A 284,934-nucleotide genomic window follows, 5' to 3' on the forward strand; every position below is an offset into this window, starting at 1 on the left:
ACAATTTAAATAAATATGATCAAGCCTAGGCTTCCCTTAATTTGGGTCTCACCACGAAAACTACAGTAACCAGGAGTTTCAAAGGGCATAGATTAAAATTGCTACAAACCTAGTCATGTTTATACTCATTCGAAGCGTCTCGACGAGCTGACTTCAAAAATGTTATTCTCATCAAGATTGGAGTACAATAAGCTGGGTTACTGTAAATATTGTGAAATCCGGGATTTTCGAAAAGTTTTGTAAATCTGTATCTTTTTGATTTTTAGGTGTTTTTTAATAATTTTAATTTCAAAATGTAGCAAATTGCTTAATTGTTTTGCGGAAAATAGTTTCAGATCAGGAAATATTATTTGTGTTAAAAACTTACTATGAATTACTTAATTTTGACTGAACATCATGACAACTGAATATTAGACAGCTATGATTCATCATAAATTCCTGAAAATCTGAAAAATTTTCAATTTTCAAAATTTCAGCAACCAGAGTTTCAGTTTTGAGCGTTTTTTAGCAGAGTACCAGAGTTGCGCGGAAGTTATTTTTTCTAAAACGGAAGTCGGAAGTCGGAAGTAAAATTTGTAATCCGGAAGTCGGAAGTCGGAAGTCGGAAGTAAAATTTCTAATCCGGAAGTCGGAAGTCGGAAGTAAAATTTCTTATCCGGAAGTCGGAAGTCGGAAGTAAAATTTCTAATCCGGAAGTCGGAAGTCGGAAGTCGGAAGCAAAATTTTGAAAACGGAAGTCGGAAGTCGGAAGTAAAATTTGTAATCCGGAAGTCGGGAGTCGGAAGTAAAATTTCTAATCCGGAAGTCGGAAGTCGGAAGTCGGAAGTAAAATTTCTAATCCGGAAGTCGGAAGTCGGAAGTAAAATTTCTTATCCGGAAGTCGGAAGTCGGAAGTAAAATTTCTAATCCGGAAGTCGGAAGCAAAATTTTGAAAACGGAAGTCGGAAGCCGGAAGTCGGAAGTGAAAAAACGCCCGGAAGTCGGAACTCGGAAGTCGGAAGTAGATTTTTTCGCAAAGATTCGAAAACTCCTAGAAAAAGTTCGAAAAATTCGCGAAAATCAGTGGAAAATTAGTTTTTGGCTGAAGAAAAGCTCATTTTCTGTCTTTTTAGACCATTTTTCCTTCTATTTCTGCGAAATATACTTTTCCGAAATCCCACAGTTATGGAATGACGGAAGGCGGAAGTAAACGTCCGAAAACGGAAGTCGGAAGTCGGAAGTAAAATTTTGAAAACGGAAGTCGGAAGTCGGAAGTGAAAAACAGCCCGGAAGTCGGAAGTCGGAAGTCGGAATTCCGCGCAACTCTGCAGGGTACATACTTTTTCGGTGAAAAATAAGTTTTTAGTGTCGCAATCTGTAAATTAATTTATTTTAAAACCGGTAGTAATGATGAAAATCTATAGAAACAAATGAATGTATCAATTTTATGAATTCACAGGTCAATTCTCAATTTAACCTCTAAATAATACTTAGGAATCCATTTTATAGACAGTCTTTGGGTACCCCGGCACTTCAATAGCCTCGTCACTCTCTCCAGGAACAAATGATGGTCCCTTGAACCAAATGAAATCGTTGGATACGGTAAGGGACACCTGTCTATCGTCGTCACTCGGAAAATGGTCTACTGTAGGGGCGCCGAGGTGTCTGTGGGTGTGGATACCAAGTTGTTGGCGGATTTCATTATGAAGGGCATAAGAAATTGGGCAACGCAGTTTGAATTCGCGGAAGTCGGGGCGACGGCGCAGTGTCTGGAATTAAAAAAGATGATAAATGTTTTTTTCAACAAATTCAGAAGATTTGCTACATTTTAAGACAACAAACATAGAAATTTACTGATAAATAACAAAGTTACAGCATTTCGAATATTTTCGAAATTTCGAAATTTTTGTAAATAATAAATTTTTGATCTTCGTCTTTTTTCCGATAAATTCGAAAATTCTGCACATTTTGAGCTAAAAATCATTAGAAATGATCGGAAAATAATAAAGTTACAAAATTTCGAAACATTTCGAAAATTCAAAAAATCACAAAAACTACCGTAACCCGGTCAGTTTTGATTCAAACTCTATCAATCTTAGTAATTCGGATTGAGCAAGAGAAGACGCTTCAAATGACTATAATCATGGCGTGGTTTGAAAAAAATTAGGTCTCGGCAAGAAAAGGGTCTCGGGTTACTGTAGTTTTCGTGGTGGGACCCAATTTGTTCCAAATCTAGTCATGTTTATACTCATTCGAAGCGTCACGACGCGCTGAATTTGAAAATGTTATTTTCATCAAGACTGGAGTACGATGAGCTGGGTTACGGTAGTTTCAGTGAAATCCAGGATTTTCGAAAAGTTTCGAAAATCTGTAACTTTTTTGGTTTTGGAGATTTTTGTATGGTTTTTAATGTAAAATGTAGGAAATTAGATGACGTTTCCGTGAAAAATAGTTTGAATCAACTTCCGATACTGTTGTCCTGTGGTTACTGTAGTTTTCATGATGGAATAAGAAAAAGTGGCAAAATTCTCTAAACCTAGCCATAATTATACTCATATGAAAGCTCTTGACGCGCTGGTTTTAAAATTATTTTTATTTTTACGATTGGCCTAAAATTGACAAAGTTATGATGGTTTTAAATTTTAAATTATTTTCGAAAAGTTTCGAAAATCCGTAACTTTTTGGTTTTTTGGTATTTTTCGCTAATTTTTGCTGTGAAACGTGGCAAATTGATTGTAGTTTTTGGGAAAAGGATATTCTACAGTACTCACCTTCTTAAACGCTTTGATAAAGTTGGATCCCACTACTTCCTGTGCATAAATAACGACAAAGTTGAATTCCTTCAACACCTCATTGATTGCTCTCGGAAGAAAAAATGGTAACTTCAAAACCACTAATCCATCCGCATGTTTCCAATGATCCGTCCGGGATATTTCATCGAAACGATTTTTTATATAGATTTTTCGAATAGTTGTTGGATCAACTAGTTGGAGATATGGTACTTCATGACGGCAGTCCAAATAGACATTCTCCACTTTCAATGGCCGAATATTCTGGAATGAAATTTCCGGCCACGGGATGTTGGCTTTATCCCGGTTTTGCACAAAATAGAGATTTTTGATTGTTAAATTGGGAAATGATGAAATTCCCTTCAGAATATTGTGCATTTTCTCTGTCAACCACTTGTCGCACGGCGTCTTTTTTAATGTAATATCACCATTATACTCTACAATATATCCTTCGCTAGCTTTGATAATTTGTTTCACAAAAACTTTTGGGTTTGTGAAGATTTCCAGGGAAGAAGGGGTTTGTTTGATAGTAAAAGAGTCCAGATGAAGTTTTTCTGTACTTTTGTCGACGAGATGATTGAATATTTGACAGGTTTGTTGAGCCAGTGATCTGGAATATGAGAATATAAATTTCGGATAGAAAATATGGATATTTGGTGATTTTCGGAGTGAAAATGACTTTTTTTCTGAAAATCCGGGGGTTTTTAATAAAAAATGAGCAAAAATCGTTATAAATGAGTTTTTCACACTGAAAATCAATCAAAAAACCGCTTAAAATGACAAAAAATCACCGGAAAATCCGCTGTGGCCGAGTTTTCCACCTCGTGGCCTAGAAATCCAATTTTAGGAAAACTAGTCCCCGATATCAAAAATCACGACAAACACTCAAAATCACCGGAAATTCCGCTGTGGCCGAGTTTTCCAACTGGTGGCCTAGAAAACCAAGTTTTAGGAAAACTAGTCCACGAACTCAAAAAACCTCTTAAAATGACCAGAAATCACTGAAATCCCGCTGTGGCCGAGTTTTCCAACTGGTGGCCTAGAAAACCAAATTTTGAGAAAAACTAGTCCCCCGAACTCAAAAATAGACCAAAAAACACTCAAAATCACCGGAAATTCCGCTGTGGCCGAGTTTTCCAACTGGTGGCCTAGAAAACCAAATTTTGAGAAAAACTAGTCCCCGAACTCAAAAAACATCAAAAATGGTTTTTTTCGTGCTAAATACTCAACTTTTATCAAATTTTGTCAAAATTTAGTGAGTCTTTGAGAATTGGGGGCCATTTTTGAGCCAAAAACTTATTAGTAGACGAAAAAATTGCGAGGATTATGGATTTTCAAAAAGAAAAACCCCATTTTGGATTGAAACAAACTTAAAATAGATGAATTTTAGAGCAAAATTTGAATTTCGGTGATTTTCGATGATTTTTGGACGATTTTTGAGTTCGGGGACTAGTTTTCCTAAATTTTGGTTTTCTAGGCCACCAGGTGGAAAACTCGGCCACAACAGAATTCCGGTGATTTTTGGTCATTTTAAGAGGTTTTTTGAGTTCGGGGGACTAGTTTTTCTAAATTTTGGTTTTCTAGGTCACCTGTTAGAAAACTCGGCCACAGCAGAATTCCGGTGATTTATTGTCATTTCAAGAGGTTTTTTGTGTTCGGGGGACTAGTTTTCCTAAATTTTGGTTTTCTAGGCCACCAGGTGGAAAACTCGGCCACAGCGGAAGTTCAGTGATTTCTGGTCATTTTTGGACGTTTTTTGAGTTCGGGGGACTAGTTTTCCTAAATTTTGGTTTTCTAGGCCACAGCGGAAGTTCAGTGATTTCTGGTTATTTTTGGACGTTTTTTGAGTCCGGGGACTAGTTTTTCTAAATTTTGGTTTTCTAGGCCACGTGTTGAAAAACTCGGCCATGAACTAAATCAGACTTTTTCGGCGATTTTCAATTGTTTTTTAAGTTTACATACCTTGTCTGTAAATCCAAATAGCCTAAAATTTTCGTATTGATATGCGCTGGCAAGTTGTCCAACCATAGTCCTGGACGTCTTCTGGAAAAAAAAAGCTATAATCTTTTTTTAGTTTTCAAGAGAAAAACTCACTCCTGCTCAAGTCCTCTCGGACAAGTTTCCAACAATTATATCGAGAAAAAAAATCGAAAAAAAAAACTACAAAAACTTGTTGAAAGCAGTGAGGAAACGAGGAATTGAAAGCAAAAATCTTGTCCGAGAGGACTACACGGGACAACTCTCCCACCAGAAGCTCATTTTGAATCAGGAGCACTGGAAATGTGGCGATTTATGACATTTTATTCACTGAAAATAACCAGAACCGCAGAATTTTGACATTTTTCTCCTCTATAATCCCCAAAAATCCACTAATTTCGAAAATTTTTGTTGTAAAATCGGGGTTCGAGCAATTTCGGACCTTCCCAAATTACTATTTTGGGCACTTCTTTCACTAAAAGTGACTAAAAATTTAATATTTTCACACTTTTCCATTCCAAAATGCCAAAAAAACCCGTTATTTTCTACATTTTTATCAAAAAATCGTATTGAAACTGAATGAAATTAAGAAAAATTAATTCTGCACTAAAATAAAATGCACTAAAATCGATTGTGAATCACTTAGAATTGCTCAAATTATACATGGAAATGATTGAAATCGACTAAAATAGTGAAAACCCGTTGAAAAATAACAAATTCCACTGAAAAAATGCCGGGAAATGGCTAAAATTGATAAAAATTGACAGAAACTGTTGAAAATTCACAAGTTTCTCTAAACATGCCGGAAAATGGCTGACATTATGAGAAAAACCTCCGAGAAACGAATAAATTGTCGAAAATTGCTACAAAACGTCAGAAAAATGAGATAATTGACATGAAAAACTGAAAATATAGAACTAAACGACCAAAATTTTATGGAAAACGAAGAAAATACATTGATAATGCCTGAATATTACTGAAAACACACAAAATTATCAAAAAATTGCTGAAATAATGCTTGAAATTTCGTAAAAAGCCACAACAAAAGCCTACATTGGATTTCCCAGCAAAAATTCTAAAACTCCGTCTGAAAACGTTTGGAATTCTCAAAGAATTCAAAAGATTTCCCCGAAGTTTCATTGAAAAACATGGAGAAACAGCCGAAAAACAATAAAATCAATGAAAACCGGCGGGTGTTTTCAGTTTTTCACATGTTTTTCAGTTTTTCCAAGTGAAATCGGTTGAAAATCAAAAAACCACAAAAACCCCATATAATTCAATAAAATTCCACTAAAAATTTGAAAAAAAAATACACCAATTAACTTGCAAATAAACACACGAAAGTCGGGGGAAAAAGAAAGAAAATGGGAAAATATATGTAGTGAGAGAGAAGAGACTTAGTCTGAGAAAGAAAGGAAAAACACCAAACGGCGTAAATAACAATTACACACGAGGGGTCTCCGTGTGGACGGCTGGTGGTCGCTGCCACTCACAGAAATGTGAAGAACACGGGGAGAAGATGAAGAGAGAGAGATATGGTAATGGATGCTATTGAAGGTGTGAAATGCAAAAAATTATCGATCTTGTCCGAGAGGACTACACGGGGGTACCGCGGAAAAACTCTTCGACCAAAGCACATTTTGAGTCAGGAGAACGGGAATTGTAGCGATTTTCAGCATATGCGTCAATAATAAATGTTTCTTAGAATTTTCTGATGTATCGGGATCTATAATTTAAAAAATATGGCACTTCAGTCTTCAAAATTAGAGCTAAATTGAGCAATTTTCGAAATTTTTATAATAGAACATTTTAATTTGAAATGTTGGTGTCTGTTTCTCATTGTTTATGAGAGATTTTAGTTTTCCGATTGTGTGTTTAATAAAAATTGAACAATTTTTGGGCATTTTCCGATTGTGTTCGTTGTTATTTACTAGTTTTTTGGCTTCCTGTACCAACTTTTGACTTTTTAATTTTGTTCAATTTCTGCAATCATTTTTCCAAATTTTCAGAGTATTTTCGATCGAATTGCCGCAGTTAAAGTATAAGTTTATTGAAAACCTGGGAAATAAACATCTGGAATGGAAAATTGTTATCGAAAAACTGAGAAAAATAAATTAAAGATCACAATTGAGTATGAGAGGAGGAATAATCAAAAGAGATAGATTTTCAGACTTGGGAATAAAGTAAACAGGTAAAATTGTGAAAATTTAAGAAAAAAAAGGGGAAATCAGAGTAAATAAACGGGAATGTGAGATATGAGAAAATTTAAGACGGGATTTAAGTCAAGACGTTTGATATTCTCAAACCTAATAGCTCGTCACTGTTCTTACAACTGCGCTCCACCGGAATGTCCTTCGATTTCGGTAGAGCGCGGTTGAAAGACGTATGTAGTGCTATAAAAATAATGTGGAATTATACAAGAGTTCTAATAAGTACACTGACAAAATACACTGACAAAAAATACACTGACAAAATTACACTGACAAAAAATAAAACCATACTTGCAAACCGGGCCAAAACGGGCCGAACTCGTGTCAAACTCAATATTATGAGCTCAAAAATATACCAAAATGTAGAGCTAGACGAGTTCTTACTCCGTGACTTAGTACGGCCCGGATGGCTATTTGTTAATGTGTCGATGGCCGGGCTTTTTTGGCCATTTTTGCGTTTTTTGTCACTTTTTCCCGGCCCGCGGCACATTAACGAATAGCCATCCGGCCCGTAGTAGGTCAGGGAGATAGAACTCGCTGAGATCTACATTTTAGTATATTTTTCAGCGCACATAAATGCACTGACTAAATTACACTGACATTTAAACTGGTCAGGGTTATAACAAATTTAGACAGGAGGATTCTCTTCTGCATTGTTATCATTTCCCCCAACCTCTTCCTCCTCATCCTCCTCATCTTCCTCAATTATCTTATCATCCCCGTCCCTTGCCACATAGCACGGTCCTCTAAAAATCATCCACTCGTAGTCGATCTTCAACGCCAACTTCTTATCACTACCAGGATATGGGAAATAGATCCATCCGGGTTCCGATGGTTTCGTGTAGTTGTAGACGTTATGACGGTGGTTGATGACGTCGACAGGACGACGGGGGTCGGAGCGCCAGGAGCCTGTGTTGAGGGAGAATTGGTCGAGCGATGGGTTGCGGAGGAGAACCTGGAACGTCAAGGAAATGAGAAAATGGGTCTAAGGCTCTAAGCGTAAAGCCTAAAGCCTAAAGCCTAAAGCCTGAAACCTTAAGCCTTAGGCCTAAAGCCTAAAGCCTAAGACTTTAAGCTTAAAGCACTAAGCCTAAGTCTCTAAGCCTAAGACTCTAAGATTGTCATTTTTCAGAATTTTTTTTGGTTTTCAAATGTTTCAGATATCAAAAAATTGTAAAAATCGACGAAATTCACCCAGAAAGCTCTTTTGACCATTTTTTATGCTTTTTCAACGATTTTAAACTGTTCTAGACCTAAAAAATTGTGAAAATCAGCAAGTTTCAATGTATTTCTGAAAAATTTCAGCGACATTCGGCTTTGGCTCATTTTAGGCTGTCTCAGACATCAAAAAAACGCAAAAAACATAAAAAATCACTTAAAATTTGTAAAATTTCGAGGAAACTTAGATTTTCTCGTACTGAACCACAAACTTTTCAATTTTGGCACATTTTCGCATGTTTAAACCAAGAAAAAAAGCTTTTCATTTGGAAAAAAACGTTAAAAAACCAATTTTTTACCAAAAGCCCCTCAGATGACTGGCGCGCCGTTGACGCGTTTCTGAACTGTCTTTCCGCCTTAAATCATTTAAAAACTGCCAAAAATTGTCTAAAAACGGCTAAAATCACTTAAAATAGCTAATTGTAAGGCTTTAAGGCTCAGCTCAAAAATGATTTTACAGTGACCAAAATTTTACAATGACAATTTTTTACAATGACCAACATATTTACAGTGACCAAAAATTTTTCAGCGTCTCACAAGGATCAGATTTTAAATCTGTGACCTTACCGAGAATCTTCTGTCCTCCTGACCATCGGCAAGGCCCTATGGCTCTAAGCCTATCCCTCCACTCACCTCTGTCAAACGTTCAACATGGTCCACACAAAATTGCTCGACCTGGAACATGTCGACCCTATTGAAATGCGCAAAATCCGCGAGATACTCCCAACGGAACAAAATTGAATACGACTCGAACTCTTTCATCGCTTTCCATTGTTCCGTCTGAAACATCTCATCAAAATAGTCGAGACTTGCGATACAGCCCGAGTAGCTGTATTCTAGAATCATCGATTTCAGGGTGCCCGGCTCCAGATGAAGGAGAATTGACCAGACTTGTTCGTACTCGTAAAACTGAATGTTGAGTGTCCGGACTTTCAAGCGCCGCCCATTTTCCGCCAGGAACTCATTGAGACACTGGAATACAGCGGTATGGTCGAGAAGAGCCAACTCCTCTTTGGGTTCGTCATTCACGTCTACAGTAACCGTGAGGGAATGCACTGTTCTTTTTGGGTTCGCAAATATGATATTGAGGTCGTTTTCCAGAATATTCGAGAGCTCATCGAAATCGAAAATCCGGTCGTTTTTACCATCTTTGATATTGTTGGAGACTGCGAACTTCATCTCTTCGATTTGTTTATAGAATGCTTCGAAGCGTCCGTTGTGACTGTCCAGATGTACTTCATGGAAACGGATGTGGATGTGGAAGTCGTGGAACGCAAATTCGGTAGTATCCACGTGAGTACGTAGAGTCTTACAGACCTTGCGGAGTTTCATTCTGGAAAAAAACAATTTAAAAATTGGGATTTATAGGCTATTCAACATATTGACCTTAAAAATAACAAACAAAAAAAAATTCCTAACGTTTTGACCACTGTGGGGATCGAACCCCCGACCTTTCAGCTATACCTTAACCACTCGGCCAGAACCAAAAACTTTCGAAAAATCGCTATTTTTGGGTGGAAAAAACTCAAAAACTCCGGATTTATAGGTTAGTTAACATGTAGAACCCGAAAAAACAAGCAAAAAAGATTCGTAAAGTTTTGACCACCACGGGGATCGAACCCCTGACCTTTTGAGCCATACTTTAACCACTCAGCCTGAAAATTTTTTTTTCGAAAAATTGGGATTTTTGGGTGAAAAAAATCAAGAACTCCTGATGTATAGGTTATTTGACATGTAGAACCCGAAAATAACAAGCAAAAAAAGATTCGTAAAGTTTTGACCACCACGGGGGTCGAACCCCGGACCTTTTCAGCCATACCTTAACCACTCAGCCTGCATAAAAATTTTTTTCGAAAAATCGGGATTTTTGGGTGAAAAAAAACTCAAAAGCTCAAGGTTTATAGGTTAATTGACATGTAGATCCCGAAAATAACAAGGAATAAAAAATTCCTAAAGTTTTGACCACCGCGGGGGTCAAACCCTTGACCCTTTCAGCCATACCTTAACCACTCGGCCAGAACAACAGTTTTTCGAAAAATTGCGATTTTTCGGTAAAAAACTCAAAAACACTAGGTTTTAAGGTTAATTGACATGTAGAACCCGAAAAAAGTAAGCAAAAAAAGATTCAAAAAGTTTTGATCACTACGGGGGTCGAACCCGCGACCCTTTGAACGATAGTCATCGTTGCCTTAACCACTAGGCCAGATCCGAAAATTTTCGAAAAATTGCGATTTCTGGGTGAAAAAAACTCTTTCCGCCGAATATTTTTTGAATTTCCCATTCCGCCTCCGAATTGCCTTAAATTCTGATCAGCTACAGTAACCCAGAAACTCACTTCTCCCTGAAATTGAGATACTTCATCAGTTTGTCCTTGCAAGTTATTGGCATACGGATAAGAGGACTTTGGTCGTCTGGAAGTGAAGTTTCAAGATCTTTTTGGACACTATTTTTTGGAGAAGGGCGGCATCAGGTTCTGGAGACGACATATCTGGAATAATGGGGAAAAATTGAGGGCTAAAATTGGAGTTTTAGGAGTGAAAATGAGATAGCAGAGGTGTGCAGAAATGAAATTTAAAAAAAAAAGAAGTTGAAGGAAAAATACCGATTTTATCATTTTCCAGCTGAATTTTGCAAAATTTTTAATGCTTTCAGTTAAATTGAGTGCTTTTTTTGCCTTAAACACATGGGAGCTGCTTAGAGCATCATCAATCTCTTTAAAATGTCTATGAGCTGCCCAATAAACAAAAACGTTCCCAAAATTAAACTCCTTCATGCATTATCTTCCCCTTTTATACTCTAACATCAGGTAGAAGGAAAAAGGGGGCGGGGCCCCGGGAGCACATAAGAGCACACATCTGGCCCGAAATCATGGAGCAAGCAGAAGATTAGTGTAGAGGTGATATACTGAGAAGAGGGGGAGATTAATAATGAAAGCGTGCATGCACACATGGAAATTTGATGTTACATACAAAGATCTGGTAAAGAAAACATGTGAAGAGCGGATAGAGATCTAACGGAAATTTTTAGAAAAGAAAATTGGGAGAAAAATATATAATTCCTTAGAGAATCACAGGATCTTTACGACGGAGCAGTCTGCAGACATCTGGACAATAGGGACACACCGACAGACAAGGAGAGACAAATCGTTGGGATCTGAGAGTAGGAGAGCCTCAAAGGAAGGTATCTGCAGGCATTTGGACACATCGATAAACATTTTTAGTGTTCCAAAAAGAAGAAAAAAGATCACACATCTGGTAGAAAACTGAATCATTTCCCGTATTTCCCAGTGATAAACAACCGGGACGGGATCAAAGTACATACACGCGTATACTTGATGTTACATACATCTGGTAGAGAAAATATTTATTTGGAAATAAGAAAAAGATCGAACGGGAAGAATTGTGTTCATACGTTAAAATGGAATGTGATGTTACGAAAAAAGTGGTTTCAAAAAAATCTGGTGCGATTTTGGCGCGTTTGAAGCGTCTTAGAATGCATGGGAGTTAGAGAGGTGTGGGGAAGTAAGACAGTATAAAACTGACGGTAATTAGACAAAGTTAATTAGTTGAAGGTATAATTACCCCCGATTTTTAGGATTTTTGAGGTCATTTTTTTTAAAGAGTTTTTGATCTTTTTTCTGGAAACGTTTGTGCTATTTTCTAGTCTAGTTTAAATCAACTTAAAAATGTACAGAAACAATAGAAATCCACCAGAAACTCTCGGTTTTTAAAGTTGCTGTTTTCAAACTAAACTTCACTGGAAAACAAGATTAACTACTCAATTTTAAGCTAAGACTGAAATTTTCCGCTTTTTTAAACCAAAATCGTCAAAAAATCTGTATTTTTACATATTTCCTCATTTAAAGGGCTTTTTTTATCTACTTTTCACAAAACTTTAGAAAAAATATCTGTTCGTACTGAAAAACAAAGTTTTTAAAACCATTTTTCCGTTCAAAAATTCAAATATTGTATGACTTTTAGTGTTCTTCACGAAAATTCTGCTTATTGTTATCTATTTTTTTGAATTTTCCATTGAATTCGGCGCATTTTTGAACTTGGAGCTGCTTATTGCCTGAATTCCTTCAATATTTCTTTAGAACTGCAACAAAAATTAATAAAAATAGCTGCAATTTGTCTGTAAACTACTGAAAATTATAGATTAAAGGTAAAACTATTGTGGCCTGATACAAATGTGCATTAAACTTTGAAATTTTCAAAAAAATGACTTCAAATTATGAGAAATTGCTTGACAAGAAAATTTCGGAAAATGGCTCAAATAAGCACCGCAAACTAGCCACAAAAACCATAACAACCTCAAATTCTTCTGAAATCCGCTGAGAAGGACATCCGGACAAACAGACAAAAATAGCTTTTAGCCAAGTCAAAACCTGCTGAAACGCTGTGAAAACCGGTGCAGACATTAAAAATGACTGTCTGCCCGTCCAGATGTCTGCAGATACCGGCTCTCCTACTCTCAGATCCCAACTATTTGTCTCTCCTTGTCTGTCGGTGTGTCCCAACTGTCATGATGTCTGCAGATTACTCTCTAATAAAAATCCTGAGGATTCTCTAAAGAATTTTATATTTTTCTTCTCGATCTTTCTCGTTTCCAGATGTTCTCAATATTTTTGCGGATGTTACACACTATATCCACCTGCCATAGTGACTCCGTCCCCCTCTCCACCTGGATGTGCCATTAGACCACACACACCGCTAATATGCTTCCCGTTTATCTTTTTTAGAAGGGATCTTTACTAATAATATTCAACAGATTCCGTCTGTCCGTTTATGTGTTGCAAGCCATAACTCCCTCTGTAGTGGACCGATTTCTATGAAACCTAGACAGATTGATTGGAAATTTCCCTTAGATGATGCCCGAACTTTTCTTTTTTCGAAAAAGATGATTTTGACGTCTTCTGGAGACGATGACCATTTCAACAGTAAAAAGCGTTGAGAAAGGTGTGTCCCGACAGGGTGGTAGAAAGCTCAAACTTACTGACTCGGTGTTTCTTATCTGCATTCTCGAAATGGCCACGGCCACGCGTATTTAGTGTAGCGGTCTACGCAGATGACTCTCACACACGGGGTGGTGAGTTCGTTCCCACCAGGTCGGAAATGTTTTTTGGTTTTTTGTTTTGATAGAAAAATAGACAGCCAGTATATGAAAGTTGTAAATAACGCCGTTACAGTCGAGATTTCGGAGATCAAAAGGGTTACGTAGGTATAATCGAGGAAAAAACTACGATTTGGAAACTGCGCCGCAAATTTGCGTTCGTATGTGCACCCTTTCCCCAATTTTCGTTCCCCGATTAAAAGGCTCTCTCCGATTTTCGTAGAGTTCCCAACTTTTAAAATGTTTAAAAATTACAATCCTGCAAACGCAGAGTCAAAAACTGATTTATCCATAAGACTTTCGTCCGCATCTTCTTATGGAAAGGGAGGCGGCATGGCCGCCGATCAGTCAAAAACTCAAAAAGATTACATTTTCTGTCAAAATTTTTTGTTAAAAGGAAAATATGTTTTGAAGTTTTTGAAAAAAGTTATAACGTTTTTTTGCGTATATCACTATTTATACCGCACCCTGTACATAAAGTGCATTTCTTTGAAGATCTTTAAGAATTTTGTCAACTTTTGTGGAGCGCTTTCAGGTACAAATGAGGATTGGAATCAAAATAGACTGAATAAGAGTGTACTTCTACTTTTGAACTGAGAAGTATGTAAAATAGTTTTGAAGTATTTTAGAGAAAAGAGGCGGCATCGCCGCCGAAGAGGTATAAAATCAGAAAGCAGAACTTTTCGGATCAAACCAGACTAAGAAGAAGATTTCTGTGTATGTATATGGAAAACATCTTGAAAGGCTTTGGGGAGGGAGGCGACGTCGCCGCCAATCAGTCAAAAACTCAAAAAAAATGCTTTAAGCGCATTTTTTATACTGACATTCCATATTCCACAGGAAAAAGTCATTGAGAAAATTTGTTAAAATATTATCAGAAATACCGAAGTGTTTTAATTGTTCTCTACCGGAAAGGGCTTCTTAGCTAACGAAAACTAGCTTACAAGTGAATAAGTTATACGATCCAAAAGTAGAGGAGAATTCTGAGAACTCGATAGTAGTAATTCGGCATGATCACTCGCCTTTTGAGAAGGGAAGAAAGAAGAGTTATCAAGTTCACGTTCTTCTGTGAGATTGTTTTGAAATGAGGAAAACATAAGAAGAAAGTTCAAATTGGTAAATTCAAAAACAGCTCATTCTAAATTCCATGTTCTATCAGGATAGAAAAAGTCATTGAGAAAGTTTGTAGAATTTGAGTCTGAAAAGGAGAGATTTTACAATTGTGTTATCGGAATGAACTGCTCGGTTAAGAAGCGCCGCAGGCGCTGTAAAACTGAGAAGGGTGGTGTAGGGAAGGAGGTTTAGTCGCCGTTAGGCGACGTAAACCGACTGGTATATAAATGTTTTGGAGCACGGTAGATATGAACACTGGAGCAGTAAGTGAAATTTTTGAAAAGGGAAGAAGGGAGAAGGAAGAGGGAAGTGGAAAAAAGCCCGGAAGAAGGAAGAAGGAAGTCGAAGGAAGGAGGCCCATAATCCAAGGGTACATCGAAAGTGGGACAATCAGTCATACCTTCACACCATCTCTGATCATTTTCAACTGGAATATGCCTATTTCTATATTTTACTGCACGGTACTGTGGCATTTAGGTTAATTTTAAGCCGGAAAGGCGTTATTGGTTTAAGAACCTTATTTTTCATTCAAAACAAACTCAAACACGGTTATTTTCAGCAAGGATCTATGTATTTAGGCAAAAATACCACGAACATTGTCCCAAACTTCTTTCAAACACGAAAAAGTACATTTCCAGCAAAAAAACTATATGCGCCTAGGCGAATCCTTGCTTGTTCTCCATATCTCCGTTCTCATCAATTTTCATCAATTTCCATTCTTAAATTCGAACTTCCCACAGTTCTACACTCAACTTTCCAACTTGAAGCGCTTTCGAATTATCACAAATAAAAAAACTGATAACATTAGATTCAAACACATGACTATTTTAGAGAATTTCCAGATCTCTGCTCCCATCAATTTACAGCAAATTCCACTCTCAAATTCGAAGTCTCCATAGTCCAAATCCCCCCCCCCCTTCTCCATGTGTTCCCCTTCTTCTTCTTCTTCTTCTTCTCACTTTCCCCCGTCCGTGTGTTCTTCTTCTTCTCCCCTCCAGCAGCCAGCACCACCAACTGTCATTCCCCCTCTTCTCTCTCTCTCTCTTCTTCAGTGACCCCCCCCCCCCCCCCTTTCACTCCGTTGTCCATTTCTCTCCACACACACATACATACATACACACGACGACGCTCCGTTGCCTCTTTTTTCTTTTTTCTTTCCTTTCACATGCTAAATCTCTCTCACTCTCACTCTGTTCACTTTTCCGCCACCGCCGTGTTTGCCATTCGATGATTTCTTTTTTCTGTGTTCCCTTTTTTTCGCACTTAATTGATATTTTGATATTAAGCCTATTATTAGTGAAGAAATTACAAGTTTCTAAGTTTTCTGCAGTGATTTTTATCGATTTTTATCTCCTTTTTGGGTTTTTCAGTGGAAAAATGAGGTAACCAATGAATTTTTATGATTTTCGACGTCTATCGACACATTTTGACTAATTATCGACCTGAAATTAGAATTTGAAAGTTGTGAATGCTCATTTTTGAGATTTTTGACGTCTTCAGGTCGCAATTAGCTCACATTTTCAGTTTTTAGTCTAAAATTGAATGAAAAATGGTTTTTTTAAATTGATTTCCCACGTTTTGAGCTCAATTGCCTTTTTTGGAGCTTTTGAAAAGATTCTGGCACATTTTTATAATTTTTGACCGTTTTTCCACCTGAAAATCCGATTTTATAGTCGTAAATGCTTATTTTTAAGATTCAAGTCGCAATTAGCTAAAATTTTCAGACTTTCTCCCTGAAATTCAATGAAAAATGAATTTTCGACCTTTTCACCTCAAAATTAACAGATTTTTGACCGTTTTTCGAGCTGAAATTAAGATTTTAAAGTTGGGAATGCTCATTTTTGGGATTTTTGACGTTTTTAGCTAAAATTTTCAGTTTTTCCGTCTGAAATTGAATGAAAAATGATTTTTCGACATTTTCAGGTTAAAATTTTTATATTCTTGCTTCAAAACATAGTTTTTTGCGTTTGAAAGGATTTCGGACAATTTTTCATGATTTTTGAAGTTTTCAGCTTGAAATTACCAGGAAGCAACCAATTTTCAGTTTTTTTTCAAATGAAAAATTCGATTTTTAGGCCAATATCATTTTCCAGCTGAGAATTAGAGTTAATTTTCAACTTTTTGCTTGGAATCTAGCTTGTTTTTACATTTACAGCAATTTTTAGATAGTTATTGTGTGCTTTTTGACAATCTCAGCATTGTGTCACTCATTTTCAGCAATTTTCAGGCATTTAAAATAGTTTTTTTGAAAATTTTCTTATATTTTTTGACAGTTTTAAGTTAAATTACTGAAACGTTTCATCCATTTTCTAATGATTTCTAGTTTTATTTCATTTCCACTTGATATTTTCCATCTTTCCCATGAGTTTCTCCGTTTTTCCATATCCCCACGATTTTTTTCTCTCAATTTACCTTTTTTAAAAAGATTTTCCCCATTTTTCCCAAGATTTGCCTGCTTTTTCCATTTCTCACGATTGTTTCCTCTAAATTTTCATATTTTTCTCTTCTTCCTTCCATTCTTTCATTTACTTGCAACTGGGCCGAGTCCGGGCCGTGAACGGGCCTTAGAATAACTCGCTTCAAAATGAAAATTGGGAGTCGATCAACCTGTCAAATTGTAGATCTCGGTGAGCTCTACTTAAATCTATTTTCATTTTTACTGTAAGTTTAGTGAGTACAATCCATTTAGTGGGCGGGCCGTGAACAGCCGGGCCTTGAATCACGGCCCGGCCACTAAATTGATTGTACTGCGGCTCTCACTAAACTCACATTGAAAAGGAACATATATTTAAGTAGAGCTCACCGAGATCTACAATTTGACAGGTTGATCGACTCCCAATTTTCATTTTGAAGCGAGTTATTCTAAGGCCCGCTCACGGCCCGGAGTCGGCCCGGTTGCAAGTATGCCATTCTTCCTTCTCCACAACCAAAACTATTCCCAACAACACAAGCGTGAGATACACATGTCCTAACCCCCCTTATCGGCGTGCACACAACACCATCCACACCTTTTCTTTCCACCAGCCGTCACCAAGGAGGGAGGGAGAGAGTTGGCAACGTGCCAACACTCTCTCTCTCTCTCTCTCTCTCTCTCTCTCTCTCTCTCTCTCTCTCTCTCTGCCGGTAGAGAACATCTGCATAGAACACGGAGGACACTCTCTTGTTGCGTATACAAATCGTTGCGAGACCCAAGGGGGACGGGGAAGCATTTGGCAGAGAGAGAGAGAGAGAGAGGTGTGTACTGGTGGGGGAGAAGGCGGTCTGTAGACGGAAACCTTTAGGTTTTTGTCAAAAATAAATAAAATTATTGAATTCGGCGTGCGGAGACCTATCGAATGAGTATAATCATGCCCTTATTCGGTCAGGGGTCATTCTGAAAAATTATTGAAATTTTTCGTTGCTCAGGCTATTTGAAATTGGGTTGAAATGTAATGAAGCAGTAATTTTGAATTGATGAAAGCGATTTTTAGACAATTTTCAGCCTGTTTCAGAGAAAATTTAGGGCGAAAGAAGTGGAAGTCGTTAGGAATGGATTTCATGGACACTTTCGGTCATTTTTGGCCAATTCTGGCACTTTAGAGTAATTTTTCAGGAATTTTTACGTCTTTTTGCCCTGTTCTGAGCTTATTTCAGCCAATCTAAACCTATTTTGAAGCAAATTGTTTTCCTTTCAAGCGTTTTGAAGGTTTCAAGACGATTTAAGCGATTTTCAATTATTTCCAGTCATTTCTGATTGTGAGAAAATTTCAGACTATGTAGTGTTCTCCGCATGCTATCTAACCATTTTTCAACAAGCTTCATTCATTAAGAAACCATTTTGAACTATTCTTGATAGTTTTCAGCTTAAACTTCTTAATTTGAATGTTTCAATACATATTTATGTCACTTTTCCCAATATAAACAAGTGCGCTCCACTGATAAACGCGAGAAAGAAGAGGAATCGCTGGCGCACGCGACGCGACCGCAACGCTTCTTTTAAACTTCGCGGTCGTTTTAATTGTAGAGACTGTAGGATCTCTGGATTTCACTAGTTTCAGCACCTATTTTCAGGCCAATTTTAAGTGAGAAAAGTGATTTGAGGCGAATTGTGATAATTTTAGGCCTGTTTTGATTAACTTTTTAGAGTGATTTTTTACTCAATTTCCTCCTATTTTCTGTCATTTCTCGCAATATCTCTTTTTCCATCGAAATTTCTTTCAATTCCAGCGATTATCAATCAATCTCATCTATTTTTCCTATCATTTTCTGCCATTTTCATACGTTTTTCTCTAATTTTTCGTCATAGCTTCTTCCTCCCATTTTCTCCGTTCCCATCTGAAATTTTTTCAATTCCAGTGATTATCAATTGATTCCATCCATATTTCCCATGATTTTCTATAATTTTCATATATTTCTCGACGATTTTTTGTCATATTTTGCTTCTTTCCTGCGTTTTGTTTCCGTTTTCATCTAAATCTGTGCAATTTCCACTATTCTCACTGTTTTATATACTTTTTCTCCGTGATTTTCTGTTATTTTCCTGCATTTTCAGACTATATTCCACTATTTATTTTCGATAATGATTCCTTCAACTACAATCTTATTTATTTTATATATTTCTTCTATTTTCTATTCTCTAGATTCTATTTTTAGTCAAATTTCTCTTTTTTCGACAGCTTTTTCGTTTTTGATCTCCCCTTTTTGAATTCTCATTAATTTTTCCGTCATTTCTATTTCTTTGCTCATATTATCAGTTCTTGAAGTTCATTTTTTTCATTTTCATTTGTTTTTCTCTAATTTTTTGTCATATTTAGCTTCTTTCCTGCGTTTTTTCTCATTTCCCATACATATTTTTGCGATTTTAATGACTATGAATGATTTTTATCTATTTCTCCATGATTTTCTGTCATTTTCATTCATTTCTATCTAGTTTTTTTGTTATATTTAGTTTCTTTCCTGCGTTTTTCTCCGTTCCTATATACATTTTTGCGATTTCAATAATTATCATTGCTTTATATTCATTTACTCCATGATTTTCTATCATTTTCCTGCATGTTCCCTTTTTTCCATTATTTATTCTCAATTCTGGTTTCTTCTACACCAGAATATGGTCCCGAGTTGAGCGGAAAGCGGGATGAAAAAATTGCCAAAAAGTGGGTTTATTTTGTTGTAAAAAGATTTTAAAAATGGTTAAAGCTGTATTAAATTTCTTTTTTGGTAAAAATTGTTAGTTTTGCTGCAAAAAACTCAAAAAATATCAGTAAATTCGAGTAGGCAAACAAATTTTTCAAGCGGATTTCATTCTAGGCGGAAGGCGGAAAAAAATATTGAAACGGCGGAGGCAGAAGGCGGAATTCCGCTCAACTCTGATATGGTCCTTAACAATTTCCTTCAATTTTCTTCCATTTTTCATCAATTTCATTCATTTTTCGCTAATCCCCAAATTTGTTCGATTTTCTCGACTCCAATTCCTCTGGTTCTCACCGCAAGCGTACCTTGAAATGCTGCGTATCTTTTCTCTTACCTCTGTCTCCATTCCATTTCTCCTTTATCACCACACACCGCTCGAAATTCAAACGGCTGCCCTTTTCCTTCTCTTTCCTCCTCTTCCGCCGTTGACATATGCACTAGGGGAAACCCTTTTTTGGGCCGCCCATATCGCGGAGTGGGGTTCTTATTTTATGGATTATCCTGGAGTTTTTGATAGTTCCTTCAGCTCCAAAAAATGGTTTTCCTCAAAGTCTATAACTTTTCGAGTTTCCAGCAATTCGGGTCGTTTTTAGTGTTAAAATACGGAGAATTTTCACGAATTTCTAGTAAGAAATACGTGTAGACACTTTGATCAACAAAATTTACTCAAAAAATTCGAAATTTGAAGTAAAAAACATTTTCAAGCCTAAAAAACCAACTTTTCCGTGCTTAGACTGTTCAAGCTCCGCTTCATCTCGTTATCTTCATAATTTCAGCTCTGTGACACTAGTTAATACGTGGAAAATCTCTAATTATTATTGTAATTACGTCAAAAGTTGATTTTAGTGGTGCTTACGTGCTGAAAACTTTATTTCCCCGCTATTTTTCATTCCAATTTGAAAATTTGATGTCTTGTGAGCCTTGAGGCACTCAAAATGCTATTTTTACAGAATTATTACTCTGAAATTCCGTATTCAAGTTCAAAATCTCTAATTATTATTGTAATCGCGTCAAAATTAGATTCTGGCGATGCTTATCTCGTCTAAATGCTCAAAACCTCGTTTTCAGACGATTTCAGCTCAAAAACTCAAATTTTCATCATTTTCTTACTGTAATTGCGTTGATATTTGATACTGGCGCTGCTCATCTAGATGTTGAAAATATCATTTGCCGGCTGGGGTTTCTTGTTATTTTTTGCGATTTTCAGTGGGTTTTCAGCAATTCTAAAGCATTTTGAAATGATTTTTTCGAATTTTATTCGGTTTGAGTCAGTTATCACTGTAAAAAATCATCCTTCATATTTTCATTCATTTTCGTTATTCCTGATCGATTTCAACTGAAATTTCTACTATTTTATTGATTTTCATTCATATTCAGCTATATTCAGCTAGTATTCCCTGTTTCTGATCTATTCTTTACCTATTATTATTTCATATTCCATGTTGCTCCCTGTCATCTCTGAATTCTGAATCTCGTCTTCTTATTGCCCTTCTTATGTCCACGTAGCATTCTCCCTTCATTTTCTTTTTTCCTCTCTCCTTACCTGCGTCTCTTTTTCTCTTCTTGCTTATTTACTCTTCTTAATATTGTTGTCTCGCTACCCTCAGAAACTGCTGGCGCACCTTTGACGCGTTCTGGTTAATCTCGTCTTACTGTATCTTAAGCTACAGTACTCTTCCCATTTTTCAACTTTTTAATTTGGCTGGGGCGTCGTTGCCGCGTTTTTGTCATAATTCTTGTAATAACGTCTGGCGCACCTTGAGCGCGTTTTCATCTGTTTTTGTCTTACCTTTATTACTGCTTCTTCAATTTTTCTGATTCTTAAAATTGGGGCGCCTTGGACGCGTTCTCGTTTTTCTGGTTATCCTTGTTTTACTGTATATATTACAGTCTTGAAGCTACAGTACCCCTACCCATTTTCCCAAATTTTTGTTTCTGTCTGGGGCGTCGTTGGCGCGCTCTCAAATTTCGATTTTTTCGAATTTCTACGTATGCTGGCGCGCCTTTGGCGCGTTTCCATCTTTACCTGTCTTACTATATCTTTTGCAGTTTTGACAGCTACAGTACCTCATTTCCATGTTTCCAAATTTCTACGTATGCTGGCGCGTCACATTTTCTTGTTACTCGTTTTTCTTGTCTTACTGTATCTCATGTTACAGTATCCCTTTGTCTCCTGATTCTTATAAATGGCTGGGGTGTCATGGGCGCGTTCGTATTCGTCGTTGTCTTATACTGAACCGAAATCTGGGATTTTTGTAAATTTGCAGTGGATTTTCATAGATTTTCCATTGGTTTTCATGGTTTTTAGTCTCAAAATGTTGATTTTTATCAATGTTCTGCTATTTCCTGTTATATTCATTCATAATAAGCCATTTCTAATGAATTTAACCTAAATTTTCTACTATTTCCAGCCTTTTTCTCATTCCTCATTGGATTTCCATGGATTTTCAAATTATTTTCATTTTAGTATTATCGCTTCCTATTTAATTCCTAGTTTCCCTGTTTTTCCTTATTCTTGTGAATGGTTGGTGCACCTTTAGCGCGTTTCTGACTTCCTGTCTTACTGCATGATTGGCTACAGTATCCTGGGGTTCCTTTAGCTCGTTCTTTTAAAGTGATATTCAGTAGACTTTTGGCTAGTTTTTGACTTCTTTTTGATTGTTTTGTTGATTTTCAGACATTTTTTCTCCTATCACCGATCTGTTATCATTTTAAGTGTATTCAATCATCCTGAGCTAAACAATCCTCGTCTTTTGCCATTTTTTTACTAGATTCTCGCCGATTTTCAGTTTTTTTTCATCTACTTTTATTCATTCTAAGCTATTTCTGGTTAACTTCTACTGCAATTCCTGATATTTCTACTATTTTCAGACTGTTTTGCAGACCATTTCTAATCAATTCTTCCGAAATTTTACCTATTTTCAACATTTTTGTTATTTCTTCTGGGACTTTCATCGATTCATAGTTTTCAACCCTTACTGGTATTCCACACCTCTCTGAATTATTCTGTTTCCCACGTTTTCCTGTCATTTTCACCATTATTAGGCCCCGCTGACAACTTTAATGGCGCGATTGAGCTAGTGCGCTCCATTGATAAACGCGACGCGACCGCAGCGCTTCCCAAAAGTTCGCAGTTGTCTGGATTTAACTTTTCCAACTTACTTTTTTCTCAAAATTACAAAATTTTTTTTAAAAAACTCAGATTTTTTCGTTCATTTATATTCAGCTAGTTTATTGCCTGTTTTTTATTAGTTAATTAATTATTTACATACTTGTCAAGGGCCGGGCCGGGCCGGGCCGGGCTTTTTTTTCAAAACGTCAGGCCCGGCCCGGCCCGGGCCGAAGCTTTTCAGGCCCAGCCCGGCCCGTCAGGCCCGTCTTTTTGGAGGGAATTTTTTTTTTCAATTTTTTTTTCAAATTTGATTAAAGGTGTACTAAGATGAACTCAGACTTTTCTCATAGAATAATATGAGTGTCTTTTTGTCAATTTTTCCGCATGAAAAATTGAAAATTGAAAAAAATTGAAATTTTTTCTCAAAAATCCCATATAGCCGGGCCGGGCTTTTTACGGGCCGGGCCGGGCCGGGCCGGCGGGCCGGCCCGTCATTTGACAAGTATGATTATTTATTCAATTTTTCTTTCTAAATTCTGTTTTATCTCAATCTTCCCAATCTTATAATCCCTAAATCTATAATATTCAATATTATCTTGTATTTATGCATGTAAATGCATGTTTATATGCATATGTGCATATACATATACACCCGTCCCCCTCTCTCTCTTCTTTTTGCCCTTCTTATGTTCACGTAGGCATTCATTTTTTCTTTCTTTTGCTCATTTTTCCTTTTCTTCTCTCCTTACCTGCGTCTCTCTGTCTCTTCTTGCTTATTTACTATTCTAAATGTTGTTGTTTCGCTGCACTCGGAGTAGCTGCTGGCGCACCTTTAACGCGTTCTTGTCATCCTTGTCTCACAGTATCTTAGGCTACAGTACTCCTCCCATTTTTCAAATTCTTGTGTTTAAAAACTTAAAAAATCATATAAAACTGGAAAAAATGCTCGAAAATTGGGAAAAACTGAAATTTTCAAGAAAAAGAGAATCTGGGGCGCCTTAGGCGCGTTTTAGTTCTTTTGTCTTTATGGCTTGGCTGGCGCGCCTTTGACGCGTTCTAGTTTTTTGTTTTGTTATACTGTATCTTAGGCTACAGTACGCCTTTCTCCCAATCTTCCAATTTTTTGGATCGCTGGGGCGTCGTTGCCGCGTTTTCATATTTTCTTGTTTTACTGTACTTATTTCAGCTACCGTACCCCCATTCTTCCCATTTCTCACATAGATGTCTGGCGCACCTTTGGCGCGTTCTTGTTAGCCTTGTCTTACTGTATCTTAGGCTACAGTATCCTCATTTTTCCGAATATGTTTCATATGGCTGGGGCGCCTTGAACGCGTTTTCATCTTTTCTAGTCTCTATGGCTTTGCTGGTGCGCCGTAGGCGCGTTATTCTCTTTCTTGTCTCACAGAATCTTATGCTACAGTACCCCAATTTCTCTAATTTTTTTTCATATTGTTCTCATTGTCTTAATGTCTGGCGCATCTTGAGCGCGTTTTCATCTTTTCCTGTCTTACTGTACTTGTTTCAGCTACAGTACCTCCATTCTTCCCATTTCTCACATATTTTTATCGGTTTTCTATACCTTTCCATTCATTTTTTGACATTTTTTGTCATAAATTCAGCAGATTTCTTTTGTACTCAACATAATTCTGCCGCATTCTACATGATTTTGATCAATTCTGAGCGATTTTTCGAATTTTTTGACGAAATTTCAGCCAATTCCATTAAATTTCGAACAAATTTTACCCGGTTTTTGTCTAATGTTCTCTAATTTTTCCGTTCTTGATATGCTTGTCTTACTGTATCTTTGAGCTACAGTACCCCTCCCATTTTTCAAATGCTTGTGTTTGGCTGGTGCTCCTTTGGCGCGTTCTCATTTTTTTTGTTTTACTGTATCTTTTGCAGTTTTGACAGCTACAGTACCCCCGACAGCCCCACCCAATTTTTACTAATCCTTGTGTTTGTCTGGGGCGCCTAGGACGCGTTTTCATTTTTTGTCTTACCGCAACTCCTTTTCTTTCTTATTCCTAGAAGTGCCTGGGGCGCCTTGAGCGCGTTATGTTTTTTGTGTCTGGCGCACCTTTGACGCGTTCTTGTTAGCCTTGTCATACTGTCTCTTATGCTACATTTACCCAAATTCTTGTCTGGCGCATCTTGAGCGCGTTCTCATTCTCCTCATCTTAAGTTTCTCACAGTTACAGTATGCTACAGTAATCCAAATTTCATTTTTTGCAGACATGCCGCCAACTTCCAGCTGTCTCAACGAGGATTACCTCGAAGGGTACCTGTACTGTCTGCACAGTCAAGGAGTCGTCGTGACAGACGCCCATGCTCAACTCCTCGCCTTCACCCGTACCGAAATTTTCGATTTGCTCAAAGTGCTCACACTATTTCGATCCATCCAGAAGGGACGGTATAAGATGAGACACGTCGAGAAGTTGGTACTGGCTGAGGGCCCGACGGTGTCTGAAAATGCGTTGATGGAAACAATCGCCCTGCAGACGGTGGACGATTTTACGAGTTATGAGAAGATCTATGAGGATGTGGCGACTTGTTTCAATTGGCAGCACATTTTTGATCGACAAGATGTCGATGGACACTTGTCGAGAGCGGAGAATAGGGAGTATCAGTTGGAGGAGGTGGAGAGGTGGGTGACAATAAAAATTTGCAAAGAAAAATCGCTTAAAATCGGCGGAAAATCGTTTAAAAGCGGTTAAAAATCTTTGAAATCAGCTGAAAAACAAAAAAATCAGCTTAAAATCGCTTAAAAACCGCTCAAAATTTGATCTAAATCGGTGCAAAATTGCATAAAATGGCGATCTCTGTTTGTCCGGATGTGTACTGATCTTTACGGACATCCGGACACACAGAGTTTGTGACAGACAGACATCTGGACTTCCCGATATACGGATTGACATGAGTAGCGGACATCTGGATACACAGACAGACAGAAATTCGGATTTTTGGTTTAAAAGGCTGAAAATGAGCACACATACATCTGGACAGATTGAAAATCTTGATTTTTTGCAGATTGTTTCAAAATTTTCAAAATATTGTTGAATTTCAAAGCGAAAATTCATAAAAATTGGCAAAAACACGAGAAAATGACTTCTGGACATCCGGACACACATAATTTGTGACAGATAGACATCTGGACATACAAATGCACAGACAGACGTGTCCGGATGTCCAAAAACCAAAAAAATTAACATAAAACGGGACATCCGGACACTATGGACACACAGACAGACATTTTTGAGGTTTTGGATGTCCGAATGTTGGTCTGTGTATCCGAATGTCCTCAGATTCGATTTTTGACTGTAAATTAATGCTTTGGGATCATTTCAAGTGATTTTCATAAATTTTTGATAATTTTCTGGTTATTTTCAGCCATTAAAACTCAAAATTTTACTTAAAAAGGCTGAAAATGCTTGAAAAAATTGTGAAAAATCGTGAAAAATTGCAAAAAATGAGTCAAAATCATGAAATTTCAGTCAGTAATAGAATCTGAGGACATCCGGACACACAGACAAACGTCAGGACATCCAAAAATTCAAAAATGTCTGTCTGTGTGTTTTTAAGAGTGTCCGGATGTCCGTTTCACTCATTTTATGTCTGTCTGTCAAAGTTTGTGTTTTTCCGGATGTCCAGAAGTCCTTTTTTGAGAATTTTTAGAAAATCTGTAAAAAATTGAATAAAATTGAAAAAAAAGCTATTTTTCTCTCTGTGCGGATGCATGTGTGTCCGGATGTCCAACTACTAGTAATGTCTGTCTGTGCGTCTGTCCAAATGTCCGGATGTCCGCAAGAACTCATTTTCAGCAATTTTCAGCCATTTTAACTAAAAAATCCAAATTTCGGTCTGTCTGTGTATCCAGATGTCCGCCACTTATGTCAATCTGTATATCCGGAAGTCCCGATGTCTGTCTGTCACAAATTATGTGTGTCCGGATGTCCAGACATCCGGAGAGACAGATCGCCGGATTTCGTGCGATTTTTGAGCGATTTAAAGCGATTTTTCGCCGATTTTCAGCGATTTTCAGCGAATTTTTTGCAATTTTCACTTACAGTACCCCTACAGTACCCAGTTTTCAGAGACTACAACCCTCAGGCTCTCCGCGGCTTCCTTATTTGCCTAAAATCACAAGATATCTCTGCCAAAGAAGCGTTCGATCAGTTGAATAAAGCGGCGCCGGAGCAACAGATTTTCGAGTTGAAAGATATCAAAAAACTATTCGAACGAGTGGATCGAGGAGAGTTTTTTGAGAGAAAGTGAGTTTTGAATTTTCAAAATTTTTCGAAAATTTGGAAATTTTTGAGTTTTCAGCGATTTGGATAGGTTTTTTAGAGTTAAAATGTGCAGAATTTTTAAAATTTTTAGTTTAAAATTGAAATTTCACACAAAAAACTTGCAGATGGCCCCGGGGGACATGGTTGGACAAGCTGCCCGATGTGGTCAACTCGCGAATTGTGCAAAAGTTGGATTTGATGTCTAGGTGCGTGATTTTTGGCAGCAATTTTGAAAAAAATGAGAAAAAATCGACAAAAAATGTCAAAAAATGAGAAAAAATGATAGAAAACGGATGGAAATATGTCGGAAATGCTAAAACGCGCCAACGACGCCCCACCCTTCAGAATTTGGGAAAATGGGGGTACTGTAGCATAGGATACAGTAAGACAAGAGTTTAAAAAAAAGGAACAATGGAGGAAATTAGAAATAGATAAAAATCGGTTGAAATTAAGTTTTTTTTCAAAAAAAATTGAAAAATCGTTAAAAAAATAAGTCAAAACTGCTCAAATACAAGAATGCGCCTAAGGCGCCCCAGCCAATAACTGGAAATGTGATTAAATTTAGAAAAATAGAGTAAAAAACGTCAAAATCATTAGTAAACCCTTTTGAAGACACTCCGGCAGTGTCAATTTTGGAAAAATTCTTTTTTTTTTTAATTATTTGTCTAAAATGTCAAAAACAGGTCAAAAATATGTGAACGTTGTCTGGAAAACTTAAAAATCATATAAAACTAAAAAAAAATGATCGAAAATTGGAAAAAACTTAAGTTTTCAAGAAATAAGAGAATCTGGCGCGCCTTAGGCGCGTTTTCGTCTTCTTGTCTCAATGGCTGGCGCACCTTTGCCGCGTTTTGATATTTTCCTGTCTTACTGTATCTTTTGCAGTTTTGAAGCAAGCTACAGTACCCCTTCCCCCATTTTTGCAAATTTTTTTTGTATGGCTTGGGCGTCGTTGGCGCGTTCTTGTTATCCTTGTCTTACTGTACTTATTTCAGCTAGAGTACCCCCCATTTTTCTTATTTCTCACATAGATGGCTGGCGCACCTTAGACGCGTTTTTAACTTAAGGTACTTCCTGCAGCTATACTTGCAGCTATACACCACTAACTCTTAGAAGTGTCTGGGGCGCCTGAGACGCGTTTTTATTGTAAAAATTCAAGAATTTCCAGACGCGCTTTAAAACAAACGTGCAAACGATTCAACGAATTTGTGGATCGAGAGAAATGTGTGATCGACAGTCTCGTCATCACCCAAACCCAAGATTCCGTTGAAATTTCCACCTATCCGAGAGATATTTTCTACAAAAAATTTGTGCAAACCGAAAAAGGATACGCGTACGAGGATACGGAGCGAATGGTGTACAATGATGGGAGAATTGTGTTGAAGGAGAAGGTGAAGGGCAATTTGAAATGTATATTTGGGATACCCAACCTTCGTATCAATAATTTATACATTTTGGATCCGCGATACTGTAATTTTGATGTCTACCGTAACCTGGCTGTGGAGAATTTATACCTTCGGAAAGTGAACTTGGTTAGAATCCATTCGATTCTAGAGGCACTCACCCCGGGAGTCCTTAAGAAGGTTGTGTACCTCCCTGCGGACTACTTGCTCACAGAAACCGTCTATGATATGGATCAGTGGCGACTGGCGGACAGTTTTGTGACGTATCGGACGAGGAAGGAGGGCGTGGTCGAGCGATTGGGACACTTTTGTTTTGGCAAGATTGAGATGACCAATGCCATCGATTTACACACGGTTTTAAAGTTGAGACAGGTGAGAATTCGAAAATTTTTGAAATTTTTTTTCCAAAAAATTGTTTCGAAAAATTTTTCACTTGGGCGTGTTCCCCGTGTTTTTCGCTTTCTAGGAAACTAAAAATCATGCCGAACGGACGTTTTTACGTGGAGTTACGCGCAGTTACCAGTGGTGGCGAGAGAGTGAGAGAGCGCAGACGACGAGAAACTCTCGTTGTCTGCGCTCTCTCGCTCTCTCGTCACTTCTCGTTATTCATCACTGTTTTGACCTAGAAACTTGATTTTTTTTGGTTTAGATCAGAATTTTCTGAAAAACACGATGAAGATATTTTTAATTCTGAAAGATGTGATCTTCATCTGCAAAACAACGGAACAAAATGCTGACAATGAAATTTTCAGCTCAAAAATTTAGTTTTTGACTATTTTTGATTAAAAAGTCGACTTTCCCGGGTGAAAATTGGAATATTTCAGTCTAAAATCAAGGTTTTCTAATCAGAAAGCAATCTTCCGGATCTCAATATCAATTTCTGATTAAAACTCCATATTTTGAGGCATAAAAAGAGTTTCCAGAGAGAAAAATCTTCAAAAACCATCATTTTTGAGATGAAAAGTATTATTTTCTGTCTGAAAATCAATTTTTTGGGTCTCAAACCTCTAAAAATCAATTTCCGGCTGAAAAATTCAATTGTTTGATCTGAAAATCCACTTTCGTTATTTTTCGCATATTTTTTGTCCGATGTCCGATTACTGTAGCCCCTGATCGCTGTATCATTGTTTTTTTTTTCGAAAAAGGCATACTGTAGCTTTTTGCATAAGTACTGTAATGGATTACTGTAACTTGAATCTCTCCGCGATTCCTTACTGTGGGCAGGGTTAATTACCAAAAACCAATTAAATTCTCAAATTTTCAGCGATTCCTGCAAAACCCTCACTTCCGTGAGTTCAAAATCACAATTCCCCCACTGGGTGGTCAAAAATTCGCCGTCTTCAACATGAATCTCGGCGTCTACGACACACGACGCACCGATCCATGGGCTCACTTCCACTATCCGGCTCCCAATCAACACAAGCGGGTCTCCATTCGAATTTTTGACGAATTGATATGGTTTAAGGGACCGGAATACATCGAAGGAGAGAGTGACCGGGTGGAAAAGGTGCCGAAAGTTCAGAGAGTCTATTCGATGAATGGATTGGAGTACCGGGACCGGGCACAGTATCTAGCGAACAAATTGTGTCATCACACAGCTCATGTCGAGTATGAGGGGTATATCGGTTTCCGGGATGTGCACAGATTGGTGGAGGTGAGTGGGGTACAAATTTCTAAATTTAACAAAAAATTATAATTTTTACATGACCGTATTCCTCGCGTTTTCCGCTTTTCAGCAAACTAAAAATCATGCCAAACGGACGTCTTCACGCGGAGTTACGCGCAGTTACGAGGGGCAGCGAGAGAGTGAGAGAGCGCAGACAACGAGACACTCTCGTCGTCTGCGCTCTCTCGTTCTCTCGCCACTCCTCGTAACTTCTCATCGTTTTGACCTAGAAACTTGATTCTTTTTTGGTTTAGATCAGAATTTTACGAGGAACACAATTCCGTGATTAAATTTTTAGAACAATTTTCAAAAAAACATGTTTTTGATCAAAAAAAATTTTGATTTTTACATGACCGTGTTCCCCGTGTTTTCCGCTTTCTAGCAAACTAAAAATCATGCCGAACGGATGCCTCTACGGGGAGTTACGCGTAGCTATGAAAGGAGGCGAGAGAGTGAGAGAGCGCAGACGACGAGACACCCTCGTCGTCTGCGCTCTCTCGCTCTCTCGCCACTCCTCGTAACTAAACACCGTTTTGATTTAGAAACTTGATTCTTTTTTTGGTCTAGATCAGAATTTTACGAGGAACATGATTCTGGAATTATATTTTTAGAACGATTTTCAAAAAAAAAACATTTTTTTGCAAAAACGTGTTTTTCTCAATTATCTTTCGAAAAAAACCTTTAAAGCCTGCAAAACAATGAATATTTTTCCCAAAAATAAAAATAATGGAATTTCTAGCTCAAAATTGTGTGAAAAATCGACTCGAACTGAAAATTGGAATTTTTCAGCCATAAAACGAGTTTTTTTGCCTAAAATCAATTTCTGATTCCATGTTTTCAGCCATAAAGCGAACTTTCCAACCGAAAAATCTTCAAAAATCCAAAAATTCAAATAAAAAGTGGAGTTTCTATCATTTTTGAGGTACTGTAGCTTACAAGGGTTACTGTAGCGTACTAGGGTTACTGTAGCTCAGGTTACTATAGAGCGACAGTATTGTAGCAGTGATTACTGTAGAATCGGTCACTGTAGTCACTGTCTTACTGTAACTCCCACAACCTATCTTAACTTACCGTACCCCAGACTACAGTAAAATGGGGGTACTGTAGTCGAGGTTACTGTAGTCCAAATTACTTCTACCCGTCTTACTGTAACTCACACACTCTATCTTTACTCCAGACTACAGTAAAATGGGGGTACTGTAGCTAAGGTGTAGTCTAGATTATTGTAGTCACAATTACTGCTGACTGTCTTACTGTATCTCACGAATCTTATCTCTACTTCTGATTACTGTACCCCAGACTATAGTAAATTGGTTTACTGTAGTCTAGGTTACTGTACTCTAGGTTACTGTACCATTTCAACTGATTCATGTTCTATTTTCTTCCAGATTCTTCTCGAAAACCCGAAATTCAAGGAAATGCGCATCAACTGTCGCCTAACCCAATACAACCTGGACCGTATCTACAAACTAGGCATTGCAATGCCATTTACAGTCGGTTGTGAAATTATGCCATTCAAACAGTACCTCTACCCGCCGCCAATCGAGAAAAAAAGCCTTTTGTTATTTGTGAAAAAAGATTTCATTTGGTTTGTTGGACCGACCGGGTGTCTGGAGGCGGTTGGCGGTGCACATGATATGGGTGGATATGTTTTGGCGGTTGGTTTCTTTAAATTCGCTGAAAATGATAAAAATTCTGAAAAAAAACCTTTGAAAAAAAAACGAAAATCGGTCCAAAACTAGACAAAAACGAGCTAAAATACTGAAAATTGACTCATGACTCGGTTTGGGGCAAGTTGGGGGGCCTCGAATTGAAAAATGTAATTTTTTCAACAAATTTGATGTATTTTTCACATTTTGAGCCCAAATACAGTGAAAAATCAGAAAAAAATCAGAAAACAACAAAGTTACAGATTTTCGAAACTTTTCAATAATCTGAAAATATTCAAACTACCGTAACTGTATGGGATTTGCTCTTATTCTTTTGAAAATTAGTTTTTTGGACTCTACGCGTCAAGACGCTTTGAATGAGTATAATCATGACTATATTCCGTGCAAGTTGAATCCCACCACAAAAACTACAGTAACCCAGCGCCATTTCGCGTCGAGACCCAACACGCTCAAAACCTAGTCATGATTATACTCATTCAAAGCGTCTTGACGCGGTCAATCTAAAAATCATAATTTCAGGAAAATCAGAGCAAATCCTATGGAGTTACAGTAGTTTGAATATTTTCAGATTTTCGAAAAGTTTCGAAAATCTGTAACTTTTTTGTTTTTCGACATTTTTTGATGTTTTTATGGTTAAAATGTGTGAAATTCATCAAAGTTGTTGAGAAAATTACATAAGATTTTTTTCTCTTTTTCAGAAAGTCCGAAACTTCAAGCAAATCGAGAACAGAGATCTTTTCGTCTGATTCTTCAAGACTCCGCCCACAAATCTCAACTTCTGCTGGTTTTCCTCAAATTCACCAAAGTTATGTACTAAAATCTGACGAGTACTTGTTTTTTCTACTAAATGATTTATTTTTAATATTTATTCGGTTTTTTCTTTTTTTAAATAACTTAATAAAACAATTTGGGTAATTAAACAATAATATACATATATTTTTACTTGTTTTTAATTTTTAATTTTTTAATACCGGTTGAGTGTCATCCGTGCAATATTTGCATATTTTTTTGACATTTTCCTCTGAATTTCAACGTTTTATCTCAAAATCCTGCAAAGCTATCAAAAAGTTGTCAACTACAAAATTGTAGAGAATGTTATAAGCTATATTTTTGTAGTTGACCACTTTTTTATATCTCTCCACGTTTTTGAGATATAGCGCTTTGAACTTTGTGGTAAGAGAGGGAGAGAGCGCGCAGACAGTTAGACACTCTAGCTGTCTGCGTCTCTTTTTCTCTCACCACAAAGTTTATAGCGCTATAACTCAAAAACGGGCAGAGCTATCGAAAAGTTGTTAACTGCAAAATTATAGCAAATTTCAATGGCTACAATTTTTTAGTTGACAACTTTTTGATATCTCTGCACGTTTTTGAGTTATACCGCTTTTTCTTCAGTACAGTAACCTAAAATCCATATTTTTCCAGGAAAATGAAACCAAATTTCAACATCGATCTCCTAGACGGGATGCTCTACACCTTACACTCCCTCAAATTTGAGCCACATATTGCCCACAATCATATTGCAAAAATGTTTGGAGAGGAGCCGTTGAGTCTCCGAGAAGTCTACGAATTCTGGATGAGAATGGAGCAGAAAGAGATGAAATTGGAAAATGGACAATTGGTCAAGGACGCATGGTTGAGCCCTTTGGTTGTTTTGGTTTTGTATCCACCGAAACTTCAAAAACCAACGAAATGGGCTCCGAGACCCACGCTCACTGATGTCCTTGATAAGATCCCGCCGAATGTGCTTGTGGACCAAATGGATTTCGGAACGAGGTACATATTCTTAATCAGCGCGTTTTGAGCTTTTAGAAAAGTATAATCATGCACATATCCTGAAAATTTCAGATTTTCAATTTTTTCAAAAAATCTGAAATTTTGAAAATTTGAAATTTCAGCATTTTTAAGTGAAACTATTATTCAAATCATACTCAGCGCGTTTCCAGCTTTCAGAAAAGTATAATCATGCCTATATTCCAAAAATTTTGAATTTCGGGGCTAGAGACGCAGAGTGTCTGGTATCTCTGGACTCTAACCCTCTGACTCAGTGACTAAAACTGCAATAACTCCGTGGGATTTGCTCCAATATTTCTGAAATTGAAATAGTAAAATTTAGAAAATTGAGGGCTTTCAGAAAAGTATAATCATGATCAAATTTGAAAATTTTTGGGTCCCACCACGAAAACTACAGTAACCCAAAAATGTTCAAATGTGGTCGTGATTGTACTCATATGAAGCGTCTTGGCGTCTTGATTTCAAAAATTTAAATTTCATATAAATTGGAGCAAATCCCACGGAGTTATAGCAGTTTTAGTCGCTGAGTCAGAGGGCCAGAGCCCAGAGATACCAGACACTCTGCGTCTCTAACCAAAATAATCGATTTTTTGGAATATAGGCATGATTATACTTTTCTGAAAGCTAGAAGCGAGCTGAATTCAAATATCTAACTCAAAATCTGAAATAGACTGAAAAATATCACAATTTTGAATTTTCGATTTTTCGAAAAATTTCGAAAAATTTCGAAAATCTGTAACTTTCTTCAATTTCGTCCAAATTTTTTGATTTTTAGCTCAAAATGTTCCAAATTTTTCAAACTTTCTCAAAAAATAGCTTATTTTCAGAATGGCCTGCCGCAACGCTTCCTACCGCTTCCGCCAAGCGATCGACCACACCCGATGGTACATCGACGAAATCTCATTACTCTTCAATACGGAATATGTGGAGTTGGAGACAAGCGACGGATTCCATCTGAGTTATGAGTTCGTCGACGGCGGAATGATTCATCGATGTCAGGGAAGAATGAAGTTAATCGAGACCCGGGATGTCTACGAGAACTTTCGAATTATTCAACCGAAATTGGTCAAAATTCTGGATGATCCAAAGCTGAAAATCGGGACACTTCGTATTGATGAATACAGAAATTACAGTAATCATCGACTGAGTGGTTACCTGGAGCCAATAACACGACATTTCAATGTAGATCACGTCGAATTTATTGGTCACATAGGACCGCAAAGTTTCGCTCTTCTGACGAAAATCCAGTTTTTAAACATTCAAACATTTTGTCACCACAACGTGGATCCAGGCCAAGTTCCATGGCAATACAGTATGCAGACGGCGCAGTTATGGCGGAATATGAAAGAATTGAGAATTTCGGGATGTTCCGGGAATTTGAGACCAATTGTGGAGAACTGGTGGAATATGGAGTTTGTGAGATTCGAGTGGTTCAACGGTGGAAATGGACAGTCGATGCATGACGATGTAATGGTGTTGAAGGAGGTTAGTACTTTGAACAGGTATAACTCAAAAACCTGCGAAGTTATCAAAAAGTTGTCAACTACAAAATTGTAGCCCTTAAAATTTTCTATATTTTTGCAGTTAACAACTTTTTGATAGCTGTACACGTTACCCAGATAAGTTGCTTCAAACATAAGAGCGCGCGCAGACAGTTAGAGTATCTAACTGTCTGCGCTCTCTCCCTCCCTCCCGTTCTCTGATCTGGAGATCGTCATATTTGAAGCGGTATAACTCAAAAACGTGCAGAGTTACCAAAAAATGATCAACTACAAAATTGTAGCCCTTTAAATTTGCTATAATTTTGCAGTTTGTAATTTTTTGATAGCTCTGCACGCTTTTGAGTTATACCGCTTTGAACTTTGTGGTGAAAGAGAAAGATGGAGAGAGAAGCAGACAGTTAGACACTCTAACTGTCTGTCTCTATTTTTCCACAATTTCAAGCATAAAAATCTTAGTTTTCACTTCGAAGACTGCTAAAAACAGTCAAAATTGATTAGATGCCCCATTTTTTTTGAAAACGCGTCCAAGGTGCGCCAGCTGAAGTATATATCGTCGTTTTTTGTGAAAATCAAAAGGTAAAACGGGTCTTGTATTTGAAAATTTAAGAAAATCTTAGTTATCACTTTGAAAAGTAGTCAGTTGCACCATATTTCTGAAAAAGCGCCCGAGGTGCGCCAGCCAGTCGTAAAAATTAATTTTGTAAAAAAAAGCGATTAAAACGCTAAAAGTTTGGCATTATTTTAAAAATCTGTAAAAATTGTGCCGAAATTCACTGAGGAGTTTAATGAGAGAGGCGCAGACAGCGAGAGTATCTAGCTGTCTGCGCTCTCTCTCTCTCTCTATAAGAGGCTGCACACTTCAAAGCGTTATAACTCAAAACCCTGTAGAGCTATCAAAAAGTGTTCGAAAAAATTTTGAAATTTGCTACAATTTTGCAGTTTACGATTTCTTGATAGCTTTGCACGTTTTTGAGATATAGCGCACTGAACTTTGTCAAGAGAGAAAAGGGAGACGCAGACAGTTAGAGTGTCTCGTTGTCTGCGCTCTCTCTTTTTCTTACCACAAAATTCAAAGCGGTATAACTCAAAAACGTGCAGAGTTATAAAGAAGTGATCAACTAATAAAATGTAGAGAATTTCAAGGGCTACATTTTGGTATAATGATCATAATGATTGGACAAAATCGGGTAAAGTTACATTAGTTTGAAGATGGTAACCTAGATTCAAAATATCAAAAATATACAAAAAAACTTTCAGAATCTGCTCCGCAACCCGAATCTCAACCAATTCATCATCTACACACCAGACATGCCTCTATCCAATTTCGACGCCCTTAACACCTCCCTCCAGACCTATAACTTCATCGGGAGCCATAATTGGACATGGGCTCATTTTCGTTATCAGGGCTCCCCTGAGAACATGTTGTCCGTGATGGTGGCCACTGATTTCATATGGTTCAAGGGACCACGGTTCGAGGTGGATCGGGATGAAATAGTGAATGGAATGATGTTGGATTTGCAATGGGCTCCAGTAGCTCCTCCAGAAGCTCCTCCAGAAGTCGTCGTGGCTCCAGAAAACTGGGGCCCACAAATCGTCCTTCCGTGGCACGTGGCTCATGTAGAAGATGTGGTGGATCCAGAAGACGTGGCGGATCCAGAAGACGTTGAGGAATGGAGCGACGCCGAATCAGAATTCCCAAGTGAAAAAGAAATTTATTACCATACCAATGATAGCTTAGATAATAAAAACCCCAGTGAAATTTACTATGATGCTCAAAACCAATAAATGCTTTTTTTAGAACAAAAAATTAAATTTTTGTTGTTTTAAGTGGTTCTTAATTACCCAATTATCATAATTATCTATCTCATATCCTAATTCATTCTCCTAATTGGTATATTTCCGCCAGATGCCACCGCCCGTTTTAACCGCCGACGTCATCCAGGGCGTCCTCTACACCCTCTACTCTCAACGCGTCTCCCCTCGATTTGCTCATCGGAAATTGCTCAAAATGACTGGAGAAGAGAAAATGACCGTGGAGCAAATCGAGCAATGGTTTGAGGACTTTGCGAAGGAGCCGGAGGAGCCAGGAGCCGCCGAGGAGCCAGTGCAGAAACTCGAGCCAACATTTGAGAATATTTTTCAAATCTTGGGGCCAAAAGAGGTCGCGCAACACATGGATGTGAGATCGAGGTAGGTTTTCCCGACAAATTCCGTCAATTCCCTACAATTTGAACCTAAAATCTCCGGGAAAAAAACGAAAAATAAGAAAGTTACAGATTTTCGAAAATTTTCGAGAATCTTACTAAACGTAACCAGGCATAATTCCGTTGTCTTGACCTCAAACCATTTTAAACCTGAAAATTTGAATTTAGCCCGTTTCCAGCTTTCAGAAAAGCATAATCATGCCTGGGTTCTGAAAATTTTGAAAATTTCAGATTTTCAATTTTTCAAAAAGTCTGAAAATTTGAAATTTTAGCATTTTTGGGTAAAACTAATGTTTAAATCATACTCAGCTTTTTTTCAGCATTTAAAAAAGTATAATCATGCCTATGTTCTGAAAATATCGATTTTGAGGTTAGAGACGCACACTCTGGTTTCTCTGCGCTCTAACCTCCGTAACTAAAACTACCGTAACTTGGTCAGTTTTGCTCAATTTTAGATAAAATTTTAAGTTTTGGAATCAGCATATTAAGACGCTTTAAATGAATATAATCATGACCACATTTGAATAAGGTTTGGGTCCCACCACGAAAACTACAGTAACCCAAAATTTTTCAAATATGGTCGTGATTATACTCATATGAAGCGTCTTAACGTCCTGAGTCAAAAAATAGAAGTTTCAAATGAATTGGAGCAAATCCAACCGAGTTACGGTAGTTTTAGTCAGGAGGTTAGAGCGCAGAGAAACCAGACACTCTGCGTCTCTAGCCCCGAAATTCAATATTTTCATAATATAGGCATGATTACACTTTTCTGAAAGCTGGAAACGAGCTGATTCTAAATATTCAGGTTTCACGTGTCTCTTGATGGGTTACTGTAGTTTTTGGAGTTTGGAGATTTTCGAAAAATTTCGAAAATCTGTAACTTTTCGAGTTTTGAAGATAGGGGAGTGGTTTTTAGCTGAAATAATGTAAAATTTCTTTCCAGACTCGTCTTCCGCAAGACCAACAAAGCGAACCGAGCGCTGATAGATAACAGCCAGCACTACATAATCCAACTTTCTCTTCACTTGCAAGAAAACGTTTTTTTGGAGATAAGTACCGATGATGGTTTTAGTGTGACGAATCAGTTTGTCGATGAAGGATTCGTGAGAGATCATAATGATGTGATGAAATTGGTCCAGACCCAGAGTCGTCAAGAGAGCTTTCAAATTTTGGTTGCCGACTTGAAAACAATTTTAGTCAATCCAAAACTTCTAATCGGAACGCTCCGTCTTGAAGATTGCTCTCAAAATCGTAGTACTGTAGCAAGATACGCGTGGAACGCCATAGATAAGCTTGTGCAAGTGGAGACGCTCGACTTCAACAGTCTCAAAAATCCGCGCGACTTGAAACAGATGATCGATTTTATGGATCCATCAACTCTCCGAGCTCTGAAGATTGCTCATCCTGAAGACAGACTATCAAACAGTCCTGAATTCGACAAAAGCGATTTTGTTTTCAAAGACGGTTTATACCAAACGCCACAATGGAGAGCGTTGAAAAAATTGAAGATCGATAGAGTCCAGGAGTATATGAATGTGATTTGCGATCATTGGAGTCATTTGGATTATTTGAATATTGGAATGAGCATAAAGGGAATGGGACATGGAAGGAGATATGAGAATATGCATGACGAAGTGATAGAGTTGAGAGATGTGAGTTGTTGAAACTGAGCGCTTTTTTCAAAGCGCTTTAACTCAAAATCCAGTAGAGTTATCAAAAATCTGTAAACTACAAACGTGTAGCCCTTGAAATTTGCAATATTTTTGCAGTTTACAGATTTTTGATAGCTGTTTAGGATTTTGAGTTATAGCGCTTTGAACTTTGTCGTGAGAAAAAGAAAATAGCGCAGACAGCGAGAATGTCTAACTGCCTGCGTCTATCTTCTATGCTTTTAATGTTTGAAGCGCTAGAATTCAGAAGCCTGCAGAGCTATCAAAAAGTGGTCAACTAAAAAATTGTAGCTCTTGAAATTTGCTATAATTTTGTAGTTCATTACTTTTTGATAGCTTTACAGGATTTTGAGTTATAGCGCTATGAACTTTGTGCTAAGAGAAAGATGGAAGGAGACGCAGACAGCGAGAGTGTCTAACTGTCTGCGCTCTCTCTCTTGTGTTAGAATTAACTAATGTGTGTAGCGTGGTCATTAATTGCCCAATTATTCCAAAAATATATACATTTTAATATTTCTGGACAATCAGGGATACTGTAGAGTCGTGTTTAAGTTAAGTTGTCTCTTATGGTACCCATAACTCAGTAGTAAGGGGAGATATCAAAAAATGGTTAATTAAGGAAATGTAAGAAATTTTGTAATAATTATTTTGGTATAAAAATCATAATGATTGAGTGAAACTTGGTGAAGTTACAGTAGTTTATGTTTTTCTGCATCTTTTTTTAATTTTTATGAACCAAGTCATATCAACTATGTCATTGTTTAAAATCTGTATAAATAAGACTAAAAATTGCAAAAACAGGGTCTAAACCAGCAAACCATTGATTATTTTTAATTTGCTACGTTTTAGTCAAAAAACCTGATAAAATACATCAGACCCGCTTGAAATTTGTGAAAATAAGTACTAAAAATTGCTGAAAACCAGTTTTAGCTCTAAAAACTGTAATTATCTTCAATTTTAAATAAAAAACCTTATAATTTTCCAGAAACTTCTCAAAAACCCAAATCTCAACCAATACAAGATCAGACTCTATCCAATGCCCCGCTCCTTTGAAGAAGAAATCATGGCAACCATTCGGACCCACAACACCCGCCTAATGGATCCGAAATACGCCTACTTTGAATACCCGAATCACGCCGGGAAATATTTGTACATGCGTGTCGAGGATAGTATCATTTGGTTCCAGGGACCGAAATTCGTGGAGGATGTAGAGGAGGTGGACTATTGAAATAGTTTTCGATTGAAAAACGTTGAAAATTATTGATTTTTTATAATAAAAATGAATTTCTGTCTGATTTATCGGTAAAATCAGCAATTTTCGAGTAAAAACCAGATTTTTGGCAGTTTTTAGTGAATTTTCAGCTTTTTTTTTGATACAGTAACCTTTCCCCCTCGGTACAGCACTCTTTTGGGATACAGTAAGCCTTCTCCCGATACAGTAATCTTTATCTCTTCTGCCTTGGTACAGTAACCCTCCCCATCCCTCCATATCTTTTACATTTTCGATTTTTTTTCGATTTTTTTTCGATCTTTGCTACAGTGCCTCCCTATCAATACAGTATTCTTTACCTACAGTAACCCCACTTCTCTCCACGATTCGATTCCATGATGTTATAATTGACTTTTTTCTTAAATTATGTGTATCGTTTAATTGTTTTCACTTTTTGTTTTTCAAATTGTGGTCTGAATAAATACAAGTTATTTTATATAATAACTGTTTTTTTTTTCATTTTCTCTCATCTCGGTTTCATCCCCGAATATTATCTCTAGAGGAGACTCTCCACCTCCATCCCATCCCCATTTTCTATTTCTTCCAGACAATGGAACAAGTCTACAATCAAGATGCTATTAACGGTATACTGTATTTTCTTCATTCCAAAAAGTTTAGTCCATTTGACGCACATGGAGAACTCATGGATACAGTTGGCAAGGAAGTGATGTCAGTGGAAGAAATCGAAGAGTTTTATGAGAAGATTGAACGTGGAGAGTACAATTTGAAGCAGAAGAAGGAGGTGACGTTGGAGAGGATTCTGAAATTGCCGAATTTCGTACCGAAATATGTTAATGTTGAAACGCGGTGAGTATTTTATTTTAGGCACGGGTTAGGTTCAATTTTGTCAGTGTACTTTTGTCAGTGTATTTTTGTCAGTGTAATTTTATGTCAGTGTACTTTTGTCAGTGTATTAATGTCAGTGTATTTTTGTCGGTGTATTTATTAGCATTCTTGCATAATGGCTAGAATGACCCTTTTGCCCAATTTTGGTACTTTTTCTCGGCTTTTGGTACGTTAACAAGCAATTTTCTGGCCCATTCGCTGAAATTGATGATTTAGAGTATAAAATCGGGTTTCACATGGGAAAATAACGAAAATTGACCAAAAATTGGTGAAAATAGGCATTTTCAAGATGAAAACCTGCTAAAAACTGTGTTGTTCTATTAAAGATTGGTTAAACAGGCCTTTTTTAATCAAAATAGAAGAAATGAACAGGAAAATGCAAAAACATTTATGAAAGTAACGAAAAATTTGATGAAAACAATATTTTTCAACTAAAAAAGTAAGCTATCTGTCATTTTTGATTGAAAAATACAGTTTTCCTCAGATTTTCGTTATTTTCATCAATTTGAAGTCTAAAAAACGCTATTTATGCCGATATCTGTTTGTATGTGATATTTTCGTCTGTTTTCACCACTTTTTAATATATAAAAGACTGTTTTTAACCGGTTTACAGCTTGAAAAAAGCGGTTTTCACCCACCTTTTGTCAGTTTCTTTCATTTTTCCCGGATAAACCCGATTTTTGATTCCAAATCGTGCAGCGGGCCGGGAGAAAAGTTTGAAAAAACACAAAAAACGTGATTCCAGCACACAGACAAAAATACACTGACAAAAGTACACTGACACAATTACACTGACAAAATTACACTGACAAAACTGCATACGCTTCAAAATGAGCAGCTCGTAACCAAAAAGTACTAAATTAAATATGATAATTTCCAGACTCCGTCTCCGAAAAACCTCTTTTGGTATCCGAGATTTTCTGGACAACGAAACTTATAATATCGACAAACTGACATATGAATACGGCAGTGACTACATCAAGATTTCGGGCGATGAAGCGTTTGCTGTGAAATATGAAAACATTGACGGCGGGATTCTTATGAGAAACAATGGAAATTTGCAGCTGATTCAAGAAAAATCTGAAGACAAAAAGATTGGAATTGTTCAGTCAGACTTGATGGCTATTCTAAGGCATGAGAAGCTTCGAATCCAAATATTGAAACTCCAAAAGAGATTAACTTCGGACGATGGAAATTATGAGTTCGGAGAAGACGTTTTAAAACGTGCGTTTTCTCAACTAATCCAACAGCTCAAAGTCAGAAAATTGATCTCTGGAACTGATGAGTTAGTTCTTGTAATGACAAAAATGGACCCAAGTTATCTGCAATCACTTCGCCTTACCGAAGTTCATACTACCAATTATTTCAAAGAAACAATATATGGACTGCCGCAATGGAAGAATCTGAAAATAATGCACGTCAACAATAATTTGTCCAGTGTTAGAGATATTATCGAGAACTGGACACATTTCCGCGTTGCTCGGCTGAAATTTGATTGCCTTAGAGTTATTTTGAAGAACGAGTTTGTACATGATGGTGTCATAGAATTGATAAAGGTTGGTGAGTTGAAAAAGATGGCATTAATACACTGACATAAATACACTGACAAAAATACACTGACAAAAGTACACTGACAAAAGTACACTGACATAAATACATTGACATACGTACACTAACAATAGTACACTGACATAAATACACTGACATTTTTTAAATTTAGATTGTTTCCAGAAACTTCGCGGTAGCCCCAACCTCCGACAATACCGGATACAACTCCATCGTATTTCCGTTGCCGAATACAATAAAATTCTTGAGACTCTCCGGACCGGAATCTTCACTAACAAGAAGTCGAACTTAGGCAATTTCGAGTATCCAAGATCAAGCGGAACGGTGGAGATGGTCGTAACAAGGAAAAGTATATGGTTTGAGGAACAAAGTGTGTCGGGAGATTGGTCGGAGGAAGAGGATGAGGATTATGAAGTGAATTGATTTGGTCACGGTCCCCAACTCCTTTTTACTTGGTTAAACTTATTCAATTTATTAATTTCCCCAAAAATTATGAGATTTCCCCCCTTTTTAAGTTACAGACTTTAAACTACTGTAACTTCACTTATTTTTATCCAGTTGTTATGATTATTATACCAAAACGATTCTCAGAAAAGTTCTGATCTCCCCTTACTACTAAACCACATGATTGTCATTTTCGGATATATTTAGATAACTTAACTTTTACACGACACTACAGTATCCCTGATTCTTCAAAACAAATTTCAAGCTGCTTTAGTCCTTTTTGACACTTTATAGTATTTACCTGTGTGTATGTACCTGCGATTCGATTAATCATATCGTTGAGAAATGTTGTTCATCTATTTTCAAAGAATCTCACCACACCCTTCATGATCTCTCAATTTTCGATTAATTACCTTGTTTTCTATCGCAATGTATCTGTACCACTGCATCTGTACTAATGTATCTGTATCTCTAGATAAGACTTTATGAAAATTCATATTTTTCCCCAATGTAATCATTTTCATTCCTTACATTGGTTCTTGTTCCAATTATCATCTCTACCTCCTTCTGATCGCCTTTTAATTTTTTCTCTATATTTTTCAGACCATGCCGCAAAATTTCAGTCAGGAAGATCTCAATGGAGAAGTGGAGGAGAAGCCAGAAATGACGATGGCAAAGGTTTTTAATGTCCCAGGCTTTGCTGAGCAATACTTGGATATTCCAACGAGGTGAGTATTGTAGAGAAACATTTAAAGACATGGTGTTACAGTTTTTTATAAGATAACTGAAATTTCAGACTCCGCCTCCGGAAAACCTGCAAAACCATCCGGGAAGTGGTCAATGAAATGCCGCTTTGTATAGATTGCTTCCGCTACAAATGCAATGGACAATTTCTAGAGATATCAACAAATAAAGACTTCAAGGTCTTTTACGAAATCACAGAACGAATATTGAGTGTGACAAATGGGGATAGAAAAAAAAGATCGATGCAAAAAACGAAAAAGAGGAGATTCAAATAATTCAACAGGATTTGATGGCAATTCTTTGTAGTGAGAAGCTGAGAATTGACACTTTAGAAATCGAAGACGATCGGACATCTGGTTGGGAGCCTCCAATAGGATTGAGAGCACTACGAAACACTTTCAACCAAGTGCCCAACAAACTGAAGATCACCAATTTGGAATATTGTGTTTTAGACGAGAGTGAGGTTTTGATGGAAACATTGAAGGCGATCGACCCGGAGCATCTCGAATCCCTACAACTCAATTTCCAACGATATGTATATAATTGTAACCCAGTTTAGGAAGACTTTTATAATCTGGAACAATGGAAACGTTTGAAAACGTTGAATCTTCAATCTCCGGGCCTTGCATTATCGGACATTATCAAATTTTTCACACATGTAGAGAATTCTCATTTGGAGATTCACAGTTTCTATGGTGTCAATGAAATTTCGAAACACGATGAAGTCATGCAGATAATAGAGGTTAGCTATCTTCCTCATCCTACTTCCCCATCATACGTTAACAAACCGGGCAGAAACCGAATAGCCCAGCCCGCGGCACATTAGGCATTAGGCTTATAGTAGGTCACAGACATAAAACTCAGTTTGAAGTAAGATAAGCCTGCTTTAAGTTAACAAGTATGTTTCTCATACGACTGAACAACAATCTCAGTTTTCCAGAAACTCCTTCAAAATCCCAATCTGGAGCAGTTCATAATAGAAGCAAGCTATGGCCTGAAGAGTTTAGACATTGCATATATCGACGCAAGTCTCCGACAATACGACGTCAACTGTGATCCGTGGGTTGACATTCCCTACCCGGATTCTGATAAGAAATTGATGATGTGGGTGGAGACGAATAAGATATGGTTCAAGGGACCGTGTTTTGTGGAGGAAGAGGATAGTAGTGATGAGGATGAAGATGAAGAGGAGACCGAAGACGAGGATGAAGAAGATGATAGGATGAGGGACTAACCACTTGATTTTTTTCAAGTTAACATTTCTAGAACATTTGTTGTTATAGTTCAGTCGTGAAGATCATTTTCCTTCAAATAAAACATGTACCCAATAATTTAATTAACTTTATGTCTTACCTTGGTTCCTGTTCCAATTATTGTCTATACCTTCTTCAGACTATTTGCTAATCATCACCTCCTATTCTCTCAGATCATGCCGCTTTGGAACAAAGTCAAGGAGTTCTTCAAGAAGATTGAAATCGGTGAATTCCGTTTGGCGGAGAAAGTCGAGGAAAAGGCAGAAATAGCACTGGCACGGATTCTCAATGTTCCAGAATTTGTGGAAAAATACTTGGATATTGATACGAGGTGAGTACGAAATATTTGAAGACAAGCTGTAACAGGGACAATGGAAAAACTGTGCCGGGAAAATGACATAAATGATCTCGTCGACTAAGCTGCGTATCAAAATGGTACAGCGATACAGCGAATTTCTTCCAAGTCTAGTGGAGCACGTTTACTTTCAGTACTCATCCCCAGACCCCGTGACTTATTCGCGTTTTTGTGGCTTCTCAGTGCAAAAGTACACATGCAAGAGTGATTTTGGCAAAGTTTGATTGAAAATTTATATTATTCAAAATAAAAGTACAATCACTGAAATTCCAGACTCCGCCTCCGTAAGACGTGTAGCCTCTTCCGGGAAATTATCTATGAAAAAAGACTGCAAATAGATTATCTCCGCTACACATGCAGTGGCAATTCTATCGAGATATATACAAAGAAAGGCTTCAAGGTCCTTTATGAAAGCATTCATGGAAAATTGAGAGTGACAAATGGGGATAGAGTAAGAGTTATAAATGCGAAAAACGAAACTGAGAAGATTGAGATAATTCAACGGGATTTGATGTCGATTCTTGGTAGTAAAAAGCTGAGAATTGACACTATAAGAATCGAACACCAGCGGCCATCTCATTTCGTTGACGAATATTGTTATTGGCGCTCACTTGGTTCACAAGGGGAGCAACCTTTGACTGGAATGATAGCTCTACAAAACACTTTCAACCTAGTTCCCAACAAAGTGAAGATCAGCAAGTTGGAGTACTGTATTGACGAAGAGACCGACGTTTTCATAGAAACAATGAAGACGATAGACCCGGATCATCTCCAATTCTTTCAACTCATACGATCTGGTCATGACTGCTGGACCCCATTTGTGAATTTGTATAATCTGGAACAATGGAGACGTTTGAAATCGTTAGATGTTCGTTGTCCTCAACTGACAGTATCGAACATTATCAGATTCTACACTCATTTCGAGAATGCCCATTTGAACATTGGCAGTTTTCACGATATTTCTGACGAGACGCCTTTACAAAATTCGATAATGATGATTAAAGACGTGAGCTATATTTCTGATATTACTAATTCGCCTTTGTCTTTTTTCAGAAACTCCTTCAAAACCCAAATTTGAAACAATTCAAAGTAAAATCAAGGTATTGCATGAGTGATACTGATTTTGAAGAAATAAACGCGAGTCTCCAACAATACAACACCAACAATGCTCCGTATCAGTGCTGGGTTAGCATTCCATACCCGGATTCTGATAAGAAGCTGCAATTGTTAGTGAAGAAGAGGATTATATGGTTCAAGGGACCGTGCTATGTCGAGGAAGAGGTGAAAGAAGAAAACGCTGAAGAAATCGAAGATGACGATTGGTGAGGTGCTGCTTTTCAACGCTTTGCTTTGGAACGATTTTCAATGATAAAACGTGTCAGTGTACTGATGTCAGTGTATTTTTTGGTACCCCATTCATAATTATCCCAAACATTAATAATTAACCATTAATTTTCTCATTGTCTCACTAACAGTTTATTGTACAATCATTGGTTACTGCTCCTATATGTCTCCCAGTCACTTATTAAAATAAGATTTATACTTTTCCAATAATGGTTTTTATATCATTTTTACTTACTTCTTTTTACGTTATGATGCCGAAACAAATCATAGGTCCATATCGTTAGATGTGTTCATTAGAAATATGAAGATCTACATACTCCTTCATCACACCATAAAGGTTCGATTCCACCAGTGTCACCGATTTTTGGCATTCTCTTGCTTACAACCATTCATGCAACAACATCATCTGATGAAGTAGTAGATATCCATATTTTCTATGATGCCAACATATGCAAACTTGCTTTCTTTTTAATGGTTTTCTGGTATACTTTTCTGCTAGCTTTTCTTATAATAAAACATGTTCCCAATAATTTTATCATCCCTATATCTTAGCTTGGTTGTTGTTCCAATTATTATCTATGCCTCCTTCTGACTATTTACTAATCATCACCTCCGTTTCTTCCAGGCCATGTCGCTTGTTTTCAACCAGGAAGCTATCAATGGAATCCTCTTCACTCTTCATTTCTATAATGAGCTCCCAACTGTTGCCCATCAGAAACTCATGCAAATGGTTGGAGAGGAAGTAATGGATATGGATCAAGTCACTGAGTTCTTCAAAAAGATCGATGACGGAGAATTCCGTTTGAAGAAGGACATCAAGACCTTGGCCCAGGTCGTTAATGTTCCGAACTTTGTGGAGAAATACGTGGATTTGGACACCAGGTGAGTACTACTGTCGTTACAGTTCTCAAAAAATCCCTGAAATTGCAGACTCCGCCTTCGTAAAACCAGCCCCACTATTCGCGAAATCATCAATGGAAAGATGCTAGAAATAGATTGGCTTCACTTCAAATGCAATGGATTGTTTTTCGAAATTTCCACGAGTGAAGACTTCAAGGTCACGTACGAAATCGTTGAAGGAGGACTGCAAGTGACAAATGGGGATAGTGAGAAATTCTTCAGTGCAAGAAGAGAAGAAGAGCAGATTAAGATAATTCAACGGGATTTGATGTCGATTCTTTGTAGTGAGAAACTGAGAATTAACACTTTAAGAATCAGAAACGATGATTCATCTACTTCTGACGATGATGTCAAACCTACAACTGCAATGACAATACTACGAAACACTCTCAATCAAGTTCCCAAAAAACTGAAAATCAGCAAATTGGAGTTCTGGGTTGATGAATTGGATGATGTTTTCATTGAAACATTGAAGAATATAGACTCTGAGCATCTCGAATCTCTTGATCTCTTGTTCGGTTATTTCCACAGTAATCTCACCCCAGTCTGGAATGACTTGCATAATCTAGAAGAATGGAAACGATTGAAATCGATAGTTGCTGGTCATACGAAATTTGTGGTTTCGGAAACTATCAGATTATACTCTCATGTACAAAATGCACGTTTTGCGATTGAACATTTTGACTATACCTCTGACAACATGTCTATCCACAATTCGATCATGGAGCTTAAAGATGTGAGTTATCTCCTGTTAGAACTGAACAACAATCGCTGTTTTCCAGAAACTTCTTCAAAATCCCAATCTGAAACAGTTCAAAATGAAATCATTATATGCCATGAGTGATAGTGACTTCGAAAATCTTAAAGCAAGTCTTCAACAATTCAATACCAGCAACACTCCGTATCCGTGCTGGATTACCATTCCGTACCCGGATTCTGATAAGAAATTGGAATTGTTGGTGGAGAAGAAGATGATATGGTTCAAAGGACCGTGTTACGTGGAGGGAGAGGGGGAAGAAGTGATCGACGATAAGGATGAAGAGAAGAGAACAGTGGAGAGGATGATAATGGAGATGAGGAGAAGATTAACGAAGAAGACGAAGAGGATGATACGATGCAAGAGATTGCGTTGCAGTTGTTGCAGTGCTGAGACTAACCAAAAAAAATGATTTTTTAAAACTAGAATTTCTTGAAGTTCGGCCCCTCTTCTTAAATCGCGTAAGTATGAGCGTGCCGATTTGGAGTGGGCGGAGCTTGTGGTAAAAAAAATGTCGATAATTTTGTCCGCACTCATTTTCCTTAATAACTTTCTTTGTTCTCGACTTTTTTTAAAAATTATTTTTTGTGGTGATACAAAAACTTGGGGCGCCGGTGGCGACCGCCAGGGGGTGGGTTTGGAGCATTCGCGGAAAAGTTATGAGCACAAAAGTGAGAGCAACTTTTTTCACTCAAAAAAATGGCTTGAGAAATTCACGATTTTCGCCTTTTCCTGCTTCGTACGGCGCCAGTTTTGAACGTATCGGGAGGATATTTTGGACTTAAGATCTCTGAACATCTGGCTGTCGAGACATGTAAAAATTATCTGAAAATTAAGAAAAATATGATTTATGGCCATAAAAGAAGGTGGACAACTTTTTTTTGCGAATTTTTTACTTTCCTCTTGATATCTCGAGTTGTAGTGAACCGAGAGCATTGAAATTTGGTACAGTTATGTAACTTGGTATGGAGAAGATGGCTAAGAAAACAGATTTCAAATTAGAAATGATGCATTCGAGTTATACTCAAAAAACAGTCTAAAAATGAGCAATTATCGATCGATCCCCCTTTTTCTGCCCAAAACTTTGACCGGCTGTAACTCGCTCAGTTTTGAGAAATTTCAAGATCCGAAAAAAAGGAAATGTGTAGAAAAAAAATCTCTATCGATCTATGTAAAATTCAATATACTTTCAGCTGAACAAAACTAAAGAAAACCGAATTTTGTGATTTTCGTGGTTTTTCGGTCCGGTTGGGATTTTTCTATTCGCTGTCCTTTGAACAGGATTCACTGAATCGCTCTGAATTTTTGACACCGATCTAAACTTTTGGAGATCTAATGGAACCAAAAAGTCCGATCAAAAAATATTGATATCGGACGATTCTGTGGAGAAACCTGAATATACACTGACATTTTTTTCGAATACACTGACCATTTTGTCATTGTATGTGTCATTGTACAGCTGCGAGGAGCTCCCCTCTTTTCTATTCTCTCCATGACGACGTTTTTCTGTGCACAAGTGGTGCAGTGGAAGAGGGCGGCGGTGATAATCGGTGAGATGAGGGTTCGAAACCTTCTTATTCGTTTTTGTTTTTTACTATGCATATTTTCTATAGAAGTATTTTACCTTTTGGATTTGAAGTTATTTTCGAGTTGAACAAATCTTTCAGGAAAGGTTTTTATAGTTTGAGAACGTGAGGTTAAGGGAAATAAGTCAGTGGGAGGTTGTTCTTTATAATTTTTGTTGCTTTTTTGGATAGGGAAGAATCCAATCCAAACAGTTTTTAAACTTCAAAACTTTGACTTTTTGTAATTATTAATAGAAAACCCGGACGCTAAAAAAACCAACGATCTATCTTCTTTTTTATACTTCAGCAGGAGATTTGAGAAGAGGGGCCGACAAGGTTGAGTCACCGTACAGTGGTCACTTTGCAAACAGACAGAGGGTCACATTCGAACAAAAGCGCCTTCGAATGCCTCTTTTCTTCTTTTATTCTTTTATATTGTTTCAAGATTGTTTCTTGCTACTTGGATTATTTCATTTTCTCATTTTCTTTATTTCTTAAAAATAGTGTATTTCCATTTTCTCTATCTATATCCCACGAAAAAGTTTAACAATTTCTACATCCTTTTTCTCTCTCTCGCTCTCATCATGTTTTGTCTACAGTTTTCAATTATATTTCTTTCTTTCATACTTCAATCGAATTGATGCTTTTTCTAAGAATTCATTTCGTTCTTTTTCACCACTTTCCTGTCTCATCTGTCTCAAAATGAAATTTTCCTTTTATTGATCTGCTCATTAGACTATTGAATTCAGTTTATTACAAGTGAAAATAAAAAACTGAACGATTTAGTTTGGAAATTAATAAGTTTCTTTGCCATTTCTGTGTTCAAAATTCTAACATTTGAAATACTTTGAATATATAGAACCGTATCTGTACGAGCTCCATGAAAATATATTGGTAAAGTTCCGGACTATCGGAGATGATATATATTTTCAAAATATTATAAACAGCTGTGTTTTCAAACTGAAATTTTAAATCCCAGGTGTCTTTCTTACTTTACCGTTTTGAAATATTTAATAGAAAACCTGAACGCTAAAAAACCAACGCTTTATCTTCCTTTTTATACTTTAGCAGGAGAAAAAGTTGAGTCACCGCATAGTGGTCACTTAGCAAACAGGCAGAAGGTCACAAAAGCGCCCGAGAATCCCCCTTTTTCTTCTTTTCCTTCCAAAAATTCTCTCATTCTTTCAATATTATTTCTTGCTACTTGGGTGATTTCATTTTTCCTTTTTTATGGAAAATTATGCCATATGTTTCTACTTTACGTTTATACCACTTCGAAACTCACACTGGAAACAACATGTAGACCTTTTTGTTTCATTTCTCTATTTTTTCCAAAAGATAGTTTTGAAAGATTTTAAGTTTTGTTCTATGTAGTTCGAAATTTTTTTCAGAAATTGTTTCTTTTGCAGATAATGTTTAATTATTTCTACATCTTTTTTTCTCTCTTACTCTCTGCGTTTTCTGTCTACTGTTTTCAATTCTATTTCTTTCTTCCGACTTTCTCATGCTTCAATATAATTGAGCTTTTCCTTAGAAAATATTTCGTTCTTTTTCACCACTTTTCTGTTTCATCTGTCGCAATATGAAATTGTATTTCTATAGATGTGCCCATTAGTCTATTGAATTTACTTATTAATGTTTTCTACATCTCCTTTTTTCTCTCTCTTTCACACTCTCTGCGTTTTCTGTCTACAGTTTTCAATTCTATATCTTTCTTCCAACTTTCTCATGCTTCAATATAATTGAGCTTTTCCTAAGAAAATATTTCTGTTTCACATTAAAAAATATATCTATTTATAATTGAATTTCTGCTCCCTCACAAATTGTTTTACAGTTTTATATTTTTCCCAATTTGAACTCCGCTCTAAAATGTTGCTATTTTAAAGCAGTAAGAAAGTAACTGTTATTACCAGTAAAAAAACGTCATTTCATATTGTATTTTTTGAAACAAGTTACTTTCTCTTCTCAAATATAAGTGTGTTTTTCTGATTCCTTCGCCTGCTATATTTCCATCTGTGTTGATTTGGGTTTTATGATTCTACTTAATGTCCATTTAGAGACATTGGTAGAGTGTCGGACTACCGGAAAATACAAATTTAAAAAAAACCTGTTATGCTTTCGAACTGGAATTTCAAAGCTCAGGCTTCTTCTTAATTTATTTGATTCCGTTGCAGTCTTTAAACGTGATTAAGTATTTTTTACAGAATGGTTCGTGAAACTAAAGCGCAAGCAGATAGAAAGGCGGCAGATGCCGAACGAAAACGTGCAATTCGGAAACAATCGAAAAGTGGCGAAGACAGTCAGGGTATGTTCTCCTTCTGACCTTTATCAAAGTATTGTATCAACAAAACAAGAAAACTTTTTGTGATGAGTTTAACATATAATTAACTGCTTTCTTCTATATTTCACAATTTAAAAACAAAAAACCAAAATTTCAGAACCTCGAAAGAAACAGGCGGAAATGAGTCAAGAAGAGCTTCGAGAGTACAAGTCACAAAACAAGCGCAGCAATCGGGAAAAACAGAAAAGTTTGCAAAATTCTCAGCTCAGTGCGTGTTCACAGGAAACTCAGTTATCAGGCAAGAACCTATTTTCAGTTCTCTCAAACTCATACAATAGCAAAAAACAAAACGGTTTTTCTATGTAATAAATTGTTAATTTTTCTGCTATCTTGTGAATTAAAAAACCAGCTTTTATAAACTTCTCCTCATTCCGAATTAAGATCAAACTATAATTATGCAAAATTACAGAAGGAAGGAAGAAAATTAAAGATATGAATCCTGAAGAGCTCAGTAATTACCGGCGACAAAATCGTGAAGCTTGTCGGAGGAAGGGAAGAACATCAACAACCTCTGATATGGAACTCAGCCAGCGCACTTCGACATCCGAGTTCAATGCTCAGCACAGTTAGTTTATTCATTGTTTTCATGATTATTAGGGGGGGGGGGAACTTATGAAACAATTTACGTCCAGAGGGAAGTGTTCCTCCTTCATTCGTATAGTGTTTTTGTTGTTTTTGCCGGACATGAATAGTTCTATTAGTTTTACATCATCCCCATTTAATTTTTTCCGAGTACGACTTGATGACACAAAATTGCTATAAAACACGATCCTCCGAGATTTACATTCCTATTTTCGAATGCCGTATACTAAATACTTCCTTATTGAATAGCAGATTTAAAAATTAATTTTAATGCGGACATGACTTTTAGGACTTACATCCGGGCAGGGTAAAATTCGGGGACCCGCTACCCGCCTTCCGGCCCCCGTGACCGCATTTAAAAAATAAATAATTTTCACGCAAAAATTCAAATTTTAAGATGAATTTTGGTCACATAATTTATTGAAAATGATATAGAATAAATTGCTTTACGTCATGCAATAAATATTAACGGGGCACCGGCGGGAGGCGGGGGCCCGCCACCCCTGCGGGCAATGGCACGTAAATTACCCCCCTGTGACTTTGGAACTTACAATTTTGAGCGTGTCTTTAAACTATTTCGTTTCATACTTGTCACGGCCCGGCCCGGGCTTTCCCAGGAAAACTAAGGTCCGGATAATGATCGCGAAGATTCAAAATTCAAAATTTTCCGATTTTTTTTTCTAATTATTTTTTCGTAGAGATTCGCTTAAACTCAAATTGAACTGTATACATGACAGTGTGGAACCAGGGATTTAAAAACTCAAATATTTCAAGGCCGGGCCAAATTTTACGCGCGCCTTCAAACAAAAGTACCAATTTATTCAACATTATTTTTGACATTTTTCCAATTTATCACCGAAAATGTGAAAAATTTTGACAATTGTTTCGGAATTTTTTCTAATTCGGAATGATAGTCAAAAATATGACTTCATCTTCTTCACTATGGTGTTAGGAGAAACGCTTTTATGAAAAACCTTTTCAGACAGCCAATTCGACATGGAATCTCTTCATTCAGAAATGTCAGACGTGTTCGATCAACCAACGAGCAGCAATGCTGCAGCTCGAATTGGAAGGAAACGGATGATGAGTCCACAAGAGGAGGAGGAGGAGGAGGAGGAGGAGGAGGAAGATGAGATACCTTCATCACAAATGTCCACTTATATGCCAAATTGGAGTGCAAAGGAAAAGGAAGAGTTCAAACGAGTGAAGGTCCGATACAACACTCGATCGAAGAAGGCTTTGATGACTCAACCGTCACTTGATTCCCCCGATGAGGATCAATCTTCCGTGGCGACATGTGACGTAGCGGAGCCTCAAGAACTCCCAGAGCAGCAATTCAACTGCAAAATTCGTTTTGCACTTGTTGATCTTCTTCAAGCAGAAACGGATTGCATTGTTTTCCCCTTTTGCGGTGATCTGGATTTGACAAAACGCAAAAAGATTTACAGTCAATTCTGGAGAAAGATGTGCAGGGAAGTCGATGATCAGGAAGAATATAAAGAGTTCTTAGAGGATCAGTGTCAGGAATTGGAAGAAGGAGACATTGCGGGCTTTATATGGCAAAGATTGGGAAGATCTAAAAGTAAGTTTTAACAAATTATAAAAAGCCCATAGATAATTTTAATTTAGTCAATCAATACGCATTTAAGTCATCAGAATTTCAAAAATGTTCATTTCATCATCATTTTTCAGCGTGCTTCCACATTCGAGAGCCGGTCAGCGAGAAGAACAAGTACACAACTGTGTATGAAGCCCAACTTCGAGCCGCCATCTTCAAATGTCTCTACCAAGCTGATCGAAATGGTCACAGCAGCATTGCGTTTCCAATTTTTGGTCAAGTCGAAAATCGTCTCAAGGCAACTGCAATCACATTGCAAACAATTTGGTCATACTTTCAAGTTGTAAGAAGATCAAACTTGAAGTTGGTGTACTTGGCCACAAAAATTGCACCGCTCTATGATTTTATTGGGAAATGCATGAGCTACATCCGAGAGATTGACCTTTCGAATTGGAGTCGTCAACACTTCTTTCAGTTCGAACAAATGCTTTTCGACAAGATCAAAAGTGAAGTGATCTACTCCACTGTTCCTGGAACCGATATGGCAATGAGAGCTTTCAAGTTCAGCTTGGAAAGTAAAAAAGTTAAAGACCAGAAAGAAAAACTGAAGTAAGATACATTTAAGTTTATAATTAAATTTAACCATTTATTTTAACAGAAATCTCCATGCCGAAATGTGCTCAATGACAGGATTGCCAGCCAGTGACTTCGTTTTAACCAGGGATAGTGGACGTCGATTGCCTCATCATTACATCTCTGACGTAACAGTTTCTGATGATGAGTCTCCGGAGCTCATCAGTCTGTACTTTCCGATGGAGAACGTCTGTGGCTCAACATCTGTACTTCGAAAGCTTTGGGTCGTATCGTATTACTATATGTATTACAGCGACAGACTTGGAGGTTTGTGTCAGAAACGGGGGAAACAAATAGTGAACAAAGAGTTTGATTCGGTACTATAAGGTTAATTCGTATATTGTTCTTTGAAGCTTTAGAAAAAGAAAAATGTTGTTGATGGTGCCCAAATAGTGACTCGATGGATGGGTACAAAACCTTTTTTGCGTTCTCAACTCCTTCAATACTTTTTAATTTGCAGACTCATTCGACTTTGCTGAAAACTCACTGGAACATAAAACACGCAAAGAAATGTTCAACAAACTTAAAAATTTGCATCGAGAAGTATTGCTTCAGTGGAAAAGGACAATGAGAAGTAGGAAATTAGTGGGGTTTCATGTTCTGTTTGCTAATTGATTTTTTTCAGACGTTTGCTACAAATGCAAATGCCAAAAACCGGATGGATATCATGAAAATCTCTCTTATTTCAATACTCAGATGAGTCACCCGGACATTGTTTTTGATCAATGGATACTATTCGACAAATGCATTCTGGTTGATGGAGAAGATGTGATGAATTTGCAAAATCTTAGCATCCAGACTTCTCCTCAGAAATCTGAAGAAAAAGAGAAAGTCATGTTGAAGTTGGCTTCTGAGCAAGAAGAAGTGGTTCGTAGCTGAATTATCTTACTTTCCATACAATACATTGTTTTCAGGTGAAAGAAAAAGTCCTTGAATGGTTCAAAAATGTGAAGGAGTATACCAGAAATCGAACTCGCAACTTTCGAGCAATTATCGAGCATCTTGATCTCAGCGACATACGAACAGGAATAGATGATGACCCAGCAGTGTTTGATGATCTCGAAGTATATGATGAATACTTAGATAGAAGAGGAGACGGCGGGGAAGAGAATGACGCTCTGACTGAAGCTGAAGTGATTTATAGGATGGCTTATGGAATGGAGGAAATTCAAAAAGCAGCTGAAGAAGTTAACCGTTGCCTCCGTGATGTTGCGTTAAAACGATATGTCGAGCATGAAATCAATGAAGGACATCTGGAGAAGTCATTACGGCACAGTAATAACTTTTTCAGGGTTGTCGGTCTTTTAATCACTCAATTTTCAGGAATGGTCCGGAAGAACAAATACACTCTCAGTCCGCAAGTAGTTGAATTATGGAAGACAGAGAACAATCGGACTTGTACAGTTGACGAGTTCATAGCTGCCGAAATGAAAGAGATGGGAAAGAAAGAGTTGGATCTTCCACAACATATCGACACTACATTGGATGACACATTCAGAATGTTCTCAAGATATCCAAAACCAATTGATCTTGGAAGAAGAACAGATAAGTGTTACCATTGTGGAGCACTTTCATTCCCACGAGAGAGACTGAAATCGTGCTGCAAAAACGGGCGTTATTGGATTAAGCCAGTGAAGAAGATCCCACCTGAGATTACCCAGATGTTTCAGGAAAAATTCAGAGGATGTCTGATTTCGGTAGGTTTCCAACATATAATTTGAAGGTTTTTCATAATTTTTTTCCAGGCAAACGCGGCATTCTCTATGGCCAGCGTCAACTACAACCGTCAACAACAGAAGGCTCACGGAGTGCAGTCGATGAAAGTTCAAGGAGTAGTAACCTTCCTGCCATCTGCCATACATCCACGGGAGACTGCAAAACCAAGATATGCCAACTTCATTGTACTGGAACACGACAATGAAACAATTGCATCCATGCGTTTTGAATCGTTAAGAGTGAAAAACCCTCAACTGAAAAAAATGTTTCGGGACATCCAGATGTATTTGGACGCTAACAACTCCTTGTACAAATGCTTCAAGAGCATGGCTCAGCTGGAAAAGGAAGAATTGGAGAGACAAGGCCTCAGCCAAAGTGATGCCAGCAATGAGTTCATCCGGTTCACAATTCTGTCACCCACAGAGTTGGATCATCAAGACAAACTTGTTGCACATCCAGGTGTCTATGCTCAGAAAAAGAGGATGCCGAAACATCATGTGGCTGTAGCAATCAGTATGAATCCAGAAGACACTTCTGCTCGGCCACGTGGATTGACCATCTATCCGAAAAATCCATCCAGAGGAAAGCCGCAACAGGCGATTTCAATATACTCGGACTTGTGCGACACAATGGGTTACCCTCTCCTGTTTCCTGATGCACAGGGTGGATATGCTCTTCATAAGTACCCAAGACGGACTGCAAAAGATCCAAAGCCGTCGTACGAGCAGAACATCAGGAACCACATCGAGGAATTGTTGAGTAACGAGGAGAACCCTGAGGACTACTACAACTTGGGACCAGAGTTCAATGAGATGTTGGAGAGTTTGAACCAACCATCTACTTCTGCAAGCGGGATGGAAGTTGATGACTCGGATTTGTAAGTAATATGCATCTTTCGTAATAGAAGAGCAATCGAATTATTCATCAACTCAAATTCTCACATTTTCTTTATTTCAGAGATGATATGGATGTCCGGCAAGATCAAGACGTTGAGGATGGATTTGATTGGGACGAAGAGGAATATGATCCAGAAAAGTGAGTAATGGAGATGGATTATCTGAAAGATTGATTAGGGATAAACATTGTTGAAGTGGGGGGATAAATGATAAGCAGAAGCATACAATCATCAAAGTTATTTTTTCAGTTTGGACAATCAGCAAATACTCGATCAGGGATTGCTGGAAGATGAGCAAGAGTTTCCGGTGGACGACAAAATCGGACAACAGAACAACATCACAATGAAACAACGAAAAGGAGATATGTATCCAGTCATCGATAAAGACCAAAGAACCATCGACATTCCAATTGTATCCGGAAATCCATTTGGCCCGGGCAGTGATTCTGAGGAGGAGCCGCCAATTGACCGATACAGAGGTACGGACAACTACGACGATTATGTGCCCCAAGAATTGGACAATGTTGACATGGATAGGGAGAGAGAAGTTGAACTGGAAGAGGATAGACTGAAGGAGAGAGAGGAATCGGTTCGAGGTTCAAGAGAAGAAGAAGTTGAAGGAGAAGAAGACGAAAATGATGAGCTTGAACTCGACGCAGTGTGTTATGGCGACGAGCACGACGCAGAACCGCTGGCTCTTGCAAGAAGAAATGATGGAGTTCTTGTTAAGAATGTGAGTTTACTTTTAGATTATCGTATTGACGAAAACAAGCAATCAAATCAAACGGTTAATTATTATATCATTTCAGATCGGACAGAGGCTGAACGTCAGCAGAGCTGAACACGCAAACTTCTTGTTTCAAGACCGAGAAGAAATTCCAAATAGATATCAAGGAGAATCTCGAACTCTTGGACAATTGGTTGTGATTGACTACGGAGCGCGGATGATTGAAGGAAGGATGAACGCATTACTTGTACATCGAAGTGAATTTCATCGGTTCGCGGGCAGAAGCCAAGTTTTCAAGTTTCAAGAACAGATGGTAAATGAAAAGTTTAATGGCGTTAGGAAACTCGGACAACTGGCCACACTCCCTTCGAGTGTTCCAGGAACTGTCAAATACCAAAGAGAGTTAGTCATGACGGGAGTCACACTTGCCAACAAGCTTGGAAAACCTCATCTGTTCATCACTTACACTGGAAATCCGAAATGGCCAGAAATTCAGAGAGAAACGAAATTGAGAGGAGTCAACTGGACTGACATTCCGACATTCGTGAACACCGTCTTCTGGACAAGATTCGAAATTTTCATCGAAGAAGAGCTCCTTGGTCCAAAAAAGAAAATCTCCGCTCAAGGAGGAAGGATCGTGAGAGAAGGTGGAAATTTTGGCGTTGTGAGGTGGTTCATATACTCGGTGGAGTTCCAGCAGAGAGGAATGCCCCACGTTCACTTGATTGTTTGCCTGGAAAAACCAATCACCACCGCAGCTGAAGTTGATGATATCATTTCGGCCGAAGTACCAGAGATGCCAAAACGAAACGATCCAGAATATGAAGAGGTTTGTTTTCTTTAACATATTAGTGTAATTTTCACAATTTCTTTACTGAGAATCATCAAAAACAACTAATTATGTTTTTCCAGAAACTCCGGTACTACAATCTGGTGAAAGATATGATGGTCCACTTCCCCTGTGAAAACGATCCAACTGCGTATTGCAGAGAAGGAGCAAAACTTCATTGGAAACAATGTGTGAAATCATTTCCTAAGAAGATGTCAGATTTCACCGTGCTGACGGACAACCAATATCCGGACTACAAAAGAACGAATACAAACAAGTTTGTTTTGTACCGGAAAGGGAAAGCACATGTTGCTGGCAGTGAATATGTGGTGTCTCACAACAAGCCTTCGTTGATGAAACACGAGTGTCACATCAATGTCGAAGTCATCACAACTCTCCACACCCTGAAGTACATATTCAAGTACCTCTTCAAAGGTCCTGATCGCATGCTTCTTGAAGTTTGTGAGAATATGGAAAAAGGAAATCCGGACAAGACTGCGATGACTCTTAGAGGCAACGTCTTTGCTCCAGCTAATCTTCCTGAAGGAAAATTACGTGCCCGGCAAAGACAAGCTGACAAAATGATGGATGCTGCCGGAGTCACCATTCCAAAAGATAAGCGTCTTTCAATGAATGAATGCACTGCTGTTTTGGATATGGCGGCAATGACGGCTAACGAAGCAGCTTGGAAACTCGCTTCACGACCGATGCATGGATGTTCCCATATTGTTTTCAAAGGATACGTTCATGAAGAGAACAATGAATTGCTGTATTTCAAACGCGGACTATCTGCGGCTTCTGCAAAGAAATTGCTCGAAAAAAAAGTTGCTGGGCAGATGGCTGCTTGGTTTAACGAAAACAAGAATCCAAAGCAGCTCAAAAACGGAATGATGACAACTGATCTGACTCTTCCAGAAATGTTCCGTTTCTATATGTTTAGCATGAAGACGCAGAAGTTCATTCTCCGAAAACGTGATCTCTCTGGAAAAATCTTTGGGCGGATCCAAGCACCACAGCCAAGAAATCTGGAACTCACCGCAGTCCGTTTACTTGCTCATCATGTTTGTGGACCGACAAGCTGGCAAGACTTACGGACGTACAAAAACGTTGTCTACCCAACTTGTCTCCAAGCAGCACGGGCTCGACGTCTGATGAATGGAGAGCAGGAATGGAATGATTTATTGACTGAAATTGCTGGTTATGAATCTCCAATTGAATCCCGTCGGATGTTTGCAAGTATACTCCTTCACTGTGCTCCAGCCAATCCGAAAGATCTATGGGACAGTCATTGGGAAACCTTGGTTAGTAACAAAACGTCTTGGTCGGATTCTCAAAAGAAAGCTCACGCTCTTCGACACATCAACTTCCTTCTGCAACGCCATGGAATGAATCTGGATCAGTTCGAGCTTGAAGGAGATTACAAAAAAGAAGATTTACCTCTAATCGACCCAGCTGAGGACTTCGACAACCCAGACTTCGTCAACTTATCTCGAAATGAGCATGAAAGTAAAGGAAGAACGTTGTACCGAGACTTGAACACGGAACAGAAGAACTTTGTGGACCGAGTATTGGAGATGGATGACGAGACGGAGGTACCCAGAATGGTTTTTGTCGGCGGAGCTGGAGGAACCGGAAAAACATATTGTTATAATACAATATACCATGTGTTGATGGCACGAGGCAAACAAGTTGGTACAGTCTCTCACTCTGGAATTGCAGCCAGTCTTCTACCAAATGGATGCACAGCTCATCGGAAGTTTTCCATCCCGCTTGAAGTTTGTGATAGGATGAATTGCAGCATTGACCTGATTTCAGCCGAAGGTGAGTGTTTCGGGAAATTAGACTGTTTCAGTGAGGGGGGGGGGGGTGGTTTAGGTTGCCATGTAGTATAATTTTTTAATTTCAGCCACTGCACTGAGAGCTTTGAGTGCCGTCATCTGGGATGAAGTTTGTATGTCCGACCGTAGAATAGTGTCGGCAGTCGACAACCTCTTCCAGGAACTCCACGAAAGCACACTTCCTTTTGGTGGAGTTTTGTTCATAATGGGTGGAGATTGGAGGCAAATTCTTCCAATTGTTCAAGGTGTTCGAGATCAAGGAGTCATTGAATACACTCTCAAGAACTGGGGTGATAATTGGACTCAAGTTGAGAAATTCCACCTGACAATCAATCAAAGAGCGATTGATGACCCAGACTATGCCAGACTGATTCTCGAGATTGGAGATGGATCCAACTATGTACATGAGAAGAGACAAATGGTGTCAATTCCGGACAAACTCATTCTAACCGGAACGGACACGGATCTCGTGGACTGGGTCTTTCCAGACGTCAACACCTACAAACTGGTGGAATCTTCTGCAGTATTGACTGTGGACAATAGAACGGCTCTCCGAATCAATGAATACATCTTGGACAAGTTGAACGGAGAAATGAGAGAGTTTGTATCCATTGACACAGCTGATAAGGACAACGCTCTCAACGTGGACCCAGCCATCTTTGCTACGGAGACACCACCTGGAATGCCACCCCACCGTCTTCGCTTGAAAGTCGGAGCCCAGATTGTTCTCCTTCGCAATCTGTCTGTGGAAGCCGGACTGTGTAACGGCACAAGATTGACGATTGTGTCTTTCGGAGAAGACGTAAGTTTTTTTGTCACATCTTTTTTCGGTTGAACCTATGCATAAATAAACTATTTTATTTCCAGATAATCTACTGCCACCGGAACACCGACCCGAAAAAGCCAAAGCAGATGGTCTTCTTGCATCGAATCTTGATGAGTCCCTCTGGAAAAGGAGGAAAGTCTTGTGGATTCCGCCGTCGACAGTTCCCAATTCGTTTGGCGTACGCCTGTACGATCAACAAGAGCCAGGGACAAACGTTGACAAGATGTGGACTGCTTCTGCATTCTCCAGTCTTCTCACATGGTCAGCTCTATGTTGCAATGTCGAGAGTAAGAAGAAGCGAAGACTTCCGATTGTGGCACTACAAGAGAGGGACTCCCGACGACAACTACATCCATGGAGGGATTCTTGTGCGAAACGTGGTCTATCGAGAGGTTCTGCAGCTGGGAAATTGAAAATTGTGAGTTCGCGAGTTTCCAAAATTGTCTCAGCTTGCTGTGAAATTTATAACTATTCTCTCTCTCTCTCTCTCTTCGGAAGATAATGAACGTGTTTTCAGCGATGCTGGGAGAATCGATACAACAACGGGACATCGGATGATTTGGCATTGGATTCTTTTGGCACGTTACACTTAGCATTTATTATTGACTGGTTCATGTTTTAATTTTCTTGTTATTTTTTGCTGTTATTTTCTATTGTTTTTTATTATTGTTATTATTACTTTTGAGATATGAATTGTGAAACTTTTTTGAAATTGTTTGGATATTTGAAAAAAACTTCAAAGAATGTTCAAAGAATGTAAATTATTTGAAAAATAATTTAAACATTTATTTGAACACTCTAACAATTTCCAGATGATATAAAGCAATGTTACGTACAATTTCCAGTAAAATTTAATTTAAAAAAGGCAATGCAATAATTTGAATGTAAAACTTGCCATGCACCGCGCACGGGGCGAAGCCCCGTCTTGCGGAGCCCGCCGGGAGGCGGGGGACGCTAGTCAGATGTTGTTAAACGCTTGAATTAACAAAAAAACGTTGTTCAGAATTGAAATATATGAGTTTTATAAAGAAGGTGTCCGATGACAAAATTACTAGTGCGGCGGAATCTCGGACGGGGTTAAGATAAGATTTCCACTATTTAGCCTCTTTAAAATTATCAAAACCAGAAACTATTTTTGTCACAAGCTGACAGTAGGTACCTAAAATATCACCAAGCCCATGATTACCTTTGAATTTCAAGGCGATGAACTTTTGGAATATTTCAACTCTGAACTACGTTTTTTTGTTCAACTGATCCTTTTCTTTCTATTAATACTATTTTAAACTATTTTTATATACATTTGTATAAGTATTCAAATATCAACAAATTGAAAGTGTTGTATACCTTATTAGCCACTAATTTATTATAACTTTTCTGATTATTTTGCTTGTAATAAAACATGTACCCACCGCTAAACGCTTTGAATTTGTAAGATTTTTAATAATAGCAGTGTTTTTAATAAAATGTGTTTGTTCCAATAATTCGGACAACTTTGTTCCTATTTCTTCATGATTGGTTCTTGTGCCATTTATTATTATATATCAGAACTCCGTTTTATTCTATTTGTTTGGTTGCTTTCTCAGTCTCATCTTTTTAACTAATTAAATATTATATATGACATTTTATATTGTATCCTATTTTTCTCTCATTGACTTATCTTAGACTCTTCAGCCTTGCAAATACCTTGTTCATCTTGAATAAAGCTATCAATATATCAAATTTCACCCTTTCCAATATTTATCGAACGTCATCGGTTCAATTTCCCGATTAATATCTTCGACCACCTACCTTTCTAATCATTGTCTTCTTTATTTTCAGACCATGGCGCTAGTTTCCAACCAAGACGTGGTTGTCAAGGAGGAGAATCCGGAAGTGACTTTGGTACAGGTTCTTAATGTTCCTGACTTTGTTGAGCAATACTTGGACATTGATGCAAGGTAAGAATTGTGGAGAATTTGAAAACTGGTCAAAAAAGTTATCATAACATTTTTAAAATTTCAAACTGTGACTCCGTAAGACCTGCACCACCATCAGGAACATCATCAATGAAAAGAGACTGCACATAGGTTGTCTTAACTTCAATTGCTATGGAATGACTACCTATGAAGATGATTCAATCGAGATTTCTAATGAAAATTGAGTCGAGATTTCCACACATGAAGGCTTCAAGGTCACTTACAAAATCATAGAAGAACATGGATTGGAAGTGACTAATGGGGATAGAAGAAAATTCATCCATGAGGAAAAGAAAAACGAGCAGATTAAGATAATACAACATGATTTGATGACGATTCTTTGTGGTGAGAAGCTGAGAATTGACACTTTGAGAATCGAAAGCGATCATAAAACCGATGATGAGGATGATTGTTATGGGATCTCTCATCATTTTTATGAGGAAGATGAAGATGAGGAAGATAAGGATGACAAAAATAAGGATAAGGAAGATAAGGAGAAGGAAGCTAAGGAGGAGGTAGATTATGAAGAGGAAGGTTGGGATGACAACACTCAGATCGGAATGCGAGCACTACAGAAAACTTTGAAACAATTACCCAACAAACTAAAAGTCAACAATTTGGAGTATTTTGTTCAAGAACTGGATAATGTGTTCATAGAAACATTGGAAAAGATAGATCCGGAGCATCTCAAATCCCTTCAACTCAGAATCTATCGATATTACATTTGCGCAGTAGATTGGGAATACTTGTATAATCTGGAACAATGGAAACGTTTGAAATCGATAGATGTTTGTTATCCGCTCCCGGCAATACCGGACATTGTCAACTCCTACACTCATTTCGAGAATGCTTATTTGGAGATTGCCGATTTCTTCCTGCTTGACGGTGGAATTTCGAAACACGATGTAGTCATGCAAATCAAGGAGGTTAGCTATCTTCTTCATCATACCGCATGACTATTTGTTAATGTGCCGCGGGACGGGAAAAGTGGCAACGAGCAAACAAAAATGAGCGAAAAAGCCATAATAGCCCGGTCCGCGGCCCAGTAACAAATAGCCATCCCAATCTGTTTGCTGAATAAGCGACCTGATTTCATCTCTCTTTCCAGAAACTCCTTGAAAATCACAATCTGAAACAGTTCAAACTTTGTGCATACAGTAATATGCACGATTGGGATTTTGAAAATATAAAAGCAAGTCTCCAAGAATACAACACCAACAATGCTCCGTATCCGTGCTGGGTTAGCATTCCATACCCGGATTCTGATAAGAAGCTGCAATTGCTAGTGAAGAGGAAGATGATATGGTTCAAAGGACCGTGCTATGTGGAGGGAGAGGGGGAAGAAGACAGTGATGATGATGATGATGATGATGAAGAAGAACCTAATTTTAATTGGGACAATTATTAAATTTCTAGAAAATTAGACAGAGCTCCTTTGCTATGAGTTTGTATGGCCTTTAAATTAGTCCCATCTTCCCAACTAATTCAATATCCTATATTTCAAGACTAACTTTCCTTAATTTACTTTTCTTAAACATTTATGCCGCCAAATTGCGCTTCATTGTACCTTGTTCATCTTGAATAAACCTATAATTCCATTCTTTCCAATTTTTATCAAACTTCATCGGTTCATTTTCCCGATTAATATCTCCAACCGCTTTTCTCTCTAATCCTTTCTCCATATTCTTCCAGACCATGCCGCTAGTTTTCAACCAGGAAGCTATCAATGGAATCCTCTTCACTCTTCATTTCCAAAAGGACTCCCCAATCGTTGCTCATCAAAAATTGATGGAAATAACCGGGAAAAACGTGATGAATTTGAATCAAATCACCGAGTTCTTTAAGAAAATCGATAATGGAGAGTTTCAATTGAAGAAGGAAGTCAAGGAGGTGACCTTGGTTCACGTTCTTAATATTCCAGAGTTTGATGGAAGATACTTAAATATTGATGCGAGGTGAGTACTTTGGAAAAACATTTTTCAAGACAGGATCTGTTAACATCACTAAAATTTCAGACTCCGCCTCCGAAAAACCTGCAAAACCATTCGAGAAGCCCTCAGTGAAAAGTCGCTGAACATCGACTATTTCTTCTACAGATCCAATAGAACGTATATCGGCATTTCTACAAATGACAATTTCTACGTCATATACAAAATCATTGAAGGAGGACTGAGTGTGATGAACGAGGATAGCGAGAAATTCTTCAATATGAATGAGGAAGAGCAGATTGAGATGATTCAATTGGATTTGACGTCAATTCTTGGTCATGAGAAGCTGAGAATTGACAGTTTTATAATTGAACACAGCCGGAGAACTGAGGAACTTCCTATTGGAATGAAAGCACTACAAAACACCTTCGACCAAGTGCCCAATAAACTAAAAGTCCGGAATTTGGAGTACGTTGTTGAAGAAAATCGTGAAGTTTTCCTGGACACATTGAAGACGATGGACCCAAAGCATCTCAAATCCCTTAAACTTTGGATCAAACTAGGTCTTGATAATTGGGTCCCAAGATGGGATGAACTGAATAATGTGGAACAATGGAAACATTTGAAATCATTATATGTTGATTATTGGGGACTGGATGTACTGGACGTTATCAGATTCTTCACTCATTTAGAGAATGCTCATTTGAAAATTGAGAGTTTTTACGATTGCTTGGAAGGCATCCCTTTACATGATTTACTAATGCGGTTTAAAGATGTGAGTTATCATTTTTGTTAAGACTGATCAATCATTTTTTCTTTTCAGAAACTACTTCAAAACCACAATTTGAAACAGTTTAAAGTACGTGCAGAGAGACAGATTCGGAATTCGCATTTTGAAATAGTAAACGCGACTTTTCAACAATACAACACCAACAATGCTCCGTATCCGTGCTGGGTTAGCATTCCATACCCGAATTCTGATAAGAAATTGGAAATGTTGGTGGAGAGGAAGATGATATGGTTCAAGGGACCGTGTTATGTGGAGGGTGAGTGGGAAGAAGAGATCGACCATGATGATGATGAGGAGGAGGACGAAGATGAAGAAGATGATGATTAAATGCTGTTCTTTTTAACTTTTCTGCTTATTCTTCTTTTAATAAATCATGCACCCAATTATTTAATCAACTGTGTTTCTTACCTTGGCTCTTGTTCCAATTATTATCTACAAGTACCTTCTTCATTAATCATCATCTCCTGTTCTTCCAGACCATGCCAATAGTTTTCAATCAGGAAGCTATCAATGGGATTATCTTCACTCTTCATTTCCAAAAGGACACCCCAAGCATTGCTCATCAGAAACTGATGGAAATGGCAGGAGAGGAAGTGATGAATCTCGATCAAGTCATCGAGTTTTTCAAGAAGATTGATAACGGAGAATTCTGCTTGGAGGAGGAAGTCGAGTCACTGACTTTATTGGGTCAGGTTCTTAATATTCCAAACTTTGTTGGAAAGTATTTGGATATTGATTCGAGGTGAGTATTTTGAATAAACATTTGTAGACGTTACAGTTCTCAAAATATCACTTTTCGCAATTGGTTTGAGGATATAAGACGTTGGAAAGCTGATCAAGCCCTGATTACATACTCAATGTTTTTCAGAATATACTCAATTTCTGCCCTCGAAGTCTGGTATTCAAGAAGAACAAGGTAAAAGTTTGGAAGTGTTGATAATTATAACCTTTTTAACACAAAAATTGCAAACAAGTTATTTCTCACGTGTCAGTAGGGTAACGATTATCAACTTATCCGAATTTTGACCCCATTCTTCTCAGAAGCCAGATATCTAGGGTGAAAACTAGATATATATGTGGAATCAGGGGTTTCTATGCTTTCCAATAATATGGGCATGTCCTATATCCTTGAACTTCTCTAGTAAGTTTTTACATTGAACAGAGAGAGAACTTACAAGGGAATTGACTTTCCGTATGTGATCCGGATTTTCTATAAATTTGCCCCCGGATAGTTTTGAATCTGCTCTTTTGAATGATGGTAATAGTAATAGTCAAAAGGGATAGTGTAGGAGTTGAATAATGTTAAATGAATGATTAATACAGTATTGGCCAAAAAAATTGCGAATCTTGCCGTTTTTAGTTGAAAATGGTCAACTTTGTGAGTGTGACACGGCCTTCCTGATTGTCTCACAATATCGATTTCTTGTGGAATGTATAGATCGCAAATAGAGCTTCATTTTTGTAGTTGACAACTTTTTGTACGGGCACATCCTAAGAAGTTACAGGCAGTCGATGTGTACAGCTCAAAAATTTCACCTTTTTGCTTTGAAAAACAGCAAAAAATGCGAGAAATTTCTTTGACAATTGATAATTTCTTAGGATGTGCCGGTACAAAAATGTTGTCAACTACAAAAATAAAGCTCTATTTGTGATCTATACACTCCATACAGAATCGTTATTGTGAGACTATCAGGTATGCCGTGTCACAGTCACAAAGGTGATCATTTTCAACTAAAAACTGCAAGATTCGCAATCTTTTTGGCCAGTACTGTATGCTTCCAGCTATCAAGAACACTTATTAAAATTTCAGACTCCGCCTCCGTAAGACCTGCAAAACCATTCGGAAAATCATCAATGAAATGCCGCTACACATAGAGTGCCTCCAATACAAATGCAATGGAAACACTATTGAGATATCTACAAATGAAGACATGAAGATCATTTACGTAATCATGGAAGAACATGGATTGGTAGTGACTAATGGAAATAGATGGAAATTCATCCATGCGGAAAACAATGAAAAGCAGATTAAGATAATTCAGCGGGACTTGATGACGATTCTTTGTAGTCAGAAGCTGAAAATTGACACTTTGAGAATCGAGAACGATCAGATATCTGTTTTTGATATAAGAGGTTATGATGACAGCACTCAGATTGGGAAGAGAGCACTATGGAGAACTTTGAACCAAGTGCTCGGCAAACTACAGGTCAGAAAGTTGGAGTACTTTGTTGAAGAAGTGGATGATTTGTTGATAGAAACATTGGAAAAGATAGATCCGGAGCATCTCAAATTCCTTCAACTCAGAATCAATCGATATGTCCGTATTCGGGCCGAAGATTGGGAATACTTGTATAATCTGGAACAATGGAAACGTTTGACAACGTTAACTATTCGTTTTCCGCAACTCAGTGCATCGGACATTCTCAGCTTCTACACTCATTTTGAGAATGCTCTTTTGGAAATCCCCGATTTTTTCAAGCGCGAAGATGCAATTTCGAAGCCCGATGTAGTCTTGCAGATAAAACAGGTTGGCTATCTTTCACCAAAATGTAGGTCTCGATGAGTTCCATATCCCTGGCTTACTACGGACTGGATGGCTATTTGTTAATGTGCCGCGGGGCGGGATCTTGTCATAAAAAACGTTTAGAAACGTTATTCTAGCCCAGCCCGCGACATACGGCTCACACGACTCAAGAACCATATCTCTTTTTCAGAAACTCCTTGAAAACCCAAATCTGGAACAGTTCATAATTTGTGCATCGGAAGATATGAGCGATTCAGATTTCGATGATATAAACGCAAGTCTCCAACAATACAACATCAACAATGCTCCGTATCCGTGCTGGATTAGTATTCCAGATCCGGATTCTGATAAGAAATTGGAATTGTTGGTGAAGAAGAAGATTATATGGTTCAAAGGACCGTGTTATGTAAAGGGAGAGTGGGAAGAAGGTAGTAGTGATGAGGATGATGAGGAGGACGAAGATGAAGAAGATGAAGGTGAGAGTATGGAGAATATGGTGCGACTTTTTCAGTTGTTGAATTTCTAGATCATTTGTTGTTACTTTCCTGAAACGTTTTCATTCTAATAAAACATGTTCAATCCAATATTCCATCAATACCATTTCTTATCTTACACTATTGGTCTTGTTCCAATTATTATCTTTACATCCTTCTGACTATTTACAATTTCTCACTTCCTATTCTTCCAGACCATGTCGATCGTTTTCAACAATGATGAAGTTGAGGTGAAACCGGAAGCGACGCTAGCACAGATTTTTAATGTACCAGATTTTGTTGGGAAGTATTTGGATATTGACACGAGGTGAGGATTGTGTAGATGCATTTGAAGACAAGTCGTTACAATTCTTATAACATGAAATTTCAGATTTTGCCTCCGTGCAACCTGCACCACCATCCGGGAAATCATCAATGAGAAGCCGCTGCACATTGATCATCTCAACTACAATAGCAATGGAAATGCTATTCTGATTTCTACAAATGGAACCTTGAAAGTCTCTTACCAAATCATTGAAGAAGGATTGAGAGTGAGATACTGGGATCGAATGAGGCTGATTAATGCAATAAGCAAGGAAGAGAAAGTTGAAATAATTCAAAGGGATCTGAAGTCGATTCTTGGTAGTGAGAAGCTGAGAATTGGCACTTTTGAAATCGAAAACAATCACATATCTGGTGTATATGATGAGAAGCCACCTATTGGACTGAGAGCACTACGGAACACTATGAGCCAAGTGCCCAACAAACTGAAGATCAGCAATTTGGTGTACTGGGCTGTAGAGTTGGATGAAGTTTTTATAGTAACATTGAAGAGGATTGACCCGGAGCATTTCAAATGCCTTAAACTTACGGTCGCACCTTTTTTTAATAATTGCACCCCAATTTGGAAAGATTTGTATGATCTGGAAGAATGGAAACGCTTGAAATCGTTGAAAGTTTATAATTGGCAACTGACTTTATCGGACATTCTCAGATTCTTCACTCATGTAGAGAATGCTCATTTTGAAATTGCCACTTTTTACAATACCTCGGATTCCACGACTCTACAAAATTTTGTAATGGAGCTTAAAGATGTGAGTTATCTCCTGTCACGACTAATCGTCCATTTATTTTTCCAGAAACTCCTTGAAAACTCCAATCTGAAACAGTTCAAAATTCGTGCAGACAAAAAGATGTTGGATTCTGATTTTGAAGATATAAGAGCAAGCCTCCAACAATACAACACCACGTACCCGTGCTGGGTTACCATTCCATACCCGGATTCTGATAAGAAATTGGAATTGTTGCTGGAGAGGAATATGATAATGTTCAAGGGACCGTGTTATGTGGAAGGAGAGGGAGGAGAAGAGTGTGAGGATGTAGAAGAAGAAAAAGAAGAAGCCGCTGAGGAAGGAGAAGATGAAGATGAGGAGGTGCCTTGGATCTGAACAATTTTTAATGACAAGAGTGGATGAAAATTCATATTTTTGCACTGTTAAAAATAAAATGTGTTGATTCTCCATAATTTAACTAATTTCATTTCTTACATTGGTTTTTGTTCCAATTATTATCTTTACTTCCTTTTGTTGTCTTATTAATCTTTTCTTCCTATTATTCCAGACTTCAATTTCAGACCATGCCACTAGTTTCCAATCAAGATGTGCTGGAGAAGAATAGGCCAGACCCCAAGTGAGGTTGCCAATTTTCGCTAGCATAGAAAATTGTCTGAAATTCCAACTGAGAGCAGTTTTTATATGAGGAGCTCCAAATTTTTCTGCTGAAAGTTGGCAGATATTCACTAAAATATGATTCCCATGAAGCCTGTCAGAAAATCATTTTATAAACGGCACAAACAATAACTTTTTCTTTTGAATTTAAATGTTGTTGCTTAATTTCACAGCTACTTTTTATCTAAAATCTGAAAAAAACAGCGTTTTCTGTATTTTTAGGCAAATTTTCATTGAAAATCGCATAATTCTTCAATTTTTTTTTGAAGAAATGCTAAATTTCAATAAAATTTCACTCTAATCCGTATCAATAATACTAAATTTCAGCCATTCCCTGCTAAAAACCATGTTTTCATGTTAAAAACGACATTTTTAGCATTAAAATTTATATATTTCGTCCAATATTCCATTGTAGATACCGACTTTCTGACGGTTTTTTAATTTTTTGGAAAAATTTTCAGCTCTGTTCCTTCATTTTTCAAGCCCAACCCCTCTCAAAATCCCCCAAAATCGCCCAATTCATTTTCAGAAAAGCAAAAGCGGCAAGAAGAGACGTGTCATCTGGAACGAAATACAGCGTACAAATCAAAATTGTGGATATGCTATGAATGATGAATTCATCGATGACACAGAAGTGGTAAGGAACGGAAAATTGAGTATTTGTTTGCTTCAAAAAGCTGTTTTTGAGCCAAAAATAGCAAAAAATCGTAAAGCTTGTATTGACAATGAGCAATGCGACGGATGTGATGTATCCATTGAACATTGTTTATTATTGTTTATTATTGTTTAACATGTCTAAAGTTTAGTATGACTCATAAGTATATCATACCTTATGAGAAAGACAACGTATTTTGTTGCTACCTTGAAAATGGTAAAGTAACCTTTAGCAATAAGAAGAAAACGAGTTTAAAATTGGTATCTAACGTATTACAGAAAACCTCGAAGTCTTGATAAAGATTCGAACTAGAACTAAATTGAGAGATAAAGTTGATTAAATTATTTGGTACATGTTTTATTATTAACACTTCAAACGTTATGACATTTCGTCTTATCATTGAAAATCGTTCAAATTCAGAGCATCTCATGCTCTTCTTCTTCTTCCACCTCTCCCTCCACATAACACGGTCCCTTGAACCATATCAACTTCTTCTCCACCAACATCTCCAATTTCTTATCAGAATCCGGGTATGGAAAGTTAATCCAGCACGGATACGAATTATTGTCAGTGTTGTATTGTTGGAAGCTTGCATTAACTTCTTCAAAATCAGAGTCTGACATCTTTTCGTCTGCACGCACTTCGAACTGTTCCAGATTAGGATTTTGAAGGAGTTTCTGGAAAAAAGAAATAATTATTCAGTGGTATGAAGAACATACATCAACTATCAATATGTTGTAAACTTTGGTATTTTTCAGATAAAATTGTCAAACTTTGAAAATGTGTCATGGTAATACTGATTGTCCAACAAAGTAAATTATATATCAACCATAGAGAACAAAGGCAGAACTTCATTTTTGTAGTTGACAACGTTTTTGTATAGACACTCCCTAGAGAGCTATGACCATTTGAAAAAGACAGCTCAAAAATCGCACTATTTTGTTGTCAACTACAAAAATTAAGCTCTACCTTTGTTCTGTATGGTTTATACAAAATTTATGTTGCGGGAAAATCAGTATTACTATGACACACTCTCAAAGTTGGTCATTTTCAACTGAAAAAAAAACTTGTAAAGCGGGTTGAAACGGGACGAAACGTGCCGGCACATAACTCGCTTCAAACTCAAATTTATGGGTCAAAATATGTACCAAAATGTAGATCATGATCTATATCTGCTACTCACTAAGGGCCGGATGACTATTCTCCCGTCCCGGAGGCAGAGAACTCGCCGAGATCTATATTTCTGTACATTTTTCAGCTCATAAAACTCTGGTTGAAGCGAGTTGCGCGTGTGACAACTGAATAAAATAGCTTACCATTTTTATCTGCATGAATTTATCCCATATAGAATTTTCATCGAAAAAATCGTAAAAACTGCGAATCTTCAAATGAGCATTCTCAAAATGAGTGTAGGAGTTGACAATATCCGATACTGCCAGAAACGGATAAAAAATATTTAACGATTTCAACTGTTTCCATTGTTCCAAATTATACAAGTCTTTCCAATCTAGGGTACAATTATATAAATATCGTTCGAAACTGAATTGTAGGGATTGGAAATGCTCCGGGTTCATCACCTTCACCATTTCTACGAGAGCTTTGTCAACAACGTAAACCAAATACACCATTTTCTTGACATTCAGCTTGCTGGTCAGTCGATTGACAGTGTTTTGTAGTACTCTCATTCCAATCGGAGGTTCCTCCTCAAATAAACCAGAGATCTCAGAGTTTTCGATTCCAAAACTGTCAATTCTCAGCTTCCAATTTCCAAGAATCGACAGCAAATCTCGTTGAACTATCTCCATCTGCTCTTCTTCCTTTCTCGTGTGGATCAATTTCTCTTTATTCCCATTAGTCACTTTCAGTCCTCCTTCAATGATTTCGTAAAATACCCTGAAGCCTCCATCGGTGAAAATCTCGATAAACTTTCTGTTGCATTTGTAATTGAGACGATCAATGTGTAGCGGCTTTTCATCGAGGATTTTCCGGATAGTTTTGCAGGTCTTTCGGAGGCGGAGTCTGAAATTTTGTTAAGTTACGGCCAGTGTTCAAATGTTTCTCCAATGTACTCACCTCGAATCAATATCCAAGTATTTCTCAACAAAGTCTGGAACATTTAAAATCTGTGCCAATGTCACTTTTGGCTGCTCTCCCTTCGAAAGTAATTCGTTATCAAATTCCTTAAAAAGCTCCGCGACTTGATCCAGATCCATCACTTCTTCTCCTGTCATTTCCAAAAGTTTTTGATGAGCAACGATTGGGGTGTCTTTTTGGAAATGAAGAGTGTTGAGGATTCCATAAATAATGATTAGTCTTTTCTTGAATTTTTCTTTTTCTGTTTCATTTTCGTCTTCATCCTCTTCAACATGATCAAGCTCTTCTTCAACCCCATTACGTGCTTCTTCTTCTTGAATCCCATTACGTGCTTCTTCTTCATCTTCCTCTTCCTCCTCCAAATCGTTGATTTCATCTTCCCACTCACCCTCCACGTAACACGGTCCCTTGAACCATATCATATTCTTTTCTACCAACAATTCCAATTTCTTATCAGAGTTCGGGTATGGGAAGCTAACCCACGGAGCATTGTTAGTGTTGTATTGTTGGATACTTGCATTAACTTCTTCAAATTCAGAACTCCATCCCTTTTCGTGCACACGAATTTTGAATTGTTTCAGATTGGGATTTTGAAGGAGTTTCTGAAATAAAGTATTGATAATTAGTCATATCAGAAAAATAGCTCACATCTTTAAGCTCCATTACAAAATTTTGTAAAGGCGGTTTGTACGAGAATTTGTGAATAACCTCCAAATGAACATTCTCTACCTGAGTGAAGAAGCTGACAATTTCATTCGTAAACATCCAAGCAAATCGAACATCTAACATTTTCAAACGTTTGCACTGTTCCAAATCAAAGAAGTCTGCCCAATTGGGCTCCCAATTGAAACCAATATAATTGGCTCTGTATTTAACGAATTTGAGATATTCCGGGTCCATCTTTCTTATAAATTGTGTTATGAAATCTTTATCCACTTCTTGAATACAGTACTCGAACTTGCTGATCTTTAGTTTGTTGGGCACTACTTGGTTGAAAGCGTTTCGTAGTGCTATCATTCCAATCCAAGATTTGGAAACAATCGTGGTTTCGACTCCAAAAGAATCAAACCTTACCTTCTCACTACTAAGAATCGACCTCAAATCCCTTTGAATCATCTCAATCTGCGCTTCTTCGTTTTTCGTATTGATCGATTTCTCTCTATCCCCATTCGTCACTATCAATCCTCCTTGAGGGATTTCGTAAGAGACCTTGAAACCTTCATTTATTGAAATCTCGATACATTCTTCATTGCATTTGTAGTGGAAGTAATTTATGTTTAGTAGCTTTTCATCGAGGATTTCACGGATAGTTTTGCAGGTCTTACGGAGGCGGAGTCTGCAAATTTTAGTAATGTTATGAGAACTGATACAGGAAGTCTTCAAATGTTTCTTCACTATCCTCACCTCGAATCAATATCCAAGTATTTCTCCACAAAGTTCGGAACATTAAGAACCTGTGCCAGCGTCACTGTTGGCTTCTGCTCCTCGACAACCACTTCCTCGACTTCCTCCTTCAAACAGAAATCTCCGTTATCGATGTTCTTAAAGAATTCAGTGACTTGATCCAGATCCATCACTTCATCTCCGGTCATTTCCATTAGTTTTTGATGAGCAACAATCGGGGAGTTATTTTGGAAATGAAGAGTGAAGAGGATCCCACCGATAGCTTCCTGGTTGAAAATTAGCGGCATGGTCTGGAAAAAAAGATAATAGTGAGAGCAAGAACCAAATTCACAAATTATGTTGATTAAACTAATGGGAACAAACATATAAGACGATTGAAACTTTTTTATTATAAAGAAAATTACCAGAAAAGTTAAATACAGGGTTACTAATAAGTATACAACGCTTATAATTTGGTTTTATTTTTCCCAGAGATCTTATCCAGAAAAACCTCCTAGAAGTGTTCAAAGGTGGCGCCATAAGAAGTAGGAAAATGTTAATTTCTCAAGGTAATTTTCAAAAGAAAGTGCTTTTTTTTTTGGTTTTGTGTCCACAACTTTTCTCGTATGTACATTCCTCATTAAAAGCAGGAAAAAACGTTTTGAAAATCTTCACAATGAAAAAAGTTATTCAAAAAAACCATGCGGAACAAAATTGTTGACAGAATCATCAACACTTTTTTTCGAAGCTCCGCCCACTGAATTTGGCCACCTCATTACAATCGGATTTAAAAAAGGGGGCGATGAAAATAGGCTACCTCATAACTATAGGATTAAAGAGAGGGGGCGATGGCATGTATGCAGTTTTGCCAGTGTATTTATGTTACGGAATTTTTCAGTTTTTTGAGTACACATTTCATTATTAACACATCAAAAGTTAGGAATCGTTTAAATTCAAAGTGTTCAGCGGCAGCATCTCATGCTCATCTTCTTTCTCCATAGCGTCTTCTTCTTCGTCTTCCGCCTCCTCATCTGTGGAGGCGGGCCTTAAATGCGGTCGGAGACAGACCCGCTCCGGATAAAATCTTCCCTAACTGGTTAAAATGTGAGAATAACGGCTATAAGTGTGAGGATGAGCAATGCGACAACAGAACACAAGTTTTAAGACAATGATCCATTTATTTACGAAAGATTTAGATAAATTTAAGAGAGATAATTTTATATATTTAGAGAAGCGTCCTGCTGGAAGTGCCGCGGGTCGATTAGTAGACAAATGAGCGGTCACAACCGCGGATCGCTTGAATTGGCCTAAAGGGCCCAAAAAGGTGGAGTTTTTAGGAATTTCCTAGCGTCAGTTCGCGCTAAATTGGCTAGAAATAGTCCTGGAAAATTATATGGATCTATTTCGCCGGAAAACTCTCTCACTCTCACGCATTCTACCCAAAAAGTAGGAGAACTCGCCTCTCTCGTTGTACGAGAGTGATACTGAGATGCGCGGTCGACCGCTACGCGGACACGCGTCGCGGCCGCCGACAACGAGATAGTGTTGATGCGGAGGAGAGTAGATGAGCGATAGAGCGTGTTTACAGACAAAAGGGAATTAAGAGCGGTAATTTGAATTATAATTATTTGAATATTCCTGATAACAGGAGATTAAAAAGAGATAAATAAAGTGAATTAGTGAACAGATTGGAACAATATTGAAATAAGAGATTAGTAAGGCGATGATGAGCCTAGTTTTGCGGGGAAAACCATGTGGGGCTCATCATTCAGCCTTTCAGTTGTCGACAAATTTGTCTTTAGGGAAATAGTTGACAACATTCCCGGGGGGAGGGTGCCAGCGGTCTCCCGACTGTCAGCGTGATGAACGTAATTGATCGGAAGCTCTTTGGCTTTTCGAGAAAGATATGTTCTAACTCTGCCCGCTGGCAACTCCGAAATATCGTCATCCGCGGCTTCAGCCGGTAAGACTCTTTGTGGATCTTGAAAAGTATCCGCGGTTCCCAATCTCTTTTCAATGATTTCAAAATCGTCATCTGTATCACCAGACACTACATTATTCTCAAGATGATCGGTGTTTAAGTTCAGTGGTAAATTTATAATATTTGATTCATTTATTTTATGATCGGGGTTTTTGTTTTCACATTCAGCAATGTTTGGTAAGTCTTTGGACGGGAATAGCTCTGGGGCGTATTTCATGTTTGGATCGAACAGAACCGCGGGTGCTGGTAGCTCTCTTGGACTAGAGTCCTGTGTGTCTTCTGTCTCTTCCTCTGTTGCAATATTAGGGCGGTTCAGTGGATTTAATTCAAGAGGAATCAGCTGAGAGACTGCACGAGAGTATAATTTGCCTCTGCACTTTACAATCGCGGATCGAATCTGTCCGTCGCGTTTTGATCTTTCGACATGAACGATTAGTCCCAATGGCCATTTGTGCCGTTTTAGAAGTTTGGTAACAATAATCACCAATTGTCCAACCGCGGGTCGTAATAACGAAGAGCGTTTTTTGGTGTGCATGTTCTCTCTGAGATGGAGTAGGTATCCATTGGACCAAGTCTCCCAGAGTCTGTCAGTGGCTGCTTCCATTTTGTCGATATGGGCTCGTACAGTAGCTTCTGTGCTCCTTGGGAGCGCATCTGACTTGTCTGAGTCTGCTGGAATTTCAGTCATGACGCCTGGGGCTATAAAGTCCATGGGTCTGAGAGCAATCATGTCACGTGGACTTCTTGAGTGTGGAATTAGTGGTCTATTGTTAACCATAGCTTGTGCACCTGATACAATGTATTGGAGATCGTAAAAGTCATAAGTTCGTATTCCGCACTCTTTTATCAGTTGATGTTTGACAAGCTTCACGATTCTTTCGTAGATTCCCCCTTGCCATGGGGCAAGAGGTGTGATATACTTGAAATCGATAACTTCAGAGGCTAGGAATGATACAAGTGAATGACTGTATACTGAATCTTCGATGTCTTTGTTGATCATGGAACCGCCTAATTTGAATGTGGAAGCATTGTCTGAGAAAATGACTTTGGGTACACCAACTTCTCTGAAAATCATTTTCAGGGTGAGGATGTATCGTTGTGATGTTCCATCTGGAACAACTCTCAGTACTGCTCCACGTGTTATCAAGCAGGTGTAGACCAAGACATACGCCTTTTTATTGGTTTGACCATCGTCACCGCGGTACATGATTGGACCAAGGTAGTCTAAGCCGACTTTCGAGAATGGTTTGGACGGAGTGGTCCGGCATAGTGGGAGATCTTTGGTGTATGGATAATCGAATGGAAAGTTGTTTACTTTCTGGCATTTGACACAACCGCGGATCACGTTCTTTAGAATGCCTCCCAATTTTGGGATCCAATATCTCGTTTTGATGGCTGAAGTTGTATAGACTTCTGGCATGTGTCCATTGATTTCATGTGTTTCGCGAGCGATGAGTTTCGCCAATGGATGCCGCGGGTGGATGAGAATTGGCTCACTGGCTTCCTGTGGAAGTACTGGAGATGTAATTCTTCTGTGTACCCGACGAACTCCATAAGTATCAGTGAAGTGCTCGATATCGGACGGGAATGAGTAGTCTAGATAATCACAGTCTTTGTAGTGCTCGGTGATTATGAGCAATCTGGCGACTTTCGCTTGATGTAGCGGACAGTCAGAACTTAAGAACTGAGTCATTACTGGACTTTCCCAAGACTTGTTTTTGATTATGCTGAATGTTTTTAATATTAGTACAACAATTTTTGTCAATTTTTGAAGAGAGTTTGTTGCTGTATATGGGATGAAAGATCCGGGTCTCGTCGTTTGGCTGTTTAGAATCATGACGGTGTCGTCTGTCTTCTGTTCAACCGCGGATCGCTGGACATTCTCGGCTGGTTTGGCTACTTTTTTCTCCATGAGTGGTTTCCTTTTCTTTTTGGTGTCCGGATCGATGATCTCGGAGTACACCAGTTCTCGGAACTCAGCTGGACAGGTAACTTTTCCTGCAATCATACATGGCCATGTTGATGGATCAGCTTTCAGGAAGCTTGGGCCTTCGAACCACATTTTACTGTTCTGTACTTCTCTGGTACTCATTCCGCGGGTTGCGTAGTCAGCTGGGTTTTGCTTGGTGGGACAATGATGGATGGTAGTGGGAATTCCACACTCTTCCATCTTTTTCATATTGTCGTTGATCGTCGTTTTCCGATTAGCCACCCATTGCCGGGGGTTATTTTCAGAAAGAACCCAGTAAATACTGCAGGAAGAGTCGGTGAACAGTTTGATAGAATTGATAGTGATTCTTAGCTCTGTGACGATGGCACACGCAAGATTTGAGGCTAGTTGGATTGCAAGTAGCTCGAGTTTTGGAATGGTCCAGCTCTCGTGTTTAGACGGGCGGATTTTGTTTTTACTTGTAAGCAGAGTTACAACCGGTGTTTCACCTTTCACGATGTAGCAAGCATAGCAACATGCTGCATACATATCCTGGGACGCATCGCTAAACATTAGCAGGTGGACTTCAGAATAATCGTAATTTGACGTGAGTTGTCTCGGGACTGTGAGTTCTCTGTCAATAAAGGTGTTCCGCAGGGCTCTCCAATCTGGCAGTAACTCCTTTGGAATTCGATCTTTCCAGTTGACACTCTTGCCATTTTCCCATATTCTTTGCATGAGCCGTTTGAATGGGACCATGATAGGTGACACAAGTCCAAGGGGATCAAAGGTCTCCGCAAGTTTGGAAGCAACATCTCTTTTTGTGGGGTGGTCAATATCCAACACAGCAATTTTTACTGTGAGAGTGTCTTCTGTAGAATTCCATTTGTAGCCTAACAGCTTAATTGTGGTAGCTTGAGCTCTTTCTGATTCTGGAAGTGATTCCATGGTATCTGGATCATTTACGATGTATTCCCGCAGGTTCATATCCATTCTTTTAAAAATGAATTTTGTACCTTTGATTTTCGTAGCAATCTCAGATCTGTCGTTTGTACAGAATAAAGCATTGTCGACGTACAAGTTGTCTTTGATCTCCTCATTTAATTCATGGGGGTTGATGTCTAGATTATAGGTAATGTACGCCGCAAGCAAGAATGGGCTGCTGGACATTCCAAATGGGATTCGACGGAATCTATACACTTCGATATTTTCCGCGGATACTGGAGCTGTAATGTCTTTAAGCCATAGGAACATTGTGACATTTCTGAATTCAGGTTGTAAGCGCACTTGGTGAAATGCCTTCTCAATGTCAGCAACAATGATGAACCGCGGGCATCTCATCCTTATCAGGATTCCGAAAATTGGGGTAATCATGTTGGTTCCGGCGTGGAGACAGTCGTTTAGCGAGAGTTCGCCTCTAGCGTGACTGGATGCGTCGAGAACGATTCTCAGCTTTGTTGTGAGTGAGTCTTCTTTCACCACTCCTCGGTGGGGAATAGTGTATTTGGGACCCTCAGCTTTCAGCATTTCCGCGGTTACTTTCTCAATGAAGCCGGCGGATTCTTGACCAGTAATGATGGTATCGTATTTTGAGAGTAGGTCTACGCCTTTTTTCAGAGTTATGATCAAGCTGACTAGTCTCTTGAAGCACACGTTGTAATTATCAGCTAGACGTGACTCGTTGCCATTGTATGGAAGAGCAACTTCTGGTTTGCCTTCCTCGTTGAATTTGACAGTATCGAAGAACTCCTGTAGGAGATCCAATGTGGATTTTTTGAATTTGTCAAAAACGGAAGGATTTTCAATGCCCAGGTTTTCTAACCTGTACATTTCGGCAATTTGGAGAGTCAGTTTTGTCATAGCGTCCTCTGGTTCACAGCTACTCAACAGAGTGTTGGCTACGTTCATAGCGATTTGGTATTCATCTGACAACGGTGGATCAACAGCTTTGTTCCATAAGGCTAGCTTTGGTATCGGGTGTACAATATTTCCGAGTATAGTTCTTTCCAACGCTCTGCCCGAAGGAAGTATATATTTGCAATAGTTGGGTTGTGCTGTGATGTACGACAGTATGTCGTTACCGATGATCATATGAATGTTGTGAACGTTATAATCGCCACTATTGATAGCTGAACTCATGTCAATGTTCTGTCTTTGTAAGAACCTTGCATCTTCATGAGATAGTATTGGTGCTCGATACTGAGTCTTTGGTAGAGTGGGTGAACCTACAATCATAATTGATAGATCGTGTTTTGATTCTGGTAACATAATTTGTAATGCGTAAATATTTGAGTTTGCGAATGTGGTGGATCCGAAGCCTTGGACTGACAGTCTAGTTCGTTTCAAGACCGGCAGCTGATAATTGTTAGCTGTTGATTCCAGAATGAGTGACAACGAAGCGCCTGAGTCGACTAGACAGAGGAGAGGCTGTTCGTCTGGTGTTTCCAGGTAAAGGAAAGTGAGACGTGTTGTATCATTCGGGGCAAATGCCGTGTGGACATGGTGGTCTGATCTTTTGAGAAACTGAGTGAACAGCTGTAATGCCAATTTTTCTGGATCACCTTTTTCGGCGTAATTAGTTTTAACAAGATTTTTGAAATAGGAAATTGTTTTGGGATTTGCAACGGATTGAACCGCGGATCGAGGGCATTTACCTTCTGCAACCGCGGGTTGAGAACTATGATTTTGGGAGACAATATTAGTAGAACAAGGAACGGAAGTAATAGAGCAAATGTTAGTGATAGATGCTGTTGGCAAGTCAGCGTTTGACACAGAGTTCGGTACTTTTGACTCTGTGTCTGCCGAAATGCCTTTACTTCGATTTGTTGGTGTGTGGGGCACGAAAAAACGTGGCCACTTCTGGAGCGTCCTTTGGGTAGTTCTTCATGTCTCTATAGAACTCTTTCTGTGGGCAGCCGCCGAGGTGGTGTGCTCCGTTGCAATATCCACAACGGTAGGTGGAACCGCAAGCTGTGATGTCATGTTTTCGAGTACAGATTGCGCACAATCCTTTCGTCTTGCACATGTCTCGGAATGCTTTGCTTGTAAGGGTGCATCGGATCTCGTGGTGATCTCCGCGGCATACCTTGCATTTGGTTTCTTCCTTTTCGTGGAAAGGGAATGTGCGGTAGATGACTCTGAGATTGACACCTTTTGGTCCTGGAGCGTAGATACCCTCTAATTTAGCTTTTGTAATCGGGTCGATGTATTCCGATTCGAGCAGTTTTGGATCGTATACTGGCTTGCGGGTACCACTTGGGTTATTTCCTTTGGACTGAACCGCGGATTTTTGTCTGCTCGGTGTTGCGTTTGCAAAGTTGACAGTAGCGTAAGATCCCGTCAGCTCATTGGCTGGGGGACTGCGTTGACTGACATACGTTTGTTCCATTGCCATCGTCTCAATATCTCGACTGATTCTGTCTAGAATAAGATCGTGGGTTAGACCTTCTCCCATCTTGACAGTATATTTGGCAAGGCTTTTTTGCATGTTCTCGGGGAGTTTGCACGCAATCGCCCACATAGTCATGTGATCATCCGCGGGTACTCCTTTGTCCTTTAGCTGTTGTAGGACGTTGGTAAGAGAGGCCGCGTCTAGCCGCATGGCTTCTGGGTCGGTTTGATGGAATGGTAAACTTTGCAGTTTTCTGAGCAGATTGTGTTTATTATTCACTTTTCCATAGACTTTATTCAGTGCTGAGAATGTCATCATAATGGCGACTGAGGGGTCTCTGGCGTGTGAGACGCATTTTGCAGCTGGACCGGTAATGTGGTTCATCAGCACTGCGTGTTTTGCTTCCGGGTTCAGATCCGTGTCCTCAAGGACGAATTTTGTGAACAATGTTTGGAAATGATCCAAGTCATTCGATCCATCGAACTTTTGCAGAAGTTTTAGTCTGACTTCCAGCTTCAGACCTCTGTTACGAGGTATCGGCGTTGGGCTGCGTGATCGGATTCGGTGGGTCGGCGCGTTACGAGGTGGTGTCGGCTGGATTGATTCGTCTTCCGAGTCGGAAGGATCACCGCGTTCGTATCTGCGCGCATAACTTGAGTCCGAACGGGCTGGACTTCTGGCCCGAGATCTTCTGCTAGTTGCTCTGGATCTTAAGGACTCAGCTCTTTCATGTATTTGTGCACCGAGTCTCTGTTCCATATCTTGGACCATGTGGGTTGTTTGCTGTAGAATGTTTCTCTCTGTTGCTCTTTGGTTTTGGGCAATGTTTGAGAGGACATTCATTAGGTCGTTTAGAACAGGATTGCGGGTGCTTTGTAGTGATTCCGCGGTTCTCGGCTCAATGTTCTGTTGATAGATCTGATGTGCTGTGCGCAGGATCGGAGTCTCCTGTACATATTCCTCTTGAGGAACAATAATTGCCGCTGGATTGCTTTGGCTTTGAGCTGGGGACGGTACAACTCTGTTGTCAGTCACCGGTTCGAAAGACTCTACCACCGGATCAGCAATTGTTCTTACGGTTGGCGGCTCGAACGGTGGCAACGGCGAGCTGGTGGTAATGACACCCGCGGATTCCTGGTTAGCATTCTCTTGTGCTTGTCTTGTCTCAACGTGTTGATTGAGCCGCGATATCCAGTTATCCTCTTTGGCTTGAGCCTTCGCTAGTTCAGCTGCAAGAGATTCTCGGTATTGGAGATCTTGCATGTTGGCAGCATATCTTCTCTTTTCTTCTTCATATTGAGCACGAATGTGCTGAGCGTTCTCCTCTTTCAACCGGCGGTTTTCAGCTAATAGTCTTTGCTGAATTTCTCGTGTACGATCTGGAAACGCACTGTCGGAATACATCATGGATAGTTCACGGTCTTGAGACGAGGTGATAGGATGTGAACTGGAAGCGGACTCGTCTCTAGAGTCTAGAGAGTGAGGCAGCTCATCACCCAGATGGATTGTCTCTAGGCTGTGATTTGCTTCGTAGATGTAGTTTTCCATTTCAGTAATCGCTTCACAAGATTGTGGATCTTGGGGCTGGTTAGGTGGTTGGAGGCTACTCAGTGGTGTTCCAAAAGCCGTTAGGATTTGCTCCATTTCGGCGATTTGAGCAGTGAGTTGTTTATGCAACCCGTCTGCTCCGCTTCTGCGGAGTGCGTCCGTGACGTCTCGGAGAAGGGTTTCCCTGTCCGGTAACTTTTTGATCGCGGGCTTTTGGAACTGGTCATAGATGAATGCGTCGAAACCATCAATTCTCGCCATCACTGTCTTCATGTTGATGACAAGGGATGTGGCTGCTTGAATGGTCTCTTGACTAATATCATCGGGGTATTTGTTGTTGGGATCTTGGAGAAATTGAACCGCGGCTTCAGCTTCCGTATTGAGAGCTTTCGCTTTGGTCACAGTTTTCGTGATCGCCGTTTTGGTCGGACCGACGATCGAGGTCATTACGGACTTCGGTTGCGATTTCGACCGTATTTTGCCGCGGGTCTGCTCTCTTTCAACTGGAAGAGAGCGCTCTTTGCGCGTCAAGGGAGATCTAGAAGTACGGCGGCTAAGACGGCTTAGCATCCTTGGAGATTTGTCAGAGACAAGGGAGTTCAGATAACTGTAAGAAAAAATAATGTTGATGAGAATGAGGGGTGTTAGCCTCGGTGGTGGAGCGACTTGAGATGATGGAAGTCGCGAGTTAGGACTTGACTTATCTATCATGAGTAGCTCTTAGATGGGCCTCCGCGGGTCCGTCTTCGGTCATGTTCCGTTCCTTCCCCACTTCGGCTTACAGGACTGCTTGCACCAAGTCGTGTGCCCACGACCCCACACTAATGGTGTGCCTGTGTGTGTGTCACAGTCTTGATTTCTTTGAGCACTCATGGTATGCGTGCTTTTCTTTGCCCGTAGACTCGCAGGACCTGACCTACACCTAATCGTGTGCCCACGACTTCACACTAGTGGTGTGCTGTGGGTGAAAATCAGGGTCCATACGGCAGGCATCCCTAGCCGTTGGTCTATGTGATCGGGTTCAGAGGGTAGATGGATTTGTGCATCTGGGTTCAGCCGATAGATGAATTTGTGCATCTGTGGCTTTTCGACCAATAATTTGTGATTGGTCTGGGTTAGTTTTGTTGATTTTATACTCCTCAGTACCTTTTCCACGGGGGAAGAAGGGTGTTAGCTTCTTCCTGAGTTACATCTAATCATGTGTCCATGATTTCGAAACTGGAAATTTGTGTCACTCGTTCGCACAGAGTGTAACTCAAACTGAATAGAGCAGTAATTTGTGACTGTTCCGGACCATTGCCCGCTAGATACGATCGCGGGGACTTGGTCGACAAGGGCTTATAAGGGGAGCCCCATTTCTTGTCCCCTTTTCATGTCAACCACGCAAAGGTGTGTGACACTAGCGATGCTAGCTTGTCAGCATTGGTCTTTTGCGGTTAGAAACAGCAATTCATCAGCAGTGATTCTGCGTCAGGTAGTTATGCATTTTTCACAAGGTCTTTTTTGAAGAAATCTTTATTCCGTGTGTATTTAGGTTTTTGAGAATTTTTTTTTTTTTTTTGTTTTGTATTTATAGAACATTAAGACGAACACAGTTTATATGAATTCAAATTTATTTTGAAATCAAAAATACACGAGTAGGTCAAGTAGGATTTGTTTGGTTATTTCCGCGGATACAATCAATATTCAGCCGCGGATCGATCACTCTGGGGTGGTGATGCATTCGCATTCCTCTGGTTTGTCTTGATGGGCTTCGATCAATGAGCTCCAGACGGTTTGAAGGTATGCTTTCACCTGGACCACATCTCTGTATGCGAAGAGTCTCAGAGTGGGGGCAACAATGTTGTGTCCGCGGGCCGCCATGACACCTAATTCTTCTCCGCAGTCGATAAAACGGACTGCTGGATCGAAGCGGAATTCTTGGCGTAGATAGATGAGGAGCTCCAGGATGGCTCTGAGCATCTCTGCGTATGCCATGATTTTGTATTCTGGGACATGGTCCTGATCAACTAGCGACGTTCCCGAAAGGTACAGTGTCATCCACTCGATTTGAGTGTGGATTGCACCGATGTCCAAGGGGATGGGGAGTCTAGATGTTGCTTCCAATTGGGCTAGTGTCCGCGGGTGGTATCTCTCGGTCGGTCGAACTGTTTGTAGCATCTGCAGCTCACGGGCTCTTTGGAGTTCTGCCGGGAGGTCGATGTCTCTTGGGTAATCGAGCTCGAACCATAGACGTGGCTCTCGAGCGTTGAATTTGTAGATACGCTCTATGACTCCGACTTCTCCGGTTCCTAAGATAAACTCCATCGCGTTGGTTACGTGAGTGTGTGTCCACAGATCGAACGACGGTACGGGAAAGATGTCCGTGCCTGCTCTTCGCTTTTGGATGACGTTGGTTTTGTGGCGTTTCTCCAGCTTGACAACCATGATGTCGGTGGTTGACAGCGCTTCTCCAAGACGTATGAGCATGTCCAGGTAGTCTTTGATCAGCCGCGGATTTTGATAGTGGTATACCTCCATTCTCTCATCTTTCTGAGCTGTGATGATGAATTGGAGTGTTTGGATACGTATGATTTGTGCCGCGGTTCTCTCAACTGGTGCTAAGCCGACGATCTCTTGGAAAGCTCTGTGCTGGAATGCCGGTCTCATTGGTGTCCCATCAACACGTAGATGCTCGTGACAGTGGAAGATTGCGTTCGCTTGGATCTCTCTTTCGAGATTGGCTTCCAGCTGGTCCTGTAATCAATTTCATATTGATTTATTGGTATTTTGTTGCTATCTACTATACCTGAGGACTGGCTGATCGCCATGAGTTTTGCGAACTGGGTCTTCCAACCGCGGATTCCCTCGAGTTGCCACGACTTTGAGATTCTGATCCCTGGAATAAGGAATTTTACTATTTCAAGCTGTAAAATTGTTGAAATATACCTCGTTGTGGGCAGAATTCGAGCTGTGGTGGCTCATGGGTTGAATCATCTGCATGTTGTTGGCTGGCTGTATTTGAGAAGCCTGAATTTTCATGGTTTTTAGGGGACTTCTGTTAGATTATTTTACCTCAATTAGAGTATTATCCTGAGAATGGGCTTCTTGTGACTCAATTCCCGCGGGTACACTTGCAAAATTGTTTCTCAGTGGAACTGTACTTCTGCGCTCCATTTCGTTCGACCACGGACCCATTGACGCATAAGTCTCTGGGTTGAACATGTTATCAATATTGATTGTCGAAGAACTGGCAGCTTGTGCACTCGAGTTCTGGAATAACTCATTTTTTAAGGTTTTTTAGTTCTTTTCAAGTTCTTACTGTCGACTGTGACGTAGCTGGAGCGATTTGTGAGCTGGAACACGGTTGGGACCCCGGATCCTCTGTCAGTGGACGAGGAGGTGGTCTTCTCATGTAGTTGGTTGGGGCTCTGCTCTTCGCTGCACTGGCTTTGGGTTGGTTCGTTGTTCCCGCGGGTGCATATGGTGGCACGGTAGGTGGTGCTCTAAGTCCTGGCGGGTCTGCACGAAGAATCGGTGTCTCAACCAGTGGTTGTTCTCTGCGGATCGCTTGATTCGCATTTGGTACATCCGCGGGTCGATTATTAACTGGGCGAGCTCGAGGCTCTGCTGGCAACACTGGATTCTGGTGTTGGAGTCTGACGCCGTTCTGGTTCGCATGTGGAGCCGCGGGTAGTTCGAACGTTCTGGCTGAATTTGGATCTTCTCTGATTCTCGTCACCACTCGAGCAATTTCTTCTAGATACCTTGCTGAATCCTCATCAAAGATGGGAATCATTAGTTGGTTCCAGTTGTCGAATTCTGGTGGACGCAGAGTTAGAAATTCTCTGATTAGACTGCCTGGTGCTCCGCGGTATTCGGCAAGTCGAGTTCCTGGGAACTCGTTGTTTTCCACTCTGAGTATCTGTAGTCCTCGTCTTTCTTCACCCGCGGGTACTTCTCTTCTATACAGAGATATGTATGGGGAGTCGGACGGTAAGCGGTATTGGAGTGGGTTATTTGGTGACGCCAGAAGTCCGCGGATGTGTCTGAGGTAGTCTCGACGGTGATGGTTAGCTCTGTCACGAAGTTGTTCTGCCGTTAGCTCTCTCAATTCTGGATCCAAACAGATTCCGGATGCCAGGGAGTGATCTGGGCTTCTGCATACCAGGCAATTTACTGGCCGACATCCCGTATGCGTTGCCGATCTCGAATTGCACTGCTGACAGTACGAGACCAGATTGATGGCAAGGAAGCGGAAGCGATCTGGTTCTGGCAGCTTTCCGAATGGGCATTCAAAGATGCCATGGTCGTAAAGTGGCTCGCCCAGTAATTGGCTCCCACAATAGGGGCATCGCCTGGATTTTCCTCCGCGGGTACATTCGTAGGTTGCTCGAGCGAATTTCAAGGCGAAACTCTTGATTTCCTCCTGGTCGGCCAGGAACGGCATTCGAGCAACCGTCTGTTCCCAATGATCCGCGGGTGTCGGGCGAGATCCATTCCAGACATAGAGTCTGAGGGACGCTCCATCGAATGGTGATTGTGGCAGCCATGGGATCGGCCAGTTTGCTTCCCTGTCCGCGAATTCTTGCACCGTGTCCCAATCGAACGGGGTATCTCTATGAAAGAATTGTTCATATGTGACCTGTTGTTCTTGGATGTCGTTTCGATGTGGTGGACGGTGTCTTGTGGGACTCTGTCTTGGTGGGCCGCGGATTTCTGGTGGTCTGGCTCTATCTTCGTCTCTTGACACGTGTGCCAATCGATGATTGGGTTGGTTTTGTGCCATCTGAACAGAAGAAAGGTTCATTATGGAATTGAGATATTTTAACAGGACTGCGCTCGGAACGATGGGATCGTGTGTGAGACTTACTAGCCGGATGGTTGAGTTTATGGTTTGGAAGATTGCTCGTATAATTTTTGAGACTGATTTAGATTTGTTTGTTTTAGATTTCTTATATAATGTGTATATTTGGGGCAGTGGGTTAGCGTGTTAAAGAGATACGATCGCTCTGCTTCCCGTTACACGTATATATTTATGAGTGTGAATTTTTTGCATAACTATCTTTGCCGCGGATTCATCGCTGACGTTTTGCTATCAATCGGTATGGATTTGATACCAGAAAGCAATAAAAACGCCAACCTGTCGGCATTCTAGACCGTATTATATCTCGCTATGGTGCGATATTTGTAGATCTTGTTCAAATTTCGGGGTACCAGCCCTAGATTTGTTGTGCAATTATTGCTACCAACTCGTTGTCTTCACGCTCTTTGCGTATTAGGTTACGTACTCCCAATACAGACAACTTTCTTCTTCTTCAATCTGTAACTGCCACTTAAAGACTTCTTGTCTTTCGTCAGAGTCACTTGCATTGATTGTGAGTACAACTTGTTGGGTCTTTTGAGAGTTGGTGGCTCTCTGAGATACCATAGTGTCCTGGATACTATTCGGCTTCGTCTGGCGACAGTGCCATAGTTTAAAGAATCTATGTATCAAGTTCCATACTTCAACTATAGACTAGCTATAGCCTAACGTTTAGAATATAAATCAACTTGTTTTTGTCTCGGAGCCTCTGGAAATTGTCGTTCTTTCGCCATTTGTTGCGAATTCGCGACGGTGTTTTCCGTGATTGAGGCTCTTTAACTGTGAAAAATGAAAAGGGTTTGTGTCTCGAAGCTTCTGGCAATTGTCGCTTCTTCGCCATTTGTTGCGAAGTCGTGACGATGACTTTATGCCATTTTTGGAAGCTTCTTGACGGTCTTGTCTTATAATCCTGCAGAAACGGTGTTTTCCGCGGATCTCGTTGTTAGAAAATCTTCCAGAAACTGTGGTTTCTGTCTGATTTTGATGTCTTTTTCGTGTAGATGATGTTGTTTTCTACATGGTTTTGTTTGAGACATTTGCCCAGAATCTGTCGACATGTCGTTGACATTATCGATTTTTTATTTGAGCGGTGTCTCTTCTGTTTTTGAGCATCAGAGTTATAGGTTCTTCTGCTTCTGATTATCTAATATTTGAGATTCTGGAGTTTCCGCAATGGATTCTCTCTTGTGAGTCTCTTTGATTTATTTTTGTCGCGAATCAAATCGCTTTGATGATTGTTTGGTGCCGCGGGTTTGCAGCATTTCAGCTGATTTTTGCTGAATTATTGATTTTTTATCTTTTATGAGCTATTCGGTCTGATTGTGACTCTTAATAAGCTCTTTTATATATTTTTGTTGAGGAGATTTCGAAGGTGAACTCTCCTCTTAATATGTGAGTGATGATATATCATCTGCTCTTTTTTCCGCGGATAGCGGTTAGTTTGCACGTTATTGTGTCTTTGTGGACCATTTAGGAGGGTTTCCATCCCCTTTGAACCGTTTGATAGGGTTTATCATCCCCTTTTTTCCTGAGAGTTCTTAGTCTGCTCAGTTTGTTGATTGGTTGGCTGTTGTTTGTTGTGGCTAATTCTGATTGACACGCAACTCATCAGCATCCGTCCATCATCTCACATCACTCCACCGTTCCGAGCGATAGTTGCTGAAATCAGATATCACAGAGTTACTCGACTCGTGGAATATGGGCTGAAAGAAATATCGGATGATAGAAATTATTGATTTATCATTGGGCGGAGCCGGCAATGAGTAGCGGTATGTGGGGTTCAAAAACAATGAGCTCCTATTGGGGAGATAACAAGGGTTTTACAACAACAAATTAACAAAAAAAAATAACAGTTAAGAACAAAATTGAGTTGATTGTTCATTGAGTGACTGGGACAGCAGCAACCGCGGATCGATGTCTTCTAGTTGAAGAATCTGCTTTGAGCGGATGTAGATGGCTGGCTTGTCTATAAGTCAATCATGTCATCTTATGAAAAAAGGTTGTGTAACTGATACCTTGTTTCTTCTGGGTGGTTGTGGAGCTTCCGCGGATCTTTCGTCCTTGAGAGCTTTATAGCTACAAAAGGCGACATTGTGATTCGCGGCTCTCGAGTCGATCACCTTGCCGACGCATCTTCTGCATTTGATGTTTTCACTCGGACATCCAGTATGCTTGCCACGTTGTGGATTTGGATTTACTTCCAAGCAGCGGATGCAGATGTTGAGCTGTTGGGCTCTTTGGATACGATCCGATCCCACGTATGACTTGCATATGTCTGTCGGGTGGTTTGTTCTCTGGCAGAGGACGCATCCGCGCTGCAATGGTTTAGTTGAGTTCATGTATGTTTTTGAGTGTTTGTCGGAACTCACGTTCATCTTTTGAGCTGTCGAGACAGCGTCTCTTTCTTCCTTGCCCAGCGGATCGAGTTGCAAGATCTGTGGCTCCGCTTGGCGCAGCATGCTACCTTCGAGCTGTTCAACCGCGGTTTCTACTTTGTGGATGGCTCTGCGGGTCTCTTTGTTGTCATGAGCCAAGTCTTGAAAACCTTTGAGCCATTCCTTCTGTAGATCGGTCTTTTGGTCTTTGGTGGCCAGAGTGACGAGGCGTTGGAGAGCCGCGGTTGTCGAATTGTTGGCTCGAATGAGGTCATTGTTTGTGCGCAATATGGCCGCCAAGTTAGCTGAGATCTGATTTGAGTTCTTGATCCAATCCGGCGGGATATTCTGTGGAGCACAGTTGGCTGCGATTGTCAGCTCCATGTTCTCAATGGATTGGTGCATCCCGCGGATCTCTGGAAGAGTGGGCATGTAAAGTTTTGTTTATTGATTTACTGTTATTACCATCGATGAGCAATTCATCAACCGTGATCCGCGGTTCCAAGGTGTAGTCTTCTGACTTGACGCTTTTAGCGTCATCGGGGTCTTCTGCCTCATCCGCGGCTTCGTCGTTCATCTTTCCTCTCTTTGGAGGGATTTCCGACGGTTGATTGCTTGTCGATCTGCTATGAGATCGTCTATTGTTCTGCGGCACGAGTGGTCCGCTTTGATTGAAATCCACTGGTGGAGGAGTGTGTGGACCTCTTGTCTCCGCGGTCACCTCCTCTTCGTTCTCCACGTCTAGCTGCAGCACTTGTTCTTGGTGTAAGGCCATCTGTAATAATCTGATTACCAATTGGTTGTGGCTAGCACAGTTTCAGATATAAGAGTGACTGGAATACACGGATATTGGCTTAATAAGAAGCGGTTATTTGTGACCATTTCATAATAGTACGAACAGGTGATGGGTCAAGAGTGGTTGACACGTAAAGGGTGTTGACATATTGAGAACAAATGGATGGGGGTTTAACAGTAAATTTATTGAGTTTTCCGCGGGATGCGTACTCGCTCTATTGCCCTCCGCGGGTCCCGTCTTCTTCCATATTCGTCGACTTTGGTGTCTCCGGCAACTTGTTGACCAGAAGGTCTAGTTTCAGCTCAATCGACTCCATTTTGTCTACGAGTTTGTTGAAGTCGTACTGGAAGTTGTTGCGGGGGCGGCGGAATCTGCCTGGAATGAATAGCTTTTGTTTTCTTTGCCTTATTTTGCTATCTTTCTAACCTTGTCCTCTTTGCTCTTCTTTATGATCCGCGGATCGTTCCAGAGCTACAGCCATGCGAGCGGTTGAGATGTCGATGTTATGCAGGAGTTTCTCGACACGGTCTCTGTTGAACGTGACTTGTTGACTCGCTTCGATGTTCTCAGCCGCGGTTAAAAGGAGTATGGTTATATGGGTATCTCTTCGCTATTTATGTACCTTCCTTGGTGGCGGTAGGCCATTGAGTGAGTTGTGATCCGCGGGTCGAAAGACTTTTGTTCTCGTCCTCATCCGAATCGGAGAAGAATGGGAATTCCATCAAATCGACGCGGCGATTGCAACCGCGGATCGAGCATTTCACTTGTCTGCCGCCGCGGGTCAATTCTTTGTCCCGGATCTGGAAATAGCAATATTTAATAACATTATCGTTATTTTATTGGGAATTATATCCCTTTTTGGTTAGAATTAGCATTTTTATTGATTTTTTCAGTTTATATGTACTCAGACAGTGTTGAAATTCGAGAATTTGTGACATTTCCGCCAAAGAAGTGGTAAAGATGACCTATACTTGGGAGTACTGGCTTCTATATCACTATATTTGTTGGATTTTGTCTTAAATCGATGTATTTTATCGATTTTTGGCTCGAAAAACTGCATTTTTGAACATTTTTGGCTGAAAATCAAGGATTTTGGCTGGAAAGCTATCGATTTTTCGGCGACAGGCTCTTATTTAACGTTTTTAGTTCCTTTGGTTAGGATTTTTGACGAATTAGCACACTTTTGGTGTAGCCAGCCGAAATTCCGATAATTTTCAGACGAAATTAACGGATTTTTTAGAGTTTTTTCTCGAATTTTCTCGAAATTTCTCGAATTTTTTGGATAATTTTTTGATATTTTTATGAATAAGTACTCACTGGGCTCACAGCGACCGCTGGCTTGACGATTTGTGGGACTTCGTAGTTGTCTGAAGACATTATTTCCGATCGTGGCCGCGGGTCGTAGAGTTGAGGTTTTTCGTCGGACGAATTCATTGTTTTTTACTGAAAATACATTCAGAATTATTTTTATATTGGTATTTTTCAAGAAATCTCACGAAAAATTAACGACATGACGGAAATACACGAAAAGGATTTTAGGCCGAGCGCGAAATTACTTAATTCCGGTTGCGCGTAAGCTCATGTGTATCATGGTCCGCAGTGACACGCGCATTGCGTACAATGGCTCGCGCACTGCGTACCGTAGTCCGATTTAACCAATAATTAGGTGTCGATTTACGGAGACTCAAGAATGAGTGATTTGGAGCATTCCGATGTCGGAATTTGCTCTTTTTATGGAAATTTGATTTGAAAAAATCGCTCTTCGCACAAAAAAATGTGACTTATTGAGACAATTTTGTAGATTTTGTAGATATTTTTGGGTTACCCGATGGGATTTTGTCACGGCCGCCAACCGATCGATTTATCGTTTTATCAGCTCTTTTACTCCACCGTTTTCGTGGTTTTCCATGGGGAAAACACGATTTATACGGATTGTATTACGAGTTTGAGACTGCGACGGCTAAATTTATATTGCGAATATCCTTCGTTCCTTCTGCTATGCAGTTTTTCAGCTCCTTGACGATGATTTCTTCTTGTTTGACAGTATTGTAGTCGAGTTTGAAGATATTTCAGCCGCGGATCGAGATGTTTGTCAGCAGAGGAAGAGAATATTGCGAATATAATAGAATTTTAGAATTTTTTATAGTTTTTGATGGTTTTTGATGGACCAATGTATTCTGATGCCACGATTGCTGCTCACTAGCCTTGAATTTTCAGAAAGGGAAGCCGACTCGGTTCTTTTTACAGTTAGCGCCTCTCTCGTTTCGATTCTTGCTCATAGACGTGAAATAGTCTAATTTGAGCGATTTCCGGCTTACTTCTGTGAAGTTCTACGGACGAATCGATAAATCGGAGGACGTGTCACTGGCCAATCATTACAATAATGAACGGTCGTTATGCACCATGTGGAGGCGGGCCTTAAATGCGGTCGGAGACAGACCCGCTCCGGATAAAATCTTCCCTAACTGGTTAAAATGTGAGAATAACGGCTATAAGTGTGAGGATGAGCAATGCGACAACAGAACACAAGTTTTAAGACAATGATCCATTTATTTACGAAAGATTTAGATAAATTTAAGAGAGATAATTTTATATATTTAGAGAAGCGTCCTGCTGGAAGTGCCGCGGGTCGATTAGTAGACAAATGAGCGGTCACAACCGCGGATCGCTTGAATTGGCCTAAAGGGCCCAAAAAGGTGGAGTTTTTAGGAATTTCCTAGCGTCAGTTCGCGCTAAATTGGCTAGAAATAGTCCTGGAAAATTATATGGATCTATTTCGCCGGAAAACTCTCTCACTCTCACGCATTCTACCCAAAAAGTAGGAGAACTCGCCTCTCTCGTTGTACGAGAGTGATACTGAGATGCGCGGTCGACCGCTACGCGGACACGCGTCGCGGCCGCCGACAACGAGATAGTGTTGATGCGGAGGAGAGTAGATGAGCGATAGAGCGTGTTTACAGACAAAAGGGAATTAAGAGCGGTAATTTGAATTATAATTATTTGAATATTCCTGATAACAGGAGATTAAAAAGAGATAAATAAAGTGAATTAGTGAACAGATTGGAACAATATTGAAATAAGAGATTAGTAAGGCGATGATGAGCCTAGTTTTGCGGGGAAAACCATGTGGGGCTCATCATTCAGCCTTTCAGTTGTCGACAAATTTGTCTTTAGGGAAATAGTTGACAACATCATCTGCTATCTTTTGTTCTTTCCCATTTCCATCCACACAACACGCTCTCTTGAACCGAATCATTTTCTCGACTTCATCTTTCAATCGGAATTCTCCATTATCGATTTTCTCAAAAAACTCGGTGACTTGATCCAGATCCATCACTTCCTCTTCTTTAGCCATTTCCATTAGTTTTTGGTGGGCAACGATTGGGGTGTCCTTTTGGAGATGGAGAGTGTAGAGGATCCCAATCAATAATTCTTGGGAATAGTCTCCTACTTCTTCATCTTCGTCCTCATCATCATCACTCTCTCTTTCTTTTTCTTCTTCCTCATCACTATCTTCTTCCCACTCTCCTTTTACATAACACGGTCCCTTAAACCATATCATCTTCTTCTTCACTAGCAATTGCAGCTTCTTATCAGAATCCGGGTACGGAATGCTAACCCAGCACGGGTACTGAGCATTGTTGGTGTTGTATTGTTGGAAAATTGATCTGATTTCTTTGACGTGACGAGCATCCACACCATACCTTGCTTCTATTTTGAATTGTTTCAGATTGGGATTTTCAAGGAGTTTCTGAAATCAACTTCGATAATTAGCCATTTCAAAAAATCAGCTCACATCTTTAAGCTCCATTAAAATATTTTGTAGAGGCGGGAAGTACCATTGGTAAATACCAATTTCCAAATGAGCATTCTCTACATGAGTAAAGAATCTGAGATCGTCCAGTTCAGTCAGTTTCCAATTATAAACTTTTAACGATTTCAAACCTTTCCATTGTTCTAGATTATACAAGTCTTTAAAACTTATGTTATCACTAAAAGAATTTGTAAGTGTAAGGCATTTTAGATGCTCCGGGTCTATCCTCTTCAATAATGCTATTAAAAGTCCATCCTTTTTTTCAATCGAGTACTCCAAATTGCAGATCTTTAGTTTGTTGGGAAGTTGATTGAAAGTGAATCGTAGAGCTAACTCTCCAATCGGATGTTTCCCAGAAGTATAGGAGTCGCCTTTGATTTCAAAAGTGTCAATTTTCAGCTTCTGACTACAAAGAATCGACATCAAATCCCGTTGAATTATTTCAACCATTTCTCCGATTGTTGCATTAATAACTTTCTCTTTATTCCAGTATCTCACTCGCAATCCTTCTTTAATAAGTTGGTAAGAGATCTTGAAGCCTCCATCTGTAGAAATCTCGATCACCAAGTCATTATATTTGTAGTTGACACAGTCTTTGTATAGCGGCTTTTCATTGAGGATTTCACGGATAGTTTTGCAGGTCTTACGGAGGCGGAGTCTGAAATTTCAGTGATGTTATGAGTACTGTAACGACCAGTTTCAAAATGTTTCTCCACAATCCTCACCTCGTTCTAATATCCAAGTAATTCTCCACAAAGTTCGGAACATTAAGAATCTGTGCCAGCGTCACTTTCTGGACATCCTCCTTTATTTGGAATTCTAATTTATCGATCTTCTTAAAAAACTCAGTGACTTGTTCCTGGCTCATCACTTCCTCTCCGGTCATTTCAATTAGTTTTTGATGAGCAAAGCTTGAGAGTTCTTTTTGGGAATGAAGCGTAAAGAGGATCCCATTGATAGCTTCTTGTTTGAAAACTAGAGGCATCGTCTGGAAGAATAAAAAGTGATGGTTACAAGGGAACAGAGCTGTGCGGAAGTGAAATTTTCAAAAAAGAAGACGGAGGAAGGAAGTGCAAAAATGGCAGAAGTCGGAAGTTTTCAAAACGGATGTCGAAATTTGTCAGCTTTAGAAACATTTTTAATTGAATTTTTAATTGCAAACGGGTAATAAAAAACAAAGAAATCAAAGACAAAGAATACAACAAACTTAGTAAAATTTCAAAAAAGGAAGAAGGAATTCCGCAAAGCTCTAAAGTAAAAAGTCAGAAGGAGGTGCAGATAATAATTGTAACAGGAACCAAGGTAAGAAATGAAATCGATTGAATTATTGGGTACATGTTTTTAGAAGAAAATTGATCAGAGCTGTTTTCACAAACCATTTTTTTTAGAGAAAAAAATTTTTTTTTTCCTTTTTTGTGCCCACAACTTTTCTTTAAATACTACGAACCCACCCCTTGCTGTCCGCAACGGTTCTGGAAAGAGAAGGGAAAGTGAGCCAGCGGGCAAAACCGAACTGGCGTGCTTTGGACAGCGACCGCGACCAGTCGGCCATGCGGGCACAGTCGAGAGAGTGTGAATGAGGTGTGACCAGCCGGATGAACCGCCGAAGGCGGGGCAGACAGGCTGGTTTCTCATAAAAACCAGAAAAGAACGTTTTGGAAACTTCCGCAACGAAAAATTGTTGACAGAATAATCGACACTGAAAATCGGCCACCTCACCTCATAACTATCGGATTACAGAAAGGGGGGGGGCGGTGACTTCCTTCCGTGAAAGTTATCTACCTTCCCTCAGCGCTATTGACCGGTAAAATCGTCATCGTCTCCAGAAGACGTCAAAATAGTTGTTTTCGAAAAAAGAAAAGTTCGGGCATTAACTAACGGAAATTTCCAACCATTCTATCTAGATTTTATAGAAATCGGTCCAATACGGACGGAATTATGACTTGCATTCATCGATGACACAGAAGTGGTAAGGAACGGAAAATTGAGTATTTTTTGGTTCAAAAAGCTGTTTTTGAGTCAAAAATAGCGAAAAAAAATAGTAAAAAAATGTAGTTTTTATCAAATTTTTCAGTGAAAACTGCATTATTCTTCAATTTTTAATAAAGAAGAGTAACTTTTTGGTTCCATGAGTTTTTTTTCGAATTATGCAAAAACTGCATACATGTCATCGCCCCCACTCTTTTATCCGCTAGTTATGAGGTCGCCGATTTTCATCGCCCCCTTAAATCCGATTGTTATGACCGATTTCGATGGGCGGAGCTTCGCCAAAAGTGTTGATGATTCTGTGAACAATTGTGTTCAGCATTGTTTTTTTAATTACTTTTTTCATTGTGAAGGTTTTTTTCTTTTCTGTTTTTTAATGAGAAATATACATATGCATGTGGTGACTCAGAGAAGGTGGTTTCGTAGCATTTAAAGCAAAGTTGTGAGCACAAAACCGAAAAATTACATTTTCTCCACCGTTTCCTTTATCTTATAGCGTAAACATTTGTTTAAACGATCTCTGAACATCTGTCTATAGAAACATGTAAAAATTATTTAAACACCTAGAAAAGTAGGATATTCAACCATAAAAATCTAGGAACTGATTGCTTTTTTCTCGAATTTTTTATTTTCCTCTAGGTAACTCGAGTAATTTTTAACCGGATTTTGTGGGTTTTGGTCATGGGGGCTTTCAGACAAACTATAACAAAATCGCTAGTGTGGCGCATCTCGGACGGGATCAAGACGGTTAGTAAAATTTTAACTATTGAACCTCTTTAGAATCCTCAAAATTAAAAACTTATGTTGTCACAAGCTGACAATAGGTCTTTGAAATATCACTAGGCCCATGATTGGCCCGAGGTGACATCTTACGTTAGAACACCGTTGATTTTTATAAACTTACAATGTCACAATTATTTTGGAGGTTCCCTAGAATGTTTTATTGCGTTGAATAGCTCACCACTTGGCTGACCGTTTTTCTATTCCTCAATAAGATTGGGCTGGAATACTACAACTTTGAGTAACATTTCTTTGTTGATTTGATCCTTTTCCGCCAAATATTAACAAATTAAAAGTATTGTATACTCATTAGTCACCCATTAGAAATCCAACTTTTCCGATCTTTTTCCTTATAATGTACCCAATAATTCAATCAACTTCATTTCTTATTCTACATCACCTCCTTCCGATCTTTTACAAATCATCAACTTCTATTGATCCAGACCATGCCTCTAGCTTACAACCAGGAAGTTATCAACGGCATTCTCTTCACTTTTCATTTCCAAAAAGAACTCCCATTCTTCGCCCATCAAAAACTAATTGAAATTACCGGAGTGGAAGTGATGAGCCAGGAACAAGTCACTGAGTTCTTTAAGATGATCGACAACGGAGAATTCCGGTTGCAGAAGGAAGTTGAGAACGTGACGCTGGCACAGGTTCTTAATGTTCCGAACTTCGTGGAGAAATACTTGGATATTGAGACGAGGTGAGTACTTTGGAGAAACATTTCAACACTGGCCGTAACATAACATCACTAAAATTTTAGGCTCCGCCTCCGAAAGACCTGTACCACCATCCGTGAAACCCTCAATGAAAAGCCGCTATTCATAGATTGTCTCAAGTACAAATGCAATATAAATTGTATCGAAATTTCTACAAATGAAGGCTTCAAGGTCTCTTACGAGATCACTGAAGGAGGATTGAATGTGAAAAATGGGGAAAAAGTGAACCTGATAAATGCAACAAACGAAGAAAAGGTTGAAATAATTCAACGGGATTTGATGTCGATTTTTGGTAGTGAGAAGCTGAGAATTGACACTTTCGAAATTGAAAACTATAAAAAACATGTTGAAGCTCAATTTGGAAGTATAGCACTACGAAACACATTGAATGAAGTGCCAAACAAATTAAAGATCAGAAATTTGAAGTACGGTGTTGAAGAAGTGAATGAAGTTTTAATTGAAACATTGAAGACGATAGACCCGGAAAGTCTCAAATTTCTTCGACTCTTTGTCTTACAATTTGCATATTTTTGGACCCCTGTTGTGGACTTGTATAATCTGCAACAATGGAAATGTTTGAAATCGTTAAAAGTTTTTTATCGGGTACTGGTGATTTCGGACATTATCAGATTCTACACTCATGTGGATAATGCCCATTTGGAGATTGACGGTTTTTACAGTTATTCGAACTACACACCTTTACACACTTCAATAATGATGATTAAAGATGTGAGCTATCATTAGGATATATACTAACTATCCATGTTTTTTCAGAAACTTCTTCAAAATCCCAATCTAAAACAGTTCAAAATGGAAGCATGCTTTGGTATGATGAATCGTGCCTTTGAGAATGTTAAAGCAAGTCTCCAACAATACAACACGAACAATGCTCCGCATCCGTGCTGGATTAGTATTCCATACCCAAATTCTGATAAGAAATTGGAAATTTTGGTTGATAAAATGATCATATGGTTCAAGGGACCGTGTTATGTGGAGGGAGATGAATTTGAACAATAAACCAAATTGAGAAACTAATAAATTAGCTATCTTAGAATACTATTTACTACAATTTCTGTTTGTCTGTAAGATATCTGCTATGCAAACACGCTCTATTAAATGTGTTTTGTTGTCTTATTAGACTTATCTCCCTTACTGATTTCATTGACATTTGTATCGTACAAGTCCGGTTCAAAACAGCGACTTCCTTTTTTACATCTACAGTAACTCTTATGAGATTTTTGACCGGACATCACCTATATTACTCCATATTTAATGTAGATTCCAAATCTGAAATGATCTCAACTCCTCCAAACTTGACCATATCAGTTTTTTTTTCATATTCCGCAAAAATAATAATGACATAAATACACTGGCAAAACTGCATACTTGTCATCGCCACATCTCAATAATCCGATAGTCATGGGGGTCGCCGATTTCGCCCCTTTTTTTAAATCCGATTGTTATGAGGTGGCCGTTTTTCATTGCCCCTTCTGTTCAAATCCGATTGTTATGGCCGAACTCAGTGGGCGTATCTTTGCAAAACGTGTCGATGATTCTGTCAACAATTTTGTTCCGCATAGTTTTTAAAATAACCTTTCTCGTTGTTTTTTTTTCTGTTTTTCTGTTGTATTTAGAGCAAAGTTGTGAGCAAAAAACCGAAAAATAACATTTTCTTCTAAAAAATAGCTTGAGAAGTTCACGACTTCCGCCGTTTCCTGCTTTTTGTGGTGCTACCTTTAAAAATTTCTGGAGAATTTTCTGTAGTTAAGATCTCTAAACATCGGGCTATCGAAACATGTAAAAATTTATGGGAACCACTTTTCGTGTGAAATGGATTCCCTGGATGTATTCTACACTTTTTGGAATCTAATGTGACGGAAAGTTCGATCAAAAATATTCAAACTGAAAGATTTTGCGGAGAAACTGACTTTTTTCGAACAAACGGGCTATTTCGTCACTGTATGTGTCACTGTTCCCTCCGTAATCCCGATTAATTGTTTGTTGGTGGCTCACACATGTGATCAGCAAGGGACCAATTACAGACCGTAAACGCGCTCCCGTGCGCAGACTCTAAACGAAATGACTAACGAGGGAACCTTTTTCATATCAGGGTTGAGAATTGGCTGAAACTTTGCACATAAACACTTTCGACCCTGCTCTATCTCATGCCGTTGGCGAGAAAATTGGGCCTGAAAATTTTTGAAAACCGCCGTGTTGTGGTTGAGAAATAGTTCTTATCAAAACCATTGTTTCAAATTTCCCGCTGGAAAACATTATTTTGAATAGAGAATGCTGTATCCTAATACAATTCATTGAGGAAAAAAATTTGAATTAATGAATTGATTTCCAGAAAGGACAATAATTAATCGGCAAGGCATAATTCCGTCCGTATTGGACCGATTTCTATAAAATCTAGATAGATTGGTTGGAAATTTCCGTTAGTTAATGCCCGAACTTTTCTTTTTTCAAAAACAACTATTTTGACGTCTTCTGGAGACGACGAGGAAAGGTAGATGACTTTCACGGAAGGAAGTCATCGCCCCTTCTCTTCAATCCGGTAGTTATGAGGTGGCCGATTTTCATCCCCCGCTCTCTTTAAATCCGATTGCTCTGACCGATTTCGGTGGGCGGAGCTTCGCCAAAAGTTTCTATTATTCTGTCAACAGATTTGTTCCGCATAGTTGTTTCTTTTAAATAAATAACTTTTTCCGTTTCGAAAATTTCCAAAACGTTTTTTTCTGTTTTTTAATTAAAAATATACATTTACGTGTGGCGACTCAGAGAGCGGTGGGTTTGTAGTATTTAAATACAAGTTGTGTCCACAAAACCGAAAAAAAAAAATATTTTTCTAAAAAACTGGTCTGAGAAAACAGCTCTGATAATTTTTCTTCTAAAAACATGTACCCAATAATTCAATCGATTTCATTTCTAACCTTGACTCTTGTTCCAATTATTATCTGCACCTCCTTCTGACTTTTTACTTTAGAGCTTTGCGGAATTCCTTTTTCCTTTTTCCTTCTTCCGTCTTCCCTTTTGAAAATTTTACTTCCGCACAGCTCTGTTCCCTTGTAACCATCACCTTTTATTTTTCCAGACGATGCCTCTAGTTTTCAAACAAGAAGCTATCAATGGGATACTCCTTACGTTTCATTCCCAAAAAGAACTCTCAAGCTTTGCTCATCAAAAACTAATTGAAATGACCGGAGAGGAAGTGATGAGCCAGGAACAAGTCACTGAGTTTTTTAAGAAGATCGATAAATTAGAATTCCAAATAAAAGAGGATGTCCAGAAAGTGACGCTGGCACAGATTCTTAATGTTCCGAACTTTGTGGAGAAATACTTGGATATTAGAACGAGGTGAGGATTGTGGAGAAACATTTTGAAACTGGTCGTTACAGTACTCATAACATCACTGAAATTTCAGACTCCGCCTCCGTAAGACCTGCAAAACTATCCGTGAAATCCTCAATGAAAAGCCGCTATACAAAGACAGTGTCAACTACAAATATAATGACTTGGTGATCGAGATTTCTACAGATGGAGGCTTCAAGATCTCTTACGAATTCATAGAAAAAAATGGATTAAAAGTGACTAATGGGGATAGAGAGAAAGTGATCGGAACGGATGACGAAGGAGAGCAGGTTGAGATAATTCAACGGGATTTGAGTTCGATCCTTTGTAGTGAGAAGCAGAGAATTGACACTTTTGAAATCCAAGAAAACTCAGAAACCTCCAATTTTGTTGAGGAACATATGATTGGAGAGGTAGCACTACGATTCACTTTCAATCAACTTCCCAACAGACTAAAGATCAGCAATTTGGAGTACTCAGTTGAAAGAAAGGATGAACTTTTAATAGCATTATTGAAGAGGATAGACCCGGAGCATCTAAAGTGCCTTACACTTACAAATTCTTGGGGTGATAACATAAGTCGTTTTAAAGGCTTGTATGATCTAGAACAATGGAAAGGTTTGAAATCGTTGAGAGTTTATAATTGGCAACCGGATTTACTGGACATTCTCAGATTCTTCACTCATGTAGAGAATTTTCATTTGTGTATTCGCAACATTTATTATTATTCGGACAACACGCCTCTACAAAATCTTTTAATGAAGCTTAAAGATGTGAGCTTTTTTTTGAAATGGCTAATTATCAAAGTTTTCTTTCAGAAACTCCTTAAAAATCCCAATCTGAAACAATTCAAAATAGAAGCATGGTATGGTATGGATGCTCGTCACGTCAGAGAAATCAGATCAAGTTTCCAACAATACAACACCAACAACACTCCGTACCCGTGCTGGGTCAGTATTCCATACCCGGATTCTGATAAGAAATTGGAGATGTTGATAAATAAGAAAATGATATGGTTCAAAGGACCGTGTTATGTGGAGGGAGAGGTGGAAGAAGAGATAGATGATGACTATTCAGAAGAAATTTGCATTGGGATCCTCTACACTCTCCATCTCCAAAAGGACACCCCAATCGTTGCCCACCAAAAACTAATGGAAATGGCTAAAGGAGAGGAAGTGATGGATCTAGATCAAGTCACCGAGTTTTTTGAGAAAATCGATAACGGAGAATTCCGATTGAAGGATGAAGTCGAGAAAATGATTCGGTTTAGGAGAGCGTGTTATGTGGATGGAAATGGGAAAGAAGAAGAGATAGCAGATGAGGAGGCGGAAGACGAAGAAGAAGACGCTATGGAGAAAGAAGATGAGCATGAGATGCTGCCGCTGAACACTTTGAATTTAAACGATTCCTAACTTTTGATGTGTTAATAATGAAATGTGTACTCAAAAATACAATAATTTGTTGATCATTCACAGTTCAATTCGAGAATGTTTTATGAGAAATAATTAAGTGAGAATTCCGAGAGCTTTAGAAGAGCTATGGCAATAGGTCGACAATAAAAGAAAATAAAGGGGGAAGTACAAATATATTGAAGGGAAAATATGCGATTCTTCAAAAAATTTCAACGTAACTCTACTCATGAATCAAACGTTTAATGTCGAAAAATCGATTGAGGTTTTGTCAGAAAACTACAGTATATGTGATCTATTCATTCTCAGAACATTAGCGCATCTGGTTTAATCCTCTCACATGGGAATGACCCAGGGTGTAACGCCGGGATTTCTTAGACATTTTGGGAATTGATAGCCCATACCCCAACTAGAACAAAATAAAAATCTTACGTGCCCCTTTTGAGTTTCCAGAGAATGACAGGCACAATTCGATTTTTTCGACTTTTTTGAGTTGAACCACTTCGAGACATCAGAACTCGGTCAATTCAAGAGCAATCTTTTCAAACTAAAATGTAATCGCAAGATTTAGACACAAGCTAAATAAAAGTTAACTGACTCATGTTTCTATCCGATTGCTAGTGACAAATAAGGTGTATACGTATTCAAATATATGGCTCATCTTTCATTCCAGAGACTTATTTTCTTTTTTTCGACTTTTAAGCTCACCTTCATGTACAGGGATACGCCAATTCCTTAAAAACAAATTCGGCGTTTTTCGGTGGATTCTCTTTTTTTTATGTAGGACAGCTATAACAGTATTTTAAAAACTATGTTAGGCTAAAATGTACGTATACCTTTTGCTCGACACGAACGATCAACTGGACAGTTGAAAAAACACATGTATGAAGTTGGACTAAAAAGTTGAAAAAATGAAAATAAGTCTCTGGAATGAAAGGTAAGCCAAATATTTGAATACGTATATGCACCTTATTTGTCACTAGCAATCGGATAGACATAGTCTCAGAAATACGTCTTTTTCGAAAATGCCCAATTTCTGATTTCATGAGAAGAGGAAATTTTCACATTTTTGCTTTATAGTAACTTGGGAGTCACAGCTCGAAACATGAGTCAGTTAACTTTTATATAGCTCGTGTCTACATCTTGCGATTACACTTTAGTTTGGAAAGATTGCTCTCGAATTGACCAAGTTCTGATGTCTCGAAGTGGTTCAACTCAAAAAAGTCGAAAAAATCGAATTGTGCCTGTCATTCTCTGGAAACTCAAAAGGGGCACGTAAGATTTTTGTTTTGTTCTAGTTGGGGTATGGGCTATCAATTCCCAAAATATCTAAGAAATCCCAGCGTTACAACCTGGGTCATTCCCATGTCAGTTTTTAGGAGTTTTTTTAGTTGGGACACTGACACACAGATTTATGAGCTGAAATTTAGGGAATGAATAGATTGAATTCTTGCTCCATGAGGGAAATGTTAAAGTTTTTGGAAAATCATATTACTCCATATTTAATGTAGATTCCGAATTTGAAAGGATCTCAACTCCCTCAAACTTGTCTATATCAATTTTTTTTCATATTTCGCAAAAATAATAATGACATAAATACACTGGCAAAACTGCATACTTGTCATCGCCCCATCTCAATAATCCAATAGTCATGGGGGTCGCCGATTTCGCCCCTTTTTTTTAAATCCGATTGTTATGAGGTGGCCGATTTTCATCCCCCGCTCTCTTTAAATCCGATTATAATGAGGTGGCCGATTTTGGTGGGCGGAGCTTCGCAAAAATTGTTGATGATTCTGTCAACAATTTTGTTCCGCATGGTTTTTTTGAATAACTTTTTTTCATTGTGATTTTCAAAACGTTCCTTTTGTGTGTTTTTTAAATGAGAAATATACATATGCGTGTGGCGACTCAGAGAGGGGTGGGTCTTGCTCCAATTATTATCTTTTTTTCCAGACCATGCCGCTAATTTTCAACCAGGAAGCTATCGATGGGATCCTCTTCACTCTTCATTTCCAAAATAACTCCCCGATTGTTGCTCATCAAAAACTAATGGAAATGACGGGAGATGGAGTGATGGATCTGGATCAAGTCACTGAATTCTTTAAGAACATCGATAACGGAGATTTCTGTTTGAAGGAGGAAGTCGAGGAAGTGGTTGTCGAGGAGCAGAAGCCAACAGTGACGCTGGCACAGGTTCTTAATGTTCCAGACTTTGTGGAGAAGTACTTGGATATTGATTCGAGGTGAGGATAGTGAAGAAACATTTGAAAACAGGGTGTATCAGTTCTCAAAACATTACTAACATGGGAATGACGTAGGGTGTAACGCTGGGATTTCTTAGACATTTTGGGAATTGATAGCCCATACCCCAACTAGAACAAAACAAAAATCTTACGTGCCCCTTTTGAGTTTCCAGAGAATGACAGGCACAATTCGATTTTTTCGACTTTTTTGAGTTGAACCACTTCGAGACATCAGAACTTGGTCAATTCGAGAGCAATCTTTCCAAACTAAAGTGTAATCGCAAGATGTAGACACGAGCTATATAAAAGTTAACTGACTCATGTTTCGAGCTGTGACTCCCAAGTTACTATAAAGCAAAATGTGAAAATTCCCACTTCTCATGAAATCAGTAAGTGGACATTTTCGAAAAAACGTATTTGGGAGACCAAGTCTATCCGATTGCTAGTGACAAATAAGGTGTATATACGTATTTAAAAATGTGGCTCACTTTTCATTCCAGAGACTTATTTTCATTTTTTCAATTTTTAAGTTCAACTTCATGTATAGGGGTACATGTGTTTTTTCAACTGTTCAGTTGATCGTTCGTTTCGAGCAAAAGGTATACGTACATTTCAGCCTAACATAGTTTTTAAAATACTGTTATAGCTGTCCTACATAAAAAAAAGAGAATTCACCGAAAAACGCCGAATTTATTTTTAAGGAATTAACGTACCCCTATACATGAAGTTGAACTTAAAAATTGAAAAAAATGAAAATAAGTCTCTGGAATGAAAAGTGAGCCATATTTCTGAATACGTATACATCTTATTTGTCACTATCAATCGGATAGACATGGTCTCCCAAATACGTTTTTTTGAAAATGTCCACTTACTGATTTCATGAGAAGTGGAAATTTTCACATTTTGCTTTATAGTAATTCGGGAGTGACAGCTGGAAACATGAGTCAGCTACCATTATTGTAGCCTCTGTTCCGACGTTAGATGGAAGGTAAACCCCGTCAGATTCAGAATGGGAGAATAACAAGAGAGGAACAGTTTAACAGGTTCATTCAATAGTGAAAAGGTGCCAGGAGGATACTTTAGTCTCTAGTGGGGCCTTGAGCGTTGGAAGCAGCAGTGGTTGAGAAGAATGGTGGAGCCAAAGGTTGAGATCGATGACATCGAGTAGAGCTTCCAGAGCAGGACTTCGGGACCACGAGTGAGAGAGCAAGTTGAAGAGTGCAAGAGTCGAAGAGTGGTTGAACTGACGATTTCCTTTCCTTTTATGCGGCGAATTGAGGGCGATCGGTTAACTTGGGGTCGGCACAATCAGAGGTTAGGGCACGCAAGTAGTCAACGACAGTTGTTGAGCATTTCCTCGAGAAGGCCACGTTTCACGTATTGAATTCATTGTCAAACCACTTCTTGTCGCCATTTTGGTTAGATGTGGTGAATCTAATAGAAGCCATAGAGTTGTTAGGCTGGTTAGTCAAGGTCGTGAATTAATGGCTAGTTAATTCCATGACAGCCTCTGTCTACATCTTGCGATTACACTTTAGTTTGGAAAGATTGCTCTCGAATTGACCAAGTTATGATGTCTCGAAGTGGTTCAACTCAGAAAAGTCGAAAAAATGGAATTGTGTCTGCCATTCTCTGGAAACTGAAAAGGGGCACGTAATATTTTTGTTTTGTTCTAGTTGGGGTAAGGGCTATCATTTCCCAAAATATCTAAGAAATCCCAGCGTTTCACCTTGGGTCATTCCCATGTAAGATTTCAGACTCCGTCTCCGAAAGACGTGTACCACTATCCGGGAAATTATCAATGATAAGCTACTACACATAAATTGCTTCCGCTACAAATGCGATGAAAAATGTATCGTGATTTCAATAAATGAAGACTTCAAGGTCTTTTACGAAATCGTTCAAGCAGGATTGATTGTGACGAATGGGGATAGAGAGAAATCGATCAATACGAAAAACGAAGAAAAAAAGATTGAGATAATTCAACGGGACTTGAGATCGATTCTTAGTAGTGAGAAGGTAAGGTTTGACTTTTTTGAAGTCGACACCAAGTTCGATTCTTCGATTGGAATGATAGCACTACGAAACACTTTCAACCAAGTGCCCAACAAACTAAAGATCAGCAAGTTCGAGTCCTGGGTTGAAAAAGTCTATGATGATTCTATAACACAATTAATAAGAAAGATAGACCCGGAACATCTCAAATTCGTTAAACTGAGAGCCAGAATAATTTATGCTGATCGGGATCCAAATTGGGCAGACTTCTTTGATTTGGAACAGTGCAAACGTTTGAAAATGTTAGATGTTCGATTTCCTTTTATGAAGCCAGAGGAAGTTATCAACTTGTTCACTCATGTAGAAAACGCTTATTTGGGGATTTGTCGGTTTATGAATGGATTTTTCTTGGATCAAGAAACCAAGGTTTGTACTTGCCACAATTTCGTAATGGATCTTAAAGACGTGAGCTATTTTTCTGCTCGATAGTTATCTATTCCTTTTTTCAGAAACTCCTTGAAAATCCCAATCTGAAACAATTCAAAATTTGTGTGCATGACTCATGGGCTTCTAAATTTGGATATGAATTTGAAAAGGTTGGTCTTCAACAATGGTGCTACTTCGTTTAAGAACTGCGCGTATAAGAACTGTGTCGTTTAAGAACTCTGTTTGCAATAGGGCGCATTTGTCGTGAAAAGTCCAAATTTAACGTCGAAAAACAACTGAAAACCTCAAATTTCAGTTGTCAATGCAAACACGCTCGATTGCTAAACGAGTTCTTAAACGACACAGTTTTTATACGCGCAGTTCTTCTGCGAAGCAAGTTCTTAAACGGTACAGTTTTTATTCGTGCAGTTCTATAACAAAGCAGCACCTCAACCATACAACACCAGCAATGTTCCGTGGGTTAGCTTCCCATATTCGGGTTCTGATAAGAAATTGGAGATGTTGGTGAATGAGAAGTTGATATGGTTCAAGGGACCGTGTTATGTGAAGGGAGAGAGGGAAGATGAAATCAACGATCTGAAAAAGGAGGAAAAAGAAGAAGCACGTGGTGATGTTGAGGAAGAAGAAGAAGCACGTAATGGGGTTGAAGAAGAGCTTGATCATGTTGAAGAGGATGAAGACGAAAATGAAACAGAAGAAAAATTCAAGAAAAGTCTAAGCATTATTTATGGGATCCTCAACACTTTTCATTTCCAAAAAGACACGCCAATCGTTGCTCATCAAAAACTTTTGGAAATGACAGGAGAAGAAGTGATGGATCTGGATAAAGTCACCGAGCTTTTTAAGGAGTTTGATAACAAACTGCGTCCGAAGGGAGAGCAGCCAAAAGTGACATTGGCACAGATTTTAAATGTTCCAGACTTTGTTGAGAAATACTTGGATATTGATTCGAGGTGAGTACATTGGAGAAACATTTGAACACTGGCCGTAACTTAACAAAATTTCAGACTCCGCCTCCGAAAGACCTGCAAAACTATCCGGAAAATCCTCGATGAAAAGCCGCTACACATTGATCGTCTCAATTACAAATGCAACGGAAAATTTATCGAGATTTCCACCGATGGAGGCTTTAGGGTATTTTACGAAATCATTGAAATAGGAGTGAAAGTGACTAATGGGAATAAGAAGAAATTGATCCGCAAGAGATTCAAAAAAAAGCAGATTAAGATAATTCAACGAGATTTGTTGTCGATTCTTGGAAATGGGAAGCTGAGAATTGACAGTTTTAGAATTGAAAACTCTGAGATCTCTGGTTTATATGATGAGAAACCTCCGATTGGAATGAGAGTACTACAAAACACTGTCAATCAACTGGCCAGCAAGCTGAATGTCAAGAAAATGGTGTATTTGGTTTACGTTGTTGACAAAGCTCTCGTAGAAATGGTGAAGGTGATGAACCCGGAGCATTTCCAATCCCTACAATTCAGTTTCGAACGATATTTATATAATTGTACCCTAGATTGGAAAGACTTGTATAATTTGGAACAATGGAAACAGTTGAAATCGTTAAATATTTTTTATCCGTTTCTGGCAGTATCGGATATTGTCAACTCCTACACTCATTTTGAGAATGCTCATTTGAAGATTCGCAGTTTTTACGATTTTTTCGATGAAAATTCTATATGGGATAAATTCATGCAGATAAAAAAGGTAAGCTATTTTCCTCAGTTGTCACACACACACCTCGCTTCAACCAGAGTTTTATGAGCTGAAAAATGTACAGAAATATAGATCTCGGCGAGTTCTCTGCCTCCGGGACGGGAGAATAGTCATCCGGCCCTCAGTGGGTAGCAGATTTATATTTTTCAGCTCATAATTTTGAGTTTGAAGCATATATTGATTTTCCCGCAACTTAAGTTTTGTATAAACCATACAGAACAAAGGTTGAGCTTAAGTTTCGAAGTTGACAACAAAATAGTGCGATTTTTGAGCTGTCTTTTTCAAATGGTCATAGCTCTCTAGGGAGTGTCTATACAAAAACGTTGTCAACTACAAAAATGAAGTTCTGCCTTTGTTCTCTATGGTTGATATATAATTTACTTTGTTGGACAATCAGTATTACCATGACACATTTCAAAGTTTGACAACTTCAACTGAAAAATATCAAAGTTTACTACCTTTTGACCGTTACGACTGAACTATCATCTATTTTTTTCAGAAACTCTTTCAAAACCCTAATCTGGAACAGTTAAAAATACGTGCAGACGGAAACATGTGGGAGTCTGCTTATAAGAAGATTAAAAAAAGTCTCCAACAATACAACATCAACAATGCTCCGTATCCATGCTGGATTAGCATTCCATACCCATACCCAACTTCTAATAAGAAATTGAAGATGTTGGTGGAGAAGAAGTTGATATGGTTCAAGGGACCGTGTTATGTGGAGGGAGAGGTGGAAGAAGAAGACGAACATGAGATGCTTTGAATTTGAACGATTTTCAATGATAAGACGAAAAATCATAACGTTTGAAGTGTTAATAATAAAACATGTACCAAATAATTTAATCAACTTTATCTCTCACTTTGGTTCTTGTTCCATTATTATCAAAACTTTGAGGGGGACCAGCGCATTAAGCGCTTTCAGAAAAGTATATTCATGCTGACGCAGCACTCTAACCTCTTGGCTTAACTACTGTTACCGTAACTCCGTCAGAAATGATTTAATCGATTTGAAACTTAAATAGATGAATTCAGAAGGATGAGAGCTTTCAGAAAAGTATAACTATGAAAATATTTGTCAAGGTTAGAGACGCCGAATGTCACACTAAACAGGTCCAATGTGGAATTCTTTATCCCTAACCGTTGCATTGCTCATTGTCAATTTTTGAGGAAGAGGGCGGGGTCAGACTGCCAGTTTTCGTATATAAACGACATGTTGGTCTAACGGTCAAAAGGTAGTAAACTTTGATATTTTTCAGTTGAAGTTGTCAAACTTTGAAATGTGTCATGGTAATACTGATTGTCCAACAAAGTAAATTATATATCAACCATAGAGAACAAAGGCAGAACTTCATTTTTGTAGTTGACAACGTTTTTGTATAGACACTCCCTAGAGAGCTATGACCATTTGAAAAAGACAGCTCAAAAATCGCACTATTTTGTTGTCAACTTCGAAACTTAAGCTCAACCTTTGTTCTGTATGGTTTATACAAAACTTAAGTTGCGGGAAAATCAATATATGCTTCAAACTCAAAATTATGAGCTGAAAAATATAAATCTGCTACCCACTGAGGGCCGGATGACTATTCTCCCGTCCCGGAGGCAGAGAACTCGCCGAGATCTATATTTCTGTACATTTTTCAGCTCATAAAACTCTGGTTGAAGCGAGGTGTGTGTGTGACAACTGAGGAAAATAGCTTACCTTTTTTATCTGCATGAATTTATCCCATATAGAATTTTCATCGAAAAAATCGTAAAAACTGCGAATCTTCAAATGAGCATTCTCAAAATGAGTGTAGGAGTTGACAATATCCGATACTGCCAGAAACGGATAAAAAATATTTAACGATTTCAACTGTTTCCATTGTTCCAAATTATACAAGTCTTTCCAATCTAGGGTACAATTATATAAATATCGTTCGAAACTGAATTGTAGGGATTGGAAATGCTCCGGGTTCATCACCTTCACCATTTCTACGAGAGCTTTGTCAACAACGTAAACCAAATACACCATTTTCTTGACATTCAGCTTGCTGGTCAGTCGATTGACAGTGTTTTGTAGTACTCTCATTCCAATCGGAGGTTTCTCATCATATAAACCAGAGATCTCAGAGTTTTCAATTCTAAAACTGTCAATTCTCAGCTTCCCATTTCCAAGAATCGACAACAAATCTCGTTGAATTATCTTAATCTGCTTTTTTTTGAATCTCTTGCGGATCAATTTCTTCTTATTCCCATTAGTCACTTTCACTCCTATTTCAATGATTTCGTAAAATACCCTAAAGCCTCCATCGGTGGAAATCTCGATAAATTTTCCGTTGCATTTGTAATTGAGACGATCAATGTGTAGCGGCTTTTCATCGAGGATTTTCCGGATAGTTTTGCAGGTCTTTCGGAGGCGGAGTCTGAAATTTTGTTAAGTTACGGCCAGTGTTCAAATGTTTCTCCAATGTACTCACCTCGAATCAATATCCAAGTATTTCTCAACAAAGTCTGGAACATTTAAAATCTGTGCCAATGTCACTTTTGGCTGCTCTCCCTTCGGACGCAGTTTGTTATCAAACTCCTTAAAAAGCTCGGTGACTTTATCCAGATCCATCACTTCTTCTCCTGTCATTTCCAAAAGTTTTTGATGAGCAACGATTGGGGTGTCTTTTTGGAAATGAAAAGTGTTGAGGATCCCATAAATAATGCTTAGACTTTTCTTGAATTTTTCTTCTGTTTCATTTTCGTCTTCATCCTCTTCAACATGATCAAGCTCTTCTTCAACCCAACCACCTTCTTAGGCTAGGTCCCGAAAACTCTCGTCACCCATTTCATGTAGACTCCATCCCCATCTCCGAATCTACAGTAGTACGGGATTTGGGTCTATTAACCGACTCTAATCTCAAATTCGACCTTCACATTTCCAAATTATCCTCGTTAGCTTTACTCCGCTGTAATCAACTGCTGAAAGCCTTCAAGTCTAGATCTCTATCACTCTACAGACATCTTTTCAACACCTATGTTCTTCCCTTGCTTGAATATTGCTCTGTTGTTTACTCTCCTTCACCTTCTAGCGTTCTGTCTCAAAAACTGGAAAAACCACTCAGATTATTCACTAGAAAAGTTCTACAACGATGCAACATCCCTTATTCTTCATATCTCGACCGTCTCGAAATTCTCGACATTTACTCAGTCCGCCATCGCAGACTTAAATCTCAATTAATCTTACTTTATAAATTTATATGCGGCGCAGCGTACTTACCAAATATCCAGTCGTATGTCAGACTGTCCAATTCGGCTAGACGACCCATGACTTTAATTTGTGTTAGGCCTGATATTAAGGATTTTTTCTCTAATTCAATCCCCCTATGGAATTCTGTCACATGTAATACCCATAAGTTCCTTTCTCCCGGTGAATTTGTCTCCCTTCTCAATCATTCAATTAATAGACTATGATCTCCCCCTGTGAATTCGCTCTTTACCTTGCCCCCTCTCCCCTTCTCGCTTATTTCATTCATATCCTCTCTCCTCATATCAATTGATTCTCGTTCCCCCATTTTTTCCCCCATACTTCCTGACTTAATTATCTTGCTTTCCACGTATTTCCCCTCCTACCAGGTCTTTAGCCTCGTGAGGGGCATGATCCGGTCTCCTGTATATTTTCATGATTTATATCCCAGTCAATAAATTAAATTAAATTAACCCCATTACGTGCTTCTTCTTCTTCCTCAACATCACCACGTGCTTCTTCTTTTTCCTCCTTTTTCAGATCGTTGATTTCATCTTCCCTCTCTCCCTTCACATAACACGGTCCCTTGAACCATATCAACTTCTCATTCACCAACATCTCCAATTTCTTATCAGAACCCGAATATGGGAAGCTAACCCACGGAACATTGCTGGTGTTGTATGGTTGAGGTGCTGCTTTGTTAAGGAACTGCACGAATAAAAACTGTACCGTTTAAGAACTTGCTTCGCAGAAGAACTGCGCGTATAAAAACTGTGTCGTTTAAGAACTCGTTTAGCAATCGAGCGTGTTTGCATTGACAACTGAAATTTGAGGTTTTCAGTTGTTTTTCGACGTTAAATTTGGACTTTTCACGACAAATGCGCCCTATTGCAAACAGAGTTCTTAAACGACACAGTTCTTATACGCGCAGTTCTTAAACGAAGTAGCACCATTGTTGAAGACCAACCTTTTCAAATTCATATCCAAATTTAGAAGCCCATGAGTCATGCACACAAATTTTGAATTGTTTCAGATTGGGATTTTCAAGGAGTTTCTGAAAAAAGGAATAGATAACTATCGAGCAGAAAAATAGCTCACGTCTTTAAGATCCATTACGAAATTGTGGCAAGTACAAACCTTGGTTTCTTGATCCAAGAAAAATCCATTCATAAACCGACAAATCCCCAAATAAGCGTTTTCTACATGAGTGAACAAGTTGATAACTTCCTCTGGCTTCATAAAAGGAAATCGAACATCTAACATTTTCAAACGTTTGCACTGTTCCAAATCAAAGAAGTCTGCCCAATTTGGATCCCGATCAGCATAAATTATTCTGGCTCTCAGTTTAACGAATTTGAGATGTTCCGGGTCTATCTTTCTTATTAATTGTGTTATAGAATCATCATAGACTTTTTCAACCCAGGACTCGAACTTGCTGATCTTTAGTTTGTTGGGCACTTGGTTGAAAGTGTTTCGTAGTGCTATCATTCCAATCGAAGAATCGAACTTGGTGTCGACTTCAAAAAAGTCAAACCTTACCTTCTCACTACTAAGAATCGATCTCAAGTCCCGTTGAATTATCTCAATCTTTTTTTCTTCGTTTTTCGTATTGATCGATTTCTCTCTATCCCCATTCGTCACAATCAATCCTGCTTGAACGATTTCGTAAAAGACCTTGAAGTCTTCATTTATTGAAATCACGATACATTTTTCATCGCATTTGTAGCGGAAGCAATTTATGTGTAGTAGCTTATCATTGATAATTTCCCGGATAGTGGTACACGTCTTTCGGAGACGGAGTCTGAAATCTTACATGGGAATGACCCAAGGTGAAACGCTGGGATTTCTTAGATATTTTGGGAAATGATAGCCCTTACCCCAACTAGAACAAAACAAAAATATTACGTGCCCCTTTTCAGTTTCCAGAGAATGGCAGACACAATTCCATTTTTTCGACTTTTCTGAGTTGAACCACTTCGAGACATCATAACTTGGTCAATTCGAGAGCAATCTTTCCAAACTAAAGTGTAATCGCAAGATGTAGACAGAGGCTGTCATGGAATTAACTAGCCATTAATTCACGACCTTGACTAACCAGCCTAACAACTCTATGGCTTCTATTAGATTCACCACATCTAACCAAAATGGCGACAAGAAGTGGTTTGACAATGAATTCAATACGTGAAACGTGGCCTTCTCGAGGAAATGATCAACAACTGTCGTTGACTACTTGCGTGCCCTAACCTCTGATTGTGCCGACCCCAAGTTAACCGATCGCCCTCAATTCGCCGCATAAAAGGAAAGGAAATCGTCAGTTCAACCACTCTTCGACTCTTGCACTCTTCAACTTGCTCTCTCACTCGTGGTCCCGAAGTCCTGCTCTGGAAGCTCTACTCGATGTCATCGATCTCAACCTTTGGCTCCACCATTCTTCTCAACCACTGCTGCTTCCAACGCTCAAGGCCCCACTAGAGACTAAAGTATCCTCCTGGCACCTTTTCACTATTGAATGAACCTGTTAAACTGTTCCTCTCTTGTTATTCTCGCATTCTGAATCTGACGGGGTTTACCTTCCATCTAACGTCGGAACAGAGGCTACAATAATGGTAGCTGACTCATGTTTCCAGCTGTCACTCCCGAATTACTATAAAGCAAAATGTGAAAATTTCCACTTCTCATGAAATCAGTAAGTGGACATTTTCAAAAAAACGTATTTGGGAGACCATGTCTATCCGATTGCTAGTGACAAATAAGATGTATACGTATTCAGAAATATGGCTCACTTTTCATTCCAGAGACTTATTTTCATTTTTTTCAATTTTTAAGTTCAACTTCATGTATAGGGGTACGTTAATTCCTTAAAAATAAATTCGGCGTTTTTCGGTGAATTCTCTTTTTTTTATGTAGGACAGCTATAACAGTATTTTAAAAACTATGTTAGGCTGAAATGTACGTATACCTTTTGCTCGTGGAGCTCTGACTAGAGGAAAAAGTTCTCCTCCTTCCAGTACCTCTACTCGGATAAGTGGCTGACGGCGTACGTGCAGAAGGATGGAATCATGTTTTTCGATTATAAGAAGATGATGGGGAAGGATGAGGAAAGGAGGAAGATGGATTGTGATGAGAATCTGGCATTAAAAAAAACTGCTTTCAGTTGAAATTTTAGTCAATTTTTCATGATACCGGACATTTAGAACCTCACCTCAAAACCGCCGGATCCTCTTCCACCACATCTTGATTGGAAACTAGTGGAATGGTCTGAAATTGAAGAAGACAATAATAGGAGAGCAAAGACGCTCAGAAGATATTTATCCGAACGATAAACCGGTGAAGTTGGATGAAAGGAGACATTTATAGTGGTAGTTTTATTTAAGATGAACAAGGTACAATAGAGCTCACAATATATAACATTGAGTCAGTTAGGAAAACGAGACTAATAAAAGGAGTCGGCGTCAATGACGTGAGACTTGCATTGATATCCACTGTTCAACTTGTCCTTGGAGACGTCGAAGGAGCTGCAAGAACGGACGATACCGGATATTAACAGATTCTACACTCACGCAGAGAATGCCCGGTTCAAGATTCAAGATTTTTACCTGTCTATCGACAAATGGTCTAAACACGATGAAGTCATGGAGGTAAAACTGATTAGCTGTTTTTATTCTTGTCGATCGGGACGAAAAGGGCGTGTAATTAGTTTCAAACTGAGTTTTTGAGCCTAAAAATATACCAAAATGTATCCGTTTCGGCTCTTTTGACAAGTATGTTCTTTCTACGAACTAACAATCATCTCTCTTTTTCAGAATCAACTTTAAAATCCCAATCTGAAACAGATCAAAATAGAAGCAACCTATTGCATGAACGATGGTGACGTCGAAGATATCAATGCAAGTCTCACGTCATTGACGCCGACTCCTTTTATTAGTCTCGTTTTCCTAACTGACTCAATGTTATATATTGTGAGCTCTATTGTACCTTGTTCATCTTAAATAAAACTACCACTATAAATGTCTCCTTTCATCCAACTTCACCGGTTTATCGTTCGGATAAATATCTTCTGAGCGTCTTTGCTCTCCTATTATTGTCTTCTTCAATTTCAGACCATTCCACTAGTTTCCAATCAAGATGTGGTGGAAGAGGATCCGGCGGTTTTGAGGTGAGGTTCTAAATGTCCGGTATCATGAAAAATTGACTAAAATTTCAACTGAAAGCAGTTTTTTTTAATGTGGAGCTCTGACTAGAGGAAAAAGTTCTCCTCCTTCCAGTACCTCTACTCGGATAAGTGGCTGACGGCGTACGTGCAGAAGGATGGAATCATGTTTTTCGATTATAAGAAGGTGATGGGGAAGGATGAGGAAAGGAGGAAGATGGATTGTGATGAGAATCTGGAGAAGAATATGGAGGAGGAGATGGATGAAGAATCTTCAGATTCCCGTTGGGATCCGTAACATATATCTATGTTATTTTTTGAATTTATTGCCTTTTAATAACTCAATTTATACATAATGCCACCTAAATATAGGCTCGACAGCACGATGGAATTAGCAAAAACTTTCGAAAAGCTGAAACTTTTTTCAATTTTAACATTTTTGAATGGACTTTAGTTCAAATGATAGGCAAGTTGTCAAGCTACCTGCAATAAATAAATTCAACTACACTAACCCTCGCAATCTCGAAAATTACTTTTTTTAGTCCCGCCCCTCTTTATGCATATGTACACATTGCCTTCTCTTCCCCTCTCCCCTCTTCATGATTTTATCTCCGTATGCAAACGCGCATCCCCGCACTCGCCCTTTTTCGAATTAATTTGTCATCATCTTTTTATATTCTCCCGGCATTCCCTCTTGTTATACGTTTTTTCTGAAATTTTTTGTTTGAAATGGTTAGAGGACACTAAGAGCTATTTTTGGTATAGAAATCGAAAGAAATTGGTCGGAATTTTGGGGAGAAAATTGGGTCAGACGGTTTTCCGGGCAATAATTGTAATTTTTAACGTTTTTTCTGAGAGAAAATTAAAGTTTTTAGCAGAATAGAGTAGTTTTTGACGGTTTCTGTGAAAAATTAAGTGAAACTTGTGGTTTTTAATAATTCACTCAATTTCCTGTAATTAAGCATTTAAATAATTAGTTTTTTTTAGCAATTTTGAGCATTTTCGAGCAAAATTGGTAATTTTTCGTAATTTTGAGCATAAATGAACTATTCTGACAGAAGAAATTGGCTGGAAACAGTAGAAAACGCTGAAAATTTTATTTTTTTATGTCGATGATGAATCTCAGATGATTTTTGAGAAATTGTTTCATTAAAGTGTATTTTTTTATTTTTTCATTATGGAAAACACCCATTGTTGACAGAAAATTGCCTAAAAACCATTAAAAATTTAATTTTTCGGTGGTTCTGCATTGTGAAGCCTGTTTTGGCTGAAATTTCGATGAAAATGCTATAATCTTCAAGTTTTCTGTTGGAATTGGATTGATTGGAGTGAAAAATATTTTTTCTCAAGGAATTTTCTTCAAAAACTTGCAAAATTTACTGAAAATCGCCTGAAAATCTGAGAAAATTGTCAGAAAGCTCAGAAAAATCGATTTTTTCAAGCTCCGCCCCTTTTCGGACATTTCCTTCTTGCATGCAAACACGCTCTACCGTAATTTTCTCATCTTTCCCCTGTTCCCGCTTTCATTGAACGGTTTTTGTCCGTACCGCCCATCCTCTTTTTCTCGAAAATGTATTAACTTTATTTCCAGCCAAATGCCCCCAGTTTTCAAGCAAAACATCATCGAAGGAATGCTCTACACACTCCATTTCCAACGTGTCCCCCCAAAAAAAGCATATGTAACCCTGAAACGAATGACTGGAGAGGAGACAATGAGTCTGGAACAAATCAAGGATCTGTTCCAGCAAATGGACGCGGGAACTTTTGATCTACGGGATAAGGAAGGAGAACAGGTGTCCATGGAGAGAGCGAAGAATGTGAAGGCTGAGCAACATGTGGATGTTATGACAAGGTGAGCAGGGGGAATGTCAGAAACAGAAACATCGTTGGAATTGATGATTTGGAGTCAAAAATCAGGTTTTACTAGAGAAAATTACAGAAATTGACAAAAAATTGCTAAAAATATCCGGTCTAGAATGGCTTTTCTGGGTTGGAATAGCTTTTTTTGGTTATTTTTGCGTTTTTGGACATTTTCCCGGCCCCCGACCAGGCAGCCCCTATGACAAACACGGGAAAAAACTATTTTCAAGCTTAAATCGGCTTGAAACAGTTTTTTCTATTAAAAACTTGTGAAAACTGATTTTTTCAGCCAAAAGAGCACATATCATCAGAAAAATGAAAAAATGAAAAGTAGCGGTTTTTGACTCCGCGACAATTCGCAACTGCGATATTTCGCAACTGCGACATTCCGCAACTAACGTAGGTTTCGCAACTGCGACACTTCGCAACTGCGACATTTCGCAACTAGTCATTTCGCAACTGCGACGTTTCGCAACTACGACGTTTCGCAACCATGAAGTTTCGCAACCACTGGGCATTTGCATATTTGGGTCAGCAAAAAATGTAGAGTGTACCAAAGTGCTTGGGAACATATTTGAAAAAAATTAAATAGAAGAAAAAGTTACCTGACCCATTTTTAGACAAAACTAGGTTAAACTATTGCTAGTTTAATGGTTGCGAAACGTCGCAGTTGCGAAACGTCGTGGTTGCGAATTGTCGTAGTTGCGAAATGTCGCAGTTGCGAAATGAACAGTTGCGAAGTGTCGCAGTTGCGAAACCTACGTTAGTTGCGGAATGTCGCAGTTGCGAAATGTCGTGGTTGCGAATTGTCGCGGAGCCCGGTTTTTTGAATTTAAAATTAATGAAAATGACAAAAATTGTGTGGAAAACAGAAATTTTACCAAAAAATGACAGATAACACGCTCAAAACTGAGTTTTATGAGCCGAAAATACACCAAAATGAAATTTTTTTTTCATTTTAAATAGAAATTTTTTCACGTTTCTGTTCATATGTGCTCGTTTGGTTGAAAATGTCTGTTTTCATCAGTTTTTAATAGAAAAATACAGTTTTTAGCTGGTTTTCAGCTTGAGAATGGAAATTTTCATTCATTTTTATCATACGGGACGGATTAACGTACCGGGGGGCCGGAAAACAGTTCGAAAAAAATGAAAAATAACCCAAAAAACCATTCTAACCCGGTCCGCGGCACATTAACAATTGGACATTCGGCCCGTATTATGCCGATGACAGATAAATCGTTTAAATTGATGATTTGGAGTAAAAAATCGGTATTACCGGGTGGAAATAGGCATTGTAATGCTGAAAATCGGCTTAAAACGGTATTTTTCTATCAAAAACTGAGGAAAACTGACTTTTTCTGCCAAAAGAGTATACCTATATCCACAAAAAAATGCAAAAATATCGCTTTTCAAGTTTAAAATCGATGTTAGTGACATACATCTTGCCGAGGTCTACATTTTGGTATATTTTTCAGTTCATAAAATTCAGTTTGAAGCGAGTTTCGTATATATTTTCAGACTCCAAATCCACAAAATCTGCTCTCAACTCCCGCCGAGCCTCGTCCACGAAGCCCCTCAATATATCCGAAACTTCATCTATTTCTACGGGAACAACTTCATCGAACTCTCCATCAACAACGTATTCCATGTGAGATACGAATTGGAGCCGCAAGGAATTACAGCAGAACACGCGGATCATCAGATGACGTGTAGAAGATTTGCGACTGAAAAGGATTTTCCCGCTGTTTTGAGACAGAAATTGACGGCAATATTTGGGAATCGGAATCTGGAAATTGGGACGATGAAGATCCACGAGGATATCAATGCAACTTATGGGATGAAAGTTCTACGTCGAGTTTTGCGTCAAATGAATCGGAAATTCAATGTGAAAACGCTCAAGTACTATGTCCTAGACGTGGATAAGAATCTTACAAAAATTGTGAAAACGCTGACCCCCAAATATTTGGAATCCCTCATCATCCATCACTTCCAAGCATCTCGCCACTCGGATAACTTCGATACAGCATTATACGAGACGGAGCAGTGGAAGAAATTGAAAATGGTTCGGATGAAACATTATTTGAGTGATTTACCCACGATTATCGAGCACTGGACTCATATGGAAAGAAGTTCGATTAGTTATAAGGTTCCTCGCGAAAATGTGGTCTCGAGGAGAGTGGTTCTTAATGGATTTGATGAACTTTTAGAGGTTAGTGGCATAAATACACTGACATAAATACACTGACATAAGTACACTGACATAAATACACTGACATAAGTACACTGACATAAATACACTGACATAAGTACACTGACATAAATACACTGACAAAAATACACTGACTTAAGTACACTGAAAAATTGCATACTTGTAACCTGGGTAGCCATATAACTCGCTTCAAAATAAACATCTTAGGTTGAAAAATATACCAAAATGTAGATCTCGACGAGATCTATGTCACTGACACTGTATTTTGATATCATTTTCGCGTTTTTACACTTTATACCAGCCCTCGACACAGTCTGATCGTGTGTCTGTTTGTCCTGATGTCCCCACAGTTGCACACGTTACAGTAGGTAGGGACCGACGGCCTGTATTGATGTTACAGATTAGAAATTGTTTTTGCATATACATCAGTTCATCAGTAACCTATACCTTTCAGCACCTACCCTACTACCGTAACCCGGACCCGGGATTCGAAAAATTACGGCCACCTGACCTTATATATATTTAAATATAAAAGTGAATCTCTAGTACCCACTTTGTTCGAGTCTTACATAGAATAAGCTATATCCGTGAAGATATAGAATCCAGAATCTGAAAATCATAGTGAAAACCGCCGAAATCGACATAGTTTTGAAATTTAAAACAATAACTTCTCCAAAAATGCTCGTTTGGGCTAATGCGCAGTGGACCGGGATAGAATGGCTTTTTTGCATATTTTTTAAAACCTTTTCCCGGCCCGTAGCAGATCACAGACATAGATCTCGCTGAGATCCACATTTTGGAATTTTCAGATCATAAAACTCAGTTTCAAGCAACTTATGTCAGTGTATTTATGTCAGTGTGTGTTGACAAGTACGATCTTATCTTAATTTCAGAAATATCTGGAAAATGAGAATCTCTTCGAAGCTCATATCTACATCAGAGACTTCAACGACACTGCCGCCTATCAACTGAAACAAGCCTTCAAAGAGGGTGGTGAATTCCGGAACGGCATGGTCTATTTCGAAAGTCCGTTTGGGGATGGAAAACCAATGTGCGTTGAGTTCAGTAGAACTTGTCTATGCTTTTTGGGACCGGCGTTTATAGACCCGGCGGATGTTGGAGATGTTGGGACAATGTATTCCAGCGAGGAGGAGGAAGAAGAGGAGATGGATGAGGATGAGGAGGAGGCGGAGCCAATCTATGATACCGAGGATAGTGATGACGAAGAAGAGCATATTGTTGATTGATATTTTTATAAAGTAATTAATCAATTAAATAATTAGTCTTTGTTAATTGTTATTCCTCCGGTCAGAACCGATCAATATCTGTTTTGAAATAAATTTTCCGATTTTTTTAGAAAATAGCACGAAATTGAGAAATGATTTTGTCCGAGAGGACTACACGATGGGAAAAATTCGTCTTTTCCACAAAAGCTCCTTTTGAGACGGGAAAACGGGAATTTAGATTGTTTAAAGCGATTTTTAGTATATGCTCCAATGTATCGGAATCTGAAATAAAAAAACATGACTGCAGTCCTCCTTTAAGCCTTTTTTAATAATATACTTTACTTATAAGATGCTCTTTTCTAAATTCTTGCTAATCCTCAATACATTTTGTTTTCCTTTTTCCCCCCTCTCGTCCTTGTAATCCTCTTTTCATGACATTTTCCGCCCGCTTCTTCTTCTCCGTTGCCATGACTCCTGCTTCCTTTTTTTAATCCCATCTTCCTCTCAAAGCGCTTCAACATCTCCAAGCTCCCTCTCAAATTCTTATTTCCCCTCTTCTCTCTCTCTCTCTCTCTCTCTCTCTCTCTCTCTCTCTCTCTCTCTCTCTCTCTCTCTCTCTCTCTCTCTCTCCCTTTGGACAGAGAGCCGAGACGAGTGCACATGACATTCTTTTCGATTATCGATATATGTTTAGCAGTGACGCTTTTGTGTGTTGTCTAGAATTTGTCATCTTTTAGAGATATATTCCTCTTGTCAGTCGTTTTTCTAAATTTTTTGCTTGAAATAGGTAGATGATACTTAGAGCTATATTTGGGTATAGAATTCAAAATATTTGGTCGGGATTTTGAAATAATAAAATGAGATCAATAAATTGTAATTGTAATTGTTTATTACGACTTATCAGTCGTGAAAATAAATAAGAACCAGTACACATAATACATAAATAACACGTAGGGAGTGAGAATAACATAATGTCGTGAGGGCGAGTTAAATTATATTGGATACATTTAAACGAGGTTTCGTTGGGGTGCATTGGATGTGCTGTTAAGTTGCGTCAAATAAGTTAGAGTACGGTTGACAAAGAATTTCCTTCGCAGTTTGTTTTTGGGTCGCTTCCAAACGAATCTAGTCTTCGCGCGCGTGCGATTGTTTTGTGATAGTGTGAAGAAATCGGCTGTATTGAGATCTATTTTGCCACTCATCATTTTTTCGATGAGTTTTTTATCTATTTGCAGGCGCCTGTCTTTCAGAGAAGAGAGCCCGTAGAGTTGGTTGCGCTCTATAGAGGTTTTGTAGCCCGGGTCGTTTGGTCTTAAGTATTTGCCCGTGTGCCTACTGTACAGTCTTCTGGTAAAGGAGTTTTGAACCGATTCAATTAACTTTTCGTCAGATACTTTTAGGGGGGAGCTTATACTAGTGCCATACTCCAGCACTGGCCGGATAAAAGTCTTATAAAGTAATACCATCAATCTTAATTTCTTGCTATTGTACTGATTGAAAATCTGAGCTGTTAAAAACTTTGCCGTGTTTGTTGTTTTCCTCCAGTGTTCAGTGAAGTCAAGTTTGTTTGATATTAGGAATCCTAGGTCCCTTGTCAAATTTTCCTTTTTTATAGTCTGTCCATCGATCGAATACTCCGTTTCTTTTCGCACTTTTCCCACAGTTAAAGCCACCGTTTTAGCGTTGTTTAGGGGGAGTTTGCTAGATCTAGACCACTCCACAACTATGTCTATTCCTTTTGTAGGGAGTTCTCCACCGTTTTGTTATTTACCGATGCGTACAGTTTCGTATCGTCAGCAAACTGCTTGCAGTGTACATTTTCTGGCAGCAGCGAGGACAATTCATTCACAAAAATCCCGAAAAGAACAGGGGAGAGGACGGCACCTTGTGGGACTCCGCACGGGGCGCTTCTGAATCTGGACATTTCACTACCTACCTTAACTTGGAACGTTCTATCCGTCAAGAAGTCATTGAGCCATCTAATCAGATGCTCATTTAACCTAAGCGCGATGAGTTTATTTAGTAGGATGTCGTGGGGAATTTTATCGAAAGCTTTCGCAAAGTCTAAGTAGATAACGTCGACTTGGGATTGATTATCTAACATAGTGGTCCAGTCGTTTAGAGTTTCTAACATATTACTGATTGTGGATTTTCTCGGTAAAAAGCCATGTTGGCAATGTGATTTTTAGTGATTTTTCTATAATAAACCTAGAGTTTTTAGCAAAATTGAGTGGTTTTTGATGAATTCCGTAAGAAATAAGGTGAGAATAATGGTTTTCATAGAAATTGAGTCAATTTTTTAGTAGTTAAGCTGTAAAATTCAGATTTTCTAGCATAAGTATGTTTTTGGACGTTTTAGGTGTAATCTCAGCCGATTTTAAAGCATTTTTTGACGAGAATTGACTCGAATCTTAGAAACGCATTAAAATTTCGTTAAAAATCAGCTTATTTTCATGTTAGAGATGAATCTGAGCCAATTTTTGAGAAATGTGTCTTTTTTAATTTACACAAGTTTAAAAAAACATATTTTTAACTGAGAAACCTTAAAAATCACGTTTCTTATGCAAATTTTACTATTTTTTGATACAAAATCCCTTTTTTCTCAGAATTCTGCATTTGAAAATAAACTATTTAGCTGAAATTTGGCTTAAAACCTCAAAAAATCGAGCTGGAGTCAATTTCAGTAATTTTCATTATCATTGAAAAACTTTCATATTGACTGAAAATTGAAGAAAAATTAATCTAAACCCCGAATAAACCTAAAAAACCTTCAAAAAACCTATAAAAACAAACAAAAACTCAAAAAAAAACCCTAAAAATCTTTAAAAACCCCAAAAAATGGTTTTCTGTTTTTTTATGGTACCGAACGACCATACATAAAGAAATTCTGTCCATGTGTCCTTACTGTCCCGATGTCCGCAGATACCTCTCTCATAGAGATCCTGAGGATACTCTTTTGAATAGGATATTATCGATTTTTCTCGTTTCCAGATGATTTCAAGTTTTGCAGCTGTTACACATCTCGTCCGCAGATACCTCCCTTATAGAGATCCTGAGGGTACTGTGAAAGGGTAGAACCCAGACTATGTCTGGCTTCTTCCTTTTCTCTAACCCCTCTCCTCTAAGCGTCCCAACACTAAGAGGAAGAGACGGAGAAGACTGGCTCCGCCCTTTCCCATGGGGAGAGCGCGGCGCCCCTCTTTAGTTAGTCTAGCAGGATCCTGGCCCAGGCACGTCACCTAGCCTGGGATGAGTCCCTGTCCTACTGTAACTCAGGAGGACTAGGTCTCACTAGGATCCTTAGGCCCCTATATATATATTACTCCCTTTATTCCTTATACATTATTACTCACTTATATTATTACCTTATATAATCTATATATAAATTCATATACATGCACACATTATCAACCCTACTCCACTTTACATAAGCCCGAGGGATCAGGTGAAGGTTGAGAATTCAGAAGGGGTTCTGGAGCGACTCCCCCTTCACATGGAGGTCCCACCAATCTTTTCTTTACTCTTCCTATCGGAAGGAGATACTAATATTCATACTATTTCTACTATGAACTAATATTTACTACACCAACCGGAAACTCGAGTCGCAATCAGAGTCCAAATCGAAGTTCAAGTAGGTCTCACTGACTTTCTGGGAATATGGTTGCAAACATATTCCTAGAAAGGTCCATCAGCTATGGTGAGGCACAGGTATGCGAATTAGATGAGGACGAAATTAACCGTCCTAACTCCCTTTAAATCCTGAAACAGTGGCTTAGGAGTACTTTCTGTAGCTCCAGTTTAAGATCAGGAATAATCGTTGTTATGTGCGTATTTATTGGAAATTCATACTATATGGGAAAGAATGATATTGAAATACATCTCTTAAAATCTCTCTTTAAAAACTCCCTGTAAAATCTCTCGTTAAAATCTCTCTATAAAATCTCTCGTTAAAATCTCTCTGTAAAATCTCTCTATTAAAATCTGTCATTTAAAATCTTGTTTCTTATACTAACATAGTTAACTGGTCATTAGGTAAATTAAGAGTATTAGGAAATAGATAAAATGGGAAATTTTACCAAGATTGAGAAGTTCTTAACTAGTGACTAGAGTAACCCAACCCCTTCCCAACCCCTACACGTAATTATTAGAATTTCTACCAAGAAAGTCCAGTCAGAAAACAACATTGAGACCATAACATTACTGTACAGGAGTGTATTGTTGGAGGGCTTAGCTCTATCGGTTCAGAGGCGATCGAACATAGCACTCTTTAACAAAGAATACATACCACGAGACACGTCTAGACATAGTAAGAAGTTGGAAGTCAGACGATGCCGGTTAAGATTCAGAAAACGAAATGAATCAACCATGTCTCGCAGTTACCGTAATCTACTGGGTATAGTCATTAAGAATGGAAAAATGGCATATATCTCAGGTTGAAAGTGAGGTCAATATATCCTTAACCAACCCAGACCGTGACAAAAGAAAAGGGTCATAAAAATCTAGAATCTTAGAATTGTTAGACCAAAGAACAGTGCTATCATGCTCAGTAAGGAATTTAGTAAATTGTTATGGGAAAGTTAGAGCTGCATTTCCGTCTTCGTAGTATCGATATTTAATAAGCTGATGCTCACTGAAGTACCATAAAACTCTCCTTGATAGCACCCGGAGACCTCTAGACAGGGATGACGGAAACATTAACTTGTAAAACCTGGAAGGAAATTACTACCTGGCTTGACTCAGACTCGCAGGAAAAGCATTTCGCTAGAGTGATAGAAGGCGCCACATACCATGAAGTGATAACCTGTCACGGCCGTCAGGCTCACTAACATAACATGGATGCTTAGAATGAAGAATACAAAATAAAATAGTTAATTTCTCCATGTTCTTTGAAGGGTCTGACCAAGAAAGGAAATCCATGAATCCTAGGCAGACTATATGATTAGCAGAATTCATCTGCCCTTATTTTTTCGCCACAAGCGCGACAGCTACAAAGCTATATTATGATAAGAACAATTTAATGATAGCTTCTAGATAGGAGTAGGTCCTATGAGAGTCAGGAACTACTAGGTTAGACAAGCACGAAATAGTAGTGCGAATCAGGAGACATGTTGCTGACTAAAAGAAGAAGAAGGACTACGGTAGAAAGACCAGAGTTCTCAAGAACTCGTGAGGCATAAATAATGCAACACCCACAGAAAAAAAAAGAGGAAAAAAATGGGAAAAGGACTACGGTAGGGCTTAGGATGTCAGAAAAAGAAGAAAATGTAATTTATGGGTCAGTCATGCGCAAATCCCCTGAGTGCGCAACATCCATGAATAGCAAATTGCGGGAAAAAGGGGAAATGGAAAAGAAAGATGCAGGCGAGCTGGGAGGCGCAGAGTGAAACTGGTGTGACGTATGAAGGAAGCTGTCACTTACAAGATTAAGGGAGGCACGGGAAAAAAAGGGCAATCAAGAAAACTACGGAGTAGTAAGCCCACCCCGCCCAAGGACTACGGTAGAAGGGAAGGAGTATAAAAGGGTGACACGTCTAAGGAAACGGTCATTTTACCCTCTCCTTTATCAAACCCTCAGCTAAACCTTCTAACTTCCAGAACTTGGATAAGCACAGTTTCTGGCACTTGCCCACTCTCTCGCTCAGCAATCACCGGCCTAGCAAGCCCACTCACACCAACTCAACCACATCAACAAACGTCAAGCAAAGGAATTGTGGAAAAACTTCTCAATCAAATCAAAAACTTCAAACTCTCTCAAATTGTGAGCACATTGCTCGATTTTCTCAATTTTTCATCTTTCTCTCTCTCTCTCTCTCTCTCTCTCTCTCTCTCTCTCTCTCTATCTCTCTCTCTCAATCACCTATTGGGTTAGGAACAGTCGGTCCATCAACTCCGATAAACTTGAGTCTCGTTCTCTCTCTCACACTCGAATTCACCTTGGTAATCTCGTATTTGATTAAAAAATCGTCGAATTGTCTTGTCGTCCTTCCTTATCTGCACCGCATTGAAATCAGCAGTCGCACTAAAGCATAGGTCCAGCGTGAAATCAGTCTTTAACCACCGACGCACCTAGGAGGCGTACTCATCTTCAACCTGTGGGACAAAGACCCCGAGGAACGCGAACTAGCTAGGCGCCAAGCTAAAGCAGATAGGAACGCCCGCGCGAAGAGACGCGAAGAAGAAGTATTGGAGGAAAGGGGAAACGCTTCAAGTGGTCCTACTGAAGAGTTAGCTAGAGAGGAAAGGGAACAGGATACGTTCCAGCGCATTCGGAATACTTTTGGAAGAATAGCCGGCAGAGTCGCACAGTTAACAAACAGTAGTAGTCGGACGGAAGGTGATAAAACTCCAACACCTACCGGAAATACTGAGAACTTAGCTCTCGTTCCATACTCGGTGCCCATAGCGGACCAAGTAAAGTTTCTTCAAGAACTACGTCCTAGGACCCCTCCCCCCTCTCGGACTTTAACAAGGGTTATAGTCCCCCCAAACTCTCCTCTAGCGTCATCGTTTCCGTGGTCACATTTTTTCACACCAAGAAGTTCTTTACCACTAGGGAATAGTAGGCACTCATTGCCAAGAGGCAAAACCTCAGCGTCTCACAGGGAAGAAACAGCACAGATCACTGTATCCCAGCCACGAGGTCACGCCACTAATCCACTAGTAGAAACCCCAAGAACTACAGGTGTATTTCGCTATCTACCAAGGGTCTTCCGTAGGAATTACTTCTTTAAGAGCGGCAAACTCTCAAAGAACTCCCAACCAAAAGGTACTGAGAACGAAGCAACTAAAAGCAGTCAGCCGACAGTAGAAGTTTCACAGAGCTCTCAGAAACCCGAGGCAGGGAATAAAGTAAAACTAGAGAGCGAGCCAGAAATGGCTAAGAAGGAGCTAGCGGAGGACTTGAAGTGGTCGGATTTTGCCATACCGGCAGAAACCGATACACAGAAAGCCCTAAGAGCCGTATCGGGTCACATCCCCAAGTTTAAGGAAGGGAACACATCTGCCCTGCGCAGATGGTTGGTCGAGTATCGTTGCGCCTTGCATAACTTAAATATCAAACAAGAGGCAGGGGCAAAGATAATGCCCTTTTTCCTGGAGGGACTGGCTAAGACTAGATTCAACCAATTGAGCCAAGAACAGACAAATTCTTGGGACAAACTGGTCAAGAATCTAATCGCAGCTTTCGAAGTTCCTGGGGATCGAGAACTCGCACAACAGGAGATTAGGACCCTTCATCAAGGTCGCCTCCCGATTGCGGAGTACGCGCGGAAGTTGAAAACGTTAGGTGATTATGCCTATGAAGGCATACCGGAGTCGATTCGGGATGGACTGCTCAAAAATCATTTTATGTACCAAGCAGCTAGCCATATTCGCAGAAGGTTACTTAGAATGGAAGACACACCGAAAACGTTCGAGGAAATTATCCGCAGTGCGGAAAGATTCCAGCGACTTCATGACCTAGAAGAGGAGGAAAAGGAAGATGAGCTAGGTGCAGCTATATCGCGGATGATGCGTTCTAGAGGTGATAGACCACACAAATTAAGTTTCCGTTCCTCATCAGCTCCACCACAAGAGGAAGATTGGGATCAGTCACCGAGACAAGATAACCGCCAGGAAGGACCCCGGGAAGAGTCATATCGGAATTCCCGAGGAGAGGGAAGCGCAGCTAAGCGTCTTCTCGCTTACCTGACGGTAGCCATGATGTTTGTCGTACCAGCGTGGGCAGGCAAACCACAGATATGTGGGTTCCAGCAGGGAGGAAACCTGTTCGTTCCTCCCTCGATCCTTCCAGGTGAATCCCCTCGTACGTCCATTGTTTCCACCAGAGCGGATTTGTTCGAACTCCGCACGGACCCAATGCGACAAATCGCACATGCCTGCTATAAGCAAGTGTTCAAGGTGAACACTTTCTCACTGTTTGGAATCTTTTCGACTGCCACAATGACTGATTCCGGTTCCAATGGGTTCCAACAGGTCCGGACTCAGGAATGTAGGGAGGCGGTTAGATCCAAGCAATACGCTGGAAAGGACATGACAGAAGGTCCAAAAGGCGTATACCGTTCGGCTAGCTTTGGCGAAAATATCGGAAACTACACAGCATGGTTTGGTGGGAAAGAGGTCGAACACGATGAGTTCATCATAGTAGTGGGCGAGGTAGCATCATTTGACGGTGAGTCTACCATCTCCACACTTGGCGACACCTCGAAGTGTTCGTACCCTTCTGGAAATTGCAAAATGGCAGAGGCTACTGTAGTGTGGTCGGAAAGTTCTCCATACAGAGCCTGCAAATACCAGAAGATGACTTCAGTGGATGCGTTTATCACAGATAAACATATTGCAGTTCCCGAACTGAAGATGTTTTCCACCATCTCCCAGGATATGAGGTTCACGCAGTTAGAGTCTAAAGGCTGTTTAGTAGGGAATGTTTACTTTACGGATGATGGGAAAATGGTTTCTTTCCCAGAACTTCCCTCGGACCTCTGGATCCCAGACTACGTCAGGATGAAGCAAGATCATCATCGGCGTAAACGGGCAGCATACCTAAGATTAGGGGGGCCCAATAACACGACCATAGCCATAAGCCTGGGAGAAAAATTTGCCACTCCGTTGATCTACAAATATTTTAAGGTAGATGCCCTAGAGAAGATCCCTCAATTTGAGACGGACCCCATTACGCACCCGGATATTTTAGCGGATATCAAGGCGTTCGGGGTAACCAACGATCTACTTATGTCGCGAGCAAAGAGATACGATCAAGAACGTAAAAACTCCTTAGGTTCACAATTGATTGTATTAAAATGCATCCGAATTCGACAGTACCGTTACCGCGAATTCACAAGGATACATAAGTTATCTGGGGAAAAAACGGAGAAGGATAATCAACTGCTAATTGCGATGGGAGAAGATGAGGTAAACACATTCGATGTACTCCTAGATTTGGAATTTGGGAAAAGTGAACATAATCCGGGTAATTTTCCTGCTGGTTATCGAGTACCCCGGTTCGACGAAAGCAAGGTACAAAGCATGGAACACATAGACCCATACATCGAGCCCTCATACCAACCACCACCACCATCCACATCAACCACAACGACTACCACAACGACAACGACAACGACGACTACGACAACAATGAAACCAAGAACGGTACCACCACCTGCAACGACAAGAAGCACGTCTACCACCACCACAACCCGAGCACCCACCACCACAACCCGAGCACCCACCACCACTAGAAGACCGATAGTAATCCCACCAACCACCACGTCAACGGAGAAACCAGTTCCTTATTACGAGGACATAGTACCACCAGAAAACCGTAATGTATATTATGAGAAACCCCAGAGTAATCCGTTCCATAGTCCGGCTCAAGATATCTTTATGCAAACTTGTGCAAATCAGCAGGAAGCAACTATCTTGTTTCTCACCCTTTTGAACATCGACCCCACAGCGGCGATAAGGCAACTGTTCAAGAGAACGGATATTGCTGCTAGGAAAGCCGGCCAGGGGCTATTAGTTTCTCAATGTAGACCTGTAGAACCCGAAGAGATATACTGGAACAGACGGATTAATGATACATGTTTTGATCTGGTCCCAATGCTGGTTGAAGGAAAAATTTGGTTCTTATTGGAAGGCACAGATGATTTAGTAGCTGACTCGGGGTCAATAGAGTGTAAACGCCCTCTTGTCACTAGGAAAGTCCACGTAGAGAATGGGAATTGGAAAAACGAGCAAGGCACCGAAATCTGGGTACAAACTCTGCATAGACCAATTCGTAGAACGGCCAACCAATTCTTGTTTCAAGCCCCAGCAGTAATAGGAAACGACCTCCTTGGCCCGGGAACGTCGTCAGCGGCCAACGAAGAATTAAACAAAATCTATCGTAGGAGGGTGAACAACATTACGTTCCGCTTGCTGGAGGAGAATATAGTTAAGGCCAAAGACTATATAACAACTAAAGTTAGAGTACATAAGGATAAGGTGGCCAATACATTAGATGAGCTGTGGAAAAATACTGGAAAGAGGGTATTCGCGGCGATAAAACATGTAATCTTTAACGTCTGGACGTTTACATTACTAGTTATCGCACCGTTGTTATTAGTAGTGATTCTAGTGATAATTCTCTACTGCTATTGTAAATTCCGTTTGTCACGAAGTGCGGCATCAGCGACAGCAAATAGGTTAATAGAGATGGCAACTAGACAGTTAAGAGGAGTCAATCACGTAGATTACGACGGGGGTCATCGCATTTACATTGCACAGGACATCAATGAGGAATACCCCATCCCAGGAGTCTACTCGGTACTCCATCGTAAGAATAGAGGGCATCTTCCAGTAATTCAGATTGAGATAAATGGACGGAAAATCCATGCCTTACTGGATACCGGAGCAGGTATCAGTTACATTCCGGAATCTCAGATTAGACCAGAAGAATTGGATGCCGGCAAAGAGCAGCAGGCTCGTGCAGCTAATGGTTCGGTAATTAGGTTCCTAGGTACGACGTCGCAGACCATAAAGATAGGAGAAATTGAAGTAGACCAAACCTTGTTGGTATCGCATGATGATGATTGATTGTCCTTCGGAGATTCTCTTAGGAGTCGATTTCATTCGCAACATGAACAAAATGGGACACCCAGTTTCATTTGACATGTTAAAGAAGGAAGTTCAGATCGGAACAGAAATCTCGCTAGTTTGCAACGTTGAGTTAGCACCTGAAAGGGAAGAGATTAAAGTAGCAGTTTGCCACAAGGGAACTACACGACACTGGATTGATTTCGGGAAAGATGTTAAAATGCCAACGCCTAGAAACTATACAGTCCTACTTGAGAAGAGACATGAGTTAGAAACCCAAATTAGAGAAATAGAATCCCAAGGAGGAACATGTCTACCACCATCCCCATTGGCGGATCCTATTGTGATGGTTTGGGAATCAGAACGGATCACAAATATGGAAAACCATGAGAGAGTAAAATATATATTATGGGATAATACCAATGAGAGAAATAGAGAACCCAACCAGAGATCCACTGTAAATAATATGGAAATGAACAGCAACAGGAAACCCCGAACAAAGGAAGGAAAATCGGATGAATTGAGTTCATATTCATCGGATCGTTTAGAACTATGGAAGTTCGAGAGCCTTATTTGGATATTGGGAAAATACTTCCCGAAGTGGAATATAAAATTCAGTGGAAAACTACCTATGTAGACAAAATAAAGTCCAAGAGAGTCCAAAATTTCGTCAAGCGAAGAATGTTTAATTTTAATTAATTTTCTAATATACATAACTATACTCTTAGATTTGAATTTTACTTTCCTTATGGTAAAAACACCAGATTACCTAATAAACCGTAATTAATATATACGCGTTGAAAGACCAGTGTTAGTTAAGGAAAATACGAGTGACAGCCAAAAGTAGGGAATAAGGCTATGCATCCAACATCTATCATTCGAAAAGATCTTCCCTAAATTTTTGAGAGTAGAGAGTAGAGAGTAGAGAGTCAGCGAAACGAGTCTGGAAAGCCGGAAAAGAGAGTCTATCCGATCGTCAAGATTAACGAGACAATACCATTTCGAGACTAAACAATTACACCGGAAAAAAAAAACCTAGGACAAATTGTTTCAAAGAAAAATATAATTGTTTACTCTGCAGAATGGAGCGGGCAAGGATATCGTTTCCGGAGAAGGAAGAGCAGAAGAAGACAAAGCCGAAGATCAGCCCAAGGAGGAAAAGTCCGAGGCGCCAACACAGTCCAATCCGAAACAGGAGTCAACCCAGACGGGATGCGAACCAATGGCGTAAGAAGACAAACTGGAAAAAGAGGGAATGGAGGAAGTGGAAGAGTAGAAGTAACAACAATGGACAACATCACGGAGGTGGAAGAATAGGGCAACAGGGATCAGAAAGCTGGAGAGCCGAACATCGACGATCAAGGACTCCACAGCCAGCTCATCAGCCGATAATGGTAATTAGTTCCATTCCTTACCCAGGCCCGAACCCATCGTTTATTGCCCCTCCCCATCCAATCCAGTATATTTCTCATCCACCTATGCCTCACTATTTCCCACACCCCACCCCACCGCAGCAGCAATATCATTACTAAATTACATTTAATCATGAATTGTATGCTATGTTTTATATTTCCCCCACAACCCAGACCTTCTTGTGTATTTTCAGATCCCTTCCATATGACAAATACTTAACGTAAGCTAAATTTTTTTATTCAATAACGTCTTCTCCTCTTTAGTGCCCGGGACGGTCACACTTTAAACCGGGGGGGGATGTGAAAGGGTAGAACCCAGACTATGTCTGGCTTCTTCCTTTTCTCTAACCCCTCTCCTCTAAGCGTCCCAACACTAAGAGGAAGAGACGGAGAAGACTGGCTCCGCCCTTTCCCATGGGGAGAGCGCGGCGCCCCTCTTTAGTTAGTCTAGCAGGATCCTGGCCCAGGCACGTCACCTAGCCTGGGATGAGTCCCTGTCCTACTGTAACTCAGGAGGACTAGGTCTCACTAGGATCCTTAGGCCCCTATATATATATTACTCCCTTTATTCCTTATACATTATTACTCACTTATATTATTACCTTATATAATCTATATATAAATTCATATACATGCACACATTATCAACCCTACTCCACTTTACATAAGCCCGAGGGATCAGGTGAAGGTTGAGAATTCAGAAGGGGTTCTGGAGCGACTCCCCCTTCACAGTACTCTTATGAATTTGATATTATCGATTTTCTCATTTCCCTTGTTTGATCTCAATTTTTGAGGATGTTCCACACTATCCACCCACCTTATTACCATTCTCCACCTGCCATCTTTTTTTTCCTTCATAATACCTCCATTTCCAGACACACAATGCCCCAACCCAAATATCTCAAACCAAACCTTGTGGAAGGAATGCTCTACACCCTTTACTTCCAACGAGTCGCCCCACAAAAAGCATATGAGAGGGTGAAACGGATGACTGGAGAGGAGACATTGAGTCTGGAACAAGTCAAGGATTTATTCCTGCAAATGGACGCGGGAAAGTTTCCTCTGCGGGAGATGGAGGAGAAGGTGGATACACTTGTTAAGGTGATGAAGGCGACGACAAAGAAGGATTTGGATTTGAAGACGAGGTGAGGGAATTTTAAGGACTTCCAGGCGCTTAACTCGCTTCAAATTGAGTTTTCCGAGCTGAAAAATATATCAAAATGTAGATCTCGGCGAGTTCTATGTCTTTGATATAATATAAGCCGGGTGGTTATTCGTTAATGTGCCGTAAGCAGGCCTAGAATTTTCTTTTTGACAATTTTCCCATTTTGCCCTTTTTTCCGACCCGCGGCACATTAAGGAATAGCCATTATTATGTCAGTGACTGAAAAATTGTTAAAATTAATGATTTGGAGTCAAAAATTGGGTTTTACAAGTGAAAATAACGGAAAATAACAAAAATGGGTAAAAATAAATAATTTTTTTGAAAGAAAATTGGATTTTAGTCTAATTTTTGCCGTGTCTACAAGTCTGTCTATTTTTTCACTAGAAATTAATATAAGTCTGCATACTTTAACGTAAAAAACCATTCAAATCGCTGAAAACTCAAAAAGTTACAGATTTTCAAAAAATTACGAAAGTTTGTAAACAAACTGAAAATTCTTTAAAATTTCAGTTTCAGCACATTGAGACTTTTAATATGAGTATAAACATGATTGGAGCAATTTCGGGTCCCACCACGAAAAATACAGTAACCCAGGAAAATTTCAAATTGGGTTCATGATTATATTTTTCTGAAAACTCTTGTCTAGCTTATTTCAAAATTTTATGTTTCTCCAAATTTATCTTAAATCCGGCTGAGTTACTGCTAGAATGGTTTTTTTGGCCATTTTTGGATTTTTTGGCAGTTTTTTTATATGAATTGGACCCGTAGTAGGCCAGGAATATAGAACTCGCTGAGATCTACGTTTTGGTATATATTTCAGCTCATAATATTGCGTTTAAAACGAGCTCGGCCATTTTTTTTAAATTTTTTAAATTTTTAGTATTCAACTCCGCCGAACCTTCTTCTCCCTCCAGTACATTGTCAACCTAGACAGTTTCCATCTTTACAACCTTCGCTATGAATTTGGCGCCAACAAAATCGAGATCACCTTCGACTACCTGAAAGTCACCTTCATTTATGTCGCTGATAAAGTCACTGGAATAATGTTTGATGGAAAATATCGATTGATTGAAGATGACATGTTCACCCTCTCCGAAGGCTTTCTTCATAATGTGATAAGACACGACGAGACTACTATTGAGACTTTGCACATTACGGAGCACATGTCGGAACTCGAGCACATACTACGGTATCAGGAAGTCAAGCCGGATTTTGTGGCCAAGAAGATATCGTTGGAAAAAGTGTTATACGAGTTGGACCCTCGAGAACTGGAGCATAAACGGCCAAAGTTGAAAGTGAAAAATATCAAATACTACAGTCTGCAGGGATTCGAGGACTTGTATGAGACCATCCGCTGGCTGGATCCCGATTTTCTTAACAGTATTCAAATGACGGGAAGCACAACACCAATACAGATGAATGAACCGAATTTTGCGGTTTTTTATACTGAGCAATGGCAGAAACTAAAGAGAATCGAGTTGATGCAACCGTGTCCAATTGAGATTCTATGCACGATGTGTCATATGGGCTTGGCCTCCGTGCGGGCTGTCAGTTTTCCGACTGTCGAGGAGTTTAAGAAGATTTTGGAGGTTCGGGTTAATGTAACGTACTGAAAATTAGTTTACTGTGTGGTTAGGATTACTGTAGTTCGACTCCTGATGAATTCTGTTTAGGTCCGTGGTTAGGCTTACTGTAATGAAAGGTACTGTAGTTTGGGTTTCTTTTTTTGTCTTTTGTTTGAAAATTTTCGATTTCTCAGATTTTTCCAAGATTTTCTGATATTTAAGAGTTAGGGAAATTTTTGATATCCCGGAATTTTCCAAGTTTTCGAATTTCCACCTTTTTTTTCAAAAATTTCAAATTTCCGCACCATATCTATGAAAACGCGCCCAATGCGCGCCAGCCACAGCATATATTGTCGTTTTTAGTGTAAATCATTGGGTAGAATGGGTCTTAAAGTTGAAAATTTTGAAAAAATCTCAATTTCCAGATTGAAAACTCGTTGACAATAGTCTGAAATTGGTCAGATGCATCATATTTTTGAAAACGCGTCGATGGTGCGCCAGCTAGTCGTAAAATGTTGATTTCGGACACAAAAAGCGGCAAAAACGGGAATTTTCCGATTTTTTTCTTCAAAAATTCCAACTTTTCCAAAAAAAAAGACATTTTCCGCCTTTTTCTGTTTTTTTTTCGAAAATTTCCCGATTTTAGAGATTTTTTTACGGAAAAAGTTTGTTTGAAAAATTTCCAAAACTATTTAGTAGAGTATATTGGGTTACTGTAATGAGGGTTACTGTAGTTTGGGTTAATGTCGTTCGGTTTACTGTAATCAGGGTTACTGTAGTTAGGCTTACTAAGGTTAGGATTACTGTAATGAGGGGTACTGTAGTTTGGGTGTTACTTCAAAAATACAATTTTCCATTTTCAGAGAATCCTTCTGAACCAATCCCTCAACCAATTCCGTATCAAGTGCCCTGTAAATGAAGAGAACTACAATGCAGTCATCCGTTACATAGAGACTATCGAGTATCAACGCAACAATCATATCGCATGGCATTATCTACAGTATCCCAATGGATCTCCACGTTGGTTGTCGATGAGAATTGCCAAGAAGAGAATCTGGCTCCGTGGGCCGTGTTTTCAGATGGATGATTGGGAAGAGGGAGATGGACACCAGCTGGAAGAGGATATTGCCGATGAGCCGGTGGGAACGGTGGTGGATATGGCCGATGAGATTGGGTGGTAAAAGGGTTTCCCACTTTTTTTGTCTTTTTGAGTTTAAAATAGTTTTCACTGAACATTCGTAAAGTTTACAATAATTTCCACTTTGAAATGGCAGAAAATATGGAAAATTAAAAAAAATTATGGATTTTCAAAACTTTTCAGAAACGAAATATTCAGAAAATCTGTCATAACTCAGTCATTTTTGCTCCAAACAAACTGAAACGTGAAATTTTGGAATCAGCGCGTTGAGATCTTTCAAATGAGTATAATCATGTCTATATTTGGAAATTTTCGAAAAATGGTACATGTCGGGGTCAAAAATTGAAATTGACCAAAATATGTCATGATTATACTCATTCGAACCGTCTTGGCTTGTTGATTTCGAATTTTGGTTAACGTTCACTTTCTCCCCCCAACCCCATCACAATTGCCCCCCACCTGCACGGTAGGGTATAGCCCCCCCCCCCATTTCTTTTTCATTCTCAATTCAGCATTAAAATTCGTGACCTTTCAATGCGCGACACGCGTTCACGACGTGGCCCACGTGTTTATAGTAGCTTTTTATTTTTATTACTGTTTCATATTTATTTCGATTCCTTTCTCCCGATGTCGCTCTCAAAGTTCTCCGGGTTATCATCGTTGACGGAGTTTGACCGTGAATTTCCGACGGAGCAGACAATGTGAACTGTATGGGGGTGATTGTGGAAACTAGGAGAAGTTCCACATTCCTCCCCCCACTCTGGTAAGGATTCCATAATTGCCCCCCATGTATAAGTAGGGGGGCAAATGTGAACTGTATGGGGGTGATTGTGGAAACTAGGAGAAGTTCCACATTCCTCCCCCACATATTCAGGCTCTTCTATTGCTTTTTTCTAAATCTCAGGCTTAGGCTTCTTCTAAATCTCAGGCTTAGGCTTCTTCTAAATCTCAGGCTTAGGCTTCTTCTAAAGCCCAGAAGCTTGCTCTCGCCCCGCCCCTATGCTCAGCGCCCTGGAAGTAGTGATTACCTTAAAACAGGACACCCAGAAGCTTGCTCTCGCCCCGCCCCTATGCTCAGCGCCCTGGAAGTAGTGATTACCTTAAAACAGGACACCCAGAAGCTTGCTCTCGCCCCGCCCCTATGCTCAGCGCCCTGGAAGTAGTGATTACCTTAAAACAGGACACCCAGAAGCTTGCTCTCGCCCCCTATGCTCAGCGCCCTCCGGGCGGGGGCAATTGTGGAAACATATAGTACTTCCACTTTCCTCCCCCACTCTGATAGTGATTCCATGATTGCCCCCCCCCCTCCCATGGGGGGAGATAATGGACCGTACAAGTAGGGGGGCAATTGTGAACTCGATTGGGGGTGATTGTGGAAGTATACCTAAGGGTTCAGAATAACCCCCCATTCCCGTTCTTGGGGGGCGATCATGGACTGTCGAAAGTTCATGATCACCCCCCGCTCTGTTATAACCCCCCACTATGGAATCATACCCCAAACCTGTGGGATGGGGGGTGATACCATAACGTGGGGGGTCCTTCCGGAGTGGGGGGCGATTGTGGAAATATACCCGAATTTTTATATTTCAGCCCTGTTAACTCAAAAACAGTGGAAATATAGCATAATTTGTAATTTTAAGAAATACGAAATTTTTCGAAATTCTGTATTTTTTTCGGATTTTCAAATTTTTGGCTAGTTTTTTGTTGAAAACATTCTTAACCAAGCGTATTTATCTCAAAAATGACAAAAATCACATTTCAAGTCGTTTCACTACAGTATCCCCCACTTTGAAACCTCATTGGTATATAAAAAACCGAATTTCTCCGATCCTAGCCATGATTATCGAAATTTCCGAAAATCGAAATTTTTTTGAAATTAAATATTCAGAGTTCCCGGAATTTTTGAGATTTCCAGAATTTTGAGATTTCCAAGATTTTTTATACGAAAAATTTTTTTTTTAAATTTCCAAAAGATATTTCCGTAAATTTTCAATCCGCACATTTCCTGACAGGGACATTTTTTATTCTATTATATTGTAATCTGTTCTACTTATCTTATTTAACTGAGCAAGCCTATTTTTTCCCGTTTCAATACAATTCATTCAAATTTTTTCCCAAAAACTCGGAAAATTTTCGATATTTCTGTAAATTTCTATTCCGCTCATAACTTATTTATTATTATTTTTCGATCAATTATATTGTAATCTGTACTTTCTTGTGACTATCTATTTTGATCTCCATCTGAGCTTATTGAAATAAAGTACAATAAAAGTTGCTGGCCTTGGATCCTAGACCAGTAATTAATTCTATACCCGATTTCAATACTATTTTTCTGTCTTGCACGATATTTATGATTGTATTCAATAAATAAATAAATAAATATTAAAATTTATTATGGACATTATAAATTAAAATTTTACTATATATGTATACAGTACCGTCCAAAATGATATCATATTTTCCCTTTTTCACTTGAAAATGTCCAACTTTGAAATTGTATCATTGTATTACTGATTATCCCATCAAGTAGATGTTTAATGGATTGCACAGATCAAAAGTAGAGCTCCATTTTTGTAGTTGACAACTTTTTAGTACGGACACTCCCTAGAGAGTTATAGTAATATTAAGTGGACGGCTCAAAAATTGCTCTGAAATTGGTCGATTTGAAGGAGAAATTACTTTGTCGATATGTAACTCTCTAGGGAGCGTACGTACAAAAAAGTTGTCAACTACAAAAATGAAGCTCTACCTTTGTTCTATATAATTCATTAAAACCTGTTTGCTATGGCACACTCTCAAAGTTGATAGGGAAGAGGGGGATGGTGAGCAAGCGGATGGACAGATTGTGGATAAAGAGGGATGGAGGATGAGACCAAGGATTTTGGGTGGTAATGCGCCTTTAAATTTTTGGATATAAAAAGATTCATCTTTTGCAAAAACTAATCGAAACCTCCCGAATAAAAACCCCGTGTACAAATCAGTAACAGACAATAAAAACTGGCTCAAAATAATTGTTTCATTCGATTTCATTCAGTCAAACCCAGGATGTTACCAAGGGAGAATATCCGAGATGTCTGGGATTTCAATATCTACGTCCAATATATTTGTTGGAATATTGACATCGATGTCTTTGCGAACGTATCCACGGCGACCATTTCCAACAAGAGCACACAATCCAATGGCGTTGCGGGTTCTACCAACTGGACAACGGGTTCCAGGATTGCCACGAACTGGTTTGATGTCACTGAAAAACATTTAATACTAATGGTGGAGGAATCATTATTCCACTTACGATGCATCAATAATATAACCGACGACTTCTTCTCCGTTCAGCGAGCAAATAGATTTTCCAGACGCCATCACCGTGCTACCAGATTGAGTAAAGGCTGCCAATTTCAAGGCGGTTAACTCATCATCATTCTGTGGGGAGATCACAATGTGATAACCATCGCGCATGACAATCGATCGGTCCGGACATCCATTGTTCTTGGCGAGTTGATTGGCAAGCAGTTGCACCAAGTCCTCACGGTACACCAGCTCATTCATATTGGCCACTTCGTCTATTTCAGCAGACAGTGATCTCATCTCGTTCATTTTCTCAACGACTGCCATTTGGCTTGTTGGGTGCTGAGAATAGGCGGAGTGGACAATGAGGAGTCCAATTAGCAGGAGGCTTCGCATGATTGGAGGCGATGAACACTTCAAACTGAGTTTTCGGAGAGATCAGGGAAGCTTATATAGCAAGGAGATCTTGATAAGAGATTCTTATCGTGTTGATAAGATCTTATCGGGAGAAAAATAATGAGAAAAAACAAGGGTAACTTTTATGTATTACACGTCAAATATTCGACTGCAAATTCAAAATTCTCAGGTTCTCATTTTGGCTCCGCGACAATTCACAACTGCGGCATTTTGCAACTGCGACTTTTCGCAACTCATGTAAATTTCGCAACTGCGACACTTCGCAACTATGACGTTTCGCAACCATAGAACTAGCAATAGTTTAACCTAGTTTTATCGGAAAATGGGTCAGACAACTCTTTCTTCTTTTTGATTGTTTTCAAGTATGTTCCCAGACCCTTCGGTACACTCAACATTTTCAACTAACCCAAATGTGCAAATGCGGTCCCCAGGAATCTGTAAAAATCCCAGAATCTGTAAACTTCTCGGTTTGAAATGTCTGTCTGTGTGTCCAAAACGTCCGGATCAGAGTTGAGCGGAATTCCGTCTTCCGCGTTCCGCTCTCCGCCGAAAAATGGTTTATTCCGCCTTCCGCTATTTAAAGATTTTTTCCTCAGCTTGAAAAACTTGATCACCTGTTCCAATTTACTGATATATTTGAGGTTTTTTGCAGAAAAGCTATCAGTGTTTACCGAAAAAACAAAATTTAACACATATTTAACCACACTTCGCAACTACGAAATTTTATAATTAACGCAGGTTTTGCAATTATGTCGTTTAGAATTAGTAATTTCGCAACTTTGAAATATTCTATGGTTACTAATATGTACATTACCGGTCAAAATTATATCTTATTTTGCCGTTTTCAGTTGAAAACGCCCCACTTTTTGAGTGTGTCATAGTAAAACTGTCCCACAAAGTTTTGTTATATTTACTATTCTTGGCCTGTATTATCCATAAAACACTACTTTGTGGGAAAAATAGTTTTACAATGACACTCTCTCAAAGTTGGACATTTTCAACGGAAAAAAGGCCAAATATGATATAATTTCTAACGGTACTGGCCTTGCAAATTTATCGAATCATTCCGGATTCCGGATTCCGAATATCCGGAATTCCGGGTTTTTTCGTCATTCCGGTTCCGGATTCCGGATTCCGGAAATCAAAAAATGTCATTCCGTACAACTCTGAACGGTACTGTATATATTTGATGTAGTTTCAAAACGCCGTAGTTGTGAAACGCAGTAGTTTTGAGTGAAGATAAACTTCAGGGATCAGAACCGCCCAAATCGGAACTGTCCAAAACGGAATTGTACTCAATTTAAACAAATCACAACCAGCCAAGCGGGAACTGTACTTTAATCAATAACAGACAATAAAAACTGGCTCAAAACGAATTGCTTCATTCGATTTCAATCAGTCAAACAAAAATTTTAGCTAAGCACCTCAGAGACTTCTAGATCTATGTAGATGTCGGGTGTTGGAATTTTTATGTGTCTGTTCTTCGAAAACAAAAACTGTTACAACTCGATTTCGGTTGGTTTGTAACTATAAAAGTCCTGATTCTTATTGATCACTCATTAGAACCCCGAGTGAGAACCGCCAGGTTCAAAACTGTCGGGACCAGAACCACCCGAATAAGAACCGTGTTGTACAACGAACATCAACAACGAACAAAAAAAACTGGCTCAAAATAATATTTCATTTGATTTCATTTAACCAAAAGGATTCGGCATTTTTAGTTCTTGTGGAAACTGCCATTTAGCATCAACATCTTTCATCAGAATCTCATCGTCAATCCTCTTGCTGAGCATATCCTCATCGATGTCTTTGCGAACGTATCCACGACGACCATTTCCAACGGGATCAATCTCCACAATATCACACAACGAAAGTTCATTTCCATTGCTTCTGCCTGGTGGGCATTGACTTCCAGGTTTACCATGGATAGGAGTATCAACACTGAAACAAGCACATAGGTTGTTTACTCAGGTACTTTTCGAACTTACGGAATATCAACAATATATGTGGTAACTGTTCTTGCATCCTTCATACAAATCGATTGAACACAAGCCATCACTGTACTTCCAGCTTGCAACAATAATGGATTTTCAATCTGGCCCGGTTCGAACGAAGCTCCTGCGATTTGATAGTTGCCGATGGTGACATCCTCTGGAATCTCACATCCGCCGGTTTTGAAGAGCTCCTTGAAAATGGCGGGCTCCAGGCTTTCCACGTATCTCAAATTATTCATATTGGCGATTGCCGATCCAATAGCATAAAAGGCTCTGTTGACTGACAAGTCAACGGAGCAGCGCTCTCGAGGGCCCTTTTCATTCTGTCCGCAGTAGATGGACGGGGCGATGAGAAGACCAATTAGCAGGAGGTTGTTCATGTCGAAGGCGATGAACACTTCAAACTGAATTTTCAGAGAGATCTGGGAAGTTTATATAGCAACTAGATCTTGATAAGAGATTCTTATCACGCTGATTGAAAGGGGGAGATAGATCTTATCAATAGGAAGAGAAAAATTGTGAGAAAAATAAGGGTAACTGTTACGTATTATACGTCAAACATTTGAATAAAGATGTACAATTCTGAGAATTTTCGCTTTCCAAATATCTGGGTTATATTTTTCAACATAGTTTTATAAGGGCACCCTAGAAATTATATTCCGGTTCACATGTTATTTTTTCGATAAAAACCTTCATTTCGCAATTTCTGCCCGAAAATACCGCCTGGGTCAGAACTCATTAAGATTGGGTGAAACGTTATATTTAAGACATTAGACGTAGATCTTACGTCATGGTTTCAAAATTGATATTTGAGAGGTGTCGTAGTGGCAAAAATCAAAAAAAAAACTCTTGCTTAATCTAGCATTGCCTTTGCTCTAGAGCTGTGCAGAATTCATTCCTTTGACTTCCTTTTCCTACTTCCTTTTTAGAAACATTACTTCCGACTTCAGTGTGAAATGTTTTGAACAATGTTCGAGGGGATTCAGAAATGACTAGTTGTCAATTGGTCAGTTGCAAAGCGACATAATTGGGAAAATTGCAAAAAGTCGTTGTTGCGAAATGTCTGTTCTTCAATATAAAAAACTGTCACTAGTCACTCAATATTTGTTGGTTTTGAATTGTATCAGCGCTGCTTCTTATTGATTGTAATACGGTAACACACATTAGAACCCCCAAGTCAGAACCGGCCGGTTCTGCACTGTCTGGACTGAAACCCCCCAAAAAAACAGCGCGAATCATGATTGCTCATCAAAGCTGTGTGGAAGCAAAATTCTTAAAGAAGAAAGTCAATTTTGTAAATTTTTGAAAAAAGGTAGTTAGAAGTCGGAAGACGGAAGTCGAAGGAAAGAATTCCGAACAGCTCTGGTCCGCATCAATCAGGACCGCCCTGTACAAATCAGTAACAGACAATAAAAACTGGCTCAAAATAATTGCTTCATTCGATTTCAATCAGTCAACCAAGGATGTTAGGGATTTTAATTTCTGCGTCGAGGATATTTGTTGGGATATTGACATTGATGTCTTTGCGAACGTATCCACGACGGCCATTTCCAACAGGATCAACCTTCACAGGATCAGTCTCCACAATATCACACAACGAAAGAACAATTCCATTGTTTCTGCCGGGTGGGCATTGACTTCCAATTTTACCATGGATAGGAGCATCAACACTGAAACAAGCACATAGACTTACTTAAGTACTTTTCCAACTTACGAAGTATCCATAATATATGTTGTAACTTTTTCTCCATCCTTCATACAAATCGATTGAACACAAGCCATCACTGTACTTCCCGGTTGCAACAATACTGGATTTAGAAAATTCCCCTCGTACGAAGCTCCGGCGATTCGATAATTGCCAATGGTGACATCCGCTGGAATCTCACATCCGCCGGTTTTGGAGAGCTCCTTGTAAATGGCTGGCTCCAGGCTTTCCACGTATCTCAAGTTATTCACATTGGCGACTTTCCAACCGACAGCATATAAAGCTCTGGCGACTGCAATGGCATCGGAGCAGTTCTCTCGAGGGTCTTTTTCATTCTGGCCGCAGTAGATGGACGGCGCGAGGAGGAGACCAATTAGCAGGAGGTTGTTCATGTCGAAGGCGATGAACAGTTCAAACTGAATTTTCAGAGAGATCTGGGAAGCTTATATAGCAAGGAGATCTTGATAAGAGATCTTTATCATGTTGATAAGATCTTATCGGGAGAAAAATAATGAGAAAAAACAGGGGTAATTTTTATGTATTACACGTCAAATATTTAAATGCAAATTCAGAATTCTCAGGTTCTCATTTTCTTCCCAAACAGAGTTGAGCGGAATTCCGCCTTCCGCCTTCCGCCTTCCGCTTTCCGCCACTTTTTTCTTTCCGCCTTCCGCTTTCCGCTCTCCGCCGAAAAATGTTTTATTCCGCCTTCCGCTTTCCGCTTTCCGCCAGAAATTTTTCTATTTCCGCTTTCCGCCTTCCGCCTTCCGCTGTTTAAAGATTTTTTTCCTCAGCTTGAAAAATTTGATCACCTATTCTAATTTACTGATATTTTTGAGGTTTTTTGCAGCAAAGCTATCAGTGTTTACCGAAAAAAACAAAATTTAACACAAATTTAAGCATTTTAGTGTTTTTTACTACAAAATAAGGCCAAAATCGTATTTTTGAAAGCGACATTGTGTTCCGCCTTCCGCCTTTTGGCATTTTTTTCCATTCCGCTTTCCGCCTTCCGCCTTCCGCCAAAAAATTTTCGCTTTCCGCCTTCCGCCTTCCGCCAAAAAATTTTCGCTTCCGCCTTCCGCTCTCCGCTTTCCTCCGATATTTTTTAAATTCCGCCTTCCGCCTTCCGCTTTCCGCCCAAAAAATGTTCATTCCGCTTTCCGCCTTCTGTCTTCCGCCATTTCAAAAACCGCATTCCGCTCAACTCTGTTCCCAAATATCTGCGATTGGTTTATGAGCATAAATTTATGAGCGCTGTCTTCTTTAAATGACCACAACCCAGAATTTCCGGAATTTCAGCAGTTTCCGAATTTGAGCTACAGTAGTTGGGACTACTGTATTTATTTTTAGGATTACTGTAGCTTCAAAGGTTCCTGAAAAAGCGGGACTTTAAAATTATTGAAAAAAATAAATTCTTGCGTGAACTGTGTTTTTTCATTATCCCCTCCCCCTCTCTCTCATATAAAAATAAATTTATTTTTCACTTTTCCAACAATAAAATGTCATTTTCCACGGAATTCCACGACAGCAAAGAATCAATATTCCTTAAAGGAGATAAGGAGTGTGAAGAGCACGCAGCACTACTCAGGTAACCTACAGTAACCTACAGTAATCTTTTTTTGCCTACAGTAATCTTTTTAGGGACATCGGCGACGTGTTCGTTGACCCGGATTTCCCGCCCACCGCCAATTCGCTTGGAAAAATAATAGATGATCAGGGGAATGAGGATTTTGAGAATTTGAACGACCCATGGTTTGCGCCTCATCAATTTCAGGGGTACGCTGGATTTCCGGATTACGGTAGATGGTCACTTTATGAAGACCCGTGGCCATTCCACGTGGATCAGGGAAGACTTGGAGACTGTTGGCTGATTGCGGCGATTCAGGCGATTGCTAGACGCAAGGAGATCGTGGAGCAGATTCTACCCGAGAGGGATTACACGAGGGATTGTGGTATTGTCCCGGTTAGGTTAGTATGGTAAAACAAAAAAAAATTTCAGAAAAAATTTTCAAAAATTTTTTTTTGTAAAAATTCATTGTTCCTGCTGTTAAAAACCACTAATATTACATTAAAAACACCTTCAAAGCCAGTGAGAAAGTTTTGACCCTATGCGGGCTCGAACTCCGGTAGTGAGATTCCCAGTCACCCCTCTTACCCACTGCGCCACCTGGAAATCCAAATTTTAAAATTTTCCGAACTATATCAACATGGGGCTCAAAATTTTGGAAATTTTATGGAGAATCTAAATATTTGTGTGAAATCTGCTGAATTTCATCAGTTTTCAAGATTTTGGAAAAAATTATAAACATTTTCTAAACAAATTGTTTTTCTAAAAAATGAAGTTCTTGCTGACAAAAACCACTAATAACACATTTAAAAAACTTTCAAAGCCAGTAAAAAAGTTTTCACTCTACGCGGACTCGAACCCCGGTCGTCAGATTCCCAGTCACCCCTCTTACCCACTGCGCCACCTGGAAATCCAAATTTTAAAATTTTTCCAAACTATATCAATATGGGGCTCAAAACTTTGAAAATTTTATGGAGAATCAGAAAATAATGATAAAAAACTTAAAAAAACAGCTTAGTAAGCAAAAATGTAAGAAAAACTTTTTTGGAAAAAAAAAGTCTAAAATTTTTTCTCGGAAAAGTTACAGTTTTTGCTGTCATAAATCATTAATATAACGTTAAAAAAACTTTCAAAGCAAACAAAAAACGTTTGGGCTCGTGTGGACTCGAACCCCGGTACTCGTGTCCCCAGTCACCCCTCTTTTACCCACTGCGCCACCTGGAAATCCAAATTTTAAAATTTTTCCAAACTATATCAATATGGGGCTCAAAATTTCGCATTTTTCACGCTGAATCCGAATATCACATCCAAAATTTTTCTAATCTTCGATATTCTTGATTTCCAGACTATTCGTGAACGGGAAATGGGAAGTGATCAAAGTGGACTACCATATCCCTCAAGATGACGGAATGACGAGAGGCGCCAAAAATCTAAAAAATCAATTCTGGGTTGCATTTATTGAAAAAGCATTCGCAAAAGTGAGAGGAAGTTACGGAGACTTGATTGGAGGCACCACGTGCTCCGCCTTCCAATGTCTCACCGGTTGTTACAGTACCTCGATTCATTTAAATCCGAATGCGGACGCCGAGAAGATGTGGGAGGACTTGATTAGTTATTAGTGCGTTAATTACTTACCTTAATTACTGTCAAAATTATAAATTAATTGGTCTCAGCTCCTGCGGCTATCCACTTGCGGCGGCGACACCAAAAGCAGAAAACTATCGGAAAATTGGATTGTGTCCGGAGCACGGCTACTCGATTCTCGATTTCAAGGAGCATGAAGGTTATCGATTGATTCAGATTGGATCCACCAATTCTTTGAGGTGGAATGGGAAATGGTCGCATTTGTCGGGTTATGATTATGGTAACTTTAAGAAAAAAAATTTCAAAAAATTCAAGAAAATCCACGTATTTTAAGCTAAAAATCAGCTCTTAGCGTAGAAAATTCAAGGAGTTATGGATTTTCGAAAAGTTTCGAAAATCTGAAAATCACAAATCCTACTATATCTCAGTCCAGATGCGTCCTATTCAGATGAAATTTTTATTTTTAGAATCAGCAAAACAAGAGCTTTCAAATGAGTATAATCATGACCAGGTTTGAACGAAGTTGGGTCTCGACGCGAAAACTACAGTACCCCTGAGGTCTTTTCGCGTCGAGACCCAAATCACTCCAAACCTAGTCATGATTATACTCATTCGAAGCGTCTTGGCAAGTTAAATTCAGCTTTTTAGGTTTTATGACCGAGTTTTGAAATCCTAGGCCATGAGGAGTGGTTTTCTAGGCCACCAACTTGTTTTTCTGTCAGTTTTTGGTCAATCATGTCGAAACTTGAATTCAAACTCAATTAAAAGTGAATATTTGAATCCAGCGCGTCGAGACCTTTTGAATGAGTATAATCATGCCCATATTTGGAGGAAGTTGGGTCCCACCACAAAAACTACAGTAACCCGGGACCCTACTTGAGCATGATTACACTCATTTGAAGCGTCTTGACGCGCTGAATTCAAAAATTTAAGTCGTATTATGTTTAGAGCAAAAATGGCAGAGTTATGACAGAATTTGTGATAGCTTGATTTTCGAAAAGTTTCGAAAAGTTTCGAAAATCCATAACTTTTTCTGTTTTTAACGCACAGCGCTCATTTTTAGCTCAAAATGTGCGGGATTTCAAGCTTTTCAAGAGAAAATTATTTCTAGACCGTATATTTCAGACACCTTCCGCCAATTCCCGTTTGTAGACCGCCGCCTGATAGGCTATAAAATTTTCTGGATCGAAATTGATGATTTCATTAAATATTTTGATACGATTTACGTTTGTAAATATAAATCCGGTTGGCATGACCGAAGTGTCACCCAAACTATCAAACGGAAGAGTGAATCGAATTCAGAGGCTCAGTAAGCTCCGCCCACCCGCTGGGGTACGGTACCTGGAATTTAAAAAAAATTTCTGCAGAATCATGAAAATCCAAATTGAAAAACGACAGGAATTTGTGATTGATGTGAAACTACGAAAGGAACAATGTGGCTTGGTAAATAAGCTCCGCCCATTTTTTTTTCAAAACTACAGTAATCCATTTACTATTACAGTACCTCCAATTCTTGAATATTCACAAAGCGACGGCTGAAAATGAATGTGGAGAATTACTGTACAATTTCAACACGTATGCATGCCAAATAACATCTGACTCTTTCTTTTTGGACCCGGGCACGTATTTCATCAATTTTTTGGATGTTGTTAGTTTGCACCATCCCTTGGTTACGGTGGATTGGGTCATAAGAAGGTGAGACTGATATATAAATATAGATCAGAAGATTCTGAGGGTTTTGAGCTAAAAATCAAATAAAAATGTTAAAAATTAAGGGAGTTATAGATTTTCGAAACTTTTCGAAACTTTTCGAAAATCAAGGTATCACAAAATCTGTCATAACTCACTCCCTTTTGCTCCAAACAGGCTGAAACCTAATTTTTTGAAATCAGCGCGTAGAGACCTTTCAAATGAGTATAATCATGACCAGGTTTGATGCGAGTTGGGTCCCATCACGAAAAGGGCAACGGGTTACTGTAGTTTTCGTGGTGGGACTCAACTTGCTTCAGACCTAGGCATGATTATACTCATTCAAAGCGTCTTGGGGAGCTGAATTTAATCGTGCAGGTTTGGTAGCCGAGTTTTGAAATCCTAGGCCATGGGGAGTGGTTTTCTAGTCCACCAACTTATTTTTTCCTTGTAATTAGGATTACTGTAGCTGGATACAATCTTTTTGAGTTTGAAGTATTTTTCACAGAACGTTCGTGAAATTTTTAGTAATTTTCACTTTGAAATAGTTTAAAATCAAAAAAGTAAAGAAAGTTATAGATTTTCGAAACTTTTCGAAATTTTTCGAAAACCAAACCATCACAAAACCTGTTATAACTGAGTCATTTTTGCTCCAAAATGTTTGAAACTTAAGACCCACTCTCTGTGAAACTCGAGCATGGCGATGTACAGAAAAAAGTCAAACCGGTTTTATGACTTGATATTATGCATAGGCGGTACCTAGACAACTAATAACACATTGGTCCATTTTTCATTTGGCTCCGCCCCCTACCGTCTAAAATAGCACCTATGAGGGGTGAAAGTTCTATTTAAAAACCTGTAAGTTTTTTCGATTAAATTTTGACGGGAACCAATAAAAAACGTTATTTTGAGCAATTTTTGTGTTAAGACCATATTTTTAGCGCTTCATTTTCACCGGGAAAAAATGACATTTTTATGAAATTTTCGGAATTTTTTCAAACTTTTGTTTATAACTCAAAAAACTATCATTTGTTTAGATGAGATCTTTTCAGATTCGGAATTTACATAAAATTTGGAGTAATATAGGCAGTGTCCGGTTAAAAATCTCGGGGTACGTATTTTTGCTACAGAGCAAAATATGCAATGTCGCCAAATCGTCTGAGATTTTGTCAGAATACTACACTATATGTTATCTATTTATTCCCAAAATTTCAGCTCATTCGGTTTGATCCGCAGCTTTTTTGAAAATCACTATCTCAGTTTTCAGTGTTCCAACCGGAAAAAATTCCATCAACTTCGAGAGGCGGGGATCAAATCGAATGAGCTGAAATTTTGGGGATGAATAGATAACATATGGTGTAGTAATCAGACAAAATCTCAAACGATTTGGCGACATTGAATTTTTGCTTCATGAGTGCTCTGTAGCAAAAATACGTGCCCCGAGATTTTTGACCGGACACTGCTTATATTACTCCAAATTTTATGTAAATTCCGAATCTGAAAAGATCTCATCTAAACAAATGATAGTTTTTTGAGTTATAAACAAAAGTTTGAAAAAATTCCGAAAATTTCATAAAAATGTCATTTTTTCCCGGTGAAAATGAAGCGCTAAAAATATGGTCTTAACACAAAAATTGCTCAAAATAACGTTTTTTATTGGTTCCCGTCAAAATTTAATCGAAAAAACTTACAGGTTTTTAAATAGAACTTTCACCCCTCATAGGTGCTATTTTAGACGGTAGGGGGCGGAGCCAAATGAAAAATGGACCAATGTGTTATTAGTTGTCTAGGTACCGCCTATGCATAATATCAAGTCATAAAAACCGGTTTGACTTTTTTCTGTACATCGCCATGCTCGAGTTTCACAGAGAGTGTGTCTTAAATTTTTGCAATCAGCGCGGTGAAACCTTCGAAATGAGTATAATAATGCCCATATTGACTCCCACCACGAAACGGGACTGGGTTACTGTAGTTTTCGTGGTGGGACCCAATTTGCTCCGAATATGGGCGTGGTTATACTTTTCTGAAAGCTCTCGGGAAGCTGATTCTGAAAATATAAAGTTCATGAAATTTGACTCAAATTTCAGCGGGATACAGCATATTGAAAATTTTAAGGTTTTCGCAGTTTTTCGAAAATCGATAACTTTCGAAGTTTTTATGATTTTCAACCAATTTTTAGCTCAAAATGTGCAGAACGTTTTGAAGATTACTGCAAAAATAATTTCATTCCAGCCCATCGCCTCTGACTACTGTATCCATGGATTTCGTCATTGTCCCGTTCAAAACCGCCATTCAAAGTGTCCAAGAAGTGGTTCTGAAATACGGGAAATCAGAAAAATACGAAAATGGCAATTTAATTATTTATACATGGACCAATGCGAATTGTTTTCTAATTATGGCCGATAATTTGTATAAATGGACTCATATCAGATATTAGTGAGTAAAAATTGATTACCAGTTAATTACAATTATCGATTTTTTTTAATTTCCAGTGCCACTCTGCTATCGGATAAAGAAGGAGTGTATTCTGGTTCGATGTTGAAGCAAACTTCCTGGGTGCCAATTTCCCCGAGAACCAGATCCTTCGTCGCATTTCTGAATCACATTGAATTAGGAGTACCGACTAGTCAGATCAAACTTGAGGTATGTATTTATTATTTTTTATACTGACAATTCAGAAAATTCTGCATATTTTAAGCTAAAATTCATCGAAAACTGACCAAGTTGAGGGAAGTTATAGATTTTCGAAAATTTTCGAAAATTTTCGAAAATCTGAAAATTTTCAATTTGCTATATCTCACTGAACTTTGAGTCAAATTTTTTAAAACTTATATTTTTGAACTCAGCTCATTTTCAGATTTTAGAAAAGTATAATCATGACCACATTTGAAGCATATTGGGTCCCACCACGAAAACTACAGTAACCCAAAATCGTTTTCGCGTCGAGACCTAACTTGAAGCAAACTCAGTCATGATTATACTCATTTGAAAGGTCTCCACGAGCTGATTTCAAAAATTTAAGTTTCAGGTTATTTGGGGCAAAAAGGATTGAGTTATAGCATAACTTGATTTTCGAAATGTTTCGAAAATCCATAACTTTTTTCATTTTTGACATTTTCAGTCGGATTTTGGTATAAATAATTCAAAATCACACGGGAAACTCTAAAAACTTAAATTCTGTTCGATTTTCAGTACTGTCTCAGCTCGTGGTTCATGAAATGGCTGAATTGGATTGATGCTTCGATATTCAGCGAGAATTTCGAGTTGGCAATTTCTATTTAATTATTTTTTAATTGGAATTTATTAGAATAAATGTTTGAATTTTTAATAATTGCATGTATAATTTTTAACAAAAAGTCCCTAATATTGTCTGTAATTTCCAATAAAAATCATTCAAATGCCATGAAAAATACAAATGTTACAGAGTTTCAAAAACCAAAAGTGTTATATCTCGGCTAGTCTTGACCCAATCGAAATTTCAGAATCAGTTTTGAAATCAGCTCGTTGAGACCTTTCAAATGAGTATAATCATGACATGGTTTGCTTTAAGTTGGGTCCCACCACGAAAACGGTCTCGGGTTACTGTAGTTTTCGTGTTGGGACCCAATTTGCTCCGAATGTGGGCATGATTATACTTTTCTGAAAGCTGGAAATGAGCTGAGTTCAAAAATACAAGTTTCAGAAAATTTGACTCAAAATTCAGTGAGATATAGCAAATTGAAAATTTTCAGATTTTCGAAAAAATTTTCTTTCAGGTCATGATTATAGTTTTCTGAGAGCTTTTAACACGCTAAATCCAAATTTTTAGGTTTTAAGTCGTTTGATGTCAAGATAACCGAGTTATGACAGATTTTGAAGAGCAAGATTTTCGAAAATTTTCGAAATTCCGTAACTTTAGTATTTTTGCAAATTTCTTATCAATTGTCTTATTCAAACTTTTTTCCTACCATAAACTTCAATTTCACTTTTTAGTCTCTGATCGCCCACCCCACAAGCCCCGCCCCTCTTTCAGCTACATTTTTAACCCAAATAAAACTGAAAATTTATATTATTTATTATTTTCAACTCTCTCTTCCAACCTCTTATCAGTATATGGAGCAGGACGAAGACACGTGATATGACAATCATTTAGTGATAAGAATCTCTGTTTCTCTGCGCTCTCTTATTTCTCCATACTCTCTCGTCATATTGATCTATTTCTAGTCTATTTTGTTCTGTGTACTTTCCCGGAAACATTGAGTCTTGCAGAATTGATTTTCGTGTTCTCTGAAATTTCAAGTAGTTTTCGTTTTAGTTCCGTCATTGTGCAACACATTTTCAGAACCAGCCTTATGCACGACTTGAACTCCGAACCTACATCACATATTATGTTTCATGGTAAGTTCATAGTTATTTTTAGATTTTTCGAATAAAAATTTTTTTTAACCCAAAAATTCAAAAAATTCTGCAAATTTTAAACCAAAAACCGATGTTTTCCGACTGAAACTCGCCAAGTTATAGATTTTCGAAAATTTTCGAAAATCTGAAAATATTCAATTTGATGTATCTCGCTGAAACTCAATCCAATCAATATGAAACGTATATTTTTAGAATCGGCCCGTCGAGAGCTTTTAGAAAAGTATAATCATGCCTATATTCTGAAAATATTTTTTTTTGGGGCTAGAGACGCAGAGTGTCTGGTCTGCGCTCTGACCTAATATCTGCGCTCTGACCTAATAATTGAGGTGCTAAAACTACCGTAACTCTGTCAGAAATGGTCCAATCAATCGAAAACTTAGATAATTGGATTCAGGAGAATATGAGCTTTCAGATGAGTATAGTCATGACCACTTTTGAAAATTTTCGGGTTACTGTAGTTTTCGTGGTGGGACCCAAAAAAGTTGTAGTCATGATTATTCTTTCCTGAAAGCCCTAATTTTCCTGAATCCAAATATTCAATTTTCAAAACCATTGCGGCATTTCTGACTGGGTTACGGTTACAATTTTCTGAAAATTTGTGATTTTTTGAGTCCCGACACGAAAATTGTTGCTGGGGTACTGTAGTTTTTGTAGTTTGGTTTTTTAGTGATATAAGTTATTTTTGACAGCAGGTTTAGTTTATACTCTGTTTTTTTAAGCTTAAAAATAGTATTGTATCTTAAATAATGGCAAAGCTACAGATTTCTGAAATTTTTTAAAATTTTGAAATTTGTTGAAATAACTTTGATTATCATCGCTGGAAGTTAGGCAGTACTCATGAAAAATAAATTTTATGACTTAACGTGATTAAAACCTAAATTCTGCACATTTTAAGCCCAAAATCATTTTCCTGTGATAAATATAAAGAAAGTTACAAATTTTCGAAACTTTTCGAAAATCAAAATATAAAAACCTACCGTAATCCGGTAAAGTATGATCCAAATTTTATTAAACTTATATTTTCAGAATCAGATCGCTGAGAGCTTTCGAAAAAGTATAATCATGCCTAGGTTTGGAGCAAGTTGGGTCCCACCACGAAAACTACAGTACCCCGGCGGCCCCCTTTCGCGTCGAGACCCAATATACTCTAAAACTAGGCATGATTATACTTTTCTGAAAGCTCTCAACACGCTGATCTCAAAAATGTTATTTTCATCTAGATATTTTCAAGCCATGCCAAGATACTACCACTTTTAAGATATCTCTAGTTTCGAAAAGTTTCGAAATTCTACAACTTTTTTGTTTTTCAATAATTTTCGAAGATTTTTGGCTCAAATTACTCCAAATCTCTTCTTCTAATACCAAAATTCCAGAAACACCCGACTGGAGCACATCCTCCTCTTCCAGCCAGCAAAAAGAATGCACCATCTGTGGAGCCCCGTCAAATGGCTATCATTTCAATGCGGCGTCGTGTTCTGCGTGCGCCGCGTTTTTTCGGCGTACCGTAACCCTGAATCGCAACTTTGTGTGCAGTCATCATCATAATTGTCGAGTGAATTACGGTAGGTACTGGGCACAAAAAATGCGTCAGCAAAATTTGTTGGCGCATTTTTCGTTTATTGATTTTTCAGCGATGCGAGTGATCTGCCGTGCTTGTCGATATCAAAAGTGTTTGAATATGGGAATGGAGAGGTAACTACAGTAATCCAGACCTACCGTACCCCAAAAAATTTCAGAGCCGCAGTGCAACCGCGTCGCGACTGTAACGCTGGCCGTCGCAAGATTATGTATAACAATAACAACAGTGTCAAAGCATTCCCCGAAGCCCCGCCCCCTCCTACAGTAATCCAGCCTACTGTAGCGATGAAGGATGAGCAGAATTATGAGGATTCGTCGCCAGAAATGCATTACGCTCAATCGTACTCCTCGTCGATCAGTGAGGAGATAGCGATGTCGCCGAAAGTGTCGATTTGCAGCAATGATATGTCATTGTGAGTATGGAAGAGTAGATCAAAAATGATTTTCATTGAATCCTCGAAAGATTTGGCACATTTTGAGCTGAAAATCAATAAAATCCAATGAAAATTTCCAAAGTTACAGAATTTCGAAAAATTTCGAAAATTCAAAAATTACAAAAACTACCGTAACCCGGTCAGTTTTGTCTCAAACTGAATGAAACTTAAATTTTTTAATTCAGCAAGTTGAAACCTTTCAAATGACTATAATCTTGATAATTTTTGCTTCAAGTTGGGTCTCGACGCGAAAGCGGTTTTGGGTTACTGTAGTTTTCGTGGTGGGACCCAATTTGTTCAGAATATGGGCATGATTATACTTTTCTGAAAGCTCTGGACAAGCTGAGTTCAAAAATATTAGTTCTCAAAAAGTGACTCGAAATTCAGTGAGATATAGCAAATTGAAAATTTTCAGATTTTCGAAATTTTTCGAAAATCTGTAACTTTTTGAGTTTTTGTCCGATTTTGTTGGTTTTAGTCTCAAAACAATTGGTTTTTTGATTCCTAGCTGTTAGAAATGATTTCAGCATCTCAAAAATCTGAAACTCCATATAATTTTCTTTGCAGACACTTCGAGGCGGAACAAGTACTGGAAGATCTCCTTCGAGAAGAACGGCTATTCAATGAGAGACGGAAATTGTTGTATTGCTCGAATAGTTGCATTTCGATATTGTTGACCAACGAGAATGCGAATGAGATTGTGAGTTTCAGTTTAAAGGGAGGTACAGTATTCCCAACATAATTATTTTTGGAATGCGAAAATTAAGAGTTCCAGATCAGCAAGTGAAGATTTTTGAGGAGCTAAAACTATCTTTGTTTGCTAGAAAATAAAAACCGATCATTTTGAGACTAAAACCAACAAAATCGGACTAAAATTCAAAAAGTTACAGATTTTCGAAAATTTTCGAAAATTTTCAAAAATCTGAAAGTTTTTCAATTTCCTGTAACTCCCTGAATTTTGCGCCAAACTTCATAAAACCTCAATTTTTGATTTCAGCTCATTCTCAGCTTTCAGAAAAGTATAATCATGCATATATTCGGAGGAAATTGGGTCCCACCACGAAAACTACAGTAACCCGTATTTAAAGGCGCATGGAACTCGAATTGCTGCAAACCAAGGCATGATTATACTTTTCTGAAAGCCGGGAATGAGTTGAGTTCAAAAATACAAGTTTCATGTAATTTAACTCAAAATTCAGTGAGATACAGCAAATTGGAAATTTTTAGATTTTTGAAAATTTTTGAAATTCCGTAACTTTTTGAGTTCTTAACGTATCCCTATAATTTCTAGCTTAAAACTTCCCAAATTTTCTGAATTTTCTGTGAAAATTACCTCCGATTGTATTTTTTTTCAATTTTTGAAAATAATAATTTATTTCAGCCGTACTCTCTATCCGACCTCCAACCGCTCACCTTCGCCGGAATCCAGAAATTGATCCGTCCCCAGATTCTGTTGATTTATGAGTGGCTTCGTGGTTGGAGACATTTCGAGTTGTTGAATACGCGGGACCGAATGATATTTTTGAGACGATGTGTACTGTATCACACTATTCTCGACCCCTCTTACTTGTCGTTTCGATTGGGGCTGCCTGAGAAGTGAGTTGACTGTGGAAATTGATAGATTTTATTTTTCTAAACAAACTCAGAAAATTCTGCACATTTTGAGCTAAAAATCATTAAAATTGATTGGGAAATAACAAAGTTACAGAATTTCAAATTTCAAATGAAAATTCAAACATCACAAAAACTACCGTAACCCGGTCAGTTTTGCTTCAAACTCAATGAAACTTGAATATTCGGAATCAGCGAGTCAAGACGCTTTGAATGAGTATAATCATGACTAGATTTGGAAAATTTTTGGGTCTCACCACGAAAACTACAGTAACCCAATTTAAAGGCGCAGACCCTACTTTCGTGTTGGGACCGAACCTGGTCATGATTATACTCATTCGAAGCGTCTTGACTCGCTGATTCCGAATATCTAAGTTTCATTAAATTTGAAATAAAACTGATCGGGTTACGGTAGTTTTTCTGAATTTTTGAATATTGAAATGTTTCGAAATTCTGTAACTTTTGAAATTTTCAATTATTTTTATAATTTTGGCTCAGAATGTGCAGAATATTTGAAATGTGTCTGGAAAAGTAACTTATCCACAAAAAATCTATTTATTGACTAGAAAATAACTGAAATATGACAAAATTTGTAAAAATATAATTTTTGAAATTTTTCGGAATTCTCCTGAATTTTTGGGTTTTCATTATTTTTTGGCTTGAAATATGTAAATAATTGGATTCTGAAAAGTACGAGCTTTCAGATGACTATAATCATGACCAATTTTCAAAAACTTTCGGGTTACTGTAGTTTTCGTCGTGGGATCCAATTCACAAAAACTACCGTAACCCGGTCAGTTTCGCCTCAAACTCAATGAAACTTAGATATTCGGAATCAGCAAGTCAAGACGCTTCGAATGAGTATAATCATGACTAGGTTTGAAGAAAATTGGGTCTCACCACGAAAAGAGTCTCGGGTTACTGTAGTTTTCGTGGTGGGACCCAATTTGTTCTGAATGTAGGCATGATTATACTTTTCTGAAAGCTGAAAACACGCTGATTCCAATTTCAATGTTTTCGGATCCCAAAATTGTTCACCCGACGAAATTTCAGATTCGTAATGTTCAACGGAATGTATGTTGGTGCGCAGCCAGGTGACAAGACTGGATGGGAGGACGAAAAAGATTGTATTAGTTCGGATTTGAAAACTAAGTGAGTTTGGTTATTATTAGATAAAAAGGAAAATTATTTTTTTGAAAAATTATTTTCAGACTGTACCGCCCACTAATGGAGAGACTGGTGAATGAGGTGTGCGTCTCAATGAATGCGATAAATTTGAGTTTTGTGGAATTTGTACTTTTGAAGGCGTTGGTTTCGTTTAAGTCGTCAAGTGAGTCGGGTGGGGTCTCACCACGAAAACTGTGACTGAAAAGAAAACTGGGAGTTTCAGATTAAGAGGTGGAGATTTTGAAGCTTAAACTATTTTTAATAGCTAGAAAACAAAAATTCGATTATTTTGAAACAAAAATCAACAAAATCGGACAAAAACTCAAAAAGTTACAGATTTTCGAAATTTTCGAAAATTTTTGAAAATCGGAAAATTTTCAATTTGCTGTATCTCACTGAGCTTTGAGTCAAATTTTAGAAAACTTATATTTTCAGAATCAACACGTCGAGAGCTTTCAGAAAAGTATAATCATGCCCCCTATTCCGTGCAAGTTGGGTCCCAACACAAAAACTACAGTAACCCGAGACCGTTTTCGTGGCGAGACCCAATTTTCTTCAAACCTAGTCATGATTATACTTATTCGAAGCGTCTTGACTCGCTGATTCCAAATATCTAAGTTTCGTTTAGTTTGAGACAAAACTGACCGGGTTACGGTAGTTTTTCTGAATTTTTGAATTTTCGAAAATCTGAATTTTTTCGATTGCTGTATCTTACTGAATTTTGATCCAAACATGAAGAATTGTATCTTTTCAAAATCAGCTTGCCAATAGCTTTCAGAAAAGTATAATCATGCCCCTATTCCGTGCAAATTGGGTCCCACCACGAAAACTACAGTAACCCGAGACCGTTTTCGTGGCGAGACCCAATTTTCTTTAAACCTAGTTATGATTATACTCATTCGAAGCGTCTTGACTCGTTGATTCCAAATATCTAAGTTTCGTTTAGTTTGAGACAAAACTGACCGGGTTACGGTGGTTTTTGGGTTTTTTTGAATTTTCCTTTGAAATTCGAAATATTTCAAAATTCTGTAACTTTGTTATTTTCCATTAGTTTTTAATGGTTTTTGGCTCAAAATGTGCGGAATTTTTTAAATTTGTTTCTGAATCCCAAAAATCTTCAGTTTCAGCGTGTTGTGACGTCTCCCTGCCTCTCAAAAAATTCATGAATCAATATATGGATTCAATACTTCGAGCGCTTAACGTCCATTATCAAAGACTCGGTATGACAAAAGATGAAATTGCTCAGCGGATCGGAAATGTCATTTTGATGATGAGCAGCATTTTTGTAAGTGGAGTGGGCGTGGCCTATTCAATATTGAAAAATTGAAATTACAGGCGGTCGGAATGGAATGTCTCGAGTCACATCAGAAAATTCAATTTTTCGATTTATGGCAGCTGGATGACTTATTGATTAAATTGATTCAACGTGGCGGTGGCGCTGCTAATTATTGATTTTTTTGTGATCTACACCTCAAATTACCTCTTTTCACTACTCCTTTTGGGTCTTGCCACGAAATTTTTTGTATAAAAAATAAAAATAAACTTTTTTATCAGATTGATGATCATTTTAAGATAAAAATCAACAGAATCGGATTAAAATTCAAAAAGTTACAGATTTTCGAAAATCTTCGAAAATCTGAAAATTTTCAATTTGCTGTATCTGACTGAATTTAAAGTCAAACCTGATGTAAGTTATATTTTTGAACTCAGCTCATTCTCAGCTTTCAGAAAAGTTTAATCACGCCCATATTCCGTACAAATTGGGTCTCACCACGAAAACTACAGTAACCCGAGACCGTTTTCGTGGCGAGACCCAATTTTCTTCAAACCTAGTCATGATTATACTCATTCGAAGCGTCTTGACTTGCTGATTCCGAATATCTAAGTTTCATTAAGTTTGAAGCAAAACAGACCAGATTACGGTAGTTTTTGTGATATTTTTGAATTTTCGAAATGTTTCGAAATTCTGTAACTTTTGAAATTTTCATCGGATTTCACTGATTTTTAACTCAAAATGTGCAGAATTTTTCGAATTTGTCTGTCAAAATAAAATGAAGCAAGTCACGTTTATTTTTTTCAAAATTAACTAAAACTAGGCTCCGCCTCAAAAAATACGGGCATCGTCAAACAATGTTCTCAATAGTTTCCCGTTCATCATATTTCTCAATAATCGAGTGCATATTTTGACGAGCCAGTTCAAGACACGTCTTGTCAATTCTATCGAAGGATATTGAATGAGTGTTGAGTGGAATCGAACTGCAAAAACATAAAAAAAGGGTTACTGTACTACTCTCACTTGTTCACATACCTTCTGATGATCCATTCGAATTTGTGGTTCGTTCGATCGTAAGGCTCCGTGAGCACAACAAAATAAGAGCCAGGTTCTAGAAATATGGGTCCGCAAGAAATAGAATAATTCCAGTCGTGGACTGTCTCCACCAGATCTCCACACTGGTTATCGGCGGTGGCTTTGTAGATACTCATGAAATAGACATTTTTGTCTGAAAAAGAGGCGTTTTAAGACGTTTTTCAATTGGGATGGTCACGGAGTCAGTATATCATTAGAAAACTGAAAAAACGCTGCCCTCAAGGTCTGGCATTCGAGAAACCCGAAAAAATTTTGCAATTTTTTTTTGCAATTTTCATATTTTTGTTACTTCCAGAAAGCATTTTTCAAATTTCGAGCATTCAGACATTCGGACACACCGGCAGACAGATTGGCACAAAAATTGTGTTATTTGGTGATGCCTTAGGCTCAAAAGCCGAACTTTTTTCAACGAATTAAAAAAACTTCTGCGTTTTAAAAAAAACCCTTCTAGTTCTCTGAAAAGTCTACCAAATCTTAAGGTATTAATATAATTTTGAAGCTCTTAACTTGGTTTTTTTAAAATATAAACTACATATTAAGGTACTTGGATCCCTGGGACCCAAGTTTTAAGCCTAAAACAAACTAAAGAAAACTTCGACCCCGTTTTTCTCGAATACCAGGTCTCGAGGGAAAAAACTGAATATATATTTAGAATCAGCGTTTTTTCAGCTTTTCAATGATATACAGTACCGGACAAAAATGTATCAACTTTGGCAGTTTTCAGTGGAAAATGACCAACTTTGACAGTGTGCCATAGTGATTCTGAATGTCACACCATAAAAATGTTTAATGAATCATATAGATTGAACGTAGAACTCCATTTTTGTAGTTGACAACTTTTTTGTACGGACACTCCTTATAGTCATTTTAAGACGATTTGCACTATTTTGCACTGAGATTGGTCGATTTGAGGGAGAAATTACTTTGTCGATGTGTAACTAGCTAGGAATTGCCCGCACAAAAAAGTCATCAACTATAAAAATGGAGCTTTACGTTCAATCTATATGATTCATTAAAAGTTTTCTCGGTGTGACAATCAGAATTACTATGGCACACTCTCAAAGTTAGTCATTTTCCACTGAAAACTGCCAAAGTTGATAGCTTTTTGTCCGGTACTGTAGTTCTCTGAAAACTCAACAAAATCTTAAGGAAATAACATAATTTTGAAGATCTTAACTTGGTTTTTAAAAAATATAAACTACATATTAAGGTACTTGGATCCCTGTGACCCAAACCTTAGTACAAACTTTGACTCCGTTTTTCTCGAATACCAGGCCTCGAAGGCAAAAACTGAATATATATTTGGAATCAGTGTTTTTTCAGCTTTCAAATCATATAGGTAACTCTAAACTGACTTCATGACCTTCCGGAACGTTTTTAAGCTAAAGAATGTGGGTTTTTTTTTGAGATTTTGAGGTTTCTAAGGTTTAAAAGTGACAAAAACATATTTCTAAAGTTTTGAAACGTCTCGGTTTCAAATTGTCCCTGGTTTTGAATAAAGTTGCAATGTGTTCATAATATCCCTAAGAGCCATTTCCAACGATTCAGGACATTTCAAAACTCACCCAACAAAGAGTCCGCAACTTCTACACTGATTTCCTGTCGTTCTTGTATGTTGAGTTGGAGTACACTGAAACTTTTTTATTGTCCTCTTTTAGAACTGCGTCACCCCCCGGATAAGAACCATTTTTATGGTTCTTATCAGAGTTGTCTGGAATCCGGATTCCGGATTCAGAAATTCCGGAATTCCGGGTTATTTGTCATTTCGGTTCCGGATTCCGGATTCCGGAAGTCGAAAAATGCTATTCCGTACAACTCGGGTTTTTATCCGACCAATCCCCTCACTTACATCCATTCCTCCACATTCCCTATATTTGTTTCGACTGTTTGAGTGAGCCTCTTCTCATACCATTTCTTCTGGTACTCACACACGTAGATCAAATCGAAATGTTGAATGAAATGCGTAATTTCCATCCAGAACAATTTCGTTGACGCCAGCGATTTATCAAGAGAGTCGAATTTGGAAGATACTTCTGGAACAAAAAACGAAAGTAGGAAGTAAAATTTTGGAAATGAAAAAAAAAGTCGGAAATGGAAAAAAAAATCCCTGAGGCACTATTTTGGATTGAAATCACCCTAGGCACCAGAGTTGCATGGAAGTGAACATTTCTTATCCGGAAGTCAGAAGTCGGAAGCCGGAATTCCATGCAACTCTGCTAGGCAACGCCGCTGGGCTACAAAAATGAAGCCCTTAATTTGATCTACAAGCTCGACTAACAATTGAACGCACTTGGCAACCAGAGTTGTGCGGAAGTGTATTTTTCGAAAACGGAAGTCGGAAGTCGGAAGTACAAAGTTTTGGGTCAAAATATTTGCGAATTTTTCAATTTTTTAATGTTTTTGTGAGTATAAAATCGTTAATATACGAAAAATGATTTATTCTGAATGTATTTTGGCCGTTTTCTTTAGATTTAACCAAATTGACAAGATTAGGCTCAAAAACACGTAAAATGAGACATCCGGACACACAGATAGACACTGGAAACCAAAAAATTTGAAGAATTCTGGAATTCTGGACGGATTTTAAGGACATTATCATGATGTTTTGGCTGAAAATCTGAATTTTGCGGACGTCTGGACCAGGAGTTGAATCATAGTAAAAACCGCTGAAATTCCCGGAATTTTGAGATGTTAAAAAAAATAAATTTCTCAAAAATCCTCAAAACGTCAAAAATATACAAAAATTGACTACTAAGAATACCAAACAGCCATCAGTAACCCTTGCAGAACAAGCAAAAAAAATTTTGACGCTATACGGGCTCGAACCCCGGTACTCAGGTCCCCCAGCCATCACTCTTACCCACTGCGCCACCTGTAAATCCAAATTTTTAGAACCTTATCAATATGGGGCTCGAAACTTCAGAAATTTCATGGAGAATCTGGAGCAAAAATCAGTGGAAAATTAGTTTTTGACTGAAGAAAAGCCTATTTTTTGTCCTTTCAAATCATTTTTTTCCATGTATTTCTGCGAAATGTAATCTTCCTAAACCAGTCGGTTCACGTCGCCTAACGGCGACTAAACCTCCTTTTCTACACCACAATTTGAAGAAATGAATTAATTTGAAGAATGAAAAAGTTCTATAATTATTTTCCCCGTGAACTCCTATTTCCCTATTTTGGAAACGAAAGCCACTGAAAGGCTTGAAAACCGCAATTTTCACCTAGTGACCTAGTTGAGACCTATTCTAACTAAAAAAATAGACGGGCATTGCGAGGGGAAAATTTCTGATCTTTTGGTCCAATTTTGAAGAAAATCGTGTTCAGTAGGAAGGGCGGTAGGATCGGCGACATACACACATACACACAGAATTTGGTGTTTGTTAATAGTAAAGATTTCACAGTTATGGAATGACGGAAGTCGGAATTCCGCACAACTCTGTTAGCAACTAGTGAACGCGTTACAGATGCTCTAAGTATTAATTTCAACAACAAAAAATTGTTGACCTACCATCCTCGTAAGCGGGTAACTCGACATTTTCCTTGTATTTATCCACACATGAGTTTCCAATTAAAATCAATCGATTTCCATCGTGTTCTTTAACATCTAATATCGACAATTCACTATTCACATCACAACGACTCGTTTTAGCGGCAAGAAGGTGTCCGTTAGAGCTGAAATAGATTTTTGATCTACACATTAACTTCATTGACTTACTGATAACCCATCAGCTCCTTCCAAAGCTTCACTTCATCCATTTCTTTATCGATTTTTGTGATCTACATGGACAACCGGTCAAATAAGTGAACGCCTCTTCACAACTGCCTTCATCCAGATTCCCATAATTTCCTTTGACTTTTGCAAACGCTTTTTCGATTAACGCCACCCATAACTGACATTGAATTATATTCGCATAGATAGTGCGAACGCCATAACTTTTGGGAATAAAATAATCCAATTTGAGCACTTCCCACTTTCCATTGATGAATAGTCTGGAATTAGTGAAGATAATACAAATTCTCAGAAAAAATGCGGAGTTTTGAGCCTCATAATGATGGGGTTTTGGTAATTTTTGACAAAAAATCATGTTTTGGAAAAAAATTTCACATCAAAAAAATTTTTATCTGACATATTCTGCCATATCTCGAAATCCAGTGATTTTCCGCGGTTCGAGTCCGCGTGGGGTCAAAATTTTTTGCTTGTTCTACAAGGCTTACTGATGGCTTTTTGGTATTCTTAGTAGTCAATTTTTGTATATTTTTGACGTTTTGAGGATTTTTGAGAAATTTATTTTTTTAACATCTCAAAATTCCGGGAGATTCAGCGGTTTTCACTATGATTTTCAGATTTTCCATAAAATTTCTGAAGTTTCGAGCCCCGCGTGGGGTCAAAACTTTTTTGATTGCTTCGAAAGTCTTTTTAATGTTAATCTAGTGGTTTTGGACATCAAAAACTGTTATTTTTTCAAATTTTTTCCCCCAAAAATTTTAGTAAAAATTTTTTTTTTTGACATTTCGCCTTACTCACCTAACCTGTACCATCCCACAATCTTTTATATAATCCCTATCCGGCAGAACATGTTCCAATATCTCCTTCCGTCTAGCAATACACATTAACGGTGCCAATAACCAAGCGTCGTCAAGATATCCCTCACCAACATGAAACGGCCATGGATTGTCGTAAACACTCCATTTCGTAGACCGGATCTTGTTACAGTTATGCAACGCCTTCTCAAATAAATTTGAATCTGGTTTCCAAGCTGGGTCCTTGGCTCTCATCGCTTTATTGTTGTCTATATAACTATGCATTGCAGCCGTAGTTTTCAATAAACTTGTCGCATAATTGTTAATTAGTTGATGAGGTGCCCACCATGCAACTGGAGTCAAGTCCTCCGATTCCTCCATATTCGTTCCGATCGAATCTTTGTTATGTGGAAATTCCGGGTCAACGAATAGTTTTCGCGATTTCCTGGAGATAGTTAGTTATCAATGTTTGCTCAGAACGGGACACGGTACCTGAGTCGGTGGGCATGCTCTTGAAACTCATTGTCGATTTCTCCAAACTTGTCATCTGGAGACGGATGAAATATTACGGAGAAGGACATGGGAAATGAATATTGTTGTGATCTTGGTAGGGCAATGAACAGAAAAAGAAAACGTGGAATGTCACGTTGGAAGCTTTTATTTTAGAGCGACCTTTGTCTGATTCAGAGTTCATCATTTTTATAGGGACACTATCATGTAAGTTACAGGTCATCATTTCCCCCCGTAACCGACAAAAAACTTTGACAGTCTGTACCTTTCCAGGTAGAGTACCTACAAAAAATGGACAACTACAAAAATTAACTGATTCGTCAGAAAATCAGATGACACCGAAATGCACGAACAATACGAATACAATTTGAAACTTGAGTACTTCTAGTGGGATTTTTCGAGAAAAGTTGGAAAAACAAAAAAAATCAATTTTTTTTTCCAAAATTATCTGGAAAATTGAACCTTTTATGAATTTTTGGGTGAAAAGTCTATTATTGGTCATATTTTTCTAGGATGACGTCATAGGGGACTGGTGACATATTGTTTGTAAATTACTACCATAGGGGTACATATGCTATAAAAAGAGTTCGGATTGAAACAACTTTTTGCAACTGTGCCAAGAGGAATCCTCATCATACAGACAACGTCAATCATCGAATGCTTATCATTTATTAACCAGTCGCAGGCGTAGCAATAATAATAAAAGAAAAAACAAGAAATTATCTCCGAAAAAATTTTTATTTGCGGGAAAAATAATAATTCAACGTCGCCATCTGATTGAAGAGTTGTTCCTTATTAAAACTGAAAAGCATTGATAAATAATTATGGTATTCTTAGAAATAAACTCACAATGACTCCATGGGGGTAGCTTTCCTTCTTTCCACAAATGAAGCAGACGTACGTTTTTCCAGCTGAATTTTGTCAGTTTTCAAATTTATCATGATTTCAGCTTTCTAATGATTTATGACAGGCTACACTATTTTCAAAGCCACTAACTTACTCGAGAAGAATTTGAATTCTTCAAACATTGGAGCTTTGCAAGTGCCGCAAGATGGTGGGAAACACATGGCAGAGTAATAAAGTGGCCTGAATGGATAGTATGAGTCTTCCTTATATGCTAAATCGAAACTGAGGAAATTGAAGTTGCTCATCTTAATTTTGATTGACATTTGATCTATCGTGTTGCTATTTTGAAATTCTGCAAGTGACATTCCTCACCCTTCCTAATGTTAATTCAAACATTTTGAGACTTTGATTTATGTGTTTTGCAAAAAAAAAATGGCTAAAACCCGAGAAAATAACATTTCAAAACGTTTACATGTATTTTTTCTAAACTGTTGTTCGGAAAAACGTTGTGACTCGGTTTCAGACATTTTTAAAAAGAGGTTTATTTAATATTTCAATCATCGTCTATATTGAATTGTGAGATTTTGCTGAAATGGTTAATTTTGATAATTTCTCACCTTTTTTTTTGAGTAAAAATTTCAGTCATTCGTGTTTAAATGTGTGTATAATGTCATTTACTGAAAATGTTGAAAATTGTTGTTTTCTTACTTTTTCAACCCAGAAAGAAATGCTCTAATTTATAATTGACCGTTTGCAGTCGTTGACCCAGAATTCCCACATACCAAAGATACGATCGGAACAAATGTTGGGCTACAGTTTAAAATGTTTTATTTCACAGGTTTTTTTCAAGTTTTTACAAAATATGAAAAAATAAAGATAGGACAAAAATATAAAGAAATAAATATTAGGGAAAGCTCAATCAACACACATTACTCAATTAAAAGGTGTGGGTGCCTAGTTTAGTGATTCGTAGATTTTGATATAATGGAAATTGGGCATAAATAGAAATTACTAGTAAATAAAAGCAGTGATAATCTCATAACAGTCACGTTCGACACCCTTTCTGTTCGGCGATTCGTAGACAATAGCGCTATTCCGTGGCTTGGGGGTACAACTCAAACAGAGACACAGTTCAACACGTTCTTTAGCTACCGTTAGCACGTTGAAGACGACTCTGGAATTTTCTCAGACTGATATCATTGGAAAGCTGGAAAAACGCAGATTCCAAGTATATATTTGGTTTCTGCCGTTGAGGCCTGGTATTCGAGAAAAAGCAAGGTCAAAGTTCAGTAACACGAAAAAAATAGTAATTTTTCCTGCAATTTTCAAATCTTTGTAACTTTTTGGAAACATAACCAAATTTTGGGATTTTTTGGCATTTGGACACACCGACAGTCAGATAAACACAAAATTTGTGTTCTAACTTTTTTCAACGAAATTTTTTGAACAAAATAAAAATTTCAGCGCTATTTTTCTTTAAATCGTTCTAACTCTCAACTCTCTGAAAACTCAACCAAATATTGAGGTACTGATATAATTTTGAAGGTCTCGAATTGGGTTTTTCATATAAATTACGTTTTAAGGTACTTGGAACTATAGGCCTCAAGCTTTAGAGTAATAATTCTCTATTTTGCCAAAATGTGAGCTTGTTTTTCTCGAATACTAGGCATCGAGGGCAAAATAGGGTTTTAGGCCTAAGGCTTTATCAAGAACACAAATTTTGTGTCTATCTATTTGTCGGTGTGTCCGAATGTCTTATCGTCCAAAAACCCGAAATGTGGTTAAGTTTCCAGAAAGATACACAAATTTGAAAATTGCAAAAAAATTGCTTTTTTCAGAACTTCGACTTAATTTTTCTCGAATACCCGGCCTTGATGGCAACAACTAAATATATATTTGGAATCAACATTTTTTCAGCTTTCTAATGGTATAGATCATGTCACATAACTCCAAACTGACTCCATGAGCTTCCCCATCGAAAAATACCTCAATCTTCTTCCGTATGTACCATCTTGAAGATAGAACTGGTGAAACGCAGAGTTTTGCGGCGTAATCTGTGTTGTCAGGTAAGCGATCAGCCGGAGTTCATTGGCAAGCATTTTTGCACGCTCCGATGGATTTTTGACGTAGTGCTGTAAACAAAAAGTTGTTCTAAGACCAATCTTCTATATATGTACATCAATAGCGCGCTTATAAAAATCATCTTTTTCGATCTCTGTGAGCGGCTTTTGTCTATTGAACACCTCCTCTTGATAATCCGGAAACAAAGATGTATCGAGATCCTTCAAAAGTGTCTGACAGTCTTGAGGGTGTGAAAGAAGAATATGCAAGGAGCCCATTCTTTCGTACTGTAGTCGAAGGACAATCTGTGCAAAATGATAGTAATTTTCGAAAACGTCTATAAAATTTAAACAAACTCACTTGAAACCCTTTCAATGGATTGTCTTCTTCATACTCCTCAGCCACAGCAGAAGAATAAAGATAACAAACTACTGACATTGTTTTATAATCATATTTCAGTTCGTTCTTCTTTTCAAATATTTGTTTTGTGAACTTCATCGTAGTTCGGATCACTTTCTCTCCAACATCCTTTCAGAATCTGCTTGCACCCGATAATATATTTGGATAGGTCGATTAATGGATCGAATTTTTCTGAAAACAGAAATTTTTTAGAAATTTTAGAAAAAACGGACAAATGTTGTATATCTTGAAAAACCCATTCATTTCAATTCAAAAATTACAGCGTTTTTTTGCTTTTTGACGGTAACCCGGTGCCCGAGAGCTCATGCTCTAGTTTCACAGGATTTTTGGAATCAGCGCATTGAGAGCAGGCTTGGTCGGAGTCGGAGAATCGGATAATCCGATTCTCCGATTCTCCGACTTTTTTCGGAGAAATTATCCGTCGGATAATTCTCCGACTTTTCATTTCGGAGAAATTATCCGTCGGATAATTCTCCGACTTTTCATTTCGGAGAAATTATCCGTCGGATAATTCTCCGACTTTTCATTTCGGAGAAATTATCCGATTCTCCGAAAAAAAAGTCGGAGAATTTCGGAGAATACCGGAGACGACGACACTCAAAACTCTGTTTTGGTGATATTTCTACTGGTAATCGCTTTTAATGTTGATAAAACATGTTTTAGAAAGGTGAATTCTGAAAAACGCAACAGAAAATCCGTTTTAGAAGCATTTTTGGGAACATTTTTGGATTCTCCGAAATTATCCGAAATTCTCCGATTCTCCGAGAAAAAAAGTCGGAGAAAATTTCGTATATCCGAATCTCCGACTTTTTTTTTCGGAGAAAAAGTCGGATATCCGATTCTCCGACTTTTTTTTTCGGAGAAAATTTCGATTCTCCGATTCTCCGAAAATTTTTCTCCGACCAAGCCTGATTGAGAGCTTTCAAAAAAGTATAATCATGCCTAGGTTTGCTCAAAATCGGGGGGAGGGCCCACCACGAAAACTACAGTTGCATTAAGTTTGAAACAAAACTGACAGGGTTACGGTAGTTTTCGTGATTTTTTTGAATTTTCGAAATGCTTCGAAAACCTGTACCTTTGGTATTATTCAAGATTTCATGTTATTTTCAAGCTGAAAATACCTAAAGTAAGTCGAAATCGCTGAAAAAAAACCTCTGTCACTACAAAATAGACTACAAAAACTTGAAATAACCCGAAATTTTTCAAAAGTGGTCATGATTATACTCATCTGAGAGCCCTCAATTTCCTGAATCATACTATTTTTATTTCAGATCGATTGGACCGTTTCTGACGAAGTTACAGTAGTTTTAGCCCCTCGGGCTGGAGGTCAGAGCGCGGAGATACCAGACACTCTGCGTCTCTAACCCCGATATTCAAAATTCAGAATATACAAAAAATTCAAAAATTGAAAAATAGCTATAGAACGTTCCCCAGCAAGTCTTCACTTTTGTAGCATACCGTATGCTTCCAGAACCGACTGAAACGCTTGATAATACTTCACTTCGGTCAGCGAAAGTTTGCATTCATTGACCAAAGTTGGTGAAGACTTATAACCATCGGAAACAAATGAATATGAGTAGGTGGTAGGTGATGAAGAAGATGAAACTGTTGTTGACACTTGGCACTTTTCTTGTTGTTCTGCTCTTGAGTTGACGGCAATAACTGCAGGACCAGTAACGCCGGGGCATTTTATTCCTCCACTTTCTAATTTTGGATCAAAGACCGGAACTGGCTTGCCTCCTGCAAACAGATATACAGTACCGGCCGAAAATCTATCATATTTTGCCTTTTCAAGTTGAAAATGCCCAACTTTGAGAGTGTGTCATGGTAAGACTAACTGTCCCACAAAATAGATTTTTGGGATCAAACAGAACAAAGGTAGAACTCCATTTTTGTACTGCACAACTTTTCTGTACGAGCACTCCCTATAGATTTATAGTCATTTTTAGACGAGAACTCAAAAACCGCACTATTTTGCACTGAAATAGATCGATTTGAGGGGGCAAAATTACTTTGACGATATGTAACTTGTTAGGGAGTGTCCGTACTAAAAAGTTGTCAATTACGTAAATGAAGCTCTACTTTTGGTCTGTATGATCCATTAAAAATCTACTTGATGGGACAGTTAGTTTTACTATGACACAATCTCAAAATTGGACATTTTCAACTGAAAAAAGCATAATATGATAGATTTTTGGCCGGTGCCGTACACAATCTCATAAGGTCAGAAACTAACCAGTTAGAATGCTCTCAGCTTTGTTGTATAAACTTTGTGCATATTTTCCCTGTGCTATCACCTGTCCTTCAGTGTATCCGGCTCCTGCACGGCGTGCGTCTACCATTTGTTCTGCTTTTTCCATCTCCGCGAATGCCTGTTCCATAAGCGTCGCTGCTTCTGCCGATGCGTCCACCGATCGTACGGCAGCATTCTGCACGGATCCTGCAATTTGGCTTTTTTGATAACAAGTGAGTGCATCACCGACTGGTACAGCGTCAAAAAGCGCGCCAGCCAATCAATCATATTATTTTTTGAACTGAAAATCCAGTATTTTCAGGTTTTTTGGATTACAAAAGATTCCATCACTCAAAAAATAAAATTCTCTATCTTATGAGCCGAAACCTGTAAAGTTTTGTCTGAGATTTATTTTAAGAGTTTCAGCCATTTCAGCCATTGTTTTTTTTCTAAATATTATAACAAAATTTTTGAACACTAAATTTTGGATAGTTTTCGTGAAAAAATTGAAAAATTTGGGAAAATTCTGCTGAAATGTTGGAAAACTCAGTAACAAAAACGTTGATTTTTGATTTTTTCTAGAATTTTTGCAACTTTTCACTCAAAACAGGTTTCTGAGAGTATAATAATTAAAGTTTTCATACAAATTAAAGATACTTGTCCACAAAAAACGCATTTTTAACCGTTTTTTTGATATTTTGTTTTTGGTTTTCGGTCGATAATTTTTTGAATTTTTCGATATTTTTTTTGGAAAAGTCAATAAGAATTGTAGAAAATAAAATTTGTCATTTTATATCCAGAAAACGTGAATTTTGGTCAGAACTTGACTTTTTTGATACAGAAAAACTGGGTTTGAGATTTTCAGGCATTTCAGCCAATTCTTCTTTTCTAAATATTGTAGCAGTTTCTGTTCGAAAATGTTGTTTTCGGCAAAAAAGTTATACGAAAGCACTTCCTTTGACGGCTCACATTTTTTTTCCAATAGGGTTCTATCAAAAAAATGGAAAAAAAATCAACTACAAAAATGAAGTTCAATTATTGCTCTGTTCAGCGTATAAAGAATTGAGAAATTTATCGGACAATTAGATGACGCCGAAATACACTGTCAAAATTTGTCATTTTTCACTAAAAACTGCTAAAGTTTGTAACACATTGAGGGGTACTGTAAATATTCCTATAACCACAGTACCGGACAAAAAGCTCTCAACTTTTGCACTTATCAGTGGAAAATGCCCAACTTTGAGAGTGTGTCATGGTATCTGTGATTGTCCCATCAAGTAAATTTCTAATAGATCGTACAGACCAAGAATATCAGACTTGTCACGGGCCGGGCCAAAATCAGGAAAAATCTCGGCCCGTTTTGAAACATTTTTTCCAAAAATTTTGTGTTTTTGAACTTTTTTTTGGAAATTTTTTGGAAATATAAATTTTTTAAAAAATTGGTAGAAATGGGTACCCATTTTTGAATCTGGGCCGACCGTGTCGGGTCAAGAAAAATCTCGGCCCGATTTTTGACAAGTCTGAAGAATAGAACTCCATTTTTGTAGTTGACGACTTTTTTGTACGGGCACTCCCCAGCAAGTTACATATCGACAAAGTAATTGCTCCCTAAAATCGACCAATTTCAGTGCAAAATAGTGCGATTTTGAGTTGCCTACTTAAAATGACCTTAATTCTCTAGAGAGTGTCCGTACAAAAAAGTTGTCATCTACAATAATAGAGCTCTATTTTTGATCTGTATGATCCATTAAAAGCCTATTTGATGCGAAAATCAGTATAACCATGACATACTCTTAAAATTGGCCAATTTCAACTGAAAACGGCCAAAGTTCATTACGACGTACTGTATATATTCCTATAACTAGATCAGAAACCAACCAGTTCTAATGCTCTCCGCCTTGTTGATTAGATTCTGTGCAACATCGTACTGCGCCTGCACCTGTCCATTTGTATATCCGCCTCCTTCACTCATTGCTTCAGCTTTGGCTAACGCCGTTTTCGCCTGTGCCGTAAGTCTCCATGCTTTCGCCGACTGAAGAATATTGGCTCCTTGAGAACCAGCCATTGCATCACCGACAGGTGCAGCGACAGCGTCGAAAAGCGCGCCAGCCGATGGTTTCTCCACAAATTCCCCCACAGCTCCTATGTAACCTTGTGGTCTGAAAGTTGTCTATTCATCCGGATGTCTACTCACGCCTACTTACTTATCAGTGATCACTGTGTGGCCTATATCAAACGAACTTCCTGTTGCCATACCGCCTGCCACTGCGCCTACTGGACCACCAACTACAAAACCTGGAGGGGAAAGGAGATTATTGAGTTTATTACCAGAATTGTGAAATTTTTTTCACCTGCGGCTCCGCCCACCATGACACTGGCAGTTCTGCTTGCAGATAACATTGAACGATCCCCTTTATCACCGTCTCCCATCGCATAGTGAACAGCTCCTAGAATTCGGAAAATACAATTTGTTTCGGCTAAAAATTGCCTTTCATTTTTGTAGTTGATCATTTTTTGATAGAACCCTTCATCAAAGGTAGTTTTATTTCAATTTTACATTTTTTGCACTGAAAATCCAGGTTTTTTAAGGCTATTGGATTGAAAAATCCAATCCATCAGAACTGTAAAAAATAAATGTCTTATTAGCCGTGAGTTTTGGGCAGAAATTGATTTTTTGATACAGAAGAAAGAAGTGATTCTCAGAAAAAATGAGTATAACTTTTTTGGCAAATAAAAACATTTTCGAACATAAATTGTACAGAATGTACTTAACAGTTAAAAGTTCCAACATTTTTTACCGACGCGTGTTTGCGAACTCAGTGCAAAACTTAATAATTTAGCACTAAGTCCGCAAACACGCGTCGGTAAAAAATGTCGGAACATTTTTGTCGCGACAATACAATTTTCCGAAAAAAGTTCGAAAAAAATCTAAAAATTATTTGAACGAAAAAAGTAGTTAAATATGTATACCCCCAGAAGCGTGTTTTGAGTACAAAGAGTACAAAACTATGAAAAATTCCAGGAAAAATTCAAAATGACTATTTTGGTACTTTTTTTTTGAAAATTTCAGCAGAATTTTTCAAAATTTTCGAAAATAAAAGAATTGAAATAAATCGTGTAGTTCTATCTCGCAGTGTGGGAGACCCCCAGTTTTACGACCAACAAGATTAATTACCATCTGTCCCGCGGGAGTGTAAACATCCAGGCGGACACATTTCCCTTTTCTCATTTTGTTCTCGCACTTTGTTTTAAAGCGGCCAATAAATGATTACAATCTACAAAGATTGTTGCTAAATTTTCAGAAAGTCACATTTCTCGTCGTGCTGTAAACCGTCTGAACATATAATTTATTTCAGGAGTTTGCTTACTCCAATAAAAAAAAACTTAAAACTATTTTTGACCACACCAACATTACTAAAATAAGCCCACAGTAAGCAATCACATGAATTACCTTTCACGTGACCAACGACAGGTATTCCATCCACTGCACTTGAAATAGTATTCATACCTCGATCGAATGTTTCTTCTGCTTTTTTAACATTCCCAGTCGCAGCATAGGCAACAGCAGTCAGCTTAGATTAATTCACAATTAAACAAGACTTCTACAAATGACCTACCTGAGAAACTCCGATTCCTTCGTGAAAAAATCTCTCCTGAGTTCTCGCAGCTCCTTCGACGTCTCCAGTGACAAGTTGAATAGTGGATTTGACTTGTGAAACCACAGGAATAGTATTCGTGTTTCCCATGATGAAGACGAGTTGAGTTGGCTGGAGTCAACATTTCGTTTATATACGAAAACTAGCAGTGTGACTCCGCCCTCTTCCTCAGAAATCTTCTTTAGAAAAATTAAAAATGAGCAATGGGACGGTTGTGTTGTTTCATTGGACCTGTCTAAAGTTCAGTATGACAAAAGTAACGTATTTTGATGTTACCTTGAAAGTGTCACTTTGAAAATAAAGATGAGCAATAAGAAGAGAACGAGTTTTCAATTGTTATCTATGGTTAGCGTATAACCGGAAGTATCAAAGTTCAATTTGAATTGCTAATCTTAATTTTAATTGAAATGTTATCTACATCTGTTATTGTTTTTGAGATTCTACAAGTGACATTCCTCACTCTTGGTAATGTTAATTTAAACAGACTTTGATTTGTGTGAAACAACAATAATTTTGCAAAAAGAAAAGGCTAAAAACCGAGAAAATAACATTTTGAAACATTTATTGTTCTGTTTTTTTTTCAGCAATTTTCAACATTTTTAGCAAATGACATTATACACACATTTAAACACGAATGACTGAAATTTTTACTTCAAAAAAAGGGTGAGAAATTATCAAAATTAACCATTTCAGCCAAATCTCACAAATCAATATAGACGATTATTGAAAGATTAAATGAACTTCTTTTTAAAAATGGCTGAAACCGAGTCACAACGTTTTTCCGAACAACAGTTTAGAAAAAATACATGTAAACGTTTTGAAATGTTTTTTTCTCGGGTTTTAGCCATTTTTTTAATTTGCAAAACACATAAATCAAAGTCTCAAAATGTTGTATTAACATTAGCAAGGGGAGGAATGTCACTTGCAGAATTTCAAAATAGCAACACGATAGATCAAATGTCAATCAAAATTAAGATGAGCAAATCAATTTCCTCAGTTTCGATTTAGTATACAGTACCGCTCAATAGGATACGAACTTTGGCCGTTTTCAGTTGAAATTCTAAACTTTGGTAGTGTGTTATGGTAATTGTGATTGTCACACCTAGTAGGTTTGTACTGGACCCTACAGATTGAAATTAGAGCACCATTTTTGTAGTTGAGGACTTTTTTGTACGAGCACTTCCTAGTAAGTTCGACAAAGTAATTTCTCCCTCAAATCAACCAATTTTAGTGCAATTTAATGCAATTTTTCAGCTGTTTTCTAAAAGTGACCATAACTTTCTAGGGAGCGTCCGTACAAAAAAGTTGTCAACTACTAAAATAGAGCTCTATTCTTGATCTGTGTGATCCATAAAAATTTATTCTGTGGGACAGTTAGTTTTACCATGACGCACTCTAAAAGTTGGACAATTTCAACTGAAAACGGCCGAAGTTCATATCCTATTGAGCGGTACTGTATAAGGAAGACCCGTATTCATACTATCTATTCAGGCCACTTTATTACTCTGCCATGTGTTTCCCACCATCTTGCGGCACTTGCAAAGCTCCAATGTTTGAAGAATTCAAAATCTTCACGAGTAAGTTAGTGGCTTTGAAAATAGTGTAGCCTGTCATAAATCATTAGAAAGCTGAAATCATGATGAATCTGAAAACTGAAAAACTCAGCTGAAAAAACGTACGTCTGCGTCATTTGTGGAAAGAAGGAAAGCTACCCGTATGGAGTCTTTGTGAGTTTATTTCTAAGAATACCATAATTATTTATCAATGCTTTTCAGTTTTAATAAGGAACAACTCTTCAATCAGATGGCGACGTTGAATTATTATTTTTCCCGCAAATAAAAATTTTTTCGGAGATAATTTCTTGTTTTTTAGTGGCCCCGCCTCAACCCCATGTCCACGGAAACACACGGAATCACAGAAGGCAAAGGAAATGAATATACGCGTGGCAACCGTAAAACCCACTCCACATCATGAAAGCCTATATAAGATCGAACTCTGTGATAAAATTTAGTTTTGCTTTTGATAAGCACGCGAATAAACCGTCCTTGTGTTGTAAGTTTCTTTTCTTTTCAGATCCTCAAAGTCTGTTTCTGTCCTAACCGATAGAAATAGATAACTTGGGGGCCGAACCAAATTAGTTGTAGTAGTAGAAGTCAGACGCTGGTGAAGGTGATAAGACCTGATCCGAGCTCCTTCTCTATTAGAGCTATTTTTCAATCGGATCGAAGGTCCTTTTGGAGAAAACCCGCCCGTTGACTAAAACTCAACGGACGTATCTTTCATTCTCGGAGATCGAAGATCGAAGAGACTATAAAAAGTTTGTATTTACGGAGGTGTCGTTGCAGACGTCGAGAATGACTGCTAACGGAAGTATGGAGTTTCTGAGTACGGATAGCACTCAGAACAACTCGGAGGCCGGGAACTCTGCGTCTTCTCGTATGAGTGAGGTGAGCCTGCGGGAGCGACGCAAGTTGGTGAGAGGGTTCACCGATTTTGTGGAGGCGTCGGGCCAAATGGAAAGCGATATTTTTGAGGCGGTCAAGATGACTTGCCAAGGTACCGCGAGACAGTTGGAAGGATTGATTGCGCCGGTTAAGAAGTACGGTAAAGAGTTGCGCGAGCGATTCGATGAGCTGGGCGGAGAGAGGTGGACGTTGGAGATCATCGGGTTGATGAGAGAAAATCAGGTGGAAACTGTAGAAGAGCTGCGAGAGCTCTGTGAAAGAGCGGCGCTAGTGCGAGGCGGCAGCGGGGAACAGGCTACGCCAAGCAGTGACGATGTGAAAAAATTGCAGGAGTCGTGGACTAAGGAGAGAGAAGAGTTGTATGAGGAGCTGAATAAATTGACGAAGGAGAAGGCGTTGGCTGATGAGACGGTGTCAAAGTTCAAGGTGGCGTTGAAAGAGGAGCGGGAGGCGCACGAGAAGTTGAAAGGTGTCTTCCAGAGACAGGAGGGTGAGACTCAAGGAGGGATACAGAATGATGAAATAAAAGAGATTCAGGTGCGCTCGCCGAGGCAAGACGCTGGAAAAAAGTCGTCAATCAGAAACTCGGAGGAGGATCTGTTGAAAACAGGTACGGATTGGGAGCTATCGGAGAAAAGTAGAAGTTGGTGCGGGGACTTGAGTGCCAAGGCAGTCAGCTGCAGCGCGGAGAATGCGGTTATGAAAGAGATGGTCTCATCTATGGGGAGAATGATGAAGGCATCGGCGTTGCCGGAGCCAAAAACGTTTGATGGTACTGGTGACTTCAAAGAGTTCCGGAGAGCATTCCTGTTGAAGTACCAGCAGGTTACGGATGAGGACGATGAGTTAGTAGCCATATTGGAGGAGAGGTACTTGAAGGGGGCAGCGAAGTCACTGTTCAAGTCACTGGAAGATAGGCATGAGCGGCCGATTGCTGAGTTGTTCGTGGAGTTTGAGAGAAAACTCCGGAAGAGACAGGGGGATGCGAAGGCTGAGGCCTTGCATGAATTCGATCGCCTTCAAAGGGCTCCGGGACAGAAGTTGTGGGAGTACCTGGTGGAGGTAGAGAAGTGGTCGAAAAGGGCGTATCCCGAGGTCGAGAAAGCTACGTTGTCACAAATGAGGACCACGAAGCTGATGAGGGCCACGGAGAATGATGATCTGCTACAGTCGGTACTGGTAGCTAAGCGGTTGGAGTTGCCTCTGAGAGATCAGTATGAGCATCTGAAGGATATCGTTCTGCAGAGGGAAAATGAGAAAATGCGGAAGCAGAAAGAAAGAGCGGGGGCAATGAAGGGTCAAGGAAACCGTGCTCCTGTCGATAGGAACAGCGGCGACCGGAAAGCTGTAGGAGAGGGAAAGAGTACGGGAACAAAGCTGAAGTGCTTCACCTGCGGAGGTGTTGGACACATGTCTCGGCAGTGCGTGTCAAAGAGAGTCGATAAAATTCAGACACACCCGGGGTGTGCTGACAAGAATGTGGGAGCGGAAACGGTAGAAATGGTGGAAATGTTGGGGCAGAGGAGACGGGTGATCATTGACAGTGGAGCTGTCGTGTCGGTGATGTCGACTAGCGCTTTTGAAAAGTTGAAGTCGGGGTGTAAGAACTGGAAAAAGGAAGTGGAAGTGTTGGAGGAACCGACGTTTACACTTCTGGATGCCTCGAGGTCCGAGATGCCAGTCAAGGAGCAGATCAAGGTGCCTATGGTTGTCAGAGGACGGAAAGTAGGGGTGGTGTTCCAGTTGGTCGAGAATGAGAGAGAGGTGCTCCTGATAGGAACAAATGCTTTTGAGAGCATCGGGGTGGAGTTGAAGTGGAAAGCGGAAAGAGCAATTGCTCGAGCTGATGAGAAGCTGAGAATCCCGCCACAAAGTTGTGCGCGGGTAGCAGTAAAGGTGAATGCCGATTTGGGCGGTGAAATGTTGTTGGAGTCGGCAAAAGAGTGGATGCCGACGTGTCTTTGCTCAAGAGACGAGCAAGGGAAGTTGACAGCGGTGGTGTCGAATTGGAGAAATGAGCCATTGCTCATTAAGAAAAATGAGATACTGGGCATGGTGTCCCGTGATTGGGATGTGTGGAAAGAGGAGAAGACCAAAATGGTCAATATGATGGAGTTAGATAAGGGGGTCACATTGAAAGGTGACGCGAGGGTGGAAGCAGTAGTGAAAATTTTGGAGGAGAATGGTACTATGTCAGGGGGTATGAGGGGACTGGTGGCAGAGTTTAGCGATGTGTTTGCTATCGAGGAGAACGAGCTGACACAGACGAACATGGTCGACTGTGCGATTGAGTTAGAGAAGCGTGAGCCTATCCGGCAGAAGTGTAGACCAGTGCCGTTGGCGCTCCAAGACAAGGTCAGGGGGATGTTGAAGGATATGGAGGCTCGGAAAGTGATCAAGAAGTGTAGGTCGCCCTGGGCGAGTCCGGTGGTGCTGGTGAAGAAAAAGGATGGGAGCATCAGGATGTGTGTAGATTACAGGAAATTGAATACTGTGATCAAGTTGAATGCGCACCCGTTGCCGCATATTGAGTCTACGTTGCAGGCTTTGGGGAACAAGAAAGTGTTTACGACCTTGGATCTGATGGCCGGATATTGGCAGATTCCCATGGAGGAGGAGTCTAAAGAGAAGACTGCGTTTGTGGTTCTGAATGAACAATACCAGTTTGAGGTGATGCCGTTTGGACTGGCGACGAGTCCGGCGATTTTCCAGGAGGCGATGGAGCAGGTGCTAGGAGAGTGGATTGGGGAGTCTGTGTTCGTGTACATCGATGACATCCTCGTTGCCAGTGAGACAGAAAGGGATCATGAGAAGGATCTGAGGAGGGTCTTCGCCCGGATGAGAGAATTCGGATTGAAGTTGAAGGCTCAGAAGTGCAAGATTGCGCAAGGCTCGGTGGAGTACTTGGGGCATCGCATTGACGAGAAAGGGGTCAGAACTGATGAGAAAAAAGTGGAAAAGATGGAGAAGTTTCCTGTCCCGAATGATCGGAAAGAACTTCATTCATTCTTGGGGTTGTGTGCGTATTACAGGAATTTCGTTCTGAATTTCGCAGCGATTGCGGCACCGCTGACGCCCTTGACGTCTGCGAAGGTTGCATGGAGATGGGGTGAGGAGCAGCAAAAGGCGTTTGATGAGCTCAAGAGAAGAATGTGCTCCGCTCCAGTGCTGGCGCAGCCAGATATTGGAGCGGCGAGAAGTCTGGAGAGACCGTTTTGTATATTTACTGACGCGTCTGGGTATGGTATTGGAGCTGTGTTGGCACAGATGGGAGCAGATGGAATGATCCATCCGATCGCGTTTGCGTCGAAGTCACTAACGGCAGCGGAGAAAAATTATCACGTGAGTGATAAGGAGGCGTTGGCCGTGCTGTTTGCGACCAGAAGATTCAAACACTTCATTTTTGGGTGTGCAACGACGGTCTATACAGATCATCAGCCGTTGACAAGTCTTTTCAAGACTAAGAATCTCGCAGACCGCTTGCTGAGATGGTCTATGGAAATGCAAGATTTCGCACTGAATATTGTGTACTTGAAAGGGAAAGCAAATGTAGTTGCTGATGCGTTGTCCAGGGGAGGAGCGCAGGAGACGGAGGAGATGAGAGAAACTCAGGAGCAAGCAAGAATGGACATTGTCCGAGTGGTCAATGAAATCGCGCTTTTGAATGAAGCGGAGAGAAAAAATAGAGGATGGAGAGTATTATTGGAGAAAGATGAGCGCTGGAAGAGAATTATCGGAAAACTTGAAAAAGGGGAACAGGAGGGCGATGTGGACGTTCCGTATGAAGGGAAAAAGGAACTTCGAGAATTTATGTTGATCGAAGGGGACTTGATGAAAGTCACGAAGTATGGAGCGACTATGTGTGTCGTGCCGGGGGAGAAACAGAAGGAGGTGTTCCTTGAGGCTCACGGAGGTACATTCGGAGGACATTGGAGCCCAGCGAAAGTGACTGCCATGTTGCTGAAGAAATATTGGTGGCCCAGAATGAAGGCGCTGATCACTAAATGGTCAAGAGAGTGCCAGCAGTGTCTGTGCGGGAACGCCAAACAGATTATGACCTCACCGCTGACACCATTTGAAGCGAGTGAGCCATTGGAGATCGTGGCACTAGATTTATTGGACTTGGGGAGAAGTAGTGCAGGGAATCGTTATGTGTTGAGTATAGTAGACTTGTTCAGCAGATATGCAGGTGCATGCGCGATTCCGGACAAGTCTGCCGAGACGGTAGCTAGAGCGTTTGTGGAGAATTGGATGCTGAAGGAAGGGAGGATTCCGAAAGCGATCCTTACGGACCAAGGATTGGAATTTGCAAACGCGACTTTTGAGAAGATCGCAAGAATGGCAAATGTCCGGATAATTCAAACCAAGGGGTACCATTCTAGAATGAATGGAGCTGTTGAAAGGTTCAACAGAACTATCCAGACGGTTCTGAAAAAGATTACGGTGATCCCGACGGACTGGGATGAGCGGCTACCGTATGCGGTGTTTGCGTATAATGCATGTAAGCATGAAGCGACGGGGGAGAGCCCACATTATTTGATGTACGGCAGAGACGCTAGGATTCCGTTGAGAACGGATCCAGAAGAGCTGGTGGGGAAGTATCAGGTGGACGTGGACGAGTACAAATTCCGCCATGCGGAGCAAATGAATATGGCTCACGAGGAAGCAAGGGCACATATTCGGCGAGAGCAGGAGAAAGCGAAAAAGTACTTTGATGAAAAGAACAAGGTTCACCAGAGGGTGTTTCCGGTGGTCGGGGATAGGGTGTTGGTAAAAATTCCGGCGGAGAAGCTGGGATCTCGGAACCCGAAGTTGGCAAATGATTGGCAAGGGCCATACCGGGTGATAAACACCACCGCAAACTCGGCGGAAGTGCAGATTATTGGGGGAGGAGAGAAACTGTGGATACCGTGGGAACAACTTCGGAAAGTTCCGAAGGAAGTACCGGAGATACAGTGCAAGACCGCGGCGGTGCGTGGAAAGAGGGGGAGACGCGGTGGCACGGCGGGGGACGCGGCAAATGTGCAGAATGTGATTAGTGAGGAAAATGGTGATATTTGCAGAGACGTGATCGAGATGGGATGTGTCTGTGAAGGAGGAAAGTGTGGAATAAAGGAAGGGGGTATTGATGCGGCATCGACAAAGGAGATGGCCTTGCAACTGTTGGCAAGGAAAAAGGGTGTGCCAATGGAGGAGTTCCATCTGGTTCGTCATGTGGAGAGCTTCCAACAGGAAGTGTCCGACGCCGAAAAGGAGATCGCTCTTCGTCGTTTCGCCCGCAAGTGTCCTGCAGTAGCAGAGGCGGTGATGAAGGGGAGTGAGAGTGCGGCTGGGTGGCAAACCGTCGTGGATGCGCTGAAATCAGAGGTGATGGAGCGGAACGCGAAGAAAAAGATCAAGATCGGAACGGATATGGTGGTAGTCGGACCCAGAGTGGAGGCGAGGGGGCCAGGGGTTCTCGAGTATCGGGAGAATACTATGGTTGGATGGGCAGAGAGATTCGATTGGGAAGCAGTTGAAGAGGTCGTGCTGTTGGTCGGGGTTACGACCGACGAGGAAGCGAACAGCAAACGACTGGAGTTTGTGGAGTCCATCGCTAAGGAGGCTCAGAAGGTGTTCCTGATTCTGGATGGTTTGCAATGTCCGTTCGGGAAGGTGGCCGAGGTGGCTGACAAATGGCGCGGATGGCTCAAAACTGCAGTCAACGTGGAAATGGTCGACCCACTGATGCCCGTCGGGACGCACCAAACTCCGCTCATCTTGGAGAAGTGGGATCACAAATCGTTGGAGTCGATCGGCAAATTCCTGTTGCTGGCATTGCCAAGTCATGCGATTGGAATTCGACTGAAGACGACACCTAAGACTCTTCCAAACGGATTGAAGAGAGACTTCAACCCAGGACGCCCGGCAGCCCAGAGGGGGGGGAAGTGGCCCCGCCTCAACCCCATGTCCACGGAAACACACGGAATCACAGAAGGCAAAGGAAATGAATATACGCGTGGCAACCGTAAAACCCACTCCACATCATGAAAGCCTATATAAGATCGAACTCTGTGATAAAATTTAGTTTTGCTTTTGATAAGCACGCGAATAAACCGTCCTTGTGTTGTAAGTTTCTTTTCTTTTCAGATCCTCAAAGTCTGTTTCTGTCCTAACCGATAGAAATAGATAACTTTTTCTTTTATTATTATTGCTACGCCTGCGACTGGTTAATAAATGATAAGCATTCGATGATTTAATCAGAGGGACTCATGACTGGGGGTGATAGGATTTTAGTATTTTAATATTTTCTTTTTTATTTAATTTATTCATTGAAACAACCTTTTCTTATCAGGGATTGACGGAAACTTTGCACATATATGCTTTTGACCCAGCTCTATCATGCCGTTTTCGAAAGCTGCGCAATACGGCTCGTTGGCTGGAAAATTGTATCTGAAAATTTTTGAAAATCGGTTCTTCATTACCGTTTTCTCTATTGATTTTTTTCATTGCGAGATTTTCAATGCAAAAAATAAAAGAATTGAATTGAAACGTATGGGTGACCGTGCAATATGATAATTATTTGTTCCGACGTGAAAACCTGAACACTCAGAGTTACTCAATTATTTTTAATGAACATTTCATTTCTCTTCTTGCCAACCCTCGAATCTCGATGTCGTTCAAAGTGGAGATTCTTCCCGACGAAAAAGATGTCTTCAAACAAAGCGACGACGAGTGCGAACAGCTGGCTAAAACCTTAAGGTACACCATTTCAGCAAGCCTGTGCTCATAAAGATTCATTAAAGACTCTCCAAACAAGTGTTCTTTGATCTAGAGTTCCACGATGTCAGCAGTATTATAACAAAGGTTAGAAACGCGACGGGCTATTGGGTGTACAGTCGAACCCTTACCACGTGGTGCCTTCCCAGAGAAATAGCCGAGCAAGAACATGGCAAATGGTGTCTTTATGACGATCCGTGGCCATTTCATGTTGGTCAAGGGACTAATTTGGACAACAACTGGTTGATTGCTGTGATTCAGACGATTGCGAGGAAAAGAGAGCTTTTAGAGCACATTTTACCGATGAGAGATTATACAAAAGATTGTGGAATTGTGCAGGTTAGGTGAGTTTTTTGAGTTTTTTAGACATTTCGAAACCAGATAGCCTCCGTGGAGTTATGGGACTTGACCGGCATCATTAAAAAGCTGAAATCACGCTGATTCCAAATATATATTCAGTTTTTGCCCTCAAGGCCTGGTAACCGAGAAAAACAAGGTCAAATTTCTGAAAAATGTCGTTTTTTTTTTGCAATTTTCAAGGGTCAGAAAGGTAATAAATTGTCATGGCGGCCATAACTTTTTTCAATTTGGTCGAATCGACCTGAAACTTTGGGAAAACATTTATTTTTGAGTTTTCGTTATATTTGTTTAATATTCTGGGTAAAAAATCATGTTTTACAAGAAGTTTTTTGAGTTTTCATGGAAATGCTCGAGCCCTCATTTTTTGAACCAAGACGTTTCGAAACCAGATAGCCTCCGTGGAGTTATCGGACTTGCCCTCGAGGCCTGGTATTCAAGAAAAACGAGGTCAAAGTTTGAACCTGGTTTGGTCCCCGGTCATGATAAACCTGGGGAAGAACTTTTTTGAGTAAAAATCTTTTCCGAAAAGACTACACGGAAAGCACTTTAAAACTTTTGTTATTTTTACTTGAAAATCAATAAAACAAACCTGGTCAGAAAATCTTAAAAGTTCATTACAAAAAATGTAACAAAAAAAATCACGTGGCTGGTACCGAACCCACACCCTTCCTCATGCCACACCGCCTCACTACCACCTGCACCACGGTGCCGATATTTTACGGTAAGGTAATGACTTGTCAGGGGTGCAAACTTTGACCTCGTTTTTCTCGAATACCAGGCCTCGAGGGCAAAAACTGAATATATATTTGGAATCAGCGTTCTCTCAGCTTTCCAACGATATAGGTCACGTCCCAGAACTCCACGGTCACCTGGAGGCCTTTCCTTGTAAGATTATGTGGAGCACTGTAGATTGTCTTGTCCTCGGACAGTCACCGAGTCCACTAAAAACCTGCTTCAGATTATTCGTTGATGGAAAATGGCAAGTAATAAAAATCGACTTTTTTCTTCCTGCCGCTAAAGGGAAGTCGGCTACTGCGACAACGTACCGAAATCAATTTTGGGTTGCATTCATCGTTAAAGCTTACGCGAAGGTCCACAATCATTACGTCAAAATGCTCGCAGGCAACGCGAAAGTAGCATTTGAGTGTTTGACTGGATGTAAATGCACACGAATTGGAATTAGTATGTCATTTCGTTTTAGTCAATGCATACTAACTCGCTGCAGCTGGAACTGAGTTTTACGAGCTGAAAAATATACCAAAATGTAGATATCAGCAAGTTTTAAAGAACCGCCCAAAATTATATCATATTCTGACTTCCGGTGTTTTTTTCCAGATAAGGAGAGTTACTTCCGACATTAATGATTCCATAATTGTGGAATTTGCAGAAATACAAGGAAAAATGGTCTAAAATGGACAGAAAATAGGCTTTTCTTCAGCCAAAAACTAATTTTCCACTGATTTTCGCGAGTTTTATGATTTTTCTCATGAAGTTTTTGAACTTTTGCAAAAAAAATCTACATTTGACTTCTGACTTCCGACTTCCGGATAAGGAACATCGCTTCCGAGTTCCGACTTCCGACTTCTGTTTTAGAAAAAAGTAACTTTCCGACATCTCTGCCCTATATTACATTACATTGACTGAACATCCCGCTTCTATCGTGCTCAATAAATAAATAAATAAATAACTGACATAGATCTACATTGTGGTATATTTTTCGACTCATAAGATTGCGTTTTAAGCGAGTTGCCCGATTTGCAAGAATGAAACCCTTTTACCTATTTCAGACAAGAAAGCAAATCCGGATTTGATGTGGAGACACCTTATTGAAAATTTGTGAGAGATTATTTGCATCCCCCAATTATCACTTTGGTTTCAGATCATGCAGTCGTCTTATGGTTGCCTCGACACCATTATTGCAAAAAGGTTCGGACGAGAAGAAAATGTTATACGAGATGAAACTGAAATGCGATGAGACCTACTCAATATTGGATTTCAAAACACATGATGACAATCAATTGATTCTGATTGGATCTACTGGGACGGATAATCATAAAAACGAATTTCTGCCAATTTATAGTGAAGGCAAGTTTTTCTCCCGCCTAATGGATATCCCAATTGGAAAATGTTTTTTGTCTACACGAATTTACTGATATTTTTTGAGGTTTTTACCAGAACAACTAAATTTAACACAAATTCCACCATTTTTAGTGAACTTTACATTAAAATAACGGATATACAGTACTCTGGCCATAAAGAATGCGACACCACTCGCAGTAATTAGATGTGACACGGCCTCCCTGATAGTCTCATAATATTGATTGTTTATGAAGTGCATAGATCGCAAGTAGACCTTCATTTTTGTAGTTGACAACTTTTTTGTACGGACGCTCCCTAGCAAGTTACGTATCGACAAAGTAATTTCTCCCTCAAATCGACCAATTTCAGTGTGAAATAGTGCAAATCGTTTTAAAATGACTATAACTCTCTAAGGAGTGTTCGTACAAAAAAATTGTCAAATACAAAAATGCAGCTCTATTTTTGATCTGTATGATCCATTAAAAATCTACTTGATGGGACAATAAGTATAACCATGACACACCCTCAAAATTGGCCAATTTCAACTGAAAACGGCCAAAATTTTACAACCATTTGGACGGTTTTTAGGCTAGATAACACAAGTTCGGTGTCATTTCAAAAACCGTATTCGATTTTCCAGAAATTCACAACAAGCTGTCAGCCGCCGATCAACTGGAAGCAGAAAAACGATTGTTTTGGTTCAGAATTCAAGATTTCATTCGATATTTCGACTATTTATACATTTGTGAATACAAGGAGCCAATGTTTGAGAAACGTTTTTTGCAGCAAGCCAAAAAAACTGATTCATGTCAAAGCGAGTAAGTACAGTAGAGCGTATTTCCCGCACCAATATGAGTCACTGTAGAGTTCTATGTCTCCACATCAAAAAACGTCAGAAGATCGCATTTGAAGTTTGTAGTGCCGGAATAGGTAGAGTTAATGAAGTTAATCGTTGGATTCAGCGCAAAATTTGAGACAGAATAGTCGTTTTTTGGGGGTACGGTAGCTCGGTGTTTGCGGACTAAACATTGGATTTTACGACACTTTGTGCTACCACGATGAAAATTGATTTCTAGACTAATTCAAGCAAGGGAAACACGATTCTGAGCTCAAAATTAAAAATAAATAAAAATCGGAACCTATGATCGCCCGGATTTTGGATTTTTTGCTTTTTTTTGCTCATTGCGGCGATTTCATGAATTGAACCGAGATAAATGCATTTTGAGCCATTTCCAGTGCAAAACTTGCTTATATTTTAAATCAGCGTGTTTAAAAGTGTTTAATAGGATCAATTAGCTTATTCATGAAATCGCCGCGATGAGCAAAAAAAGTAAATAATCCGGTAGATCATAGGTACCGATTTTTTTTAAATTTTAAGCTCAGAATCGTGTTTTCCTTGCTTGAATTAGTCTAGAAATCAATTTTCATCGCGGTAGCACAAAGTGTCGTAAAATCCAACGTTTAGTCCGCAAACACCGAGCTACCGTACCCCCCAAATTTCAAATTGTCGCTAGAAACCCCAAAAAACGACTACTTTGGCTTAAATTTTGCGCTGAATCCGATTAATTCTGTAAAATTAGATTACATATTATTTGAATCAGAAAAAAAGTACTTAATAGGACCAATTAGCGAATTTGAAAGGGTAGTTACGTCTGCAACACTCCCTAGTAAAATACCTTTTTCAGACGACAAGTACCGGCTACCATTGATTCTGAACATTCACAGGGAGGCAACAAATGACAATTGTGGAGAATTGATTCAGTGTTTCTATCAATATGACATCCGACTTACGACTGAGCCCATGTTTTTGGACCCTGGAACGTATTCTCTGTTTTTCGTATCTGATCGAAAGTTTGCTGGTTTATCGTTGAAATGGCATGTTAGAAGGTATTTATAGTAATAAATAAATTTGAACGGAATAAAAAAAGAAGAAAAAGTTATTACAGCCCGACGTCTTTGGATAGTGTCGCGATATTTTTCAATTTGTTCCCCCAATCAGTTTTTATCAAAAGTCTCCAAACTATGATTGCGAAAAATGGGACGGTAGAGAACAACAAGAAAGATAACATAGTGATTTACAAGTTGCTCAAAGAGAAAAATGCTCATTTTATGATGGAGAACTCATCGGAAGCCAATTATGTTCGAGTGAAGTGAGTTTGTCATGAATATTAGTTACTAAACCATTGACTGATATGATTGGAAAGCTGAGAAAACGCTGATTCCAAATATCTATTCACTTTTTTTGCTTATGTTACAGTTTTTACGGTAATAAATTCTATTATTACAGTATGAACCTATCCGAAAAGTGGCTTTCAATACCACCAATGTCGCGCTCGATCATCGCCATCATCCCAGTGTCCGACGCGGAAAAATATGATGATTTCAAGATAAAAGTAGGCTCATTAGTCTCTAACTATTTTTCCATGAAAATTTCTTTCAGTACCAAATCTGCTCGTGGTACAAGAACCCTCTCAACTGGTTCTATGATTCACCAGTTGACCAGTTGGAGTGCCCTATACCGTTGAACTAGACACTTTTTTTACTATTATAATCATGGTTTCAAATAAATTGACCCAAGCGTGACATTCGATTTCATTCTCATAAAAACCGATTTAAAAAAAAAACTTCCGAATTTCATTCCTTCCCTCTCCCTCTCCACAATGTCATTTTCCGTGGTATTCCAGACGACGAAAGAAGACATTTTCGAAAAAGAAGAGAAGAAATGTGAGAAGCAAGCCCAAAAACTGAGGTACACTACCATAACTGACTAGTTACAATTGAAAAGTTCACAGGGTCCAAAAAAATTAGCGTAAAATTAGCGCGAAGTTCAAAAATTTATCCGAATTGTGCTAGATTTAAGCGAAAAAAGTGGCGTTATAAGCACGCGATTTGGCTGAGCCGCGACTCAATTGGCAACCCACCAAGTCATGTGCAAACGCGCTTCACTAGACTACCGGAAGCTGTAAAGTTTTTTTTCAGATCGACAGGAGGAATCTATTTGGATCCAGATTTCCCGCCGGATGACCCATCGTGTGTTGGAAGAATTCTGGATAGATATGATAAGCCAACACTTCAAGATATGACGGGTCCATGGTGTGCACCTCATACATTTTCTGAGAGTCTTAACGATGACTGGTGTGTTTATAACGATCCATGGCCATTCCACGTGGAACAAGGGAATCTGGGTGATTGTGGATTGATTGCTGCAATTCAGTGTATTGCTAGACGGAAGGAATTGTTAGAATTCATACTACCTGACAGGGAGTATATAAAGGATTGTGGAATAGTACACGTTAGGTATGTACTGACTAGAGAAGGTCATGGAATCCGTTTGAAAATATGTGACGTGACTTATACTATTTGAAAGCTGAAATCACGCTGATTACAAATATATATTCAGTTTTTGCCCTCAAGGCCTGGTATTCAAGAAGAACAAGGCAAAAGTTCTGAAAAATTTCAAATTGTTACCCTAAAACTGAATACAGGAATCAGCATTTTTCCAGCTTTCCAATGATAAAGGCTATGTCGCATATCTCCAAACTGGTTTCATAACCTTTTCCCGTGAGCTCTGACTAGTAAGGGAATAAATATTTCAGACTATTTGTGAACGGGAAATGGGAAGTGATCAAGTTCGACTATCATATTCCACAGTACAATAGAAGACAAGTGTTCGCTCGAACCAATAACAATCAGTTATGGGTGTCATTCATCGAAAAAGCATTTGCTAAAATCAAAGGAAGTTATGCGAACCTGAAAGGAATAAGCTGTACCGAAGCCCTCACGTGCCTAACCGGTTGTCCTTCTACGCTGATCATGATAGACAAGGACAAGGACTTAGAAGATATTTGGGAGGACTTTATTAAATACTAGTGAGAGTTTTTATTATGAAAAAGCTTCCCGGTGAAATATTCCATGTCCCATATCTCCAAACTCAACCATACACTTTTCTAGTTTCTGTTTCCAGCTCCTCTGGTTTTGTAATGGCAGCTGCGACACCATATATAGAAGAAGAATCGGAAGAGAAAAAAGTGTATGTCGAATTAAACTTGGAGAATGGTCATGCCTACTCAATTTTGGATTTCAAACAGCAGGACGATCATCGATTGATTCTAATCGGATCAACCCACGAAACTAGTCCTACGACTACTGAGTTCTTGCCAATTTATGAAGACGGTCAGTTGCAAACCGGGCCACTTTCAAACGTCCCATAAATTTGGCTATAGGTATTTCCAACTACGGGAAATTCATTTCAGTAGTCAAAACCTGCTAAATGTCTCTTCGAGTCGAGTTATGAGCTCTCAAACTTTTTATATGGTCAAGCTTTTTCACATGGAATTTTAAGTCGGTCGCATATACTCCTACGCGCGGTTCCATTTGAGTTCCCCCTGCAATTTACCAGATTATCTTGCATATACTATTTCCCTAATTAGAATTTCATAAGAAGAAGGTTAAGCATTAGAAATATTTGAGAGCTCATAACTCGTCTCGCAGAAACATTTAGCTGGTTTCGCACCTGGGACCAAATTTATAGTTCGTTTGAAAACGGCGTCTCCAAACACTTCCTTTGTGAGAAATATACTAAATTGTAGATCTCAGCGTGAGCTATGTCTTTGACCCCTACTACGGGTCGGATAGCTAAATTTACAGCGGGCCGTGAAAAAGTGAAAAAAAAGACGAAAATCGTCAAAAAAGCCACTCTAGCCCGGTTCATTAACCCTAACTACAGTGACCAAGTTTACTGTAGTTTGGTCACTGTATCTCAATTATGGCTACTTTTCCAGAATCGCTCACTACGGGCCGCAAGCCGGTCTAGAATAGTTTTCTGCACGCGGTACATTAACGAATAGCCGTCTGGTCCGTGTTAAATCATACACATAGAGCTCGCCGGACCCTTTTGGCCCGGTTGGCAGGCATGTTCATATTTATGTACGAGTCTTCAGAAATCCACAACAAACTGTCTGCTTGTGATCAGAAAAAAGCTGAAAACAAATTGTTCTGGTTTCGAATTGAAGATTTTATTCGATATTTTTACCGTTTTTACATTTGTGAATACAAGGAGCCAATGTTTGAGAAATGTTTTCTGCAAAATGCAATTATACCATGGGAAGCAACTGAATCATATGGAAACCAGTGAGTTCAATAGAGCAAAATATCTGCGACAATACGAGTCTTGCAGTGTTTTATGCCTTGACATCAAAGAACGTCAGAAGTTTGAATTCGAAGTTTGTGTTAAACAGAGAGGTACAACATTCGAATCTTTGATTCTGAACATTCACAAGGGAGCAACAAAAAATGATTGTGGAGAATTGATTCATTCTTTCTTAGAATCATGCGACCGACTTACGACTGAACCCGTTTTCTTAGACCCCGGAACATATACTCTGTTTTCCGTTTACGGCGAACGTTTTAAAGATTTGTCGTTGGAATGGATTGTTAGAAGGTACATAACTATAGACATGTATCAAAACTGTAAGAAATAACAAGTTATTACAGCCCAACGCCTCTGGATGGTGTCTCCATGTATTTCAACATGTTGCCAGACTCTGATTTTGCTGTAAGCCTGCAGACAATGATTGCGAAAAATGGGCTGAAGGAAAAGAATGAAAAGGATGAAGTGGTGATCTACAATTGGTTCAAAAATAGATATGCTTTATTTATGGTGGAGAACTTATCGGAAACCAATTATCTTCAAGTGAGGTGAGTGTGTTGTCATTATCATTGGAGCGTATATTCCTAGTTACCAAAGCAAAGATGTGTTTGGAACACTATAACTTTTGGAGAAAAAGTGGAAGCTCTTCAAAACTTGTATAAAGATAATCTCGGTAGAAATAACGCTATCATTTTCATATATATTTTCACAGCGACGCTTATTGAGGAAAAAATTGTCAGACCGGCTGCATTGGGCTCAGTTCCACCAATGTCGCGTCGTTTCGTTGCCATGTTTTCAGTGCACCCTGCTAAAAAGGAACCTGAACATTTTGAAATAAAAGTGAGTACACTTGTTCATTATCTATTAAATAGACATTTCTTTCAGTACGAAATTTTTTCCTGGTACCGGAATCATCTGACTCAGCTCCGTTATAGATTAGTTTCCTACGTCGACGACCCAGATGATGACTGGATTGGTTTGAATTGTCCTGTGGCGTTGAAGTGAACTCACAGTGAAATGAAAACTGTAATAGAACAAGACTATCCTTTTTTTTTGAATATATTTTTCAGCTTATAAGAGACACTTTCTCTAGTGATCAACCTAAGGCCAACTGCCCCTAGAACACATCGGCCAAACGCAATTAGCCCATTTGGTTTTTTGATATTATGGGTCCCTATGATGATGTTATGAAAAAACCGTACAGATTTTTAGGCTCCGCCCCCTTTGACATATAGAAAAAAATCGGGGGAGTGAAAAAATTAATTTTTTCCCTTCAACTGATATCTGAAAAAAAAGTTCAGAAATGAATTTTAAGCGTGTTTTTAAACATTTTTTGTGTTGACAACTTTTGAAAAATCTTTTGGCATCAGTCAAAAAATTTGTTTTTTTGAAAAAAATGTCTGTTTTTCCCATACCCCCAACAATTTTCAAATTAGTTCCAAAAAGTTTTTTATTGCAGTTTGATTGTCTTGAGATTGTCCAACCTTGTGCCAATTTTTATCCCGAAATTCCGGGACCTTTTTTTTCTATAAGCAAAAATGTGTGTTTTTTCACGAAATTTTCACGTACCCCCCTCCATGGTGAAAAAAGTGAAAGTCTCAAAACTTCAAGAAAATTTGTATATGAGTTTACTTAACAGTAATTGAGAAGTTCACCAAATATGAAAACATATAATGCTTTTCTTCTGAAGTTATGAGACCTCAAAATCTCAAAATCACTATTTTCAGATGGAGCTGTAAAAATCAGATATTTTTCAAACTTTCATTAATTTATTACTTATAATTTTATTTGATTTTGCATTTTTTATAAGTTTTCATCAGTTTTCTGAGAAAGAAAATTATCAGTCACGTTTTTCTCTGCTCGGTGTGTCTTGAAATTTTTGATATTTCTGTATCCTTCCTACGGGACCTTTTTCTAAGCAGTGAAATGGTTCGAATTTAAGATTCCACATTATTTCTGAATGACATTACTATTAAAAATTACGTAGCAATGATATAGGCAAACGATTCATCAGTTTCCAGTCGGTGATTAATGTGAAAAAGTGTTGCAATGTCATTATGTTTCCTTCTTTTGCAACGTAGCTATCTGATGTTTTTAGATTATATTTTTATCTCTGTCACTAGTACATTTCAGTTCTGAACTTTTCTAAAAGTGTATTTAGACTTTGGCACTCCAGGCATCTCCGCATTGATAGGATACAGAAATATCAAAAATTTCAAGACACACCGAGCAGAGAAAAACGTGACTGATAATTTTCTTTCTCAGAAAACTGATGAAAACTTATGAAAAATGCAAAATTAAATAATATTATAAGTACTAAATTGATGAAAGTTTGAAAAATATCTGATTTTTACAGCTCCATCTGAAAATAGTGATTTTGAGATTTTGAGGTCTCATAACTTCAGAAGAAAATCATTATATGTTTTTATATTCGATGAACCTTTCAATTATTGTTAGGTAAACTTATATACAAATTTTCTTGAAATTTTGAGACTTTCACTTTTTTCACCATGGAGGGGGGTACGTGAAAATTTCGTGAAAAAACACACATTTTTGCTTATAGAAAAAAAAGGTCCCGGAATTTCGGGATAAAAATTGGCACAAGGTTGGACGGTCTAAAGACAATCAGACTGCAATAAAAAACTTTTTGGAACTAATTATAAAATTGTTGGGGGTATGGGAAAAACAGACATTTTTTTCAAAAAACCAAATCTTTTTGACTGATGCCAAATGATTTTTGAAAAGTTGTCAACACAAAAAATGTTCAAAAACACGCTTAAAATTCATTTCTGAACTTTTTTTTAGATACCAGTTGAAGGGAAGAAATTAATTTTTTCACTCCCCCGATTTTTTTCTATATGTCAAAGGGGGCGGAGCCTAAAAAGCTGTACGGTTTTTTCATAAGACTATCATATGGACCCATAATATCAAAAAACCAAATGGACTAATTGCGTTTGGCCGATGTGTTCTAGGGGCAGTTCGAGAAATACTGACATTGTCTCATAAAACTCAGTTTCAAGTAAATCGCTTGTGTCAACCCAAATAAGAATAGTCCGAAATAGAATCGGTTTCAGAACTGACAGAATGGGTTACCTTTATATTAAAGCAATTAGACATGGATTTAACGGTTCTAATTAGCATACTTGCAAACCGGGCCGACACGGGCCGCCGCGTAACTCACTTGAAACTCAATATTATGAGCTGAAAAATATAACAAAATGTTGATCTCAGCGAGTTCTATATCCGTGACCTACTACGGGCCGGATGGTTATTCGTTAATTATATTTTTGAGCTCATAATATTGAGTTTGACGCGAGTTACGGGCCGGCCCGTGTCGGCCCGTTTTGGCCCGGTTTGCAAGTATGCTAATGAGTACCAGATCTTATATGGGCGGTTCAAATTCGGAAATCTTTATTAAATATATTTATTAAGTAAGAAAATATAAAATACAGTTCAATGAATATAGAAAAAGGGGTTTCGGGATTTCTTTAGTTGCATTTTTTGGTCCGAACAGTTGTTTTTCGTCATTTTTTCCAGAATTTTCCATTTTTCCGGTGGCATTTTTCAACAAGTTTGTTTCTGATCGATTTTCCTTAAGCTCCAAACTTCTTAGCTCGGTTTTGTAGGCTTCTGGGTTACTGTAGATTGACCGTTACCAGGTGTAGCAGCCTTTGATCGTTGTCTTTTGTTCGCTCGACAAGTTGGCTTAGGTTTAGCATTTGTGGGTACTTCCGGCTTCTGAGTAATCTGAGCATTCACCTTCTGCTTCTGCTGACGAACCGAATTTTTGGAATTTTGTGAGCCTACAGTAACCTTGGTAGCCTCCATAGGTACAGGGTTGTTCCTTCTTCTTGGAAACCGTCTAGCCACTCTAGAGGCGGAGCTAATGCTTAGTAAGCTCATAGTCCGACCTCTCATCAGCTTCTTGAGAGGGCGGGGTCTAGGTTTGAAGGGTACTGTAGGTTTAGCGGAGGGTACGGTAGGTGGCGTGGTTACTGTAGGTCCTACTGCATCTGGCTTAGTTGAGGCTTTCTGTATCTTGAGTCTTCTAGTAGATTTAGCAGGTTTTTCGAATGTTTTGGTTACTGTAGATTGACGGCTACCAGGAGTAGGAGTCTTTGAACGTTTTCTTTTGTTCGCTCGACGAGTTTGCTTAGGTTTAGCATTTGTGGGTACTTCCGGCTTCTGAGTAATCTGAGCATTCACCTTCTGCTTCTGCTGACGAACCGAATTTTCGGAATTTTGTGAGTCTACAGTAACCTCGATCGCCTCCATAGGTAGGGGGTTCTTGGAATAGAAGTCCTGGTTGATGTCTACAGTACTCAATTTTGCGACTTTCTTGTTCCTCCCTCTAGCCACGACCTTAGCTCTAGAGGCGGAGCTAATGCTTAGTAAGCTCATAGTCCGGCATTTCATCAGCTTCTTGAGAGGGCGGGGTCTAGGTTTGAAGGGTACTGTAGGCTTACTAGGGGATACTGTAGGTGGTTTGGTTACTGTAGGTCCTACTGCATCTGGCTTAGTTGAGGCTTTCTGTATCTTGAGTCTTCTAGTAGATTTCGTAGGTTTTTCGAATTTCTTGGTTACTGTAGGTACGGTAGTCGCCACGTCCTTCTCTTCCTTCGATAAGAGCTCTGCGGTTTCTAGGGCTCTGAATTTTTGACTCTCATAGATACAGTACCCCTTCCTCTCCTTTCCCTCCATCTCTTATCCATCATCTTCCTCATCTTCCTAGTATATCTCCATACAGTCTCTAGACTCGCCGTCCGCACGCCAAGTTTAGCCAGTTCATCAGCTTTCTCATTTCCAGGGATCCCATTATGAGCCTTCACGTACTCCACTTTGATATAGATTTGAGATTTCATTAGGCTTATTGAGGAGATCACGTCGTGGTAGTCAGGGTGGCTGCTGAAAAAGAATTTTAATTATAATCGATAATTTTTTATTTAAATATTTTTGGTACCTTTTACTAAACGCTTCCGGGTTCCGAACCACATGTCCAACTAACTCGGAATCCGCTCTCAGTGTGATTGAACGGTATCCATCGTCGATGGCCTAGAAAATATAAAATTGGATTTCTAGGCCACCATTCAGACTTACCTGCTTAATTGCGTGCTCAGCGGCACAAAGTTCCGCGTGACCACTGTCTTGGAGACCGTGTACTTTGCCGGAATAGTTATTAGGGTGGTCTGAAAATAAAATTAATGAAATTTTCAGAGCAAGAGCTTTCAGAAAAGTATAATCATGCCTATATTCTGAGAATTCTTTTAAAAAATAATGGGTCCCACCGCGAAAACTACAGTAATCCGAGATTCTGAGGTACTGTACCAACTGATTGTATTTATCGCAGATTTTCATAATAATTCGAAAAATTTTAAGCCAAAAATTGTGCAGATAGCATCAAAATTGGTAGAGTTATGGATTTTCGAAACTTTTCGAAACTTTTCGAAAAAACTTCTGAATTCCAAACTACTGTAACTTTTCCAGTTCTAGCTCAATTTTGAAAAATTAACATTTTTAAATTCAACTCGTCAAAACGCTTCAAATGAGTATAATCACGACTAGGTTTTCTCCAAATTGGGTCTCACCACGAAAACTACAGTAACCCAGTGGTGAGACCCAGTTCCCTTCAAATCTAGGCATGATTATACTCATTTGAAAGGTCTCGCCGAGCTGAATTCGAAATTTTACAAAGCAGAATCCTGGTGCTGAAGATAAGAGAGTTATGGTAGGTTTTGTGAAAATTTGACATTCGAAAAGTTTCGAAATTCTGTAACTTTCTGAATTTTCAATATTTTTCACTAATTTTTACATAAAATGTGTCTCAGAACTTGAACTATCAGGAAAATATAGAAAAAACTAAACAAAACTACAGTAACCCACTTTGAAGGTGCATGAAGTAGTGGAATGCTTCAATTGCATGTACAAATTGCTCATTCAAAAGGTTTTGACTAATTAACCAGTGCAAATTCCAAAAATACTTACAGTTTTCATCCCAACAAACACCGAAACCCGCTTTAGCCGAGTCCTTGCCCTGGTTTATACAGGAGCCATCTGTGTACACTATACAGTGACTTTTATCGTCGTTGGCAGTCGTGAAGCAGAGCATTGAATATAGATATTTTGCAATTGCGATGGGTAGATCAAATATTTGTTTTAACATTTTTTATTAAATTGAAAAGTTTCGAAATTCGCTTGCCTTTATATAGTTTGAGCCCCTTGCTAGCTCTTAACTTTGTGGTCTGCGTCTCTTTTTCGGCATGAGGAAAAAAAAATGTTTCGAAATATATACGTAGGTTTCTTATCAGTGTAGGGAAATTGGTTTAAACAAAAATATGACGTTTTTCAGTTCAAAACCTGATTTTAAGATGAGCAATGGGTAGAAATTGTAGAAATTGCAGAATTTCGTGGGTTTGATGTTGGAAATGCTGAAAATGCTGAACGCTGGCCGAGTTGACGGATTCTAGGTCAGCCACTGCCTTTTTATACCCGATTTCCAGTAGAATATAGGGATTTTGGTTACTGTAGTAATTTGGTCGGTGTAAGATGGTCAGTGTGATGACCGAGTTGGCGGATTCTAGGCCAGTGACTTCTTTTTAAAAAAAAAGTATTACAAAACAAAAAACAGCTTTATTTATGTAAAAAACAACTGACCAGCAACAACAAGATTAAATGTGACGTACAATAAAAAATCAATTAAATTTGTGATAGTAAAAGGATCAGTAATTAACCACTTAACAGTCATCTCTAGAGAGAGAAATTACTGGTTGATGTTTAAGAAGACGCCTTTACAACAAAGTTATGAAGAAAACCAATCAATTTCAGGGAATATTATGTTACCAGTTGCAAGAACACTCCAATCAAACTATTCGGATGTGTGTCCATCAATCCGTTATCCAACTCCCTCAACTCTATTTCCTTCACATAAATATTCAAGTTTAGTGTGAAATGATTATCCATATCCTTGACCTGAAATCGTCTCCCAACCCATTTAATCATATTCAATCTCTCTGGACCACTTTCGACAATTTCAAATGGGACAAACATTCGGATACATTCCACTCGATCACTGAGCAACGAGTATTCTGATGGAATTTCAGCCAATTCTTCAGAATTTCCCACTTTAAAACTGCAAATCTCGGTGAAAAATTGAATATTCACTTCGAGTTTCCGTTGTTTCTCCAATTGAATCACTCTCAATATATTCTTCATGAATTCTTCCAAACTAGCACTGTATTTATGTCTCCAGTGACCGAAATCAATCGATATTTTGTCCATTTGAAATAGTCTTCGGAGATTTGCAATGTAGTTCTCATAAATCTTCTCTTCCTCCGTTTCCGGGTTACGCTGCATTAGTCCACGAGCACAATCGTATGATTCTAATACTCTGACGGAAACATGGTGGATTTTGAGATCTGAAATATAGAAGAATGAGTTAAACAGCAAAATGTTCCATTAACTCACTGGATTGACCCGTTTTCCAGAATGGATCATTTACCTTGATCTTCGTGAAGTATCCTCTTTCTACCCATTTCTCACTACATCAAACCCCTGGCATCCTACATATCATATTCAGTTTCACAGATTTGACATTCCATTTCCTAATCATGACATCCAATACTTCTCGTGGCATTGGGAAATGAGCACTTTTCAGAACCCCATTGATATAGTATTCTCTTGTTTCACTTATCCACAGAACCAATGTGTCACATGAAATAGAGCGTCTTATGATGTTATTCAAACGTTTGAAACACTTCTTTTTTGTTGTCGATTTCAGTGTACAGTAGTCGGCAATACATTCAATTAGTCTGAAATAATGACAGTCATCAAATATGTTCATTCATAGCACGGACTAACCCTTGAGCAGAGAGTTATAACATTGGATAGTAGCAAAATGTGAGGAAATAAACTCACTTATCAGAAATATGCAGTTTTCTGTAATGCATCGGATTCTTAATCCTTTTCAACACTCGAAATCTCAACGGTCCATACTCCACACATCGTTTTGCCATATTCGCACATTTCACACATCCTTCACACACATCTTCCAGTCCAATCAATCTGCGGACACTTCCTCCTGTAATGTATTAGATAGGCTCTCTAAGTGATGCATATCGACGCTGAGAGTTCCCAGGTCAATAAGGTCAGAACGACGGTAGTAACAAAATGATCTAGTTTTGGGTACGCTTTGAAACGGTTTTAGGTGTCAAAGTGCAGGTTTTCGCTTGTCACTCAATTCCAATGTAATCATGTTTTGAACATACCGAAAAGCTTCACAACTTTGATGGTTTTTAAAGTGTGTAACCTTCATCCATCCTAATGGAGGACTAAAGTCACATTTTTTATTGTATAACAGCTAGTGTTCCGATTCGTGAAACGATTCTCGCAATTCTCGCTGTTTCTCGCACTCGCATTACTCGCATTTTATATTTTAGTCTTGCGTGAATGCGAGAATATTTTCATTTTCGCAAATGCTCGCATATTTCTCGCCTCGCAAATGCTCGTTCTCGCACGTGATCGCATTTTCTAATGCTCGCGTGATGATCGCAAAAAATATTGCGAGACTCGCGAGTCTCGCAATCGTACGTGAACTACAGTACATTTCACTGTTTTCCTCTGTTTTTGATAATAATAATCATTAAAAAAAAAGGAACGTGGGCGAAGTTATTCATTTCCTTCTCATGGGGCGTTATGGGGAGGTTATTGAAATGTTTGGTGGGCTGTCATGAGAACCCAGAACGCTAGAACAGAATGAAAACGTTTTATGTAAGCGAGTACGTAGAATTCAATGAACACAGTTTCAATTTACCTGAAGAACAAGTCAGGATGAAAATTGTGATGAAACCTTGAACTTGAAAGATAAATCGAGATATTCAAGCTTTTATGTGCCCGACTCAGTAAAACTTTGACTTTTCTCTTGAGAATTACTGTAGGCAATGCGAATATGCCCTACGGCGAATTTTCGTTTTTTTGATTGCGCGTTCCCCGTGCAAGGTGCTGTGTTATAAACTTTTCAAGATCCAAAAAAAAATATTGGCCTAATTTACCAAAAACTTCAAAATATGTCCAAAAATGTTTTTTTCTAATAAACGGCCGAAAATATTCCCTGACGTTTGAAAAATACTGTGATTTAACTCAACCCAATTAAATTAGTTTTTCGGACAATTTTTCTTCAAAGTTTCCGTTTTGGTACTCACGAAACCCTGAATAACTTATTTCATGAAATCGTTTTGCAAGATTGGAATGCATATTTGAAATCAGTGCAAAATTTCCGATCTAGTGATATCTGTCTCGACCCATAAATCCATCTCGACTCGGGATTCTTCTCTACTAAGAATAAATGCTATTTTCAAATGCGAGTCTCGCGAGTCTCGCAATTTTTTGCGATCTTCACGCGAGAATTTGAAAAATGCGATCATCTGCGAGAACGAGAAATGAAAGAACGAGAAAATGCGAGCATTTGCGAGAACGAGAATATTCTCGCATTCACGCCAACAAAAACATAAAATGCGAGTACTGCGTGTGCGAGAAATGCTAGATTTCTCGCGCTCGGCGAGCATTGCTGATCGCTTGTCGGAACACTAATAACAGCCTATCTTCCCCCGTTTTCGGCAGTTCACCCGTCTGGTCTCTTCTCTACGTGGCCACCCTTTCTCAAATGCGCCCGTATGGCCGAATGGTCTGAAGCGGCGGTCGCTGTGTAGAGCACACCTGTTAGGTTTTGCCCACTGGCTCAGTTTCTTTTCTCTTTCCAAAACTGTTGCGGACAGCGCCTCAGACAGGGTTGGAAAATCCCAGACAGGCCCGGGTCGAGGAAATAGAGTTAACCCTGGCCTCAGACAATGCCCACTCGTCTTTTATATATAAGAATAGTTTTTTAAATAGTATATCCCGATATTTCGGAGAATTCTAAGAAACTGTTATTCTTACGCAAATGCTAAAAAATCGATACAATTCTTGTTCTCCTCTGACTCAAAATGATGTTTTTTCGGAGAGTTTTTCCGCGCCGCTGTAAAGTCCGACCAGTGTTTCACTAAATTTCCCATTTTCTCGCCTTTTCCAACAAATTCATTTTGAGTCAGGAGAACGGGAATTGTAGCTATTTTTGGCACGTGCATCTAATAGTGAAAGTTTCTCAAAATTTTCTAAAGTATCGGAATCTAAAATTTGAAAAACGTGACACTTTAGTTCTTCTTTAAATATTGAATGACACCTGACTCTGTGAACTTACGATTCCCGCCAATTAAGTCCAAATGGATACTCTTATGGAGGTTTCGAGCGAACTTTTCTTCAGGATGCCATAAGTTATTTGTAATGATTTCTTCCACTTTCACACCGACCACTTTATTGAGAAAACTGGAAATTGATACAAACTACAAAAGCGTAAATAGAGACTCACTTGAAATATCCGGGAATTATTGATTTCTTTATTTTTCGATAGTTGATATAAATCCAATCCTTTGCGGTTTCCACACTTCTCTCCGCTATTCCGATAAACTCTATTTTCATTTTCCGATGATTTCTTCTAATTATTCGAAGAAATTGGTAATTGAATGATTTATTGATTAATCGGGTGCTTAAATTACTCTCACAATTCCAGGTTAGATTACTGACAATGATTTCGAGTAGATGGGGGTTATCGAATACTTTGGAACTGAGGGATTCATCGAAAACCTCCGAAGAATTGGAATCTGACATTGTATGGGAGGAATGAATGAATATCCTCTGTGTAAATGGGCAAACTGAGAAATGAAGACAGATGGCAGAGGGAGGACAATATCGATTGAGACAGTTTCTCATGGGAATACTGCTTGTTGACTTTGGACGCATTCAAGGTCTCGCAAAGAAAACTACAGTAATCCGAGTTTCTGGGAAAACACCTGGTGTACATTGTTTCCATGTTCTTCACATAAATAAATGATATGAAAATGTGGACGAAGAAACTGAAAAGCAGGGTTCGTGAGGAAGAGTAGAATAGAGTGTGATAGACATAATAATAGTTTATTTGAGCACAGGTTTCTTAGTGTAGGAAACCAAGGAATAATCAATAATTAAGAGTTCAATACTACGTAGAGTTCACGTCACGTTAATGCCAACGAGGGCGGCCACGTTCCTCTCCAACACCTCCCCTCTTCGACGACGAATTTGGTGGAACGAAACGATTCGAGACTGGAGCACAGGAAATATTAGATTCAGTGGAAATGAGTTATAAAAAGAGGAATTCAAGATGGATCGGAGATGAATATCATCTCAGAAAATGTGACTTTTCAGTTCAGCAGGAACCGCATAAATTCATGATTTATGTTCAGCAATCTCACATCAAAAGTCTTAATTTCCGAATCTGCAAAATGAGGCTTCGGTTTGAATGAGGAAGGTGTTGTGAGCATTCAGAAAGTGTGGAATTCAAGAATTTTTCAAATGTTACAAAACAAAATGACATATTTATTACTGTAAAAAACAAATGACAAGCAACAACAAGATGCAATTAAAACATTGAATACTGTCACATACAATAAAAATTCGATTAAAATTGTGATAGTAAAGGGGATCAGCCGTCTGTAATTGACCACTTAAAAGTCATTGGGTAACAACAGTCATGACAACTCCTCAGGAGACGCCTTTATAACAAAGTTATATAAAGAAAACCAATCAATTTCAAGGAATATTATGATGCCAGTTGCAAGAACACTCCAATCAAACTATTCGGATGTGTCTGCATCAATCCGTTATCCAACTCCCTCAACTCTGTTTCCTTCACATAAATATTCAAGTTGAGTGTGAAATGATTATCCATATCCTTGACCTGAAATCGTCTCCCAACCCATTTAATCATATTCAATCTCTCTGGACCACTTTCGACAATTTCAAATGGAACAAACATTCGGATACATTCCACTCGATCACTGAGCAACGAGTATTCTGATGGAATTTCAGCCAATTCTTCAGAATTTCCCACTTTAAAACTGCAAATCTCGGTGAAAAACTGAATATTCACTTCGAGTTTCCGTTGTTTCTCCAGTTGAATCACTCTCAATATATTCTTCATGAATTGTTCCAAACTAGCACTGTATTTATGTCTCCAGTGACCGAAATCAATCGATATTTTGTCCATTTGGAATAGTCTCCGGAGATTTGCAATGTAGTTCTCATAAATCTTCTCTTCCTCCGTTTCCGGGTTACGCTGCATTAGTCCACGAGCACAATCGTATGATTCTAATACTCTGACGGAAACATGGTGGATTTTGAGATCTGAAATATAGAAGAATGAGTTAAACAGCAAAATGTTCCATGAACTCACTGGATTGACCCGTTTTCCAATATGGACCATTCACCTTGATCTTCGTGAAGTATCCTGCATCTACCCATTTCTCACTACATTGAAACTCTGGCGTCCTACATATCATGTTCAGCTTCACAGATTTGACATTCCATTTTCTTATCATGACATCCAATACTTCTCGTGGCATTGGGAAATGAGCACTTTTCCGAACCCCATTAATGTAGCATTCTCTTGTTTCACTTATCCACAGAACCAGTGTGTCACATGAAATAGAGGGTCGTATGATGTTATTCAAACGTTTGAAACACTTCTTTTTTGTAATCGACTTTAGTGTGCAGTAGTCGGCAATACATTCAATTAGTCTGAAATAATGACAGTCATCAGAGGAATTCATTCATAGCACAGGTTAACCATTGAACAGAGAGTTATAACATTTGATGATATAAAAATGTGAGGAAATAAACTCACTTATCAGAAATATGAAGTTTTCTGTAATGTATCGGATTTTTGACCCTTCTCAACATTCGAAACCTTAATGGTCCATACTCCACACATCGACTTGCCATATCCGCGCATTTCACACATCCTTTACACAATTCTTCCAGTCCGATCAGTCTGCGGACACTTTCGCCTTGAATTCAAAACCATTATTAATTTCTATACAATTTCAAGTTTTCTCGGAGTTTTTAGTATCATGATCACTTCAAGTTTTCATCTGCTCACGCAAAAACTCCTGAGAGACAAGTCTATGTTAAATTTCGAAAACTTACTATTATCACCAATCAAATGGGAGTAAATAATATCATGTAAGTATTTGTAAAACGCTACTGTTGCCCTCCACATATACTTTGTGATGATTTCTTCTACTTTCACACCAACCACTTTGTTAAGAAAACTGAAAATCACTTTCAACAACAAATTACAAAAGAGTAATTAGAGACTCACTTGAAATATCCGGGAATTATTGATTTCTTTATTTTCCGATAGTTGATATAAATCCAATCCTTTGCAGTTCCCACACTTCTCTCCGCTAATCCGATAAACTCTATTTTGATTTTCCGATGATTTCTTTTAATTACTCGAAGAAATAGGTAATTGAATGATTTATTGATTAATCGGGTGCTTAAATTACTCTCACAATTCCAGGTTAGATTTCTGACAATGATTTCGAGTAGATGGGGGTTATCGAATACTTTGGAACTGAGGGATTCATCGAAAACCTCCGAAGAATTGGAATCTGACATTGTATGGGAGGAATGAATGAATATCCTCTTTGTAAATGGGCAAACTGAGAAATGAAGACAGATGGCAGAGGGGGGGGACAATATCGATTGAGACAGTTTCTCACGGGAATACTCATTGTTGACTTTGGACGCATTCAAGGTCTCGCAGAGAAAACTACAGTAATCCGAGGGGTTTTGGGAAAACACCTGGTGAACACATTTTCTGGGACGAGAAGGATAGGCCGATCGGATTTTTAGAGTCCGACAACCACCTCAATCCCTAAACAGTTGCAACCGTGTATATGGTTGGGTATGCTAGAGAGAGAGAGAGCACGTTGTACCAGTATACATCTTTATTAGAGTGTAATGCCAGATGCTTAAACCAAAACCACTTACTCACTCGACCAACTCGTTGAAAAAACGTTAATCATTTGGAACTTTCTTCAACATGAATGACAGTCGAAAGAAGTATAGGAAATTTAGAAATATCGGAATCTGCAAAATGAGACTTTGGTTTTAACAAGAGTTACAAAACGATGTGACAGATTTATTACTGAAAAAAACAAATGACAAGGAACAACAAGATGAAATTGAAACATTGAATACTGTCACATACAATAAAAATTCAATTAAATTGAAGATAGCAATGGGATCAGCCGTCTGCAATTGACCACTTAAGAGTGATTGGGTAGCAACAGTCATGACAACTCTTCAGAAGACGCCTTTAAAACAAAGCTATGAAGAAAACCAAACAATTTCAGGAAATATTATGATGCCAGTTGCAAGAACACTCCAATCAAACTATTCGGATGTGTGTCCATCAATCCGTTATCCAACTCCCTCAACTCTGTTTCCTTCACATAAATATTCAAGTTGAGTGTGAAATGATTATCCATATCCTTGACCTGAAATCGTCTCCCAACCCATTTAATCATATTCAATCTCTCAGGACCACTTTCGACAACATCTAATGGGACAGACATTCGGATACATTCCATTCGATCACTGAGCAACGAGTATTCTGATGGAATTTCAGCCAATTCTTCAGAATTTTCCACTTTAAAACTGCAAATCTCGGTGAAAAACTGAATATTCACTTCGAGTTTCCGTTGTTTCTCCAATTGAATCACTCTCAATATATTCTTCATGAATTCTTCCAAACTACCACTGTGTTTTTGTCTCCAATGGCCGCAATCAATCGATATTTTGTCCATTTGGAATAGTCTTCGGAGATTCGCAATATAGTTCTCGAAATTTTTTTCGTAAACTGTTTTCGGGTTACTGTACATTAGGCCACCAGCACAATCGTATGAATCCGACACTTTGACGGATACATGTTGGAGTTTCGAGTCACCAGATTGACCTGTTTTCCAGTATGGATCATCCAACTTGATCTTCGTGAAGTATCCTCTATCTATCCAGTTCTCGTAGCATATCTTCTCTCTTGTGCATGCAATCATATTCATTCGAATTGTTTTCACCTTCCATTTCCTTATCATAAAATCCAATACTTCTCGTGGCATCGCGAAATGAGCATTTTCCCGAACTCCATTGATGTAGTATGCTCTTGTTTCACATATCCACAGAACGAGTGTGTCACATGAAATAGAGCGTCTTATGACGTTATTCAACTTCTTTAAACATTCCTCCTTTGTAGTCGAATTCAGTGTACAGTGATTAGCGACAATTTCGAGTAATCTGAATTACCATTTTTACTAACCCATTTATGAAAGTTTACACTCACTTATCAGAAATATGCAGTTTTCTGTAATGAATTGACTTCTTGATTCCTTTCAGTACTTGAAATCTCAATGGTCCATACTCCACACATCGTCTTGCCATATCCATACAATCTACACATCCTTCACACACATCTTCTAGTCCGATCAGTTTGCGAACACTTTCACCTGTAATGTATCAGATTGGCTTTTTAACTGACGCGTTCGATTCATTTTTACTAAAAATTCGAGTCCCCAGTGAAACATCATAACGGAAACTTTTCACGGCCAGCTGATATTATTTGGTATATATATATAAAAGACAATTGGACGTTGTCTGTTTGTCTGAGGCCCTGTCCGCAACGCTTTTGAAAGAGAAGAGAAACTGAGCCAGTGGGCGAAACTGAACAGGCGTGCTCTGGACAGAAACCGCCGCTTTAGACTACTCGGCCATGCGGGAAGATTAGAAAAACGGTTGCCACATAAATGAGGAGAGACCAGAAGGGTGAACTGCCGAAATCGGGGCAGAAAGGCTGGTTTGGTATATTTTGGTTAGGTCTATCTTCCATCAAACTATTGAAGTGATCCTAGCGTTTTACCTCAGGCAGGGCTGTCCTAGTTGGCCAATTTGATATTGGCGTTCCGAGACAAAGAAAATATTCGCTTTTTCAGACGATGTTCAAAATTCCCATTTAGAGAGAGCCCCCTGTGAACTTACGATTCCCGCCGATCAAATCCGAGTAAATAATGTTATGGAGGTTTCGAGCGAACATTTCTTCAGAAAACCATAAGTTCTTTGTAATGATTTCTTCTACTTTCACACCGACCACTTTGTTGAGAAAACTGGAAATCACTTAGATACAAATTACAAAAGAGTAATTAGAGACTCACTTGAAATATCCGGGAATTATTGATTTCTTTATTTTCCGATAGTTGATATAAATCCAATCCTTTGCAGTTTCCACACTTCGCTCCGGTTTTCCGATAAACTCTATTTTCATTTTCCGATGATTTCTTCTAATTATTCGAAGAAATTGGTAATTGAATGATTTATTGATTAATCGGGTGCTTAAATTACTCTCACAATTCCAGGTTAGATTGCTGACAATGATTTCGAGTAGATGGGGGTTATCGAATACTTTGGAACTGAGGGATTCATCGAAAACCTCCGAAGAATTGGAATCTGACATTGTATGGGAGGAATGAATGAATATCCTCTGTGTAAATGGGAAAACTGAGTAGAGAAGACAGATGGCAGAGGGGGGACAATATCGATCGAGACAGTTTCTCACGGGAATACTCCTTGTTGACTTTGGACGCATTCAAGGTCTCGCAGAGAAAACTACAGTAATCCGGGTCTCTGGGAAAACGCCTGGTGTGCAGCGGAGTTGCATGGAAGTGAAAATTTCTTATCCGGAAGTCGGAAGTCGGAAGCGATTTTCCTTATCCGGAAGTCGGAACTCGGAAGTCGGAAAGGAAAATCGCCCGGAAGTCGGAAGTCGGATGTCTGAAGTCGGAAGTCGGATGTCTGAAGTCGGAATTCCATGCAGCTCTGGTGTGCAGTGTTTCAATGTTCTTCATATAAACATATGATATGAAAATATGGAGCAAAGATTCAGTAGAGACGTGGATCAATCTTGAATCGGACGACACTTTTGAAATCCTTTGTTTTTTTCTGAATCCGATGATATCAAATGATCTTTCACAACAAAAATGATGCGATTGGCTCGCCGAGCAGATAGAGAGGACTGCAGATAATCGGACGTCTCTGAACGTTTTTTTTTTTTCAAATTTATATGTTTTCAAGCAAAAAATACTAAAAAAAGTAATTTAACTTGAAAACTACTTTTATGATCAATCAATTCAGAAAAACGATTAAAAACACTAAACCAAGAAAACAATGCAAATGGTCCAATTTTCAGTAGTAATTGGGACAACATTGATAATTTAAAAAATATTTTAAAAACTGAATTTTCAGTCGAAAAATTTTTCTCTCGTTTCTCTATGTCTCTCACGCTCACCCCCGCAAGTGCGCTCTACCTCGATTTGATGAAAATGCTGAAAATGTGTCTGGAAATACCGGAAAATTGAGAAATATATGCCTTGAATCCATTAAAATGTGATTCTCAGCTAAAAATCGATTTATCATATTAAAAAAAAGTCAATTTTTTTCCAAAATTGTTTCCACAAAAACTCGCAATTTTCATTGTTTTTGGAGTTTTTTGACCCCCCATGTGTTAAAATAATTGTTTCAGATTGAAACAAGTGTGAAAAAGCAATAAATTATTAAAACGGATGATAAAATTTATTTGCGCAGAAAAAGAACAAGAAAATTTGCTCGTTTCGACCATGACATCAGACGAGACTTAGGAATAGAGAATAATAAAAAGAGGGAAGGGTTGGTCTCATCAGTGATGCCCTTTCCTGAATTCAGAAGAAAAAATAGCATTGAATTCTGAAGTATAGTCAAAATTTGACATTTTCGGAAAAGTTTCAAATTTTCGTTCAAAATTCAGTTCAAAGTTTTTTAGCCGCGCCGTGGAAATTTCCGAAAAATATTGTAGATGGGTCTGTATGGATTGGAAATGCTTGAAAAACCCATTTCTGACACATAGTAATGACCCTGCCTTCGAAAATCGACCAATAAAAAAAACAAAAAAACAAAATGTCGGAGGAGAGAGTTGAACCCCGGACTCTCCCACTGCCGCGCCCGCCCACTACCACTGAGCCATCGAAGCGAATGAAGAGTATTGCACGGAAGGGAGTGACAAGAGTGCGGAATCGACAGTTTCGAGCTCGTCTTTTGAACTCCGGAGCAGAAATGGGCAAAATATTTTTTGATTATCGTATTCAGAATGGTGGAAACTACCTATGAACCAATTTCCAGCAAAAAAAAGATCGGATTTTCACGATTTCGAGATAAGAAATATTGTTTTTCAGACAAAATAGAGCATTTACAGGCTGAAATTGCCGATATTTCTTTTCTCGAAATCGTGAAAATCCGACGTTTTTCGTGCATGAAAAACGGCTTTTTTCTACAATGTTTTCAGATTTTTCTGTAAAATTATCAGAAAATCCATAAAATTCACCTCTTTTTTTCCTCGATTCCACACTCTTGTCAATCCCTTCCTGGCAATACTCTTCCGTGACTTCGATGGCTCAGTGGTAGTGGGCGGGCGCGGCAGTGGCAGAGTCCGGGGTTCGACTCTCTCCCTCGACATTTTGTTTTTTGTTTCTTTTTATTCGTCGATTTACGAGGACAATATTATCCCAGAAATCGGTTTCATGAGCTTTTCCAGTTCATGCAGACCATCTACAATTTTTTTCGAAAAATTAAATATTGTCAAAAAAGTAACTTTTCTGTATTTTTGATAAAATCTAATTTCAGAAAAATGATGTAAATGGTCTGTATGGATTGGAAATGCTTGAAAAACCCATTTCTGACACATAGTAATGACCCTGCCTTCGAAAATCGACGAATAAAAAAAACAAAAAAAATAAAATTGTCGAGGGAGAGAGTCGAACCCCGGACTCTCCCACTGCTGCGCCCGCCCACTACCACTGAGCCATCGAAGACATGAAAGAATATTGCCAGGAAGGGAGTGACAAGAGTGCGGAATCGCGCGCAGCAGCTCGTTCTCTTCATTTTCTCCTCTACAAACCTCCATCAGGCGCGGCGGTCTCCTTGGTAATCTCCGCCAACTCTTTGCCTCGTCTGATCTTTTTCAGCTGGAAGACCTCTAGATCCTCAGCCAGCGGTCCCTCTTCTCCACCCATTCCTCGTCTTCTGATGCCTTTGCAATCATCTCATTCTTTTTTTTCGACTGAAATTGATGAAAATTCGACGAAAAATCCAAAAACCTCCACGTCTTCAACTCTTTCTTGATGGCGGCACGTGTCTCATTCGTCGTAATATCTCCCTGAAGGGCGATACAGTTCTTGATTGGTTTGATTGGTGCCAAATCCACTCCTGAAACGAGAGAAAATTGGAAAAATCGGCTTTTTCCGACTAAAAACGGGGGTTTGAGATCAAAGATAGTAATTTTCTTCAAAAAACTACTACTTGCAGCCCGCCCCCTCTTACAACCGCGCCCCATCGCAAACGAGATAGTATTGACGAGAGAGACGCAGAGTTTTTTCTGACGCCGACACAGAAATGTTACTATTTTGATCTATTTTTCATATTTTTTCTCGGAAACCGGCAAAAAATTATAAAAACTAGTGAAAATCTCTGTCGGTGCGAGAGAAAACTCTGCGTCTCTCACCGCCGATACTCTCTCGATTGCGGTGGGGCGCAGTTGCAAGAAGGGGTGGGCTGCTAATAATGGAGTGCTAAAACAGAATTTTAGACTGAAAATCATAAATTTTGAACTAAAAATGTAAAGTTATCGGTCCAAAATTGAAATTTCTAGTTTCAAAACTGGAAAATGCGTCTGAAATTTGAAAAAAATCGATTTTGGACCGAAAATCGTGATTTTTCAACTAAAAATGACGATTATTTTCGGTCCAAAATCGCAATTTTTCGATTTTAGAGGGATTTTCCAGTTTTGAAGATTGAAATTGCAATTTTGGGTCGATAACTGCACATTTTAATTCAAAATTTATGATTATGAGCTAAAAATTCTGATTTTAACTTCAAAACACCAATTTTTTCGGTTTTTTTCCAGTTTTCAGTCAATTTTCAGCAGATTTTCAGCCAATTCCACCGTACCGACGATCAAACTGGAAACAGGCATAAACTGAGAAGCGATTTTTTTCGAGGTCGCCGAAATTTTGAGTGGAAAATGACGAGACATTGAGAAAAAATGGCGCAGAAACGACGAAAAATCCGTTAAAATGGCTGAAAACCTGGAAAATCGTCAAAAAACCCGAATTTCGATGGTTTCCATCGAGTTTTCGCTAATTTTTGAAAAATTTCCACCAAAAATGAAACAGATTTTCCCAGTTTTTGATATATTTTCACAAGTTTTGATACATTTTGCCAAACTCTGCGTCTCTCTCACCGATACTCTCTCGTTTGCGGTAGAGCGCAGTTGCAAGAGTGATGACTGTTTTTGTCCAATTTTCGCCGTTTCTTTGCGAAAATTGACTCTAACGTAAATATCCGACACTATTTGGCAAGGGGCAAACGCGCCCCAATGAACCTCTCGTGTACTCCACGCGGGAAAGACCGAAACGCGACAGTTTAAAAAGAGAACTGCGAAACTAAGTGAAAAAATGTGAGTTGAAATGCCAAAAGCAAATATATTCGAAATTTTAGAAAAGGTTAATATGCTTTTTATACATTTTAATAATTATGAATTTTCAGAAAAACACACCGAGAAAATACCAAAACGTTTAGTAGAAACTCGAATAAAGACACAAAGTAGAAATCTGTCCTAAAATAGTAACAATGTGTGCTAAAATCTGTCCAAAGGCCTAAAAAGCAGAAAAAATCTTCCTAACTTATTGAAAAATTGAGAATTAATGTTTAAAAAATATCAACAAAGCGATTTCACCAGCATGGGTTCGAACCCAATACCTCCTGACTACCGGCAGCGCCGTCACCCTACTGAGCCACCGAGGCACTGAAACATGAGGGTGCGGCAGGTCCCTATATGTGTGGTGTGGGCTATATGCGTGGTGTGTGGCGTGCAGGTGGTGCAACCGGGCGCGTTTGCAACTTGCCAAATAGTGTCGGCTATTTACGTTAGAGTCGAAAATTGTGAGTTTTGAACTGTAAGAACCAAAAAATAGCAAAAAATAGACGAAATTGTTGAAAACTGTCAAAATGTGGATTTCTAGCTCAATTTAACACGAATCATTTCAGAAAATCCGCTTTTTCTGATCATTTTTAGTAGAATTTGCATATTTTCAACTTCAAAATCATCTAAACTCCCAAAAAATCAAAATGCTGAATTTCCTCTGAAAACGAGTTTTGAGACATCTGAAAGTGATTTTGAGCGGAAATTTCGAGAAATGAGAGCTGAAAACGCGATTTCCTGGCTACAAATGATTGAAAACCTGGAAAATCGCCAAAAATCCGAAATTTTGATGGTTTTTATCGAGATTTTGCAATTTTTTTGCCTTTTTCGATCTATTTTACAATTTTTAATAATTTTTTGCCAAATTTCGACAGAAAATTATGAAAATAGATAAAAAATGGTGGAAATCTGTGTCGGCGCGAGAAAAAACTCTGCGTCTCTCACCGCCGATACTCTCTCGTTTGCGGTGGAGCGCGGTTGTAGGAAAATGCTCGGTTAACAGGGAAAATGATTGAATTCACATAAAATTAGCGGTAGAGCGTCTTTACCACAATTTGAATCTTGATTTTCAAGATAAACCTCTCAAAATTCCAGATTTTCAGCCAATTTTTACAATTTTTTTCGAATTTTCTCAATTTTCAGCTGAAAATCACGAAAACTGAGTAATTTTCAGCTCATAGGTTGAAATAAGCTGAAAATGACTGAATCGGAGTGAAAATCTGTAATTTTAAGCACAAACCGCAATTTTTGACTGAATTCGCCATTTTCCAGTAAAAAGTATGGTTTTCAGCCATTTTTAGCCGATTTTCAACCAATTTCTCGCTATTTTTGAGCGAAAAACACGATTTTAGTGATAATTCCGCCCAAATCTCCCAATTTCTTCTCAATTTTAGCCTAGTGAAAGTGCTAGGATCGGGGGTACTGTGGGACAATTAGGATCAAAAATTCAAATTTTTGGGTGGGTCTCGAAACGCTTCTCTGTACCTCCAATCCCAACACCGACTGAAACCGGGATACTGTAGCTATCGTTGTCGCTGAAAATGAGCATTAAAATCTGTAAATGAGCAAAAACTCGAGTGAATATATAAAAACAGGAAAATTACAGGAAATTTCAACGAAAAAAAACTACAGTAATCCATTATCACATTTATGATGTGAAAAAAAAACGATTTGAATGAAACAATGGATTTTTTGACAAATAAAATAAATAGCGGGGGGAAGACATTACAACTTTTTTTCAAAAATCGGAGTGGACAAAAAAGAAGAAAGTAATTAGTGAACAAACGATAAATCTACAAAAAAAATAAAATAAGCTCAAAAACATAAGAAAATCCCTGAAATTAAAAAATTTCAGCAAAAAAATGTCTAAAATTTTACAAATTATCAGTCCATGCAAAGTTGGACGAGGCCTTCGACGGTTGAGCGATAGAGCTGGAAAAGCATGATGAATTTCAGACGATTTTAATCAATTTTCAGTCGAAAAATGAGATTTTCAGCTCAAAATAAGCAATTTTGATATTAATTTTAATCCAAAAAATGGAAAAATTAAATTTTTCCATTAAAATTCCGGTTTTGAGATAGAAATTTAAAACGTTCTCAGACAATTTTCAGACTAAAATCAATATTTTTTAATGAATTTCAGCCATTTTCAGACTAAAAACTTATCATTTTCAGTGATTATTACGGGAAAATGCGTTTTTTGTTGTTTGAACTGAAGATTAATTTTTCGAAAAATATTGTAGAAGGTCTATATGGAATATAAAAGCTCGAAAACCCCATTTCTGACACATAGTAGTGACCCTGCCTTCGAAAATTGGCGAATAAAAAAAAACAAAAAAACATTGGCCGGGGGAGGGAGTCGAACCCCGGACTCTCCCACTGCCGCGCCCGCCCACTACCACTGAGCCACCGAAGAGACAGAAGAATATTGCCCTGAAGGGAGTGACAAGAGTGTGAAATCGCGAGTTTCGTGCTCGTTTTATTGAACTCCGGAGCAGGAATGGGCAAACGATTTCGTGATAATCGTATTCAGAATAGACGATACTACACCTTGGGGCAATATTTAGCGATTTTTCAAACATTTTCAAGAAGGAGTTTCAGTATTGTTCACTGATAAAAAAAAAGAAATGCGCCAATTTTAGTGACTTTTGATCAACTTTTCAGTCATTTCCAGCTGAAATCCACCAATTTTCGCCTAATACATATTGAAAACGTCTATTTGATTGTCCGGATGTTCAGATGTCCGATGTCTCGTTTTCAGCTGCTTTTCAGATAAAATGTGCCGATTTTTCTAGTTTTTTTCTCGCTATTTTAGCCAATTTTTCTGCATTTCTAGCAAATTTCCGTCATTTCTAGTACCTCTTCTTCTTTATCCTCCTCTCCGCCGATCGCATTCTCGTACTTTTTCATAGCAGACATCGCTCCAACAGTTCCCAAATGAATTTCAGCGCCTCCCTGTCGATTCTCATTTGGATGTGGCATTACGACGACATTTCCCTTCGAGACGGCCATTGCCAACACGTCTGTCGACTCAGGCGGCGCTTTCCATTCGACGTCTCCAGCTGATGACGTCAGAAGGCGAATCGCTTCTTCTGTTGCCGAATTCCATGAGTCAACCAGTTCTTGACCGCCCGTCTCGACGATTCTCTCGATCGCTTTGTCTTCGGAATTCCAGTTTCTGATGGCGAAGCCTGAAAACACATTTTTAGTTGAAAATCTGTGTGTCCGGATGTCCGGAAACCTCAAATTTCAGTCAAAAAACCCAAAAAAACGAAATTTTGAGCATAGCTTCCGCCTACGCGTGACTAAACGCGCTCTACTGATAATCTAGTATAAATTCAGTGATTTTTGAGCAAAAAATCTCAGAAAATGCATCAAATTATCAATGGAGCGCATTTTCCTTTTTTTTTTTTGGTAGTCGAAATTTTCAAAAATTTTAAAAATTTCAGCCTTTTTTCATCAAAAATACCCGGCCTTTAAGATGAAAAAAGTGGCTGGCTGTGTTTCTGGAGTGTTTAGAAACTCGAAAACCGACGGAAACGAGCCAAAAATAAGATTTGTATGGGATTTTTCAGATTTTCAAACATTTTAGCGATTTTCAGCATTTTTCAGTCTAAAACCACTGATTCTCGTCGATTTCAGCCGATTTCAGCCGATTTCAGCCATTTTTTCTCCAATTTCCCCCATTTTCTCACCAGTTATCTGTTCAGTGATCCTATCGAACAATAAATCATGTGCATAAACGTATTGATGTGGTCGCGATGCCACAATGACGTCTCCGAGTCTTGCATGAAGTGATGCGTCCGTGAAGTGAGGGACCGCCCCTCCGACGCCTACAATGAAGACGTGCTCGATATTTTGGAAGTTTCCAAGAAGACGTGTCGTAATTGAGCCGGCCGATGTGATCGCTTCACGCGAATCACCGATCAACGCGAGTTTTGTGGCGACAACGCGGTGGGAACCGATTCTGAAAGCGGGAAATTTGAAAACATTTTTAAAATCTGAGATTTTGAAGTTTTTAATGAAAAATTCGGCTTTTAAGCGATTTTTTGAGCCAAAAAACCATTTTTCAGCTCAAAATTTGAAAATATCGTGAAATCTGGTGTTCGGTGCATGCAGATTCGGTGTTTACACTAAATCGAAGCGACGTTAACCCGGAAATTCGGAAAAAAAGTGAAAAAAAATGCAGAAAAAAGCAATTTTGTGCTGATTTTCGGAGGCAAATTTGAATTTTGATTCAAAATTGTTCAATTTTCACTAAAAATTTCGAATTTTGGCTGTTTTTCACTGTAAAAACGCTAAAAAACTCGATTTTCCCCTTACAAACCTTCTAAGTGTGTAGACGTTCGATTCTCCTCCAGATTTGTACTTGTGAATAGTGGAAGACTCTTCAATGAGTGCATCGACGGCCTGTTTCTCAACGAATAGACACGAAATGATGGCCATAGTCGGTTGATCACTGAAAATACACCGTTTCAAAACGAAAAAACTGAAATTTTGGGACTAAACGCGCTCCACTGACAATCTAGTGCAATTTCAGCGATTTTCGAGCGAAAAATCACAAAAATTGCACTAGATTGTCAGTGGAGCGCGTTTGTCACAAAATGAACGGTTTTTAGCAATTTTAGCTGGAAACTCTTCATTTTGACTCGTTTTCGCTCGATTTTTCTCGATTTTCGATGAAAAAAGCTGCATTTTTCGTGGATTTTCAGCAATTTTAGCTCACCCTTGCCCTGACGTCGAAGTGGCACTAGCTGCATTCGCATTTCGATGCGCCTCAATACTCTTATCGACCTTTTTCGTGTCGACACGAATCCATTCGTCTCCAACCATTCGAACAATTCCATTCGTCTTCAATTCCTCCAAAAATTCGAGAGTTTCCTCATTCGAACATCTCAAACATTCGGAGATTGTTGAAGTGGGCAATCCGTAGGGATACGCATGCTCCAGAATCTCTTGAACGTGTCCGATGGTGACTTCTTCGAGTTTCGGGCCAGAATCTGGAAAAAAAGGTGAAAAATGAGGTTTTTTTAATGGGAAATTGGGTAGAAATAGGTAAAATTGTGAGTTGATTATCAGTGGAGCGCGTTTGCCACAAAATCAGTATTTCTCGGGAAAAATTGTGGGTTTCTTCTGGTTTTTCGGGGTGAAAATCGGGTAAAAACTAGGTTAAGACGATATCTGGATGAACAGACACACAGGTGGATATGTTAGGGAAAAAATCACAAATTTTAAGCCTATGTCCAAATTCCATAGTTTTTGCTTCAAAAATAGTAAAAACCTGTGATTTTTTCACGATTTTCCCGATGTTCGCTTCGAGACCCAAGGGTTACTGTAGCGATCGCGGCGAGACCCAGAACTCGGGGTCTCGCAGCGACATTAGCTGGGTTACGGTAGGAAACTCGATTTTTGCGGTTTTTGGCTTAAAAATGTCATTTTTTTCATGATTTTTGACATGAAAATATAAAAAATTAGCCATTTTTCCCAATTTTTGGCAATAAAAACCACCAAAAAAATCGATTTTCAACCGTTTTTTGTGGTTTTTTCTCCACAAAATCTGAAATTTCTATACCATATTGAGTGGCATCCGGAATGGCGACTTGCTCGTCTTCGTCGACTATTTTGTAATTGATAATCACTTCGGCAATCTCCGTATATTCCTTGTGGAGAAGTGTCATCGCACGCTTCATGAATGATGCATTGTCTACAAAAATATAGGGAAAAATGAGTGAAAAATATGATATTTGAATGGAAAACGGTTTTTCTAACAGTTTTCGTGCTGAAAATCGGGTTTTAGAATTGAAAAATATGGATTTTCAGCATTTTTTCAGTTGTAAATAGACATTTTTGAACTTTTTCAGCTAGAAAACCCAATTTTCCAATGAAAAATCGATTTTCGACTCGTAATTTTCGGATTTTCAGCAGGAAAATGTGATCGAATAAATCGGAAATCGAATTTCTGGCGTCTTGGACGATTTTTCAGAGAGAAAAAAAGAGTTTTCCGATGAAAAATTAACGAAAATGTCAATTTTTCCTTAAAATTTCAAAACTTCGAATGAAAAATAGATTTTTTACGATTCGGAGCAATTTTTCGCACAAAAACACGTATTTAGGGTCACTTTTCGCATAAAAATACAATTTTCAGAGCTTTTTGATGAGTTTTTGGTTGAAAAATAGCAAAAAATCGTTTTTTTAAAGAATTTCCAGGATCCTAACGTTCCTAGCGCTGAAAATTATTGATTTTTGCTAGTTTTCAGCATGAAAATCGTGTTTTCCGCTGAAATGTAAGCCTAAAAGTTTAATTTTCAAAAAAAAGTGGAAATTCCGAAAATTCTCTAAAAACTCAGAACTTCGTGAGAAGCCCGGTTTCTGATCAGCAAATTATGATTTTCTTGATTTTTTGCTGAAAATCTGATTTTCCAACAATTTCTTTGCCGAAAATCCGACTTTTGGTAAAAAAATCTGTAAAAAACCGGATTTTTAGTCATTTTTCTTAATTTCTTCAACTGGTAGAGCAAAATCTTCGTGTTTTACCCGTTTTTTTGAGTCAAAAATCGATTTTTTCAGAATTTTTCGACCGAAAACCCACTTTTTACTGAAAAATCTGTAAAAACCAGATTTTTAGTCATTTTTCTTGTTTTTTTCAACTAAAATAGCAAAATCTTCGCATTTTTTTGCTTTTTTGAGTCAAAAATTGACCTTTCTGAATTTTTTCGACCGAAAACCCACTTTTTCGGTGAAAAGTTCAGAAAAATCCATTTTTCACTCAAAAAAATGTTTTTTAACTCAAAATTTCGCGCTGAATTCAAAAATCTCACCTGCGGGAAGATTACTCAACAAATTCCTGAAGAATTTGTGCACAACACTACGTCCCACATCCAAATCGACATTTTTGCGAAGTTTGAAGTACAAAGATCGCTTTTCTTGTACTTGTTTCTGTTCTTTGTCGGTTAAATGAACACTGAATGATAAGGAGACGTCGGCGTTGGATTCTGCAAAATCTGGACGAAAATTAGACAAAAAATAGTGAAAAAATGAAGATTTTTGGTCGAAAATGACGTACCATAGCCAATTTTCTCATCGAATCGATTCACAATTAGTCCAGCGTGCTGTCCACCACCAATCAATAACACTTTATCAGATTTCGCTGTTTCCTCGCTAAAAAAATCAAAAAATCCACTTTATTTCGAGAAAAACCAGGCCTACCGATGGATTTTCACAATATTATGCTCGGCATGCTCGGCATCCTGGCTGAAAACATTTTTTTAATGAGCCGGACATCCGGACAGACGGATGCATAGATGGGCAGTTTTGATCGCTATGGGCCAATTTTTCATTCAAAATTGTCAGTTTTGAGCGATAAAAATCAAATTTTCACTAGATTTTTTACTTGAAAACCCAATTTTATCGCCCAATAGTGTTAATTTCGAATGAAAATTCGACTAAAAATGCGGTTTTTGGGATGAAAATTGTAGGAAAATCGCATTTTTGGCTCAAAAATTCGCTTTTTACCCTCCAAATGCGAAAAAAAATGTAAGAAAACGCGTCAAAGGTACGCCAGCGAATCTTGAAACCTATCAAAAAGGGAGGTTTGCGCACTAGGAACGCGTCAGAGGTGCGCCAGACAGACAATTTTGCTCTAAAAACGCGTCAAAAGCGCGCCAGAAATTCAAAAGCTATCGGCATGAAGATTTGAACAGAGGAAACGCGTAAAAGGTACGCCAGACAGTCAAAAAATTGAAATTTTCAGAAAAATCTGCGAAAAATGCGAATTTTCACTATTTTCATCGGAAAAATTGCATTTTTAGCTGATTTTTTCATCGAAAATGACAGTTTTGAGTGAAAAAAATCACATTTTCACTAGATTATTTACTTAAAAGGTCAATTTTATCGCCCAATAGTGTTAATTTTGAATGAAAATTCAGCTAAAAACACGGGTTTTGGAGTGAAAATCGTAGGAAAATCGCATTTTTGGCTCAAAAATTCGCTTTTTACCCTCCAAATGCCAATTTCAAATGGAAGGGGCGAATTTTGAGTCATTTTTCACCGATTTTCGTAAATTTTCCGCTTGAAATCCCTCTAAATTTATATTTTTCTCGCTTACCGAATAGCCGTATCGAGAATATCAATCGAACATTCTTCTCCATCCAAAACCACTTTTTTGCGACACGAATCTGCTTTCGTCGGCTCGTATTCCTCCATAAACTGAAAAAAATGGGCGGTTTAGGGGGTTTTTGAGGGAAAAATTGAGTTTTTTGAGTAAAAATGGGAAAAATCCGGTTTTTTTACCTTAAAATTACTAAAAACAGCGGGAAATCAGGGATTTTGATTGGGAAATCGACTTTGGGCTACTTTCAGCCAATTTTTCGACATTTAGAGATGATTTTTATCAAGTTTTATCGATTTTTAACTAAATTATATCAAAAGTTCGATTTTCAGGAGGTTTTGAGCGAAAAATTTATTAATGTTTGCTCTTTGTCACTTCTAACTGTTTTTCGACGTTTTCACGCATTTTTCACACAAAAAGTGGTAGGAAAAATTCATTTTTCCGACTGAAATACACTCAAAACTTTCGGAAAGACAGTGTTTTGACATAAAACTCTCAAATTAACAACTATGAGTCGATTTTCAGCGTTTTCGATGTTGAAATTGCGAAAATTGTTAATTTTAAGATGAAAAAGCTTGAAATTCGGGTCCAAAACGCTTGAAATTTGCTTAAAAAGTCAGTTTCCGCTGATGCTTTCGGTTTTTGGTCAAAATGCTAATATTTTCTCAGAATTTCAGCTTGAAAATGTGATTTTATACTCGAAAATGCCATTTTCGATCAAAAAAACAGCTAAAAAATGCGATTTTTCGGGTGAAAATAGTGGAAAATCGCAATTTTCGAAGATTTTTCTGAAATTTTCAATTTTTTGACGCGTTTTTCACTGTTTGAGTGGCTGGCGTGCCTTTGACGCGTTTGCTCAGGTCAAATCTTCATGCCGATGGCTTTTGAAATTCGGGCGCGCTTTTAGTGCAAAATTGACTGTCTGGCGCACCTCTGACGCGTCCCTAGTGCGCAAATCTCCATTTTGGATGAGTTTCAAGATTCGCTGGCGTACCTTTGACGCGTTTTCTCCGAATTCTACTAATTAAGGGTATCTGGCGCACCTTAGACGCCGATTTTTGAAGTTCAAAAAAAAAAATTTTGAACTAAACTCAAATTTTAGAACCCCATACATTTTTTCAGCCATTCCTAGCCAATTTTTCGCTTTTTTTTGCACAAAACACGATTTCAGTAGTTTTTAATCGATTTTTCCTAATTTTTGGTCAAAACTCTGTAATTTTCTCTGAAATTTTCAGATGTCCGCATACCTTATCAACATTCTCTCGTCTCTTTGCCGATGTCTCAATGTAGTGAACTCCCCATTGCTCGGCCTGTTGTTGACATAATTCAGCTGGGACGACACGTTGTTCACGCATATCTCCCTTATTTCCGACTAAGACAATTGGCACCGAATTATCAGACTTCTTGACACGGACGATATGTTCACTGCAAAAAAATGAAGAAAAATTGAGTTTTTGACTGGAAATTGTGGGAAAATCGACGAAAATCATGGATTTGGGAGTGAAAATTGTGGAATAATCGCATGTTCAGTTTATTTTTGAGCTAAAAATGCAATTTTTCTACTATTTTCACACGAAAATAAATTTTTCATTCGATTTTTTTGCAATTTTTCCATTTGAGCAGATTTTTCATTCAAAATTCGCAATTTGGACGATAAAAATCACGTTTTCACAAGATTTTTCACTTAAGAAGTCAATTTTATCGCCCAAAAGTGGTAATTATAAATGAAAATTCGGCTAAAAATGAGGTTTTGCGGAACTTACTCGAACGATTCCATATCGAGAATTGAGAAGACGCAGATGAATCCCTCACCACTTCGATAGTAGTTGTCACTGGAAAATAATAGAAATTATGATGAAATTGATGGATTTCTGCCACTAAACAGACGAAAGTTGTTCCTGCTATCAGAATATATCAAAAAACATCATTTTGCCTCGAAAAAGTCAAATTTTTGAGTCATTTTTCACCGATTTTCGTAATTTTTCCGCTTGAAATCCCTCAAAATTGATATTTTTCAGCATACCGAATGGCCGAATAGTCTTCTTGTCCAGCCGTGTCGAGAATATCAATCGAGCATTCCTCTCCATCCAAAACCACTTTTTTTCGATACGAATCTGCTTTCGTCGGCTTGTTTTCGCTCGTTTTCTACAAAAATCAAGAGTTTAGGCGGTTTTTGAGGGGGAAATTTGGTTTTTTAGATTAAAATTACTTAAAACAGCGGAAAATCAGGGATTTTGATTGGGAAATCGACTTTTGGGCTATTTTGAGCCAATTTTGACGGATTTTGGACTGTAAATGTGCAAAAATTCACTTTTTCGGCGAAAAATTTATTTATGACTAAAAATGTTTGGTTTTCGACACTTCTGACCGTTTTTTCGACATTTTAATACCAAAAAATGGTAGAAAAATGCGTTTTTTGGACTAAAGCGAGCTTTTTTTGCTGTTTTTCAGCAAAATTCGTGAAATTCCGTCGAAAACACGATTAATCGCAATTTCAATCAATTTTTCGTCGAAATTTGACAAATTCTTGGTGATTTTCAGCTATTTTTAGCCTATTCTTCGCTTTTCATTAGATCAAACTTAATTTTTCGAAATTTTTTGACTATTAGGCGTGTCTTTGGCGCGTTTTCTACTTTTTGAGTGTCTGGCGTGCCTTTGGCTCGTTTTTAGAGCAGAATTGTTTCTCTGGCGCGCCTCTGACAGTCATTTTTGATGTGTTTCAAGATTTTCTGGCGTACTTTTGACGCGTTTCTCTCCGAGTTCTGCCAATTAAGGCTATCTGGCGCACCGTAGCCGCTCTTTTTGGACTAAACTCAGAACTTGGTTTTTAAAAAAAAATTTCAGTCAGATCCTGAATTTATACAAAATTAGACCGATTTTCCGTTATTTTCAGCCAATTTTTTGCAAATTTCCGCAAAAATTCATGAAATTCCGTCTAAAATCGAGCAAAAAATCGATTTTAGTCGTTTTCAAAGAACTTTCGACCAATTTATCCAAATTTTTGGTCTTCTGCAATTTTCTCAAAATTTTCAGTCCTACCTTATCAGAATTCTCCCGTCGCTTCGCGGGCGGCTCCCGATCCGGACTTCTTGACCTTTGCCTTCTCTTGGCACCACCAGCACCAGCTCCGGCGCCTCCTCCACCACGTGGTGGTTTCTGAAAAAAGAAAATAGCCTGAATATCGCTGGATTGACGCTGAAAATGCTGAATATCGGGGAAAACTGAGCTTTGCGGTGGAAATGTGTGAGACTTCCACGTTTTTTTTTACTGAAACTGATCAGCAAAACTATAACTTTGAGTTAAAATTGTTGGAGAAATTTTTTAAAGCTAAAAATCAAGTTTTCTTAGTGTTTTTCAGCAGATTTCCAGCATTTCTTCAGAAAAAAAACAGATTTTATTAAAATTTCTCGAGTTTTCACAATCATTTTCTCGGTTTTCGTTAATTTCGCAACGACTGAACTTGTTTTCAAATTTAATTCTTGTAATTTCTTACATCATCTTTGTCTTCACTTTTTTCCTCCCCGACGTCTTCCCCTTCCTCATCGGTCTCCTCATCGCTTTCCTCCTCACTCTCCTCTTCGCGCGGTGGCACCGGTGCCGGCTGCGCCCTCACAAGCTAAAAATGTGTTTTGTGTGGAAAAATGATGAAAAATAGATATTTTCAGAGCGAAAAATTCGAAAATTATCGAGTTTTTTGCCAAGAACTCTTAATTTTTCAAATTTAAAAGATATTTAACGTACCCGTAAGCCGAAACGCTCGACGTCAAACACTGCATTGGCCTCATTGTCGGCTTCTTCATCAGTGCGATCCCGAGGGGGGCCGGGCGCGCTTCTCCCATCCTGAAAATCGATTTATTGCGACTAAGAAGAAAAACAGACATTACTCACTGCATTGTCTTCATTCCTGCTGATCGGACGCCCTTCTTCTCTACGACTCATTTGCCTGAAAAAATGACTTGAAAAAGCGAAAAATCTCATTTTTAATGGTTAACGGCAAAAAAATAGGTGATAAATGGAAAAATGTTAGCCAAAATCGCTTCAAAACGTCATTTTTCAGCCAGAAAACTTCAAAAATCGACTCAATCAGGCAAAAAGTAACCCCAAATCCTGTTTTCCATCAAAAAGCATCATTTTGAGTTCAAAAAACTCTTTTATGTGCCACTTTTTACCGATTTTCGTGATTTTTTGGCTGAAAATCATTGAAAATCCATATTTTCTACCTGAAAATCTCAAAAGCCTACTCAAATTGCAAAAATTGACTCATAATCCTGTTTTTTCTTCAAAAACCACCATTTCGACTCGAAAAACTCAAATGTTGAGTTACTTTTCAGCAATTTCCGTAGATTTTTTAGCTTAAATTCATTTTTTTCGGCTAAAAAATCCGAAAACCAAGAGTTTAGGCGATTTTTGTGAGTGAAATTGGGTTTTTTGGAGATAATCCGGCAAAAATCCAGTTTTTTAGCTTAAAAATCACTGAAAACAGAGGAAAATCAGGGATTTTTGTTGGAAAATTTCGTTTTGGACTATACAAACTGCAGAAATGGTTTTTTCCCGGTTTTTTCTAGTTTCAAGTGGAAAACGTTGAATATTTAATAAAAAATACGGCAAAATAATTATTTTAAACATTTTATCACATTTTCAAAGGAATATTTATTGGATAAAGTGTTTTTACTTTAACATTTGACATTTTCTAAATGAAATTCCAAAAAATGAAATCACTCGAAAAAATCGAAAATTCAGTGATTTTTCTCAAATTTTGTATAGAAATGGCGCAGAATTTGATGCAACTTATAAAAAATAGAATTTTAAACGAAAAAATGGCCAAAAATGGCCAAAAAACCCGACGAAACACGTCATGGGCGGTAAAAATCAGAGCGGTGACGTGGAGGAGTACAGTAGGATTTAAAGGTGCATACCGAAATTTTTAAATGGGGTCTCGACACGATTATTGTTTTTTCAGCAGTTCTTTGATGGAAATTGATGATTTTCTAATAAAAAGAGTTGAATTTTCATTGAAAAACTCAATAAATTAATTATTATAATTATTTTGTCACATAATTAAAAAAATAAAACTTTTTTCAATTTTTAAAAAATAAAATTTTATAACTAAAAAGAAAGTTTCTCGAATGCATTTTTAGTGGATAGATATTTTTATTTTTAAACCCTATTATTCACAAAAAAACTCAAATTTAATTGAAAATTAAGCAAAAAATCAGTTTTGAGGAGAAGAAATGAATTTCGGGGTACTGTAGTTAAGAAGTTGTGCAAGTTGCGTACAATGCATTTGATTTGACGAGCAAACTTAATTATTGCGTTTTAATTAGAAAAAAAGTGAGGATCGCTTATTTTCACTGGAATACGGCTGAAAAATGGTGCGGAAATATATAAACATTGGAATTTTTTATTGAATTTTTCAAAAAAAAAGAAGTTTTTTTTAAATTTTTTAAATTTTTTTCGTAAGTGCAGAGTAGTTGAGAATCTGCGCAGTTGTGCTTAATGCATAGGCAATCATTCTTTATTTTCAAGTATCGATACTCGTTTAAATCTTTATCCGAAGATTTCAGAAAGTTGTACTTGTCCACTTCTTCCTCAAATCCACCTTAAATCTATGCGATCTCCGCCTCCTCTTTCTCATTCACTTCGTTCAGTTCTCCGAACTCTTCGTCGTATTCGTTCCGCTGAAAATTAGACCTTTGTCCCATACTTTCATATCAGCTGTTTATGTGAAGAACAATGAAACGGTGTTCAACAATTCTTTTCCCAAAACCCTCCGGATTACTGTAGTTTTCTTCGCGAGACCTTGAATGCGTCCAAAGTCAACAAGCAGTATTCCCATGAGAAACTGTCTCGATCGATATTGTCCCCCCTCTTCCATCTGTCTTCTCTTCTCAGTTTGCCCATTTACACAGAGGATATTCATTAATTCCTCCCATACAATGTCAGATTCCAATTCTTCGGAGGTTTTCGATGAATCCCTCAGTTCCAAAGTATTCGATAACCCCCATCTACTCGAAATCATTGTCAGCAATCTAACCTGGAATTGTGAGAGTAATTTAAGCACCCGATTAATCAATAAATCATTCAATTCCCAATTTCTTCGAATAATTAAAAGAAATCATCGGAAAATGAAAATTGAGTTTATCGGAAACGCGGAGAGAAGTGTGGAAACTGCAAAGGATTGGATTTATATCAACTATCGAAAAATAAAGAAATCAATAATTCCCGGATATTTCAAGTGAGTTTCTAATTACTCTTTTGTAATTTATATCACTATGATTTCCAGTTTTCTCAACAAAGTGGTCGGTGTGAAAGTGGAAGAAATCATTACAAAGGAATTATGGAAGCCTGAAGAGATGTTCGCCCAAAACCTCCATAACATTATTTACTCGAATTTGATCGGCGGGAATCGTAAGTTCACAGGGGCACTAAATGGACTAAATTTTTGATTATCGACTGAAAAAGCGAATATTTTCTCTGTCTCGGAACGCTAATTTTAAATAGGCCGACGGGACAGTTTTGTCTGACAAGGGAACCTTTTAAGTAGTCCCTAATGCCAGCAAAAAATCTCGACCTGAAAATTGACCATTTTACCATTGATTTGCTGTATCTCCCCCTCTCTCCTTCTCCTCCTTCTACCACGTTTGTAATGAACTGCGGCGAGAAGTTCACAGGTGAACCGCTGGGAATCCTATATGTGAAAGTGGTAGAATAGGATCCTATATATGCCCATAAATGAAAAGTGGATCGCGTGTGTGCCGCATATGTGTGATCGTCTTTTCGCTGCACTGCCCGCGCGTACACCCATAATGCTCCCATATACCAGACTGTAAAAGGCATGAATGCGCCTGCTCATCCTTTTAACATTTCCGTCTGTTTTAGGTACACATTTAGTTTATGATTGCAATCATTTATTTCCCGGTATAGCAAGGAGAAGGACTTGCCGTCCTTCACCCGCACCAGTATAGAAACTCGAATGTAAAGGGGGAAAAGGGTCTCTCGGCCGGCCGCGTGGTTGTTTACGCCTCGCTGAGCCGAGAGCAAGACGTCATCTCAGTCGAGAGAGAACCCGAGGAAAAGAGAGTAGAGACAGGTCAGAGACTGGCCTGTGACAAGACTTACAGCGTACCGAACGCGTCAGTAAAAGAGTCAGTATAATACATTACAGGTGAAAGTGTCCGCAGACTGATCGGACTGGAAGAGTGGTGTGAAGGATGTGTGGATTGTATGGATATGGCAAAACAATGTGTGGAGTATGGGCCTTCGAAGTTTCGAGTGTTCAAAGAAGTAAAGAATTCAATTCATTACAGAAAACTGCATATTTCTGATGAGTGAGTTGATTTCCACATTTTGTTACTAACAAACGTTATAACACTTTGTTCAAGGGTTAACCTGTGCTATGAATGAATATATCTGATGACTGTCATTATTTCAGACTAATTGAATGTATTGCCGACTACTGTACACTGAAATCGACTACAAAAAAGAAGTGTTTAAAACGTTTGAATAACATCATACGACACTTTATTTCATGTGATACACTGGTTCTGTGGATAAGTGAAACAAGAGAATGCTATATCAATGGGGTTCGGATAGCTGCCCATTTCCCAATGCCACGAGAAGTGTTGGATGTCATGATTAGGAAATGGAATGTCAACTCTGTGAAACTGAACATGATTAGTAGGCATAGCGGGGTTAAATGTAGTGAAAAGTGGGTAGATGGAGGATATTTTAAGAGAGTCAAGGTAAATGATCCATACTGGAAAACAGATCAATCCAGTGAGTTCTTCAAACACTTTGCTGCTCAACTCATTCTTTCATATTTCAGATCTCAAAATCCACCATATTTCCGTCAGAGTATTAGATTCATACGATTGTGCTCGTGGCTTAATGCAGACTAACCCGGAAACGGAGGAAGAAAAGATTTATGAGAACTACATTGCAAATCTCCGAAGACTATTCCAAATGGACAAAATATCGATTGATTTCGGTCACTGGAGACATAAATACAGTGCTAGTTTGGAAGAATTCATGAAGAATATATTGAGAGTGATTCAATTGGAGAAACAACGGAAACTCGAAGTGAATATTCAGTTTTTCACCGAGATTTGCAGTTTTAAAGTGGGAAATTCTGAAGAATTGGCTGAAATTCCATCAGAATACTCGTTGCTCAGTGATCGAGTGGAATGTATCCGAATGTTTGTCCCATTTGAAATTGTCGAAAGTGGTCCAGAGAGATTGAATATGATTAAATGGGTTGGGAGACGATTTCAGGTCAAGGATATGGATAATCATTTCACACTCAACTTGAATATTTATGTGAAGGAAACAGAGTTGAGGGAGTTGGATAACGGATTGATGGACACACATCCGAATAGTTTGATTGGAGTGTTCTTGCAACTGGCAACATAATACTCCTTGAAATTGATTGGTTTTCGTTATATAACTTTGTTATAAAGGCGTCTTCTGAGAAGTTGTCATGACTGTTGCTACCCAATGACTCTTAAGTGGTCAATTTCAGAAGACTTATCCCTCTACTATCCCAAATTTAATTGAATTTTATTGTACGTCACAATTCTTGAATGTTTTAATTTCATCTTGTTTTCGTTGTTCCTTGTCAGTTGTTTTTTACAGTAATAAATCTGTCACATCGTTTTGTAAAACTTGTTAAAACCAAAGTCTCATTTTGCAGATTCCGATATCTTTAAATTTCCGATACTTCTTTCCAAAAATTTTCACATTTTCAAGTTGAATTTTTCAATTCTATCGGTCCTTTACAAAAGCTGAAGGAGGCTGAACCTCCACCCATTTTCGAGGGAAGCGCACCGGCTCCAACTAGGGAAGGATCCTATGTTCAACAATTATTTTCCCAAAACCCCTCGGATTACTGTAGTTTTCTTCGCGAGACCTTGAATGCGTCCAAAGTCAACAAGGAGTATTCCCGTGAGAAACTGTCTCAATCGATATTGTCCCCCCTCTGCCATCTGTCTTCTCTTCTCAGTTTGCCTATTTACACAGAGGATATTCATTCATTCCTCCCATACAATGTCAGATTCCAATTCTTCGGAGGTTTTCGAAGAATCCCTCAGTTCCAAAGTATTCGATAACCCCCATCTACTAAAAAACATTGTCAACAATCTAACCTGGAATTGTGAGAGTAATTTAAGCACCCGATTAATCAATAAATCATTCAATTACCAATTTCTTCGAATAATTAGAAGAAATCATCGGAAAATGAAAATTGAGTTTATCGGATTAGCGGAGAGATGTGAGGAAACTGCAAAGGATTGGATTTATATCAACTATCGGAAAATAAAGAAATCAATAATTAACGGATATTTCAAGTGAGTCTCTAATTACTCTTTTGTAGTTTGTATCTAACAAGGGAAGTACCCGACGGACCGAGTTGAACTTTTTCTATAAACTTGACCAAAGGTAATTTCGCCCATTAGGATTCCAAATCTGCAATAAAAATGTGCAAAATGTTTCCGTAGACCGAGTTATGAGCCATCAAACTTTTCCTGTGGTTAAGCAATTTACAACGAGTCACACGATCTGCCGAAGTGTCTGCCACAACCTATCCCCACGTTTCACAACCATCGGTGGCGCAGGGGTTATGGGCGTTTTTAGTAGTCGGTAGGCTATGGGTACGCTCCCCATGCTTTTCCGAATTTCCGAATTGTGGCAGACACTTCTGCAGATCGTGTGACTCGTTGTAAATTGCTTAACCATAGGAAAAATTTGATGGCTCATAACTCGGTCTACGGAAACATTTTGCACATTTTTATTGCAGATTTGGAATCCTCATGGTCGAAATTACCTTTGGTCAAGTTTATAGGAAAAGTTAAACTCGGTCCGTCGGGTACTTCCCTTGTAAATGATTTCCAGTTTTCTCAACATTGTGGTCGGTGTGAAAGTGGAAGAAATCATAACAAAGAACTTATGGGAACCTGAAGAGATGTTTGCTCGAAACCTCCATGACATTATTTACTCGAATTTGATCGGCGGGAATCGTAAGTTTACAGGGGCACTAAATGGGCTAATTTTTGAACATGGACTGAAAAAGTAAGATGTTTCTTCGTCTGGGAACACCGATATGAAATTGGCCGACGGAGCAGTTTTGCCTGAGGTCAAACGCTAGGATCACTCCAATAGTTTGATGGAAGATAGGCCTAACTGAAATATACCAAAACAGCGTAACTGCCCTGCCTTCGGCGGTTCATCCAGCTCGTCTCTCCTCATTTACGTGGCCACCACTTTTCAAATGTGCCCGCATGGCCGAGTGGTCTATGAATGAGAAAAACAATATAAGAATAAGATTGGAAAAAAAAGACTACAAAATGAAAAGAAAAACATAATGCCAACGCTGCAAACCATGCGCTGCAAACCAATTCGATACATTACAGGTGAAAGTGTCCGCAAACTGATCGGACTAGAAGAAGTATGTGAAGGATGTGGGAATTGTGCGAATATGGCAAAACGATGTGTGGAGTATGGACCATTGAGATTTCAAGTACTGAAAGGAATCAAGAAGCCAATTCATTACAGAAAACTGCATATTTCTGATAAGTGAGTGTAAACTTTCATAAATGGGTTAGTAGATGATAATTCAGATTACTCGCAATTGTCGCCAATCACTGTACACTGAATTCGACTACAAAGGAGGAGTGTTTCAAGAAGTTGAATAACATCATAAGACGCTCTATTTCATGTGACACACTCGTTCTGTGGATATGTGAAACAAGAGCATACTACATCAATGGAGTTCGGAGAAATGCTCACTTCCCAATGCCACGAGAGGTATTGAATGTTATGATCAAGAAATGGAAGGCGAAAACAATTCGAATGAATATGATTTCATGCACAAGTGAGAAGATTTGCCGTGAGAACTGGATAGATAGAGGATATTTCACGAAGATCAAGTTGGATGATCCATACTGGAAAACGGGTCAATCTGGTGACTCGAAACTCCAACATGTATCCGTCAAAGTGTCTGATTCATACGATTGTGCTGGTGGCCTTATGTACAGTAACCGGAAAACAGTTTACGAAAAGAGTTTCGAGAACTATATTGCAAATCTACGAAGACTATTTCAAATGAACAAATTATCGATTGACTTCGGTCACTGGAAACATAAATACAGTGGTAGTTTGGAAGAATTCATGAAGAATATATTGAGAGTGATTCAATTGGAAAAACAACGGAAACTCGAAGTGAATATTCAGTTTTTCACCGAGATTTGCAGTTTTAAAGTGGGAAATTCTGAAGAATTGACTGAAATTCCATCAGAATACTCGTTGCTCAGTGATCGAGTGGAATGTATCCGAATGTTTGTCCCATTTGAAATTGTCGAAAGTGGTCCAGAGAGATTGAATATGATTAAATGGGTTGGGAGACGATTTCAGGTCAAGGATATGGATAATCATTTCACACTCAACTTGAATATTTATGTGAAGGAAACAGAGTTGAGGAAGTTGGATAACGGATTGATGCAGACACATCCGAATAGTTTGATTGGAGTGTTCTTGCAACTGGCAACATAATATTCCCTGAAATTGATTGGTTTTCTTTATAACTTTGTTGTAAAGGTGTCTCCTGAGGAGTTGCACAAATCTAATTGCATTTTTATTATACGTCACAATTTTCAATGTTTTAATCTCATCTTGTTTTTTGTTGTTTTATTACAGTAATAAATCTGTCACATCGTTTTGTAACCCTTGTTGGAAAACTCCCTTCCCCAGATTTCCTCTACTTCATAGAACCAGTGTATCACATGAAATAGAGGTGGTATGATGTCATTCAAACGTGCTCACAAATTATACATGATGAAGTGAGTATCGAATCCACCTGGAATCTCTGAGATCTCCGCATCCTCTTCCTCATCCACTTTGTTCAGTTCTCCGAACTCTCAGTCACTTCGTTTCTGCTGAAAATTAGAAAAACTGGCTTCATACCATGATCCTTTGTCCCATATTTTCATATCAGCTGTTTATGTGAAGAACATTGAAACAATGTTCACCAGGTGTTTTCCCAAAACCCCTCGGAATACTGTAGTTTTTTCCGCGAGACCTTGAATGCGTCCAAAGTCAACAAACAGAATTCCCGTGAGAAACTGTCTCGATCGATATTGTCCCCTCTCTCTGCCATCTGTCTTCTCTTCTCAGTTTGCCCATTTACACAGAGGATATTCATTCATTCCTCCCATACAATGTCAGATTCCAATTCTTCGGAGGTTTTCGATGAATCCCTCAGCTCCAAAGTATTCGATAACCCCCATCTACTCGAAATCATTGTCAGCAATCTAACCTGGAATTGTGAGAGTAATTTAAGCACCCGATTAATCAATAAATCATTCAATTCTGAATTTCTTCGAATAATTAGAAGAAACCATCGGAAAATGAAAATTGAGTTTATCGGAAAACCGGAGAGAAGTGTGGAAACTGCAAAGGATTGGATTTACATCAACTATCGAAAAATAAAAAAATCAATAATTCCCGGATATTTCAAGTGAGTTTCTGATTACTCTTTTGTAATTTGTTGTTGAAAGTGATTTCCAGTTTTCTCAACAAAGTAGTCGGTGTGAAAGTAGAAGAAATCATTACAAAAGACTTATGGCTATCTGAAGAGATGTACGCTCAAAACCTCCATAACATTATTTACTCGGATTTAATTGGCAGAAATCGTAAGTCACAGGGCCAGGTGTCATACAATATTTAAAGCCCGTGTAGTACTTTTGGACAAATGTTTTGCACTTTTGCACCAAGAACGTTTCAAAGTGTACTGAAAACTAAGTTCTCCAGTTGCTACCGTAATCCTGATCTAATTGACCTGGGAACCTTCAGCGTCGCTAAACAAGCATTTAAAGCACCATTAGAGAGTCACTCTAATAAATTACAGGTGAAAGTGTCCGCAGATTGATTGGACTGGAAGATGTGTGTCTAGGATGTGTGGATTGTATGGATATGGCGAAACGATGTGTGGAGTATGGACCATTGAGATTTCAAGTACTGAAAGGAATCAAGAAGCCAATTCATTACAGAAAACTGCATATTTCTGATAAGTGGGTTGATTTCCACATTTTGCTTCCTTCAATCGGTTTAATTCTCCGCTCAAGGGCTACCCTGTGATATGAATGAATATATCAGATGTCTGTTTTTATTTCAGGCTGATTGAAAGTGTTGCCGACTACTGTACAATGAAATCGAAAACAAAAACGAAGTGTCTCAAGAAGTTAAATAACATCATACGACGCTCTATTTCATGTGACACATTGGTTCTGTGGATAAGTGAAACAAGAAAATTCTTTATCAATGGGGTTCGAATAAGAGCTCATTTCCCTATGCCACGAGAAGTTTTGGATGTCATGATTAGGAAATGGAATGTCAACTCTGTGAAGCTGAATATGACATGTAGGCATAGCGGGATTAAATGTAGTGAGATATGGATAGAAGGAGGATATTTTACAAAGATCAAGGTGAATGATCCATTCTGGAAAACAGATAAATCCAGTGAGTTCTTGAAACACTTTGCTGCTCAACTCATTCTTTCATATTTCAGATCTCAAAATCCACCATATTTCCGTCAGAGTATTAGATTCATACGATTGTGCTCGTGGCCTAATGCAGCGTAACCCCGAAACGGAGGAAGAGAAGATTTATGAGAACTACATTGCAAATCTCCGAAGACTATTCCAAATGGACAAAATATCGATTGATTTCGGTCACTGGAGACATAAATACAGTGCTAGTTTGGAAGAATTCATGAAGAATATATTGAGAGTGATTCAATTGGAGAAACAACGGAAACTCGAAGTGAATATTCAATTTTTCACCGAGATTTGCAGTTTTAAAGTGGGAAATTCTGAAGAATTGGCTGAAATTCCATCGGAATACTCGTTGCTCAGTGATCGAGTGGAATGTATCCGAATGTTTGTCCCATTTGAAATTGTCGAAAGTGGTCCAGAGAGATTGAATCAGATTAAATGGGTTGGGAGACGATTTCAGGTCAAGGATATGGATAATCATTTCACACTCAACTTGAATATTTATGTGAAGGAAACAGAGTTGAGGGAGTTGGATAACGGATTGATGCAGACACATCCGAATAGTTTGATTGGAGTGTTCTTGCAACTGGCAACATAATATTCCCTGAAATTGTTCGGTTTTCTTCATAACTTTGTTGTAAATGCGTCTCCTGAGAAGTTGTCTTGACTGTTGCTACCCAATGACTCTTAAGTGGTCAATTACAGAAGACTAACCCCTTTACTATCACACATTTAATTGAATTTTTATTGTACGTCACAATTCTCAATGTTTTAATTGCATCTTGTTGTTGCTTGTCATTTGTTTTGCTTACAGTAATAAGTCTGTCACATCGTTTTGTAACACTGGTTAAAACCAAAAACTCATATTGTAGATTCCGATATTTTTAAATTTCCTATACTTCTTTCGACTGTCATTCATGTTGAAAAAATTCCCAAAAAAATATTGAAAATTTTCACATTTTCAAGTTGAATTTTTCAATTCTATCGATCCTTTACAAAAGCTGGAGGATGCTGAACCTCCACCCACTTTCGAGGGAAGCGCACCGGCTCTAACTAGGGAAGGATCCTGGGACAAGATGGAGTTACGGGTCGAGACCTATATGGTTGGAAAGGAAATCGATTGGGATTTCCAAAACATGTTTCTAATATTGCAAAACGCCTCCAGGAAACAAGAAAATTGAGCTAAAAGTTCAGATCTGATCTCGATTGTAAACCATATAAATAGTTCGAATAGGGGGTGAGAGGGAACTACTTTCGTCTCTGTTCAGATGATTAACGTTTTTTCAACGGGTTGGTCGAGTGGGTAAGAGGTTGGTTTAAGCTTTGCGAGTTTGGTAGAAGGAGTGAGCATTCACTGGATATGGATGAGAATAGGAGGCTCTCGGAGACGCCAACTACCATCCAAGCTGATCGCCAACTGCACTCATCTGGCATTACTCTCTAATAAAGATGTATACTGGTACAACGTGTTCTCTCTCTCTCTCTAGCATACCCAGACATACACACGGTTGCAACTGTTTAGGGATCGAGGTGGTTGTCGTACTCTAAAAATCCGGTCGGGCTAATCTCTTCGTCCCAGAAAATGTGTTCAACAATTATTTTCCCAGAAGTTCGGATTACTGTAGTTTTCTTCGCGAGACCTTGAATGCGTCCAAAGTCAACAAGCAGTATTCCCATGAGAAACTGTCTCAATCGATATTGTCCCCTCTCTCTGCCATCTGTCTTCTCTTCTCAGTTTGCCCATTTACACAGAGGATATTCATTCATTCCTCCCATACAATGTCAGATTCCAATTCTTCGGAGGTTTTCCATGAATCCCTCAGTTCCAAAGTATTCGATAACCCCCATCTACTCGAAATCATTGTCATCAATCTAACATGGAATTGTGAGAGTAATTTAAGTACCCGATTAATCAATAAATCATTCAATTACCAATTTCTTCGAATAATTAGAAGAAATCATCGGAAAATGAAAATTGAGTTTATCGGATTAGCGGAGAGATGTGAGAAAACCGCAAAGGATTGGATTTATATCAACTATCGGAAAATAAAGAAATCAATAATTCCCGGATATTTCAAGTGAGTCTCTAGTTACTCTTCCGTAATTTATATCACTATGATTTCCAGTTTTCTCAACAAAGTGGTCGGTGTGAAAGTAGAAGAAATCATAACAAAGGACTTATGGGAACCTGAAAAGATGTTCGCTCGAAACCTCCATAACATTATTTACTCAAATTTGATCGGCGGGAATCGTAAGTTCACAGGGACACTAAATGGGCTAAATTTTTTATTATCGACTGAAAAAGCGAGTATTTTCTTTGTCTCAAAACGCCGATATTAAATTGGCCGACTAGGACAGCCCTGCCTGCGGTCAAACGCTAGGATCATTCCAATACTTTGATGGAAAATAGGCTCAACCAAATAAAATCAGCTGCACATAAAGAGTTTTCATGAAAACGACAAGCAAAACTTTTGAAAAAAAACATTGAACTCGAACCGGAGTCCAGCGTACCGAACACGTCAGTCAAAGAGTCAGTCTAATACATTACAGGAGGAAGTGTCCGCAGATTTATTGGACTGGAAGAAGTATGTGAAGGATGTGTGGATTGTCTGGATATGGCAAGACGATGTGAGGAGTATGGACCATTGAGGTTTCGAGTGTTCAAAGAAGTAAAGAACTCAATTCATTATAGAAAACTGCATATTTCAGATGAGTGAGTTGATTTATACATTTTACTACCATCAGTCGTTATAATTCTTTGATGACTACCATTATTTCAGACTAATTGAAAGTGTTGCCGACTACTGTACACTGAAATCGACAACAAAAGAAGAGTGTTTCAAGCAATTAGATGACGTCATACGACACTCTATTTCATGTGACACATTGGTTCTGTGGATAAGTGAAACAAGAGAATGCTACATTAATGGGGTTCTGATAGCTGCGCATTTCCCAATGCCACGAGAAGTATTGGATGTTATGATAAGGAAATGGAATGTCAAATCTGTGAAGATGAACATGATTAGTAGGCATAGGGGGGTTGAATGTAGTGAAAAGTGGGTAGATGCTGGATATTTTACGAGAGTCAAGGTGAATGATCCATACTGGAAAACGGGTCAATCCGGTGAGTTCTTGAAATACTCTGCTGCTTACCTCGTTCTTCTATATTTCAGATCTCAAAATCCACCATATTTCCGTCAGAGTTTTAGATTCATACGATTGTGCTCGTGGCCTAATGCAAACTAACCCGGAAACGGAGGAAGAGAAGATTTATGAGAACTACATTGCAAATCTCCGAAGACTATTTCAAATGGACAAAATATCGATTGATTTCGGTCACTGGAGACATAAATACAGTGCTAGTTTGGAAGAATTCATGAAGAATATATTGAGAGTGATTCAACTGGAGAAACAACGGAAACTCGAAGTGACTATTCAGTTTTTCACCGAGATTTGCAGTTTTAAAGTGGGAAATTCTGAAGAATTGGCTGAAATTCCATCAGAATACTCGTTGCTCAGTGATCGAGTAGAATGTATCCGAATGTCTGTCCCATTTGAAATTGTCGAAAGTGGTCCAGAGAGATTGAATATGATTAAATGGGTTGGGAGACGATTTCAGGTCAAGGATATGGATAATCATTTCACACTCAACTTGAATATTTATGTGAAGGAAACAGAGTTGAGGGAGTTGGATAACGGATTGATGCAGACACATCCGAATAGTTTGATTGGAGTGTTTTTGCAACATAATATCCCCTGAAATTGATGGGTTTTTTTCATAACTTTGTTGTAAAGGCGTTTCCTGAGGCGTTGCACGAATTTAATTGAATTTTTATTGTACGTCACAATTTTCAATGTTTTAATTTCATCTTGTTGTTGCTTGTCATTTTTTTTGTTTTGTAACACTTGAAAATCACTGAAGGCTCACAAAACCCTGAAGACCTCCCTCATAAAAGGCCATCGTTCAGCGTTTTCAACACCACAACAATAGAAATTCTGCAGTTTCTTATGGAAAATGAGACATTGCTCATATTAAAATCAGGTTTTTGAGCTGAAAAACGCCGAAAAATCTTCCCCCTCTTCTCCACCTCCTAATTCTTCTCCATCTTCCCTTTTTTCTCATCCAATTCAAGTGTTTCGTCCTTGATGATGGTCTCCCCCCTCCTCCTGCCGTCTCCGTCCCCCCAATTCATCCCATAAATGGATGTGTGAAACAAGAAAAAAAAAAGAAAAAAATAGTGTGGAGGACTCACCCCAAGGACATTCACGTCGGCGGCGCGCCAGTCAATCCGCAAATCCTCAAACCTTTCAAGATGTCAGTTCTTCTAAGGACTCCAAGTTGTCTTTGTTGGCACGATGCCAAGTCAGTACGACACTCCGAAATTCCGCATTCCTCCGTCCTTAAGACACCGGATGAAAACGCCTGGCGTGCCTTCGCCGTGTCCCCCGAAAAGGCGCTAACCAGCTGGTGTGTAATCGAGTCATCACAAACCAACTGGTCACTCTCTTCCATTGTTTGCTCCTCTTTCTCCTCTATTCTTCCCCCCTTTTTTCGTTTCGTTTCGTTTTCACACTACATTTTTATTGCCTTCTTCTTCCTCTTTTTGCAAACATGCGATGCTTCCGCATAAGTTTGGACTGATTCAGTGGATTTTCGGCTACTTTTTGAGATTTTAGAGTTGAAAATTCGGATTTTTCGGTCTGAAATTGGTCTAGAACTCGTTTTAGATAGGGAAAATGGGATTTTCGGGGGTTTTTTGGTGAGAAATTGAGTTTTAAGACGTTTTAAGGTTGAAAAATTGAGTTTTCCATGGACTTTTGTGGAAAATCTGTCTGAAACTAGTTTAGAATGATTTGAAGTATGTCTGAAACATGGATTTTCAAGATTTTATAGTTTTTTTGTCAAAAATTGGATATTTTGGCTAGAAAACTTTATAAAACAAGATTCTCATGTAGATTTTCAGAAAGCAGACGTCATGAGGATTCTGAATCCATCTGGAATTTTCGAGAAATGTGAGAATACGCTGGTCAAAAGGGGTAAAATTTTGATTTTGTGAGATTTTCCTAGTTTTAGACCAAAAAAATGAGTTTTTCGAGGATTTTTCGGCCAGACAATGAATTTTCGAAGAATTTTAGACCGGAATTTTGAATTTCACATCGATTTTTTGTGGAAAAATGAATTTCTGACCAAGAAATCCCCAAAAATTCCCCATTTCCAGACAAAAATTTCAATTTTAGTAATTTTCAACGGATTTTTTTTCTTTATTTTGTAACTTTCTGCCATAATTTCCCATATCTATCGAAATCAGGTATAAAAATGACAATTCGCTGGCCTAGAATCCGTCAACTCGGCCATCACACTGACCAACCGATTACAGTGACAAACTTCACTGACCATCTTACACTGACCAAATAATTACACTGACCAAAATTCCGGTATTCTTAAAATCGGGCATAAAAATGAAAATTTGCTGGCCTAGAATCCGACAACTCGGCCATCATGTTATAGAACCATGACGGTACTGGTCACAGTTGACTTCATTTCAATCCCGATTTCAAGAGTATAGAAGGAGTATAGACGCAGAGAAACGATACACTCTAACTGTCTGCGCGCTCTCCCTCTCTCTTCAGCTTGTAGCTACCGTATCTCTTCGAGGTGAATAGCTATGAAAAAGGTGTCAACTTGTAAAATGTAGAGATTTTTACGGGCTACATTTTTGTAGTTTGTAGTTTTTTGATTACTGTAGAAGCTGATGAGATACGGTAGGTCAAAGATAAGCGGAAGGCGGTCACATTGTAGTAATTGTGGTCAGTGTAGTTTGTCACTGTAATCGGTTGGTCAGTGTGATGGCCGAGTTGACGGATTCTAGGCCACCGATTTCTTTTTTATCCGATTTTGATAACATACCGTCCGTCATGCCTTCTCTATTCAAGTAAATAAAAATTATTATTCACAAATTGTTTCTTCTTGTTCTCTCCGTTTTTGTGGCCGCCGTCTGCTGTTATCTAAAAAGTCAACAGACCCCCCACACACCCCTTTTGTTAAGAAACTCTTCTTGTAAACATTTATGAATGGAAAACGCATTGATTTTTTTGAAATTCGGAGAAAAAAACACATTTTCCGACGCAAAAAACATGATTTTTGTTCATTTTTCATAATAAAATCGAGAAAAAATGGTTTTTTTAATGCAAAAACGATTTCCCTATCATTTCCTTCCCCAATGAATCACCCCTACACCCATTCATCCATTTCATTTTATTCTCTCCCCCATTCATTCTATTTCGGTGGTCATAAAATGGCTATAAAACGAGAGAATAGCCGAGAAATGATGGGAAAATTCGAGTTCGCTGCCTATTTTTACTCTGGAAACCGAAAAATCCAGAAAAAAATCAGTTTTTTCTCAAAATTTGAATTTCCCGCCAAAAATCATGCGGCGCGGTCGCGTCGCGGCTCCCAGATCTTTAAATTTCAAATTTGTCAAGTTTTTCTTCTGGATTTCTACTTAATTAGCCGGAAACAGTGTGAAAACTAAGAATTTTGAAAATCAAGCCGCGACGAGACCGCGCCGCATCGCTCGGAACAAATTTTTTGCGGGAAATTCAAAATTTTAGGTAGATTTTTCGATTTTCAACATTTTTTTGCCAGTTTTTAATCAATTTCAGCCAAAAAACGCAGTTTCTGTTGAAAAAATTTTGTTTTTACTCAAAAATTTGAATATCACGCTGAAAATCGAGCGGCGCGGGTCGCGTCGCGGCTCCCAGTTTTCTAAATTCGAAATTTTCAAAATATTCTTTTGGATTTCTACTTAATTAACCGAAGAAAGTATGAAAACTCTAAATTTTGAACATCGAGCCGCGACGCGACCGCGCCGCATCGCTTTTTGGCGGGAAAATCAAATTTTTCGCTTCGATTTCGAAAATTTTGAGGCTTTTCCGCTGTTTTTCGATAAATTACGAAATAGAACAATTCGCGCACAACATTTGAATAGAGGCAACCCATGATTATAGAGGAAAAAAGATTTCGAAATTTTTCGAAAAAAAATTTTTTTCCAATTTTTTAATTAAAAGCTAAAATATAAATTTGTAACACTTTTTCTTGATTTTTACTTTAATAAAATATATTTTCCCGTCGATTTTATCAATTTTTCAATAAAAAAAACCAATTTTAAAACTCAATTTTCCCTCTTTTCCTCCCCATCCAGTGTCCATTATCTCTGAGAATCATCTTTTCTCTTTTTCCCTTTTCTTCCTCTATTTCTCGTAGAAAAATAAAACAAAAAACTTTTTATTTCAACGAAAAAAAGAAGAGAGAAAAAAGATGAGCGATGTCTTCTCTCTCCCCTAATTCCCAATGGATTTCCGTCAATTTTCCATGAATTTCGACGGGTTCTGGTGTTATTCTGCTTGTTTTTTACGATTTTTCAATGAAAATCAAGTTGAAAACTCGAAAAAATGGTGGAAAACCATCCAAAAAACGGTTTTGCGATGTGTCACACGTTTGTTGGCACGTTGCCAACTCAGTACGACACTCCGAAATTCCGCATGGGCAGTTGGCGGGAAACGTTGTTTTTTGAATTTTCCACGCATTTTCAGAGGGTTTTCAGCGTTTTTTTGAAGTTTTTAAGTGAAAATATTGATTTTTCAGGTAAAATGACGACTATAAAAGGTGATTTGGTGGTCCTTACACCGCTAAAACAGCATGCCGAGCATAATATTGTGAAAATCCATCGGTAAGCCTAGTTTTTCTCCAAATAAAGCGATTTTTTTGATTTTTTCAGCGAGGAAACAGCGAAATCGGATAAAGTTTTATTGATTGGAGGTGGACAGCACGCCGGACTAATTGTGAATCGATTCGATGAGAAAATTGGCTATGGTACGTTATTTTCGACCAAAAATCTTCAATTTTTCACTATTTTTTGGCTAATTTTCGTCCAGATTTTGCAGAATCCAACGCCGACGTCTCCTTATCATTCAGTGTCCATTTAACCGATAAAGAACAGAAACAAGTGCAAGAAAAGCGATCTTTGTACTTCAAGCTTCGCAAAAATGTCGATTTGGATGTGGGACGTAGTGTTGTGCACAAATTCTTCAGGAATTTGTTGAGTAATCTTCCTGCTGGTAGGATTTTTGAATTCAGCGCGAAATTTTGAGTTAAAAAGCATTTTTTTGAGTGAAAACTGGATTTTTCTGAATTTTTTCCCGAACAAGTGGATTTTCAGTCGGAAAAATTTGGAAAAAGTCGATTTTTGACTCAAAAAATCAGGAAAATGCGAAGATTTTGTTATTTTAGTTGAATAAATCAAGAAAAATGACTGAAAATTTGGTATTTTATAGTTTTTTCTGCAAAAAGTGGATTTTTCCCCGAAAAATTCAGAAAAATTCGATTTTTGACTCAAAAAGCGGTAAAATGCGAAGATTTTGCTATTTTGGTTGGAAAAAATCAGGAAAAATGACTAAAATTCAGGTTTTTAACCACTTTTTCGTTGATTTTTCATCGTAAAAACCCATTTTTCTAATTGAATAATCGTCAAAAAACGCTAGAAATATGATTTTCCCGCTAAAATTGAGGTTTTCTGTCTGAAAATCTTATTTTTACGCTGAAAATTCGAAAATTTTGAGTCGAAAATCAATTTTTTTTGGATAATTAGGTTTTCTAGCTGAAAAAGTCCAAAAATGTAGATTTTTGTTTTTAAACCAGCGGAAAATCCATATTTTTCGATCCCTGAACTCGATTTTTTGTTAATAACTGTCATTTGCAGACCTAAAAGCGCTAAAAAACCTATTTTTCTCTGAAAAAACCCATTTTCGAACTGAAAAATGCTTAAAAACCGATTTTTCCATCAAAATTCTTCGAATTTCACTTAATTTTTCAGATTATGCGTCATTTATGAAGCGTGCAATGACACTTCTCCACAAGGAGTACACGGAGATTGCCGAAGTGATTATCGATTACAAAATTGTCGACGAAGACGAGCAAGTCGCCATTCCGGATGCCACTCAATATGGTATAGAAATTTCAGATTTTGTGCAGGAAAAAACCACAAAAAACGGTTGAAAATCGATTTTTTTTGAAGTTTTTACCTCCAAAAATTGCGAAAAATGACTAATTTTTTATATTTTCATGTCAAAAATCATGAAAAATGACGTTTTTTGAGCCAAAAACCTCAAAAATCTAGTTTCCTACCGTAACCCAGCTAGTTTCGCTGCGAGACCCCGAGTTCTGGGTCTCGCCGCGATGGCTACAGTAACCCGTGGGTCTCGAAGCGAAAATCCTAAAAATCGTGAAAAAATCACAGATTTTTACTATTTTTGAGGCAAAAATTATGGAATTTGGACATTTTTTCGCCAAAAAATCACAAAATTGTAAATTTTACATTCAGGAATCTGTAAACTGCGAAAAGGTAGGCTTAAAACTCGTGGTTTTTCCCTAACATTTCCATCTATGTGTCTGTTTATCCAGATGTCGTCTTAACCTAGTTTTTACCCGATTTTCACCCAGAAAAACGAAGAAAACTCACAATTTTTCCCCAGAAATACTGATTAGATGTGGCAAACGCGCTCTACTGATAATCTGATGCATTTTCTGCGATTTTTTACTCAAAAATCACTGAAATTGTACGAGATTATCAGTAGAGCGCGTTTAGTCACGCGTCGGCGAAAGCTATGCTCAAAATTTCAATTTTTTTGATTCTAAGCGGTGTTTTTATGTGGCAAACGCGCTCCACTGATAATCTGATGCATTTTCTGCGATTTTTTACTCAAAAATCACTGAAATTGTACGAGATTATCAGTAGAGCGCGTTTAGTCACGCGTCGGCGAAAGCTATGCTCAAAATTTCAATTTTTTGGCTCCAAATAATGTTTTCATGTGGCAAACACGCTCCACTGATAATCTGATGCAATTTCTGCGATTTTTGGCTCAAAAATCACTGAAATTGTACCAGATTATCAGTAGAGCGTGTTTAGTCACGCGTCGGCGAAAGCTATGCTCAAAATTTCAATTTTTTTGATTCTAAGCGGTGTTTTTATGTGGCAAACGCGCTCCACTGATAATCTGATGCATTTTCTGCGATTTTTGAATAAAAAATCACTGAAATGGTACTAAATTGTCAGTAGAGCGCGTTTAGTCACGCGTAGGCGGAAGCTATGCTCAAAATTTCAGTTTTCGGTCAATTTTTCCGGTTTTTTTCGTCTCCAAAATCACCATTTTTCCTAGAAATCCTCAAACTCATCAAATTTATCCATTTCTACCCAATTTTCCATCAAAAAACCTAATTTTTCACTCATTTTCTTCGTATTTGCAACTTTTTTCCAGATTCTGGCTCGGAACTCGAAGAAGTGACAATCGGACACGTCCAAGAAATTCTGGAGCACGCGTATCCCAACGGATTGCCCACTTCAACAATCTCCGAATGTTTGAGATGCTCAAATGAGGAAACTCTCGAATTTCTGGAAGAATTAAAGACGAATGGAATTGTTCGAGTGGTTGGAGACGAATGGATTCGTGTCGATACGAAAAAAGTCGATGAGAGTATTGAGGCTCATCGAAATGCGAATGCAGCTAGTGCCGCTTCGACGTCGGGCCAAGGGTGAGCTGGAAATTGCTGAAAATCCGCGAAAAAATGAAGTTTTTTCATCGAAAATTGCGAAACATCGAGCGAAAACGAGTCAAAACGAAGATTTTTCAGCTAAAATCACTAACAACTTGTTCATTTTGTGGCAAACGCGGTCCACTGACAATCTAGTGCTTTTTCCTCGATTTTTCACTCGAAAATCACTGAAATTGCACTAGATTATCAGTAGAGCGCGTTTAGTCACGCGTAGGCGGGAGCTATGCTCAAATTTCAGTTTTTCGGCTCCAAACGCTAGTTTTATGTGGCAAACGCGCTCCACTGATAATCTGATGCAATTTCTGCGTTTTTTTACTGAAAAATCACTGAAATTGTATCCTATTATCAGTAGAGCGCGTTTAGTCACGCGTAGGCGGAAGCTATGCACAAAATTTCATTTTTCGGGTTTTTTTAATTTCAAACTGTATTTTCAGTGACCAACCGACTGTCGCTATCATTTCGTGTCTATTCGTCGAGAAACAAGCCGTCGATGCACTCATTGAAGAGTCTTCCACTATTCACAAGTACAAATCTGGAGGAGAATCGAATGTCTATACACTTGGAAGGTTTGTAATGGGAAAATCGAGGTTTTCAGCGTTTTTACAGTGAAAAACAGCCCAAAATTCGAAATTTTCAGTGAAAATTGAACAACTTTGACTCAAAATTCGAATTTCCCGTCAAAAACCACCTCAAAATCACTTTTCCCGAGTTTTCTCACTCAATTTTGGAAGATCTGGGTTACTGTAGTTTTGATTGTGTGCAAACACGAAGACTGCATACACCGAACACCAGATTTTACGACTTTTTAATATTTTGAGCTGAAAAATAGGTTTCTGGGGTGAAAAATCGCTTAGAAACCGAATTTTTCACTGAAAATCACCAAAAATTTCAAATTTTTCGTCCAAAACCCGATTTTTGTCAATTTTATCGATTTCCTCATCAAAAATCACCCCTGATCTACTTTTTTTTGCGTTTTTTTCACTCAGTTTTCGAATTTTTGGGTTACTGTAGTTTCGATTGTGTGCAAACACCTAGTCTGCATACACCGAACACCTGATTCGACGCCATTTTCGAGTTTTAAGCTGAAAAATGGGTTTTTTCGGTCAAAAATGGCTCAAAAAACGGATTTTTAACGGAAATTTTCAAATTTTTGAGCTGAAAAATGGTTTTTTCGACTCTAAAAACCCTTAGAAACCGAATTTTTCACTGAAAACCCCTAAAAATCTCAATTTTTTCTCAAAAATTTTAAATTTCCCGCTTCCAGAATCGGTTCTCATCGCGTCGTCGCAACAAAACTGGCCTTGATTGGTGATTCTCGTGAAGCGATCACATCGGCCGGCTCAATTACGACACGTCTTCTCGGAAACTTCCAAAATATCGAGCACGTCTTCATTGTAGGCGTTGGAGGGGCGGTCCCTCACTTCACGGACGCTTCACTTCATGCAAGACTCGGGGACGTCATTGTGTCGGCATCGCGCCCACATCAATACGTTTATGCCCATGATTTATTGTTCGATCGGATTACTGAACAGATTACTGGTGAGAAAATGGGGGAAATTGGAGAAAAAATGGCTGAAAATGAGCTAAATTTGGCTGAAATTGGTTGAAAGCAGTTGAAATCGCCCGAAATTAGAAATTGCTGAAAAATGAGCTGAAATGAGCTAAAATCGGCTGAAAATGGAGGAAAAGTATCTGAAAATAATGATTTTTGACTGAAAGATGCTGAAAATCGGTTTAAATTGGCTGAAAATTATCTGAAATCGGCTGAAAATGAGCTCTAATTGGCTGAAAATAATGATTTTTGACTAAGAATTGGCTGAAAATTTGTTGGAAATGAGCAGAAATTGGCTAAAATTGACTGAAAATGAGATAAAATTGACAAAAAATGAGCTGAAATCGACTGGAATTTGTGATTTCTGACTGAAAATTGCTGAAAATCGGCTAAAATCGGCTGAAAATGGCTGAAAATTGGCCGAAAATGAACTGAAATCGTCTGAAAATAATGATTTTTACTGAAAAAATGATGAAATCCGCCCAGCATCGTGATTCTGGACATCCGGACATCCCAGAAAGACAGACAGACAATTTTTTGGTCAAAAACCTCTATTTTGGACATCCGGACACACAGACAGACTTATAGCAACCCGTTTAACACAAATTTTGACAAAAAATGCATTTTTTGCATTCAAAACCGCCGAAAAAACTGTCTGGAAATGTCTGAAAACGCAGAGAGACAATTTTGACCAAAAACTTCAGTTTTGGGCATCCGGACACTGAAAAATACTCGGAAAAGGCGGATTCTGAATGTAAAATCTCAATTTTCGTCGATTTTTGCAATTTTCGTGTCAAAAAAATGCCGAAAAGTGAGATTTTTACAGCTTTCTAAAGGTTTTAGAAGTAAAACACGCGCATTTTGTGGCAAATGCGCTCCACTGATAATCTGATGCATTTTCTGCGATTTTTGGCCCAAAAATCGCAAAATTGTACGAGATTATCAGTAGAGCGCGTTTAGTCACGCGTAGGCGGAAGCTATGCTCAAAATTTTGTCATTTTTTTTGGTTTTTTTGGGACCAAATGGCGTTTTATGTGGCAAATGCGCTCCACTGATAATCTGATGCATTTTCGGCGATTTTTAACCTAAAAATCACTGAAATTGCATCAGATTATCAGTAGAGCGCGTTTAGTCACGCGTAGGCGGAAGCTATGCTCAGAATTTTCATAGAAATTCGGTTTTTTGACCGAAATTTGAGGCTTCCGGACATCCGGACACACAGATTTTCACTAAAAAATGTGTTTTCAGGCTTCGCCATCAGAAATTGGGATTCCGAAGACAAAACGATCGAGAGAATCGTCGATACGGGCGGTCAAGAACTGGTTGACTCATGGAATTCGGCAACAGAAGAAGCGATTCGCCTTCTGACGTCATCAGCTGGAGACGTCGAATGGAAAGCGCCGCCCGAGTCGACAGACGTGTTGGCAATGGCCGTCTCGAAGGGAAATGTCGTCGTGATGCCACATCCGAATGAGAATCGACAAGGAGGCGCTGAAATTCATTTGGGAACTGTTGGAGCGATGTCTGCTATGAAAAAGTACGAGAATGCGATTGGTGGAGAGGAGGATACACTTGGACAGGTAGTTGATGACTGAAAAATGCGAAAAAACTAGAAAATTTGGCATTTTTCTGCTGAAAATCGGCTAAAATTGACTAATTTTGGCTGAAAATCGGCGGAAATTGCGATTTCGGACATCCGGACACACAAATAGACCTTTTAGATCAATTTTAGCTGAAAATGACTGAAAAATCGATCAAAAATGACTGAAATTTTCACATTTTGGCTGAAAATTGACTTAAATCGGTTGAAAATAACTGAAAATCAGCGAAAAAGCTTGAAAAATCTATCAAAAATTACTCAAATTGGAGCATTTTGGCTGAAAATCGCAGAAAATTGGTCAAGAAAGGCTGAAAATGAGATTTTGGACATCTGGACATCCGGACACACAGTTGGACGTTCTGAATCCATTTTAGCTGGAAATGGCTGAAACATTGATCAAAAATTATTCAAATTGGCGCAGATTGGTTGAAAATTGGCTTATAATGAGATTTAAGACATTCGGATACACAGATACTTGTTTTGTATCAGTTTCAGCTGAAAATCGACTGAAAATCGCTGAAAAATTTGTCAAAAATGACTAAAATTGGCTAAAATTGGTTAAAAATAGCTGAAAATTGGCTGAAAATGCGTTTTCGGACATCCGGACACATTGATAAACGTTTCGGAACATTTTTTGCTGAAAATCGACGGAAAATCTGCTTATAATGAGATTTAAGACATTCGGACACACAGATACTTCTTTTGTATCATTTTTGGGACTTAAAACTTCAAAAAATCCGTCAAAAATGACTGAAAATCGCCTAAAATTGATATTTTGGACACCCGGATATCCCGACTTAGATATAGACATATTACATGTATTTCAGTTAAAATTTCGATAAGAAAACTTCTAAAATCGGCTAATTTTGACTGAAAACTCTGAAACATTGGTCAAAAAAAGGCTGAAATTCGGTGAAAAACTGTATTTCCACTAGAAATGGCTTAAAATACCGGAAAATTGGTCTAAAAATTGGTGTTCATGTGGCAAATGTGCTCCACTGATAATTTGATGCATTTTCTGCGATTATTGACTCAAAAATCACTGAAATTGTATCAGATTATCAGTGGAGCGCGTTTAGTCACGCGTAGGCGGGAGCTATGCTCAAAATTTCAGTTTTAAGACATTTTCAACTGAAAATGTCGATAAATTGCCATTTTTTCACTAAAAATGTCGAAAATTCGCTATTTTTCTCCCTAAATTCCCCATTTTTCAGATCCGTGAATCGTTTGCCGAGTCGTTTGGAGTCCGATGCATGGACGCCGGTTTCGATTCGGTCGTCGGCGCCGTCGTCGGTTCGTGTGTCAGATCGTGGGCACTGATTCGTGGAATCTCCGATTATCATTATGGACAGAGTCGTGCTGGAAAGATTTGGCAGGTTCGTGGAGAGACATCCGGACTGATGGATACACAGACAGACAAAAATCTGGAAATCGGACATCCGGACAGTCGGAAAATCCGAAAAATAGGATGTTTTAGACATCCGGACGCTCTAGACACGCATTTTTAACCAAAAAATTTTAAAATTCTGGTATTGTTGGACATCCGGACACTCGGAAATCCATTTTTCGTGTATTTTGGAGAATTTGAGACTTTCCGGACATCTAGACACAATTTTTGTCTGAAAATCCAAAAATTCAGTCGAAGTCGGACATTCGGACTCTCTACACACACAGGCAGACATTTAGAGACAATTTTTGTCTGGAAATCTCATAATTGGACATCCGAACAGTCGGAAAATCGAAAATTGCATATTTTTGGACATCCGGACGCTCTAGACACACAGACAGACATTTTGAACCGAAAATTTTGGTATTTTTGGACATCTGGATACTCGGAGACCTCCAAAGTCTCAGATTTTTCGGTTTTTTGTAAATTTTGGACATCCGGACGCTTTAGACACACAGATAGACATTTAAAGGCAATTTTTGTCTGAAAATCTAAAAAAAATCGGACATCTGGACACACAGAAAATGGAAAAATGGGATGTTTTGAATTCCGGACATGATTTGGACACACAGACAGACATTTTTAACCGAAAAAATTGGAAAATTCTAGTATTTTTGGACATCTGGACGCTCGGAAATCTCAGAAATCCGAGTATTTCAAGTTTCTGGACATCCGGACACTCCTCCCAGGTACACAGACAGACATTTTGTGGCGAATGCGCTCCACTGATAATCTGATTCATTTTCTGCGATTTTTGACTCAAAAATCACAGAAATTGAACTAGATTATAAGTGGAGCGCGTTTAGTCACGCGTAGGCGGAAGCTATGCTCAAAATTTCAGTTTTTCCGGAGATACAGACAGACATCATTTAAAATCCAAAAAATCGGACATCCGGACACACAGACACACATTTTGAACCGAAAATTTTGGTATTTTCGGACATCCGGACGCTCGGAATTCTCAGAAATCCCAATATTTCTGGACATCCGGACACTCTTCCCAGACACACAGACAGACACATTTTTAATTTTCAGGCTCACGCAGCGGCCCGCGCCGCCGGAATGGTCCGTTGTATCATCGAGAAACTGCCGAAATCCGCTTGAATCCCCGAGACTCCGCTTACTTTTTTTCCTGAATTAAAAAAGCTTTATACTGTAGACCACGCCCCCTTTTTCTATGAGACTCCGCCCCTTTGATGATTTTTAGCCACGCCCCCTCCCACTTATTTGAGCTTCTGTTTCCTTTTTTATTCTTTGTCTTAAAATATACACATTCCTTACAAGCCACGCCACCTTTTGTCCCCTCTTATGAATTGTGCCGCCCGTTTTTTTTTATAATTGTCAAAGTGAGACCAATAACTTGTGCTTTTTGACTGAAAATGAATGATTTTTGGGGGTTTCAGAGGTTTTCACTATGATTTTCGTATTTTTCAGACGATTACGAAAATTTTGAGCCCCATATCGACTAGTTTTGGATAATTTTTGTTTCAGACAAACATGCACCAAGTGACATGGAGCATTTTTCAAAGTTGTCTGAAATTTGTCGAATTTGGGCTCAAAATGTTGGAAATTGTGATGTGATTCCAATTATATTAATTTCAGATAGAATGGGGCAAATCTTGATGAGTTACGGTAGTTTTAGTGATTTTCAGATTTTCGAAAATTTTCGAAAATCTGTAACTTTTTCATTTTCCAACCGTTTTTGTTGGTTTATGGCTTAAAATGTGGATCATTTTAACTAGAATCTGGGAAAAATACATACTTCATTGATTTTTCAGAATTCAGGGACAAATAGAGACGAAGAATATACATGGATTCAGTAAATTATTGATTTTTTCAGAAATGAGTAAAATTCCAGAATTTCAGACATAGTAGACCATCTCATCGCCGACAAACACATTAGACACCTCGAACTGCTTCTTGATCACGTTTTTGTCTAAAAATTTCATTTTTGAAAATTTTACCTTCATAAAAATCTGAAAATACCTGAAACAGCCTTATTCTTGCGTGGACGACGGCGTTTGTGGGTTTTCGAGGAGACGAGGAAGACGCAGATGAAATAAAGCTGAAAATTTGGATTCTGGAGGTGACGACGAGAATTTCGAGCCCCATATTTCCTAGTTTTGAAATTTTTGAAATTTTTGAGCCCGAAAAACCTGGCTCCGCGAGCTCTGTAGTGATTTTCAGAAGTTTTTATTAAGATTTCCAGATTCTCCAAATCATAACAAAAATTTTGAGCCTAATCTCGACTAGTTTTGGTCGAGATCAGTTTCAGCCAAAATATGCACCAAGTGACATGGTGCATTTTTCAAAAATTGCTGAAATTAGTCGAATTGAGGCTCAAAATTTAGGAAATTGTGAGCTGATTCCGGAAATGTTGTTTTTAGCTGGATTTGAGCAAAACTCGTTGAGTTACGGTAGTTTTAGTGAGTTTCAGATTTTCGAAAATTTTCGAAAATCTGTAACTTTTTCATTTTTCAACATTTTAGGCTGATTTTTGGCTTAAAATGATGGAAATTTTATGATCTACTTGTAAAAATTGAATCAGCTCCAAAATTTCTATTCTAAAGCCCCCAAAACCTACCGAGACTGGAATGTTGAAAAAGTGAATCACATCCAAAATGAACTTGACCACATCCAATGGGCGGAACACAATGTGAGATTGGATTCGTTTGATTACAAGCTGAAAATAACCGATGAGTGGAACATTTTCAGCTTTTTCAGAAAATTCACCTGAATAATATCGGAATTGACCACAAAAAGTGCGAAAATCGTGTTGATGAACATCCAAATGGTCCAGGAGATTGAGATTAATGAGATACGCTGAAATTTATTGATTTTTTGAAGTTACAGTACTCCAGCTTACTGTATCATAGGCATTGTGAAGAGCAATTGAGATAAGGACACCAAAGACGACGAATAGGCACTCGGTCACTGAAAAAAAGGAAAAATTAAAGGAGTTCAGAACTGTAAATGTGATTTTCAGACTCGGAAGATCGAGACGAAAATTTTGAGCCCCATATTGCCTATATTTGGTGTAAGTGCTCTTTTGGCTCTAAGGCTCATGGGCTCTCGGAGCAAGTTGGTGCTCGCGGAGCCCAAACCCAAATATGGGCAATATGGAGCTCAAAATTTTGCTAATCAGCTTGGGAATCTGAATTTTATGATGAAACTTTTAAAAAACTAAATAAAAAGTGAGTTCCGGCTCACGGAGCCAACTTCGAGCTCTGAAATCAAAATATTGAGTAAATGACGACTAGAGCTTAAGACTATCAGATTTTCAAGTTCATTTGCGAAATTTTGAGCCCCATATTGCCAATAATTGCTCATTTGGCTCCAAAACTCAGGAGCTCTCGGAGCAACTTGATGCTCGCGGAGCCGGAAAATTAAATTGACGGAATACAGGCAATATGGGGCTCAAAATTTTGCTAATGACCTCTGGAATCTCAATTTTGATATGAATACCAATAGAAACTTTGTTGGAACTCACGGAGCCACTCAAGCTCACTCAAAATGCTCCAAATTTCCATTTGAACCAAAACTAGTCGATATGTGGCTCAAAACTTTTCTCGTGAGCTCCCGAATCCGAATTTCACACACACCTTCCCATTGAACATCCATATCCTGAGTTTTCTGAGCGACCAGCTCGAAAGCGATACGAAGCATGTAGACGAAGGAGATGGTGAGCGAGTAGATCGAAAAGATGCGGTGATCTACTTGTGGAGAGGAAGCGGCGGACAGTTTTCGACGACGTGCCATGCTGAAAGTCTGAAAATGTGGGAGAAATGGGGGAAATTCGTAGAATTTGGAGTAAAAATGAGAAAAAATGAAATAGACAGGCCGGAAATGGGTTATAGAGTGAAATATTTTAGCTAAATCTAATTTTTACAAAAAATTCATAAAATTTCCTGACTTTTAAGCCCTAAAAGAGCAAAAACGGTTGACAGATGAAAAAGTTACAGATTTTCGAAAATTTTCGAAAATTTTCGAAAATCTGAAAATCCCTAAAACTACCGTAACTCGATGACTTTTGCTTCATTCTTGCTGAAATTTATGTTTTTGAGCTCAGCTCAAAATTTCCAAAATTTTGAGCCCAAATCCGACTAATTTCAGACAACTTTAAAAAATGCTCCATGTCACTTGGTGCATGTTTGAGCTGAAACAAAAATTCTCCAAAATAGGTCGAGATGGGGCTCAAAATTTTTGTAATGACTTCAAAAAAGCGAAAATCATAATAAAAACCTCTGAAAACCAGTCTAGAGCTCACGGAGCCCCAAAAATCATTACTTTTCAGTGAAAAAATATTTTTTTAAAGAAAAAAATCCAAGTCACGGGAACGAGAGAATAAGAAATTGCCTTCATATTCAACATGTCATAAAAAATGCACGGATTTCTTCTTCTTTTTTATTTTCTTTTTTTTTTTTTCTGAAAATTTATTTAAAAAAAATAGTTCTCTTTTTCTCATAATTATATTTACATGGTGCTCGCCGGAGCAGCTGTAGATCACAAATTGAAGGTTATGAGATTTTTTGAGATTTTTGAGACGCTGAAAGCACGAAAAGAGGTGTTAGAGAAAGAGAGAAATAGAATTTTACTGAAAAATAATAATTGATATAATGTAAAATGATAATAAGTTGACAGGTGATTTGTATATATTAGTTATCAAAAATTAATTAGAAAAATAATTAAAAATTGGGAAAACTTTGCACCTGTGGGACATCGTATTGAGGGGATTTTCAGATTTTCAGAAAAAAAATTCTGAAATTTTCAAACCTAGTCATAAGTATACTCATTTGAAAGCTTTTGGTGTGCTGAATCTAAAAATATTTTCATTTTTGAAATTGGTCTGAAACTGACAAAGTTATAGCAATTTTAAGATTTCAATTATTTTCGAAAAGTTTCGAAAATCTGTAATGTTTTTGGTTTTGGAGCTTTTTGTATGATTTTTGGCTTAAAATGTAGGAAATCAATTGAACTTGTCGTGAAAAATGGTATGAATCAACTTGCGATACAGTAGTCCGGTCATTACTGTACTTTTCGTGGTAAGACGTGAAAAAATAACAAAATTCAACGCTAGTCATGATTATACTCATTCGAAAGCTCTTTTCCTCCTGATTCTGAAAATTTAAGTTTCATAGAATCTGACTGAAATCCAAGAGAGTTACGGTAGTTTAAGCCAAGAGGCTAGAGCGCAGAGATACCAGACACTCTGCGTCTCTAACCCCGAAATTCAACATTTTCAGAATATGGGCATGATTATACTTTTCTGAAAGCTGAGAACGCGCTGAATCTGAATATATTGGTTAGAACTACTAGAACTATGACAAGAAGGATTTTCAGCTCATATCAAAAATTTCAGACAAAAAAATTTTTCTCAAAATTTTTTTTCTAAATGCTTTTTTTGTGGATTTTCTGGTTCCCGTAAAACAAGTCAAAACACACAGAAAAATGAATAATGAGGGGGTCTTAGAGGGGGGAGAAGTACACGACTTTACTCAATCACATAATTCCCTTCTCTCTTTTTGGTCACAAGAAATATATTTTATGGGAATTTTCTTCTTTTTCTGAGAAAGAACATATGAACATGAATATGTGCATTTATAGGGAAAAAGATATAAAAGGTGATGGGATAATTGATTTTTTTTGGCGGTAAAAAGGTAAAAGCGATTTGACGGAGGGAAAGAGTGTAGTTTGTAGTGTGAGGATGGAATAAAACAGCTACCGTAACCTTGTCAGAAATAATCGAAAGTCTAATTTTAATATTGAGCTCGCTTCTAGCTTTCTAAAAAGTATAATCATGCCTATATTCTAAAATTTAAAAAAAAAAAACGAAAAAAACATTTGACTAAAAAATTGTTCTCCTGGTTAGAGCTGAAAATCCTTCCCATTGTAGTTCTAGTAGTTTTTATCAACATTTTCACACTCAGCGCGTTAAGATCTTTCGAATGAGTGTAATCATGACTAAAAAAAATTTTTAAAAATTTTTGACTGAAAATTATTTGCCTTGTTAGAGCTGAAAATCCTTCATATTGCAACTACCACTATTTTCAGTTGTGTTTTCAGATTCAGCATGTTCTCAGCTTTCAGAAAAGTATAATCATGCCTATATTCTTAAAATTTTGAATTTTGGGGTTAGAGACGCAGAGTGTCTGGTATCTCTGTGCTCTAGCCTTTTAGCTAAAACTACCGTAACTCTCTTGCATTTCAGTCAAATTCTATAAAATTCTAATTTTCAGAATCAGGAGAAAAAGAGCTTTCGAATGAGTATAATCATGACTAGCGTTGAATTTTGTTATTTTTTCAGTTTTTCAAGTCTCACCACGAAAACTACAGTAATGACCGGACTACTGTATCGCAAGTTGGTTAAAACTATTTTTAACGACAAGTTTAACTGAATTCCTGCATTTTAAACCAAAAATCATACAAAAGCTCCAAAACTCAAAAAGTTACAGATTTTCGAAACTTTTCGAAAATATTCGAAAAACTGAAAATGCTGTAACTCGGTCAGTTTTGCTCCAATTTCTGAAATATTTATATTTTCAGAATCAGCACATCAAGACCTTTCGAATGAGTATAATCATGCCTAGGTTTTGTAAATTTCAAAAAAATGTTAGAAAAATTGGTCACGGGGGTCCAATTCTGAAATTCTTAAAACCTGGTCATGATTATACTCATTCGAAAGGTCTTGACAAGCTGAATATGAAAATAACATCCACTTTTGTAATGAAGCCGAAATGTTGGTGTCAGGGACCATTAATCAGAAAAAAATTCACTAAATACCAATAAACAAAATATCAAAATTTTAACACCAAGAATTAAAATATTCCGCCAAAAAGCGGAAAATAAAAACAAATTTTTTGCATTTCTCTCAATAAAAACATTCCAAACACCCTCCCTATTTCTCTCATATAATTATTCGTTGCTGCTCGCCGAGCATCAAGTGAAAGAGAGAAAAATAGAAGGAGATCACAAATTAAATGTTGTTTTCATTCACACTTCTTTCTGACAGACGACGTGTGAAAAAAAAATAAAAATTGAGAAGTTCGCAGGGTATAAGTGAGATTTCAGGAGTAATTTATTCAAAATCCAAATTTCTGGTCCCTGACACCCAAAATTTTGACTTCATTCCTAAAATGAATGTCATTTTCAAAATCAGCGTGTCAAGACCTTTCGAACGAGTATAATCATGACTAGGTTTGGAAAAAATTGGGTCTCACCACGAAAACTACAGTAACCCGAGTTTAAAGGCGCATGGAGTGAAATTGCTCTAAACCTAGTCATGATTATACTTATTTGAAAGGTCTCAGTGTGCTGATTCTTAAAATATAAATATTTTTCAAATTGGAGCAAAACTGGCCGAGTTACAGCATTTTCAATTTCTCGAATATTTTCGAAAAGTTTCGAAAATCCATAACTTTCTTCATTTTCTGAATTCGAACCTGATTTTTGTCTCAAAATATTTCAAATCACTCAAATTAACTCAGAAAAATAATTCCATCCAGGTCCTGCAACGAAAACTACAGTAACCCCGGTCCTAAAGGTGGACTAAACTCAACTCTGATATTATCATAAAATGATGTACGAGTACCTGTGAGTTCATTTTCATATCGAAAGAATTTTAAAAATCGGTCTGAAACCCGCTGAGAGCGATCGCCGGTGAGTTTGGGCATTTCGGTGGCCTAGAAATTCTCGACTTCGGCCATGTTGATTTTTTCGAATTTTTTCGGTATTTTTTGTTGTTTTTTTCAATGAATTTGATAGAAAACGACAAAACTTGATAGGAACACTACTAAAATGGTAGAAAAAAACGACGAAAACCTTAAAAATTAATATTTTCGAAGTGAAATTTCTAGAATGTTCCACGGCCACTGAAATGCCCAAACTGTTTCGCTGCTCGTTCTAAGCGGGGATTGAACCGAATTGAAAAATTCTTTCTGTATGAAAATTAACTCACGGAAATGAAGAAATGAACATACGGTCGAAGTTAAATTTTTGGGCCATAACGCCAATTTTCACCGGCAACCGAAATGCCCAAACTCACCGGCGATCGCTCTCAGCGGGCATTAGACCGAATTTTAAAATTTTTTCGATATGAAAATGAACTCGCCGGTACACAAACATTATTCTATGAAAACATTAGAGTTGAGTTTAGTCCACCTTTAAAGGCGCATGGAATGTTCAAAAATGAGAATGGTCCAAACCTAGTCATGATTATACTCATTTGAAAGGTTTTGTTTTCTGAATTCAAAAATTCAAGTTTTAATAAAATTGGAGCTAAACTAAGAGGGTTACTGTAGTCTTAGATTTTCGAAATGTTTCGAAATGTTTCGAAAATCCATAACTTTTTAAATTTTCAAGATTTTTGCTTGTTTTAAAGCGGAAATCTTAGAAAAACTCACAAACTTTCTAAGAAAAATATTTCGAGGGGGGCGTGTCCTCCAACTACAGTACCCCCTCATCATATTAACCGAGATTTCTCAATGAATGACTATACGAAATGGAAAAAAGGGCTAAAAATAAGTAAAAAAGACAACAAAAAAGAGAAGAAGAAAAAGTTCATTCATTCGGACACACATTTTGTGGTGAATAATTGAAAATGTGCAAAAAGAGAAAAGAAAATGAACGGGAATGAGGAGAGACAACCATCAATTTAAACGAAACTGAAGGAGATGCCAGATCGAGCGGAAATTTGAAGAAGGGGTACTGTAGTTAGATATATGGGCGGGACTTAGGACATGAAACTTTAAAACCTGGATTACGATAAGAAAATTAAATAAAAAATCACAAAATAATTTTTTTTTTCGAAAAAAAATTATTTGCTGAAAATTGTTCCGAGCTGAAAATAATTGATATTGCGATTTTTAATCATTTTTACTAATGTTATCACACTCAGCTTGTTCTCAGCTTTCGGAAAAGTATAATCATGCCTATATTCTGAAAATTTCAGTTTTTGGGGTCAGAGACGCAGAGTGTCTGGTTTCTCTGTGCTCTAGCCTTCCTAACTAAAACTACCGTAATTCTTTAGGCATTGAGTCAAATTCTATAAAACTGAGATTTTCAGAATCAGGAGAAAAAGAGCTTGCGAATGAGTATAATCATGATTAGGTCGGAATTTTGTCATATTTTCAGTTTTTTAGGTCCCATCACAAAAACTACAGTAATGACCGGACTACTGTATTGCAAGTTGATTCAAACTATTTTTCACGGCAAGTTCAACTGATTTCCTACATTTTGAGCCAAAAATCATACAAAAAGCTGCAAAACTAAAAAAGTTACAGATTTTCGAAACTTTTCGAAAATAATTGAAATATTAAACTTACCGTAACTTTGTCAGTTTCAGACCATTTTCAAAAATGAAGTCATTTTTGGAATCAGTGCGTCAAAACCTTTGAAATGAGTATAATCTTAGCTAGGTTCTGAAATTCTGAAAAATGGTCCCAGAAGGGTAAAAAAATCCGAAATGCTTCTAACCTAATCATGATTATACTCATTCGATAGGTCTCAACGAGCTGAATAAGAATATTAATGTTAAAACTTTAAAAAATTGAATCTGGAAGAAAAATTCAAGAAAAATAAGGTCTATGCGCCTTTAAAATGACTAACTCAAGTCATCCCCCTTGTTTTCAGGGAAGAGGTAAATCCAAATCATGTGTAAATCTGGGAAAATTGAAAATAAATGAGGAAAAACAAGAAGAAGAAGAAGGAGTAAATAAATGAAGCAAAAAAGGAAAAGAGGATTTCGAAAAAATTGAAGAAAAGAGTTGCAAAATGAAGTGGAAAAACGAAAAAGGGGGGGGGGGGCGGAAATTGAATGAAATTGAACTACTGAATAGAAGATTGGGATGAGTGATGAGAAAAAGATAGAATGGAACTTTTTATTTGGTGTTTGGGGTCTTATTTTTGAAAAAAAAATTTTGTCTGAAACTTTTTTCAGACGTGATATAAGCTGAAAATCTTTCTTATCACAATTTCCGCTATTTTCAGTTACATCTTCAGACTCAGCTCATTAAGAGCTTTCAGAAAAGTATAATCATGCCTATATTCTGAAAATTTTATTTTTGGGGTCAGAGACGCAGAGTGTCTGTTATCTCTGCGCTCTAACCTCCTGACTTAAACTACTGCCACCGTAACTCTGCCAGAAATGACACAATCGATCTGAAACTAAGATAGATGGATTCAGGAGGATTAGAGCTTTCAGGAAAGTATAATCATGACCACATTTGAAATTTTTCGGGTCCCACCACGAAAACTACAGTAACCCGAAAAATTTCAAAAGTGGTCATGATTATACTCATTCGAAAGCCCTTATCCTCCTGATTTTAACTATCTAAGTTTTGGATCAATTGAAGCATTTCCGACGGAATTACGGTAGTTTTACTGTAGGAGGTTAGAGTGCAGAGATACCAGACACTCTGCGTCTCTAACCCCAAAAAATAAAATTTTCAGAATATAGGCATGATTATACTTTTCTGAAAGCTGGGAACGTGATGAGTGTGAAAATATAGCTCAAAATGCGATGGGAAGGATTTTCAGCCTATATCAAGTCTGAAAAATATTTCAGAAAAAAATTTTTTCGAAAAAAAAGTTTTTCCTTTTTTTGAAAATCATAGATTTTAAGCAAGTATAACGGCCTAAAAGTTATTTTTAGTTGATTCAACTGCTCTTAGCTGTCACATCCAATCGAAAATCACATGTTGTCCTCTAAAGGACTAAAAAGTCAAACCTGACAAGTCGAATAAGGGAAAAGAAAGAGTTCTTCCCCCCTCTTTGTTCCTTTAAGAAGAGAAAAACGAGAGAGAAAAAGAAATAGAAAATCAAGTTAATTTGCATTTTCCCCCCTCTTCGAGTAGGCCGCCCATTTTTTTCTCTTTTTTTTGGAAGAGGCAGAGAACGGAAATTAAGTTTTCCATCCAGTTGGAAGAGGGGGAAGGATTTGTGTGGGTAGAGGTGCTCCAGATGGTTTTTGAGGGTTTTTGGGGTGAAAAGATGATTCATGGAAAAAATGACGGAGAAAATTTTGGAAAATTTTTTTTTTGGAAATTTTTTTCAGACTTGATATAAGCTGAAAATCCTTCCCCTTATAGATCTAGTAGTTTTCATTAATATATTCACACTCAGCGTGTTTCCAGCTTTCAGAAAAGTATAATCATGCCTATATTCTGAAAATTTCAAAAATTTCGGGTCAGAGACGCAGAGTGTCTGGTATCTCTGCGCTCTAGCCTCCTAGCTAAAACTACCGTAACTCTTTAAGAATTGAGTCAAATTCTGTAAAACTTAGATTTCCAGAATCAGAAGAAAAAGAGCTTTCGATTGAGTATAATCATGACTATGTTTGAATTTTGTCATTTTTTCAGTTTCCCACCACGAAAACTACAGTAACCACAGGACTACTGTATTGCAAGTTGGTTCAAACTATTTTTCCCGGAAAGATCAACCGATTTCCTACATTTGAAGCCAAAAATCATACAAAAAGCTGCAAAACCAAAAAAGTTACAGATTTTCGAAACTTTTCGAAAATATTCGAAAAACTGAAACTGCTGTAACTCGGTCAGTTTTGCTCCAATTTCTAAAATTTTTAAAGTTGCAGAATCAGCACATCAAGACCTTTCGTATGAGTATAATCATGCCTAGGTTTTGAAAATCTAAAATTTTTCAGAAAAAATTGGTCACGAGGGTCCAATTCTGAAATTCTTAAAACCTAGTCATGATTATACTCATTTTAAAGGTCTCGACGAGCTGATTTCAAAAATTTGACTAATTTTCAGTTTATAGCAGACCTGACAGAGTTACAGTAAGATTTGTGGTTTCGGGTCTGCGGAATGAGGAACAAAAAGGATGGAGAGCAGGTGCAAGAAAAATTCAGAAAAAGAAAAAGGTGAGAAATTCTTGAGACAAGAAAGCGCACGAGGCAAAAAAAAAGACAAAAGGTTGAACATGAAAAAAGAAAAGAAGAAAAGGAAGAAGCCGAAACAATGGGATTCCAGGAAAAAAAAACTTTCGAAAAAAATTGTCGACAAACATTTTTTATCGATAAATTTTCTAGCAATTTTTGTCGATAATTATTGATTTTTCAGCAGGTTCAAGGGATTTTTTAGTTGTAATAACATTTATAACCTTTGTGAATAAAAACTGTGACTGTACTGAAAAAAATCGAAAAAAATATTTTTGTCGACAAAATTTTTTATCGACCATTTAAAAATTTTTACTGTTTTTAATATAAAACTTTTATCGATAAATTGTCGATTTTTATCGAATTTTTACACTTTTATCACTGTCTGATCAATGTGTAAGGTCTGAAATTGATACTCACATCTTCTTGGATGAAAAAGAATGCGGAACCAAAAAAGTAATCCAAAAAAGAAATTGAAACAATTTTCAGGGTCTAGTGCGTCCATTTCTCAGTGAGCACGCACCTCCATGTCCTTCTTCAGAATCCAAAAAAAAAATAGGAGAGAAAAAAAAAAAGAAATCCGACACTTTTTGTTGAGTCCATTTGTTCGTATTTCCGTGCTCTTCTTGGTGTCTTTTTTGGTCACTGGCGCACCTTTGACGCGTTTTGAATTTTTTAGAAAAATTCCGGGAAATCCACATCCCAAGTGCTATGAAGTCTAAAGTCGCTGTCGGAAAATCTGTTGCTGGCGCTCCGTCGACGCTTTTTTTCTGTAGAAAGCGTTTTCCGTAGTAAGCTGGTTCGCCTTGGTCGCTTTTCTTGAGGGACATTTTGACAAAAACTGGCGCGCCTTTGACGCGTTTTTTGAAACTTGTTGATTTTTCTGGTTTTTGAGGTCAAAAATGTGGAATGTTCAACAAAAAAAGGGAAAATTTATTTTTTTTTCAAAAAATGTCAAAAATAGAAAAAATCGGAAAAGTCACGCGCCGCTCTTCTTGGTGTCTTTGTTGGTCACTGGCGCACCTTTGACGCGTTTTGAATTTTTTAGAAAAATTCCGGAAAATCCACATCCCAAGTGCTATGAATTCTGAAGTCGCTGAGCGCTGGACAGGCGTGCCTTTGACGCGTTTTTCGGAAAAATTATATATTTTTTTTCTGATTTTTCAGGATTTTTGATGTCTGAGAATGGAGATTGTGTGCTGCTGGCGGACGTTTGGCGCGTTTTTCGGAAAATCATTCAGAGAAAAAGTCGAAATTGGCGCGCCTTTGACGCGTTTTTGGCAACTTGCTGATTTTATTGAATTTTTCGGGGTTTTTGAGGTCGAAAAATGTAGAATATTTGACAAAAAAGGAAAATCCTAAAAATCCACAAAAATGAGCTCAAAACCTCTAAAAATTGGGGAAAACTCGTGTCTGGCGCGCCTTCGACGCGTTTTTGGAAAACTTGGTTGCGGCTGGCGCGTCGTGAGCGCTTTTTCGAGGTTTTTGAGGTCTAAAAATGTAGAATTTTCAACAAAAAAAGAGGAAAATCCTAAAAATCCACAAAATCCGTCTAAAACCATCAAAAATGAGCTCAAACCCCATAAAAAACTCGTGTCTGGCGCGCGTTCGACGCGTTTTTCCTGGAAATTTGGTTGCGGCTGGCGCGTCGTGAGCGCTTTTTCGAGGTTTTTGAGGTCTAAAAATGTGTAATTTTTGACAAAAAAAGAGGAAAATTATTTTTTTTCTCAAAAAATGTCAAAAATAGAAAAAAAAATCGGAGAAGTCACGCGCCGCCGCTCCTCAGTTCAATTTTTTTTGATAGATTTGGCCAATTTTTCTTTTTTTAATATTTTATTTTTGTCGTCTCTCCGAGACGGAAAAATATATGAAAAATAATAGAAAGGAATACAATTTCTTATTATTTTCGCTCATAGATCACTGTGTCAATCAGGAAAAAATGAGTATTTTCTATTTTTTAGGGGAAAAAAAAACGGATTTTTAGATTTTTTTGATGAGAAAAGGGGGAAAAAGTGAGTTTTTAACAAGAAAATCGGTGAAAATCCACTGAAAATTACCTCAAAAACCGGAAAAAACTCGTGTCTGGGGCACCTTTGACGCGTACAGTTCGAGAAATTCCAGAAAAATCGGTGAAAATCCACTTAAAAAGTGAGTTTTTTACAGGAAAATGAACGAAAAATTAAAGGTTCCAGGGTATTTAACAGGAAAATCGCTAAAATTCAGTGAAAAATCACATTTTTCGACTAAAATTCAATCAAAAATGCTATAAATCGATTAGTTACATGAGAATTTAGTACACGTAGAGTGAGAAAATTGATGTTACAGATGGATAATTAGATATTTATAGATAATTACAGAAAAAAAAAAGACTGAAAATTAGCTAAAAATGGGGTGTCAGAGGGAAAATTACAGTAAAAATGACTGGAAAATAGTGAAAAAAGGGCTAAAAAATGGGGTTTTAGGAATGTTTTTTTTTGAAATATGAGCTAAAAATGACTGACAGTCAGTCAAAACCCTGTCTGAAATGACTAAAAGTTCTAAAAAGTGGCTGAAAATTGAGTTTTTGTAGCAAAAAATGGGAAAATTTTGGCTGAAAAGAGCTTCAAAACCGATTTTTGACATGAAAATTTGAAAATTTCAGCCAATTTCCAGCGTTTTTCCATCAAAAATTGCCATTTTTCTTGATTTTTTAAATCTAAAATCGCTGTAAACTTTCTAAATCTTCTAAAAATCCATTAAAAAATTGCAATTTTGACAGAATACGGTCTCAAATATGGCTGAAACTGCCAAAAATTAGCATTTTCAGCCAATTTTTTTCTCTTTTTAGGTCATTTTGAGCCAAAAATCAATAAAACAATGATAGTGTCAGCGAAAATTACGAAAAAACCTGAAATTTGACTGAAAATGCCTTAAAAAATGAGCGTTTTCAGCCGATTTTCTCGATTTTTCCTCATTTTTTGAGCATTTTGAGCCGAAAATTAATAAAAATTTTTACAGAATATGGCGAAAATTATAGAAAATTAGCTAAAAATGGGTTTCAGAAAGGAAAATTACAGTAAAAATAGGCGGAAAATAGTGAAAAAAAGCTAAAAAATGGGGTTTTTCGATTAAAATTTGCCATTTTTCTCGACTTTTTAAACCTAAAACCGATTCAAAACGTTTGAAATCCTCTAAAATCCATAGAAAAGGTAATTTTGACTGAAAAAAAGTCACAAATTTGACTGAAAATGCCTAAAAATGAGCATTTTCAGCCGATTTTCTCGGTTTTTCCTCATTTTTTTATGGCATTTTTCTGAAATTTTGAGGGCAAAATCAATAAAAAATATGGGAAATTTGGCTGAAATTAAGTTTTTGGTATATTTTTTGTATAAAAATCTGAAATTTTCAGCGTTTTTCTATCAGAAAAAGCCTATTTTCTCGATTTTTTTCAGCCTAAAATCCAGAAAAATGGCAATTTTTAATATAAAAACGCTGAAATTTGTAGATTTTCATGTCAAAAACCGCTGAAAGACTCAATTTCAGTGATTTTCAGCCAAAATTTTCACATTTCTTGAGCCAATAACCCAATTTCATAGCGAACATTACAGAAAACTTAAAATGAACTAAATAGGTTATTTTGGCTGAAAATGACACAAATTCGGGTAAAAATGTCTTAAAAATGAGCATTTTCAGCCGATTTTCTCGGTTTTTACTCATTTTTCAGACATTTTGAGCCAAAAATCAATAGAAAATTATAGAAATTCTACATATGATATCCAGAAGACGATTGTTGCTGATGATGATGTTGATGTTGTTGCTGTGTCATTTGTTGTTGATTTGGTTTCGGAAGTTTCGCCATCAACTTTTTCACCTCTTCCTTCTCATCGAATGATCTCCACAATGTGTACATTTTGTAGATTTGATCCGTGCAATCGGCCACCTGGAATAGGGAAAATATCAAAAAATTTCAAAAATTTCAGAAAAATTCGGTCAAAAACCATCAAAAATGACCTCAAACCCCGGAAAACCTCGTGCCTGGCGCACCTTTGACGCGTTTTTTGTTAAAAAAAAATTTGCTCAAAATTGCTCAAAATTCATAAAAACCTATCACATGTCGTGATGCTGGTGCGCCTTTGACGCGTTCTTGTCCCCCTGGTTAGCTAGAAATGATGACTGGCGCACCTGTGACGCGCGTCAATGATTATCAGCCGTTTTTTCACCGATTTTCAACCGGATTTTTACGAAAAGACGCCAAAGGTGCGCCAGACACTAAATTTCCGACAATTTTGGTTCTTTTTCAGGCGATTTCAAGCGTTTTTAAATGAATTTTTGCTCAAAACCAAAGAATTTCAACCGATTTTTCACCATTTTTTATTTATTTTTTCGTAGAATTTCAGCCTCGCGTCAAAGGTGCGCCAGTCATTCAATTTTCTACTATTTTGGCAATTTTCACTCATTTTTGTGCATTTTGGCTCAAAATCATCGATTGTCAGCCGATTTTGTATAATTTTTCGTCGAATTTCAGCCACGCGTCAAAGGTGCGCCAGAGAAAGATTTTCAGCTAGTTTTAAGAAAAGGCGCTAAAGGTGCGCCAGACAATACTCATATTTGAATTTGGACGATTCTAGAGCTGAAAATGCGAATTTTTGACAATTTTCAGCTCATTTTCTATCATTTTTTGTCGAATTTCATGATGACGACACCCGTCAAAGGTGCGCCAGATATGCATTATTTTATGAAAAGGCGCCAAAGATGCGCCAGCCATTCAATTTTCTACTATTTTGGCTCTTTTTCAATCGATTTAAAGCATTTTTCTCTATTTTTGCTTAAAACCAACGATTTTCAGTCATTTTCTGACCATTTTTCGTCGATTTTCAGCCTGATGATGAAACGCGTCAAAGGTGCGCCAGACTTGCGTTCTTTTGAAGATTTTTAATCGGATTTCCACAAAATAGCGCCTACGGTGCGCCAGACGTTAAATTTCCGACTATTTTGGCTCTTTTTCAGTCGATTTCAGGCATTTCGCGTCAAAGGTGCGCCAGAGAAGGATTTTCAACCGGATTTTCACGAAAATGCGCCAAAGGTGCGCCAGGCAATACTCATATTTGAATTTGGACAATTCTAGAGCTGAAAATGCGAATTTTTGACCATTTTCGGCCATTTTTTTTATGAATTTTGGCTCATTTTTGACAATTTTCGTCGAATTTCACCCCGGATGATGAAACGCGTCAAAGGTGCGCCAGACGTTAAATTTCCGACTATTTTGGCTCTTTTTCAATCGATTTAATGCAATTTTCACTCATTATTATGAATTTTGGCTCAAAATCATCGATTTACAGCCATTTTCTCGTCGAATTTCAGATGAAACGCGTCAAAGGTGCGCCAGACATTCAATTTCCGACTATTTTGGTTCTTTTTCAGTCGATTTAAAGCATTTCGCGTCAAAGGTGCGCCAGAGAAGGATTTTCAACCGGATTTTCACAGAAAGGCGCCAAAGGTGCGCCAGACATTGCTCAAATTTGAATTTGGACCATTCTAGAGCTGAAAATGCGAATTTTTAACGATTTTCGGCCATTTTTTTAATGAATTTTGGCTCAAAATCAACGATTTTCAGCAGATTTTTGACCATTTTCTATAATTTTTCATCGAATTTCAACCTCACGTCAAAGGTGCGCCAGACGTTAAATTTTCTACTATTTTGGCTCTTTTTCAGTCGATTTAAAGCAATTTTCACTCATTCTTGTGCATTTTGGCTCAAAATCATCGATTTTCAGCCGATTTTGTATAATTTTTCGTCGAATTTCAGCTTAATGGTGAAACGCGTCAAAGGTGCGCCAGACTTGCGTTCTTTTGAAGATTTTTAATCGGATTTCCACAAAATAGCGCCTACGGTGCGCCAGACATCAAATTTCCGAATATTACGGTTTTTGTCAGATGATTTCAAGCATTTCGCGTCAAAGGTGCGCCAGAGAAGGATTTTCAACCGGATTTTCACGAAAATGCGCCAAAGGTGCGCCAGGCAATACTCATATTTGAATTTGGACAATTCTAGAGCTGAAAATGCGAATTTTTGACCATTTTCTATAATGTTTTATCGAATTTCAACCTCGCGCCAAAGGTGCACCAGCCATTCAATTTCCGACTATTTTGGCTCTTTTTCACTCATTCTTGTGCATTTTTGGGTCAAAATCAACGATTTTCAGCCGATTTTTGACCATTTTCAGACAATTTTCCATCATTTTTCATCGAATTTCAGCCCTTTACCTTCTCCATATCAACATCCACCTCTACCATCCATCCCTCCAACTCTTCGCCCCTTCCCATCAAATCCATAGCAACAAGAATCGAAGAGATGGCAATAATATGTGGTGCGTAGATCAAACCGACATCACATCTCAACGTATCATTTATCACTTTCTGACATTGCGCTTCGATCGATTCGAAATCTTTGAGTGGAGACGTTGGAGACGCAGACGAATTCGTATACAAACGGAAATCATCTAATAATTCGACCATTGGCCTCTGCGGGTGATACACTACGAGACAACAATCGAGAATTTCGACGAGAATAAATTCAGAATCGTAGAGGACACCGTTCTTCGCCGACGTCGTCTCGAATGTCACTCCCCATCGTTTTGGTACTGAAAATTAAAGAAGTTTTTGTGGTTTTTAGGTTAGAAAATAGCAAAAATCACTGTTTAAAGTTGAATTTCAAACGATTTATACCAAAATTGCATTTAAAAAGTGCTTTTTCAACCTAGAGACCCTAAAAATCCGCATTTTCCGTACCGAATTCGCTCAAAAATCAATATTTGGTACTGAAAATGTGAGTTTTAGAAAGTTTTAATGAGGAAACATCTTTTTTTAACGACATTTTGGTCAAAATTCAACATTTTCAGTTATTTTTATGCGACAATACGGATTTTCAATGGTTTCTAGGTTGGAAATTAGTGAAAATCAAGATTTTGAGGGATCAAAAATCAGTATTTCGTACTGAAAATAGTCCCGAAAATGTGGATTTGCAAAGTTTTTTCTTCAAAAAAGGACTGAAATTATAATTTTTATCAAATTTTAGATTCCGATATGCTTGAAATCGCTACGATTCCCGTTCTCCTGACTCAAAATGAGCCTATTATCGGAATAAAAAGTTCCGACATTTTTTACCGACGCGCAAAAGTCCCGCCACTGATCTTCGGGAACGCCCACTTATCATCTTGCAATTTCAGGGCACGGTTTCAGTTCTATTTACACTGATTTCGCGGGCAAAACTTTCAAAAATACTACTTTTTCAATTAAATTTGACAGAAAAAAACAAATTTCAAGGAAAATAGATCAAATTTCATTAAAAAAGTAGTATTCTTGAAAATTTTGCCCGCGAAATCAGTGTAAATAGAACTGAAACCGTGCCCTGAAATTGCAAGATGATAAGTGGGCGTTCCCGGGAGATCAGTGGCGGGACTTTTGCGCGTCGGTAAAAAATGTCGGAACTTTTTTATTCCGATAATAAGTGGAAGAGATTTTCTCCTCGAGGCCGTGTAGTCCTCTCGGACAAAATGTTTGCTTCAATTTTCCGCGATATAAATTGAAAAAAAAACACGAACAGTTTGCTGGAAAAGAATTGAGCAAAGAAGTGAGCAAACATTTTGTCCGAGAGGATAACACGGTCTCGTGTTTCGGATGGCGAAAGCGCACCAGAATCACGACATTTTATAAATTTTGAGCAATTTTAAGCTAATTTTGAGCTAACAACCGGTCAGAAACCTTTAAACTCGTGTCTGGCGCGCGTTTGACGCGTTTTTTGTTAAAAAATTTTCCTCAAAATCGCTCAAAATCCCTAAAAACGTACTTTCGGAAGTCGCAGAGGCTGGCGCGCCTTCGACGTTTTTTATTCATAAAATTGGTTCCAAGTCGTTAAAACGACTCATAGAAACTGATCGAGAAGTCTATAAGTCGCTTTGCTGGCGCGCCGTTGACGCTTTTTTTAAAATTTAGCTCGAATCGGCTCTTTACTGGCGCGCCTTAGACGCGTTTGTATTCTGCGACTTCCGAAAGCACGTTTTTATGAGTCATGACCAATTTTTAGATAGTTTTCCAATAAAAACGCGTCGAAGGTGCGCCAGACACGAGGTTTTCCGGGTTTTGACGTCATTTTTGATGGTTTTTGACCGATTTTTTCCATACTTGCAAACCGGGCCGAAACGGGCCGGGGCGTAACTCGCTTCAAACTCAATATTATGATCTGAAAAATATACCAAAATGTAGATCTCAGGGAGTTCTATGTCCGTGACCCACTGCGGGCCGGATGGCTATTCGGTAATGTGCCGCGGGCCGGGAAAAAGTGCGAAAAAACGCGAAAATGGCCAAAAAAGCCGTTCTAGCCCGACACGCGGCACATTAACGAATAGCCATCCAACCAGTAGTGGGTCATGGAGATAGAACTCGTCGAGATCTACATTTTGGTATATGTTTGAGCTCATAATATTGAGTTTGAAGCGAGTTACGCCCCGGCCCGTGTCGGCCCGTTTCGGCCCGGTTTGCAAGTATGATTTTTTCTGAAATTTTCTCTGGAAAAAACCGGGCCGACACGGGCCGGCGCGTAACTCGCTTCAAACTCAATATTATGAGCTCAAACATATACCAAAATGTAGATCTCAACGAGTTCTATGTCCATGACTAACTACAGGCCGGATGGCTATTCGTTAATGTACCGCGAACTGGGCTAGAATGGCTTTTTTGGCACTTCTTAACTGCCGGCGGCGCATTAACGAATAGCCATCCGGCCTGTAGTTAGTCATGGACATAAAGATCTACATTTTGGTATTTTTTTCAGCTCATAATATTGAGTTTGAAGAGAGTTACCGGCCCATGTCAGCCCGGTTTGCAAGTATGGGTTCGTGAACAAATATTTATGTTTAATTATAAAAAAAACTTAGGCGTTTTCAAAAAAGAAGAGCGTACAATCATATTCGACTCCCCATCGATTTGGCACTGAAAAAAGCGGTTTGCGATATTTTTATAGAAGGAAAATATCGATTTTAGGTCAATTTTTGCCAGAAATAACCAATTTTTAGATGAAAAATCACGAAAATACCATCAAAATCGTCAAAAATGACACATTTCCAATTTTTGATCAGTTTTTAATATTTTTCTGCATGAAAAAACCTCAAATTTAGTTGAAAATCACGGAAATCGACTCAGAAACGAAAATTCCATCAAAAATCGTTTTATAAAAAGACAAATTTCCGATTTTTGATCAGTTTTTGTTTGAAAAAGCGGTTAAAAATAGGGTTTTGACTTGAATTTTATCAATTTTCTCTCATTTTCAGCCTAAAAATTACATTTTCAGTGCCAGAAACTCACAAACGAGAGCAGTATTCTTGAGAAAACTGGATACACTCAAAGTGGTATGCTCTTCGACTTTACACGCCAAGAATAGAGCTGTCGAGGCGACAAGAAATGGACACATGTCACGGAATGATTGTCTGAAATATTGAGAGGGATTTTAAGAGAGAAAATAGCGAAATTTTGAGAAAAATCGGGTGAAAATTGATCGAAAATTGCTCAAATTTTCACTAAAAATCATAAAAATTCTGCAAAAAATGTGATTTTCAGCAATTTTTGTTAGTTTTCAACAGGGATGTGCCTATGGAGGCGCTTTGGGCGCTGAAAGATTTCAAAGTGGGCGAAAATGCGACGAGAGAGAGTGTGTAAAATCGAGAGAGTGTGTCTGCGTCTCTCCATTTCGCACACTCTTTCTCGTCGCATTTTCAAATTTCGGCTGAAAATGCGAGGCGCTCAACGCCACCCGGGCACATACCTGGTTTTCAATGAATTTTTATCCGATTTTTCATCATTTTGGAGAAAAAATCGGTAAAAAATTGATAGAAAATGATAAAAAATGACCTAAAATCACATTTTTTTGCAGTATTTTTTTGATCAAACTCGATTTTTCCCAATTCTGGACGGTTTTTGCTCGATTTTGGCCCAAAAATTGTGAATTTTAGTTGAAAAATCACAAAAATTGACGTTTCCATGTTTAAAAATGGCGGTAACGCTATCAAAACTGGAATATTTTGCCAAAATCGGTAAAAATCGGATTTTTTTACCTCAAATTTTGGAAAAAACATTTTAAGTGTCAAAAATGCTGAAAAACCACGTTAAAATCGTGAATATCACTGAAAATCGTATTCAAAATGGTCGAAATAGCTGGAATCTGAAAACTATCGATTTTGGTCATTTTTTGACTGTTTTTGGGGGATTTTGGTTCAAAAATTACAAATTTTAGCTGAAAAACAATAAAAAACTCGCTCAAAACCGTCCAAAAACCCTAATTTTTCAACTAAATCGCTGAATATCGATAACAAAGCTCTCTGGACCGATTTTTTTTTCAATTTCGGCCCAAAACGGGTCGATTTTGCCTGAAAAATCATAAAAATCGACACGAAAACTCTAAAAATTATGAAATTTCTGAAAAAAAAATACGAAAAACTGCTCAAAATAGACTGAAATTGAACAATTTTTAATTTTAAACTTTGGCTGTTTTTTCTAGTTTTCTGTGTCGTGAATATCGCTGAAAATCGTATTCAAAATGGTTGAAATTGCTAAAAACCTGAAAACTATCGATTTTGGTCATTTTTTGACTATTTTTGATCGACTTTGGCTCAAAAATTGTGAATTTCAGTTGAAAAATCACGAAAATTGACTTAAAATCGAAGAAAAAACGCTAATTTTTTGACAAATTTGCCAAACATCGGGTAAAATACCGATAAAAATCTATAACAGAGGTCACTGGACCGATTTTGTTCAATTTTGGCGCAAAATGGGTCAATTTTGCTTTAAAAAAATGCAAAAATCGACAAAAAACTGCTGAAAATAGACTCAAATTGAAAATTTTCTCATTTTGAAGTTACAAAATGAATTTTAGGGTCGATTTTTGACAGAAATAACCAATTTTTGGCTTAAAAATCATGAAAATGAGCTCAGAATGATCAAATTCCGCAGAAATTCCGTTAAAATCGTCCAAAAATGATGAATTTCCGATTTTTGAGTCATTGTTTATCCGGTTAAGCTTGAAAAAGCTCAAACTCAGTAAAAAACAACAAAAATTGACACATAAACCCAAAAAAAAGACGAGTATTTGTAATTTTTTAACAAAATTTGAGCGCTTTCAAGCAAAAACTGATCAAAAATGTCTCAAAAATTACATTTTTAGACGATTTCGACGGAATTTTAACGGATTTCACAACTTCTGAGCTCAGTTTTGCGATTTTTCAGCTGAAAATTGGGGATTTCCGGCAAAAATTGACCAAAAATCAATTTTTCCGCGTTAAAATTGAAAATTGTTCAATTTCAGTCTATTTTCTTTGTTTTAAGTGAATTTTTCAGGTTTTTAGCGAATTTTACTATGTTTTCACGAAAAAACCAATAATTTTTGTAAATTTTAAATAGAAATTGACCAATTTTGTCCCAAAATTGAGCAAAAACCGTCTAGAATTAGAGAAAATCGATTTTTAGCGGTATTTTGCACGATTTTCAGTGATTTAGCCAAAAAATTAGCGTTTTTCTTCAATTTTAAGTCAATTTTCGTAATTTTTCAGCTGAAATTCCCACTTTTTGAGACAATATCGATCAAAAACAGTCCAAAAATCACAAAAATCGATATTTTTCAGATTCCAGCTATTTCGACCATTTTGAATACGTTTTTCAGCGATATCCACCATTTTTACGTGATTTTTCAGCATTTTAAATCTAAAAAAACCAGGAAAATCAGCCAAAAAACTGCAAAAATTCTTTTTTTTTTCAATTTTTTTGATTTTTCCAAATTTCCAGTCACCTACCTCAAATAAAACCGTTTAAAATAGACAATAGCTGTCGCTATAACTTGTTGTCTCAGTTTACACCCAACATTCGCTTGAGAATGAGCGCATTCTGTGGCCACCGCCGTGATAACTGAAAAATTATCGATTTTTTCAATTTTTTCGGATTTTTTTTGTTAATTTTGATCTATTTACAGTTCGCCCAAAAAATATTCAATCGATTGTACTCGTCTTCGCTATACGTCTTCATATCCTCGGCTCGTTGCTTCCAAATTTCAGTTTTATCGAACATCCACTGTTGTCTGAACGAAAATCGCTGATTTTGGTGTCAAAATGTGCGGAATTCTTACGCATGACTACTTTTCCAGAAATTCATCGCCATTTTTGATTTATTTAGCAGAAAAAATCACCGAAAACCGTCTGGAAATCGCTGAAATCCGTGGAGAAAATAAATTAAATCAGTGTCGATTTACGATAAACAACACGCGCTAGCGGGATAGCGGAGTGTCGTACTGAGAGAAAAGCGCGCGAGATTTGAATTTAGTTTTCTTTCGCTTTTCAGATTTTTATGAGGTTTTCAAGGGTTTTTCAGTGTTTTTTTGTAATATTTTTTTGAAAAAAATTAATTTTCAGCTGTTCCAACCTCCAAACCAGTCCCTCTTCCCCCTACCTCCCTCAATGACCACTCAAACTTTCGATTTTCCCGAAAAAAGTGGGCGGAGCCTAATCGGAGATTGACACAGCGTAAAGAAATCGTCATTTCTTTCAATTATTTGTTTGTAAAAGCGGAGAAATCACAATTTGTCACTCGAAATGTGCCCTTATCTATGTCTTGTCACCTCTCTGGCAGGGTGAATCACTAAAATATCAATTTTTGAGTGTTTTCTAGTTTTGATCTACCGTAATGTGTATAAATAGTGATTTTGAACTAGAAAAAAGTTAAATTTTTTAGTTTTGTAAAATAATTTCCAAAAAAACATTTTTTTTGAAAATTTTTTTTTCAGATTTTTTTTGTTGCTGAAAATTTTTTGTCTGAAAATCTGAAAATGTCCATCAACATGAATGCGAATTTCTTGAAACTGCTTACCCACTTCCGCAGACACGATTTGGTGAGTTTTATTTTTTTAATGGGTAAAATTCGTAAAAACTAAAAAATTTGGGTCCGCGGCCTAGTTTTCCGGATTTTGTGAAAGTTAGGTCATCAATTTTTGGAAATTAAGTTTACAATGTTATAGAATTTTAAAAAAGCTCCTTTTTAGTTAAAAAATCACCTGAAAACCTCTGAAAACAAGAGAGTTATAAAGGTTTTAAGGTCGGTGGCCTAATTTTTCTTCCAGCGGAAAACTTCTGCCACAATTTTTGTATTTTATATATTTTCACGGTTAGTAAACGTGAAAACAATCAACTTCCAAAAAAAATTACTGAAAAATATCAAAAAATGAAAAAGTTACAGATTTTCGAAACTTTTCGAAACTTTTCGAAAATTCCCGTTGACAAAATCTACCGTAACCCGGTCAGATATGCTCCAAATTTTTCGAAACTACAATTTTTGAATTCAGCGCGTCAAGACGCTTCGAATGAGTATAATCATGACTAGGTTCGTAGTAAGTCGGGTCCCACCACGAAAAGGGTCCCCTGGGGTACTGTAGTTTTCGTGGCGGGACCCAACTTGCTTCAAACCTAGACATGATTATACTCATTCGAAGCGTCTTGACGCCCTGATTCTGAATATCTAATTTGTATTGTTGTCAGATAAAATCATAGAAAGATATAGCAGAAAAACCGTCTGAAATCTCCAATTTTTGCCTTTTTTCCACTTTTTCCGCCGAAAAAAGGTCAGTTCTCCTATAAAAAGTTTCTTTCTTATCTAATCAAAGTCCTTTAAGACACCGGATGAAGTACACAGGTACTGTCAGTCCGTTTGACCTGTCTCTTCCCTTTTTCTCTGCGTCTCCACACTCTCTCATCACTTTTTTCTCAATTAGATAGAAATTGACCTACTTTTCGACACCGCGCGTCTTTTCTCGGTCAAATTATAAGAAAAGAGAGGAAATGGAAAACAAATAATTGGTGTGTGAGTGACTGGCAGGAGGGGTATGTTCAAATTGACACAAGCAGAAAAATGAATTGAAGAAAATTGAAAATTTTTCGAAAAGAAAATATTTGTTTTTTGAACAAAAACTACAAAATGGCTACAGAAAAAGTTTGCGAAAAGTGAAAAAAAAATTAATTTTTTTTTGAAAACTGGTGGCCGAGGTCTGATGGCCTAGAAATCACTCATTAGGGCACAAAACATATAAATTCAAAATTTGCACGCTAAGAGCTTTCAAATGAGTATAATCATGCCTAGGTTTGGAGAAAATTGAAAATTTTAGGAAATTTGGGTCCCCGCACGAAAAAAACGAAAACTTGGAGGGTTACTGTAGGCTAACGTGGTTACAATTATTTTTCGCAAGTAGTTTGACAAATTTCCTATTGTTTGTACTAAAATTCACTCAGAAATGTTGAAATTTAAAAAAGTAACAGATTTTCGAATCTTTTCGAAATTTTTCGAAAATCAAAATGTCCCAAAAACTACAGTATCCCACTCAGATTCGTGTCGAGACTCATGAAATTTAAGTATTTGGAATCCGCGCTTTGAGACGGTTCAGGAAAGTATAATCATGCCTAGGTTTGGAGTAAATCGGGTCTCGCCACGAAATTTGGCACCTGGGTTACTGTAGTTTTCGTGGTGGGACCCAACTTGCTTCAAACCTGGTCATGATTATACTCATTCAAAGCGTCTTGACGAGCTTAATCTAAATATATTATTTTTAAAAGTCATGCTGCAAAATCGAAAAAGTTACAGCAATTTCAGTGAATTTCAGATTTGCGAAAATTTTCGAAAATCTGTAACGTTTTGAATTTTTACCCGGTTTTTCAGATTTTTGTACCGAAATGTTCAGAATCGACTAAACTACTCACTAAAACTAAAATTTTCAGACCAACTTCAAATCGGAGCACGATGAGCTCTACGAGAAGGCACTCGAATCGGGGGATCATTTGGAAGTGACATCTCACTATTATAGTGTTATGAGTACTGTAATCGATGAGTATTTTGGTGGAAATTTCCATTTTGTCCCACCGAAATTCGAGGGACAACCGCTGGAGGAGGCGTTGAAGTCTCTTCATCAGTGAGTTTTTGTTATTTGGGATGTATTTTTGTGAAAAAACTGACAAAAATATTTTTATCAAAAAGAAGAAAAAATTCCAAAATTTTTGAGCTAAAAATCAGCTGAAAATGACGGAAAATAAGAAAGTTACAGAATTTCGAAACTTTTCGAAAATCTCGAAAAATTTAAACTACCGTAACCCAGCTCGTTTGCACTCAAATTTCAAAATTTTTATATTTTCAGATTCATCTCAATAAAAGCTTTCAGAAAAGTATAATCATGCCCACATTCGGTAAAAGTTGGGTCCCACCACGAAAACTGGAAGAGAGGGTACTGTAGTTTTCGTGGTGGGACCCATTATACTCCGAATATGGGCATGATTATACTTTTCTGAAAGCTCTCGTCAAGGTAAATCCGAAAATACAACTTTTGAAATTTTCGAGTAAAAATGGATCGGGTTACGGTAGATTGAATTTTTTGAAATTTTCGAATATTTTCGAAATTCTGTAACTTTTTGAGTTTTTGTTGTTTTTATGCCATTTTGCTAGATTAGATCCTTCAAGTAACAAATCATACATAAAAATAGTATCGCTGTCAGAACTACAGTAACCAGGCGTTTTTCGTGGTGGGACCCAAAAAATTCAAAAAAATTGCGTTTTTGGGTTCTGAAACGAAAATTTCTGATGGTTTCTGATTTTGAATGATACCAATAGATAGAGCTCACAGAGACGGTTCAGAAAAGTATAATTATGCCCTGATTTGAAAAAAGTTGGGTCCCACCACGAAAACTACAGTACCCCGGAATCCCCGTTTTCGTGGCGGGACCCAACTTTTTTCAAACCTAGTCATGATTATACTCGTTTGAAGCGTCTCGACGCGCTGAATTCAAATATTTTATTCATTTTTGACAAAAACCTGAAAATTTCGGGTCTAACCACGAAAATCAAAAAACTTTTCTAAAAAATTCAAATTTTTCCAGACACATTGCCTCAAAACTGGAATTGAAGGAGGACGTGAAGTGTCTTGATATCGGATGTGGTATTGGTGGTGTCATGTTGGATATCGCTGATTTTGGCGCCAATTTGACAGGTGTCACTATTGCTCCAAATGAGGCTGAAATTGGTAGGTCTGAAAAAAAAATTTTGGAAAAAAATTGTTGGAAATTTTTTTTCTGAAATTAATATTTGTTTCAATTTGTGTAGTGTTAATTGGCTAATTATCTTACAAAATCCCACTTTTCCAGGCAACGAAAAATTCGCCAACTTGGGGCTATCGGATCGCTGCAAGATTGTCGCCGCTGATTGCCATGAGATGCCTTTCGGTGGGTTACTGTAGTTTTCGGGGTGCCAGATATTTTTTATTGAAATTCCAGAAGATTTGACACATTTTAAGCTATTAACCAACAAAATCGGTTGAAAATTCGAAAAGTTACAGATTTTCAAAAAATTTCGAAAATCTGAAATTTATTGATATTGCTATAACTCTGTCAGTTTTAGCCCAAGACTGAAAATAATGATAGATTTGAAATCAGCACGTCAAGACGGTTTGAATGAGTATAATCATGCCCTGGTTTGAATAAATTTGGGTCTCGCCACGAAAAAGCCATTTCGGGTTACTGTAGTTTTCGTGGTGGGACCCAACTTTCACCGAATGTAGGCATGATTATACTTTTCTGAACCGTCTCAATGAGCTCTATATATTGGTAATATTCAAAACCAGATACAATCAAAAATTTCCGATTTAGAACCCGAAAACCAAAAATTTTCAATTTTTCCAGAAGACGATACATTCGACGTCGCCTATGCTATATATTCTCTTAAATACATCCCAAATTTGGAGACAGTGATGAAAGAAATCCAACGAGTTCTAAAACCCGGAGGAAAATTTATTGTCTACGATTTGATCAAGACCAATGACTATGATGAGGATAATGAGGAGCATTTTAAGGTAAATTCCATGATTTCGTGTGAAAATCTTGTGCAAACCGGATGAAAATATGATATTTGAATTCAGGAGGTTGAGGCGGTTCAGAAAAGTATAATCATGCCTAGGTTTGGAGTAAATTGGGTCTCGCCACGAAATGTGACACCTGGGTTACTGTAGTTTTCGTGGTTTCCCAACTTTTTTCGAACCAGGGCATGATTATACTTTTCTGAAAGCTGCAAATGAGCTGATTTTGAAAATACAAAAATTTTGAAATTTGAGCGCCAACGAGCTGAGTTACGGTAGTTTAAATGTTATGAAATTTTTGAGATTTTCGAAAATTTTCGAAATTCTGTAACTTTCTTAATTTTCAACCAATTTTTTCAATTTTTGGCTTGAAATGACCGGAACTTAAAAATCTATCCATTTATAAATAAAAAATTCAAAAATTCTTATTTCCAGACTCTCCACCACCTGGAATACGCGTGCGGTATGCCCCGCCTCCACACCCAAAACGAAATCGAGAAATCCGCTGAAAATTCTGGAATGCCATTGATCGAACAAGAGAATCTCGAGGAGACTTACGGAAATCGTGCATTCCATTACTGTTTTTCGTCGAGCCCACTTTTCATGTGGCTTGTGACTAGTCCCGTTATTGGTGAGTTCATTTTTCGTGGTGGGACCCACGATTTTTTGAGAATTTTTGAATTAGAATGAAGAATTTTGAATTGCGCACATTTTAAGCCTAAAATCACTTCAAACCAGCAAAAAATAAGAAAGTTACAGAGTTTCGAAAAATGTCGAAATTCTTATTTATTTTGAAAATTGGTGGCCGAAGTCTGGTGGCCTAGAAATTAGTTTCTAGGCCATCAAACATAAAAATTCAGAATCAGCTCGTTGAGAGCTTTCAAATGAGTATAATCATGCCTATATTCTGAAAAATTGAAATTTTATGGAAATTTGGGTCTCGCCAGGAAAACTGGGAGGGTTACTGTAGGCGGAAGTAGTCAGATAGGGTTACTATTATTTTTAAAAGGTAGTTTGACAAATTTCCTATTGCTTGAACTAAAATTTGCTTAAAAATATTGAAATTGAAAAAAGTTACAGATTTTCGAAACTTTTCAAAATTTTCAGTTGACAAAATCTACCGTAACCCGGTAAAATGTGCTCCAAACTTTTCGAAATAAGCATTTTCAAATTCAGCAAGTCAAGACGCTTCGAATGAGTATAATCATGACTAGGTTTGAAACGATTAGGGTCTTGACACGAAAACTACAGTAGTCCTGGATTCGGGTTACTGTAGTTTTCGTGGTGGGACCCAACTTGCTTCAAACCTATTCATGATTATACTCATTCGAAGCGTCTCGACGAGCTGAATCTAAATTTTTTATTTGAAACTTCTGAAAATCACTTTTTTTACCAAAAACTCAAAAATTTTGCCTTTTTTCGAAAATCAATAAATTTTTTCCAGACCACACAATCCGAATGGCTGAAGTCATGAGAATCCTACCAGCCGGCTTCAAACAATTCAATCGAACTTTCCTTTGTGGAACAGTCAACTCAATTGTCGAGGGAGGACGTATGGGAATACTGTCGGGCGCCGATATTTTGCTTTTTGAAAAGAAAATGGAATAATTTTTTTAATTTGAATGGAAATATTGGAAATAAACTTGATTATCAATAATGAATGTGTTTAACCAATCAGGAATCGTCAAAAAGCTCAATAAGGAGACGAATAGGGAAGAATTGTTGGGAATTCATCCGCGATATGTTCTGCAGCCAGAAAGATTACACTGCTTTAAGAAATCGTCATCGTTTAATGCTCAGCATGGTCCGGAAGTATTCCTTGACAATAAATGGATTGGAAGAAGATTTCAAGTTGAGGATACTGTCAATCTATTCAATTTCAATTTGGATGTTTATATAAAGAAGAAAGAGTTGGAAAAGGGATTCGATAAGGAAATGCTGCAAACATATCCTAATTCTTTTGTTGGACACTTTTTCGTATAAACTTATCGAATTTAATTATCGAATAAAGTGTTAAAGCCGAACCCATATTTTAGGAAAACTAGTCCCCGAACTCAAAAAACGTCAAGAAATTACCAATATCACTCAAAATCACAGAAATTCTAAATTTATGTACAAAAAGTTCGAAGTTTCTAGTTTTTCAGCGCACTCAATCTGTTTTGAATACGGTTCCACAACCAGCTCAAGATCAAGATCAACTCAAGATCAGCTCAAGATGATCATCATTATCGGCGGGGCAGTTGGAGCCATCATCGTCCTTGTTCTAGCCGTTGGCGTTTTCTTCTACTGTAGAAAGAAGAAAAAGAGTAAGCAGAACGTGACGGGAACTGGAACAATGTCTGGATCAAATGCTACCTCTGGTACAACCAAACAGTCCACTGCTACTAACAATTTCAATGCTGGAACACCGACTGGAGCACCGACTGGAACACCGACCACTACAGTAGGAGAAAGATATTAGATACCTCCTTTTACTTGATACCTTATTTATTTTTTGCAGTTTTCAGTTAAGAGAAATACATTTATTTCATCCCAGCTAACTAGGGAAGGTCACCGAGTCAGGGTGGAGATATGGGTCGTGACCTATATCATTGGAAAGCTGAAATCACACTGATTCCAAATATATATTCAATTTTTGCCCTCGAGGCCTGGTATTCGAGAAAAACGAGGTCAAAGTGATTTTGAGTGATATTGGTAATTTTTTAACGGTTTTTGAGTTCGGGGACTAGTTTCCCTAAAATATGGGTTCGGCTTTAACATTTTATTTGATAATTTAATTTGATTAGTTCATGCGAAAAAGTGTCCAACAAAAGAATTAGGATATGTTTGCAGCATTTCCTTATCGAATTTCTCTTCCAACTCCTTCTCCTTGATATAAACATCCAAATTGAAATTGAATCGATTGACAGTATCCTCAACTTGAAATCTTCTTCCAATCCATTTATTGTCAAGGAATACCTCCGGACCATGTTCTGCATTGAACGATGACGATTTCTTAAAGCAGTGTAATCTTTCTGGCTGCAGAACATATCGCGGATCAATTCCCAACAATTCTTCCCTATTCGTCTCCTCATTGAGCTTTTTGACAATTCCTGATTGCACAAAAAACTTGATGTCTAAACTCAACTTCTGCGGTTTTTCCATGGTGACCACTTGCAATATTGTAGACATTTTCTTCTCAATATCGATTTTTGGTACAAAATACCAATGGGTCAGTTCCATTGATATTTGATCTGTCGGGAACAGTCTTCTGATATTCGGAATAAAATTGTGATATCCTGCCGATTCTGTAGTTTCTGGAGGGGGGTTTCCGATGCTTGCCACGCAGCTTCTTGAGTAGGACAAGCTCACTTCGACATGCTTGAATTTCAAATCTGAAAAGTTTATGAATTGGAACATGTAAGGGCCGACACGGTCCGGTACCAAAATGTATATCTCGGGGCGAGTTCTATGACTGTGCTGCGGGCCGGGCTAGAACGGTTTTTTTTTGCGATTTTTGGTCTTTCCCCGGCCCGCGGCACATTAATGAATAGTCATCCGGTCCGTAGTAAGTCACAGACATAGAACTCGTCGACATCTACATTTTGGTATAGTTTTCAACTCATAATATTGCGTTTTCAGCTAGTTATTTGTCATTTTTGTTGGAAAAATACTGTTTCCTTTAGATTTTTCTTCACTTATATCGATTCTATATTTGAAAATTGCTGCTTTTGCCCGCACATCTGTTTGTATGTGCTATTTTGGCTGAAAAGTCGGTTGTGACCAGTTTTTCAATAGAAAAATACACTCATTTTTTCAATTTCAACGATTTTTCTGTCACTGACATACTACCGGTCGGATGGCTATTCGTTCATGTGCCGCGGGCCGGGCTAGAATGGTTTTTCTTGGCAATTTTTTTGGATGGTCATTTTTGGCACTATATCCCGGCCCGCGGCACATAAACGGGTTGAAATCTACATTTTAGTATATTTTTCATCCCATAATATTGAGTTTCAAGCCAGATAATATACCTGATTGCTCAGTTTCCGAATATGGATCATTTAGTCTGACTCGAGTGAAATAGTCATACTGTAGCCATTCGAGACTGCACCTCACTTCATTCGTGAAATGTATCATATTGAGTTTTATCGATTTCACATTCCATTTTTTAAATATTATATCGATAACTTCTCGCGGCATGTGCCTGTGATCAAACGATCGATCTATCTCTTCATTCGGGAGTACTTTGGACTCACTGATCCATATAGCAAGTTTATCGCAGGAGATGATCGAAGGAATAGTTTTATCCAGTTCTTTGAAACATTCTTCTTTGTTTTTTGACTTAGAGATACAGTACTCTGCAATGTCTTCGAACAGTTTATCAGTTACATGCAGTTTCTTGTAGTTCTTTGAATAACTCATAGTTTGTAGTGTACTGAATCTCAATGGACCATACTCTAGACACTTCTTGGCAATGTTAGAACACTTCTCACATCTATTGCATAATTCCTCCAAATTAATCAATGATTGAATATGGGTTCCTGGAAGGCAGATTTTAGCGATTTTCTTTTATCTACAAAAATTACCATTGCTTCCAATCAGTTGGGAATGAATGAGGTCATGAAGCCTTCGCTTAAATTCATTTTCCAACATCCATAATCTTCTTGTTGTAATTTTTTGAACTTTCACACCAACAGCAGTATTTAGGAAACTGAAGAATAATCAATATAATTGAAATAGTACAAAATACTTACATAAAATACT

General features: G+C 38.3%; 43 protein-coding genes across 43 annotated transcripts in view; 24 read left to right on the plus strand and 19 right to left on the minus strand.

The window, feature by feature from the left end:
• Positions 1-1,469: 1,469 nt before the first annotated feature.
• On the minus strand, positions 1,470-5,410 carry GCK72_011406 (uncharacterized protein; the record flags this gene model as incomplete). Its single annotated transcript, XM_053728425.1, has 4 exons — positions 1,470-1,748; positions 2,751-3,378; positions 4,731-4,811; positions 5,388-5,410. The coding sequence occupies 4 exons, from the start codon at positions 5,408-5,410 to the stop codon at positions 1,470-1,472; spliced, it is 1,011 nt and encodes a 336-aa protein (XP_053588002.1).
• Positions 5,411-7,583: 2,173 nt separating this feature from the next.
• GCK72_011407 (uncharacterized protein) lies at positions 7,584-9,505 on the minus strand (the record flags this gene model as incomplete). The annotated part of the gene is made up of 2 exons (XM_053728426.1): positions 7,584-7,910; positions 8,807-9,505. 2 exons carry the CDS (start codon positions 9,503-9,505, stop codon positions 7,584-7,586), a joined length of 1,026 nt encoding a protein of 341 aa, XP_053588003.1.
• A 15,408-nt stretch (positions 9,506-24,913) lies between these two features.
• GCK72_011408 (uncharacterized protein) lies at positions 24,914-31,776 on the plus strand (the record flags this gene model as incomplete). Its single annotated transcript, XM_003099562.2, has 6 exons — positions 24,914-25,323; positions 26,771-26,947; positions 27,091-27,171; positions 28,134-28,740; positions 29,633-30,022; positions 31,423-31,776. The coding sequence occupies 6 exons, from the start codon at positions 24,914-24,916 to the stop codon at positions 31,774-31,776; spliced, it is 2,019 nt and encodes a 672-aa protein (XP_003099610.2).
• A 1,354-nt stretch (positions 31,777-33,130) lies between these two features.
• On the plus strand, positions 33,131-36,782 carry GCK72_011409 (uncharacterized protein; the record flags this gene model as incomplete). The annotated part of the gene is made up of 3 exons (XM_003099630.2): positions 33,131-33,477; positions 34,323-34,980; positions 36,255-36,782. The coding sequence occupies 3 exons, from the start codon at positions 33,131-33,133 to the stop codon at positions 36,780-36,782; spliced, it is 1,533 nt and encodes a 510-aa protein (XP_003099678.2).
• Positions 36,783-36,903: 121 nt separating this feature from the next.
• Positions 36,904-40,099, plus strand: GCK72_011410 (uncharacterized protein; the record flags this gene model as incomplete). The annotated part of the gene is made up of 3 exons (XM_003099620.2): positions 36,904-37,187; positions 38,145-38,853; positions 39,857-40,099. The coding sequence occupies 3 exons, from the start codon at positions 36,904-36,906 to the stop codon at positions 40,097-40,099; spliced, it is 1,236 nt and encodes a 411-aa protein (XP_003099668.2).
• Positions 40,100-40,691: 592 nt separating this feature from the next.
• GCK72_011411 (uncharacterized protein) lies at positions 40,692-44,975 on the plus strand (the record flags this gene model as incomplete). The annotated part of the gene is made up of 8 exons (XM_053728427.1): positions 40,692-40,948; positions 41,868-42,543; positions 42,719-42,967; positions 43,601-43,725; positions 43,794-43,920; positions 44,025-44,204; positions 44,301-44,483; positions 44,682-44,975. The coding sequence occupies 8 exons, from the start codon at positions 40,692-40,694 to the stop codon at positions 44,973-44,975; spliced, it is 2,091 nt and encodes a 696-aa protein (XP_053588004.1).
• A 195-nt stretch (positions 44,976-45,170) lies between these two features.
• On the plus strand, positions 45,171-46,675 carry GCK72_011412 (uncharacterized protein; the record flags this gene model as incomplete). The annotated part of the gene is made up of 3 exons (XM_053728428.1): positions 45,171-45,325; positions 45,623-46,355; positions 46,403-46,675. 3 exons carry the CDS (start codon positions 45,171-45,173, stop codon positions 46,673-46,675), a joined length of 1,161 nt encoding a protein of 386 aa, XP_053588005.1.
• A 646-nt stretch (positions 46,676-47,321) lies between these two features.
• Positions 47,322-48,762, plus strand: GCK72_011413 (uncharacterized protein; the record flags this gene model as incomplete). The annotated part of the gene is made up of 3 exons (XM_003099547.2): positions 47,322-47,575; positions 47,624-48,329; positions 48,376-48,762. The coding sequence occupies 3 exons, from the start codon at positions 47,322-47,324 to the stop codon at positions 48,760-48,762; spliced, it is 1,347 nt and encodes a 448-aa protein (XP_003099595.2).
• A 16,748-nt stretch (positions 48,763-65,510) lies between these two features.
• On the plus strand, positions 65,511-66,860 carry GCK72_011414 (uncharacterized protein; the record flags this gene model as incomplete). Its single annotated transcript, XM_003099568.2, has 3 exons — positions 65,511-65,770; positions 65,831-66,518; positions 66,567-66,860. The coding sequence occupies 3 exons, from the start codon at positions 65,511-65,513 to the stop codon at positions 66,858-66,860; spliced, it is 1,242 nt and encodes a 413-aa protein (XP_003099616.2).
• A 152-nt stretch (positions 66,861-67,012) lies between these two features.
• GCK72_011415 (uncharacterized protein) lies at positions 67,013-70,979 on the plus strand (the record flags this gene model as incomplete). Its single annotated transcript, XM_053728429.1, has 7 exons — positions 67,013-67,275; positions 67,402-67,449; positions 68,344-69,061; positions 69,249-69,554; positions 69,747-69,859; positions 69,923-70,625; positions 70,671-70,979. The coding sequence occupies 7 exons, from the start codon at positions 67,013-67,015 to the stop codon at positions 70,977-70,979; spliced, it is 2,460 nt and encodes an 819-aa protein (XP_053588006.1).
• Positions 70,980-72,329: 1,350 nt separating this feature from the next.
• Positions 72,330-75,698, minus strand: GCK72_011416 (uncharacterized protein; the record flags this gene model as incomplete). Its single annotated transcript, XM_053728430.1, has 5 exons — positions 72,330-72,590; positions 73,230-73,932; positions 73,987-74,609; positions 74,656-75,343; positions 75,412-75,698. The coding sequence occupies 5 exons, from the start codon at positions 75,696-75,698 to the stop codon at positions 72,330-72,332; spliced, it is 2,562 nt and encodes an 853-aa protein (XP_053588007.1).
• Positions 75,699-95,402: 19,704 nt separating this feature from the next.
• On the minus strand, positions 95,403-97,053 carry GCK72_011417 (uncharacterized protein; the record flags this gene model as incomplete). The annotated part of the gene is made up of 3 exons (XM_053728431.1): positions 95,403-96,005; positions 96,051-96,726; positions 96,794-97,053. 3 exons carry the CDS (start codon positions 97,051-97,053, stop codon positions 95,403-95,405), a joined length of 1,539 nt encoding a protein of 512 aa, XP_053588008.1.
• A 2,227-nt stretch (positions 97,054-99,280) lies between these two features.
• Positions 99,281-100,573, plus strand: GCK72_011418 (uncharacterized protein; the record flags this gene model as incomplete). Its single annotated transcript, XM_053728432.1, has 3 exons — positions 99,281-99,540; positions 99,601-100,285; positions 100,331-100,573. The coding sequence occupies 3 exons, from the start codon at positions 99,281-99,283 to the stop codon at positions 100,571-100,573; spliced, it is 1,188 nt and encodes a 395-aa protein (XP_053588009.1).
• Positions 100,574-102,653: 2,080 nt separating this feature from the next.
• Positions 102,654-104,319, plus strand: GCK72_011419 (uncharacterized protein; the record flags this gene model as incomplete). The annotated part of the gene is made up of 3 exons (XM_053728433.1): positions 102,654-102,913; positions 102,981-103,320; positions 103,726-104,319. The coding sequence occupies 3 exons, from the start codon at positions 102,654-102,656 to the stop codon at positions 104,317-104,319; spliced, it is 1,194 nt and encodes a 397-aa protein (XP_053588010.1).
• Positions 104,320-112,365: 8,046 nt separating this feature from the next.
• Positions 112,366-113,337, minus strand: GCK72_011420 (uncharacterized protein; the record flags this gene model as incomplete). The annotated part of the gene is made up of 2 exons (XM_053728434.1): positions 112,366-113,125; positions 113,180-113,337. 2 exons carry the CDS (start codon positions 113,335-113,337, stop codon positions 112,366-112,368), a joined length of 918 nt encoding a protein of 305 aa, XP_053588011.1.
• A 4,454-nt stretch (positions 113,338-117,791) lies between these two features.
• GCK72_011421 (uncharacterized protein) lies at positions 117,792-118,382 on the plus strand (the record flags this gene model as incomplete). Its single annotated transcript, XM_053728435.1, has 2 exons — positions 117,792-117,893; positions 118,200-118,382. 2 exons carry the CDS (start codon positions 117,792-117,794, stop codon positions 118,380-118,382), a joined length of 285 nt encoding a protein of 94 aa, XP_053588012.1.
• A 1,297-nt stretch (positions 118,383-119,679) lies between these two features.
• Positions 119,680-123,400, plus strand: GCK72_011422 (uncharacterized protein; the record flags this gene model as incomplete). Its single annotated transcript, XM_003099550.2, has 3 exons — positions 119,680-119,936; positions 121,463-122,153; positions 123,047-123,400. The coding sequence occupies 3 exons, from the start codon at positions 119,680-119,682 to the stop codon at positions 123,398-123,400; spliced, it is 1,302 nt and encodes a 433-aa protein (XP_003099598.2).
• A 12,845-nt stretch (positions 123,401-136,245) lies between these two features.
• GCK72_011423 (uncharacterized protein) lies at positions 136,246-139,274 on the plus strand (the record flags this gene model as incomplete). Its single annotated transcript, XM_053728436.1, has 3 exons — positions 136,246-136,508; positions 137,409-138,117; positions 138,957-139,274. The coding sequence occupies 3 exons, from the start codon at positions 136,246-136,248 to the stop codon at positions 139,272-139,274; spliced, it is 1,290 nt and encodes a 429-aa protein (XP_053588013.1).
• Positions 139,275-142,279: 3,005 nt separating this feature from the next.
• Positions 142,280-142,912, minus strand: GCK72_011424 (uncharacterized protein; the record flags this gene model as incomplete). The annotated part of the gene is made up of 2 exons (XM_003099594.2): positions 142,280-142,475; positions 142,524-142,912. The coding sequence occupies 2 exons, from the start codon at positions 142,910-142,912 to the stop codon at positions 142,280-142,282; spliced, it is 585 nt and encodes a 194-aa protein (XP_003099642.2).
• A 1,715-nt stretch (positions 142,913-144,627) lies between these two features.
• On the minus strand, positions 144,628-145,307 carry GCK72_011425 (uncharacterized protein; the record flags this gene model as incomplete). The annotated part of the gene is made up of 2 exons (XM_003099559.2): positions 144,628-144,874; positions 144,922-145,307. 2 exons carry the CDS (start codon positions 145,305-145,307, stop codon positions 144,628-144,630), a joined length of 633 nt encoding a protein of 210 aa, XP_003099607.2.
• A 1,073-nt stretch (positions 145,308-146,380) lies between these two features.
• Positions 146,381-147,024, minus strand: GCK72_011426 (uncharacterized protein; the record flags this gene model as incomplete). The annotated part of the gene is made up of 2 exons (XM_053728437.1): positions 146,381-146,597; positions 146,642-147,024. The coding sequence occupies 2 exons, from the start codon at positions 147,022-147,024 to the stop codon at positions 146,381-146,383; spliced, it is 600 nt and encodes a 199-aa protein (XP_053588014.1).
• Positions 147,025-148,131: 1,107 nt separating this feature from the next.
• On the plus strand, positions 148,132-154,754 carry GCK72_011427 (uncharacterized protein; the record flags this gene model as incomplete). Its single annotated transcript, XM_053728438.1, has 10 exons — positions 148,132-148,220; positions 148,274-148,600; positions 149,545-149,817; positions 149,873-150,063; positions 150,909-151,092; positions 151,151-151,226; positions 151,285-151,358; positions 153,705-153,908; positions 153,965-154,115; positions 154,665-154,754. 10 exons carry the CDS (start codon positions 148,132-148,134, stop codon positions 154,752-154,754), a joined length of 1,659 nt encoding a protein of 552 aa, XP_053588015.1.
• Positions 154,755-157,503: 2,749 nt separating this feature from the next.
• Positions 157,504-162,112, plus strand: GCK72_011428 (uncharacterized protein; the record flags this gene model as incomplete). Its single annotated transcript, XM_053728439.1, has 8 exons — positions 157,504-157,562; positions 157,607-157,861; positions 158,450-158,582; positions 159,264-159,478; positions 160,547-160,645; positions 160,705-160,823; positions 161,788-161,945; positions 161,996-162,112. The coding sequence occupies 8 exons, from the start codon at positions 157,504-157,506 to the stop codon at positions 162,110-162,112; spliced, it is 1,155 nt and encodes a 384-aa protein (XP_053588016.1).
• A 671-nt stretch (positions 162,113-162,783) lies between these two features.
• GCK72_011429 (uncharacterized protein) lies at positions 162,784-166,754 on the minus strand (the record flags this gene model as incomplete). Its single annotated transcript, XM_003099602.2, has 6 exons — positions 162,784-162,916; positions 162,969-163,161; positions 164,594-164,658; positions 164,878-165,061; positions 166,537-166,700; positions 166,744-166,754. The coding sequence occupies 6 exons, from the start codon at positions 166,752-166,754 to the stop codon at positions 162,784-162,786; spliced, it is 750 nt and encodes a 249-aa protein (XP_003099650.2).
• Positions 166,755-166,771: 17 nt separating this feature from the next.
• On the minus strand, positions 166,772-168,130 carry GCK72_011430 (uncharacterized protein; the record flags this gene model as incomplete). The annotated part of the gene is made up of 3 exons (XM_053728440.1): positions 166,772-167,018; positions 167,554-167,994; positions 168,042-168,130. 3 exons carry the CDS (start codon positions 168,128-168,130, stop codon positions 166,772-166,774), a joined length of 777 nt encoding a protein of 258 aa, XP_053588017.1.
• A 1,786-nt stretch (positions 168,131-169,916) lies between these two features.
• On the minus strand, positions 169,917-171,404 carry GCK72_011431 (uncharacterized protein; the record flags this gene model as incomplete). Its single annotated transcript, XM_053728441.1, has 4 exons — positions 169,917-170,079; positions 170,892-171,037; positions 171,083-171,271; positions 171,327-171,404. 4 exons carry the CDS (start codon positions 171,402-171,404, stop codon positions 169,917-169,919), a joined length of 576 nt encoding a protein of 191 aa, XP_053588018.1.
• A 34-nt stretch (positions 171,405-171,438) lies between these two features.
• On the minus strand, positions 171,439-177,365 carry GCK72_011432 (uncharacterized protein; the record flags this gene model as incomplete). Its single annotated transcript, XM_053728442.1, has 8 exons — positions 171,439-171,557; positions 172,845-173,126; positions 173,623-173,826; positions 175,498-175,778; positions 175,824-175,914; positions 175,971-176,066; positions 177,071-177,191; positions 177,237-177,365. 8 exons carry the CDS (start codon positions 177,363-177,365, stop codon positions 171,439-171,441), a joined length of 1,323 nt encoding a protein of 440 aa, XP_053588019.1.
• A 9,027-nt stretch (positions 177,366-186,392) lies between these two features.
• On the plus strand, positions 186,393-191,468 carry GCK72_011433 (uncharacterized protein; the record flags this gene model as incomplete). Its single annotated transcript, XM_053728443.1, has 11 exons — positions 186,393-186,481; positions 186,526-186,843; positions 187,818-188,017; positions 188,647-188,695; positions 188,739-188,938; positions 189,579-189,756; positions 189,804-189,868; positions 190,624-190,825; positions 190,885-191,088; positions 191,226-191,331; positions 191,379-191,468. The coding sequence occupies 11 exons, from the start codon at positions 186,393-186,395 to the stop codon at positions 191,466-191,468; spliced, it is 1,701 nt and encodes a 566-aa protein (XP_053588020.1).
• Positions 191,469-191,598: 130 nt separating this feature from the next.
• On the plus strand, positions 191,599-195,092 carry GCK72_011434 (uncharacterized protein; the record flags this gene model as incomplete). The annotated part of the gene is made up of 9 exons (XM_053728444.1): positions 191,599-191,687; positions 191,918-192,235; positions 192,535-192,807; positions 192,903-193,111; positions 193,879-194,068; positions 194,115-194,378; positions 194,432-194,635; positions 194,828-194,927; positions 194,973-195,092. The coding sequence occupies 9 exons, from the start codon at positions 191,599-191,601 to the stop codon at positions 195,090-195,092; spliced, it is 1,767 nt and encodes a 588-aa protein (XP_053588021.1).
• Positions 195,093-200,915: 5,823 nt separating this feature from the next.
• On the minus strand, positions 200,916-204,593 carry GCK72_011435 (uncharacterized protein; the record flags this gene model as incomplete). Its single annotated transcript, XM_053728445.1, has 5 exons — positions 200,916-201,499; positions 201,648-201,892; positions 201,999-202,161; positions 204,316-204,440; positions 204,484-204,593. 5 exons carry the CDS (start codon positions 204,591-204,593, stop codon positions 200,916-200,918), a joined length of 1,227 nt encoding a protein of 408 aa, XP_053588022.1.
• A 1,156-nt stretch (positions 204,594-205,749) lies between these two features.
• Positions 205,750-207,608, minus strand: GCK72_011436 (uncharacterized protein; the record flags this gene model as incomplete). Its single annotated transcript, XM_053728446.1, has 6 exons — positions 205,750-206,333; positions 206,383-206,726; positions 206,896-206,995; positions 207,135-207,259; positions 207,310-207,442; positions 207,497-207,608. The coding sequence occupies 6 exons, from the start codon at positions 207,606-207,608 to the stop codon at positions 205,750-205,752; spliced, it is 1,398 nt and encodes a 465-aa protein (XP_053588023.1).
• Positions 207,609-208,354: 746 nt separating this feature from the next.
• GCK72_011437 (uncharacterized protein) lies at positions 208,355-210,306 on the minus strand (the record flags this gene model as incomplete). The annotated part of the gene is made up of 4 exons (XM_003099545.2): positions 208,355-209,285; positions 209,332-209,494; positions 210,024-210,148; positions 210,197-210,306. 4 exons carry the CDS (start codon positions 210,304-210,306, stop codon positions 208,355-208,357), a joined length of 1,329 nt encoding a protein of 442 aa, XP_003099593.2.
• A 7,074-nt stretch (positions 210,307-217,380) lies between these two features.
• Positions 217,381-226,594, minus strand: GCK72_011438 (uncharacterized protein; the record flags this gene model as incomplete). Its single annotated transcript, XM_053728447.1, has 17 exons — positions 217,381-217,739; positions 218,244-218,515; positions 218,876-219,007; positions 219,275-219,548; positions 219,830-219,970; positions 220,121-220,252; positions 221,367-221,549; positions 221,612-221,706; positions 221,755-221,799; positions 222,653-222,753; positions 223,903-224,080; positions 224,419-224,487; positions 224,679-224,800; positions 225,695-225,811; positions 226,149-226,271; positions 226,397-226,495; positions 226,544-226,594. The coding sequence occupies 17 exons, from the start codon at positions 226,592-226,594 to the stop codon at positions 217,381-217,383; spliced, it is 2,493 nt and encodes an 830-aa protein (XP_053588024.1).
• Positions 226,595-228,780: 2,186 nt separating this feature from the next.
• GCK72_011439 (uncharacterized protein) lies at positions 228,781-231,064 on the plus strand (the record flags this gene model as incomplete). The annotated part of the gene is made up of 5 exons (XM_053728448.1): positions 228,781-228,890; positions 228,939-229,063; positions 229,821-229,983; positions 230,088-230,431; positions 230,481-231,064. The coding sequence occupies 5 exons, from the start codon at positions 228,781-228,783 to the stop codon at positions 231,062-231,064; spliced, it is 1,326 nt and encodes a 441-aa protein (XP_053588025.1).
• Positions 231,065-233,027: 1,963 nt separating this feature from the next.
• GCK72_011440 (uncharacterized protein) lies at positions 233,028-234,196 on the plus strand (the record flags this gene model as incomplete). The annotated part of the gene is made up of 2 exons (XM_003091282.2): positions 233,028-233,221; positions 233,266-234,196. The coding sequence occupies 2 exons, from the start codon at positions 233,028-233,030 to the stop codon at positions 234,194-234,196; spliced, it is 1,125 nt and encodes a 374-aa protein (XP_003091330.2).
• Positions 234,197-235,050: 854 nt separating this feature from the next.
• On the plus strand, positions 235,051-236,794 carry GCK72_011441 (uncharacterized protein; the record flags this gene model as incomplete). The annotated part of the gene is made up of 5 exons (XM_003091281.2): positions 235,051-235,160; positions 235,211-235,335; positions 235,551-235,713; positions 235,818-236,161; positions 236,211-236,794. 5 exons carry the CDS (start codon positions 235,051-235,053, stop codon positions 236,792-236,794), a joined length of 1,326 nt encoding a protein of 441 aa, XP_003091329.2.
• Positions 236,795-238,164: 1,370 nt separating this feature from the next.
• GCK72_011442 (uncharacterized protein) lies at positions 238,165-239,956 on the plus strand (the record flags this gene model as incomplete). The annotated part of the gene is made up of 5 exons (XM_003091278.2): positions 238,165-238,274; positions 238,323-238,447; positions 238,747-238,909; positions 238,977-239,320; positions 239,370-239,956. The coding sequence occupies 5 exons, from the start codon at positions 238,165-238,167 to the stop codon at positions 239,954-239,956; spliced, it is 1,329 nt and encodes a 442-aa protein (XP_003091326.2).
• Positions 239,957-243,846: 3,890 nt separating this feature from the next.
• Positions 243,847-252,508, plus strand: GCK72_011443 (uncharacterized protein; the record flags this gene model as incomplete). The annotated part of the gene is made up of 10 exons (XM_053728449.1): positions 243,847-243,926; positions 243,975-244,069; positions 244,141-244,314; positions 245,070-245,201; positions 246,511-246,784; positions 247,240-247,371; positions 248,070-248,344; positions 249,606-249,937; positions 251,172-251,333; positions 252,440-252,508. The coding sequence occupies 10 exons, from the start codon at positions 243,847-243,849 to the stop codon at positions 252,506-252,508; spliced, it is 1,725 nt and encodes a 574-aa protein (XP_053588026.1).
• Positions 252,509-253,266: 758 nt separating this feature from the next.
• On the minus strand, positions 253,267-255,163 carry GCK72_011444 (uncharacterized protein; the record flags this gene model as incomplete). Its single annotated transcript, XM_003091728.2, has 6 exons — positions 253,267-253,340; positions 253,391-253,469; positions 253,989-254,087; positions 254,138-254,227; positions 254,271-254,338; positions 255,007-255,163. The coding sequence occupies 6 exons, from the start codon at positions 255,161-255,163 to the stop codon at positions 253,267-253,269; spliced, it is 567 nt and encodes a 188-aa protein (XP_003091776.2).
• An 11,873-nt stretch (positions 255,164-267,036) lies between these two features.
• Positions 267,037-275,471, minus strand: GCK72_011445 (uncharacterized protein; the record flags this gene model as incomplete). Its single annotated transcript, XM_053728450.1, has 7 exons — positions 267,037-267,213; positions 269,538-269,914; positions 272,232-272,261; positions 272,634-272,755; positions 275,111-275,222; positions 275,285-275,391; positions 275,440-275,471. The coding sequence occupies 7 exons, from the start codon at positions 275,469-275,471 to the stop codon at positions 267,037-267,039; spliced, it is 957 nt and encodes a 318-aa protein (XP_053588027.1).
• A 664-nt stretch (positions 275,472-276,135) lies between these two features.
• GCK72_011446 (uncharacterized protein) lies at positions 276,136-281,799 on the plus strand (the record flags this gene model as incomplete). The annotated part of the gene is made up of 7 exons (XM_053728451.1): positions 276,136-276,198; positions 278,072-278,262; positions 279,221-279,363; positions 279,485-279,562; positions 280,019-280,188; positions 280,627-280,822; positions 281,636-281,799. 7 exons carry the CDS (start codon positions 276,136-276,138, stop codon positions 281,797-281,799), a joined length of 1,005 nt encoding a protein of 334 aa, XP_053588028.1.
• A 502-nt stretch (positions 281,800-282,301) lies between these two features.
• On the plus strand, positions 282,302-282,652 carry GCK72_011447 (uncharacterized protein; the record flags this gene model as incomplete). Its single annotated transcript, XM_053728452.1, has 1 exon — positions 282,302-282,652. The coding sequence occupies one exon, from the start codon at positions 282,302-282,304 to the stop codon at positions 282,650-282,652; it is 351 nt and encodes a 116-aa protein (XP_053588029.1).
• Positions 282,653-282,978: 326 nt separating this feature from the next.
• GCK72_011448 (uncharacterized protein) overlaps positions 282,979-284,934 on the minus strand; it is a gene marked incomplete at both ends in the record, with an annotated part of 2,252 nt that continues 296 nt past the window's right edge. The window contains 3 exons of the mRNA XM_053728453.1: positions 282,979-283,565; positions 284,427-284,711; positions 284,757-284,881. Of these exons, the coding sequence (XP_053588030.1) occupies positions 282,979-283,565; positions 284,427-284,711; positions 284,757-284,881 (997 nt within the window). The remainder of the gene's footprint in view (positions 283,566-284,426; positions 284,712-284,756; positions 284,882-284,934) is intronic.

Source organism: Caenorhabditis remanei, chromosome III (genome assembly GCF_010183535.1).
Source record: "Caenorhabditis remanei strain PX506 chromosome III, whole genome shotgun sequence".
NCBI lineage: Eukaryota > Metazoa > Nematoda > Chromadorea > Rhabditida > Rhabditidae > Caenorhabditis > Caenorhabditis remanei.